The 288358-nt window shown below is 45.3% G+C and overlaps 1 protein-coding gene across 1 annotated transcript; it reads right to left on the bottom strand.

The window, feature by feature from the left end:
* Positions 1-5799: 5799 nt before the first annotated feature.
* On the bottom strand, positions 5800-222427 carry IL1RAPL2 (interleukin 1 receptor accessory protein like 2). Its single transcript, XM_044427154.1, has 10 exons — positions 222349-222427; positions 221993-222266; positions 199983-200169; positions 186795-186948; positions 111002-111076; positions 26537-26666; positions 23193-23338; positions 18378-18521; positions 15039-15209; positions 5800-6500 (listed from the first exon to the last, which is right to left on the bottom strand). Exons 1-10 carry the CDS (start codon positions 222425-222427, stop codon positions 5800-5802), a joined length of 2061 nt encoding a protein of 686 aa, XP_044283089.1.
* Between the last annotated feature and the right edge of the window lie 65931 nt (positions 222428-288358).

The following is a 288358-nucleotide window of genomic DNA, read 5'->3' on the forward strand; positions in this document are numbered from 1 at the left end:
TCTTCATGATATGCTGCCACTGCTCTATAATTTTCCCCTAAAAATCTGTCAGTATAAGACGGGAGTGCAGTTCAAGTATGCATTACACATATCTTTTGATTTATAGCATACACACAAATGTGAATTAAGTGGTCCATTGAAACATGCTTTTTAAGTGATGCTCATGAAAGCCAAGTTTGAAAGTTGCTGCTATCGGGCCACTTTGAACCTTTTCCACCCATTCATGTCCACCAGTGAAAGGAGAAGAGGGTCACACCAAGTTTCCGAGTTATGTATATTTTGCAGAAGTACATGATACACAAGTTTGAAGTTTACGATGTAATGCAGGTTGTGATTTTTAAAAATCTAGATCTAAACAATAGAGATACAGAGGTACAAAAGAAACTGAATTATAATCTTGAAGAAAATGGTAGAAAAACTGCTCTTTTCAAAGGATCCCAATCTCCTACTGAGAATCTACATAGCAGATCTTGGCTAAGTCCCTTGAAATGTATGTCTATGTTTTAATTTAATTGAAGTGGAGTTTCCTGCACTTATCTTCATGCTTAGTCCAGGAGTCCACCCAGTGTTCAGTGTAAATGAACCAGATTTCATGAAAATAACAAGGAATGAAAAGCACAATTTTTTGTGTAACCATATGTCAGTCTTTTCATGCAGTACCTTTTAATGTTACATTTTTCCCATTAAAGCAGTGTAAACACAACTTTTGGAACAGTTAAAAAAACAGTGCAAATCTTGTAAATGTCTCTTTTTCTTTTGAAATTCAGGTGTAATATATATTTATATATGTAGGCAGAGGTAAAATCTTTTGCTCTCAATAGAAAAATATATTATATGTCTTGAGACTTTAAATTTGGCCAGAAGAGTTAAGAATTCCACATGGTATAATAAAGTAAGAAGTATTTATAGACTCTATAGTTCCTGTTGGTGTAAAATGAATAAATGATGGATACAAAGCAGAAGAGAGGAGGAAAATCTCAAATTACCTTAGCAACAGAAGATAATTTTCCCTGAAAAAGAGTGCAGACATGATAGGGGACTAATACTGTATGATTATAAATGGTTACAGATTTCTGTAGATTATTAATGTGCATCTGGAGCCATTCTTGTGATCATGGGAAAATGTACTATTTCCTTTAAATTTTGTATCCTACTAGGACATTTCTCTGTAAAGTTTCAGCAGGTAAATGACTAAAGAGTTAGTTGCTTGAGGTGGCCATGATTTCTGGATTGCAGACGACAGTCCTCTGTTTGAAAGTCCTGTCCAGTCAAAGTACAGTTTAAAGATTAAGAAAGCTAAGAGGAAAAGTAGGAGCCTTGAAAGACACCCAGGCAGAAGATCTTGTGAGGTTGTCTGGTCTCACCCGTCCCCACCATGGTGAGATGTATTGTTTTTTCAGTTTAAATTATGGCCTTCATTTCTAACATTGTACATCTCCATTAGCATGTGCAAATACTATGCAGGTCTGAACCCCCTTATGGCCACTTTCTGGCGATGCAATTGCTCTTCTTGGGCCATGCATACACGACCACACAACCCTTCCGAGAAGTCAAAGTGGCCACCGATTTGATATTGGATCAGGCTTAAGACTTTGTTCCTGGTGTACAGAACTTCTCTCGGGTGAGATATTTGAAAGTGGGCCTTCTTCCTCATCTGCCCGGCCACTGAGGTCTTGAGATGATGTGTTTCTGGTGCCTCTGCTTGGACATGCCCTCTATTTTGTGTCCACCCTGGGTAGAGCCTTTCGTGTATAAAATCTCTCTCTTCTCTGTGGACTTTCCTACCAGGTGATGCCAAGCAGGTTCCCACAATGCTTTGTTTTAATGCTGCCGGAATGCAGCTTATTTAAAGAAGCTGCCCCTCTTTGACAACCCATGGCTTTAGTGACATCATTTTCTTTTGAATTTCCCCCCTCATGTTTACCACTCAGGGCTCTTGTTGGATGGAGAACAGTGTATGGTCACTGAAGATAATATAAATGAAATAGCAAGACTACCTGCTTTCAGTAAAATGACATTACTGTGTTGTCTATACTTTCGTGGAGAACTTGTTCGAGGATAGGCTGGACGTCCACATGGTGGGCATGTCGTGAGCGGAGCCGGCTGGTGCCGGAGGTCAGACTAGATGGCCCGGGAGACCCCTTCTGACTTGCTCTGTTTTCTATGTTTCTATGTTTTTAATGTTAGAACACATACTAGCATACCTTCCATTTTGACTCCTCTGCAAATCTCCTAGAAGTTTCCCCTTGACTGTGATGCACATATGCACGGAGACACAAAATCTCTCTCTCTCTCATCCCAGGGTAGCATCCAGTCCAACCAAACATAGATTTTGCTTCAGGAGTGAACACAGGGAGAAGCAGACAGAGTCCATAAACATCAGGCAGGGATAATGGTGCTGTGAGCAGTGATGTGTTGTGTGAAAACAGAGATGTTCCAATAGCACGCGAGTGTTACTGGTGGTGTCTGTCCACTTTGAAATGTCAGAGGGTCAAGGGGGCCACCATAAAACTGATAGCATCCATACCACTCCACAGTACCAAGTTGGCTGGGTGACCTTCCAGTGCCTGATCTTTGCCATAAGTATAAGCAAATCTCTGTAGGAACTAGATACACACAGTACAAGTGGAATGCAGAAAAATGGATTCTCATAATGCAGTCAAGAACATAATTCAAAACTTTTGCTGTCTCTGAAAGGCATACAAGTTGGCATAAAAATGCACGGCACAAGGTGGCAAAATCTGACCAGTTCTTATACTAGCAGAGCGAAGTTGTTGCTACTCTTCCCATGGGTTGACCTCCATGATCCTGTGCTAAAGTAGGAATGCAGCGACCAAGGGTGATAAGGCTGCTTATCCATGCAGGAGATGGGCCGTAACTACACTCTTTGGAGCACTGCATCAAGTGGACCCTACAGCCTTCCCCTGTGCCTTTGCGAAGATCCTTTGAGACGACTTCTGGAGCACAGGACAAGGGTCAGAGCGCTCCCTGATGCTGCACTGAACCGTGGAGACACTTGGAGAGCCACAGGAACTCTTGCTGCCTTGCCATGGACTTCACGATGGAGGGCTCCTAGCTTCTGGCCAGTCAAATGACATGGTGCCGCTGTTCCATCTTTCCTTCCTGGACTCCCTTCTTTGTTCAGATAAAAAAAGATGGAAGAGGCGGTAGGAAGACATGGGATGCTTAGTGTCCAGAGCCTAGTGCAATGGGAATGGACATTTTTCCTCCACTGTGCATGACTGGGAATCCCTCCATCCTCATAGCTGCCTCTGATTTTCAGGGTGGGAGGAAGAGCATAACGGGGCAACAAATCTTGCCTTGCTGCCAAGGCCAGCTGAGATCCATGGATTCCTCAAGGAGCCTGAAGCCTCCAACTCTTCACGGCAACATGCTTGGCCTATCCCAATTCTCTTGTCTCCATGATGCTGCCTCATCTATGACACATTGCAGAAAGCTCTACTCTGTATGAAGGTGACCTGTTATATTGGTTTACTAGTCCTGGTCACAACTGACTTAACACATGAGAATTTGCATGCTTGTTTGAAGACAGCTGAAAAATAAAACCACTCTAGAATGTTATCAGCCGCTCAAAATATGCCTTCTCTGTGGCTGTGTGCAGGTTGCTCACTGTACCATGTCTTGGCACTTGGACAAGATGCCCTCGAGAGGTCCTTCCTCCTGTGAACCTGCCCTCTCACTACCAATGTCAGCAGCAGCTCTTGTTGCTTGTAGGCCAATCACTATTCATTTGGAAGAACTAACTCCCGACAATTGGACTAATAATGCCTGTCTCCATACAACTCTCCCTGTTCAGCCAGGGTTCCCACTGAAGCAGATGTTAAATGGTTCTTACAGTTTTCTTGGTGTGTCTCTGAGTGCATTGGCCTTGGCATTTCAGGTCAGAATTCCACCCCACCTCGTTCTTCCAGTTCCAATTCCAACAAGTTTTGGAAGTTGTATTTTAGGAGAAGTGGGCCTACTATACACACTGTCCTTGATTGGACAATATGTTCATGGTGTCTGGGGGAATTATGCAGACTTGGCATCTCAGCAATTACTCGATTTCACAGTCTAGACACTGCCGAGTGGAAGAAACCTAGAAGTGTGGGCAAATGATTTTTCATGTTTCTACCCTGCATGGAGGTAGAGAAATTAATGGGACAATTTCATGGAATTTCTTAATGGGGCTGGGAAATTCTCCACCAGTTCTCAGAGTTGGAGACCATTTATCAGTAGCAGCACTTCTTTCTTTCTTTTCCCCGAGGTTTAGTTGTCATTTTGTGTTCTTCACAATGTCCAGCATCATTCTGGAGCATTGTGGAATAAAAATGGCTTCCAGCAGGCAAAAGTGGTAGCGAGCGCTCAGGAAGAAACTCTGCAACGGGGTCTATTTTAGTTGGTGTGTGTAAGTGAATGCAATAGGGAAAGGAAAAGAAAAATCTCGGAAAAGTTCTTCAAAACTGTCACCAGAATGTCCTCCATCCAACGAAGAGTTGTTGGCTGTGGTCTTGCAGTGATATTTCTTCTAACACATAGAAACAGGTTATAACGAAGCAGCACCTATATCATCCCCGTAATGTGCGAACTCCCCCAGCATATCTGGCTGAAAACACCACATTGGGACTTGTTCATAATTAACCTTTGACTGTATTTGTACCCACTGGGTGTAAACTGCCTCTCTCTGCTGTATTAGGTGATTATCGATGCAACTGTTTTCAAACCACTGGTAACCTGAACAATTTTCAGCACTTTTTTTGTGAGTATTGCTGTATTTTTTTCTCTATTGCTGACATTCTCTGCCAAATGTTGATTTGTAAGCTGTAACTGGAAATTCCAGATTTAAAGTTGTAACTCTAAATTTGTAAAACTGAAATAATAACAACCCTGTGAAAAATTTACATTACTGTTGATACAAATCTTACAAGGTCAAGAAATTTAAGAAATGTTTAAATCAGCAGACAGTTGACTACAAGACAATCCTGTTGGTACATAAAAGTGTAAAAGGAAGAAAAGTCCTTAGAAACCTGCAAAGCCAGTTTAAACAAGGTTTAAAAGTCTACAGAAACTAAACTGCAGTCAACTTTCTAATAAGTTGTTTAAGAAAAACACAATGGCAGCTATTGAGTAGGCTTAAGAAAGGTGTTCAGAACAAATGATGGAATATGTGAAGTGGGTGAATCATTCCCCCCTCCCCAACCTAAGGAATTGCTGAGTGAAAACTTAGAGGTTGTCACCCACAGGGGTCCACCTAGCCCATCCTCCAAAATGTATTGGTGATCCTCTTATATGGGCAAGATCTCCTAAAAGGCATCCTTAATGGGAATGGGTCCTCCAGGTGTGACTTGAAATGACGATGCTTCCTTTTGTAGCTTGTGGCCTCTTCACATTTGTGAATGGTGCTGTTACTACCTAATGTTCTTCCTAAAAATATCCGTTTAAATATCTGAAGTACTAATATATAAATACTGAATCTTACTCTATCACACATAGCATTGAATGTCAATTTGTTACCAGACTGTAAACCCTCCTTCAAAATACTTTCCAGTGCCCTCCTATATTTTTATAAAGAAGCAATAAAACTGTACATTAAAAGATATGAACTGATTTGTGAACTACAAAAGTAGGTCCCCCTTTGCTAATAATTTTTGAAATGTAAACAAAGAGGTTCAAGTATAAAAGTGAGTTACTTGTGACTTGGCAAAATATTTTGGCACCTGATCTTACGGGTTCAAGGTCCTTTAATGACCGTCTGCTTGGTACTCAAACAAGCCAATGTTGCAGCGCTTAGCTCTTTTGCTACCATATGTCGCTGGTGAAACTGAGCTCCCTCGTGGATAATGGAAGCAAGGGATTGTTCCGGTGGAACTCCCGCGCATCTTTTATGCCGCTGCTGAGAGGCAGCTGTCCGTTGAGTAGCGTCAGAGGGATGTTACAGTAAGTGTGGTGATTGCTGCTTATGGCGGCCAGTGGCAAGGTGGCAGACTGCATGTTGTACTCGTAGCCTCTGCAGTAATGTCTCGTCTGCACTGGATCTGGTTGTTGGTAATCGCCCAGGTCTGCCTGCGATGCAACCAAGGAGGCAGAGGTGTCTGTCACAGCGATGGAAGGCACCGTTTGGAGATCCCCAAAGAGACCTTGCTCGGCGGAATCCAGGACTTGCCGCCGTGACAGGACCTCTTTTTTCTTGGCAGGCATTTCATAGAGCAAGTGCTTCCAGAACTTAGAACTCAGCTTGCTGCTTTTTGACCCATTCCACTTGATTACCGAAAAAAGTTTAATTGTGTGCTTTAAAGATTCCACTTCTTGATAATTCACTTTGCCTTTTAATTCAGGGCACTCGATGAAAATTACTTTGATTTCGCCACTAACAAGCATGTTATGGAGTCTGTTTTCCATTTCAAATAAGCTCCAGCCTCTTCTGAGTACATAGTCTGGAGTTAGCACGATAATGAGCCTTCGGCTTTGTTCAATGCATCTTGTGAGATCTTCAAGGTATGCTGCAAATGGCAAGAAAGGAAAGACAGTAAAATAGAGAAATACAAACACTGTACAAAAAAGAAGTGAGCCTTGTAATTAAACAAGGAAAAAAGCTCTATTTTCTTGCTTAGCCAGTTGGTATTTAATTTTGATACATGTCGGCAAAGTGCACTGACCTTTCACCCAATGACCAGGCACTTCTGAATAAATTATGCAAACCCACATGAATTTGCAAGAACGATTCTCTTTTGTCTCAGTGCAGAATTTTGATTTGGGAGACAATCCTACGCCCACTTCCCGGAGAGTAGACCTATGGCATAGATCATTGTATTTTGAGCCTGGCTGGTCTAAATTAAAGCTGGACAGTCAACCCCTAAGAATGCCAGCTTGGCAACCCGTCTTTATGCTTGTAGGGCCAACACATAAGAGGATGAGGATACTTTGAGGTGTGAATGTTTGTGCGGAGATGTACTTGGAGAGAGGATTACCATAATAGTCATAATCAGGAAATATCCATTAGAGATCACAGCTGATATGGTCTCAGTCTAGGATTTTTAACATGAAATAGACTGAAGGGTGAAAAAAGAGAATGGAGGACTTAGTGAGCCTCTAGATCAAGGGATCCCAGCATAACTAATTAGAAGGCATTGTGCAGGTCTTCTGTTTTTACTTCCTAAACAGATTTTCTGTTAAGATGCAACAAGCAGTGGCAGAACTCCAGAGAGTTATGAGCAGAAGACATGGTTGTCTAGAGACCTCATAAAATTCCATGAATGAGGCAGGGCAATGACATGATAAAAACCTCATTTGGAAGCCCCTAAATGCACAGAAATATTACCCTCTGTCCCTGCTGATAGACATTCCCCTGAACAACCTCACGGGGTTTTGGAACTCAGACATCTCGTTTGCAAATTTATGCTGTCATTTCCTTTCCTCCATCTCACATCACGGAAAGTGCGGCTTTGTCAGAATGCTGAGGATTCCGTTAGGTGCAGTACTGGGTCCCCCGACCTATGCAAGGTCCACAAGGCCATAGGAGAACGTGGAGTTCCGGAGATCTTCTGCCTTGTTCCCTCACAGCTGGCACTGAAAGGACCATGCTAGGTGGTCCCCCGAGATCACCCCTAGTTCTCAGAGGAAGAAAAGGCAGGGAGACTTATGCTGCAGACGTGTTATGCTCATTCCTGTCAGCTTCCCAGCCTTCTGTCCTACTCCCCAGCCATCTAGAAAACAGCGTGAGCCAGTGGAAATCCTAGACAATTGCATCCCATTCTGGGCATAGGATGCGCATAAGGTTCCATCAAAGGTGCAGAGTTTTCTAGCTTCACCCCCTCAAAAAAAAAAGAGTTTATAGGTGAGGGACTGTTTCTTGAACTGGTTTAGGTATGAAGTACAGATCTGTCATAAACAGGGCTGTTTTTCTTCTGCTTTCATTTAGATTTTCCTAAAAGCAAGCAGGAGTGAGGGTGGACAGGGATGAAACGCCATGGGATGATGCTTCCGGTCCATGTATGGGTTGGGCAAATCTGCCAATTTCACTTTCTCCTGCATTTGGGTTTTTAACATCTCAAGTTCTTTCTTTCCTGGACATGGAGAACTCTGTAACTTTTAGTGAATCATAAAAAGGAACTGGAATGAAATTCTCAGCATCTGCGCCAGACAAATTAAATAGGTACAGCTATTCCCAGCATGGGGAGGGCCATGTGGTACCTGCCTGCCATACAGCTGTTAGAGACGAGACATCTGTCAGGGGAAAAAAAGTGACAATGGTAATTCAGCAGGCAAAGATCCAAACCAGACTTTTAAGAGCAAAGCACTCAAAGCCCTGGGCTTGGATGGATGAACCTGTCAGTTTTGCTTTCTCCCACGTCTGATGTTTCTTAGTCTCAAATTCTTTTTGTTCCAAATATGGGGAGCTTTGTGGATTTAGCTCAGTTCTTATCAAAATGGAGCTGAAATTAAATTCTCATCCATCCCAATGCACAGGACAGGGAGTCACCGAGCTGCTGCCCGTCGGACGGCAATCATTGTACGAAACGGGCCCTGATAACGACTGTGCGGGGTCACTTTTGTTTTGTGATGCTTTTCAGAAAGTATTTGGCAGAACCATTTCCCAAATGAGCCATTGCACTGACTGCTGGCCATGGAGAACTGGTCAAGGGGGAATGGGCAGAGCAGAAATGGGAACAGGCAGAGCAGAAATTCAGGCAGAGCGGCCCTCCCCTTTCACCCTCGTCCTCGACTGCGGGGAGGACTGGTTGGACTCCTACTCTACCCACTTCTTCACCTCTCCTTCCATTGGAAGACAGGGGCCCCAGGTGGAAGAAGCGCCTGCAGGAGAAAGAGCACGTTGTAGGGTTGCTCCAGGTGGAACTCATCCCACATGCGGTTTGGCCGGGCAGGCGGGCAGAAGGAACAAGGCGTCATGGGTCAACAGGAGCAAGCCTCCGTGACTACCGCAGGCTGGATCAGGGATCTGCCTTCCACAGTGGAAGAGTTCCAGTAATGGAAGGACCCTGCGGCCAGCTTTTGGGGATATCCCCCTCCCCACACCTGATTCATCAGCGTCCCCTAACTTGCTATTTAGCATTTTGTGGGGGATCCCTTGAGGGTGAAAGAGGGAAGAGAAATCCATTTCCATCAACACAGTTGATCCAGGATAAATCTGGATCTGGCCCACATCATTTTGCAAAGTAACTTGTAACCAATACAGCATCATCTCGATCCACTGGGCCACATGTGTATGCACTTTTATTATTTCTTCGTAAGTATGCATTTATTACATTCATATTCTGCCTTTTCTCTAGGGAACCTGAACGAGCATGTACATAGTCTCCATTTTGTCTTCACAATAACCCTGTGAGGTAGGTTAAGTTGAAAGACAGTGGCTGATGCAAAGGCATCCAGGGGTTCGTTGCCAGACAGGACTAGAACCTTGAGCCCTAGTCCAACATTAACTGCTACAACACAATGGCTCTGATTTAACTTATCCCACAGAGTGAGTTGGGAGGGAGCACCTGAGTGAACCTGAACCTGAGCAAAACCTGAGGGTGGCCACGATCAGACCTTTGCTAGGTTGTGGAGGATCAGTTGTGGGGCTGGTCATTAGAGCACTGCCTTTGAATTAGAAATGGGCTTGCCTGGATTCGTTCTGTGCACTCTAGACCTTCATTTGAGCAACGTGGACAGTGACACCACCATGTGGCAAAATGCAGAGCCACTTGCCCACACCGACCGAAGGACACCTGCCTTGCATTTCCTCCTCAGACAGCCAATGCGATATCCAAAGCTTTCAGCAAGGGATGGAGAAACTTGTCAGATTCAATTGCACTCTGCTTTTCCCCCATGCCTTAAATGCATTCCATCCTGTTTCCACATCAAGTTGCAATTTTCAAGAAAAGTCTGTTTGAAGAAGTTGCACCTAGTTTCATCCATGTTCAATCTTTGCATGCACTTTCCCCAACAAACACAGTTTTGATTGAGCTTTTTATAAATATAGAGTTGGTTTGTTTGCAAGCAGATTTCCCTCACATAATGCAGTTTGGGTCCACTTTGCTCTATTTCTGCATCTTTGTGCACATTTTTTTTAAAATTTATGAACTGCTTCGCAAAATTCAGAGCAGTGCAAGTATCAGCATATCACTGTGTCCTAATTTGCTCTGGAAAGCGTGAATTTTGCAGATTTGCATTCAAAAGCAAACTGAAGTGTATGTCACTCAGTGTAAACGAGCTTTTGGCTGGAAAAGTTTCAAGGAGGAAACGTTTGCATTTCAGGAGTCTGTGAACCACCACGGCCATTAAGAATGGGAGCAGAACGAGCAATAACTGAAGAGGTAGACATGACAAAAGCATGAATTAATTTATTATATTTTTATCCCGCCTTTTTTCCTTCCAAAGAAGTCAAGAAACGTCTACATAGTTCTCCTCTTAGATTGGACTGTGAGTCTAACTAACTCAAAGTCACCCAGTTGGCTCTATGGCTGAGCGAGGACTAGAACTCGCTATACTGGCTTGACGGATCTGTACTTAGCATGAGCTAGCTGCTTTTATGCATAGCTGCTACATATTTTGATTAATCCCTGGTTAACTAATAGCTCGTGGATCAGTTTATAGTCACAGTCCTAAGCATGACTCCAGAGCAGGTATATTAACACCACGGGGGCTGAGTGCACCTTTGTTCTGGAAGCCCCTGACCTGGATGGTGTTCAACCCCCAGCTCAGGGCAGGAACACCCGTGTGGATGTTTCCCCATTCTCCCACCCTCAGACATCTATGCCAGACTTTCTTCCTCCTCTATGGTCGCGTTGTGCTTCAGAGGGCAGCTGGCCTGGTCCTTTCCATGGTGCTGTGAGGGAGCAGAGGAAGGAGCTGCGTGTCTGACTTCTCCCTCTGACAGCAGAGTGTTGTCTCCATCCTCAGAAGGGGACACCTGAACAGTCCCATGGTTTCTGCAAAAATGTCCTTCAGGAAAGCCAAGTACTTGTGCTTATGGAAAGCTCCCAACCAGCTGTACGAAGATGGAGCTTGTGCAGCAGGGACAGAAGGTTTGTGGTTGTTTGCATGGAGAATGGAATGGTGCACCCTGGAAGAAAGCTGGTTTGCTGGAATGCTGAACAAGAGCACTCCATGGGGCAATGTTTTCTTGAGCATCTCCCCAGTTGCAGGCTAGTAGTGGTGTTTGCTCTTCTATGGCACTGATCTGTACAAGCGCAACTACATCACCCATTGCTGGGACAGCCTCAGTGTTAAAGGCAGCTGCCCAGTGTGCAGATGTGTATACAGATGTGTAATCCTTTGCATCACAGTTGGAGCTGACAGATTGCTACCTCTGCCGTCCTGCCTCTTGCCAGGCACCTGTCCTTGAGGGTAGCAGGTGGAATAAGCACGTCTCTGGCATAAGCAACAGGGCAATGCAAGCATTCTGTGCAGCAGGGGGCCAAAGCAAGTGGCAGCAAGCCAGCCCTTCCCCACCTCATTGTTTCAGTGGGCAGAATTTTTCTCCTAAGGGGAATCACTGCAGCCACAGCCATTGCAGAGTTGGGTGCGATGACTGAGAAAAGCTTCTCGGGGCCTCTGATGTTGGAGGTCGCATGAGACCATCAGGACTATTAGCCATTGATGGACGTCTTAGTATGAATTTGTCCTACCCCCTTTTAAAGCCATCCAAGTTGGTGGTCACACCTACATCTTGTGGAAGCTAATTCTGTGGTTTAGCAATGCTCTGTGGGATGAAGGACCTCCTTTTATGTGTCTTCATTTTCTGACCAGTCAGCTGCATGGGATGACCCTGGGTTAGAGCATTATGAGAGAGGGAGAGAAAAGCCTTCTCCTCCACTTTCTTCACATTTTGTGTAGGCATCTCAGGCACGGAAACCTCAAGGGTGGGGATCAATGTGCTGAGAACCCAAGAGAGTAGAAGCAACAGGCCATGATCAGATTCATATTCTGCTTTATCATCACTCCGTAGTGATTAATCACTTCTGTTTTGCATGAGAGAATCAACCCCTTTCAAAATATTGAGTCATTTTGGTTGCCAAGCAGGAAAGAAATAGGCTGGTGCTCCATGGTTTGTGATGAGAACGCTGATTTCCACAGGTAGCGTGTGTCTCGCTGATGACAGTTAATGACTCTCTGAAATGACGACGATGATGAGTCTTCCTTGGAGTGCCTGAATGACAGGTGGACAGAAAAGAAAGCGCCACTCTGCCCATCAAGCCCATTGAGACACCTGCCAGAGAAACCAATTCATTTACCGCGTTTGTTCTCTTCATTGCTATTTCTCGCAACTTCAAACATATTTGATTCTGTTCCATCCTTTTAAAACTTGAAACTAAGCCTGGAAGAAACAGCAGCTGGGTGTGAAATACAGAATTTGTTCCACTAATGGCTTCATGTGGTGTACAATCACACCATGCCTTTGTTTTAACTTTGATTTGTTAAGTGCCAGTGCTGATGAAAGACAAGGTCTGGCCACACGCTTACAACTGAATGATCCGTGCTTTTATTCAATGTTGAAAGCTTCCATCCTGAAAACATTTAAGGAAAACTCCTTTGCATGTTTAGACAGGAAAAGTTTTGGCTGAGGCATGCTGGGTGCGGCAGGCCTTTTTCTCTCTTGTAAGGAGCCCAAGATGGCTTGCATAGCACCACTGAATCCTCACAACAACAACCCAGTGAGGTAGGCTAGGCTGAGAGAGAGTGACTGGCCAAAAGTCACACTGTGAGCTTCATGGCTGAGCAGGGACTAGAAGCTGCTTCTCCCAGGTCCCCAGTCCAACACAACCAAGTTTTAACTGGTCTTGATTTTTCAGATGATGCCTCAATCTGGGATTAGTTATGCCTGTGCCCGGGGGAGAGTAGCAACTCTCTATATTCCTGCATAGCTGTACGCTGAACGAGCGTGTGAAGCCACCTTTCCTGAGCTGGAGTGGTGCAGGCCTGCAGCTGAACGGAGAAGCAGGGCAGGGGCGGACTAGGTGGCCTTGCAGGCCTCTTCCAAATCCTCTGCTCTGCTCTGCAGCGCTGCTTCTCCATTGCAGCCTTTATTTCATTCTTTCCTATTCTGCAGGAGCCATCCATGATGAAGAACCTGTTTGGGGATGGTGTTCAGCACCTTGGATAGCCCCCATAGAGCTGCAACGGGTAAGGGCTCCCTCTGATACAGAGCCCTCCCTGCCTATGCCTGTCTCCCTTTCCTTCACCAGCTCACTGTAACTTGCTCCCTTCTGCCTGCTTATCTGTGCTCCAACTGTCCACGGCATTTCAGCTGCAAATTCTACCTCCTCTTCACAAGGCTTGGTGCAGTAACACCGGAACCAATCCTTACGTCACATGTCCAGAACGACATAAACACTTAGTATGAAACAAGGATTAGAAATGCACACTTGCAGAAAAAATACTTGGGAATGACATATTTTGTGAGAATGTTTTCAAATCAGATATTTATAGGGAATCTCAGATACATTAAAAATTGCAGGTGAAGGCAAAAACAGGTGGAACAAGCCCACACCCATGGCAAGCAATCATGGACTGAAAACAGACCGATATATCCTTCTCGCAACAAGTCCCCTTCCCTCAGTCCATGAAAAGTTTTCATTGGGTTGTTTGCAGCCTATAGAAAGGGAAGCAATGCAATCTGTTTTCTGCATTCTGTTTGTGGCAAAATTGCTAATTGCAAAGTTCTGGAGAAGAAAAGAACACACTTTGCATCAGGGGTTAATTAGGGGCGGAGATGCTGCCAAAATAATAAAACTAATCCACTCCCTCTCCCAAATTTAGAGAATGCATAAAACCAATTCATGACGTTCTATCATCCTGGGCCAAGTGGTTGAATTCTACTTTGGCATGCTAACAAATATGAGAGAGTGACTTCTCATACTCCTCTGGAATATTTAATTGCATTTTAAATGAATTCTGTCACAGGCCTTGTACAGATGTAATGTTCCCAATTGCCTAACTGCTAAGAGGTCATATCTCTTTCTTTCTCCTCCCTTCTGCTGGGGCTGTAACTTCTCTTTCACAAATCCTTCAGACATGTCCTTTTTGCAATTGAGAATGCAAATGTAAGCAGTTTTCTTTAGAAATGTTTGCACATTTCTGAATGTGCTGATGTGTCTGAAAAACATGTAGGGTTTTTTTTTTTAATGGGCACTTTGTAATGCACAATCTTCAAAAAACGCACTTCCCATACCTTAGTTAATGGAAGTAAACTGTACATTTTTGAAAAAATACATATAGAAACATGCATTTTCCCATTCAGAATGTACACTTTTGCAGTTTGAATGAGCTAAAAAACAAGTTAAAAACAAAAATATGAGTGAGCCAAACAAGCTCCAAATTAATCTGGGAGGGAAGTCAGGCAAGCATGAGAATCATTTGTCCTCCCACACAGATCTTCTCCCCTCTATTGTGCAAAATCTCCCTGCCTTTCATGATTTACAAAACTGTAGCGGAGTATTATGTTTGTGTCGGGCTGCATTGTCAGGTTTTGCAGTTTGGCAGACACATGCACGCTCCTGCTTTCCAGCTTTGCTTTGGAGAAGAAAACTTGGCCCGTGTGCTACCACAGTTAGCACAGAGCAAAGCATAAAACTACCCTGCAGTAACACCAGCTATGACAAGGAAGCAGAAATGCGTTTGTTCAGCAGAGGGAAGTCCGTGGCATGTGTCTGACTTCATAACTACCCACTGGGCCCAAAGGGCTGCTTTATTTCTCTGGTGCAACATGATTGTGAGACATCTAAGAAATGTGTGAAATGTAGAGACACCCTCAAACAGGCCTTAGAATGGCAAAGGCTACTTTCTGCTGAGCTAGATATTACCACCGATTTCCAATTGCCATGAGATTGTCTTCTCCAGGGTGTTCTTCGTGACTGAATAGCCTGCACTTCACTGTGTGCACAACCTGTGTGTGTGTGTGTGTGTGTGTGTGTGTGTGTTGCAGCTCAGCTCGCCTTCTCTGAGGCTGACCATATCAAAAGGAAATGACCACTTAAGGGGTTCACCTCCTGAGTAGTATCACATGGGTCATCTCAAAGCCCAAAATGATCTGTACTTACTCCCAGTAGGGATCAGGTCCCTGTCCGGAATGAAAAGTTTGTATCCATAGTGTTTCTCCAGGACATCTGGCAAGATTTCAAGGGCAAATTGTTCTTCTTCGCTGTTGTCACAGTCTAGTGTGTCTGGATCCACTTTGGTGTAAGAGAGATAGGCATCGTATTCCTTGTTGTCTGCAAATGAAATCACAAATCTTGCTTACAAAAGAGAAGAGAACAAAAAGGGCCTGGACCTGCCATTTTCCTCTGCAGCAGCAAAGTGATGCAGACTGGCTGCAAGGAACCCCTGAGTGACCGGGTGCCCTCCAAGCATTTTCGTTTTGTCCTTCAATGGTTCTGGCCTAGTTTGCTCCAAAAACACCGTTCCTACACTCTCCGGTCACATGCAGTGAGGGCGTTCGAGGCGAGATCGGACAGCCACATGGGGGGATTGTATGAGTGGGGCCGGTTTGTGCCGGGGGTCAGACTAGATGGCCCGGAGACCCCTTCTGACTGGCTCTGGTCTGTATCAGAGTCTGGGGCATGGCCTGAGGGAGGACATGAGCTCAGGGCCAGGTTTCCCATGCTGAAGGGTTCAGGGTCTGCATGTAGAAGGGAGGAGCAGCACCCTGCAGGAGGGGCCCTACTTCTGCCCAGCCCCCTCCAGTGAGTGGTCTGGAGATTCCTGCCAGCCTCTCCTCCTCCTCCGGTTCCCTTCCTTGTGCCCCCTTCCTCCACCCTGTGCTGCCACCATATCAGGTGCTGGCATGGGGGGCCCTGTGGCTGGGGAGGCTCTTGCAAGAGGAAGGGGTGGGGAAGACCACAGTGCCGTGGGAGGAGAGATGATGCATGGATGGAGACCACATGGAATCCCTGCGGTGCACCAGCTCTCTGCGCCACCTTTGAGCAAAGCAGGCAGTATAAATGAAGGACAGAAATGCGACAGAGACCCCCAGTGCACCTGAAGGCATCTGGCCACCTTAGGAAGTGGGAGGCTGTGGCACAGATGTTCTCCTCTCCGACACCTCGGTGCCACCCTCCCCAGCATGTGCCAACTGAGGCAGCTGCTCCACTCTGCCTAACGGAGGGGCCGGCCCTTCCGAAGGACATCATGGCTGAGGCTGTGGCTAGATGCAGGCCTGCAGCCGTTTCACAAAGCAAGCAAAGAGGAGCTGCATTAAACTGCATGCATAAATGGTTTTATTGTCCATATTAATGCATGATTAGGTAGTCTATGCAGAATGAATGTTTAACTCATACTGTAATGCACCCATTTATCACAGACCATTTTATTGCGTAGGCACAAACTTTTATATCACTTCCTGAAGCGGTGGGTCTATTGGAAAAAAGATAAGGCTGTGATTGGTAGCTCTCACAGTATTTGCAAGTGCCCATTATTCAGACAAAATGAAAAATCAAATGGTTAATGTAGTGAAGACAAAAATATGGAATACTTACAATGCATCAATTTTCTGTGAACAACAACAGTGTGCAAAAGGGAAGAAATTGGAGGAGGCAAGCTGAAAACAACCAGTCCTTTGCACTAAAGTGAGGCTAAGCAGCCAATCAAAATGTGCCTTGTTCATTGACATTCTTCTGATTATGCTAATTTCCCTCATTTTCATCAAGGAGATCTGGCTGTGACTTATGAGGAGACCCCGTTTCTCATCCAAAGGACTGATTTTTCACCAGTTTGCATTGAGAAGAACAAGCAGGGCAGCTGAGCTGCTGCTGGTTCTGGCAGAAGAGGCCATATTTCAATACGAACACAAGGCTCTGCGATGGATGGGCAAGGCTGGATTGGACCGGCAGGAGGAAATAAGCTTTTCAATCCCATGAGCTGATAATGGAGAGTTGAGCAGCACCAGGATGAGTCAGGCAAAAACCTCACTTGGGTCAATTATGTCCTGGAAACTAGTATCTTATTTATTTGCTTCTTTTAGGGTAAAATCCAGTACGGCTCCTACTTCAAATAGCTCCACTGAAATAAATGTGACTGGACTGTCAATGCTAACTTAAGTCGCAAACACTTCAACGAGCCTATGCAGGACCTAGGATGGATGTTAGACTGCGCCTTTTCCTCCAAGGTGCCCAGGGCAGCAAACACGGTCCTCTTCCTCCATTTGTTCCTCTCTACAACCCTGTGAGGTAGGTTAGTCTGAAAGTCAGTGATGGACACAAAGATATTCACTGAGCTTCATGGCTCAGTGAGGGCTTGAACCCAGGTCTCTCTGGTTCCAGTCCAACATTCTGACCTTTCTATCCACTACCCACCCTAGATTTCTTCCATAGCATGTGGTAGTAGCAATTAAATGGAGCCCAGGTATCCGTCCCTGAGAATCTGCCTGAATACAATCATGCTTTTCCTGTACCAGGCATTCATTCATTCATTCATTCATTCATTCATTCATTTATTTATTTATTTAGAAAATTTCTATGCCACCCCATTCGCCGAAGCCTCGGGGCGGCTCACAACACAGTGAATGGAAAGTCTCTAAGTTCAGAACATCTCTAGAGATCAAATATGAAGTAAAGATGACTCCCAATTCTTGTCCATCTCAGATTTTACCCCGAGCTAGGATGAAAGCAACATCCCATCATCTCTCACGCCCCACAACTCTTTCTGGTCAGCCCCATTCTCCAACAATCTTCCAAAATCCCCCAGTTCCTCTCTCTCCCACCCTGTTCCTGGGTGACTCCTGCCCGAGTTGGGGCAGACTCTTCCCCTGCTCCCCTTGTGGCATGTCAGATGCAAGGGAACTTGGGAAATATACAGTAGTTTTCCCAAGGACTGTTGCCTAGCCTGCTTGTGGAAAATAAAACCCATTCGATGAGAGACAGCAAGAGAGAGAGAGAGAGAGAGAGAGAGAGAGGGAGAGAGAGAGAATGCCAAGTATTGTCACTCAATTTTTTAAATGCTTCTTCATCAGGGGCTGCTTGCTTTCCTTAATATAACCAACAAAAGACAATCTTAGGTCATATTTTCAGCCCTCATTATGGGGGGGGGGGGGGGGGGACATTTCCTGAAATGTGTTGTGTAAGGATAGCATGTTTTCTATAGGCATTCTGGACTTTTCTCTTTGCTTTTTGTTCTACATGCTGTATGTGCCTCTTCCTCTTGCTTTGCTGTGCCTTTTGTGCAGCTGCCCTCAATTTTAATAGTGCTCAGGCAGGAGACCTTTCCGCTGCATGTTGATTAATAAATAAAATAAATCAATAAAGGTTCCCCAAAGCCCTCAGAGCAGACCACATCCGTTCCCTCGTGCCAGCATGCAGCCTCCGTCAGAGGCGACGACTGCTTGGCATTTTTGAACCCTTGGTCAAAGCAACATCGATCGCAGCTCCTTGAAGAAATCCACTCACCATCCATGGCTTCATCACCTCCAAACGTTTGTCTGTAGCACAGCATCAGCTCAATATTGTAGCATTTGTAAATAGTAATAAGCAAAATCAACAAGAGAAGGATGGCTCCCAAACCTCCGGCAAGTTCAATTTTGGAGATCAGGTCTAGAGAAGAGAAGAGAAGGGAAGGGAAGGGAAGGGAAGGGAAGGGAAGGGAAGAGAAGAGAAGAGAAGAGAAGAGAAGAGAAGAGAAGAGAAGAGAAAAGGTGGAGAGACCAGCAAATGCAAGGGTGTTATTAATGAGAACAATGCTCCACCAACACCAATATTCCACTGAACTTCCAGAGATTCAGTGCAGAATTAAAGGTCCATGTTAAAAGGAGACCATCTCTCTCTGTCTCTCTCTCTCTGTGTGTGTTTAGGAAAGCCTTCATTTACTAGTGGTTTAGGCTGCAATTCTATGCATTTTCATTAGGCCTTCTCTCTGAATAGAAGTGAACTTTAGTTGACAGGTTTTTACTGCTGTTTTATGATTTTATTTTTCTGGCTTTTCTGCTCTGTTTAGTGTCCTATGCTGTCTTTGGTTATTAGGAGGTATAGAAATTAAATGTACTGTAGTATTTTACTGTATTTCTTCACCCTTTTGTCTGTAGGAATTTTTAATTCTTCATTAGCTGTCTTGAACTTTTTCTTTGGGGGCTGAGGGGAAGGTGGGATATAGATGTTTCCAAAAAGCCGACATGTGGGTGTCACTTTCCCTGAGAGGAAAGGGAAGCATGCTGGAGAGTGTAGCTGGGTGAGGCATCCCAATTCCCACCTTTGGATGCGCTTTTCAAGGAGCATGGTCTGCGTTTTCTCTTCTGCCACACTGCACTGCAGTCGTTTGTTGTCTCAGAGCAGCTCCAGAAAGCACCACCTTAGTCCGGTTGCTGAAACGGGATGGCACGTCCCCTCCCTCCACCCCAGTGAATGTGCCTGCATCTTTTTAAGCGCTCCTGTAAAAGCACAAAAAGTTGGGTGGATGCAGGTGGGGTCATGGAAATGTTCACAAAACTGTCACCCGGTTCATTTTGTCTCTCCTTACAGACCTCGGCTGCTGAAAGTTGAGATGATTCATTATCCCCATAACTTAACACCACTGGGAGGCCCTCGTTAACAGATTGAATGCCATTTCAAATACAGTGCAAGCACCTGCAGCTCTTAACCTTGCTTTCCAGTTCATCCGGCCATTAAAAATCACAAGGAGCCAATCTAAGACTATGAGAGATATTTCGAGAAGATGTATCAATTTACACCCTGTGTCAGTGCAGATATTTATTGCCATGATAAATAAGAACAGGGAGAAGCATAAAATCCTGCTGATAGAAAGAATGAAAAACAGAAGCATAAAGCTCCCAAAAATGGAGGTGGTGTGATGAGTTTCTGCTTGGGAACCAGTGTGGCATCATGGGTCCAGAGTTGGGCTGGGGCTGGAGAGACTCAGGGTCCACTCGCCACTTGGTCATGAAACTCACTGGGTGACTTCTGACCTTCCTTGCAGGAGGACCATGTCAGCCACCTTGGGTTTCTCACAAGAGAGAAAATAGTGAGGTATAAATGTAGTGTAAAAGTAATATACCCTTAATGGTGCATTGTAGTCTACACAGAAAAGCAGAAGCCAATTCACAAGTCAGCTTTTCATCTTGCAAGACTTTGGGCTATCGTGATTAACCATTGGAAACCCTACCAAGAGTTCTTGGCCTCAGAGAGTCACAGAGCAGAGATGCAGGGCTAGCTCTACCATAAGGCAGAGTGCCTGCTTCGGGTGGCAGATGCTGGTAGGTGAGACAGATTTGTCAGCCTCCTGCCAGTTCCTCCTGAACATTTGTTTGTTTGTTTGTTTTCCGATTTATATCCTGCCTTTTTCCTACAAAGGGCTCAAGGCAGCTTACATCATTCTCCTCCTCCATCTTATCCCCACAACAACAACCCTGTGAGGTAGGTTGGGCTGAGAGTCTGTGACTGGCCCAAAGTCACCCAGCTGGCTCCATGGCTGAGTGGGGACTAGAACCCAGATCGTCCCAGTCCCAGTCCCATGCTCTTCACCACTGCACCACACTGGCTCTCCTTTTCTGTTGTTCCTCTCTGTTGGACGATAGGGCTGTGCTGGCCACGCGACCTGTCCTGGGATCCATAAACTGCCCATTGCCTCTGGTTGTGGGGAGGGTGTTATCCAGTCACCAGTGCTGATATTCAGAATCCATCCCAGTCAGCTTCTGAACATGGACTGTGGAAGGTGCACCATTTTGCCATTTGGGCCAGACACCAAATTATCTTTTCCCAGCCCTGAGAAGATGTAAAGCTCTTGTATGTTACTTGCTTCTGGTAAGTAAAAGTTTCTTTTTGGACCACAGAAGTGCCTCATTGCCTTTTTCTGCTGAAAGCTTTCAGTGGGTGATGGATACCAGGCACTCTGGACCACAACTGTCGTGATGATGCCTGGTGTGGTTGGCTTTAAAATCAAGGGGATTCGGCACATGTACGGAGGAGAGGTCTATCCCCACAGCTAGATCAAGCCAGCCATTTCAGCAGGGATATCCCATGCCCTAAAAGGGTACTCAATTTTCCCTGCACAGTTCCTTAGACAGACAAAATGGCACCATCTGCACAGAAGAAGGAATCAACAAGCTTTGGGGAACCCAAAAGATTTCAGATGGGCAAAGCAATGTCTTCAGGGGGATCCCATCCTAATTGTTACATGTCCCTCTTTTGTTCTGAGCACCCATTACTGGGAAACAATGGTGGGAAATGGAAAATTCCCTCCATGTCTTGCTTGTGGGCTTACCATAAGCATCTGGTTGATGTATGCAAGGAACAAGATGCTCTACTTTGGTCTGGCTGTAGGTCTCTTTTGTTCTTGTGATTCTAATTAAATGCCAAAGCCCCCACAGATCGTTAGCATTATATGTCTGTAGAATGACTCAGGCCTTGTTTGGATGGGCCTGGAAGTGGGATATGAGGAGCAAGGACGAGGTAGCCTGGAAACAACGTTGGAGGGAAGAAATAGAGGAAGGAATAACTTTTTAGGCAGCCTGATGCCTTCCAGATGTTTTGGACCAGACTATCATGAATCCGAGCCAGCACAGCCAATGTTATGAAGATGAGAGTTGGAGTTCTGCGGGCAAGTGTTTGTTTACCCCTGTTTTGAGGTGGGAAAGATCTGTGTGCTATGGAGGAGCAAGGGAAGGGCCAAGAAAGCTAGTCAAGTGATTCAGTGGCTAGAGGATCTAGTCCCCAGAAGTAGAATGGCTGGCTGGGGGATCCTGGGAGCTGTAATCCAACGGATCTAGAGCACACCAGGCTGGGAAAGGCTGAGCTAGCTTCACTTCTTTGATGACGGACCTTTAATGGTGATACATTTTTTGAAACACTACTGTGGTTTCAATATTTCAGAGTTACATGATAAGCACCAAGCTGAACATCAAATGATTACAATGCAAAGAGAAAGGTGCCTGCTTTGAATATCAAGTCCCCAATAAGCTTTCCTCCTGTCTTGCATGAGACAGACGTTCTTAGACATGAGCACTAAGCTGACACTGATGTCTTATTTCCTTTTAATCTGCAACATGTAACTTGTCGGGAGCCGCAGGAACAAATCAGACTGTACTCTTGAACTGAAAGACGTTATTCCCCTTGTAAGATGTTCTGATTCATAGACTGTTCAGAATTTCTCTTCTCTTCTCTTCTCTTCTCTTCTCTTCTCTTCTATTCCCTACTGCTTTTTTGCATTAGTTTTTGCATATTATATAGTTTTCAGAACAAACATGGATTTGGAAACTTGCAGGCACCTTTGGAAAAAAAAGGGTGGAAACCAGCCATTGGAGGATAGGCAGGCTGAGGAAAGGGTGAAAGTCTTCCTCTGCTTCTTACGCCTAAATTCCCCTCTGATGAAGCTGCTTTTAATATAATCCTCAAAAATAATGTTAGAGCTCAGTCACAAGAGTTTATAGGTAACATGTGCTCTTTTCCCCTTCCTCCCTGTGAGGTCCAGACCAAGTTCCTTGTTATTATTGAATGGTACAGCTGCTGGGTAGGCAAGTGGGTGAGGCTGCAGCTTATATTCAGGCCAGCAAAGAGGCACAGGAGGGAGGTCTGTGTGGGCAAGTCATGGGAGAAGAGTGAATTAAGGCACAACCCTTCTCACGTTGAGGGATGGGTCTGAACCCTTATTGATTTAGCTGTGTATGTACTATTTAATTTCTATACCACCCAGCAGCTGAAGCTCTCTCTCTCTCTCATCTATTTAATTATTGGATTTATATCCTCTGGAAAATAAGTACGGAAGACTTATAGGGTAGCGGAGCTAGTAGAAAGGCAGTAGAATGTACCACTGCTGCTTATCTTGAGAGCCAGAGCAGTGTAGCGGTTAAGAGCACAGGACTGGAGCCCAGGCGACCTGGGTTCGGGTCCCCTCACAGCCATAGAGTCAACTGGGCGACTGTGGACCAGTCACAAACCCTCAGCCCAGCCTACCTCACTGGGTTGTTTTTGTGGGGAGAAGACTGAGAGCAGGAGGAGGAGAATGATGCAAGCTGCTCTGAGTTCTTTATAAAAGAAAAAGACAGGATATAAATCTATTAGATAAATAGATTGGTGTCCTGCAACAGCAGGGGGTTGGACCTGATGGCCTTCATGGCCCCTTCCAGCTCTACTCTTCTATGAGCCTATTAAATAGAACACAGTTCATTTCTGTTTTGCCCAACATAACTCCAGAAGAAATCAGTAGGGATGTTAATGTATATATCACCATTCAAAAATTTAACTGTATTCATAAAGAGAAGAGTGAAATGTGGCTACCTTTTTTTCGCAGAATAATGCTAGCTTGTTTCCTTCCATTCCTGTTTTCTACATGGCATGTATAATTGGCCAGGTCTGCCTCTTTCATGATGTCGAAGATTAAGGTTAACTCCACTATTTTTTCTCCGAGATGTTCTTTGAGAAGCCTAAGAGAAGACAACAACATCTAGAGGTTTATTGGGCTCACAGATGCAAGGAAACTGCAGAAGAAGGATTGGATCTATGCTTTCGCACTCATCATCATCATCCTCAGACGATGGGGTGTTAGACTCCTTGGGGCCCAGGTCTAAATTCATTCACTTACAGAAAAGTGCTCCTGGGCTCTCCTGCAGTGGTGTTTGAAGGTGGAAGAAGAGGGTGCAAATGCCAAAGATACTGACATATTTAATCTTTAAGCATTCACTTTCCATAACTAAACATGTAAGTGGCATAAGCTGGCATTTTTTCTTGTGCCAACGGCCATCCTCGTTTTGTCCAGTGCTACTGGTGCCACTTGGGCCTCCACGCTTGAATTATCAGTGGAAGCTCTGCCTCATCTTGGTAACTAATGACAACTTAGCAGCACTGCTATTTTTTTCTTTTTAAAACATCTTGCTTTCCTCTTCCTTTAATTTTTCATGCTGTCAGAGGTTTCAGGATCCCCTAATTAACTCATGTGGGTGAGAGTGCACAGAGGAAAATTAATCAGGGAGGGGGGAAAATAAAGGTTTAATTTAAAGTGCCTCCATTTTCACCCTTCATGCCTCTAAGGCGAACCACATTTTTCTTATCTTAAAAATAATAAACAGCAAACCTGGCAGATAGAGCGGGGTGGGGGTGGGAAAAACAATTTAGTAGAATTTCTGGGCAAGGCCTCTTGAGAAATCTGGATGCTGCTTTATGGACTCAGCCAAAGAAAAGGGAAAATTAGCAACTGATCGGGTGATTTATATATAGTAAAATCTAAGATCGAGCGTTTTCCTCTGGCATAGCAAAGCAATGGCATTGAAATTCATTGCAGGTTCTTTTCCCAATCAGACACAATTCACAACCCTCCAGACAGACTTAAAGACTATTATTTCTTGTTTAAGAGGACCGGTTCGATTTACACAATGTTTTTATTATGGCTCTTAAAAACCCACCTGGCAAGGGATTTTTCATGCTTCCCTCTTCCGGCCTCCCACCTGCTCCATCTCTTATTCCTCCCAGAAGTGGATCGGCTGGACTTCACCTGGTGGGGAAAGGTCCTGGAGCTCTTGCTGCCCCTTACGGGAGAGCAGTGATTCTGCCTGCCTGCCTCTCTTAATGCTGCCCTGTTTGCTTCTGGGCTACGGAACAAGGTGGGCTGCCCATGTGATGGACACTTCAAGGGCAGGAAGAACAAAAAAAGATGGAGCCCCAAATTAGGGGCCATCGCTCAGGGAGAAGGTTGCAGCTTGAGGAGGGGCCCCACTGGTAGAATTGTTGTAGAATATCAACGGACATTGGAAGCTGAAGGATGACTGTATTCAAAAGCAGCTCAAAACATTTCTGTTTTGCCTGAAACTTGTTTTCATCCAGAGTGATGCACACTGTCTTTTGGAAAGAGGTTTCTCAGATTGGGAACATATGAAGAAGAAGACGAAAAAACCCAAAAACCCAAAAAACTAAGGACCATGCAAACACTGTTCTACACCCAAATATGGCTGAATATTAAGGGAACCCACAGTGGATGGACATTTTCAAAGACAGGTGGGTGAGGACAATGCGTGCTGGAAAGAAATCACATTACTGATGTGTTAGTTATCCATCCATCCATCCATCCATCCATCCATCCACCCACCCACCATCTATTTTTAACATTTACTATAATTACTAACTATCTAAACTGTGGTGGCCACCAGACTGGTATCACTCCACCATGGATGAGGCATTGGAACTTACTGCCTAATTCAGTCCTTTCCTTGAGTAGCACTTGGAGAAAATAAAGGAAAAGGTCATCTTTCATATACTCTCTTTCTAGATAAGTGATGAACCAGTTGTATGGACAGGGAAGGAAGTTTGTATGAAAATCATTTATAAGTTAAAAGAGGCAATTTCTTATTATTGACTGCATACCAGCTATGTTCCATACAGATCGGCTATTCTTTTTTTGTTTTGGGGTAGAACTTCAATGGAGAAGTGAAGGAGCTCCTGTTGTGCTTTGTGCCAACTGAAAGTCACACTGGAGAAGTGAAACTGTCCTCAGACTTCTGATGTGGACATCGAGAACTGCAGAGGATGGCCAAAAGGCAGTGCAAGAAGCACGAGGGGCCAATACCAGGCCCTGCAGGCTCCCACCGAACCTCTGCTATGCCAGTGGAGGTAGTTCCTTTAGCCTAGCTGGGCAAAGCAGTACGGATCACATCCTTTAAGCAGTGAAGCTGTTCAGATTTCTTTTGGCTCAATACAGATTTTGCATGTATTGTTTCTTAAGATATACAACTTTCCTTAGCATATGCACATTGTACGCAACATTTGAGCCCAACATTGAATCGCAACATTCAGAGAAATGAGGAATCCAAAGGATAACTGTGTTTGATTTAAAGATTAGGTCAGGAAGTGTCAGTTAGATTGGTTCACACAAACATGTGGGCCAAACAAAATTCTCCAGTATCCGTTAAATGCAGGGGACCACTAAATGCCAGGTCACAGGTCAAAGGCAAGCCTGACAGAATTATTCGGTCTTCAAAACAGAGAGAAGCCAGCCTGGGCTAAATACACATTTGGAAGAAGGATACTTGAGAAACAGTTTTAGTTAAGGGGTGACTGAGCTCTTGTTTGAGGCCAACAATCTTTCAGTCTCAGAAAACCTGGGCATGTTTCTGGGTATTATGGCAAAAGGCAACTGCAGCCTACAGCATCTTTAGGTCTAAATGCAAGGGAGAGCAAATACGAGAGGGCTCAAATCCATCAAGGAAGCCACAGCCTTGGACTTGGCAGAGCTGAATGGAGCTACCACGGACAGGACATCTTGGAGGGCTTTCATGCAGGGGATTGCCATTAGGCAGAGATGACTTGACGGCACATAGCAACAAGAAATGCTGAACAAATCCCCAAACCCGTGGAGGGAGATGTACTGACAGTAGCTGAAATACCCTGGAGACACCTTTTCTGAACACAAGGAGCCATTGTGGTGCACAATCGCTGCTAAAACAGTGAGGAGAACAATCCCAAATTCATGGTAGGGGCACGCCATCTGTCTGCCAACATCTAGACAAGAAAATCCTTTTCTGGTCATAGTAAATAACACGTACCATTTTAAGACCCACAGTTGTGTTCCCGTTACTGTTGTCAGATTTCAAGAGAAAAGCTCCCCCTCCCCCATTTCCCTGTTCAGCAAGTACCTGATTTCACCTTCTTTGATGTGATTTTCAAGTTCTTCAATAAATCTCTCTCCCCGTGTCCAGTAGATCATGGGACCCGACTCTCCGCTAAACCCAAAAAATGCTTTGCAGGCAACAGTTAGCGGCTGACCTGAGAAAAAGCACAAAAGCAAGCAAGAAAAAAAATTGGGTGGAGGCTGAGAGCAGAATGCTGCAGCTATTGCTGCCTAAAAGCTTTTGACTAACTTTTTGTTTTTTTAGCACAGAGAGGTAATCCCAAATCGTCCCAAGTGCTAAAAGAGAGAAGAATAAATGAATGGTGGTCTCTGCAGACCGGCCTTCCTCAACTCAGCATGTCCAGAAATGTTGAACTCAAGCTTGGGCCATCCTCAGACTGAGTCAGACCATTGGGCTGTAAATGGCAGTGGGTCTCCAAGAGGCATAAAACTTTCCCAGACACAGTAATAACACAAGACTGATGCAAGAAGAACTCTCTTTTCCAGAGATATTACAGTGCCCAGCAGAAGTGGTTCAGCTTGGTGATTTTAGACGCAGGACTTCATGGTTTAATGCCCTGTCCTTTAGGTGGCTGCATGTATTACTTCTGTTGCAAAACACAAAACTAATACTCTTCCCACTTGAATGGCCTTTTCATGTTTCACACTGATAGGTTAAAGCAATGCCACCCACGAAATGGTTTGCCAATCTTGATTTAAAAAACAGACACGCAAGCCAACTCCTAGCAGGTGCAATTTTGCATTTTAAACTTATGGAAAACATCGTCATGATTGCAGGAATAACACCAAGTTTTCTTCCATGAGCCTGATGGTGCTTCTGCTGTCCGGATGGTTATTTGAGCTATGGAACCAGGGGCCATTAAGATCCAGCCATAGCTGCAGCACTTGTTCCCAGCTGTGTACATATGGTCCTGATGCCACATTTAGAATGAAGCACATTTTGTTGAGCATAAGATTACAAAGAAGACTTCTATTGTCTGCAGGAAGTGTGCATGTGTGTGTGTGTGTGTGTGTGTGTGTGTGTGTGAGAGAGAGAGAGAGAGAGAGAGAGAGAGAGAGAGAGAGAGAGAGAGAGAGAGAGAGAGAACGGAGTCCTCAATTTGCATCACTGTTGCTGCTCTGTAGAGAAGGACCTAATTCGGCTTTCCAAGATTCCATAATTCTCCATTTGGAGATTCTTACATCTGCTAGGATTTGTACTGAATTTTCTCATGAAATGGCTATTTTTTTAGATGTCAGACTGATGACAATCAATTTCAGCCTTGTAGTATTCTGCAACCAATGCTGGAGTCAGATGTTATTCATAATTTATTTTATTATTTTATTTGTTGCATTTATATTTGGCCTTTCTCACCAATGATCCCATGGCAGTGTATCCATAATTCTCTCATCTTCATAATTCTCTCATCTTCATTTTTTCCTCACAACAACCCTATATGAAAGGTTGGGCTGAGAGTCAGTGACCCCAGTCCAGAACTCTAAACACTATACCACACTTGCTCTTTAGAGAATCAGATTGCCCTTAACTATCAAACAGTCACAGAATCATAGAACAATAGAATTGGAAGGTGCCAGAAGGCCATCGGGTCCAAATTTCTGCCTCTGCAGGACACTAAGTTACACCATCCCATTCAGATGACTGTCCAGATGCTTCCAGCAAGGAAGAGACCACAACTTCCCCAGGTAATAGGTTGTTCTCCTCTGACAGTGAGGAGATTATTTCTGGTGTCTAGTCTAAATCTGCTTTCTTTTAACTCAAGTCCATTATTCCTTGTCCTGCACTCTGGAATGAATGACAAGTGGTCTCGTCCTTCCTCTTTGTGACAGCCTTTCAGGTACTTGTAGAGTGCTATCATATTGTCCCTCAATCTTCTCTTCTTGACTGCCATTTCTCTCAGCCTTTCCCCTCAGGGCTTTGCCTTCAATCCCTGAATTATCCTTGTTGCCCTCCTCTGCACCCTTTCTAACTTTTCTGCATCTTTTAAAAATGTACGTGCCAGGAACTGGACACAGTACTCCAGGTGAGGTGTGGCTACTGCTGAGTATGGAGGAACTAGTACTTCACGTGTTTTGGAAGTGATACTCCTGTGAATGCAGCCTAAAATAGCATTTGCCTTTTTTGCAGCTGCATCACATTGTTGGCTCATATTTAGCTTGTGATCTGCAACAACTCCAAGATCTTTTTCATTTGCAGGACTGTTGAGCCAAGTATTCTCCATTTTGTAGTGGTGCATTTGGGTTCTTGTTCCTAAGTGTAGGACTTGGCACTTGTCCCTACCGAACTTCATTCTGTCGTTTTCTGCCCAGCATTCTAACCTATCAGCCACCCTGCACCTTCTCTCTGTCTTGCAGGGTGGTTGCTATTCCACCCAGCTTGGTGTCATCTGCAAAAATGATAATTGTTCCTTGTACTTCCTCATCTAAATCATTAATAAAAATGTGGAAGAGTACCGGTCCCAGGACAGAACACCCCACGTGTCACCTGTCCCCAATCTGAAAAGGTGCCATGGATGAGCACTCCTTGAGTCCGATATTGCTGCCAGTTGTGGATCCACTTGATGGTTGCCCCATCTAGCCCACTTTTTGCTAGTTTGCTAATCGGAGCACCATGGAGTCAATCACTTATTCAAGGGCCTTGCTAACGTCTAGATAGATTATGTCCACAGCATTCCCACAGTCCATTTGGGAGGTCACCCATTCAAAAATGAGATTCGATTAGTCTGGCAGGAAAGGATAATGTGACCCTCTCAGATGAATGACAAATGATAAATGGCACATTTTGCCCTCAGAGCCAGTTCTAGGTTAGGGTTCTGCAGCACAACCTCCCTTGAAGTCACACAGAAAGCCTATTGAAGGTGACCCGATTGTGCATACTTACGTGGGTGCCAACCCTATTTGGGACTTCTAACTAAGCAGGAATGTATAGGATCGTGGCAGGTAAATTACTCTTAGCCTGTATTTAGCATGTGCTGTCTATGTGTGTGCGCATGCACGGCTCCACTTCATCACCGAAGGAAAAGGCAGTGCGATATGAGAAAGAAAAGGGCCAGCGTGGTGCAGTGGTGAAGAGCTGGGACTGGGACTCAGGCGATCCGGGTTTGAGTCCCCGCTCGGCCATGGAGCCAACTGGGTGACTTTGGGCCACTCCCAGACTCTCTGCCCAGCCTACCTCACAGGGTTGTTGTTGTGGGGATAAGATGGAGGAGGAGATGTAAGCTGCCCTGAGCCCTTTGTAGGAAAAAGGCAGGATATAAATCGACAAATAAATAAATAAAAAGAATCGACAGCATCTGCCCGTTATGTGGCACACCATGTAGGACAGTGACTACTGCCTTAACAGCTGAGGCTATGTGTTTCTCAGTCACTGGCCCAGCAAGGTTTCTATTTTTAAACTATAAATCAGAGGAAATGAGAACTTCAGAGAGACTTCTAATTTCTACAAATGCTGAGTAAATTTCCTGGAGCGTATCGTACAGTTAGAAAAAATGTGTGTGTATATATGTCTGTGTATATAAAGAAGCTGAACCCAAACTGCTGTTGGAATAGTTCTTTTAATTTACTTAGGAGGCAAATGTGCATCTTGGAGCTGAAATTCTCCTTCATAAATAGCTACTAAGTGTTGCATTCAAGACAAAGGGTCTTACTTCCTCTGATCTTGGAAGTATTGCTATTGTTATGTGACGTCAAGTTGTCGCCAACTTATGGAAACCCTATGAATGAAAACCTCCAAATGCCCAATCCGTGACAGCCCTGCTCAACTCTTGTAAATTCCAGGCTGAGACTTCCTTTATGGACCCAACCCATCTCATATTTGGTCTCCCTTTTCTTCTTTTGCTTTTGGCTTTTTCTAGCATGATGGTCTTCTCCAGGGAGCTTTGTCCTCTCATGATATACCCAAAATGTGACAGCCTCCGTTTTGCCATGCTGGCTTCCAGGGAAAGCTCCAGCTTGCTTTGATCGAGGATCCGCTTCTTGTTCTTCTGTCAGTCCAGGTTATTCACAAAGCTCTCCCACAGCACCATGCTTCAAATGCATCTGTTTTCTTACTCTCAGCATTCTTCATTGTCCAGCCCTCACATCCATGCAGGGCGACTGGGAATGTATCTACAGCAACCATGGATAGCCTTGGGCTCTATAAATTTGCCTGACACCCTTTGAAAGCAACCCAACCTCTGCTTCTTGGCCGTTGCCCTTCTTACTCACCCCCAACTGGTAGAACTAGGGGCTCTAATGGAGGCAGACTGAGAATTAAACCAGATAAGATGGAAGTTCCCTTGGTGGGCGGTTCAGCTGGCCCAGTGAGTGGTACCCCCCCCCCCATTCTGGCTGATGTTGCACTCCCCCTAAGGGACAGGGTACATCGTCTTGAGATCTGCCTGGATAAGGACAGGGTGTACATGTTTTAAATAAGTAAGTGAATAAGATAAAACTGCTGCTGATCTTTGGATGAGGTGAGGTTGAGAGGCAGTCGGAGAGGCCTTCTTGTAGGAAGTCACTTGTGCCTTTTCTGCGTCTAACAAAGATGCAGAAGAAGAGATAGTGAAAGAGTATGCAAGCAACACACCATCTTCTGGGTGCATCCCAGTGGGAGAAGTTTAAAATTGGCCAGCATTGCTTTTGCTAAGGTCCTTCGCCTTGGCTCTTGGGGGAACCCAGAGGTCTACTGCCTCAGATGCGGCTTAATTGCATGGTGTATTAACGAAAGCACTCTGGTTTTAATTACCCTTCTTTCAATCTCTCCCTTGGTTTATCTAATTAAGCATCAAAGGCCTACAGAATATGTATGGCATCTTCATTTCAGATCGATTTCCCTTTCGGCTGTTGTAGCCCAATAGTTTAAAGATGCATCAGAGGGGACACAAGAGCGGAGTTGCTGAATTCCTGAGGAATTAACATTTAATAGGATATTTCGAGTGGCAAAAAGGGGAGGGGGCTGAAAGGAGTGCTGGAACATCATTAATTCTTCATTTTAAAGCAGGGTCACCTTGCTACATGAAAGGCCCTGGTTCCAAGCTGGAAGTGCCTCCTCTAGCTTTCTTCTTCCCTTCTGTCAATCAGACCTATTTGTAGCAAGCTCCCTGCTGATAAGATCACAAGTTGCTTACAGACGGGCGGGAATGACTTCGGACGGCTCAGCCGCATCAAGAACGCTTTAGCGAGTGCACTCTTGCCATGCCTCTGTGCCATGTTTGCACGGGGATGGCTGATCTCTGCCACAAGAAGCTGGAGGAAAAGAGGCACAGCTGAACTGCCCTCCATGCCAGTGGGGAAATACCCTTAGGGCAGGCCTTGGATGGAGCAAAACCTTCGTGGATTGCAGCAGAGTTTGACATGATCATATCAATATTACAGATCTGTTGCTAAATGAATGCTAAATAATTTCACAGGTGAAATGAGAAACAGCAACACATGCCCATGTAGAGTTGTTTTATCGTGTTGAGTGATCACAGACTAATAGCGTAGTAGGGTTGGAAGGTGCCAGGAGGGCCTCTGGGTCCAGCCCCCTGCTCAGGGCAGCTTCCTATTTTATCTGGCGTAGATAAAGGGCTCCCTGGAGTTTTCCATCCTGCTTGAGGGTGGAGGTAGGGGTGTGTGTGTGTGTGTGTGTGTGTGTGTGAGAGAGAGAGAGAGAGAGAGAGAGAGAGAGAGAGCATTCTACAGACTATTCTCAGGAAACCTTTGATACTCTGCAACCAGTTGCTTGTGCGTGTGTGTGTGTGAGAGAAAAGACCAGCAGCCACTCCAGCAGGCTAGGCCATTCCTCTTCCCTCCCTCTTCCTTATTCCTTGTGTGCTGTGTCTCTTACATTGTCCCACAGACATGCTCTCTAAGGCGGGACAGCTGGAAATATGCAGCGGAGGGATCGGCTCCTGCCTTCTCCTCGCACCCCACTGCGCACTGAGCCATCCCTTAGCTTTAATTGTCCAGGGCATATTTACTCAGAAGTAGGTCCCACTCTTGAATACCTGTCCAGCACTCTAACCACTGTGCCACCCATATTCCCAGATAAGCTACAACTCTCTTAACCTGGGAGCAAGTACCATTGGCCTCAGCGAGGCTTGCATTTGAGTAGACATGCACAAGATTGCACAGCAAGTTTGTTATGCTTTGCCTGGTCTTTCTTCCATTCCCCCCCATTACTTTCCTCTGTGCCATTTCTTCTGAGTTTGCCCCAGAGCTCCACAGAGAAGAGACTTGCCTTTTGTTTATTTTTTCCACCCAGCACCAGGGATGCTGAAAACAAGTTCCCCAGACTTTATAATAGGAAGGCATAGCAGATGCTTAACACGAGAGGGCGCCCTTGCAATCCGAGAAGCAACCTTTTAGTCCAAGGTGCTGAACCGAAGGGCATCACCCCCTCGCTCAGTAGGTTCAGGAAGCTGCATGTAAGGGGGCCATGAATCAGGGATTCTGACAGGGGATTTCAGCTCTGCAAAAGCGAATCCATTTTAATGATGATGATGATGATGATAATAAACAGAAATACTGCTCAGCTGATTATGCGAGTTTTGGGGTGAAATTCTATCATCCCCAGCCCAGATGCACTTAAACACGTGCAAGCAATGGCTGAGTGAAGGGTGGTGTGATTTCCACTTTGCCTTTTTGTGTGCAGCTACTTTGGGGGTGGGTGGGGGGAGAAGGCTGGGCATGAGAGGAATCAGGGCATTTCTATCCTTCCTCCTCCCCTGCCCCACACCCTTCCCCCTTAAGCCCCTGCCCCAAGCTGTATCCCCACTCTCAGAGAGGCAAGCAGAGTGGGTCTTTTCACGCCAGCTTCAAGGGAGGCAGGGCGTGGGTGTCGCTTGGAGGATCCTGTTGCTGGTATTCCGAAGAACTCCCCATCACGAAGAGGAAGAAATAGGATCGTGCCCTTAAGTTAATAGAGTGGAAGGCTCATCTGCTCACATTTCAAGGTAAATAGAGGCATTTTCTGTGGGGGGGAGGAGGCCGCTTTGATTAGATTACGTACATTCAGCTTGGATTGCTCAAGCAAGGAATCTCTCCCTTTGCCTCTCCTGTGTGGAAGAGAAGCCAGACTCCCTCTTCTAAGATGCTTTTCTGCCTGCATGTATGAATTGATTGGAACTGATTTGTGCCCTGCACGAAGGCATTCATGGATCACAGGCACAATCAACACTGATAAAACAATAAAATGGTACATCAAAGTGCAATGAAAACATAATTATAGAATTAAAAAATTAAAAACCCAGACCCACTTAGGGGACAACCCCGTTGCAGTGGCCGTACATTTCCAGATTCAGAGGCTTTTAGATGTCCCACGTGCAGCGGAGGAGCAGGGGGTGCGCCTTACTTCCAATCCCCCCACCCTGCATTTCCGCTAGAAGGGCTTTTTGCCTGTCTAGATGGAGCATCTTGGGCAGGGAGGAAGAGGAGCTGGGGAGGCCTCAGGAGAACTTGCATCCTGACTTCCTCTTCCTCACTTGCCCCCTGCAAAGTGAGGCGAGTGAGGAACTTGAGGTCTTTTCCCTTTCTGAGGCTACTTCCCCAACCTCAGAGGGCATCCCGTGCTGTGGACGGGTGGGGCACGGCTCTCCGAATCCCACTTCTGAAGTTGGAGGGCTGTTCCTGGTCGTTGGGCTGGGAATCTAAACTCTCCTGCATGGCCAGATGCTGTCTGGCAGGCTACGATGATTTCCTTGCTGGCCAAAGGCGCTCTCGAGGAAAGCAGGGCTTGGCTACTGGCAACAAAGGCAGTAAAGTGGTAATTTAAGGCTTTCTCTTTTACATATTTAGAGTCAATTTCATCTGGAGAGCACTAAACTGGGAAATCTGGTCTCAGCAGTGCAGCCATATTGGCAAAGCTCACAGCTTTGCACGCTCCAAGTCCCTGACTCACTCTTTGTCCTCTTCAGCCAGGGCTGAAGAAATCCCTGGAAAGCCTTGGCTAAGCATCCAGGCCGGCCCTGAGAAGCCATCTCCAACCTTCCAGCTGTGGAAGGGAGCTGTGCATGATAGGCACTGTAGTCCTCTGCAAAGCACCAGGATCGGGGAGGACTGAGTGTAGAAGGTGCTGCAGAAGTTCAGGAGAAACGAAGGACGGGCCTCACCTTAGCGGAGCATTCGGCATCTGCTCAGAGCCGAATGCTCCAGCAGCGGGAGCAGCCCGGAATGGACTTCCACTCACAAAGCACTCCTGTGAACAGGAGAAAAGGGGGAGAAGGGAGGCGATCTTTTGCTGACTCCCTCTTCCCTGAAGCCACCAGAGGACCCTGAAAATCTGCTGCAGGGGGTTGGGGAGTGTCTTGGTACACACAGGGAAGAGGGTAAGTGGCCACAATTCCTCCGCATGGAAAGAGCTCCTCCACTTGCTGAAGGGAGCTCAGCGACAGATCAGTCTCCCCGCATGCTTGCAGTGGCATTCCTGGCATGTGCCATTTCCTCGGCCTTCTGGTCCATATGTTGATCACATACACTTAGAGTGTGCTCAAGGACCTCTGCTTTCATGAGGACAGGCCAAGGAAACAAGAGGCCTACCAGAGTTTAAGCCCAAAGGTTTGATCTTCTGAAGACAAGCTTTCTAGACCTATTGACAGTCTTCTTGGCTGCTGGTGGAGCCTTCCTCAATTATTTATTAGATTTATATCCTGCTTTTTTCTCCTAGCAAACTCAAAGTGACTCACACCCCAATCTTCCTCCTGCTCTTCATCTTATCCCCATGTCCACAACCCTGTGAGGTATGTAGGGCTGAGAGTGAGTGACTGGGCCAAAGCCTCCCAGTGGGCTCCATAGTTGAGTGGAGACTAGAACCCAGGACACCTGAGCATTCCCACGCTCTTAACCACTGCACCACACTGGCTCTCTTTTTGGTCCACTTGGCTCATTCGTCTAGACAGGTGAGTTCCTGGTCAATCCATTTGGGGACTGTGCCACTGCAAACTCACTGCGGGTTGCATGGTTGCATGGCTTTCCATTCCATCTATCAGCACCCACACCACCCTGCACAAAAAGTTAGCATGTTAGAGAACTCCACCCAGTGGAGACCAGATACTTCAGTGTATCTTGTGAGTTGTGTATTTTCTCTAGAGTCTGCTCTGAACTTTAGAGGCACTGTCCATGGTTCTGAATTATGCCTCCAAATAGGTTCTACACCACAGCAAGGTTCTTAAACACGATGAGGAAAATCTGGAGTGGATACATAACCCCGCTGACACTGGAAGTCTCAGCCTCGGTGGCTTAGAATGCTTGCTCCTGATCTGCTAGCTTTCTATGTGCAGGGTCTTTGTTTTTTGTTTTTGTTTTGGTTTGTTTTGGTTTTTTGTTGAAAGTAGCATTCAGTTTATGATACTCCACCAGCAAATGGTCCATCCCACAAAGAAAATGATCACGTTATTGGATGTCTGGAAGAGCTATACCTAAGTTCAGCCTAATCTCTGAAAAATTGTAACAATAATCCACATGCAATTAGACCCCCAAATGAGTCTCTGAGTATATTTGGCATTGCAAAGTTTAGACAGAAAAGGATTCTGCTGGTTGGAGACAGCTGGGAGTTGTAGGACATTTTTCTGCCTGAATATGCACTGGATTGTGCCCTTAACTGCATCCAACCCTCTTCTCCAGTTTACTACATAGAGTCCTATGAAAATGACATCTCCGCCCCTCTGTTCCATCTAGGCAGGAGAAAGCAAATCTTTGCTTTTTCCAGGTAACAGCACCTCAGAGTTTTGTGGAGTGCTATTTTGTAACCCCTCAGTCTTCTCCCGGTAGAATGAAGAAAGCCGTTTCAACTGTTCCCCACCAAGCAGGCAGGAATGAAGCAAATTAAGCGCTTGAGGCAAGAACTCCTCTGTTCCAGCTTTCGCAGAACCTTCGATGTTCTTGGCTGCTCTTGCACCTTCCCCTGGCAAGAGCAAACACTGGGATGCTATCCATGAAAGAACGGAAGGTGCGAAGAGGAAATTACTTGCTGATATATTCCTTCTGCTGTGGGATTCCAAAATGAATGATGAGCACCACAAGCAGAAAGAATGAGAACTAGCAAAGCGGAGCAGAAAATTCCCTTCCCTACAGTTTCCCGCCATTCATTTCTTGGTTCTGCATCCTGCCTTTCTGCCATGGAAGTGGGACCTGGCCGTTTCCCAAAGGATGTCCTGGGAGAGATACAGCCACTTATTTGGGGGCATGGTACTGAGCCACGGCGGAGTCCATCGTCGGCATTTCTCCACTGGCTCCCTGTTCTAGTCTTGCAGCTGCAGGGGTAGCGAGACCTGTGCGTCCTGAGTCGGTGTGCTGCAGTAGGAAGCAGGGGAGCAGGTGGCCTGAAGTTCTTCCAGGGTTTTGAATGAGAATCCCCACAATTCCTGATCACACTGGTTGGGGCTTGTGAGCACCCCAGGGGGTACCAGATCCCCCACCTCTTATTGAGGAAGAAGGCAAGACCTTACTTGAGGGGTGCATGCTTAGGCAGAAGAAGAGCTGACGGGGGAATGCTGGGAGGTGTGGGACCTTTTTCTGTCTAAACCCCCAGATGGGCCCAGTCTGGATTGGCACCTGAGCCTGAGGGGGTGGTGGTCATTTGGGTCCCCTGAGCCTACTCTGGCATGGACATGAAAAATGAAAAGAAGACATAGCTGCTACCTGCACCTTTACAGGAATATCTATTTTACCTCTCTCTCTGCCTTGCCTGCCTCACAGGGATGTTGTGAAGATAATGTGGGAAGGGAGATGCCATAGATGCCACCCTGAACATGCAGAGCAGCAGGGGAAATGGTTGAAATATCAGTGTCAGGCTCCATTCACTTACCAAACAGTGATCTGGTCAAATCCCTTAGAATTTAGGAACACATGCCAACCTTTCAGAAAGCTTTGACCATTTTCTCAGAAACTCTTACAGCGAGCCAGTGATGTTCTCCACACCCTGATATTGCAAGCCAGGGGTGTGGTGTGAGTGAGGCTGGAGGAGACAGCACGTGGTCTGACTCCACGTCGCCCAAGGAAGCCCGTTCTGAGCCGGGGATGTGCTGCTACAGGAGATGAGATGGAAATAATTCAGCTGAAAGGACAGTCATGCAAATTGGTACAAGAAAGAGGCCAGGTCTGCAGAGCAAGCCTGACTGTGCCGATAAAACTGCTTCGGCATGAAAGGGGCTTCTCCCTCTGCCTTCCGGCCTTGTGAAATCCGTTTAGCCACATGTAAGGATGTTTCTGCTCAATGGTTCTGTCCCCCCGCTGCACGTGCCTCTCAAGCGCAGAGCCCAGCAATATCACAAAAAGCAGCCACCCAGCATCGGCCGGCACTTCCTATGCACAGAAATGGAAGATGCTGAAAACTGTTGCTGGTCTCCTGGGCCTCATCAGACTAGTGTATGTTGGCCCAGAGTAAGAGTCCATCCCTAGAGCCTAGTCATCCAAACTGTGAGGGCAGAGACACCCAGGGAGAAGTCTTGGCTCAGGTTCCCGGTTGTTGGGTATGTGTATCTGGGAGAAAGCACATCTTTGTGCGCAAACCATTTTAGGTGTACGCCTAAACACAGCCTTTCCCAGCCTGGTGTACTCCATGTGTGTTTGCCTACAACTTCCTGCATGACTGGGATTGCAGTCCAACATGCCTGGCAGGACCTAGGTTGGCAAAGGCTGCCTAAAAAGACGGGATGTGCAAATCAGCCTCCCAGCTCTGAAGCCCCAAGTGGATTTCCACCATAGCAGGTGGCATTTCAGAGTCCAGGGCTTTTGAGAAAGAAATCGGGCCAAACATTGTGCATGTGTGTGTTGAAGGATGAGATTGGGTCCTCAAAATGCTGCTAGTGAAGGTGCACATCCAGGCCCTCATTTGATGAGCAGCTGAGGAGAACTCGCCATCCATCTGCGCTCTTCCCTTCGGCACCCAGAGCTGCTTTTAAAGTTGTGAGCTGGCCAAATACATGCAGATTGAGTGGCCTGATGGGTCAGCCGCATTTCGCTGGCAGGATAGGCGAGGGGACTGGTGGAGCGCCAGGCGCCAGGTACCTGCTTAGCTATCTGCCAGCTTCTCAAAGTGCAGAATCATGCAGCAGCTCTTGGATTTAGAGGTGATCTTGATGCCTGTGCTTGGAACTGCAGGGAACTTATTGCCAACGGCTTAGCAAATGTAAAAACAGATGGGGGTGTCTCGTAAGCAGAGCTGAGTGCAGGGAGCCTCCTTCTAATTCTCCACCTTACTTGTAAGCAGCAAACCTGGGAGTCCCATTTGTATGGATGCAGTCCAACAGTCTAAGTGTCTCTCCTCCATTACTGCAGCCACAAGCATGTCTTCCTAGTTTCCTTGCTGCAGCAAGTGAGTTTGCTGACTGTCTTTCATTTTGCACCTCCCTCAATGCCTGAGAGAGAGAGAATTATTCTGAAGAACTAGTCTTCTGTGGTACTGAAGGGGCCAAATGGTGTCCCAGCACATAAAGCTATTTTGCAAAAACGGCCTTCTTTTTTGGGAGGGAGAGAAACTGAATATACTCAGTTTTCCCCCCGTGAAAGTAGGGATGAGTTTTAGGTCAGCTCTGCAGATCCCAGGAAAATGTTCCGCTACCCACTTGCCCTCTGTTCAGTATAGTGAGACTGTAGCTCTTGAAGAATATTCACTGGTTTTCTAAGTAGTAACAAATCCCTCACCAGGTGAACTAGTCTAGCCCAGGCATCCTCCTCTAGCTTTCTGTTTACTCAGGAAGAAGCAAAACCACACGTGCTATTGATATTAAATGCCTTACTGACTACAGATGTGTTGATACAATATTGAGACAGTGGTGGAAAGCCAGTGGAGGTGGTGATTAGTGGTGAGCTGGGACATCAGGGTCTCAGTTCCCCACTTGGCCATGAAGCTCAAGGAATGAATTTGAGCCAGAAACTCAGCCCCAGCCTAAGCCTCACCTACCTTGCAGGGCTGTTGTGAGGATAAAAATGAAGTGGAAGAGAATGACGTAAGCCTCCTAGGCTTCCTTGCAAGAAGAAAGGCAGGGTATAAATGCATTGCAATAATGACAATTACTATTAATAAGCAAGGAAACTCCTTTTCGTTCACAGGGCTTTCTGGTAGACTGAAAATCCCCCGTGGGAAGTAGAGTTGTCTAGATACCCAAGCATTCAGTATTACAGGCAGAAATCCAACCCAACATGTCATGGATGTTATGGAGGTCCTGTCACCTTCCAGAAAAGTTCTTGAAGCTCTCAGCTAAGGTGGATGGGAAGGGAGAAAACCAGCTGCCCTAGCTCATCCTTATCTGAGGGATTTGGTATAGATGGGGAGCAATACACACATCCTGGCACTTGGTTTTTCTGTCAAGGCCCTGGCCAGACTGGAGGCTTTTCATGGAAGTGATTTTGCCCAAAGCTGCTACTTTGGAGCCTGTCCTACACCCTGAACAGTTCAGTCTGGTCTTCTGATCAATCCCAATGCACCATGGCAGTGGCAAAAGAAGCAGGTCCTATGCCTGCCCCAACATGTTCCATAATGGATAACTATCATGATTGGCTGTCATTTTCCTCCGCAAAATGGAAGATGCAAGGACAGGGATACACATCCTGATCTCATTTCCTCACACCTGACTTGGAGCCAAAGCAGAGGTTGCTCCGATGGATTCTCACTGCCCAAGATGGTGCCTTGAGATACTAGGTGATGTGCAATGTGAGAGATTGCCTAGGAAATTATTTTCCACTTCCTTACATGCTTTGATTACAGCCATTTTGTTTCATCATGTCTCTCAATTTGAGAGGCAGGTTTTTCCAGTTGCATTTATCCTGTAGGCAGGCACAAGAAAGTCTACACAATTCTTCTTTCTGTCTGGCAAAAGCCAGTGATGGAACAATTCCAGGCACACCTTAGGCAGAGAATATCAAAAGCCTTTCAGCATTTGAGGCAGATTCTTGCTTCAGCTCAGTTGTCAAGATGGTCTGGTCTCTGAGCAGACCAAGGAGGTCATGGCAGGGAGAGATTTGTGTCTGAATTGGCTGGAGCTGAAAGAAATCCATGCAGAAGCACCAAGCAGCGCAGGACAATACAGATGGTGAGGGTTGCGGGAAGAGAAAGAAGGAGTGACCTGCAGCTTCGGTAATGATGGTGTATTGCAGCAGTCCTGTTACGTGTTCAGGGTGCATGCACGTATGTGTACATAAAAGCAGGATCAGGGCCTGCTGCACCTCCTCACTTTCCACGGACACCATGAATGAGCCTAGAGAAATGCATGGTTTTGCATGCACAGCCAGAGAACCTCTGTCTTGTAGAGGTTCACAACTGCACTGCAAGAACCTATCTAAGCCCAACTGGACCTGGGTGGGCTGTCTCCAGACCTGGACTGAACACGTGGATGTGAGCATGGAAAAGGCGGGTGTCACCCCAACCTCTCCTATGTGTAGAGGACTAGGGTTGCAGCCAAATAGCGATGGGACTGGTGGTGTCGTGTTGACAGTCCCATCTTTGCAATAGGTGTTGACAGTCCTTGCAGTCATGCTTCAAGGAGAGGCCACATTGCGGGCAGATGATGTTTGGAGAACCTTTGGGTGCTTGAACATCACTTCTTCCCAACCATCCCTCAATCCAAGCATGGGAGACGGGACCCTTCCAGGACTCAAAGAGCTTTCTATTTGTTTGACTGTAAGTCTCAGGAGCCAAAGGAGCCTCTGCTGCACCTGAAACGGCCACTGAATCTTCAGGTAACAACCATCGACCTGGAGACAAACATGACTACCTGCCAACAGGTGCACATCAAATTCAAGAGGAGCTGCAGCTGCCAAAAAGTCCTTTAAGCCTGCCCTGGTCCCAAGTCCACTGAGCACCATAACAGTGGTGTAGTGGTTAAGAGCACAGGACTGGGACTCAGGTGACCTGGGTTCTAGTCCCCGCTTGGTCATGGAGCCAATGGGTGCTTTTGGGCCAGTCACGGGCTCTCAGCTCAACCGACTTCATGGGGTTGTTGCTTTGGGGATAAGATGGAGAGCAGGAGAAGGAGAAGGATGCAAGCCACCTTGAGTTCTTTAAAATAAAAAGATGGGATATAAATCTAAGAAATGAAGAAGCATAACAAGATCGAGGCAGCATGCCCTCCCCGCTGTGCAGACGCTGGGCCAGCTTTTCTTCACATACGTCAAGGTTTATTTTGTCCTTGGCACAGTGTTATGTGGCCAAAAAAATCCCGAATTTCAGCTGAAAAGTGATAAGCATCTGAAGGAAAGCCAGAACCCTACACAGAGCAATATTTTTCCCCCTGTTGCAGAGAACTCTGCATGAACCTTTGGTTCCATTTCAGAGAGCTGTTTGATTCATTGAGAACATCTGATAACTTTGCCTGAGCCTCCATGTCCAAATACAACAACACTCGCTATTGTACAGTAAAGGAAGGGTGCGATCAGTCCCCAAGAATGTATGTTGAACATACATTTTGCAAGTCATATACTTCATCAATATTCTTTAGCTAAAGGAAGGGAATCAACTCTCCTGTCCCAAGCCAGGTGAGCTTTGGCAGGTGTAGAATTATTGTAGCAGATGGAGAAGAGGCTCTTGTTGATGAAACTTGGAAACAGCAAGAAGTGGAAGAAGGAGAGAATGTTCATGGCAGAGCCAAGGCTGGGCAAGAGATGCTGTCAGAAGCAGAGAGAGGAATGTAGGAAATCTCTTTCTTCTGGGTCAAACCGCTTGTCCATCTAGTCCAGTAAGGCAATATTCCCCATGGTTTCAGACAGGGGTCCTGGTTCAATACTAAAGACTCAACTGGGACCTTCTTCATGCACAGTATGAAGGATAGAACCTGTGACTCATTAGACTGTAGTCAAACCTGGGTTTCTAACTTGTGCATTGTCCAGGGATGGACCAACTCCAAATTTGTTGAACTCCAACTACCATCATCCTCAGCAAGCATGGCCAACAGCTGGTGCAGGATACCTAGATCCAACATCCAGGCTTTGGTGCTTTTAGAAGAGGCAAAGGAGGCAGAAATCCAGGTAGACAAGTGTCATGTTCTTGCCAAAATTGCTGCCACTTCAGAGAGCAAAAGCTTCAGCTGAAGAATTTGTGCTCATCACCACAGTTGTTAAAATACAGGATCCTTGCTGGGAAAGCCCGCAGACAGGCTGATAATCTCATTGGGATGTTAGCGCTGTATATCTGGGTGTCCCTGCTGATAAATGGGAGGGATTCTCTACTATCTTTCAATTCAGTAATAGCACAGGAATGAGAATTTGCAGCCTTCTGGATGCTGTTGGACCCTTCCATTGGTCCCAGCCACCACGGCCAGTGTGGGCTGCAAAGTGGATAATTGGACTCCTTGGAAACATCTCACCCTGTTCTCACAAGTTGTGAACAAAATCCATGCTTTCTGGAATCTTGCCTCCACTACATACAGAAATACTCACATTTCTCTTCTGGAAGCACATATGCTACTTCTTACAGCAGTCAAGAATTTTGCAGCAAGGAGCCTGAGGAAGGAAGTTCTTATGGTAGGTGATAACACGGCATTCTTTCAAAGAATGGTGAAGAGCAAGCGCTAAGCAAAAGAGGCAAAAGGGCGTTCGAATGCCCTCTCCTGTTGCTGTGGCCGCACCTATTAATATTATCCCATGTTCATCCACGCTATTTGCACACATGCATTTTTCACGATCCCTCCTTTCCCTTCTCCAGCAAAATCACTTTTTAAAGCCCCTACTATATTGTCTCACCAAAGACTCCTTGGGGGAAAGGATGTAAGAAGGAGAGAAAACCGATACAAAGGATTAATACTGGACTTGAACATCAGGCATGACTTTAATTCAAGGATTTCTAATAAGGGAATAACAGATGGAGGAAAAATGAGCTAAAGCACAAATCTAATCCAAATGTCACAAAGAAACCAATAAGGGCTAAACTGTAGCAATCAGAATAACTTTACATAGCATTGCTTCCACTGTTGGATGGGCTACACTGGAAGAAAGGCAAGGAGGTTATTAATGTTCAACAGGTAGGGCAGTGAACTTCTCCAGTGTTCAAAAGCCAGGAGAGTGTTTTAGAGCCATGCCAGGGCCTGATGGCCTTCAGCTTGTTTGGATGAGCACCAGCTATCATTGCATCACAGCTGCTTTCCCCAAGTATTTTCCTTAGATAAGAACAGCTTTGGGCTGTTAGAACCAAAACAGTTTGTTTTTAATGAAGCAGCTTTGTTCCCCCAATGACTCCCAGAAAGAGGGACAGGGCATGTGGGTAATGACAGTACCTGGAATGGAATGGCAGGGGGAGCTTGAATGAAACCATGGAAGAGGCATTGTATTTTTGTTCTTGGCTTGGAGAGGTGTCTTGCTTGTCCAGACAACTTTAGAGGCCTATGGAGAAACTCCTGGCCTAATCAGGGAACCAGTATGGCCACAGAAACAAGTTGTGCTTGTTTTCTTTCACTTGTTTACATTCTGCATCAATATTTCATCATTGAAGTCAATAAACTCTATAATGGTATATGCCAGTGAGGTGGTTAAAGTGGTCGTATTGGACTGGGGACCTGACAGATCCAGGTTCTAGTTCCTGTTCAGCCATGAAGCTCACTGGGAGACTCTGGAACAGTCACTTACACCCAGCCTAGCCTACTTCACTGAATTGTTGTTCTGAGGCTAAAATGGAGCAGAGAAGGATTGTATAAGCTTTCTTGGGTTCCTTGCAAGAGAAAAAAATGTGGAATATAATTGCAGTAGCATCAGCAACACAGGTGCTTTCATTACTTCCTTAGCATCTTATTTCTAAAGCCTTAGTTTGACCAGCCATCTAGGACTAAAACACTGCTCTGCAAAGCTTTCAGGATAGTTCTGCACCTAACAGACAAGCAAACATGTTCTTTCACTGTTGCTCTGTGGAAAGCAGCTTCAGAGCTCTGCAAAACAGTATTGATTAGCAATGCCACTAAAAGGCTGCCATGGGAATCACAGAATAGTAGAGATGGAAGGGGCCATGAAGGCCATCAAGTCCAACCCCTGCTGTTCAACCTTCAGATATGCTGTCCGACCGAGAGCAACAATGCCCACCCAAAGCTCAGCAGTAACATCCTACTGGGGTCAGGAGACCCAGTCAGATTTATGTTGTAGCAAGTCAGGTCCCATCAACTAGTTTAGGTCAAGCTAAGTCCACCTGATGGAGCTGATAGAGTGTAGGTCAATAATGCACTGGCATAGGCACAATATGTTCTAGTGAGCGGCAATCAGAACAGCGGCAAGTTCCTAGTAGACCAGAGATGGAGACGTAACCTTGGGTGGGAGCCAGGATCGCCTACCATGGGTGAAGCTCTTAACATGGCATTTCCCCTCCCATTTAGGAAGGCAGATGGGCAAGGCTTGGGGTGAGGAGCTTCAGCTGCAGCCTACAGGCTGGATGGGCTGCAGTGCATTCTGCTAGCTAAGCTGCCAAACAGTGTTGTCTCAGCAGAGGGCTTGTATCAGCTGAAGCTTTCCAAAGGCTCTCAGCACCTTGTCCTCAAGGTAAAGTAGCATCAGCCCTTATAGCAGAGCTCTTTGCAATGCTTAAAGGGACCATGGCTGATTTGGAAGGAAAGGCTACAAGGGCGCCATCATTTCACAGCACAAGTGAGTTGGCTTGGGATTCACTGAAATCTGAAAACCTCCTGCAGGGAGGGGCTGATGTTTGGTTCTGAGTGCAGAGGGACATGGCAAAGTCCAAAGTCTGGCAGGAAGAGGGTGGGGGCAGCGCCTGCAAGCAAAACAGGGGCTCTGCCTTGAGCACCACCCTCTTCCCCTGTTGCATTCAGTGCACTCACCAAGCCCTTCCAATAAATGCACCCTTATTTAACCCATCTTCTTTCCCTCCATGAGCACATCTAAACATGAATAGAAACAGAAAGCCTCTCCAATTTCTCTTTGGGGTTCTGTCTGCCGGAGAGGATGACCTGCCTATTCTAACTGATTCTTTCTCTGGTCTCCATAAAAACATGCCAGTGTTGCCTTTGACTGCCCTCCCTGTTTGATAAAAGGATGTGGAGGTGCAGCCTTCCTTTCTTGGTGTCAGCAGCATAACCTTGTCATTTCAGTTTTCAAAACACATTCTCTTCTCTTTCACCTTCTGTCTCAGTGTGGTGTCATCCTGGCAGCTTGTGGCCATAGGCGACTCACATCAAACAAAGCACCTTCTCCATCTCAAACATAATAAAATTGAGTGGGGGTGTTGGTGGAGGGAGGAAAACCTCAGTGCACGAGCACTGAAAGACAGTGGATTCTTTTGCATCCTCTGCTTCAGTGGAAGAAAGAGGAAATAAGGACCAACTCTGCTGCACTTCTTGCTCCTGCATCCCCCTGTGATTCACTCAGTCTGTGGTTGGCAGGAACCACTTGAGAGGTCTCCTGGAAATTGTTTCTAGAACAGGCAACAAAACTGACTTCTGAAACTTCTGTACCCAAGAACAAAAAGGATTGTGAGCTCTGATAGAACAATGACAGAGAACTATCAGGCATGCAAACTTTCTTCAGGTTGTTCTACCAACATTTATTTGTCCCTGCTCGAAAAGCAGCTATGTGGGAACAGGGATTTGGGATGGCACTGAGGCACTGGGGGAGGAGTCTTAACCCTGTTCCCAGGGCCATTTCCCCTGTGTGAGCCCTCTAAGGTGCTATTTAGGGAAGATAAACCCTTGCCCTCTTTAGTCTAGTGGTGCAGTTGATCACTGCAAAATCGTCGAATCATATCATACCGTAGAATAGTAAACTTGGGAGGGGCCATGGAAGCCATTGAGTCCAACCCCCTGCTGTTGCAGGGCACCAAGTTGTAACAATGAGACCCACCCATCCTGGAGACTTCCTGAAAAGGGTACGGACTTATGGCTCCCTTCCTTTCCTGGATTTAAATCAGCAGACTTTCTAACAGGCTTTGTCTGAAGTACCTGCCCTTTCAGGAGCACACTATCATTTTGATAGCCCAGAAGGGCCCCGAAGAATGCCGGGCTCTTAAACAAGAAAGAGTGATAAGCCAGGGAAAAGAGCTTCAGGGATGGATAGATACCATTCTGCTAGTGATGCCAGCCTTGTTTCTCCTCCTTGGACTCAACCAAGAAGCACATTAGAAATGGTGCTAGTGAAGCCCTGTGAAGTTGCACTGGCTGTCAAATTGGGAGAATGCAGAAGAGAATAAAATGCATGTCAGAGCCAACTGGAGGGCCAATTTTGAAAAAGAGGTTTTAGAAATGTGTAAAACTGCAGAAAGCTGCACTGTCAGGTATGCCCCCGTACACCAATAGGATCCAAATGCAAAACAGCCATTTTCACTGCTGTAGAATCTTTCTTGTTTTATCAAGTGTTTCCACTCCCATCTTTCTCCCCTTCTTTCCTACTTTGTGTGCTTTTTCTCAAGGTTTTCCTATGTTCAAAGGCTATTTTGGGTTGCATCAATGTAACCCAAGGAGCAGTTAGATGTCTAAATTATATTATCTTTTTCACTTGAGAGCAAAAATTCTTTCAGTGTTGCTTTTCCCACATTTTTTTTTAAATCTCGGTCTCAGCTGAATATGAAGAACATCTCCAAGTTTTGCAAATTCTTATCAAAAGGGAACTGCTAAGAAATTCACAACCATATGCACTGACCAAATTAATCTGGAATAACTATTCCCAGCATGGAGCGGTTCACAATTTACTCGTTTGCCCTATAATTCTTAAGGTGCATTACCTCTTGAAAAATGGGAATGGCAATGCTGATTCGGCACCCACATGGTTAAATACACAAAAATTTAAGAGCTGAGCAATCAAGGTCTTGGGGCAGTTTCAGTTTTCTCCTGCTTTCAATTTGGTTTCATCTCTAGTTCCTTTTGTCTCAGATCTGGAAAATGGGCAAATTCTTAGGGACCAAATGAATGCAAATCACAGCCTTCTCTGCTTTATTACTGATTCTCTTTACGTACTGGTAAATACATATCTTTCCATCTGCATGCAGGGATATATTCCTGGTTCTACAGGAAATCGCTTCACCCCACATCCAACTTAAATTCAATTTTGTTTTGTTTTTACTCACAAAATCATAATAAAAACTACAAAATCATCCTAGCAGAATCATAGACTCTACTATTGTATTAATCATGTCAAATACTAGAGTCAACAAGGCCAAGAAAGCCCTTGGGTCCGAGCCACCTGCTCAGTGCAGGACTCCCAGGAAAACCCTCCCTTTCAGGTGGCTGTCCAGGTGCACCTTGACTGCCTCTAGTGCGGTGGAGCCCACAAGCTCCCTACGTAGTCGGTTCTACTGCCATGCTGCTTTAACAGCCAGGGAGTTCTTCCTGATGTCCAGGGACGTATTTAATGTATTTTGTCCTGCTCCTCAGGCAAAAAGGGTCCTGGAGGGGCTTATATGTGATGAGTAAAACAAGGAAATCCCTGCCTGCAGGTTTGTAATCTGAGAAGACACCACAGGATAGGAAAAAAAAGATGGGGAGGAAAGAAGACAAGGATGAACTTCCTTTCCGTGGGGCTTGCAGAATGGCCCCTCTTCCCCTCTCATCTCCCTTTCTACGGCCTGCTGCAGAGGTTGCTTGGCCCTTCCTGGCTGTGCTGAAAGCTCAGCCACTGGCTTTCAAATGCTCAGGTAGGAGGGCCATTAGTTGGATATAATATGTAGATCTATAGAAAAGGTTACGAAGTGTAAGGATGTTTCACTGGAGACGACGATCAAGTTCATTCAGATTGTTGCATTTGGGCTCACCATGCCTGTGTGTGAAACCTGAACGAAGAAAATCAACAGGAAGAAGATGGCTGTATTCAAAAGTGGTGCTGGGGGAGAGCTTTGCAAAGACTTTGGACCAACCGAAGGACCAACAAGTGGATCCCAGATCAAATTAAGCCAGAGCTTTCCCTGGAAGCAAGTGTGAGGCTGTCACATTTTGGGTGCATCATGAAAAGGCGGAAGAAGGAAAGGAAGACTATGAGATGGGTTGACTCCATAGAGGAAGCTGCAGCCTGGGACGTACAAAAGCTGAGCAGGGCTGTCATGGATAGGAAGTTCTGGAGGGTGCTCATACGTATGGTCACCATAAGTCCAAGACAACCTGACAGCACATAGCGACAACACAGATCCGTAGGGACTGCTACACCTGAGCAAACGTGTTCCATAACTCTGAAGCCCTACTGCTGTATACGACCACTAATGAATGTAATTATCACCACAAGAATTAATTATTGCCTCACTGTGTCGAGGGCCATTGGCTTTTTGGATGGATTAATGGCTCTGGAAAGTATGGGAAGTGGCAAAAATAATGAAATTAACACCCTATATGAAACAAAGTCAATCTGCACGCCGTAAGTGATTGCTTTGAACTTTATTAGCCTCCCTTTGTTCAATGTGATGGATTGTGCTGCAGAGCATCTCTTAGTGCTTCTCCCCCTTAATCTAATTCAATATAATCTATTTTATCTCAGTATTTATCTTAATCATGGCTGTGTTATGAAAGTTGGCATGTGGATTTTTTTTCTTTAACTGCACTCTGCTTCAGTAATTTTTACTGGAGTATATTTTTTTAGGCAGGTGGTATGCCTCCTTTCTAGGTAGATTAATAAATAAATTGTAACATTTACGTTTTTAAAAGGTTGATGCCATTGCTATTATGCATGTGTGTTCATAGCCTTTTTAGCTCCTTCTTCAGCTGACAAGACACCCCTTCAGAGTACATTACACAAGATCGATATGTGTATCTTTCAAATAAAAACACTGGGTTAGTTCCATAATGACAGCTCACCTCTTCTTCCTCTTCACTTGCTCACAGGTAAATTGGCTCTAATGGCCTCTGTGAGGTGAGATGCGACTCAATTCTAAATGAGTCCCATCAACAGGTAGAAAAATCTCACCTCCAGACTCGGGGGCACAGCATTGCCCCAGAGAAGACTCCAAGCCCGGCAAGCAAGGCGACTACCGATTTGCTGGTTTTCAAAGGCAATTGGACAAATTCAAGGGGGGAGAAGGCTACAGTATCATTGGCAACGAACCCTGATGACCCTACGCTTCTTCCAGTATCAGAGCCAGTGTGCCTATATCTGCCAGTTGGTTGAGAACATGGGATGCAAGGTGCCCTTGCATTCATGTCATGCTTGTGAATTGCGTGTGTGGCGCTGGTTGTTGACTGTGTGTGAGCACAACGTTGGACTAGGTGGACCATTGGTCTGAGCCAGCATTGCTCCTCTTCTGTTCTTCAGATGCTGCTCACACCACGTCCAGGAGGCCCATCAGGAATGGTTTTTGGAGTTCCCATCCCGACAATGGAAAACAGCCCTGGAAGACCTGAACAACAAGGTCACAGAAGTGGCACCCAGGAGATGAGATGAGATTGAGTGGCCATTTCAGGAGGGAGGGGAGAGACTGGTGCCACCAGGATACCAGACATCCTGGTGGTGCTGCAGCCTCCTTCCCTCCTGCTCCGAAGCTCCACAGCAAAGGTGTAATCCTGTGAATGATTCGAAAGAACAGTGGGATGCAGTTCCCCACATGCATCAGCTGCATGGGCCTTTGCACTTCTACCCTGCATAGGAGGACAGTAATTCTCATGTTCTGAAGTTTCTGGACATCCCTAAGGGTTGTTTGGGTCATGGTATGAAAGTGCAAAAGTAGATAAGTTCCTATCAGAATGCAAATGGAACAGATTTCTCCCAGCATCCCTCAGCCATGGATAAGTGTGACATGACCTCTTTTTCTAAGCTGCATGTCTTTTCTTTGGTCAGGTTTAGCACTGGTGGTCAATTGCAGTGTGACTTCAGAGATGCTCCTCCACTTTAGCATCAGCCGGAGGACCAACTCCTGCTTTATAGTTGCACTACCACCAGCCCAGGAAGAACAATAGTAAGGGAAAGTTGCGTTCCTCCTGCTAGATTTAAAAGCCTGTTCATTTCTCATCTCTCCCTTTGGAGACTTCCACATCTCTTTCCTTTAGAAATGGACAAGTCTATCCATTTTGGTACCTTCAGTTCTCATTTGTCCAATTCTAAATCCATTCTTTCCCAGCTGGGCATCTGATTTTTCAAATCATGCACATAATTCACATAAATTGATGCACATTTCTAGTACAGTGCATTTTTGTACATTAACTTCCCTTAATATGTGCATTTTTGTATGCATCTTTTGATAGGAGAACCACATCACAAAATTAGAGGAGTGAGAATCCCAATTAATAAATGCATTTCAATTCAAATATTTGACCTGGAAGTGCCAGTTAGAAGGGTTCACATTAAAATGTGATCCAACTGAATTTCTCACTCACTTCCTATCTCCTTCTCAAACTTTTTTTTCTTGGCATTCACATTTATGGAGATCCCAGTTTTTACATGTCACTGAACTTCTGCCTCTTCTCTTCTAATGTAGAAGCTTGAGGTGCAGACCTGTATGACTCTCTTTTTCTTTGTGGATTAATGTACAGTGCCTAACAGAGACATCATACAATGAATATTAATTAATGTGAGTCACATTGGGAGATTAATTTTTGTGTTAAAAGAAGGATAAGAGATGAATATGATAGAGGAATAAATGTTTAAGGCAACTTAAAATATAAAAAATATAGGCTGTCATTAAGCAAGGCATTAAGAACAAAATCGGAGGCATGAAATAATGGAAAAGCAGTTCAGTGCGACAGGACTTCACTTCAGCAGTGACTGGAGTATTTTGTCTACTGCAGGAAGGCAGTGAGGGAGGACTGTTTGGGCGCTGGATTTGTTTCGGGAGTTCAGTCAGGCCTCTTGCCACCAAAAGCCCAGGGAAAGCTCTTCTGAGGAAGAGGGTTTAAATTTCCCAGCACATCCCACTTGCTCAGAAAACATGGGGCAACCTGAGGATCCTCATTGCAAGGAGGCCATGCCTGAGGTCCCAAAGAACCTTTCTTGCTCCAAACCAAGCCCTGACAGACCCTTGACTTTCTTCCCACACCCCATAGCTCTCCAGAGCACCAGAAGCAATGGACCGGGTGGGATGCTCTGCCATCAGGAGACCCTTTCATGGAGTTTGAGTTTCCAGTTCTTTTACAGTGTTATGCGATATAACAATGGCTCTTAGAGAATGATAGTTATTTTTTCTGGAATAATTCTGTGGACGTCTGGTTTGCTGCTGTTTAAATGGAGTGCTGGACTGGATGGATCATTGGTTTCATCCAGTAAGATTTTCTAACAAGTTCTTTGTTCTTAAGTTCTTTGTGGGATGTCGCTTGTAAAAGCATCCATCACAAAAATGCACGAGGGGGATGTGGTGTTCAATTGTGCTGTTAAAACATCATTCCAAAATTCTCAATGGGTTTTCCCTGGCCTTCCCCTGGATGTTCTTTGTTTTCTCTGTGCTTCTCTTGTCTACTCATTTTTTCTGCCAATATGATTATTCCTGCACTAGTAGCCAGTGAAGAGGCAGGCCCAGCTGTAACTGGGGCATCAGGGACAGCAAGCCCCAGTCTCCTCCCAGGCTTTTGCTGGGTTAAGAGCTCTCACGGAGCTCTTTGCTCCAGCCACATGTTCAGGGCACCATCCAAGGGCAACCACTGCTAGTATACGGGGAACATGTTAAACCTCCAGATTTAGCATCTAATCCCTGAGAAGCAGGTTCCAACCCATCCAAATGGGGGAGTTGGTTGGCTTCTGATAACCAGTAATAGAACCACTCTGAGAAAATTGGATTTCTTCCTAGAAGTCAACACGGGCAGCTTAAGTAAGCTGTCCAGTTTCAGGTCCCTAATTGACCCTTTCTCCTCCCTTCCTCACAACAAGGTCCAATTAGCAAGCTGTATAAGCAATGGCATAAATGAGAGATTTAACTAAAACCTGACCTGGCTTTATCTGGGGGTTTGTTGGAAGCCCCACTTAGGAAACCTCAGGGAAATCAAAGCATCACTATGTACATTAATGGCCAACACTGTAGAGCTAGTAAGAACTTGCGGCTCCTTCTCTGACTTGTAGTTAATACTTTGCAGAAAATGTTGCTTTTCTCCCTTAATTCAGTTGCTCTTTGCATTGAGATTGGTAGCAGTGAGAGCACGCAGCACATGGAGACATCTGCACAATAACAAAAGGCCTTTGGAAAGATGCCCAGAAATTTAAGTAATGTTCCCTTCCTTAGCATTGCAGGAGAGTTCCTCTGTCTTTGTTCGTTCATGGAACGCAAGTGGACTTCCTTGTACTGCTTAGAAATTGGGCACTCTAGCCCTGGAAGCAATGCCAACAAGACTCAGCAGAAGTGTGCATCTGATTGGATGTGCCAGGAGCCCCATGGGGTGAGCCACCTTTCCTTCAAGTGCAGACCGCAGTTCTTTTAGATGCTTTCTTCTCATTGTTTGAACAGCTGGCAGCTTGAAACTTGCATCTGATTAAGGTCTTGATGCCAGGAAATGAATAGTAGGAAGGGCTGCTGCAGTGGTAACTCAGTCGCTATCTCAGTACTGTCGAAATCACAATCGATATCCAGCACAAGTTGCCAGTGTGTCAACAGCACACTTTCAGCCTGTGTCAGATGTACAGGAATGAAGTGCTCAGCCACTGCACATCTTCCAGCGAGCAATGCTCCCCATTTCAGGATGCCTTCATTAGTTCTGGCCACCACAGCTTGCTATGTTTTCAAAAGCCTGTCCTATCCCCTGTTTCTGAGGCTCAGTAACACCCCAAGCAGGACTTGGATTAAAAGAGGTCACAAGTCACCCCAGTTCTATCCCTTCCCAGGCTGAGGATGTAGCTCTCTTATCCTCCGACTCGGAGGATGACTCCTCCGAAACATAGAAACAGAGCGAGTCAGAAGGGGTCCCCCGGGCCATCTACTCTGACCCCTGGCTCCAGCTGGCTCCACTCACGACATGCCCACCATGTGCATGTCCAGTCTCTCCTTGAACACCCTCACCGATGGGGCCTCAACGACCTCTCGTGGAAGCCCATTCCACACCCTCGGGGTCCTGACTGTCAGGAAGTGCTTCCTGGCATCCAAATGGAACCTCAACATGGAGGAGCAAAAGACTGCAGAAACAGCCATTGGCCCTTGGAGAACAGGATGCGGTCTTTTGTTGGAAGATTATGCTGTTGGCCTTTCAAAGGTCTTGGGCTGGCTGCAGTCCTTTGCTGGGATAGCAGCTCTTTATGGGAGAATATTCCAGCTAGCACTTCCCATCAGAGTCGTGCTGTCAGAATCCAGGACAGGGCACCAGGACCAAGGCAAAAGAGCCCAAAAGCAGGCTGCCAGCATCTGGGGTGAGGGCGGCTGACTAACAGGGCCAAGGCACTGGGACCCAGGCAGACGGGGCGTGGCAAGAGCAAGGCCAGTACACAGTCCCAGATCAAGCCAGAGGTCGATATACTAGGCAAGTCCATAAGGATGGGTAGTGTAGTCTAAAGCAAGCCAAGGGTTGGGGAAACCAAGGAAGGCAGACCAGCCAGGGAGAGAAGAGGTGCAGGCAGAACACAGGAAGGCAGGCAGGATGCTGGAGTGAAGTTTCAGGTCTAGCAGACCAGGGAGGCTTCACAAGCAGCAGGAGACCTTTGTTGCAGAGGAAGCTCCTGAGGCGAAGAGCTGGTTCTTATATAGCTCCTCCCCAGGGCTCCCCAGGTGGAACTCATGTTTGCTCTGGCAACTGCAGTGGGCGGAGGTCAGAGTCCTGCAACCACCAGAGCTGCTCTGCTGCCCCTTGGCCAGCAGAGGGAGCCCTAAAGCTGCCTCTGGACTTGACAGTACTTCCCCTCCCCGGAAAGGGGGTTCCACACCCCTTCATGGCCCTGGTTTCTCTGGGTATGTTCAGTGGAAGGCCCAGATCTAGCCTGGGGCAACTGGGCCTAGACTGGAGCAAAACCAGAGCATGATAGAAACAAGACTGGAGAAACTGGAACAGGATGGGAACAAGACTGGAGCAGGGCTAGAGCAAGGCTGGAGCATGACTGAAACAGAGCTGGGGTGACTGCAGCAAGACTGGAGCAGTGCGGGAACAAGGCTGGGGCATCAATAGTTCAAGGCTGGGGAAACTGGAGCAAGGCTGGAGCAGCGCTGGAGCAAGGCTGGGGAAACTGGAGCAAGGCTGGAGCAGCGCTGGTTCAAGGCTGGGGAAACTGGAGCAAGGCTGGAGCAGCGCTGGTTCAAGGCTGGGGAAACTGGAGTAAGGCTGGAGCAGCGCTGGTTCAAGGCTGGTGCAGGCAGGATGCAGGAGCAGAGTTCCAGGTCTAGCAGACCAGGGAGGGCTTCACAAGGAACAGGAGACCTTTGTTGCAGAGGAAGCTCCTGAGGCCAAGAGCTGGTTCTTATATAGCTCCTCCCCAGGGCTCCCCAGGTGGAACTCATGAGAGCCCTGGCAACTGCAGTGGGCGGAGGTCAGAATCCTGCAACCACCAGAGCTGCTCTGCTGCTGCTTGGCCAGCAGAGGGAGCCCTGAAGCTGCCTCGGGTCTTGATACAGGCAGAGTCCAGTGGAAATGGCCAAGGGCATTGTGCAAAATAGTCCAAAGTCCAGTTAGGGGGCAGAAGTACAGATGTAATCCAGGAGCAATCCCAGGTCAAATACCAGGAAGATAAGACCAAGGAAGGAACAGAAACAGAGGGAGGTCTGGATAGGGATGGATACCTGGGTAAGGGAGGGCAGGCGGGGTCCAAGGGCAGGACAAGGCAAGGTGAGATGAGATGAGTGGGCAGGCAGAGAAGCAGGCAGGGTCCAACAAAGTCGCGCAGCAACCTGGCATCACAAAGCAGCACAGCAAGACAGGAGGCCTTTGTTGCCAAGACAAAGCCCAGGGGGAGGAGCTTGTTCTTATCTGCCTTTCCCCCCAGGTCTCCCAACTGGTGTTCAATAGAGTCTGAATAGTATTAGTAGTGGTGGTCATAGCAGTAGGTTTATTGTACTTAGCCATAGACCATTACAAATATACAAAGGAAAACAACGAATTAACAAATAAAACCATAAATCAGGGGTAGCAAAACTTAATCCTAAAAAAGACCAACCATAAATCAGGGTGGTGCCCCCTTCAAACCTTCCCTAGTTCTCCTCTTTTTAGATGCCGGAGCAAAAAGAGAAACTCTGTAAGACTCTTATGCATCAGCATCTGATAAAAAGAACACTAATTTCTTGGAGCCAGAATGAGCATTAAAAGTGGGTAGCATGCTAGTCAATTTTTTTCCCTGGGTTCACAGTGTACAGAACAGTGAGAGATATAATGTAAGAGGGTCTCCACTTCAAGTGACCCACAGATACAGACATGCTGCTCCACTGAGATATGAGAACAATGACCAGGCAAGAGGCCTGTATACCTGGTTTGGAAATGATGGGCTATAAAGGCCACCCTAAGGCTATAATAATACGCCTGAGAGCTCCAGCAGAGCTGGGGCCCCAGTCCTGCCCTCAGCACTGGTTCTGGCAAGCCGAAGGAGTCGCAGAGCCTAGCAAGTTCCGATCCTAACAGTTCACTGTCCAAGGATCTGCCATGACTCCTGCCTTGCATGACACGAGCCAGGACAGGCAGTGGGCACCTGATTGGCGGCTGCTTCTTCCAGGCCTGCCCTTGCCCAATCAGCGCTTGCTCCTGGGCGTGGAGAGGAGGCAAAGCCCTCACGCATTGCAATAGGAATTTGTCTGACTCTGCAGAAAAGGCAGAGGTCAGAGACTTGGCACTTGCAGGTGACCTGGTGAAGATGCCAGGCAGAGCATGAGAACTAGCCCTCCTTGGAAAAGGAGGAGGCCTTTCAGTGTTCGAGGGAGAAGCTATGGAGTTCCTTGACCCAGTCCGGAGATGAGAGGTGAAGTGAGCAGGCCTGTTGGGAAGTGTCTGTCCCCCAGCCTGGTCCCCCACCAATAGCGTCTCAGTCTTACCTGGATTGCATTGCAGTTTAGCCCTAAACCAGCCAGGCACCAATTTAGAAACACAGAAACAGAACGAGTCACAAGGGGCTCCCTGGGCCATCTAGTCTGACCCCCGGCTCCAGCCGGCTCCGCTATAGAAACATAGAAACAGTCACACAGTCTTCCCTGCTGAAGATAAAAGCTGCAAGTCATCAGCTACAATGGCAGCATGATCCAAACCTCTGGGTGAGCTCCCTGAGTATTTTCATGCAGCTGTGGCCAGCATGGGGATCAGGCTGAGCTTTGAAGAGCTCCATGCTGGAAGATCCATGGTGCCAAGCAATCTTCCACAAGCAGCACCCCCTGGAGCCATCTATCCATGCAGGATCAGAACCAAGTGGGAATGGAACTTTGGGCCTTTTCTGACTGCGTCTCACCCTCTCCAGGTCTCCTGCTTGCTTCCTTCAGTAATTTATCCCTTCAAACTTTTTATCCTGTGGTCCTTCAGAGCATCTTGTTCTTCTGTGTGGATGTCCAGCCCTACTTGCACCGGGTTGCTGGATCCACCACAGACCACAGGAAGTTCGTACTGCTACTGTCTCCTGAAATTTTGCTGCCTGCATTCCTGAATCCTCCAGTAGCAACCTCTCAAGTATTTTAAAAGATCAATTGAGGATGGACTCTTTATCCCGTATCATCACAAAGTTAGGTCTATAGGACTTGGACTAAAGCTTTCTCCATCCCAACACCTACTTTATGGAATGTTCTTCTGTAAAAGTGGCCTTAAGTTGTTCCCCTACAACATTTCATATCAAAAACGTGATCTCCTTATTTCATGTAGACAATATATTTTTGACATGGTGGAGCACTGGTGAAATATGCAGCTCTGGTGGGAGTTTTACTACAATGTGTACAATTGTACTACATCCCCTGCAATCTCTGTCTTTTGCAATCTCCTCGTGCCAAGCAGTGCTGTGCTCCTGTTCTTCCAAAGGCCAGAAAGTTTCCCTGCAAGAACGCAATCCACGCATTGCTGTGTTGGTATTGGCAAGCCCTTTCCCTTTGACGGAAGCCCACCGGTGCCTTTGCTGTGTTGTGCTGAGCGAGCTGCGCCTTCACAGTCCTGCTCTGTTTGGAGAAAGCGGCACCACGTGGCATCAAAAGGGCCCCCAGCGGAAAGCTCCCTCCGTGGTCCTGTTTGCAGCAGGAACAGAAGCTTAATAAGCACCTGGGGGATATACCAGGCAAGATTCGTGCTGATGTGCTGTAGCTTGTGCTGGGAAAGTTAACTTTCCTGGAGATTAAGCACTCAATGATGTGACTCAGTGATTACATTTCAGAAAGTTGTGTGCACACTTCTTCAGGTGCTGAGCACAGATGAGCAGCTCCCCCTTCCCAAATGCCCCCTTTCCAGGCAGGTTTTTTCAACGGAAGGGACTCGCTGTTGTGTGCTTAAGGGGTTATTCAGAAGCTGCTTGTTCTTGTGTGTTTAAGGGGTTATTCAGAAGCTGCTCGTTCTTGTGTGTTTAAGGGGTTATTCAGAAGCTGCTCATTCTTGTGTGTTTAAGGGGTACAGGAAGGCGCTCTGAAAGGGCCCTTCACTTATTCAGTGTACTGGCCTTTGTTTGTGCATTTCATTGATCACAGTTACTATTCTTATTGTTGAAAAGAGTGCCCTGAGAGCTGCCACACTCTGCCATCTAACTGGACCAGAAGGGAGCGTGATGTAGCAGTTGAAGGGCTGGGCTTGGATTCAGGAGACATGGGGTAACTTTGGCCCAGCTGCCAACTCTTAGTCTAACCTCCCTCAGAGAGTTGTTGTGAGGGTAAAATGGAGAGGAGGAAGAGGATGTGACCTGCCATGGATTGCCTGCACAGGGCCTTCTGTCTGTCCTTCGAAATACTGTAAGAAAAGAGGGCAGCAAAGAAAGGAGGAGATCGCAAAAGCCTTTTTTTTGGAGGATTAGGTGGCCCTCCAGAGTATGGGCACTGCATCCAGTGGCAATATGGAGAGGGCATGGCAGAAGACAGTGGTTCTCTGTCCATGTGCAGGGCTCTCTTGCACTTGGATGGGGCTAGTTGTGGCGAAATAAAGTTGGCTCTGGGGGTAAGGCCCAGTCTACACACGATGGAGAGCAAAACAGAACCCATCTTTCACAACAGCGCTATCTTGTGCAAGCGGCCATCAAAACAACCCCAGCGTTATCTTCTCCATGTATTACAACTTTGTGATTCCTCCACAGTTTCCCAGTTCATGAAAATATGATGAGGCCATCACGCGAGTCACATGGGCAATTATTCCCGATGAGTCAAAGGCTTTAACGAGCCAGAAATGCTTCCAACCTGTTAATGCATTTAAAAGCCTTCTCTCAGTTCCACATCAAGGTCTTTGAAAAGCACTCCTTCCAGTGCATATAGCATGGTGCTAACAACCAAGTGGCTGTATTGTCTCGAGAACTGCAGTTTAGAAAAGGAAAGCCCGCCACTCACTCAACGCCACTGCTCAAGTACAGCAACTCCAGAATGCTGGCAATGCCTCCTCACTGACGGGGAAATGTCTTTCCACATTTTTAACCTTAAAGTAAACAAGAAATGAGCTAGCTTGTGTGACTTTATAAACTCACTGCTTACTAATAATTGAATAATCAGAGTGGCAAAAGATGGGTGTTTGTGTCTTGTTTGTTCTGCTCAGGTTGACAGACCAGGGACTGCCATGTTAACGTGTGTGTGTGTGTGAGAGAGAGAGAGAGAGAGGCCAACCTAGAGCTAGAAATGAGTGGGACATGCTCATAAAAACATAAGACAAGCTGTGCCAAGTCAAGTCAATGGTCCATCCAGTCTAGCTGCCCATTCACATCCTGGCAAACCAGTCATCCACAGCATCCCTCAAGCAAGGATAATGATGAAGGAGGCAGCACATAGCCAGCAAGGCTAGCAATCACTGGTAGCCCCCTCTAGTCCACTGGTAAAGCCACCTAAATTAGAAGCCATCACTACTTCCTGTGGCTGTGAGTTCCATAGGTTAACTAGGCATTGCATGAAGAAGTCCTTCCTTTGATGTGTCATGAATATGCCACCAATCTGATCCAGTCACTCTGATTCAATATCCCACCCCCAACCTCTAGCTTTATGGGAAAGGGAGAAAAATGTTTCCTTCCCCACCATGCATACTTTTAAACACATCTATCATCTTTCTCCTGTCTCACCCTTTTTCTAAGCTAATCAATCTCAGTTGTTCTAACTTTTCCTTACACAGGTGTTGCTCCAACTCCTTGATCATTTCAGTTGCCCTTCTGTGCACATTTTTCAACTCAGTAATGACCCCTTTCAGCTGAAGTGACCAGAATTGTACACAATATTCTAAATGCAGTTGCACCAAACATTTGTCTAAGCAGAGTATGACCTTGAAAGCTGTATTTTCCTTTCCTTTCCTTTCCTATTATGCCTAGCATAAGGTTTGCCTTTTTCACAGCAGCTGTGAACTGGGTCAATGTTTTAATTTTTCGCCCCAAATGAACTTGCTTGCATTAAACTACATTTGCCATTTTGACCTCCATTCTCCCATTTGGAGACATCCCTTTGGAGCTTCTCACAATCCCTCTTGGATTCTGAAGTCACAGACGGCTAGTTACAGATGGCTGTTCAACATTCAGGATCAGGAAGAGCTCTCTCAAGGAAGCAGAGATTGAGAGAGAGAAAGAACAACAGAAGGTGTGGATGTGCATAAAATCTGCATATGTTAATTGGTCTGTATATGTGTGAATTTAGAAATATGTATGAAAATGCAAACAGAAATAAAATATATCTTGCCACCATGGAGAATAGTCTGACCAGGTAAGTCTGTTCTCTCTGCTATGTCTGTTCTTCACATGCTCATTAGCAATGGGCAGCCTCAAATCTCCCACTCAACTGGCTTCTTATGGTTCGTCATTGGCTTGGACTGGCAATTCTCAGACAAGAGGCTGTCTTCAGCAGCCTTCCCAGCACAGGGCTTGCCTTCAGGGAAGAAGCACATATGGACACCCCAGAGTCATTCCCAGGCAGTAGACAAAACAGGCCATGATGGACAAAACTTGATGGGCACAAGACAGCCTCCCAATCCCAGTTAATTCAGTAGCCAACTCTCAAGATCAGATATGGAGCTTTCCAGTCACTAGTTTTGAACACCCCTTCCGAATAGCATCTGTTACAGATGCTCAGGAAAAGCTCAGAAACACTCCAAGTGCCGCTTTAGTTCCACCAAGAGGCAAATAGTGTCTGGATTGTTTCTTAGATGTATTGTCACAATACTAGATTAAATGAAGAGTGACAAAAGGTGAAAGCAAAGGGCCCAGCTGGAGTATGCCTATCTCCTAGACTTCTGGGTCTTGGCAGCTTCCCTGGTACTGAAATTTCCAGCAGAGAAGTAGTTTGCAGTAAGATTAATGGCATATTTATCCAAGAGGTGCACTTTGGAATCCAGCGGCCATCTGGAGCGAACCTCACATTCATCAAACTGTCCTCACTGGAGAGAGAGGGGAGTTCATTTGTCCTGTGCTCGAGTCTGATGGTGTAATTGCATTAAGGAAATGCCATTTGCCTACTGGATGTCATTAGCAAATTCACATTTGTTGCCCTTACCTCTTATCCGTCAACAGAATGCCTATACCTAAGCATTCAGGAAGTCTGTGTGCCATTTGAAATGTTCAGCATCTAAATGGGTGAAGACAAACTGCTTGCGGCAAGGATCTACACACTCCTGCTGCTCTGACTGCAGTCCAACAGCTGTTATGTGCTCAGCTCCGGCTCCTCCGACTGGTCCCTCTGTTGCGTTCAAGTGCTCCACGGAGTGCCTTCTCTCCTAGGTCCTCTGCTGAAGGATGTTTCATGAACTCCGGCTGCCAATGGCCGCCTGCTTCATGCTGTGGCCACGTGGCCTGAATCCCACAGTCAGTTGCTTCAGGCGCATCGCTCCCTTGTCACATGCCACTTACGTGGAGGCCTAAGCCCTGTCTCGCTCATCTGCATGCACTCGTCTTTCTCTAAGGTTCACTATGGTGCCCCCTCCCCCCTCGCTGGTGACCAGGGGTGGTACCGCAGCTCCCTGCTCAGTGGGGACTGAAGGACAGAAAACTCCAGCAGAGTTTCATCTGCCCTCCTAAGCTGCTGGCCTGAACAGGCAAACCAAGAACGTGGGCAGCTTTGTAAGGTTGGATGGACCCATCTTGGCTATTTTTATCACTCAGAACTGGTGTTCCTAGGCTACTTCTCCCTGCAGAAACACCATCACCAAGCCACTGCTTCTCCAATATATCCATCATGCCCGATTTGCTAGAACGGCTTCTCTTTAAAGTATGCCTGGTATTTTTAAAAAGAAAATATTGTGACACAATTGGAAAGAAGCACAGAAAGTCAAAGCTGTCTTTATATTGCCGGCTTGGCAGCATGATCTTAAATACAGACGTACTTGCGCACTTCCACAAGATTTGTATTACTAAAATAGAAACATTTCAAACAGAAATCAAGAACAGATAAAAGAAAATACAATGAAGCATAGCCCTGTGAATGTAGATGTAGCGATGGCTCTAATTTGTGTGTCTTTAAAGGGGGATTGGCTGAATTCATGGGGCTCAATGGTTACCAGATTGCTTCAACCTCCCACGGAGCTTCCTCTATGGGGCAGTACTTAAACAATCATCCTCATCATCTTGAAGGATATATGGTGCTCACATATATGAGGCAGGGTGCCTATGTACATCAGTTGCTGGGGAACATGGGCAAGAGGGTACCGTTGCACTCCTGCACTGCCTGTGGGTTTCTCCTGGGCAGCTGGTTGGCCACTGTGGGGACCGAATGCTGGACTGGATGGACCCAGCAGGGCTCTGTTTATGTTTTCATGCTCTACAACCTTCATCTTAGACCCTCCTCCAAGTGCAGCCGCTGAGGAAGGTTCAGAGAGTGGCAACAACGGAGGCGAAGTCCTGCGGCTGTCAGCATTCCCCAGCTAACATGGCTGGTTGGAGAACTCTGGGAGTTGTAGGGCTTTTCTCTAAGCATGCGCAGGGTTGAATCCTGAGTTAGTTAGTTAGACGTCTCAGATTTGGGAAGTGTGTACTCCAAAGATAATGGTTGCTACTCAATATATTCCGATAGTCAGGCATTGCATTACAGCCAGGGGACATGAAATGCATCCCCATGGCTAGCATTCATACATTAGTGATACAGTTGAAACCACATGAACGTTTATCATCTAAGTCTAGACTAAGACAGTAGCTTCTGGGGGCTCGGCTCTCAAGTAGCCTCAGACAGTGAAGAAGGAATGGCAGCTGGTAACGGAACCCTCAGTCACCTGTGTGCACCACCGAAGCAGTTCAGAGAAGGGCAGTCAGGCTGCCAGTTCTGTTTGACGTGTCCCATACTGGTGCCATGGTGAAGAGGGGGGGAACCCTCAAAATAAATCCACAAGAAAGGATCAGATGAAATAATCTCCACCACGAATGAGTATAATTATATATAACACCATCCAATTTTGGAAGCAGCTGCTGCAAACTTGGTATGTAATGTAGTTGTTCTGATCGGCTCACAGCAGACACATTTCCTCAAAATCTGACATCTCAGGGCAAGAAAAAAATACAGTAACCACAGTTTTTGAGCATAAGACTTGCATCCATCCATTGCAGTAGATACCTATGCAATGTATACTCCGACAAGCTAATAACTTTTCTTAGGCAGAATTATGTATAGAGTTCAACAAGAGCAGATCCCACTCAAGAACTGAAAGCATCGTGAAGCCCTCAACCCATTCTGTTATCAGCGGTAGCTGTTCGTCATTCCAGTGTTGCAATATTAGTCTTTTAGGGGCCAAAAGGGCACAGAGAATCTACTTACATTGACTTTGGGTTAAATTCTGAGAAGCAAGTAGATAACTGAGAAAAACATGCAGGCCAGTAAATATTGAAGACCTTTCTGTTACAAAGTTTATCCATATTATTACCTCCCCCACCCCAAAAAAGGCAGCCACTGCACATTCATGTAATTTTGTTTTACAATCTTTTATTTTTTGTTTTTCTTTTTGTTTTAAGTCACCAACATTCCATTATTTATGTATTGATCAATAGATAGGTAGAAAGGATAAAATGTATCTCTGGGCTACTATATAATGGGCAGTGCAGAAGTTAGACAGGTGTCTCCCCCTTCTGCTGCTCACGGAGGTGTTGCTTGCATGGAACTTTAAGGAAACTTCCTTCCAAACTAGCATACTTTGAATGCTGAGCTTGGTGAAAGCCATTCTTAATAGAGGAAATATTAATACAAAGAAGATAATACAAGTACAGCTCTAGCATATGGTTTTCTTTTCGATGCCTATACCACACAGAAACCTGATAATGACTCCGTTTCCCATACCCTAGTTGCGATATTTCTTGAACACAGCCCCAGTTCACCCAGTGACCTTCACAGTTGCTGGGGACTAGCACCTGGCTCTGCTTTGTCTCAGTCCAACATGCTAAACATGGCATTTCACTGGCTCAGCCTGGACTGCCCAGCACCTGCTTACTCACCTGCTGTCTCAGGTACCTGCCCCCAGATTCCACTGCCAGTCTGACTGGCCTTTGAACACGGAACTGCAGGCTTCTCATTTGCCTCGGGAATGAAACAGGCAGTTATTCCTTGTGCATTTTCCAGGGCCAGTAGGGCATCAACTCTTTCGATGGGAAATAGGTCTGTGGACATAGAGATGGTATCCCTGATAAGCCAGGGAGAGCTTATCTCTGGCTTATCTCAGGCCACCATCTCCAGAGCTTCAAGGCGGACCCTGGGAACTGATAGGAACTGGAAGTGTCAGACGTGAACGTGGGAGAGGAGCCAGAGAAGCCTGGTCCACTACCTGGCTCCATGATGTGGTGGTGGGAGAGAAGGACCACTCAGTTTAGAGGGGTTGCACAGAACTAGGAGGCCAGAAGAGGACACAGTCAGAGGGGTGGAGCCCAGCGTTATTGTAAAGGAGCGTTCTCAGAAATAGTTCCTAGTGTGGGTTCAACTTCATGTACAGACTCATCTTCTGGTGGCTATAGTGTGCTGGCTGTATATTGGAAATAAAGAGCTCTTATGTGGAAAGGCTGTTATTTGAAAGGAATAAGGGGGAAACCCAGCTCCTAACAGGCAGCAAAAGTTCTTGGGCCAGCCCAGTTGACCAAGAGGGTGAGAAGCTTGGGAACCGAGTTCTCTGGGGAATGAGCATAGGATCCTAGAATAGTAAAGGGGCCAAGGAGGCCACTGGGTTGAACTCCTTGCTGTTGCATGTGCAGCCTGGAGGAGAGAAGATTAAGTGGCTATGCGACAGCTGCCCTGAATAGCTAAAAGCAGGTTCAGTGTAAGTTCTCTTGCAGCTCAAAGCAACAGAATGCACACTGTTGCCATGTAAACACTGAGGCAGCACAACCCACCAGCAGCCCATCGACTTTCCTCTGCTGTGGCACAGCTGCTCTCCCGGCTGGGGCTGGCAGTGCCTGGGAGGCAGAATTTCATGCCAGCGGTAGTGGTGGTGAGGAGGGAGGGTCAAGGTCTTGGTGGCTCCAGGCTGCCTAAGGTCATCACACCTGTCCAATGGAGGGCCCACTGATGGCAGAAAATCCCACAGCAGGAAAGCAGCTCGCAGGGCTCTTCAGGCCACCCCCTGCAGGTGTGGGTGGGAGGTCCGCTGAGCTGGGGCTGGGCTGGGCAACCTGAGTCACACTCACGTGAGCACCTCACCCGGTTTCATTGGTGGGCCAGCCCTGTCTACAAGGCTGGCAGGCAGAAGATGAGCAGGCAGGATCTCTGTTGGCCCAGGATGCTGGACTAGAATCAATGGGAGGAAATGGCAAGGATGGCGGTGTTGGCCAAGTGTTAGGAGAAACATCCCTCTGACAAGAGCTGCTTGATCGCGCACACAGCACCTGGAGGGGGCGCTCTCCCTTGAGGGAAACGTTTAAGCAGAAACCAGATGGATGGGGTGCTGCTACTGCATCCTGCTTTGCAGAATCTTCTTTGAGCAGGCAGGTGGACTACCATGTCCCCAGAGCTCTTTCCAAGTCTTTAAGTGTCTTAGCTAATTGACTGGAGTCCTATAGAGGACCCCCCTTGGCTCAGTGGAGAGATGGACTTTCCCATGGAAACTTGTTTGTGTTTGTAGGAAGCAAACTGAATGTGCTATTATCGTAATCTGAAGGCAAAATACGGCTTGAGCGAATACAGGTGGCAGCTCCCTCTTCATGAGAAGGCTATGAATGACTGAATTACATCTCAGCTTTACAGCTGAGGATCACACACACAATAGGTTGCATTAATCAAAGATGGATATCTCTACCTTACTGTCAGAAGAGGGAAAAGCTTTCCCAGTGAGTCTGAGATATTGGTCAAACTTGGTTAATCTCCTGGGCTGTCAGGCTGTCAGAAGAATTATATGGATTAGTAGGCAATCACTCATTAACAAGCTAATTATAACAAGGTCATGGAAGCAATACACTTTCCAAAATTTGTGGAGAAGTGAAGTTAACAAGGACAGTACTTTTATTTCTGAACGTGGGTAGAAGGCAGAAAATGCATCCTTTCCTCCATCCTGAACATGGAAAGTTACAGAACGAGCCAAAACAGAAAACCTTTTTGGATGCTCCTGAGGTACATGTTCTCAAAATGGAAGAGGGACCACATTAACCCTGCCTCATCTGCATTTGGTTGTAAGGGCAGTGTGCTTGTTAGCTTTGCTTCTCGTGAAATCCTGGAAACTCTGCCCCTTCATGATCTTGTTGCAGTAACATAACATACTTGATACTTCCTCGCTTGACAAGGCGCTTTGAGGTATTCAAAAGTACCCACAATAAGCAGGTTCAATTAAAAGTGTCATATTTGGTTCAGTCATTACTGGTGCTCTTCAATCTCCCTTTCTCTAGTTTTGTGCCTTTGTAAATCCCAAATAAGGATATGTATGGATTTCAGTGATGTTCAAAAAGCAGGTGCAAAGAGGAACTCAAGTAACAGTGCAATTTTGAGAAAAAGCTTACATATTCTTGAACTCACAACTGCATTCATTGACGGTGTTTTGTGTGTGTGTGGGACGGGATGCATCTATTTTGGTCTGTACGTTTGTACAAGTTGGCATTTTTGGAAACGCTTTTGCTTAGGCTTGCTCCTTTACATGCAGATATTCCCTTGGGAAACTGCAAGTGCTTCTCAAAAATTATGTTTCTGTTTGCACAAGGGCTTGGGACCGTGAACAAGACATGTTTGCATGATTTGTGAGTGGGAATGAAATTCTTATATACTGCTAGACCTTGACCATTTATTTCTTGGTTGCTTTCTGTCAGAGGCCCATCTTTCCCCTTCCTCCTTCTCCTTCCAAGCAAATCAAGACCAGAAGCTCCTAACTACAGTCTTTTTATGTTAAAGTGGGTGAGCCAGGCTGGCTTTGTGATGCAAAAGGAGCATTACAGAGGTTATTAGCAAAAGACATCCATCAAGTTACAGAGATCCAGCTAATTAGGGAACTACTGCTCATTCCAAGAAGTGTATTCCAAACTGAATCTTCCTTCTTCCTTCCCCATCAAAAGAATTAGCTCTACCCTTAAGGAGGTGTCTGCTGCTTGTGGACCAGGCAGTGGGAAAGCTGGAAGCTACCCAATTGGCAAGTTTTCATGCCAATCTCACGTTCTGGATGATGGGGCATATGGGACTTCCCACCCTTCTGCCCCTGCCAGTTGAGTGTCTCCTCCCAAACCAGAAGTGGTCTGGTTCTCACAAGCAACTTGACTGACCTGGCCTGGCATATTGGTGAAGAATTTGGGCTCTGTCTTTTCATCCAGACTCTGAAAAACCACTTGGAATACTGTGCTTAGCACTTTCCTCTGCTTTGGGCAAGGCATCACAGGAAGTGCCCACCTAGCCAGGACTTCATAGGACAATAAATGCAAGTCCTCTCATGTTCACTTTAAAGGTAAAGCATATTAAGGATGGTGAACAATGCTTTGTAGGATTGTGGTGGGGGTTTTTGGGGGGAGGGTGTTGTACCCTGAAAGACCTCTCCACTTAGGCCCAGAAGAGTTTACACACATGGCGCATCTGAGAGAATCCTTCATTTCCATTTCTTATCTGAGACATGCATTAATTGATCAGAGCAGAGAATTCAGCCCAAATGTTAACACAAACAAATCTAATGATGCAAATCAAATAGACAAATAGGCTGAGGGTGAATTTCAAAGCTCTTTCCAATTTACAAACACAGCTCTAGAGCCTTGTGCCAAGCACAAATTGCAATGAATTATGAGCCAGCTCCAAAAAAAAAAAAAAACGACCAAGAAAATTGTATGATTAAAAGGCAGTCATTTCCAGCCACAATTGCTGTGCTGCAACATGCAGGACTTCTAAATTATACACATCAAAGGGGACAATTCACAGCTGGACAATAGCTGGGAAGTTAGACCAGAAGTGGGTATTTTCAATTTGTCTTGTTACCCTATTGAACTTTGGACCCCCCTTCCCTTCTTTTTTTTGTACAAAGCAATTTGGCTTTCGGAGTTGATTCCATGGGCAATTAGACCCTCTTCACATCTACTCTGAGCAGCACAAGAGAGCCGCTTCCATGTGGAGCGATGTGATGCGGAAGGAGTGTGCTTACCCACGGAGTGATCGGGTTCGTGGTACCAAGTGCACGGACTTTTCCTGACTGACTGCTGCTCTTTGCCTAAGCGGGTGCTGCAGGTGTGACACAGTCACTGCCGTGACGGTGTGACGTACACAAATGCCTGTGCCTAATCTGCTTGCTGGCTTGGTGAAGCATTTACAAGGAGCGTCCAGAGTGACATTTCTGATCTGCAAATTGCTTTGCAGGTGTAGAAAGGTAGCTGGCAACTGAAGATGAGGTGCTTCCGTCCTGTGGCCCCTGGTAGTTGAGTGCACTCCATGGACTGACTTATTTTCAGCTGATGAGGAGGACCTGAGTGACAATTATTCTGTGGCAGGATTATAACCAAAATGCTAGGGAACGTGGAAGGCAGAACAAGAAGCGGATCTCGGCCTCCAAATATGTGATGGATGATTCCATCAAGGAAGACAGCCTGGGGGTTACACGTGCTGCCCGGGGCTGCCCGGGGCAGGGCATCAGGAAGGGCGCTCATTCAGAGGGTTGCTGTAACTTAGAGTGGCCTCAACAGCACTTAATTGCACCACCACCTTACCCTACTGCAAAAATTCTTGCACGAATACAATGGGATATGTTATCTGGGCTTCGTAAAGGTCAAATGGATGACCAACATGCTACAGAACCAGCAACATTTTCACTGCATTTTGTCTTGGAAATTAAGGTCCGTTTACAGAATTAGCTAAAACAACCATGGTAAATGTTTTTCTAGAATGTTCTATCCATGAATGTAGGAAGGAAAGGAGGAGATGAGATACATGTGCATGCTGTAACTGGGGCCGTCTTTCACTTAGGTAAGACCTGCAAAGGAAAAATCTGTGTGGATCATGTGCAGTGCGTCGAATGCATTGTCATGGATCCTAAGGGAAGAGTCAGCCCAGTTCCTCTGAGAGGTGTCTAAGCTGAGCCTCAGCCATCACCAGTCTTAACCCCCGCTTCAGATCCCCATGCTTACCTGCCTCATTGAATATGAGCCTAAGAAGCACTAATCACATCGTTCATCGACTACTGCACATATTATAGGTAAAAAGATAAAAAACCAACTGCCAATTAACACTGGGCCCAAATTTGCAGCCGGACAACCATCTGAGAGGGACAGTTTAGCCTGGAGTTCTGCACTTAGCAGGGGGTAGACTCACTGGCCTTCTTGGCCCCTTCCATCTCTACTATTCTGTGATGCTATATTTTCTACTGAGCCCCCAAAATTGATCCGGAAAACCTACCCTGATTAGAAGGAGGAAGGGAGGGAGGGAAACAGAAGAGCCTGAAGGCAGGGCTCTACTAAATCATATCAGCCTATATTCCCAGCCCAGATCAATGCAATTACATGTACATGCACACAAAATGCAGCATACCCTCACCTCTTCTAACCTCCTGCACCTCCTTGAGGCAAACCAGAGGTCTTCTGGCTGCAAATGACAGGAAGGGAGGAAAACAGACTTGCCTCAAGAAGCAGAGAGAACATCTTTTCATAGGAACAGTCAGTTTTGGTGATACTGCTCAACTTCAGTTCATCCCAAACATTGACAATTTTGGTTTGTCCCAATTAATAAAATTAAACAAAGGTCTGTGTGAAACCTCAGATATGCTTTTGCATGCATTTCTTCTATCTTTTGCAGACAGATTTACTCAAAGTAGACAGTTTTTGCATTTTTCCAAATACGCCTCTTTCAGAATGTTTCCCCAAGATTCATAACTTACATTTATTTATTTGCTTGGAATATTCACTGCAAAATATAGAGAAGTGCAAATATTGAGTTTTAGTTTGGATATTGGTTAGAAAGTGTGAAATCAGATAAGTTCTCATTGACAGGCAAACTGAATGAATTTCCCTCGCATCCTTACATCAGATGGAACACTGACAGATGGAAGACGGAGAAGGCTAGGCTGAAACCTTGCTTGCTAGTTTTCTGTGTAGAAGGATTTTAATTCCATGGGTGAGCATGCAAATATTACCTTTCTGCACATCCTGAAGCAATTCAATAAAGCAGAAGCTTGGCTTTATTGATTGTATCAAGTGTCCCTAAGCTTTTTTGATTGCAGTTTTTAGTAAGATCCTTATTCGCTGCAAGTAAGTCACCCTTGGGAAAAGATCTGTTGATCCTTCTTTGCCCTCCCGCTCCTTGTCCATAAAATAGGAATACTTGTGAACTGACTTGTAAGTTTGTTTCAAGGATTAGTAATCGAGGATGGTAAAATCCTATGTCTACAGGACATCTGGAGGCGCTCAAGCTTGCAATTTGATCAGGCTGCATCCCATTTTCATCTTATCTACCTGAGGAATTTCAGAGGGGGAGTGAAGGAAGCTGCAGAACATACAGGATATGTCATGGCAGTCCTGCCTGCTAGAACAACCCCTTTATGCCATCTCTGAGGTTGACTTTCTGACCTTGGAGGGGGCACCAGTCTGGGTCTTTCTGCACCAGCTGCAACCAGAAGGAGACTGGAGTGCAGATTTGCATCTCTGAGATGGAAGCTCTCTGTTTGACCTTGAAGCTGGTCATCTGAAATTTTCTACAATCCACTGGAGGGTGTCTAGGAGTCACAGGGATGGTTCCTAAGGCACCTTCATTTTCTGTTGGCTATTCTGCCCCTCTGCAGCCTCTCCAACTGCCAAATGTAATAACTTTAGCACATGCGACTTCAGTTCCCTTTCCTTTTTCTCTTTCGCTCTTGGTTGTTCTGCATCTGGTGATATTTGGCAACCACACCTTGGCCTTGGCATGCTGCACCGGTGACTTCTCAGCCCCTCGCATGGGTCCATCTGTCTGAAAGTGTGAGTGGGAAAGGTGCCATGCTTGGAATCCTCGTACCATGAATTATACATTCTGTTGGCAGTTCTCCGCAATGCTCCGGGTCAAGAACGCCACAGGCCAGTTGCGATGTGAGACTAGAAATTGGCGGATAACCTTGCAACTCCATTCAAAGAAATAGGCAAATCAAACTCTCCTGTGATATCCGTGGAAGCAGTAACACTGTTGTAGTTCAACCACTGCCTTATGGAAACTTTAATTACCAAACAAAAACATTCCACTGTTTTTGCTACAGTAAAGCCGAAACAGGAGCTAATGTCTGTTAGGAAACCTGACATGTGCATAGCACTCCGTATCCTACAGATCCGAAGGAATGCCTAAATAGATTACTCCATCTAATCATAAACAGAGCTAGGGAGTGCCAATAGGATTAATGCCAAAAATGGACCACTGAGAAATGAGTGAGACATGAGCATGCTTGGGGAAATGTTTGCAGAAATGCAAAGGTTTGCAGAAATCTTCACTAACTCATAAACAAAGAGTGCAGAACTCTATGTGCCCACACAGAATTAAGCTCCATTTACTCTTTGGGAGGCGATTGTAGTCTTAGTGGTAACTTCTGAACTGAAAAGTAACTGGAGACCTGGAAGGAGCTTCCTTGAAACCTAGTGGCCCTGCAATAACTGCCCAAACCAGAAGATAAATTAGAGAGATCTTAGTATGAAATGAGTTAGCCACGAATCTCATTCTCTCTCTCTCTCTCTCCCCCTCCCTCCCTCTGTGTGTGTGTGTGTGCTTAATTTTAATTCAAAGGTAAGGTAGAAGCTGCACAGCTTGAATTGAATCCTCCAGTGCATGCCCCTGGGAAATGAAATACTCTTCCATTTCTCTTCATTTGTCCCCGCTGCAGCAAGTCCTGAGGATGTTCAGAGGCTGTCTTACCAACACCAGCAGCCAGTCACAACCCAGCCACATGTAGCCTGAGAGTTACCAGGGAGTTATCTCCACAAGAAACAACAAGATGGGGACTGATGGGGAAGCAAACCTTACCCAAACAAACCGAAGCAATCTCTATGGAAGCCCAGGTTTTTAATGGACCCAGCATGAACCCAGACAGAACATGGAGAAGTTCTGGGATAAAAGAGGACATCTGTCCGCAGGAGCTGCTGTTCCTTCTCTGTTGGATGGAGCCAAGCTGGCCAGCCCTTTGCCATGATGTTCTTCCCTGGAGGAATGGGGAGCTGCTTCTGATAGTCTTTTGTCTCCTCCTGGCTAATAGCAAAGGCCAGAATATGCAGCCTTCCGGGTGCATTTGTGAGGATAGAAACAGAGTGAGTCAGAAGGGGCCTCCCATCCCTGGCTCCACTCACTACATGCCCACCATGTGCATGTCCAGCCTATCCTGGAACACCCTCACCGATGGGGCTCAACTACCTCCCATGGAAGCCCTTTCCATACCCTCAGGGTCCTAACTGTCGGGAAGTACTTCCTGGCATCCAAATTGAACCGTGGTTCCTTGAGCTTTGCTCCGTTGGAACGAGTCTGCCCTCCTCTGGTCTCTACCCACCTCCACGTGACACCCCCTCACGTACCTGAACGTCACCATCAGATCCCCTCTGAGTCTCCTCTTCTCCAGGCTGAAGAGACCCAGCTCCCTTGCCTCATACCCCACCCCCTGCAATCTGGCCACCAACCTTGTGGCCCTATGCTGCACTGAAGTGAGGTGATCTTGAACTTCTGCCTGTGGAGTCTGATCTCTGATGGGCCATTCACACATGCAACACATGCATATTGCTATGAGATTGCAGTCCTTGAGGCACGGGCGTGCAAGGGCAAACCAAGGGCAAAGGGCGGCACACTAATCATTGGGCAGCTGACGGAGTAAGATGGCCTGGAGTTCACAGACTGTGGCCTGAAGGCCCAACACCACGACTTTGCTAAACCTGCAGCAGCTTGGCGTCCTGAGGCAAGACCTCCAGTGGCCCTGGTTCTACCATCCTGCTTGGAAGAAAAGTGAAATATGAATGGAACGAATAAACAGAGATTGGCAGTGATATAGAAAGCCTCACCCAGTGTGTTATGCTTGCAGTACCTCCTGAATCTTAAATGATACACACGAATGTCTGGACGGAACGACTTAGCATCCCTGAGCACAGCTGTCCCTCCTTGGGAGACACTAGAACTTTGTTTCCGTTTGTACAACATGTGAGTGTGTCCAGTCCAGAGCAGCAAAGCAACTGTGAGTACAAATGAGGATGAGCGCATTTCCACTGAAAATATTGGCAAGTCATAGCTCACATGCTTGCATTTGTAGCATTTTGATTCCTACTTGCACACATTTGCACTGATTTCCTCAGTACATTGAATCAGCTCAGTTTAATTTGTGCAGATCAGGAAATGTGTGCAAAGTTAAGGAGACTTGCACGAAAGAACAATTGCAAACAGGAATGGGAATTGGCCATGATCCATGTGGTGGGATACTAATTGATGTCAGACATGGCTCGTTCACTAATCCCAAGCCCTTTCAAGACTTGAACGAGTGCATGGGCCACAATTATTATACTCACTTTAAAGATGGGACGGGTGACACAACTTGCATAAAAGGGTTTGCTATGTGCCAAAATGGTTTGAGGTGTCTAAACTGGAGTAATCCGTATGGGGGGAGAGAGGGAGAGAAGAAAGCTCTGCCTGCAGAATGAAAAATGCTCTGTGCCTGAAATCAAAATGTTCTCAAATAGGACAAATAGTTTTGGGGTTTTGGTTTTTTTAATATATTCCTTTGTCTCTCCACCTCACCTATTCAACAATCACAGTAGTACATGAACTTTGTCGCTCCGTGGAATTATTTCTACAAATCTTAACACAAGACTGTGAAAACAGCTTGGAGTGATCTCATATCTGGGTTTTATTTCAGAGTAGATGGTGAAAGCTACAGGAGTCTAACACCCTTGGCTTTGTTTTGTGGCTGAACTTGTACCTGCAAGGGTCCTTCTCTGATTGCTGTGGCATGCAGCCATCATTGGAAAAGAAGAACTTAGAAAGAATGGCATTCAGCCTTTCATGCTGACGTGGGTCTTCCTGGAACCCATAACAACTTGGGTGGTATATGTGTGCATGAGTTTCAGAGAATGAGAGAGAGTAAAAAAGATGGCAAATGTATTTGGCAGATCAGTGCATTTAATGATCATCACCCCTTTGAATACTTCTGCAATCCTTACAAGTCTTTTCCTTCCTTGACATCTGAAAACCCTTTCAAAAGGAGCTCAGATGCCACTCAAGCTGTGGGATGCTGCTAGATAATGATAAAGATCCATTGTTCTTTGATGTGTTATCTCATCCTTCAGGGTCAGCCTGTAATCTCAAGTTTAGGAATTTAGTAGGCTGTAAAATATCCCAGGTAAGGCCAATTTTTCCTAAGGGCTTATAGAGCAGTGTTCACATTCATTGCATGACAGGAACTGATGCTGATTAAATTCAAACCCAGATCAAAAATTGCCACAAACATCTTTGAGGATGTTTGCTTCTTCCGAGCATGCTGAGCATCATCTATGGTCAAGCCAGCTCTTGAATGAACTGGTTCAGAATAGCAGCAAAGGCTGAGCTGTGAACCAGGAAAACACCTTGTCTAAATCTCACCCCTGTGAATAGTGCTCTTGGTCCAGGTGCTTTTCTTCTTCAGGAAGGGCCATACCCAGATTCAGTCCCCAGTACCCCCAATTAAAATGAACTTGGGCCCTTCCCTGAAGAGTAAGAAGAAGCCTCCTCCTGAGACCTAGGAGGGCTGCTGTCATAGCAGGTCACCCATGGTGGTAAGAGAGTCAAGATGGACCAACAGGAGCGCTTCTTCACATGACACTGTGCAATTCCTTTCCAGGGGAAGCATCGATGGGCATCGTTGCAGGTTGCTAGAGGCAGATTAGACAAAGGAGGGTCAGGCGATCAGTGGCCACTGGTTCTGATGGCTGCATGTGCTTTAGGCTGCAGGGTCCCTGATACCAGTTGCTGGAAGCCACAGCAGAAGAGTGCCATAGCACTCAGGTCAGGCCTGTGGGCTTCCAGAGGGCAGCTTGTTTTTCACAGTGGGAAATGGAGTACTGGAAGGGCATGTGACAGAGTCCGGCGGGGTTCTCCTTAAATTGCTCCTACGTCTATAAGATGGGCCAATGATCTGATGCAGTAGAAAGGCAGAGAATTGTAGAACTGTAAAGGGCCAGTGAAGCCATCAGGTCCAATTCCCTGCTCAATGCAGGTCTCCAGGTATTCCTAACAGATGGCTGTCTAGCCAGTGTGGGAGTGCCTACAAGCTCCCTGGTCAGGAATGTTTTCATGATGTCCAACTGGACTCCTGGTTTCCCGTAACTTGACTCCATTCTTTAATTTCCGACGCTCTGAGATTATTGAAAAGAGCTCATGGCTCTCCTCTGTGTGGCAAAGTCCTGTGTTCAGAAGAATCCAGCAGATATCTCTCAGACTCACCACTTCTCCATCCCATTCTTCAATATGGGAATAATAATATGGGTCTACTTTGCAGCGTTCTGGGAAGGATCACTTAGATAGTAAAGTGAAATGCTTTGAATACTCACAATGCGCGAATCCCATCTCTGTTATCAGGAGCCCAGCAGCTAACCTGGAGGACCTGCACCTGATGGTCCAGAGAGGCAGATCTGGGGACACCACTGCTACACAGTCCACCATGCTGCCCATCATCTCGCCTGCCTGAACTTGTTTAGGTGGTACGAAGTGTGGTAAGCCGCCCCGAGGCGAATGGGGCGGCATAAAAATGTTTTAATAAATAAAATAATAAATACTGGAGGATGGTGGGCCCTAGTGACTTCAGTGTCCATTCTGAGTTTGCCTTTTGTCCAGATAGACACTCGGTTTCCTTTAGGACAACCATAGGTCCATCTCAGGTTGTTGTTGGCCCAATTTAACCTTCGCTCCAGGGAACATGATAGATGGCCTAATAGAAGAGCGGCAGGAGTAACTCCATTATCATGGCTAGAACATTTTCTGGAAACATTTGGACTGGAATCCCAACTGACCTTGGGGAGTCCAGCTCTTTGAGCTCAATGGACTATCTGTCCACTTCTGATATGATGATTAGACATGAACTAAGATGGTTTTTCTTCTCTGACTTCATCTGGGCTACAGTTGGTGCATAAAAAAATACTAATCTGCAAATCCTGCAATCTGTACAATTTGCATAAATGTATGTGATCTGTGCAAACTTATGCAAATTGGAAGCTGGAGATTACATACTTTCAGCATAATTAGCGCAGATTGTGCTAGGATTGCAGTTTTTGGCTTCTAAATTGTGCAAATACAGTGATTTGTGCACATTCCCTTAGTGCTTGTTTTTTTAAAGCTAGGCAAACCATGGGTCATCTTAGAACAGAAATCTGAAAGTTGGATTGACCCACAAGGCAATGAATCAGTGCCAGCATATGGTTAATGAAGCCAGTTGGATTTTCACCCCCTCTATTGGATTCTTTATAGTTCCTTGGTTCAGATTTATGTCTGTCATTAAGATGTTCTACCCTTGGAGAGTTAGGAGAGTTCTTTGAGGTTCCCAGGAACTTTTTGAATTGATTTTCTTTCAGGTACTTTTCCAAAATTTGGATTCTGGCGAAGGCAAGGTAGGAGCTGGGCAGGGGAGCGGAGGGCCAGGAGCAGTGGAGTGGAAGGGCATTGTCCCTTGTCTGCGTCCCTTACCTACGGCCCGGGCTGTCCAGAGACTCCTTTCCCTGAGACACAGAAGTTTGTTTGTTTGTTTTTTTTGTTTGTGCTGTGCTGTGCTTTGCTTTGTCTTTCTTCCAATTTAAATTTAAGTTTATTTTATCCTTGTGTGTGTGTGTGAGTGGGTTTTAGTCTGGGAGAACTAGGCGAGTGAGAGGAACTGCAGGACAGACAAGGAAGGGGACCAAGGTAAGGTCTTGGAAGGGATACCGATGGCAGACCAGGAGATGGCCTTGGCGGGAGTCATGGGTGTTGCTGTCTGCTGCGAGAGCTGCGACATGTTCGCCCTTCTCCCCCAGGAGAGGCAGGGATACACTTGTCCTCGGTGCAAGTTGGTGACCCTGCTAGAAGAGGAGGTGAGGTGCCTGAGGGCTGAGAGAGCTCTCCAGGCCCCCCTAGAGCAGCCCCCCTCTGGACAGAGGGTTGAGGGAGAGGCCACGGGAGGAGCAGCTGTGGAAACATGGAGGTATGTCACCCACAGGAGGAGGAGGTCAGCACGGCCTCCTCCTTCTCCTGGCACCAATCTGGAGCTGGGAAACAGGTTCTCTCCACTTGGGGAGGCTGGGGCTGATGAGGCAGGACCCCCAGCCTGGGACGTCAGGCGGCAAGGGGGCCACTGCAGGAGAGGTGAGGGCCAGGGCACGGCCGCCCACCACCACCGGGAAGATATGGCAGCGGGTGATTGTTGTTGGGGACTCCCTGCTGAGGGGCACTGAGGCGGCAGTGTGCCGTCCCAACCTGGAGACAAGGGAGGTTTGCTGCCTGCTGGGTGCACGCATCTGGCATGTGAAGGACAGAGTGTAGCGTCTTGTTCGCTCCGGGGGTCACCAGCTGCTCCTGGTGATCCATGTGGGCACAAACAATGTGGCCAGGCAGGGTGTGGTTGGGACCACCAGGGACTTTGAGGCCTTGGGGAAGAAACTCAGGGAGCTGAAGGCCCAAGTGGCCTTCTCGTCGATCTTACCGGTCTGGGGATTTGGGCCAGGCAGGGACAGGAGGGCCTCCGAAGTGAACGACTGGCTTAGGGTGTGGTGCCAGAAGGAATGCTTTGGGTTCCTCGACCACGGCACTCGTTTTCTTGCCAATGGACTTCTGGCAAGGGACGGGTTACACCTCATGAGGATGGGAAAAAGGTCCTTTGGAATTGCTCTAGTGAGCTTCGTCTGGAAGACTTTAAACTGAGCTGGGGGGAGGAGGGTGGGTTCAGGTCCCCCAGTAACGTGTCTGCACTGGACAAGTGTGGGGGGAGGATCAGGGCTCTGGAAGCAGGGTTTTAGTGATGTTAGGTAGGGAAGGGAGGCTGACAGCCACACAACACGACTTCCGCAAAAACAGGTCCTGCCAGACAAACCTTGTGGAATTCTATGACAAGGTTTCGAGATGGCTAGATGGAGGGGATGCAGTGGATGTGCTATATCTGGATTTCAGCAAGGCCTTTGACAAAGTGCCCCATGATATCCTGGAGGAGAAACTGAGGAGTTTTGGGATACACCAAAGCACTGTCCAGTGGATTAGGGCATGGCTGACTGACCAAAAGCAGAAGGTAACCATTAGTGGGGAATCATCGGGATGGCGGCCAGTGACAAGCGGGGTCTCCCAGGGCTCTGTCCTGGGGCCGATCCTGTTTAATCTTTCATTAACGACATGGAAGAAGGGTGAACAGTCTGCTGATCAAATTCGCAGATGACACTAAAACTGGAGCAGTGGCCACCACTGAGGAGCAGGTACTCCAGATCCAAAAGGATCTGGACAGACTATGGAAGTGGGCAGGAGACAACAGGATGGCATTCAATGTGGATAAGTGCAAGGTCTTGCACTTGGGGCATCGGAATAGCTGTCATAAGTACAGCTTAGGTGACAAGTGGCTGGAGAGCAGCACTTGTGAAAGGGACCTTGGGGTACTGGTTGACTGCAGGCTAAACATGAGTCAGCAGTGTGATGCGGTGGTCAAGAGGGCGAACGCCACCCTTGGTTGCATAGCCAGAAGTGTGGCTTCTAGAGCAAGAGAGGTATTACTACCACTCTACATGACTCTGGTGTGCCCGCAACTGGAGTATTGTGTTCAGTTTTGGGCCCCTCATTACAGTAAGGATATAGCCAGGTTGGAGTCAGTGCAGCATAGGGCCACAAGGTTGGTGGCCGGTTTGCAGGGGATGGGGTATGAGACGAGACTGAGGGAACTGGGTCTCTTCAGCCTGGAGAAGAGGAGACTCAGAGGGGATCTGTTGGCGACATACAGGTATGTGAGGGGGTGTCATACGGAGGTGGGTAGAGACCTGTTCTCCCCTGCAGAGGAAGGCAGGACGTGCTCCAACAGAGCAAAGTTCAGGGAGCCAAGGTTTCATTTGGATGTCAGGAAGCACTTCCTGACAGTCAGGACCCCAAGTGTGTGGAATGGGCTTCTCCGGGAGGTGGTTGAGGCCCCATCGGTGTGGGTGTTCAAGGATAGGCTGGACGTCCACATGGTGGGCATGTCATGAGTGGAGCCAGCTGGTGCCGGAGGTCAGACTAGATGGCCCGGGAGATCCCTTCTGACTCGCTCTGTTTTCTATGTTTCTATGCATTAACCTCTCTTTTGTTTTTCAGTTCTGTGTTTGAGATGACCCTGGTGGCACTCACCATCTGAATTCACCATCAGAAGGAACAAGGCTGTGCAATTAATGTAAATAGTAGTGTAACTATAGAAATTCAGTATACAAGAAACCAATCCATATGTGAAACCAAGGAACTTACCAGGTTGTCATCTGGGAAATCACAGTGCAAAGTGCTTGAGCCTTATAGGATCCTACACTTGTCCTCCAGACCAATAGTCTCTTTAGATCGACAGGGAACGTTCCCAATGAAAACCATTTGCAAATTGAACTCTCAGTCTCCGGGGCATGTAAGCAGGTGTGCAGTCCACCAGGACATAGCTCTTAAGATTCAGTTAATTAAATTTCATTATTGCATTTATTAAGACAATAAAGTGAAGCTTCGATGAAGCTGTCATGGTCCTGGAGAAGTACCCGGCAATACTTTTATAAGTCGTATTAAAATTTAACAAATGACCTCATTAGAAATGAACTCAGGAGATGCCTGCTAAATGAAGGCAATGGATAGAAAAGTGACTTCCGCTGAAGTGACTCCTAGAATAATGAGCAGTTTTAGAAGTGAAAGATTAGGAATATAGGCAGTTCCCTTTTTCTAGGTCAGACTGTTTGCTTATCTAACCTAATATTGCCTACCTTGACTTCCTATCTCCAGGCTATCCTGCAAAGAGGATTCTTTCCCATCAGGGGGTACCTGACCTTCTGCTGATGGCAGGCCCTGGACCTGTGCATGTCTCCACGCTAACTGTGCTCTCCACACTGAGTTACAACCCTCTAACAGGCAACTCCTCTGTTGGCCAAAACCCTCGGAGAAAATGACCCTACTTCCCAAACTGTCCTTCACTCCATTTTGGGTTCAAGCAATGGGTTTATTGTTTGCCTATGTATATCACAGGTGTCCTTAAAAACTCATTTGCATAATTATTTCTTATGAGTATCATCAAAGACATCCAAAGCTATGATCTTGCATAACTAATAATTGTACATTAGTAACTCATTTATATCCAATTGGAGCTAGAACACTGGATGGATGGATGGACGGATGGATGGACGGACGGATGGAATGATAAAATAAAGGTAAATAGTTCAGATAGCATTGCAAACCACACTCAAGAGCTGAGCATGGGCTGAGGGTGGGTTGTCCTTGAACTCTGGGTTGCTGTTGAAGAGCTGATCATTGTGTTATCTGAACCCACAGGCCAACACACCATGGTGAACAACCAACAGTTCACAACCCAACCACAAACTATGTGTTCTCTTCTTGGATTATCTGTATTTAAGAGGCCATGGCTTGCTAAGGCAGCTGGGTTTAGACCACAGGATAGCCCATGTCTCAACAACAGCCCATGGTTTGATGGCAACCCACACTCGATTGTGCTGTTTCAGCCTAACCCTCCCTTCCCTTCTCACTTCACTATTTGCCTAGGGAAGAAAGAACATGGACCAAACTTATCTCTGCTGTACAAAGGTTAGCACAGAATTTCGTAAGAGTTCTGTGAGCTGAATACAGTCTAGATCACAAAGATACCAAGGGTGGAGGTAGGACAAAGAAATGTGCCACCACACTAAGGAAACCCTGACACTGGGAAGTCCAGCCTGTTTGAGCTTGATGAACAGAAGCAGATCTAATCAGGTTAGTGCAATATATAATCTGATTATTGCATATATGTTCTCTCTCTCTACACACACATGTGAAAATGTGTGCAAACTGCTACCATTGATGCAAAGTGTGTAAATTTATACAGTTTTCACAAACCACAAACTACACTGATCATGGTATTTAACAAATGAAAGTCAGAAACTCTGTTGTTCTAGTGTGATTTGCACAGATCACACTAGAACTGCATCGTGTTCAGCTAATTTGTGCAAATTTAGCATTTGCACCAATTTCCTTGGATTGTTTTTTTAAATGCACAAACCATGATCCATCTTAGAAATGGAAGTACTCAAGTTGGTTTGACTAAGGAAGGCTAAGCAGCCAGAACTGGGTGGTGTGTGTGTGTGTGTGTGTGTGTGTGTGTGAAAATGTGTCAGATGCCTAACACACCCCATTCTGCACACAAAGTGGTCTTTTCTCCTGTAAAAGCATGCCAGTCCAACTCAGAATCATCTCTTGTTTCAATGCATATGAAGCGGAAATGCCTATCCTCAGACCTGTTTTTGTGCCATTTCAGTCCTTTGGAAGACAAGCCTTCAGACTTGACAATTATGGAAAAAGTAAAAATATTGAACACAGTAAAGACAAAAAGGGAACAAGATGGTGACCCAAGACAGCTGCCAGCAAGACTGGCCACAATATCCCAGACTTTTCTCTGCCTAGCAGAGGAACAGCCCTTCTGAATTCTTAGGGATACATTTGGCTTGACTGTTGGTAGTGCAACATCCTTGCAGGCCAGATCCTGAAGGAATGGTTCACCTCCAATAGATGACTTAACTGCATGTATGAATGAGCCACCACCTCACTTGTCAGGACAGTCACAACTCACCTATTCCATTGCTGGCGGCCATCATCAAGAGATGCACAAACCAATCCGAACCATTCCTGAAACTCTGCTCCACTTTACTACAGATGAAAGGTCCTGGACTCTGGTGAGCTTGCAATTCTTCCTTGCCTGTTCCAGTTTCTAATTCCTGCCTTCTTAGCCGGATGAGCACAGGATCAAAGCAGGGAGGAACGTGCTAGAGGCCATTCGCAGTGGTGTTGAGTTCTGCTCCCTTGAACTATTACCTTTATCTGGGCAAATCTCTCAAATTCATTCTGCAAGAGGAGAATGCTTTGGCCTTCATTTCCTCGGCATCTTTCACCCCTTCTGTGTGACCAAGCAGCGCTGCAGTGGAGCAGGGATGCAGGCAAGCACAGCTCTGGGGATTTTCCTCTCTTTCTTTAAAGATCAGGAGCAATTCTTTTCTCTGCTGAAGAAGTGGGGTAATTGTGCACACAAGTGAAAGAGATGGTATTGACGAGGCTTTCAAGTTTTGCTATTAGCTTATGACTTAAAGGAAGTCAGGGAATGAGAATAAAAGCCAAGCACATTGGATACTTCTCCTTTTTACTGATGGGCTTCTTCCTTTACCTCATTTTGTGAGTTAGTTTGCAACTGTGGTGAAAAACTAGAGAGTGCATTTTGACTGGCTGTAATTTTCTTTTTTCACATCTCAGTGTGTGCTACAAGTTGACTCTAACTGCCCTCAGTAAACACCACTGGGCTGGATGGAGGGCACTCCCAGATAACTATGCATATTATTACAGTCCCATCTCATAGACCTAATTGTGAGATTTTATTAGCAGGTTTTTTTATTTGTCTGGATTTTATGATGGTTTTAACCATGGGATGGTGTAGTGGGGGTTGGACCCGATGGCCTTCTTGGCCCCTTCCAAATCTACTATTCTATGATTCTGTGATTCAGAATAGATATCCAGCCATCGGATTGTTAAGCCTACCATATGGTATTTCAAGGGCTAAATGAGGTGTGCAGGAACTTCACTTGGTTTCTCTGCTCTGGTGTGCTGTATACGTGGTGGTTGGCCCATGAACGTGTGACGTGGCTCCACTGCATCCGAGCAGTCCTCTCTGTGGGTTTAGATCTCTTATAGACCACTCACCCATGCAGAGAATTGGTGGATGGTGTGATGCACAGGCAGGGTGGTAGAGTGGCCATTCAGGCATCCCTGAGAAAGGGGACCAAAGAAAATACAGATCTGCATAACATTTTCGGCTGCTCGTTTCAATGTGAAGATGCAAATGTAGAAACGACGACTGAAATTCGAACAGAAGCTTAAATGCATTTTGCAGTGGGAGAGAAAACCGTGGCCCACATTGAGAGAGGCTTCGAGGCCTCCTCCTGCTCTCCTGCCTCGCAGTCTATCTTTCATCGGGAATCATGGCGCTACAGGGAGACCGCCTGTATATCTACGGAGCAATTCTACATGCCTCCACCCAGAAGTAACTGCCAGGAGTCCACAGGCATTACTTCTCATTAATCACACCATTGTCTAAGAAAAGTTGTGATTTTAATATCATAATAAGATATGTGACATGATCTGTCACCTCCCCCTTCAAGATGTCTCTTCAAACTTTGTTTCTTGGCATTAGTTATTATAAATTGAAGACTTGGTACGAAATAATTCAGCAATTTTCTTTGAAAGTCTAACAAGCATTTATACTAGTGTCACAGACTATTCACAACACAGTCAAATGAACTCCAACCCCCTTTACAGTTCCTGCTTCTCGAAAGACGGATCTCCAAGGAGACATGCTCTCACTTTTGTGCAAGATGATTCCGTTTGTCAAACACGCACAAGCTTAGCAGTGATGCCAGAGAGGCAGAGACTGCTGTCTAGCAGAGTCGTGATGCATTCGTGATGAATTCACTGGCACCAGCGTTCAGTGGAGTCGTTTGAATGGTTCTCAACCCCTAGCAAGAGGGGTTGCAAAACTCCCCAACTGCAGGGAACTGGTCACACAACCAAGGGCCTTCTCTGCAGTGGCGCCCCAGTTGTGGAATTCGCTCCCCAGAGAGGTTCGCCTGGTGCCATCACTTTATTCTTTTCAGCACCAGCTGAAAACCTTTTTATTTTCCCAATGTGTTAAGACCCGACTGTTTTAGTTGGGTTAGTTAGTTGAATTGTTAGTTGAATTTTTAGGATGCTGTGTTTTATTTTTTTACATTTTGTATTGTTAAATCATCCTGAGACTTCAGTAATGGGACAGTCTAGAAAAGTTTTAAATAAAATAAATAAATATTGGCCGCACTGTAATTACTCTAGAGTAAACATGAAATGCCATTTCTCTCAAGTAATCCTTACATGGCCGCACACTTCATACAGCAAAACTTAATGCTCACACCATTACGTGAATGACCAGGGGGTTCATCCTAGAGCAGCCTGTTGCTTGCCAGATAGTTTGGACTACAATGCCTGTCAGCCCCATCCAGCATGGAACATGGTCAGGGACAATAGGTGTTGTACCCTAAATACTCTAGAGGGCAAGAGGCTGTGGCTGGCAACCCTTTAAGGAATGAATGTCTCACCTTGCAATTCATGAACATGCTCAAGGAGGTTAGCAGTCGAGGAAGGTCTCAAACCATCTGGAAACATTTCATCAAGCAAAATCATGAGCAGCAAACTTGATTTTATGCCCCCTCCCAAAATACCCTTCCTGACTACAAACTCTGTGCGGGTTGAGATGATCTTTTGCCATCTAATTTCTAAGAAATCAGCAAAGCAAGCAAGCACCACAAGCCGAAGTTCCTCCTTTGAACTTTCAAAAGCCATAGGCTGCTTTCCTTGCAAAATGTTCTTTATTGTCCCAAAAGCACAAATCACCAAGAACGAATCTCTGAGCATGGACAGAGGGGTTCGTTGAACCCAGTCTAGTAGTCACCTCCAGGAACTCTCCTTATGAGCATGCCCGGGCCCCATCCCTTTGGGAGGGGCCTTCTGAAAATGAGCACGACTCCTCCCTGCGTGCTGATCCTCGAATTGGGCCACCCTCCTCGCTGATGTTGTGCCATGGAGTGAAGAGCCATGCCTGCCTCGTCTGTGTCTCGCAGCTCCCCTGCTCCAGGTCCCCTCCTGCCAGCTGCACATCTTGGTTGTTCTGCTGCCCTCCTGGAGAGCCTGGCCTTGAGCCCCTCCGCTTCCCTCATCTCAGCGTCTCGGCCTGGCCCAGCTTCCCAGGCTCCCCTCAGTTCTGCTTCACATTCTGATTCTGGTTCCTCTGCACCCCAGCCAGCGCTTAAAGCACCCGTCTTTCTCACTCCCAACAGCCCACAAGTGCACATAAACTTGGACTCCAACAGGTTGTGGAGTGGCGTAGAGTAAGACATCTCGGCAGCATCCCGAGTCCCAGCCGTGCTCGGTGGGGCAACTCACTTGTTTTTTGCTTTCTCAGCTCACATTTCCCTCCAAGGTGGCAGCATACACAATGCACCTCCTGTTCTCCATTGTACCTGCACAACAACCCTGTGAGACCTTTGAAGCAGCTAAAGGGGGAGATCAGAGAGGATGAGGGGGCTCTATCCCCTCTGCCCCCTCCCTTGCCCCCATCATCCAAGCAGTGCTTCTTCCCTCCACCACCACCACATTGACAGCCTGTTGATTTCTCCTGACATGGGCTTGCTATCGATGTTCAGCTATAAGAGCGCAGCCTGGCTTGTTGCTCAGGCAACGGCATGCCAGCCTTCCTTCCCCACTCTTCCCCTACTCTCTTTCTCTCTGCTTTTCAGCCCTCCTCTCTGCTGCTTGCCTGTGCCCTCCCTGAAGCAGGGATGCGTGGAGGGTTTTGCCGTCCCCAGAAGTTGCCTTGCTTCCAACCAAGACAAACACTTTTCCCACCGCAGAAACTCTCACTCATTTTCAAGCTGGCAACCACATTTCAAAAAGGCACTTTCTTTGGAAAAACACACACTTTAAAATGCACAGGGCTTGCAGAATTGCAGAGTGCTCAAGCACCCTGCTTCTCCAATCCCTACTCTTCCTCGTGTTGTCCCAGTCAGCTCAGGCCTGCCCTGCAATTGACTCTTTGTGGAGATGTTCTTGTTTCGTCTTTGCCCAGCTCTGCCAGGAAATGCCTCTTGAGCTCTCTATAAGCTCGGCTGCTTATGGCCCATCTATGACAGACAGACAGACAGACAGACAGAGAAACCTGAGTCCGCTATTATTATATGGCAAGGCATGATACGCTCTCAGCAGTTTACCTCCGAGAGAGCAACCATCCATTTCATTCTCCATTGTCATCATTTGTCTCTGTCTGTCTCTGACAGCCATTTCCAAAGGGAGCCCGCATTGGTGTACTGCCCGGCGTTGTATGGAGAACCTGCTGCTTCCTTCCTGCCGTGTAACGGGGACATATGACTCGGTGCCTCATCCAGTTAGGAGCATGATGGATGCACATTGCGAGTGACATTCCTGGGGTGATCTTGTACAAAAGCAAGTGCTGTAGATGGCTGCTCACATTTCCCTTCCCCTTCCTTGTCTTGTCTTATCTTGTCTTCCTTTTCCTTTTTGCACGTTGTCATAATGCAGTAACAAAATCAGCTTTCCAGCTTCCCTGGCTTGACTCAGATAGCGTGCCACAATGACAACTCGCAACTTCCCAGCCATCCTCAATCAAACCTGGGTTACATCGGAGTTGGGCTCTATCCCCAGGCTGGCTGTTCTGTGCAAGAACGTGCACCAGAGGCATCAGCTTTATCAGCAGGAGAAGATGCTGCCCTGCTCTGACGACTGGAGGTAGAAGTTGCTAGCATGCCTGGCTTTGCATGCATGCTTAGGACAAGGTGGGAAGCTTCAGGCCTTTTGCCCTCAGACCTCCTGACTGGCCCCAGCTTCCCACACAGCACCTCCACACAATCTTTTCAAGTCGAGGCATCTAGAGCAAACACAAAGCACCCGAACGGTCAACATTAGCTTGGTTTCAAATATTTCAAATGGTCATCGGATGCCATTTTGCTCTGGTTTTGCAGAAAAGCCTTCTTCCAGCTTTGGGAGGCAGCGGGGGGCAGCTGGGAGGGAGCAGGAGAGCTGCGTGCCATGCAGGGACCACACACTGCCCAGCCATGGCCTGGCGGCTTCTCAGACTCTTCGGTCGAGCCTCTTACTTTGCTGAGAGACCACATGTAAGCACAGAAAAACTATCAGGCCACTTGGGATCTTACTGAGCATTGCCACAGTCCCTGCGGCTGCTGTTGAATGATGTGCATTTAACAATAGGAATAAAAATCAAGAGGCCCGTGAGCCAGGCAGGCATCTAGAGAGAGGTCTCAGAAACAGAATCTGCACGAATGTGGAAGCCATTGCTTCTGCTTCCCAAAATGCAGCCTCAAACTACCATTGACTAGCTTGGACCTCAGATTTCCAATTCAAGAATGCCTGTTTTCCTAGAACCTGGCCAAAGTCTGGACCTCACTGTTTCTCCCCAACCCCCTTCGTTTTGCAAAGCTCGGCCTGACAAAGGCTTGTGGAGATCTTGAGAGCTGGCATCATTTTGGAGAAAGCAGTTGATCCTAGCCCAGTATTGTCTTGCCCAGTATTAGATTTTGGATCCCCAGCCTGCCTCCAGGAACAGTTTGGTGATTTCTGGTTTTGTTTCTTTTTACTGTAATAAGACTAAAGATCAGGTGCTCTGTTATATAAAGAAATGGGAGAAAAAAAATCCTGCCAGAATTTATCAGTAAATTGCAGTTTTCCCAGAGGCCCAGATCATCAGTTCTTTCCTTGATGCTTCAGAAATTCATTGCAACTTCTAGGACACTGTTATTTCCCAAAGCAGCCAAAAAGCTCAGAGATAAGTTCCTGAAAGACATCAGTGCTGCGCACACTGGAAACTAGGAACACAGTCCAATCAGGACTCCTGTAAGCCCCTGAACCCTGAAGAAAACATCACCCATGTGTCCCTCCCACCCTGCACGACCACGTAGATGGCGCTTTTCAGTGATCCAAGTGTCAGTTCTGCAGTGCATTTCATGGCAACCCCAGTGCCCACCCCCTCATTCCTCGGAATGTCCCCCAAACCCCATCTCTCCGGTTTCTCCTGTGGCCTCAGAGATGAAGCCAGTGCAACTATTTCCATGCCGGCTGTGTGCCGGTTGCGGGGGAGTTGCCCCTAGCTTGGGCACCCAGCAGCAAGTTGCTCTCCAACCAGAGCCACTGCAAAATCCTACAGCCGTCTAGCTTAACTCAAATGGCCCTAGGATTGTGCTGTCTGTAATGTCTGTATGTCTGTATTTGTTTTTGACATATGTATGCCACCCCCCTGTACTCCAAGTGGAGTCCCTGTGCAGCCCACAACACTTAAAATTACACAATCATTAAAACAATAAAACTAATAGGAACAATCAATCAGTTGTATGACATACAATAATAAGAACAATCAGCTATCATAAAAACAACAGTAAATAGGTCATTACAGTAAACTCACGGAGTCCAGTGTTCCAAGCATGCTAATGAACTGGAATGCCTTGCGCCTGGTGCACTTTCATTTACAGATGGCGACTAAGGAACGGCAGTTGTCGTTTTCATTTCAGAGATGTGCTGTGTTGGGTCTGTGGCTGAGCCATATTACTCGTAAATTTACTGAACTGAACTGGTGGGCTGTTTTGAATTATTTTAAAACACATTTTATATGTTTTTTTAATTGTCTGGGAAGGGAGGGGGGAGGGAGGGAGGGAATCCTTCTAACAATACACTTCCTGATGTCAAGAGAGGCAAAACTGGGAGTCCAAACTGTGTAGCTTTCTAAAGTTCAGAGTGTGCGGTATGGAATAGCCCAGTATGCAGAGCTGAATGAGGGCCCAACTGGAAATAATGCAAGAACTCCCCTTAGAGGCATTGGAAACTACTATGGTTAAAGCAGGCAGGTTGTGCCGAAGGACAATGATCTTGGGAGGGGCAGCTTGATGCATGGATGAGATTCATGTCTGAATGAGGACCTGACTGGAAAGTGTCATTTGAGACTGTGAAGGACAGCGCTGGGCAAATAGAGGGGGGGCAGGTGGGCTCACTGTGAAGAGCCACGCATCGCATTGCAGCGAGAGCTTCTCTGTTGAGCTAAATGAAGTGAGCCAGAAGCACAGAGTCAGTCTGGGGTTGAGGGTGGGAAGGGGCATGTTGGCTCCACCCCTTTGCCTTTGGCCCCACCCACCCCTGGGATGCTCTGCCCCCAAGAGTTGGCCCTTTGGCTGAAAGAAGCTTGATTCCCCATCAGCCTTTGCCGCCACATGAATGTGTGGCATCCCAGCCAATCCCTGAGCAGGGCTGGGTCTTCACAGATGGCCCAGCTGAAGGCTCAGAGGTGGACCAAGGAGGTCCATTCCAAAATCCCACCATCATGTAGCACTCAGTAAAGCTGATTGGCTCCCACGGTATGTCCAGGCTGTGAATTGTGGGCAGCATATTACAGCAGATTAGATATCTGTAACTCTGCTTTTGATTTACGGAGGCCCATCTGGCTCTGTGATTTGATTAAATCACCCTCCACAACAGCAGAATTTCACCTGTGCTGATGTTCTTTATCTTTTACATTCCTGAAGTCCATCTGTCTCCAACAGGGTGTCCTGTTCAGTGAGATATTTGGTTTTCCAGCAGATCTCCAAAATGAGCCAACAGTCCTATTGCATCTGATTTTTTCTTCTTTTGGAGAGAAAAATGCTTTTAGATATTGAATTCTGTTTGAGCCAGAAATATTTTTGTTTGGCTTCTTTAAAGATGTAGGTGTCAAAGAACATCAAACATTGGCTTGGAACCTATTAAAGGCAGCCAAAGTATTCATGGATTTTTAAAAAACACAACCCCACAGAAAACTACAAGATGATGGAGGGCTGCAGGGGAAAATGATGCAGAAGGGAGAATGCAACAGGTGCACAGAATAATTTATTTCTGATATAACTTATTGCCAAGTTCATTTCCCACATGAACCAAACATGCACTTGAAACAGCACAAATGTTTTCCTATTTGCCATATTATTTGACAAGTCTATTTACCTTGATATAATATTTGGAAAAGGTGAAATCAGTGAGAAGATTATATCTATACCTGCAGTTCTGGTGCATACAAGAGTTGGCATTCTTGAAACAGGCTGGTTCCAGAACTGCACCTCTTGGTTTTTGTAGCAAAGAACAAAACTGAGCCATGGTGCAGCTGAAGCATTTTAGATCCTGGTCTTATGAGAAGTCCTTTTAGACAGCTACATATATTACTTTACTTATGAAGTGTTAAAACACTTTTCTTTTCTTCACCTATCTCACAGCTGCTTCTATATGTTAGAACAAGAGCAGCACAACTGATATGTTAGAACAAGAGCAAAACAACTGTTTGCCAATCTTGACTGAAAGGCTAAGCGGAACTCTGAATGTGTGTGGTTTTTCACTATGACCTTAAGTCGCTGCACCCTCATGTATAAAATAGAGCTTGCTTCTGACTCCCTGCTGCTCTGGGGAGTGGCGGGGGGGGGGTCATCCATGCATTCCCATGGACTTGGGGTCAAGGAAAGTCCAGCGGACTGCTCCATGGAGGCATCGGATGCCTCGCATGGGCATTTGACGGGCAGGCAATATCTGAGCTTGGTCTAGGCGAAAGGATTTTGCTGCTGGACATGCTCTTGCTCGGGACATGGCTTGGGAGAGGAACTCAGTGCTGGGAGACCAGGGTGTGCATGTGGGTTGAGGACAGGGAAGGAAGTCACTTGGCCAGCAGGCTGGCTGGGGAATGCTTGGAAGAGCAGGGCTTTCTTTCTCTGCATATGGATAGGATGGTGCCTTTAATCCCTGGTGCAAGGGGCAATTTGCAAGGGGGCAGCTGTGGAGGGAAGATTAGTCCTCACGTACTGGAAACTCTTCTGCCCTCCAGCCTGACATGACATGAAGCTTAGCATGAACATCCATTGGTAATGGGAGATTTTCTTCTGTGCCAAACTGCATGCAGTGAGGAGATTATTTTTTCCCCAGGAGGGAGTGAGAGAGAGAGAGAGAGAGAAAGGAAGAGAGAAGTGGGGCAAGGAGACACAGAGTTTCATGGTAAAGGATGAAAGACTGCTGGTCTGGGGTGATCTGGGGCTGGAGGTGCAAGTCAATTGAAGAATTTGTTTTCTTCAAGACTTTGGATGAGAAGTTAGCTGGCATCATCTCTGAGAAATGTAAATAAGGCCTAGACATCATTTCTGATGTGCACACGTGACTGCACATTAGCCCGTTCAGAATGTATGCAGATTTGTGTCCTGTGGGCCAAGTCTTCTGAATGCCTAGTGAAGGCATTCTGAAGGAGCCTCTCCTTCCATATATACCTGCCTGCCCCCTAAGATCTGGGTCAGAGGCCCTTTTCGAGAGCCCTCAGGACAGTGACTACCCAGAAAAGGGCCTTCTCTGTGGTGGCACCCGAGCTCTGCAACATGCAGTCCAGTTGGCTGCGCCTGGAGCCAACGCTTATTCATTTGGGTGCCAGACAAACCCCTTTTTAATTTCCCAATGTTTTAAGATTTGAAGTTGTTTTAAAATGGGGTTTGATTTATTTAGTTATTTATTTTATTTGATGTTATTTGATGTTGATGCCATGCCTTATTATTGTATCACTGACCTGAGAATTTGGTGAAGGATGGGATAGAAAAACTTTTAATAAATAATAAACTACTACTGAGACTGCAGAGCTGTTCCAGTAAGGGAGGCACCTGGGCACGGCTGCAGAGGACGGTCCGAACATGCAGCCACCCTCCTTTTGTGCTGCATCCGCTAGAAGTCCCTCTCCCATGGCATGTTCCCGGAACTCCCTCCCTCCTGATTCATTACCAATCCCATAATTAAAGATGCATTTCGGGATTAAATGAATAGCGTGCAAGCCAGAGCTAAACCCCTCATAATCTGAATTCTCTCTCTAAGTGTACACACACATGGTTTCAAAATCTCTACCCACCAAAGCACAGACATGTGCAGAGCAGAAATCGGCTTCAAAGCTCTTCCCAACCAGGCAACCCTGGTGATGTAACTCATCCAGAAGAGACAGCTGAAATATGCACCACTTTGAATTGTTTTAATATCATGCACAAGGGATTGGGGGAGAGAGTTAAATGCCTTATGCTGCCGCTGTCTAAGTATCAAATGGATCATCATAAAACCGAAAATGCAGAAATCATTTAAAACTCTTTTAGGACCATATGCTCAACTTTGTTGATGATCATCAGCTATAATGCTCCGCACTGCACAGCTCAAGGATGGGGAGATTATCGGCACTCATGATAAAGATAGCAATATAATCTAACCACACCAAAGTCTTTATTCCACCATTTATGGCATGCCTTTGTACCCGTGTGTACAAACATTCCTACACACGGCCATTATGCACAACCAATATGGATTTGATCCAAGCACCCCTAATCTTTCAGAGTGACAGAATGATCAGGAGGGAAACTTGTTCAGATTTCAGCAAGTGTACGAATGGGGGTGTGGCAAAGGTAGACTGAAGGTGAGGGAAACAAGATTTTGGGTGTTGTTTACACTTGCCTGTATCCAGATTAAATAGCACAAAAGCAGTGTACTATAAGAGCATGCAGGCAGCAGTGTGTGAAACAGCAAAACACGAGATCCTTGAAGTTATCTGAGTTCCATCTTGAAGCTCATACCAACTGGAATCCTTCTTAGGTTGTATATCTGTTAGGCAAAATGTGTATATTCATGCACATATTGTGAGCCTCACAGAGAGCCCAGATAGGGACCATTGTGGCAGCATACAAATCCCTTACGTAAATAAGTAAATTAGTTGAAAAATGTGCACAAAATATGTAAAGGATTGTCCAAGCTCAGGAGGAATCCAAGTAACTATGAGGCAAAATTGGAGAGAAGATGAACTTAAGATTGGTAAAATTAGTAATAACAGACATGTGGTGAACATATTTCCTCAGGTGGTCACAATCTCAAACAGGTAAGCTCAGACAAGAGCTTGCATGTAACTCATTCAATAAACATGAACGTAGCATGCAACTCCTTACAATAAACTTATTCTGTGCAGCTTTTGTGCATGCTCCAAAAGTGCATGCATCAGAGTGCTTCCTGGGAGCTGTGGTTTGGAAATGCACCACTTGTCCTGCACCACCATGCGCTGTACCCTTTCCCGATCTGTTACTTTTGGGTGCAAGCCAGCCCGAGCGGCCCCTCACCTGTGGCAGTAGCAAAAGTATACCTTTACTTATGTAGCAAAAGAAAATGAAGTATGCATGAAGCCTGACAGTCAACATCTGCTCCAGTGAGAGAAAGAGAGAAATGTGACATGATCACAGTTTACTGTAAGCAAGAAAAGGTTTAATCTCATCAATTTAGGATGTGCTTAGAAATTACGTTGTTTAGAAGCTCAGAAACTCAGGATCAATGCCAAATTTAATAGTCAATGTACGCAGTGCTGGTCCAGACTTGTTTAACATGAGTGTTATGAATCAGTGAAGCTGAACCAGTGATCCAACTAATTATGGAATCAAGGAAATGAGAAACTGAGAGCTGCAAAACTCTCCATTCATATTCCCAGCATGTGTGGATAGTGCCATGACACAGATCAGTCCCAAGGTGGCAGTGGAGCTGGATGAAGATCTCTTTCTGCTCTGAGATAGCAGCATTCTGGTTTGGCTCCCTGATGGCAGCATCCTTGAAGCCTCCCAAGATGGCCAAAGCACCACTTAGGCTGGGACAAGCCTCAGACAACGAAGCTGTCAACTGAATTTCTAGAAGCGCCAACAGCCCAGCTGCTGATCCACCTGGCTCTGCAGATCAAGCTTTTGAAGAAGACACCCTTTCATTTTGGCAGCTTAATTCCAACCTCTAGAGTCAGCCAAAACCCACTGACAGAAACCCTCCTGGTTTGCATATGTGACGATCTATCCTTTAACCCACTTTGCCAATTAACTACCATGCATGTTAATATTTCCACCATGTTCTAAAAACAAGGCTAAGAGGATGCGAACAGACCGACCATGGAAATGAAATAAGCCGCCATGCATGAATTGATTTTTTTAAAGGCAAATGTAATGAGTTTGGAACCATCCCCTGCAGAAGATTGAATGTCCCTAGATGAAATGTAGAAAATAAATAAAGAAATCACTGAATTTTCAAGTGTGCAATTCCAATTTCGCTTGGTGCACATATGAGAGAACGATTAATTCATGTGCTGAATGGAAAAAGGCAACCGAAACAGGTGGTCTATTACCAGTTCCATTAAACAAGAAATTTATGCGTTACATATCCATCTTGAGGCAATTAGGCCCATCTCCCTCCCCTTCGCTATTTTTATGGCTTCATTGAAAACTTCTGGCAATAAAGCAATTAAAAAGTAACTATCCAAGCATTTATCTAGGATATCAAAGACAACCAGCTCTGCCTTTGATTCAGAACCAAGCTGCTTCATTCTCCACCATGGAGGAAGAAATATCCTGACAACTGATAAAGCCACTTTCTCAGCTGTCACGGGAAAATAATGCAACTCTTGTCCAAGGGCTGTCTGCTAAAAATCACACAGCGTGGAATTGCTAACTCATTGTCTGCTTAGCTGTTGTAAGGAAAAAGCACTTTCTTTTAAGGTTAAGTCTCTTCTCTGAAAGGTCTTCAGATTCTGAATCAATAGTGAGAAGGAAATGCCACGCGCTCCATTTGTACCCATGTGCTCAGGACAGCCCAAATTTTCTCTGCTGGGAATGCTTTGTTAACCTTCCATTGGTATGACTTGCCAGAGTTGTCCTTTCTCTGAGTTTTGCTCCCTCCTTGGGGTTGATGGAAATTCAGCCTCCGAGGTGCGAGAATGGACTTTGTCTGTAGTGCCCATGCAGGTAAATTCTTACTCAGGAACAAAAGCAATCCGTACGCACAGACCTCGCCATTGTGTACCCTGGTACTGCTGGACGCATTGAAGTGAGGCACAATCAGAACACTTTCTTTTCCTAAGTGTAGAAGTCTGAATCAGGAAAATATTTGTCAGAGTCATAGAGGAAGGGGCTTCATAACCCCTTGCCATGTGCTGCAACCCAGATTCAAGATTCCTGTAGATGCCATTGCTTTTACTTTTTTTTTTTAGAAAGACTCATATGATGCTGCAGGTGTCATATTTAAAGCTTAGTTGTGTCTTAAGTCTGAATTAGAAGCCACAGATGTTCTGGAGGCTGCAGGACCTTCCTAAAACTGCAGAGTAAAATCCAGAGTGGACACACAGCCTGACCTGAACCACCAGTTTCCACTGCCTTTACTGTCTTAGGAGATGTAGAAGTGGGAAGCTCTGTTAGTTCAAGCCCCAATCGACCTTGACAAGAGTGGCTGCTACGCAGTCAGTGCTGCAGAGAAATATTTTACTGCAGGGGCAGAAGACCCATGACGGAGAGCGTGTGCCATGCGCACCCAGAGATTCTAAGGTGATTAGGGAATTCTCCCCCACAAAATTCCAAAGGCAATTCTGGGCAATCACTTCTGCAGGGAGGGCAAATGGAATGAACACTATATCTTGTGACAGAAATTAATATAACATCTCCTCAGTTCCTATAGCAAAACAGAACATTCTGTTTTTTGTTTTCTCTCATAGGCAGCTATGAATCTTTCAGGAAGCTTTTCTCGGAGACCTGCAGAGTGTCTGGCACAAACAATTTGGGGAAATGGCTGGGCCGTAGTCCCAAGAGATGTGAGCAAAAGCCCGATCTGGTTCTTGTCATCCTTTCATTCAGTGAGAATGAGAGGAGAGGGAAGGGGCGCGCCTTCCTGTCTGTGGGTGCTGCGAGGTGATTTCAGGCTCTAGACTGAAAGTCTTGAATGTCTACATGGACCCGGAGTTTAGAGGGCCGTGTGTGTTGCTCAGGGTTGTGACATTTCACTTTGTAAACCCACCAAAGTCATAGCAGCATCATGACCGAATGGAATTTACTTCAGCTGCCTCAGTGTCAGACACTTTTATTGAGAACAAGCATCATTTTGTTGTAGAAAAGGGGATACACACACACACACACACACACGACTTATAATATGCTTAGAAGATTAAGGTTAAAAAGGAGGCCTCTAGCCCATGGTAGAGCATCTCCAGGTAGGGAGGGGAAAGAATTGTGCCTGAAACCCTGGACAGTGACTGCCAGTCAGGGTCGGCAACACTGGGCTCCATCAACCAATGGTCTGGCCCAGTATTGGGCAACCTCCAGGGTTGCTCCATTGCAACCAGCAGCACCAGGCCCCAGATGCCTGCCTGTGCCAGCCTGGGCCGATGTCAGGCCGGTTGGTCCCTGGGTTTGCATGTGGGCCCCCTCCCTGGCTTTGTACCCCTGGAGTTTGGTGCTGAGTTCCAGCCCTAGCTACACCACACTCTGAGTGCATGGGGGTGGGGGGAGAGAGAGAGAGAGAGACTTTTTTCCAGAAAAAAAATCTGCTTCATTGCTAGGAAGTTTCATTCCCCAAAAAAGTGTTCATACTTATGTAATCCAGACCCGAGGCCTGTGCTGAACCCGGCTGATAATGATTCATATGGGTTTTAGGATTTGCTATGCTTCCTAAAGGTTTGCCTTCCTTAACTTTTGCAGAGGAAGAACCACTGCAGTCAGGTGAGATACTGAGGCTCTGTGTGTTCTGCCAGGATAAGCGATTCTCCACTGCCTGGACCACACGGGAAGTGAGGCCGGGCTCTCCCGCGTCAGGGCATGTCTTGCAGAGTTGGCCACTAAATGCTCATGTGGTGGAAAGGACCTGGAGATATTCACTACTATCATTATTTAACTTGACGCCACCCAGATGTTTTAGGATACACATCCCATCAGCCCCATAAAGTATGGCCAATGGTCAGGAGTTCATGGGCACTTGCTGAAATCAAGGTATGGTGGGCGCCCAATGATTTCTTTTACATCTGTTTGCCCTGGATTAACTGGCTTTTGACCTACATGTGCATCACCTCCCATTGCCCCCCCCCCCCATAAACAAATTCCCCCAGTGCATTTCCACCTGTACATCACTTTGTCACAAAGGGGGGGGTGTCCTTGGGCAACAAGAGGCTTTAAAGAAACTCACACAGAGTGTCTTCAGAACACATTTAATTAGTGTGAATGAGTTTGTGCATCCTGTTTTGGTCATGTGGGCAGAGCCCAGATCATTTTGGTACCTGGTATCATCCCCGTGGCCATGTATGTTAGCTACAGATCACCTTGCAGAAAGCAGGGGATGATGTCCTGCATCAAAAAGATCTTTTCCATCACCCCAGATGTGTGGATGCATTTGGCTTCTGCTGCCTATAAAGGAATTCCATTTGCATCACAGAACCTCTGGCATTTCAGAGAAGAAAACAGAAGTGGTACTTGTGTACTTTCTGATTTTGCAAGCGGGGTATAATGTCATTATTTATTAATTTCTAAGATATACTAGTTGTTCTATAACTGATAGTTTCTCTCTGCCCCGCTTACACTTTGCTAAAGCCTCTGGCTCCACTAGGGAGACTGGACAGTTTGGTTCATGTTGAAAGTGATCCAACCCCATTCATACTTTTCAGACTAATGAATATCTTTTGCAAATACTAATGCAGGTGTCCTTTGGACTGTACACTTCTGTGAATTTTTCAGTGTAGTTCTTGGCACAGAAGCACACATGTACACAAAGATATGTAGGGGTAAATGCATGCAAAAATGCATATGTTCCGGGAGATGCATGCAAATGTATCTTTTAAGGAAAATGAATACAGGAGGCCTCAGAGCTGGGACAGGCTGAGCCTGTGCCCCACCTCCCCAACAGCCAGGATGCATGCCACCGCTGCATTTGGAAGCTTCTGTGCTTTGAGGCTGCGAGGCACAGGGATGCCCCTCAATGTCCTCGGAGACTTTGCATCCACGCTGGTCCAAAACAGCAAGAAGCTCCAAGCTGGAGAGGCCTACGTTAGTGAAACATTTTCCTGCAATTTATGCTTCCATTGTGTGCATTTTAAAATCTCTGCTTCTCTGGACTAAGGGCACCGGAGTGCACTTTTCACATTTGCAGATTGCTGATACCGAATTTGGTGCTCAAGGTGAAGGAGGTTTTATGTTCTCACACCTAGAAACCTTGGAGGTTGCCTGATTGTTGGGCCATCAAGCCCAGGATGACTGGCAGCCCTCGTCCCAGCTCTTAATCCAAGGACTTTCTCCTCGGTTGGCCCTTTACCTGGAAAGGCCAAGCTTGGAAACGGCCCCCTTCTGCAGCCCAAGGCACACGCAGCACCACGGAGCGAGGCGGCTGGCAGAGCCTGGCCTCTCACGTTGCTTTACAGCACTCCATGTGCACAGCTCCTTTGGCAGAGAAGGGAAGGATTCTGCCCTCTGCTTCTTGGCAAAGAGAATCAAACTCCTTGCACCCTCGGGGCCAAATTCAATTTCTCTTGTGGGCTGCATTACACTAGTGATTGGGGCTGAAGACAAAAGGATTAATGGCCAAATACTAAAAATGCCCCCCCTCCTACCCATTTTGGCTCAAAGCTCTTCCCACCAGTAAAACAAAATGACCCAGTGAAACAAACAAGCAAAGCAAACAGCTGCAGGAGAGCCATTAGAATGGAGAAAAATTGCACAAAGCCTGGGAAGCCACTGGCAAATGTGATTAGGGGTGAGGCCAGAGGGAGGTGGCCATGACCTTTTGGGACACCCCAGAGGGCTTGGCTGGAACCCCGCGCTGGCCAGAGCTGCCCCGGGAGCTGAGGTTCTGCACCGCTCTCCTAAGTGGAAGAGTCTGCACTCCTCAGAGTGCGTCAGGGGGTCATAGATCCAGCCGCTGAATCCAGTGCAAAGGGTGATGGGGAGGCCCCTGGAGATCCATGGCCAGCTGGGGTAGGTGGTCCTGGGAGAGGTGGGCATCTGTTTTACGTTCGTGGCACTGCCCGTCCATGAGTGTGCAGCCTGTGAGGATCACGGCTTTCAAGTATGGAATAAGCGCCATTCAGAAATGCCCCATACTACCTACCCCCATCACTAAGTGCTTTACAAGTGTCTTCATAAAAGGCTACGGTTGGAACCGGCAGCGCGGAAAAAGGATGCCGTTTACTCCAGAAGGAGGGGAGGGAGACATTGCCTGGGCTCAAGACATGCTATTCCTTCTTCAGCACATATCAGTCCTGCTAACAATTGTGCCTCCATGCCAGTTTGTATCCTGCAGCACCGACGTGGTGTGATAAGAGGGTGCGTGCTAGTGATGCCTTGGCCTCCTTCCATCCCATCGTTTCCTAGGCAAGATGAGTTTAAGTGACTTTTGGAAACACTGCAGTGAGCTGTGAATGATGGATGAAATGAAAAAATCCTTGCTCGGTGCGCACAGAGCAGAGATGACGCTTGCCAGATCCCTCCTGCGCCGTGTCACTTATTATCCAGACACTTGATATGTGTCTCGGTGCGAGACGGAGCCTGAAAAAACCCCGCAAAATAAAAACGGAACATTTCAAGGTTTCTTCTTCTCTCTGATACTTTGGCATTGTATATTAATGCACTTCCCCCTCTATTCTCTGCCTGGGTTCATGGCCTTACTTGCGGTCAATGCATTATGAACACCATGCGGAGGCTCAGAAGAGTGTGCTCAGAAAAAAAAAGAGCAACAAAAGCAACAACAACGGCATCAAGGAAGCATATCTAGGTTCTCATACCATTCTATATACACTGGATCAGCAAGCAGGAACACCTTTTTTAAATGAAGGCAATCCAAAATTAATAACAGGTCTAGGAATATGGGAAAAAGGCCCTTGATTTGTTGGCCTAACGTATTGTAAATGTCTTAGATACCTATCTGGAATGTCTTGGAGAACACTGCATTTAGTGCTACAAACTGGATATGTAACTCAAGATTCATGCTGCCCATTGCCTTTAATGGGATCTGCAGTCAGGTGCACTTTCAAATGCAAATATTGTCCATTGCTTTCAGGGAGATGCCCATTTGGCTCCCAGCATGCACAAGCTTTTGCCCTTCCATATCAGTCACCTTCATCACCACTATGGAATGATTCCTTAGACTGAACTGGACAGAAAATGGGTTCAGGGGAGTCATCCAAAATGTTGGAACTACAATGTCCAATTTCAGGACTCGAACCTTCCGGATCATCCTTAACCGGGGGGATGGCCCAAGCTCATAGAATCCTAAAGAAGCCATCACAGCTCCACCTCCAAGGACACGTCTGCTATAGCAAGTGAAGTCAAACACAATGCAGCTCAGCAAAGCAAGCCCATTCACGTGCTCCCACATCCTTGAAAGTGGAATGAATAAATCAAGTCATGGAAAAGCACATATGAATCCGCTTTCACGTGCTATAGGAGAGAAAGAAACATAACACGGGAAGGACGTGTTGTCGGACACACCATGCTAGAAGGATGAGGGGCATGTCAAATGTTCTTCTATATACTCATACGCGGGAAACCATTCTAAAATTCAGACAATTTGTATGTCTGCACTAAAGATGGCAGACTCATCATACCCACTTAGAGAATCCTTTGGACTAATTAATGCAGAATGTAAGTGGAATAAATAAATAAAATAAATACATTTCTGGCTCCAGGAACATAGCTTTCTGCTGAGATGTTTGAGTTACTGAGACATCCATTTCCAGTCACCTCTGCATCTCACTCTGATTTCAGTCTGGATCTAAATTGGGTTCCACACAATCAGCATCAGTGTTAAAAACTAGTGATTTCAATCAAGGCTGTAGTGGAAAGGCAGAAATGACAGACCTCGCCAGCTGTTCTGTGTCTCCATCTTTAATCTCATCAGTGTCCATTATTGTCTCCCAAAAAGTCAGATGCCTTTGATTTCTATTCCGCACTCCCCTCCCATTACATTCCTAGATGATGGGGCAAAGGTCATCTAGGATTTCCAAAAGACTGGAGCAAGTCAATGCAGTTAAGGAGGCCATGTAATGATAAGACACTTGCTAAATGAACATTTCAGAAAAAGAGGTGCCGTTGCATTTTCTTGACTGAAAAGAGCTGGAGAGCTCAGAAATTCACGCATTCCCTATTAAGTTACAGTGTTCCAGCAAGGCATGTTGGCCTGGAAATAAAAAGTATATTAGCAGCAGTAGCATTGCTGGTGGTGCTGGGAGGCCATCAGGTGAAGAGCTTTCAAAGGGGCTTAGACTAATTGATGGAACCTGACACTTTCTGTATGCAAAGTATGTGCTTTGCATTGCAGCCCCTACCCAATTATTTTCCGTCCTCTTCCTCTTATTGTATTGATTGATGAAGGGTCTAAAATTGCTAGGTGGGGGAGGAAAAGAAGAGGGAGGAGGAGGAGGTCATTTCAGCAGACTAATAATCTAAAGGTATTTGGAACCGTAAGAGTGAATCCCTACAGTTTTCTTGAAATATTCTTGGAATAATCATTTGAAAACTTGAATGTGAACAGCTGCTATTATAACCTAAGAAATGATCAATGATCACAGATCATTTCCTTTTATGTCAGGCAATTACCCAACAACAATAGTCAAGCTGGGTGGGGATGATAAACCATGTATTGACTATCACTTATCTAGTGTCAGCTTTCCCCTTTTTGTGAAACAGGTCAGCTATCATATAAATTGTGTGTGTGGATTGTTCCGTCTAGGATACAAATCAACCTATCTTCCTTTGCACATGTTGTCATCTCCTGAAAAACAGCGTGCCTGGAGAGGATTGCTGTTGTCAGTCTCAGTATTGTCTAGTGCCAGTCAAGGCCAGTTGCTCATGAGAATCCCAGTTCCACAAAGGATGATAAGGCTGCAGTCCTATGCATGTTTAAATAAACAAAGTATTCTATAACTTCCAGAATTCTGGTTCTGGGAGTTGGATTACTATCTGTCTCCCATCTAAGAACTAATCAGGCCTGGCCCTCCTTAGCTTCCAAGATCAGACAAGATCGGGTGTGTTCAGGGTGGTATGGCCACAGGCAATCTATTTCTGTCTCAACTTTCTTATGATTACCCTAGAAAAGCCTTAAAGATTCAGAGCAGCAAAAAAGAAGCAAAAACATTTCTATGCTGGCAGGTCAGGCATCTGAAGGCAATTTCTGAACTGAGAATATGCTCGGTGCCTCCATTGTGTACCTTAATTAGAGCAGAATCGCATGTTGATGAGGAATTTGATCTTCGTGAATTTTGCTGCAAACTTACCCAACCCGTGCCTCCCAGATGAATGTGTGGCTCAGAAAATAGCTATACTTTTGGGTTTTAAACTATTCCAAGCTTTGCAAAATCATTCTTGGCTCAAAAAGCATACAGAAACAGACACTCTTTTGATGCTCTGTTTGAACTTTAATAAGACTCTAATAGTTGTGTATCTTAAGTAAAACTGCTACTGAATTCTGACTGAAACAGAAGAATGTCTGACATTCATTGTGGAATGGGGGTATGTATACCTTCTTGCAGTTTTTAGGACTTTCACCGTATTAATATATCCCTCACCTCCACCTATGTGCCCTGGTACATTGTTTTATCTTGGTGTTATTATTATTAGCCTGAGTGCATTAAGATTCCTTTTGTGTGGTTTTGCTGATATGTGTATATGCATCATTGCTATTTATTTATTTATTTATTAATTATATACCACCCCAATAGCCCAGAGGGCTCTCTGGGTGGTTTACGCACATTAAAACCCACCAATCCTAAACAAATAAATAAATTGGCTATACCACAACAGTATAAAATAACATAGTTAAAATGAATTAAATAAATATACCATTAAAATTAATTAACTTTAAAATATTGGTCAAATAAAAAGGTCTTGACCTGGCACTGAAAAGCATATAATGACGGCGCCAGGCGGACCTCTCTAGGGAGCGCATTCCATAGTCAGGGCGCCACCACAGAGAAGGCCCTCCTGACCTCTTTCAAAGAGGGTTCCCGGAGGAGGGCCTCTGCTGCTGATCTTAGCGGGTGGGAGGGCATGTAGGGAAAAAGGCCTTCTTTTAGGTATCCTGGTCCCAAGCAGTGCAAAAGAATCATAAGTGCATGTGCAAGCACATCAAGTTTGGTGTGTGTGTGTCAATGACAGGAACAACTTTTTTATAGGGCATTGTGAGGAAAAGTGTCAGGAGCCCCAAAAACAGTTGTGCAGTCCCTCTGTGTGGGGAACCGAAATGGTTTGCACCTGGATAGCCCGATAAGGAACAGGGTGGCTGAGAAAACAGGGCTGGTGATGTGGTGGATGTTTGTCTTAAGCTGCTCTGAAGAAGCAGGAATGTAGTTTTTCATAGAAGCAAAGTGTGTCAGGAGGGGTCTCCCGGGCCATCGAGACTGACCCCTGGAGCCACTCACGTAATCCCCAACATGTGGTTATGCAATCTTTCCTTGAACATCCTCCCCGATAGGGCCACAACCACCTCCCTTGGAAGCCCATTCCATATGCTAGGAGTCCTAACTGTCAGGAAGTACTGTATTTTTTGCTCTATAAGATGCACCTGACCATAAGATGCACCTAGTTTTTAGAGGAAGAAAACAAGAAAAAAAAAATATTCTGAATCAAATGGTTTACTAAACTATTTAATAAACTATAACAGAAGACAGTAATACCGTATTTCAACCTTGTAAAGTGAACAGCAGTCAACAGTGGCATTAAGAACCATCTTCACTGTCATTAACAAAAGAGAGACTTTAAAGTTTGAGTACTCTTCTAGTTTTCGTTGAACCCATAGAACTCATCATCACTAGAGTCAGAATTTATGAAGCTCTGTTGCTCACAATCACTGACATCACTTTCTTAGTCAGTAGTGGAATTATTGAAGGAATCCACAATCTACACCAGTTATACAAGAGCTGCTGCAGACAATTCAATAACAAATCTAAAAAAGCCAGTAATGTCCACGCTGCCCTACTAGTAAATAATAGAAAAATACTTCTGACAAAAAATGAGATATTGTACAGTAAATCAAACACACAACAGACTAAGTAGCCTTAGCCTTAGTTTGAAAACACACACCAACCTGTGATTAACAGCTCTCACCTGCACCGGAGGAGGGGGGCGGAGCAGGGCGCGCTGAGCGCGTGCCAGCCAGGTGTGGTGCAGCCGGGCTGGCAGCGTGCCGGCAGTGGTCTTCCCAGGCGGTGGGGGTGAGCAGTCCGTCTCTCCGTGCGGCCGGCAGGTTAAAGCCCGCGGCTCCTCCTCCTCCACACGCCTCCCCCTGAGTGGCACAGCTCTCACCTGCACCGGGGGGGGGGGCGGAGCAGGGCGTGCCGAGCGCGTGCCGGCCAGGTGGTGCCACGTGGTGCAGGCAGCCGGCGGCGTCCCGGGCGTCGGGCACACGCACATTCGCTCTATAAGACGCACAGACATTTCCCCTTACTTTTGAGGGGGGAAAAGTGCGTCTTATAGAGCGAAAAATACGGCACTTCCTGACATCCAACCTGTCCTTTTCCTATATCCTACTATAGTTGTAGTAGCTGCTTATAAGCTACAATAACTTTGTTACTAGTAGACAGTTCCTTGGCTTTGCTGGATCCTCCTTCCTATGTACATATTCTCTGAATGAACCCTTCTTCCTTTTCCCCCTTAAGCTTTCTCCCGATTCTGCATCCCTCGATCATCCCCTTCAGCCCTGGTTCCTCTTGAGACTTCTTGTTCCCTGATCCTGGACATTTTAGGCTGGAAGCTGTTGCTCTGTCAGATTCCAAGGCTACAGAACTTTCTTGAGGAGTGCCATGGCGCCAGTGCTGCAGGGGCTAAAGGCTCAGAACTGGGCATTGCTTCTCAGAGGACAACTCCTCAGGGTGGATGGGGCCACCTATAAGACCAGGCGACTCACCCTTTTGAAGGCCTTAGAAGGGTTCTGCATCTTCTTGAGGCAACAGCTTGCCTTTGTGTGGATAACAGTGCTTCAGCCAAGGTACTGAAAGATCTACCTCGCTTGGAAGTGACCTGGGCAGCAAGCGCTTTTGCTGCCGTCAGTTTCCCAAGGGAGGCTGATGCTCAGATGGGGCCCTGTCCACCTTGCTTGGCCACTGATTCTCCTAGAGGGGATGGATTAGAGTGCTTCCTGCTCCGGCTGAGCCCTGCTGGACTTGGATCTGCCTTTCTCCTGACTTCTGATGTACTCTCAGGTTGTTATCTGTTTCTGACCTGTACTTCATTCCAAACTGCTTGCTGGCCTCTGGCTCACTCACAGCTGCTGCCCCTGCTCTGGCTGTGACAATTGCCAAGATACTGTGAAGTTCTTTAAGGCACTGAGGAAGAGTTCTTTCCAAAGGACTGGGAACACTGTCATATTGATGGATGCTGAGATGCAGTGATAGGCTGTCCCTGAAAGGGAGGTGGGAAGCCCACATCTGAGTATTTGCTGAGTCTAAGGCTGAATCACAAAGTCGTTAAAACATGTCGTTTAAAACATACATCTTGCTTTTGAAAAAGGAGCTTACACACACTGATAATGAAAGACAAGCAGATGTTGCAATAAGGCCAAAAGTCCCAATTAAAAACAAGACATTTCTGGATTATATTTAATGAATACTTTCAAGGAATTGCCAAAGGGGAAAGCTGAGTAGGCAAAGGGTTATTTACAAAAAGAATTTGAATGCATCAGATGAAATCCCAGTCTGTCTGCACATGTCCACATTGCAAACAGAGGAGGGAGGCTGGAATTCACTGAATAAATTACCTGTTGTTAATTAATTATTCACCCAGCTCTAGTCATTGTCTCTGGATCAGTGAACTATAATTTGTAGCTTAATCATGGATGGCTGTAATATATGTAAATTCTGTACCCATAAACTATTCAGCTTGGGCAGTGAAGGATGGAAAATGCTTTGACTTAGCAGAGAATCGGAGGGAGCCTGGGCAGTAAAGCACGGAGCACCATTTGTGCGCGACATAATTGGAGTCTCTCGCACTAAACTATTAGGCTGCAGCTCTTCTCACGTTAAACTGAAAGCATTTTCATGCTACTCCAATGCCTGTCATTACATCAGGAAGGGGGAGGAAACGTGAGAGGCGTCGTTTGCAGGGGTCCCCGACTGCTCTAATGCATCGCCGGGTACCAGAGCGGTCACTTCTGCATTAGCCAAAAGAGACATGGGTGGACAGATGAGGGAGGGAAATGTCTGCATCCAAACTGAAATGTGCAAATATATCTGCTTGCATCTAATCATCTATCTATCTTAGGCTCCAAGCCAGCGATAATCCACACTGTTGTATTCCTGGTCACTATATATGGGTGCAGAAGCTGGACAGTGAAAAAAGCAGACAGGGAGAAATGGATGCATTTGAGACGCGGTGCTGGAGGAGAGCTTTGTGAATATCCTGGACCAACAGAAGGACAAACAAGTGGGTCCTAGACCAAATCGAGCCAGAGCTTTCCCTGGAAGCAAAACCAACCAGACTGAGGTCATTGTACTTTGGGGCACATCATGAGAAGGCAAGGCTCTCTGGGGAAGACCATCGTTAGGAAAAGGGAAAGGATGAAGAATGGGAGGAAAAGCAAACCAGAGATTGATGGATTTCATGAAGGAAGCCGCCAGGTTGAACTTGGAAGAGCTGAGCAGGGCTGTCCTGCATAGGTCATTTTGGAGGTCTTTCAGTCAAAGGGTCACCATAACTTGATGGCCCATAAGAACAACAGCATCTGCCAAGTCTAAATCCAGTTTAAAGATAAAGAACCATACAATGCCGGAGCCCAGTGCTCTTGACAGCACACAGACCAGTCCACAGATGAGTCTTCCCTGCTATGGAAAGCTGCATTGAATTTCTATTAGGAGTTGTTGTCCAACACATTTAACAAGTGCCAGGCTGTGGAATGCCAGGAGCTGTAGATCAACACTTTTAGAGATCACCAGGTCAGGAAAAGCTGGTCTACTTTCACATTTAAAAAGAATTGCTCACGTGTTAATAGAAATCCAGTCCATTTACGAAACTATGCACATGCCAGTAACTCTGCAGCAACCTTGAGCTCTACAACAATGAGTCATTTTACTCCTTCTCTGGTGAAAGATGCAATGTGTCGGAGCATGCATGGGGGGAGGGTGCTAAAAATAATGTGGCAGATGCGGACCTCTCTCTAGCCTATGCACATTGAATACATTTATTTATTTGGGATATTTCTAACCCATCCAATCACTATACATCCATGGATGGCTTACAAACAGAGATGTTTGTATACTGCACATACAAACCCTCCACATGGATGAAGTGGAGAGTTTATCCATATGTTTGGAAACCCCACTTTTACACGGTTCCTTATTCCATGGGCAAGAGATCTCCCTGCACAAAAGCAAAATAAAACAAAGGAAACCAACAAATGTTTAACACGTGTTTGACCACTCCATCTTGGCTGTCTGAAAAAGCTTGAGGAGAATATTGAAAACATCATCAAATTGGATTAACTTTTAGAAATCAACAAATGGCACAACTCCAAATCAGAAGGAAGGGAGGGAGGGAGGGAGGAAGGAGCCATATAAAGAATTTTTGACCTTGTACAAAGTCAATAAATCTAGATTGGGTAGCTTTATGGCACATTAATTCTACAGTAATTCTTTAGCAGTGGCTTTACACTCACAGAAAGTGATCCTGCCCGCACAAGGCGGCCCATCCTATTTTCACTAGATATAGTGTTCCTCTGGGGACATTTGCTGCTGTCCACCACAAGATACCTCCACGACGAGGTCCCACACATATAAGAGCCTCTCCTACCCACAAAGACAAACAAATCCGTACAAAATCTGAGTCAGCCCAAGCTGAGCCTCCCACTGTCCAGAGCTAAGGAGTCCACGAAGTGCCCCTTTCAGGCTGTTGAGTAGATAGCCCGTCTACCAGCAACTCCTACATCATATCTCCAAATGGTCTGGAGGGTTGCCCAACATTCCTGAGGAACTTTTCAGGAATTGTGGCAGGTTGCCATAGGTGGGAAGGATTGGTAAAAGCTGGATCCCCGGCCTTGTGCCAGTGGAAGTGGTTTCTACTGGAGCAAAGGCACCACTGGATGTGACACCTTGGTGGCTGGTACTCCAACTAAGCTAGCACAGCTGCCATTTTGGAAGCTGGCCTAGGGCAAAAAGAGTTCATATACAGAACTCTAGCTATAGCAGCTATAGGAGGTATGTTACTATCCCACTAAGGACAAGCCCGTATTCTAGTCCCGGATTGTGCTGGGTGTGTGCCAGATCATCACCTAGCAAGATGATACAGTTGACCAGGCATCTCTAAGGCGAGAGCTTTGTTAAGGCCAAAACAGTCAGGACTTTAAATCCATATCTCAGCCTTGCAGCTTTGGGTTTCTTCCCTCCCTCCTGTTGTGCTGCTTCTTTTGCTCTACAGCAGGCTCCAGGACTCCAATCGATTCTAGGAGACCATCCTCCCCATCTCCATGCTTGGAACTAGATTGATCTCTTGTACTGGTTCTAGAGCCAATAGATGCTGGATAGGGATTTAAAATCATATTTGCTTTGGTCCTCAGATCAGCTAAACGGTTTCAACATATCAACAAGATTTAAGTCCAAAGTGAATCAGCCAAACCTGAGGCAACTGAAGCCCCCATTTTGAAACTTGTTCTAAGTCTATATCGGATCATGACCCTTATTCATGAAAATCTATGCAGATTTTCCCGCATCGTCTTCAAAATGTATATAAAATTTACACAAGTTTGAAATGAACACATCTTTTCCCCTTGGTTAAAGTAGATCTGTGCACAAAGGGATGCATTTAGAAAAGCATGGAATTCAACTACGAATTGTGTCTGAATCCATGGTTGGTCTGAAAGGTCTAAAAATTCACTGAAATGAATTTCGTGGACACCTAGACCAAAAAGATGTTACTTTAAATCTGTATTTAGGTATGCTCTCTCCCCTGCCCACAGACACATTTTTACTCTGCATTAGGCACAGAGACCCTGATACAGCTCTTAAAATCTTCCCCTCTTCATCCTGATTGGACCTCTGCACCTATTGTAGAGTAAACATGGAGCTAGAGCTAGTGATGAAGATAAATTAATGTCAATTCTGGACCTCATTCAGAATGGATGGAGACTTGGTCTTCCTAAGGTAGCCAGGATCCTATCATGAGATTTCTGGTGAGATTTTAATTAGCACTTATCCATTATTAATGCTGTCTTGTTGCCCCATCGAAGGCAATGAAGAAATCCCATATTTTTCTTCTCTCTCGTTAAAAAGCACAGGCTATTATACTAATCTAGATACCCTAATCCCAGCCAACTGAGACAAATAGCACAAGGCATAATCTTGACCTTTACCAATAGTCTATATTTTGATACGCTGCCCATCTTGCCACTTCTTGCCCATTTAGCAAGACTGTAAACAAGGCGGAAACTGAATGGCACAGCCCAGCAAATTGCAGAATGCTGAAAAGGTCAAAATAGCACAGCACAAAGTTACTATCCTGTAATTTACCGAGTATATGAGCCATTCACATTCTAATAACTCATTCTCATGACAAGCCTTGTGAAAAGAACATAAAAGTCACAGTGTGAATCCGTTTCTAAAGCTGGCTGTTGGGTTTTTTTAATACAGATGAGAAAGGATTGCAGCTGTAGCCCACTTTTAATTTTGATCCCTCCCCAGCACATAAATGCAGAGCTGTCCCCCCTGCCCCCAGCCACGCATCACGTGTAGCTCATCGAAATGCCAAACTGGCAAGTTCTCAAAACCTAACCAAGAGCAAGAAAGGCTTTTCATCCAATGTTGTTTCCTATTTGTTGTTTAGCAGAAATTGGTCTAAACTGCAAAACATTCAAGTGCATCCATTAATGGAAAATGGAAAGTCTCTTGCACTGTTAAAGGTGGTGGGGGGTGTTTTCCCTTCATCACTTCTCTCTCACTGCCCCCCCCCCCCAACATTCAGGTCAGTCTATCAGTGCTTTCTGGTTCTTTCCAGAGGCTCAGGCTTGATGTCTTTAAATTAATGTGTGTGTGTGTGTGTGCTTGTGCTTGTGCTTGTGCTTGTGCTTGGGTGGGGCGTGGAACTGCATTATCCATCGTAGATGTCACAAGCACTATCCAATAGAAGTTTTTTTTCTGTTTCTAATCTCCTCCTCTCTTTCTCCGCCCTCTTTCTTCCTTCCAGTCAGCTGCAAGAAGGACAAGATGGCCTTCCAGAGAAGAGGAAGATTAGCGAAAGACAAGGATTGAGTAGCAATTCCCTTTCATTCTTATAGCATCAGTGCAAGAAAGAGTACTAGATACAGCACATGCTGTTATTTCCATGTGGAAATAAGAAGTTTAAAAGCAACTTATGTCTAGTATCCAGGGAGAAAACAATACCATGGATGGAGGAGGGTGCAGAAGGAGGATCTGAGCTTAAATCAGAGCTAGGTTGGTTTACACAGCAACAGGAGTTGATGTGGTGCTTTGGGGAAAGCAATTGAGTGATCATCCTACGCAGTGGCCATGGAGGAAAGTCCATGACAAATGGACTTGCAGCTGCATAAGACAAAAATAAGAACGGATGAAAAAGACGGATACAGCGTTTGGGAGGCTGGGCTTCCATGTGAAGTTGCATGGCCCGGCTGAAGCATGAGGGACTAGGAAGGACCCCAGGGCTTGGGCAGCATCAGCCAGGGACCATGCAGGGCAGCTGGGCCCCTGGCAACTGCCAGCAACAGCCCCCTGTTGCTGCCCGGCCTGTCTGGTGACGCTCATCAGATCATCACATCCACTCAGGCCACGATGCAGGCTGGCCTGAATGCAGGTGGGGTATTCAGTCTGGGTTGAGCTCGGGACTTCAGAAGAGCTAGCCTTAGCACCTTAAAAGTTCAGGCTACAGCTTGGAGTGGATCCTCACAGATCCTGGAGCTGCAGGACTCCGGAACCCGGCTGTCAACACTTCTGCAAATGTTCTTCCACATCTCTGGCCAGATCACATGAACTGACAACAGCTTGTCTATTACCAAAGGGCTACATGATCCCCCTAAAACAAATTCAGCAGGTCAAAATTTAGGAACTGACGGGCCGAGAGTTGTCTTCACGGCCTGAAGGTAGGAGATGAATATTATTTGAAGACTCAGCTTCTACTTTAGTACTACTCTAAGTTAGGAAGGTGACAGGCATTCCGACTGGATTGTCCTCTGTTCTACCTGCATCACCTCCAATGGCAGCGTGTTCCATCGTTCAACTATTTGCTGAATGAATGAACCGTTCTTTTTCTTTTCTTGTCCTGAATCCCCTACTAAATGTACCTACATTTCTGAATCATTGTGAGCTACCCAGAAAAATTTGGCTATTGGGTGGTAAAACATTACAATTATTAATAATGATAATACTTGCACTGAATGACCCAGTTTAGTATTTTAAGAGAGGGAGGGAAGCTTCTCTCTCCCTGCTTTCTCGTCCCCATGCCCATTTCTTTATATCCTCCTCTCACTGCCATCAATAATATTAAGGGTGCACTTAGAACCTTTTACCAACATCGCTGCTTCAAACACAATGAAAATTGGCATCCGCCCCTCCACCTATTAGCTCCTACAGTGAACCACAGCACTTAAGCTGAACAGCCAGTGAAAATCCATTCCTTGAGGGCTGCACACTTAGAAATCCTTTCCTAAACAGGTGCAGCATTGCATTCCACCAGTGGGCACCAGAAAGCAGAACATTGATTTGCATGCTGTAATGATGACCATAAAGTGGTTTTGCATCATTCAGTCTGTAATTCCCAGAAAGCAACTTACCCAGCTGGACGTGTAGAATGCTCGTCTGGTTCTCCATGGGGTACAAAGGCTGGGGAGGCCTCTTAGTGACTAAAGCTGAAAAAAGAAAAAGGAGGGGGCAATGAGGCAAAAGAGAAATGGGAGGAATTGAGACAAACTGCACAATTAGCATAATGCCGCAAGTGGCTGACTTGATAATGCACTAACATTGCTTGTAACAATGGTAATAGTTTCCTGGTGGGTTTTGCCCTTTAGATGGGCCATTGACAAAGCAAAGAATAGAGCAATTGTCCACAGAGCGATTTTCTAGTGAGGACGGGGGGCCATGCATCTCCGTGGACAAGCAGCTGCCCCTCCTCATGCCACACACTGATGTGTCTGGTGTCTATTCAAAGGGAGTGCGAGTTCAAATAGAACTGTAAACCTGACATGTCTCTCTATGTTGCTGTTGCTCAGCATAAATGAGAATCCAGGTATGGTAAAGAACTTAGAAGGGAAAGGAAGAAATGGTAAGCGACAGACTAGATGGCCCAGGAGGCCCCTTCTGACTCACTCGGTTTCTATGTTTCCATGTCTTAGACTGAAACACCCAGTTGGGCCACCCAAGACCTGTGTTATCTTTCTCTAAAGACAAACCAGTCTATTTGTCAGGGTCTTCAGTGATGAAATTCTGAAGCTGTTATGGATTTATTCTTTGCTGCTGGATTTATCTTGGTTTTCGGCACAATTCGTTTGTCATTTTAATGTTTGCACCTTGTTTTAATACATATAATGTATTATGCTCCACCCAGTAATCTTTGGTTATTGTGTAGTTTGAAAGTACAGCAAATGCATTCATTCATTATTTTGGACCAATTTCTGCTTCAGAATAAGATTTTTTTTAAATGCAAAAATGCACATTTATTTTTGAATGCTACTTTCCCTAACACATACCTTTTGTATGCAATTTTCTTCCTATACATCTTTTTGTAAGCAATATTTCCTCATGTGTGTGGTTTTGAGCCCAGAAGTGCACCACACATTCAAAAACATATGCAATATTCCCTTTTACTCCAAGTCAAAGAAAAAACCTTTAAAATAATATTCTTATCAGTACACTAGTTAAAATTGGCCTTTTAGACTAGCAGTCATGGCCAGTTTGAGATCTGAATGATAGACATCCCAAACAAAAGCAGCAGCCTGAAGGGATCTCTTAAGAGTTGTGTTGCCCACATGTACAACTTTATTTGAGCTAATTTGGTAAAAATGTGGCAGCTCAAAACACCTTATTCCAAACTCAAAAGCAACATGTGATGCCAAGAAGGAATCAGCAACAGAATTAGATGACTTTTGGATTATCCTAAGAGTAAAAAGTGGATGGCAGGAGAAACATTTATCATCAGTTTCCTTTGCTTATGCTCATAGCACCTCTGCATCCTGTTAGAAGGAGAGCTGTCAGTGGCACATACTCATTGTCTTCTTTCTACCAAGACTTTTCAAATGCAGCGGATGGGTCAATGCACTGTTCTCAGTCTGCGGGCACTGACAGAGACCATTCGCTAAGGTCTACTCCATGGCATTTGAGACTGAGAATGAGCTCAGTTAGTTTAGCAAATGGACACATGGAAAAGGTGTCGTCTCCTTTTGTGGAGATCAGCATTTCAGACCATGGGGAGAGGTCAGAACCCCACTCCACCCAGACCCAAGGGGGCCTCCTCAGAAGCAGAGCCAAGAAATACAGTGCGACCGCCAAGGAGCTGCATGCAAGAGCGGAGGTGGCACCGGAGGGCTCTTTGTGGGGCTTTGTATGGGCCCTTCTCTCCCTGAGGCCACCTTCTTGCTGCCCTAGTCAGTGGACAGAGTACGAGGTTGACAAATGATTCACCCAGTGGACAGGTAGTAGCATCCCACTGATGGAACTCTCTTCCATCAGGTATCCAGCTGGCACCATCTCTTTATTCTTTTAGGCACCAATGAACAGCATTCAGTTTTCACCATCAGTTTGGTGGCTGAGCCTCTGGTTTATGGTGTTAATGGTTCTATGCTGCTAATTGCTGCTGCCTGCACCAGATTTTACCTGTGGTACTTTATTTAAGTTTTTTTACATTCACTGTATTAATTAAGATTATTTTAAATAGTTTAATTTATTCACTATTTAATTTTATGCCTATTTTTATTATTGTTTTTATTTTTACTGTCTGTTTTTATATTATTTACTGTTTTAAAATGTATTATGCATTCTATTGCTTTAACTGTTGCAGAAATGTGAACTGTCTGGGGAGCCTTATGGCTAATGGGGCGGCATACAACTCTGATGAATGAATGAATGAATGAATGAGGAACAATTTTTCTGTCAGCTAGCGATGTTGGAGGAATTTGCAACAAGATCAGATGGTTTTGAATTTTGAAGACTGGCTTTTCCCAAGTCACATGAATTCTGAGGACTTATGAACTGGGTATTTTTAATGAAATTTAAATAAAATTTAAATAAAAATTTAAAAAGGGTTAATGAAAGCAAATGAATATAATGAAATTTGGGAAGGTTTTGTAAAAGCAGTATTGATACAAGGCAAAGTCTATAAATCTAATCAAGATTATAGGAATTTCTGGAGGGGATATGGATATAATTGAAGTATATTATATATTAATAATTGTTATAATATGTGAATTAAGTGGTGGCTCTATTGGTCTCTGGGGTGGTGGAGGCATTTTATCATTTACTTTTTAATTATTGTGTTTTTGCTATGTTATATTATCATTGCTGTGATGTGTTGTGTTTATGGGGTTTTTTCTGTTTCAAAAAAATAAAAAGGGGGAAAAACTGGGTATTTTTTGGTCCTTTTTCATAATGTAATGCCAGTTTACTTGTAGAAAAATACAAAAAAGAAAAGTCCCATAGGCTAAAGTTTGGAATTAGGCATTTTCAGGGATCTATATATGTTGGAGGGACATGCAAAATTTTGGGAATTTGTGTAAGAACGGATCTATGCAAAATCTGATGCCATCAGTGGGCAAGGGATGAGGAGAAGCTGTCTGATAATTTGTGAAACATGGATGGTATAGGTATTACAGTGTCGGGATACTCCTGCACCAGAAGAAGGGTATTGGATAGGGCTCTTCACTACATGGACCTGCCCAGCAGGGGGCTCTAGAGAGAGATGCAACCAGCCTGGTACGATTCTAGATACTCAAGTGACATTTGCCAAAGACTCTACACTAAATTGATCTGTACATATTTTTTTAAACTGTAGATGTTGAGGCAATAAGAACAAGAGCAGGTCACTAGGGGTGACAGACACAAGGGCATTCATTGATCATATATATTTTCCAATCTACATTTGTTCAAATTCCACTTTCCCCCAACTCTCTCATCGCTCCTCATGAAAACTTGGTCAATAAATAATAAGGCAGGGGAAAGAAAGCCAGGAACCACTGAACCAGAAGTACACAGAATGATATATAACCTAATATCAATCATTTTATTTAAAGCGATCTCTTTAGAGAAATCATTTGCTGTTTGGTCTTGGCTGACTGTAAAGACCAGGGAAAATAAAGCTTATGTTCCTTCACCTAACACTTACAACCAGAGAATCTTATCACAAGACCCAATGCTTGATAAGATTGTGGCTTTCCCCCTCTGGAAAGTCTCCACCCTGTAGGAACTCTTCCAGAAGGTGCAATCTGGGAAGGGGCAGAAGGACACCGTTGTTAACGGAAATTGGAAAACGTGACAGGTCATCGAGATTATTTATTTATATTGCGATTTATATCCTGCCTTTTTCCTACAAAGGGCTCAAGGCAGCTTATATCATTTCTCCTCCTCCATCTTATCCCCAAAACAACAACCCTGTGAGATAGGTTGGGCTGAGAGTCTGTGACTGGCCCAAAGCCACCCAGTTGGCTCCATGGCCGAGCGGGGACTAGAACCCAGATCGCCTGAGTCCCAGTCCCATGCTCTTAACCACTACGCCACACTGGCTCTGGTTATGGGTTGTATAACACCACCATTGAGGAAAATGTTGTTCACAGCAGTTCTGCAATGCACAAGTGGGCTGGAATGAACAGGCTGGTTATCCCTCTTTTAATACCAAGGTTCCAATCCATCTTGGAAAGCCTCAGATCCTGGGATGTTGCCCAATGAGGACAAAGAGCTCCATTAAGAAGCCGAACTTGTATGTAGGCAAGTTTCAAAGCCTTCGCGTGTATGCATGAGTGAACCAAGCACTAGATGGGGTACCTTCACAGCTCTTGGAGGACAGGTCAACCAAAAGGTTCTAGAAGGGTACGTGACCCTTATGCAATATTTTCCTGTCCTCCACGGCCTAGAACTGAGTATTTGAGACATGCATATCTTAGGGATTGCCTTCCCCAGTAAATCCCCACCCCACCCCAGGTATGCTTCTGTCAACATCCAAGGCATTATTCCAGGTTTCTAGCCAAGTGAATCTCCCTTGGGTATCCATAGCACAGGAGTGTGGGAACGGTGGCCCTCTAGAAGCTGTTGGACTCCAAAGGCCAGAGGCCCACTTAGCATGGCCACAGGAGATGGGAGTGCGCTCCAGAAGGCAGCCCTCTATTTTGAGCGGCCTTCTGTCTGCAGGTGGCTTCTATCTGACGGGTTGTCCAGTCCTGGGGCCACAAGGAGGTGCACACTAACACTTAGCACTGGACGCTGAACCAAGCATGCAGCCATGCAAGTCGCCGGAGCAATCTTCTCCACTATGGCAAGTTATGTTATTTCGCTTGTTTTATTTCTATTTTGCCCAATTGCCAAGGCATTTGGAGTGATTTAAAACAAGTCATAATATCTAATAAATGACTGTATAAAATACAAATCCAATAAAAACACCATAAGAATTCACAGCAGAGATTTTAAAACTGAAATCAGACAATTTCAGTGACCAAAGGAAGTGAAAACAACGAGCCCACTTAGAAAGAGTTGATATAAGCCTTCCTCCTCACATGCCATCTAGTCCAACCCTGAGATCCCTTAAGCCGTCTCCTCTTTTGTTTCAACACACAGCCCCAGGGGACACTGTGAAGGCACATCCTATCCCTCTCAGCCCTCATGGCCAGCCGAAGAAAACAATTCTACAATGTACTATGCCATAGCCTGAAGTGTTGGATCTTGCCTAGTCTTAGAAACTAAGCAGGGTCAGGCCTGGTTAGAATCTGGATGGGTGACTTGAGTGTATGATTCTATAGTTATTTTTGTAAATTGCCCAGAGAGCTTTGGCTACAGGCAGTATAGACTATACTACTACTACTACTAATAATGCTTCTCTATTTAAATTACTGTTATTGTGTACTAACCAACATTAACTTGATGGACAATAAACCCATTTCCATTATTTATGTCGGACTAACACTGGGGGCTACCCTTTCTTTCTAAAGTTGCAGCTACAGGACAGTAACATTTATCTTTCTCCTCAGGGCTTATGCCAACAAGCACACACAGCATTTTCATTTCTCTCCGCTTGATTGGCATCTGAATGTGTGAAGGGATTCCAGTAAAACTGAGTGCACAGGAAGAGAGGTAAGAAGGTAAATTTGTGGCTCTCCTTGCATACACAGAAGGCAACCCTTTTTGTTGCAGGTGTCAAACGTTGGACAGGTTGCTTTGAACCTGCCCTCAAGAGTGGCAAGAGTGCAGAAAACTTTAAAAAATATTAAAACATGTGCCAGCTGTGTGGATAGCACACACATTTAGTTTGGTCACTAGGTGGCAACGGCCTTACATCTGAGTGGAAACCATCGTTTCCTGTAGTAGTTGACATGGCTTCCCCAAACCCTCCCATGGCATTATTTCAACAGCATTGGCACTGGACTATTTTCTGCACAGGACGACATCCCTCCCTCAGTCCCACAATAGAGAAGCAACATCTCTGCAAATAGCTCACTATGGATCATCGATCACATTTGTCTTCCAAAACTTTCTGTATTAATCTCCAGTTTTTAAAATTTACAGTCTCAAGGAAAGTGGTTGGCACCATTTATCTAGCAGCAAAATTCAAAGATGGCTATTGAGACACCCAACTGTATTCTGGGCTCTAGGGATGAATTAGTGGTGGATGTTTGCCAAAAGCATGTCAAGCTTTCTCAGCTGGTCAGATACTGATATGATTGAGCCAGAAAGGTACATATACATTTTAGGCAGAGAGGAAAGACACTCCTGCGAGTACATAAGCATGGGGCTCAGGGAAGCTCTTTGCTAAGCACAGCATTCATGGCACTCTCTTACAACACTTTAAGTAATAACTTTCAAGAACAGTGGGAAACGCTTCTGGGGAGCAAATGGTAGCTGACCCACACAGATAAGCAACATAAGCAGCCCAAGGCTGAATGAGCACATGGACCCCTGAAAGACAATTTGCTCGCATCACAAAATGCACTGCCTGGGGAGTCTTGAGCATCCCTTATGGTGTACACTTTGGGGAGTATCCAACAGGGCTGTGGCATTCCCTCCTTCTCTGTTGTGCAGCTGAAATTACCTCTTCATTAGCACTTCATGAAACAAGACCCAGAAGACGGGATCAGGGCAACCCAGGATGACTCTGTGAGGCAGCCTGTGCTGATCTGCCCCCAGTTCAGAAACGGGCATTTCCAGTCCTACTGGAAGGATGAAATTTTCTTTACACAAGCAGTGGGCCCTGCTGGTGTTTGTGCAGGACTGGATGCCGCCCTCTCACTTCATATAAAGGGGAAGGAGTGAGGCCAAAGAGACATGGCAAACTTCTGTCTGCACTGACGCATACCTTGTGGGAGTGACAGCCAGTCAAAGGACAGATACCTCTTTGCATGCAGAACTAAGGCTGCACCTGAAACCTGGTGGAGATGGTTGCCAAGTGGACTAGAGAATACCGATAGACGAATGGGGTTGATTTGACACAAGGCAGCTTCTTATACTTGGACGTAGCCCTCCCCAGCCGGGTGTTCCACTCCAGCACAGTCAGTATTCAGAAATGCTGACAATTATAGTGCAAAACATCTGGAAGGCACCAGCTGGGGAAATCCTTTCTGAAATCCTTTACTAGTTCTAGGACTTCCACGGTGAATAGAAGACGCTTCATCCGGAAGACTTTAAACTGAGTTGTGGGGGGGGGGGGTTTCAGGCCCCCCAGTAACGTGTCTCCACTGGACAAAAGTGCGGGGAGGATCAGGGCTCTGGGAGCAGGGTTTTAGAGATACTGCAGGAACTGACAGGACTCCTACCGAGAGGGGCCAGGTATCAGGGAGGATGGGAGGAAGGAGGAGGCTGGGAACTCCAAGGAAAGGAAGCGGTGGGAAGGAGTTGAGGTGCATGTACACCAATGCTAGGAGCATGGGTTATAAGCAGGAAGAGCTTGAAGCTCTCCTGGGAATAGGAGGGTATGATCTGGTGGGAATCACAGAAACTTGGTGGGATGAAAGGCAAGTCTGGAATGTGAACATAGAAGGGTATCACCTTTTTAGAAAGGACAGGAAGGGAAAGAGAGGTGGGGGCGTGGCTTTATACGTCAGGGAAGGGATGGGATGCAGTGAGATAGAATGCAACACAGATGGGGATTCGGTAGAGGCAGTCTGGGTGAAACTTAGGGGTTTTGACAGGGAAAGAGACCTGACAGTGGGGGTATGCTATCGCCCTCCAGGTCAACTTGAGACCCTGGATGATGTCCTGACAGGCCAGATTCTAAGGATATCTCGGCGGAGAGACACAGTAATTATGGGAGATTTCAATCTCCCAGATATTAGTTGGGAGACTCACTCTGCGGTGACAGCCAGGTCACATCGCTTCCTAGAAGCTATTGAGGGAGCGTTTTTCACACAGAGGGTCTGAGAGGCGACGAGGGGGGGAAACATCCTTGACTTGGTCTTGACCAATAGGGAGGAGCTGATAGATGATGTACAGATTAGGGGAGCTCTGGATAGGAGTGATCACTCCATCCTTTGCTTTGAGATCAGGGGACTGGGGACGTGCAGCAGGTTGAGCACTAGAAGCTGGGACTTTAAGAGGGCCAACTTTGGCCAACTGAAGACCAGACTGGGGAAAGTCTCCTGGGATAGGTTATTGGAAGGTAAGCGAGTTGAGGAGGGGTGGATAGCACTCAAAAGGGAGGTTTTGGAGGCGGAAGCCTTGACGATACCTCTAGTCAGTAAGGTGGGGAGGCAGAGGAGAGTGCCGCCATGGATGCAAAAGGAGGTGGTTAAAGGGATTAGACGAAAGAGGAACCTCCGTAGGAAATGGGTAATGGGGGAAATAGACAAAAGGGTATACCGGGGGGAGGAGGCTCGTTGCAGAAGGATTCTTTGCAAGGCTAAGGCTGATTATGAGCTGAGACTTGCCAAGAATATCAAGAGCAACAAAAAGGGCTTCTTTCAGCATGTAAATAGGAAGAGGAAGGGGAGACAAGTGGTGGGACCACTAAATAAGGAGGAAGGAGATCCAGTCACTGATATGAGGGAACAGGCACAGAGGCTAAATGACTATTTTGCCTCTGTGTTCTCTCCAAAGCAGGATGGGGGATATCCGCATGGGAGATTAGATGAGGTGGGGACTTAGGGGCACAGATTAGAGTCACCCCCCTTGAAGTCGAGGGGCTCCTCAGGGCATTGGACATTACAAAGGCACCAGGCCCTGATGGGTTACACCCGAGAGTACTTAGAGAGTTGGCAGGGGTTCTCTCATGCCCGCTGGCCTCCATTTTTGACGCCTCGTGGAGAATGGGTGAAGTTCCAGAGGACTGGAGGGTGGCATCGGTAGTCCCAATTCTCAAAAAGGGTAGTAGAAGGGACACGGGGAATTATAGACCAGTTAGCCTTACGTCCATTGTAGGAAAAACAATGGAAAGGCTCATAATAGAGAGAGATCGAGTGATGCTAGATAGGGAAGGGAGGCTGACAGCCACACAACATGGCTTCCATAAAAACAGGTCCTGCCAGACAAACTTGTGGAATTCTATGACATGGTTTCGTGATGGCTAGATGGAGGGGATGCAGTGGATGTGGTATACCTGGATTTCAGCAAGGCCTTTGACAAAGTGCCCCATGATATCCTGGTGGAGAAACTGAGCAGTTTTGGGATACACCTAGTCCAGTGGATTAGGGCATGGCTGACTGACCAAAAGCAGAAGGTAACCATTAGCGGGGAATCATCGGGATGGTGGCCAGAGACAAGCGGGGTCCCCCAGGGCTCTGTCCTGGGCCGATCCTGTTTAATCTTTTCATTAAGGACATGGAAGAAGGGGCGAACAGTCTGCTGATCATATTCGCAGCAGTTTTAGACGACACTAAAACTGGAGCAGTGGCCACCACTGAGGAGCAGGTACTCCAGATCCAAAAGGATCTGGACAGACTATGGAAGTGGGCAGGAGACAACAGGATGGCGTTCAATGTGGATAAGTGCAAGGTCTTGCACTTGGGGCATAGGAATAGCTGTCATAAGTACAGGTTAGGTGACAAGTGGCTGGAGAGCAGCACTTGTGAAAGGGACCTCGGGGTACTGGTTGACTGCAGGCTAAACATGAGCCAGCAGTGTGATGCGGTGGTCAAGAGGGCAAACGCCACCCTCGGTTGCATAGCCAGAAGTGTGGCTTCCAGATCAAGAGAGGTATTACTACCACTCTACACGACTCTGGTGCGCCCACAATTGGAGTATTGTGTTCAGTTTTGGGCCCCTCATTACAGAAAGGATATAGCCAGGTTGGAGTCAGTGCAGTGTAGGGCCACAAGGTTGGTGGCCGGTTTGCAGTGGATGCCATATGAGACGATACTGAGGGAACTGGGTGTCTTCAGCCTGGAGAAGAGGAGACTCAGAGGGGATATGTTGGCAACAAACAGGTATGTGAAGGGATGTCACATGGAGATGGGTAGAGACCTGTTCTCCCCTGCAGAGGAAGGCAGGATGCGCTCCAACAATGATGTGAGCCGCCCCGAGGCTTCGGCGAATGGGGCGGCATAAAAATGTTTTAATAAATAAATAAAATAAAAAATCTCAGGGAGTCAAGGTTCCGTTTGGATGCCAGGAAGCACTTCCTGACAGTCAGGACCCCGAGGGTGTGGAATGGGCTTCCACGGGAGGTCGTTGAGGCCCCATCGGTGTGGGTGTTCAAGGATAGGCTGGACGTCCACATGGTGGGCATGTAGTGAGCAGAGCCGGCTGGTGCCGGAGGTCAGACTGGATGGCCCGGGAGACCTCTTCTGACTCGCTCTGTTTCTATGTTTCTAAGAAGCAGCCCATCTGGTTGGTTCCATAAAATGCACAGCTGTAAAGAGGAGGGGGATTATATGTTCTCTGCAGCACACCATATGTGCGGGCAGAACAACCTTTGGCACTCCCTAGATATCTTGGACCTCAACTCCCTGCAGCGCCACGCAACATAGCCATTAATTAGAAACATTGAAGCTGAAATTCAAAACACCAGGAGACACCAAGTTTGAGGCGGCTGAGGCAGGCAGGCAGGAGTGGCAAACCAGGCCAGCCACATGTGGGAATTCAGTGTCTGTCCTGGGACATTAACACAGAGATGCAAAATAGAGGGAAGTGCAGGGAAAGTGCAGAAAGCCAGACAGAATGTGTACATGTTCCTAATTCTCTTTAGAAACAGACCCCTACTTCTCTGTATTTGGACTTAATGTGTGTAGGAATGTATGAGAAGGTCATTTCAGTTTGTGAACTACTTGCAAATGCCTTCTTGGCAATCTTAAGTGCAAAGAGGAGGCAGATGGATTTCACAAAGGAAGCCACAGCCTCAAGTTTGCAGGAGCTGAGCAGGACCGCCAAGGTCAGGACATTCTGGAAGACGTCCATTCACGGGGTCTCCATAAGTCAGAGATGAGTTGACAGTATGTAACACCAACAATCCTAGATGCAACGGTGAGCCAGAACACATTTTCCTTGAAAAAGTTTGCAAATCCAGAACTTGAGTTTACACTCACAAAATGTGTGCTTGGAGAATGCACAGTTTTCTCAAACTGCACCCATTTTGAAAACTGCCCAGCTTCTTCATTTGCTTGTGCTAAATCGGTGGATTTTTTGGTGCAACTTTCCCATTTGATAGCTGTTCACTTTGTGCAATTTCTCTTTTTTTGGCAAAACAACTGGCAGGGGCAAAAACAAGCAGTGAGCTGACATTCAAAGCATCTTGGCAAGTTCAAACACCATTTATTTGCCCATCCCTACACACACACACACACACAGAGAGAGAGAGAGAGAGAGAGAGAGAGAGAGAGAGAGAGCAGAATCAGGAACAAGCTAATTGGATGCTTAAGGCCCAGGTACTCCTGCCCAGATACTAAATATATATGTGCAGGGCTGTTGTTTCTGATCAGGGAGCATGGGAATTACTATTCCCTATGCTTCCCAGCTGGGTTCATTGAACTGGGAGGAACTGGCACATTCCATGCACCCCAGCACAAAAGGGAACTCCTGAGCAAGTTGAGGGGTATCTCATTTCTAAGGCTAAGGTCACTTATATGTTGTCTTCTTTTACCAGCAAATTCACTCACTGAGGATTTTATTTATTTATTTATTTATTTAAAAATTTCTATGCCGCCCCATTCGCCGAAGCCTCGGGGCGGCTTACAAAACATCAGTTAAAATATAAAACACTAAAAATATAAAACACATTAACATTATAAAATAAGTCGCCCTGGCCAGAATCCCCCATTTTGACAATGATAAAGGGGGCTGCTTTCCCCCCTTAAAATGTATCTCTATATTGGGGAAACCAAGAACAACTTAACCTCTTCCTGTTAATTATTTGAACTAGCTCAGGAGAACACTATTTGTTACAATGCGGAACAGAGATGTTCCCCTAACTTTAGTCTATGCATTGCAACAAAGGGATAAAGGGGGTGTGGGAAAACATCGAGGAATCGCTGCATGTTCACCAGAGCTTGTGGGCTCACGTGTTCAGAATGCTTTTCTTTTTAGCAAGCCTGGAATGGTATGCTATCGTCTTGGTATTCCATTTGGAATGGATCATGACTTTCTGTACATGCGCTAAGCTGGTGAGTATAACCCTTGAATGCACTCTTTTGTCCATTACTGCTTCCCTTGTTGTTGCAGCTCAGCATCTGGAAGAACTGACAACTCCAACAAAGGAGGACTTTTTGGTCCCTTTTCATCACTCTTCTGTTTCCCTTTGATCAGTCATGCCGAGCAAACGTTGCATCACATGCGCAAGATGGGTGAAAATCAGGAAGGGACGCCCTGACATGGCGACGCATGACATTCCGACACACCACACGTTTCCAAACAACACCTTGATATTCCAGTTTCTGTAGGGATCTGTGACTGAGCAGTATCCAAGATTCCTGGGATACTCTGAATGTCGTGTCACTGCTGGGCTCGCTAGCTTGTTCTGTGAGAATGTGCAAATTGAGCAGCAAGTGAATGTGGAAATTCTGCAAATTTCCTTGCATATGTACACATTTCGCAACTGATGAAACTTTCCTTGAGAGACCAAAGTGGGGCTTGTTCAGTCTATAGGGAAATTTCAGCAAACCTAGAATCTTGGAGGCCAAATTAAACCTCTGGCAAAAGAGTGCAGGGAGGGGAGAATGCGGAATAATCATTTCCTTGAGGTGAAGTACAGATTTCTGTTTACCTTGTAAGTGTAAGAGGTAGCTGAGGGGCATCTTTGTCCTTCTATTTTTCTTCAGTTCCCAAGTGTGAAGCTTGCTGTTGCAGAGCTGTGGAACTCTTTATGGATTGGCTTCCTGCGGCTTTCTCTAAATGCCCAGGAGAGCACACAGTACTCTCTTGGAAACTTAGGTGGAGCTGCTGGGCTGAAAGACCTTGTTCAAAGGGCCCTAAAATGCAGCAGAACCACTTGGGGGTTTAAAATAATTTTAAAAATAGAGAGAAGATTTCTTCGCTCATTCTGCAATTTTAGGAGGTAAATGGAATCCCTTCCCCATGAAAAGAGCATTTGATAATTATCCCCTGGTTTGCAAAAGAGGCAGAAAGCCACAATGGCTATGTAGCAGCAACAGAAAAATATCAGGAAAATAAGGTTCAGTACAGCTCTTTGGTGGAATAATTACTGACAGCACAAAGTGGAATGAATAATAATATCTGTAGGTACTGCTGGTTGATCATTATTTTGCTATTGAAGATCAAGCTGGGTCTTCCAGGGAGGATCCAAAATGAAGGATGGATAAATTAAGAGGATAGACATCAGGGTACAGGGTGGGAGTGGAGAAGCAGGCGAAAATCTTTCATTTCCTTCCATGTTCTGAAGAAATGCCAACTTCCTCGCTTTAACCAAAAGTTTTGGCAGCCTCTTCCCATTAATCAACAGACAGCATCTCCTATCAGTTATTCAACAGCCTGGCATAAGTTTTGACAGCAGATCTTGTATTTTTGAATAGCATCCACTGGGACAGAATCATGGCATGCCAAGACCTTTTGTTGAAATTAGTGCATCTTTGAAGCCCAATTCTATGTTCATATACAGGTCAAAAATAGACTCTCTCAGAAAAGTTCGTGGCACCTGCATCAAGCATTTTACATCCTGATGGAACTGTGGGCACATTTGTGTCTGGCATGGAAATTAATCCAATGGAACAGAGAAGAAGAAAGTCTTTTTAAAGTTCACATGTGTTACTGAAAAAGAAGGCAACTTGGGCTTTGATAAGGCAATTTAAAACATCTATAACAAAATGTTTCTCACTATCTTTGCCCATTAACAAGAAAGTTCCTGTTTCTGGCTCCAGTCTGTAGGGCTGTGAAAAGTTTAAACAGCCCAACTCATATCCAAGTAGAAACAGAGAAACGGAGTGAGTCAGAAGGGGTCTCCTGGGCCATCTAGCCTGACCCCGAGCTCCAGCCGGCTCCAATTAGGACATGCCTACCCTGTACACATCCAGCCTATCCTTGAACACCAGTGGAGTATCAAGCACCCTCCCTGCAGAAGCCCATTCCACACCCTCGGGGTCCTGACTGTCAGGAAGTGCTTCCTGGCATCCAAACTGAACCTTGGTTCCCTGAGCTTTGCTCCATTGGAACACATCCTGCCCTCCACTGCAGGGGAGAACAGGTCTCTCCCCACCTCCGTATGGCACCTCCTCATATACCTAGGCGGGAAAGATGATGCAGTAGGCCTGTTTTATAATTGATAAACAAGAAGTCATAAGACAGGCTGACCTGCCTTGCAGGAGTATTGAAAGTAGCACTGAACTGACCGACATAGTTCTTGGAATGTTCAAGCAATATAAAATACTCTGCATCCCGTGCTGACTTATCAAATCCTGGAGAACATTACAGTCTCTTGGGTTTCATCCCATGCCCAATCAAAACGGCGGCATCTGAGTTCTTCCTAGCCCTCAGTTCTTCCTAGCTTCCTAGTAAAGACCCCTCCCTTTCCTAAGGGAAATTAGGAATAAATGTTAGCCTTTCTTTCAACTGCTCAAGGGAAGATAGATTAATTAATCAATTACATTTTTGATCTCCCTAATATCCAATGTTCTATAAAACTGACCTAAGATACAATATGTGGATATGGACACTTTTTTCCTCCACAGGCATAAAATAAGCTTGCAAAAATTGACATGGGTGAGTGCAATGCTTGGAGCATTAAAACATTATGACCACCTACACAGCTTTAAGCCTTAGGAAGAATCTGCCTTAGGGACTCCCACCAGTCCAGTGTGGCAAGAAGGCGACTTGTGGCATGGCTGGGGTGGCTCGGGCAGTTACAGTACTGCGATTCCTGGATGTTGCATCCTCTCCATTGTGCACCAGACTGAAGTATGATCTGCTTTGAGACTGGGGAACAAGTTCCTAAAAGGGCTGGGAAACATTGCCTCTGGGACATTTTATATAAAGTAAATTCCTAGGAAGTAAGAAGAAATTTGTACGGTACATTTTAATTCCCCCTTTAAATAAACAAAAATACAAACAATCAAGACACTTTAACAAGAGAAGGAGGACAGAATAGATGAGCCAACGAAGCAAGTCACCCTCCTCCTATGTATGTACACACATATGATCCTAATGCCTCCTAAATGGGTTCCATTTTAAGAAAAGTTCTTTAGAAATATTGGCTCATTTCTTTTCTGGCCCAGCTTTGTCAATTCGTTCAAAGTGAGTTCTTCAAACCAAAATTCTCCAGTACTTGGAATGGTTGCTGGCTTCCTATGTCTTGCCAACACAATTTTTGTAGCTGGCAAAAGGTTAGCAATTAGCTACATTACTGATTCACATCTGGACAATCAGTTATATTTTCCACCAAAATCAACAAAACATTAACAATTAAATTAAACCCATTGTTTTATCTCAGGTCAATTTAAGTATTGGTCATGGAGATGAAGGTGGGATGACTTTGATATAAATGATGTGTGTATGCATATTTGTATTGTATAAAATGCAAAGAGACCCTATTAAATGTTATTTTGGGCCGATGCATGTTTTCAGATAGATTGAAGAGAATATAATGTGCCAATCTATTCAGTTGGAAATACAGAGAACTGTAGGTTTGGGGGAATGGTCCTAGAGTCAAATTATGCTGATGTACTGTATATGAATGTACCCAATTCACACTTCCTGAACAAATATGTATTTGAACAACAAATATGTACTTTTCAGAATGTTACGATGCTATTCTCAGCTAAAGAAATGTGCAAAAATGCATATGTCAAGGAAAGTGGATACAAAATGCACATTAGGAGAAATTATACCCAACTGCATTATATCTGGGGATGTGCGAATAAGCAAAATCAAGTTTGCAGAAGTTCTCCTAATTCTGTCTCAAAGCTTGCTTTGTTTTGAGTTTGTATCAGCTTGAAAGCTGTTCTGTTTCAGTTTCTGTTTCTGTTTTTGCATTCACTTTTCAAAACATACAAATCAATTCTGTTCATCTTTGCATTTTTCCAAGTACAGATTTTTAAAGTGCGTTTTTCAATTGTCTCCCTTGAACACAATTTTTGGGTCTGTGAAACACTTGGAATCATACAGATTTGCTCTGCAGATGGAGTATGAGTCCACATTCAATGCAGAAGACGTCGGCTGAGAAAATCCTGAGAAAAAAGTACCAAAGTAAATTCTGCATACCTCCCTAATTTACTGCCAGCAACAATTGTGCACATTTGCATGCAAAATGCACAAAAAGATGTGTTCACATTGTTGACTTTTCCTCTGATAAGTTTGCCACCTGATATGGAAACTGGATGAAATGGATTTACGATCAGGAAATGAGGAATTTAATGAAACCAAAACTGATCGGTTTACAGGATCAATTGTCAGGATTAGATTCTGTAAAATCTAATCCATTAGATTTATGGATTAGATTCAAATATATGGCCACTAGCAATGTAAAGTCTTTGTTCAGTCTGTGTTTTGTGGTTTTCCAGCAGCTTTTCTTTCGTTATCCACTCTTTGACAGAAATGTATTTACACAAATATGGCATACACAACCACTTTAGGGACACACTGCAAAGGCATCATATCCCAGTGTGCATTTCATGTGAAACCAATCTGCAGACACTCACTACTTTTATCTGAACTTTGATGGATGCTCTCCAGTTTCCAAGTGCTTCCTGCTCACACTGCCTGAACAGCTTTTGGGCTGGGGATGGAAGCTGGCATAGTTCATGCAGTGTAGTTTATTTTCACATTGTATAGGGTGGGCTTGTATTGTTTCCTGCCCTGATGGAATGGGTGGCAGAGGAATAAGAGGCACGATACAGAAGAGATCTCAGCCCACACAGTATGGTGCAGCGTTTCTCTAACCCCTTTTGAACAGATCACTTGAAATCATGTTGGATCACTTTGCAAACTTTTGCTGCTCTGCAAATCAATGTATAGATATAACTCATGTTTTCATCACAGTATTTCATCACATTGCAGTATTAAACACACATACTCTGGGTCAGCTGTCTGGTGTGGTTCCTTTAACTGGGAACTGTTTAGGGAACAATGCTTAGAAGCACCAATAGCAGATTATGAAAATCTCTGCCTAGGAATTTGTTAGCCTTTCTGCTCATACAGCCCTGGTCAAATTCAGTCATCTGAAAAAATAACCCAAAAGTCGTTTCATGGACAGATATTAATTAACTCTTTTGCAATATGGACCACCATTTAGAATATCTGGTATAGTGATGCAAAGCAGGGGTGGGAAACTTCGTAGGATGCAGAGGGATTTTTGCCCCATGGGGTGCCTTTCATGGGGGCAAACTGATAGTTTAACACCAACATTCACATAAAGGATCGATTTTAGCTTCAAAACCAGCTAAAACTGGCTGTGTTGGTACTCTGTAGGGAGAACGGCATCACATACTTTTGTACAGTCACTGCCGCCAAATGGCTGAGGTGGGTGTAGGGGGCAAAATGGAGGGTGAGTGAGCCCAGAGCCACATTCCCCCCACACACACACACACAGCTGAAGGGCTGAACAAGACTTGACGGAGCTGCAGGTAAGCCCCACTCCTGCGCCAGCCCAGAACAAGGAAGCCCTGAACCAGTGGCCCTCTTGCATCTAACCCACCTCGCAGCATCGCTGTGAAGACAGAAGAGTGGGAGGAAGGAAACTGTTTCCCAGTCAGGAGAGCCTGTTAAAAACAACTGCAATCCACCAGACTCAGGCACGACAATTATTAATATGGAAAAAACGGAGCGTCAGCCTAAGCAGTGCATTCAGGAAAGAAAGCTGGGGCAGGGGGTGGGGGTGGAGGAGAAGCATTGTTGGCTATTTTGAGTGATTTGGTTGCAATTTGACATTCAGGAGATTGAGTTGCCTTTCCTTTACTAACACAGCAATATCAACCTGACAAAATGATTACGCCTGCATCCGTCATTTGATATAGCAGAAATAAAGTCACTGTAACACCGTGCTGTCAGAGGATAAATGTCTCCGGCTTTGAAAATAAACATCTCACACTTATTTTCCATAAAATGTCTCAGCATTCAGCTGGGAGCAAGGGAGACATCATTATCCCATGACAAAGTTCTGTTCTATTTGAAATTATTTATTCAAGTAGGAAATCCATCACTTGTCTGCGGCAGCTAGAGAGCGTAATGACTCTCAACATTAGATTCCCTGTTCTGGTGCATCTTGCTAACTTTGCATTAAACTTTTGGTCTCTTCTCCGTGTCCGGGGAGGCAGCTGGCTGAAGCCACCCTTCTAAGGAGCAAATAAGTAAATGATACTGCGATGGAGCCTCTAGATTCGCAGTGGTGTGCTCTTGCTTATCGGAAATAAGACAGGCATGCTCTTGCCCTGTGTAGAAGCATATATATGCAATACTATCAGCTACAGATCATAGCTGATATTTCCTGCTTTGCTGTGGGACTGGAAAGTAGAAGGGAAGCAAACTCTGGCATCTGTCACTAGCTGGAAGAAGGCCCTCTGCCTGCCACAGCACAGCCTCCCAAGAAGAACAGGAGGGTCAGCAGGAAACCAGCTTTCATAGAATCAGTAGAATAGTAGAGTTGGAAGAGGCCATGATGGCCATCAAGTCCAATCCCCTGCTGGTGCAGGACACCAGGTTACACCATCCCACCCAGATGGCTGTCCAAGTTTCCTCTAGAATGTCTAGAGTGAGAGAGCCCTCCGCCTCTCCAGGCAGCTGGTTCCACTGCCATATTGCTCTGACAGTGAGGAAACTTTTCCTGATGTTCAGCCTGCATCTGCATTGTCGCAACTTGCATTGATTATTCTGTGTCCAACACTCTGGCATCAGTAAGAAGAGATCTTGACCTTCCCCTTTGTGCCAGCCTTTGAGGTACTTATAGAGGAATATCATGTCCCCTCTCAGTCTTCTCTTCTCAAGGCTGAACATCCCCAGTTCTCTCAGTCTCTTTTCACAGGGCAGTGTTTCCAAACCCTGGACCATTTTTGTGGCCCTCCTCCGGATCCTTTCTAGTTTTTCTCCATCTTTCTCGGTGCCCAACACTGGGCGCAGTATAACAGTGTTCTTGTGTGTTGTGTTCCTGTACCTCGTCTGGCTGCCCAGTCTGTCCTGAAGATCTTCCAGAGGTGTTTTCCATGTCTCACAGCACAGGGTGCTTCCACAGGAAGACTGGGTACTATGTGAACCAGGGACTTAGCCGGTACAAGTTGGTTTGTGTGGCACCCCTACAGGGATCCATGTTTAGCCTTTTTCCATGCTGGGAGGGACGTGGTGCTGTCTACCTCTTCTAACAAGGAGAAGGGCAAAAATGGGCAGAGAGCGGGTTGCTGACACCAAGGGCTATGGCCACACCCTCTGAGATCATCTGGCCTGTGGAAGGTCTGGCTAGGGACAATCCATCCCTCCACTGCAATACTGGCCTGCAGTCCTGACCTGCTTGCATGAAGGCCTCACTGCGTCACATGCACGAGCCATGCCCTTAGACCAAGTGCGACCAGCCCAGAGTGGCAGCTGCATAACTGGCTCTTGACCATGAGATGGAAAACTGTGGCACGGTAGCTGGAGTGTCAGACTGAAACTCGGGGGATCCAGGTTCTAGTCCCCCGTGGGTGACTTTGTCAGTCACCAGCTCCCACTTCACTTACCTCACAGGGCCATCGTTGCAAGGCTAAAATGGAGAGCAGGAGGACTGGGTTTCTCACAAAAAGAATGCAGGTGAGATATAAATATAATAGACAAATATGCATGTCACATGGTTCTGTTCCGATTCCCTGACAAGTCAGCCTCATTATGCTCCATGGGGTTATTCCCCCTTTGGTGTGTTAAGGATCACAGCCTCTTTGGTAGGGCAGGCAGAAGCTCCCACGGGGAGCTTAAACTTGCGCTAGATTTCACTAGTTAGCATCAATGTTGATTTCATCCCACAGAGAAAAATCCCACTGTACAGAAACAGTTGACTTTGCATGGGGCTAACTTCACATATACCCTTGTATCCAATTTTCCTTGATTTTGTTAAAAAAGACAAGTGCAGAATGCATTCACTTTTTCACCACAAAAATGGTTCATTAATGTCAGAATCAAAATTTCACTCTAGTTAGTGAACTAAAAAGATGTTTTACACAGTAGACACAGCATTTCATCTAGGCTCTAAATACTTCCCTTTGAGCTTTGAGCTGAACAAAGAGTTTTGAAGTTACCCTTCATTTCAAGGAGATCTGCAGAGTGCATTTTAGGACCTTTTAAAAAATCTTTCAGTCTTCTTAATTCCCTCCCACTCACCCCAAGCCCCACCATCCTTTTCATCTTATAAAAAAGTAACAAAGTGAAGACGGATGAAGCAGGGGCCAATCATCCATCCTGAAGGGACAGCCAGAACTTTTGTATGCAAATGAAACCTATCACTCTTGCCAACCTGACAGCCTGCACACCAAAAAGCTGCAGCCTGAACTTAATTAATATTCCATGACCAATAAGACCACTCATGGACAGACATTTCTTGTAGTGATCAAAAATATACATAGTTTTAGTTCCAAGCAAGTGAGAGGAATTCAGTGTTCCTTCATTCGAAAACTTTTATATCACTGATCATACAGAATGTCGAGTGAAAAGAAGGCATTAGCATCTACAACAACCATGAAGAACGTAAACAAACAACCTATAAAAATACACAGAGAAAAGGCACTTAAAGATGGCAACCACAACAATGAGCGCAGTATGTAAGGTGCAACAGGTCCTTCATGTCTTTCTGCGAAAACAGTTATTTTACCCATCTCCAAAGGATGGACGAACCTTCCCTGGAATCTTTCTTTCTTTCTCTGTGGAAAAAGCCATTCTCCTTGTGGTGGCAGTTACAGCTTTGGCAAAGGACCGCAAGGGTGGGGGCCAGCCTCACCTAAGTGCTCTGAATTAACGATCCATTATTTCCCATAAAAGCATCACCAAACCTCACAGCAAAATGACGTGTGATTGATTTATGAATAACACAAGCAGTACTGGAAAGGAAGTCCCAGAATGGTGGGTGGGAATGATCAGCCATATGTAGGAATATTTCATCACATTGGTTTCAGATACAGGAAGTTGCCTTATGCTGGATCAGACCCAAAGCCATTTGGCCCCATTAGGGAAATGTGAATCAGAAAAACTCGAGGTCCCCCAAGATCTCTGAATTCTACCTACCTACAGCTTTTTCCAGGCTGAGTCTACATCCCATTGTGAGCAGTCTTTTTATTAAGGGCATAAAAATCTTTACAGACCTTCCTGCACAAACACACGCATCAATTGTATGCACCTCTGAGATGTGTGCATTCTCCTCTCCTGGATGAAGGCATATTGGCATGCCTTTTTTCAAAAGTACACGTTTTTCCATGTGTGTTTTTCAAATATATGCAGGACACGTCTGGACTTGTGTTCTAAAAAGTGCCTTTTCCACCTAGATAGGACAAGATGGACAGAAATCACTGCTCTTTCTCTTGGCTTCTGTCCTGCCTGGCTCACAGAAGGCAGGCAAAGAAGCATCAAAGGGGCAGATGAGGAGCAGCAGTGCAGGGAAATAATGGGCATTGCCGGGGCCTGGTCTTACCCACTCCCAATGTCAACAGAAGCCGCAACTGCTCCTGTTTCCAATGACCCCAAATTCCTGGATTCCCTAGAAGCACATTTAGATAACAACATTTAGATAACAGCAACCGACTTATCTTATCAGCTGCGGCTGGTGTTACTCCTCCACAGGTGCATATTGCAGGAGCAGAAAAAACAAGGTGAGTCTTGGGTGCCTGATAAGCTCCTTGGTGCATTTGGATGAGCTCTGCTCAGCTCAGCCAACACAGTGGGAAGCCACTCTCCAAATTCCAAACAAAGTCAGATTAAACACTCCCACAGGCGCTGTAACAGACTTTTTATCAGAGCTTAAGTCTTCAGAAGAATGCTTTGCATCCATCAAACCAGATGAAGTACTTTTGGAAGAAGAAGAAAACCTCCAGCAAAGCAAGAAAATCCTTCCCTTTTCTTCGGAATGGTTTCTAAATAAACAAACACACCACACTTCTGTTGGCACACACATTAACCCTCTGTGTATATGGACTGCAGCACAGGAACAAGAATGGAATTGAACTTCCCTCTCCATATCAAACATGCATTTTGCAAAATATTGCAATTGCAGAATTGGCCCAGCTGATGAATACCCTTCTTGGGAGAGTTATTTAGTGGCTACAAATGAGTGACCACGCCAGTCTGCACATTGCAGTGATGGAAAGCCATGGCACCCAGAAGGGGAAGGGGAAGGGGAAGGGGAAGGGGAAGGGGAAGGGGAAGGGGAAAGGAAGCACCGTGTATGAGAAACAGAAGATCCTTCTTTCCAAGCTACTTTAACCATCCCTAACAAGGCCTGCCGTTTTCTGACAGTGCTTCCAGAGACCTCAGTGGAGAGCAGTGTGAAAGCCAACTGATGGCTGCATGGGAGGATCTGTAGCTCCCCCCACTCCCCCTGCGATCAGTCTGTGAGCTCTTTTCATCCAGGGGGCCCTACCTGGTTGACCTTGGGGCCACGTACCCTTTAAGGGGTGCAAATGAGAGGGATTTTATAGTAGACTTCCAGCATGGTGGGAATTTGAGCATGTGAGAAACAATGCTTCCTTTTCAGCACTTCTCTGTAGAGTTTTCACACCTCATTAGCAAGTCCCATAAAGGGAACTGAACTAACACACCACAAGCACTTTTCTCTTTGATGGGACTGTCAGGTTGTTTAAATGCTTGAGCTGCCTTGTTGTGCAGGCTCTAATTGGAATCGCCCCTGTCATGGGCAACTGACATCCTGAGTAGTTTTGACTGCCCAAATATGGCAGGGCTGCTTTTGGATGAGAGCTGAGGTGCTTTTGCCTCAGAAGCAGATGCTGAGTTGCCACTGACAAGGGCTGGAGCCCCAGCTCTTTCTTTAGGATCCCTGAATCCCTGGAAGGCCATCTGCCCCACCCTCCACTGTCCACCAGCATTTGCAGAAATAAAGGGACGAGGATCCCAATTTTATTACTGGTCACTGTTTCATCTCATCCCCTGGATATGCTGGTTTTTTTACTTACACGTCCTTCATATCCTATTGCCCATCCCCAGAATCTTTCTGCTTGAGCTTAATAAATAAATAAAATAAAATAAAATTATTTTATTGACAGAGAGCCATAGGAGTTAAGTGCAGAGAGAGAGAGAGGGAGAGGGAGAGGGAGAGTTTGGAGCATATATAAATTAAAATATGCAAATTTGCACTTGCTTTCCTTTTCCTTTTTAATTTTTGTCCTGTTGGCCTGAGCCCCAGGTCTGTTCAGTTCCTAGTACAGCCCTTTTCAAAAGACAACTACACGGTTATTAGTCACAATGGATGATGATATTATTATTGCTAATTTTTGGTAGGAGTTGCATTTTTTAAACCCTCCAAAGCCATTCTGTATCAAAGCACTGTAGCCTCCAGCTCTTGTATCTTATGAATGATGAGGAACATTACTTGCAGTGACACCTCTTTGTCAGACTTGCTTGGGCTAAAGATAGACAGAATCCATTTGTATAAATTGCAGCTTTTGCTCCTGAAGGATTACAAAAATATATCGTGGTAGGTTTAAGTCTCAAAGCATTAATATAGTTAAAATATGCCATCTTTTGCCTCTCTCTTGGTGAGTGCCACCAAAGCTGATTCACTAAGTACACTACTGAAACAGCAATGGGAAGGGAGACATGGCACCCTCCACCATTGGTTTCCAAGGCCCTGCTGAAGACCCGCTGCACAAAGGCTCTTCCTCTCTCCGCTGTCCCCCCACCAGGCATTCTGGCAAGTTGCACAGGGGGAGATGGGCGGGGGAGCCATGGCCCCCCACTGCAGAAAGCCTGACTGCTCTCCTCCTCTTCCCCTTGCACACCCCACTTTCCTCGGGCACCGTGCCTTTTCAGAGCATATGCCTGTGGGCAGGGGCTGCCTTGTTTTGCTGACTGCATGTGAGCTGCTGAGGAACCTTTGCTGTTGAGAATCAGGATGAAAATGCAACCAGTGGATGTACAGGTTTCCAGTGGAGGAGCACTGAAACCAGCTCATTGAGGACTGGGCATGTTCAGTGATCAGGAAATGGAGGGGGAGGGGGGAAGAAGAGGGGGCTGCGGTCGAGTATGCAGACAGAGTGCCCGACACCTGGCTCCCTGAGGAGCAGCAATCCTCAGCTGGTGCTACTGGATGGCGCTTCAGCCAAGCCTCAGACCTCCCTGCATCATAGGCCATCCTTCTTCTGCAATAACCATTTTGTCCCATCATGACATGAGACCTTTAAAACATGCTTGACCAAACCCTTTTGTTTCTCTACAGGAATCTTCTGTAGTTAAAGAAATCCAAAAAGAAATCACATCCTTTCCTTTTCACTGGCTGCTTGGAGTTTGCAAGTGGAGGAGTAACCCGGAATGCAGAACACGGCCCCCAGTGACACAGCGCCAGAAGTGCCAGGATAAATAACTTGGCAAGGGGATTTCTGTTTACTTCGACTTCAAATGAAGGACGAAGGATTATTTTTCTCCCAGTGGTTCAATTGAAAGAGCTTCATTTAGCAAAGTCGTGGATGAGGCAGAAAAGCTACGAGTTGGCTAAGTCTTGCCAGGTTTGCCAGTGCAGGTCCAGTGATCCATGGAAGCAGAGCAAGAGCAGGCCGCTCCCCAAACTGCATGGGATAGCAAAGCTGAGTTCAGCACAACATTTTGTACCTGGCTCAGCAAGGAGGGATGGGATGGGGAAGATGTTTCCACCACCATCCTTCTTGGATGTCTCACAGGCAACCAGCTTGGATTTTGAAGCATGAAATGCAATTGTCAGTGCTTGGATAGGCATTGAAGCCATTAATTATAACCCAGCTTGCAATCTCTGCCTGTACAACATGCCGTGCATTTTTTAAGATGTTGTTCATCTCCCAGTGTACCACTCCTTCCTACTGTGCAAGACCTGGTCTTCTCACAATGGGAATTGCAGCGCTAGCAACACTTGCACCTTTCAGAGTACACTCGGGGTCACAAGCTGCTCCCTCCCTCCCTCCCTCTCTCTCTCTCTCTAATCTGACCAGCAGATTGGCCACAAGTCTGTGCAAGGGAAGAAGGACTGGATGAGGAGAGGGAGAGACAGCAAGAGAGAGAGAGAGAGAGAGAGAGAGAGAGAGAGAGAGAGAGAGAGAGCGAGAGAGCACAACTGAGGGGAAAGACTGTTGTCATCTCCTTTCTAGCTTATTTATAGAGTACCTAAGATCACTAGGCACTATAGAATAAATTAAAAAAAATACCTTTCCCAGCCAGTAAACTCACAATCTAAATTTGACTGAAAGGATAAGAGCAGGAGGAGAATGAGCTGGGAAATGGGAGGGAAGAGAAGAAGAATTCTGGCATGGAATTGTAGTGGTTAATCCAAAGCAGTCCTTGCACAGAAGGTAGTATTGTGTTCTTTCTAAGCTTTTTAGAATGTTGCGCATATGAAGGTGATAATACATCCTATGCTCCAAATAGGCACAGAAATGGTGGTGATTTCAGCTGCCACCATGTCTTGCACCTTGATTTTTATATAGATGCTCATTATTGGCCATCTAGATAAAGCACCAGGGAGAAGGGAAGAAAGAGGTTGGGAAGCTGATGAGAACTGGCAAAAGTCCTTGGCCCCAGTCTTCTCCCGTCCATGTCTCCTTTTTTTTCTCTCCTGCGAGATATATTTACAACTTCAGAAAAGGCAGCCAGCACAGTTCTTTCTGCTCCATGGGAGAATCTTGGGAGCTGGAACTCAGAATAATTCCACCTCACCCCCAGGCAATGCCAGCACAAGGCCAGGAGATTGTGCCTTTGTTGTGTTTTGAATGGTTGTACACTACCTTGAAGGGTTTTTAGCAGGTAAGGTAGCACATCCATTTAAATGAATATCTAAGGGCAAAAGAGAAAAACTAGAAATGTTAGGGGGAAATACCCTTTCTATAGATGGCAGACAACAAGGAAATCAACATTTTCAAGACCATGCCCATTGTACTTGGGACACTGAGATGTGTAGTGGAGAATGAATCTACTACACCGGTGGCTACAGTATGAGCATGAAATACTTAGGGACCAGGTTGATGTGAGACATGCAATGCATCTTTGCACCTAATGTGCAGCTATTTTTAAAAATTCAAATAGCATCAGCTGTGGGGAGGGATGACAGTGAGCAGGACTGCACAGGTACTGGGGGTGGGGAAATCCACCAGCAGCATCAGTGGAGGATTCCCCTGAACAGAAACGTCAGGAATGTTTCTGATTCACATAGAGCAGCCCCAGCTGAAACTCACAGGGTTGTGCAGTTTCTAGTTTTATTATAGGTGGGGATCAGTGGGCAGGAATGAAACGTGAGTTCCTTTGACTGGCTGACAGGTTTGCACACTTGTGACGTGTGTGCGTCCATTGCAAAGTCACTGGGTCCGACTTCAAGGCATGACTTGGTGGCCTTCTAGGCCCCTTACAACCCTAGGATTCAATTATTCACGTGTTCTATGCTAAGTCAGACACGAAACAAGATCCAAGTGTGCAGCGAACATGCGACAGTGTGGAAGGAAAGAGGAGAATAAAATCCATTGGGAAATTTGGAGAGGTCGCAGAAGAAGCAAGTAGGCCACCGTGCTGACCGGAGCTCTTTCCTTCCCTTTTACATCGGAGCACAGCCCACTTCCATCACGCAGGACGTGTAATCCCATCTTTGATATCCCCTACTTTGGGTGGCATGGCTGCCTTCAGCTAGGAAAACACAATTTTAAAATGCTTTTTCTGCTTGTTTTTTGTTTTTCATCCCGGAGTTCCCTCGAGGACTTTCTTTTTAAATGGATAATGAGAAGCACAGATCTGGAAAGCTTCCCAGAATGTACATCTGCCCTTTTAATGCAGTGAATGAATTTATTCATACTTGTTCACCTCTGGAATATTTGAAGGTGGGTCACCTGAGAAATTAGACTGATGGCTTGCTGGCTAGCATGTGCCGCCTGAGCTTCTTCGCTTCCTAATACACTTTCGCATGCCTTTTATGCCTGCCTTCCTTCCTCTTTTCTGCCATTAATGGGCAAAAACAATGTCTGCATGTGGACTAGGGAAACCGTCAGTTTCAGCTATTCTCCTTTTTCTAGTCTTACTGTCTATTTATGCATCAGTGCTATGATTTTTTCAAGAATGTCTATAAGACGTTTCCTAAGCTATTTTGAGCATAATTCTTAAAATAACTGCATTTTGTGTACAATGTTGCCTAATGCACATATTTTGGAAGTGATATTCCACTCTATATACATCTTTGTATGTAGTTTTCTAAAATTTATGCATTTTTTACTAGTGATGGGGAAATGACCAGTGTCTGAGATCTTTAGGATTCTTTGTGCATGTCCTACCACTTGTTTCATGTTCAATTCACATCCGTCTTTGTGATGTGCTGTTTGCTCTACCAAACTGAAGAAACACAGAAACAAAGCGAGTCAGAAGGGGTCTCCTGGGCCATCTAGTCTGACCCTCGGCTCCAGCCGGCTCTGCTCACGACATGCCCACCATGTGCATGTCCAGCCTATCCTTGAACATCCGCACCGATGGGGCCTCAACCACCTCCCTTGGTGGGTCCTAACCATCAGGGAGTATTTCCTGACATCCAACCTGCAGCCTTCCCCCATGACATCCAACCTTGAGCTTTGCCCCACTGAAACGCATCCTGCCCTCCACTGAAGGGAAGAACAGGTCATGGCCATCCATAAGTCACATACGCATAAATCACTAAAAGATTCCCTTGGGGTCTTCTCTTCTCCAGGCTGAAAAGACCCACTTCCTTCCATCTCTCCTCTTATGTCATCCCTCCCAACCCAGCTACCATTCTTCTTATCCTGTGTTGAACTGATTGTACGTCTCACCCATAATGTGGAGCCCAGAACTGGATGCAGTACTCCAGTTATGGGTGCACCAGAGTTGTGTAGAGTGGTATCAGTACCTCCCTAGATGTGGAAGCCACGCTTCTGGGTATATATCCAAGGGTGGCATTTGCCTTCTTAGCCACCATGTCACACTGCTGGCTCATGATCATTCTGCTGTCAACAAGCACTCACCCCAAGATCCTTTTCACGAGTGCTGCTCTCCAACCACTTGTCCCCCATCCTGTATCTGTGACACCTATTCCTGTGTCCCAAGTGCAAGACCCTGCTGTTATCCACATTGAATGCCATCCTGTTGCCCTCCACCCACTTCTACAGCCTGTCCAGGTCCTTGTGGATCTGGATCACCTGCTCCTCCGTTGTGCCTACTATCCCCACTTTGGTATTGTCCGCAAATTTAGTCAGCAGACTGGTTATTCCTTCCTGCAGGTCACTGATAAAAAGTTTGAACAGAACTGGTCCCGGAACTAAGCCATGGGGCCCTTGTCATTGGCTGCCACCCTGATGATTCCCCATTGATGGTCACCCTTTGCTTGTGGTCCATCAATCATGCCCTAATCCATCAGACAGTGCATTGATCTATCCCAAAGCTCAACAATTTCTCAACCAGGATATCATGTGGCACTTTGCCAAAGGCCCTGCTGAAATCCAGGTAGACCACATCCATGGTGTCCCTTCCATCTAGCCACCTTGAAACCTTATCATAGAGTTCCACAAGGTTTGTTTGGCAGGATCTGTTTTTATGGAATCTGTGCTGTGTGGCTGCCTACCTCCCATCCCTATCTAGGGTTTCTAGAGCTTTCCCTGTTATGAGCCTTTCCATCATCTTTTCCAGAATGGATGTAAGGCTAACTGGCCTGTAATTACCCATAACCCCTCTGCTACCCTTTTTGAAGATTGGAACTGCTGATGCCACCCTCCAGTCCTCTGGAACCTCTTCCACAAGGCCTCAAAAATGAAGGCCGACAGATACAAGAGTACCTCTGCCAATTACTGAAGTACCCTTGGGTATAGCCCATCAGGGCCTGATGTCTTTGTAACATCTGGAGTCCTGAGGAGCTTCTCAACTTCTAAGGAGGTGACTCCAATCTGTGCCCCCATAACCCCAGCTTCAACTAGCCCACAAGTAGATCTCCCCCAGCCTGCTCTGGGGAGAGCACAGAAGCAAAATAACCCTTTAAAATCTGTGCCTGTTCCCTTACATCAGTTACCAGATTCCCTCCCTCCCCTTTTAAGTGGCCCCACCACCTGCATCTCCTTCTTCTTACTATTTACATAAGAATAGAAGCCCCTTTTGTTGCCCTTGACATGCTTCTTTTCAAAATTGGCTTGGGAAGGATCCTTTTGCATTGAGTTGCCTCTTCCTGGTATATTCTTTTGTCCACTTGCCCAGTGCCCATTTCCTGTGGAGGTGCCTCTTCCTCCTAATCCCTCTTACTACCTCTCTTTGCACCCATGGTGGTGCCCTCCCATGCCTTCACACTTCGCTAATCAGGCCATTGGCTAATCATTGCACAAATATGTGCAGACTGAGAAGTGATGGAATGGGAGATTTGCCCAACTGTCCCAAATCTGTGCAAATTCCCTCCATAGGCTAAAGTGAGGCTGAATCCTGAGGAACTCTGCAAATTACACCTGGGAGCAGGGCTGAGCCAAATGCAAACATGTATGGGCAATTTGCAAAGGTGTTTGATGGACTCACACCCACACTGAGAGCTTCAGCTGGAGCATGTTTTCATGTTTTGTAAGCAAAAGGAAAATTCTCCTTTCGTACACGTTTCCTGTCTATGTGTGCGGTTCTCTGGGCATTTTTTAAATGAAGAACCACTTTAAGGGGAAGGATTATAGCAAAATGGCAACACACTGACTTGGCATATGGAAGGTCCCAAGTTCAAATCCTGGCATCTCCTGGAAGAGCTGGAAAAAACTCTGAAACCCTGGAGATTTTTACGTCAGGTAATAATTGGCTAGATAGACCAAAGGGCTGGCTCCATAGAAAGTAGCTTTCAGAGTTTCTATCATAAATTCTGGGCATTTCAGCTACTGTACTAGTTCAAGAAGAGGGAATTAAATAGATTCACATTAGAATGCAAAGTGATTAAATTTCTCCCTCATCCCTACTATATATCAGTGCATGTGTGTGCACGCATGCACGCACACACACACACACACACACACACACACACACGGAGGGAGGGAGGGAGGGAGGGAGAGAATGAAGTTCATTCCATAATCGGAGGAGGATGGATGAACTGGAAGTCAAAATTTATCAAGCTTTGAAAGTCAATATGCAGGAAGTTCAAGCTAAAAGAATCTGACCTCTCTTTAATTAACCATGTAAATGTAAAATATGAAAGTACTGTCCAATGTTAAAATACCTCATCCACCAAGCAGCCATGTGTCAACCCTCAGAGTCTTGCTTTATAAAATTCAAACCCCCAATTCCAAGCTGGAAGCCAATGCTGTGCACTGGCTTCAGAGCATAATGAGGAAACAAAGAGAGAAAACCATGGATTGTTGTTAACCTGCCTGGAAGATATACGACTGTATTTGTTATATCCCAATGACCCATAAGATAGGCAATTGCTATTTGATGCTGCTGCAAGCTTATTTCAATTCAGAACTGTTCATGGGTCTGAATATTCTCACTAGTGGAGAGCTGGGGCTGTATTTGGCAGTTCCTGGGTGATTATTAAATTCTTCTGTCCTTAGGACCAGCAAATTTTAGGTTGGAAGACAGACAGGACTTAGCTTTAGTGAAAAATGTTGATTTTTTGACATATTTGAAGCTATGGTTTCACTTTGCTATTTTACGTGGCAGCAACTCACTGCCCCTCCCCATAGCTGCATTTTCTTTTCTTTCCCGGAACCAGTCACTTGCTTGGTCAACCCAATCAGGGATCCCATGTGACTGGGATGATGTCATGATGATGCCATATCACATGGCTAGCCAATCAGATTTGGCCATGTGATGACTCTCTGAAGGCTACTATTTTGGATGAGGGAATTTTCTCAGAATACTCTGCACGCTGCCTGGAGCTCATTAGAGGACACATAGTGACAATATAATTAATTAACCAACAGTGGCCTGATGAATTTGTCTTAAAAGTTCAGGCACAGTTCACAGTATAAAGGGGAAAGGAAAAATCTGCACATTCAGGGTAGTTTTCTGTGTTAGTTCCATCCATCAAAACGAACAGGTCTTAAGTTAGCTATGGATCATTTAATGGGTGGGACATTGGATGCTACTCTCATTCAACAAAGGATCCTATCATTCCTTATCCTTACTTGTGTTCCTTAAATCCAGACCAGTGTCGGGTCAGTTAGTTCTGAGCTGAAACTTCTCAAAGACGTGTGAACATTGATCACAGTGCAAAAAGTACAGCCAGGGAAACAGACAGACAGACACCTCCTTTCGATGATGTTTCAATACTTGTTGAGAAATGACTTACTCTTCATTCCCATTGCTCAGACTTGCACCCGGTCTCAGTCAACTTTCACCTGTCCTCAGTAATGCCACCCTCCAGGCAAGCCTGATTGGCTAGATACCATCATGCCATTCACATGTGATCCCTGATTAAGTGGGCGATCCATGCAATTGATACAGAAAAGAAGAATCTGACGTGTCCATAGGGAAAAAATAGATGCCTGCCCCTCAAAAAACATCGGGGAAAACCTTGGCTCCACCCATCATGATGATGGTGATGAAGGTAATTTTTAAGATGAGTCAGGGTGCTTTGCAGAAAATATATAGAAACTTCAAAAATGGCTTTTTACCACAAAATCGAAACTGAGTTGACAAAACTTTTGCCTTAATCTGAGCATTTTTGCAGATGCAGATCTGTAGAGAATCAGACAGATCTAAATGACATAATTTCATTAAACAGATGCAGAAATGGGTTATATTCAAACAGACTCTGGAGCAACATGGTGGAAGTAGAGCAAAACAGCACCTCTCTGTTGCCGTCATTAATTTAAATCCCTCCTGAGAGATAACAAAAAGCACATTGCCCGTTCTTGTGAACTATCAAGGCCTATTATTTAGAATGGAAACTTGTGCCAAGTGCATGCAGCAACAATCCATCATCAGATCTGGGAACAGAAAGGAAATTAACCTTTTTGGCCACCATTGTAAATCTACAGAAGAAGAAAAAACAAAGGAAAGGAAAGGAAAGGAAAAGCCTAAAATGAAGACAGCTGGAAATGTCTGGCTGGTTTTCTTCGTTCATCTTACTATTTGTCGGATAAGAAACAAAACAATTGAAATATGACCTTTTTTGCTCAAGGACCCCAAATGTTTTGAAACACATGTGCACATACACACGCATGCATGCACACACACACACGGGACCAGATGTTCTTTATCTACGCCATGACGCTTCTCATGCCTGCTACGCAAGGATGCATGCTGACGGGCGTGGAGCCTTCCAGGCCAAACTCCACAGAAGAGAGGTCTCTGCTGTGGAACTTGATGCCAGTTAGGGGAATCCTGAGATGTCAGCTCATTCTTTGATTCAGAAGCAAACACCATGTGGCCACCTAGCCCAAGGAAACACAGGCACCTCAAGGTGTAGACTCATCAGAAAGGCACACCTGAAAACTTACATTCTTTCAACACTCTTTGAGTATTGACTTTAACCAACCTTATAATGCTACATCTCGGGCAGGGAGAAATCTAAGGAGCAACTATAAAAGAAACCGTTCTGAAAATGCAAACATTTTTTTCCAAAGAGGATAACATCTTTTGCTTTTGTCAGACATGAAAGAAAGTCTATCTGGAGGATCTGATCAATCTTAAACCAAATGATTTGTCAGAATTAAACATCTACTTGTGAGTATTCCCTCCTTGGGCAAATCCTCTTGGACAGCCATTGAGCATAAAAAGAGATTTTAATCTTGATGCAAAGACAAACTAGTTATAAACAAGCAGAAGGAAGAAAGTCCAATCTCATAGAAAAACGTATCTTTCTGTTCTTTTAAGATTTGATTTACTGATCCAACATTTCTCCTTCAGCTGGAGATGTTACTGCTTTAGAGCTGCTGATTCTGCAGTAACATCCACTTTGTAAAGTTGTTATCCAATAAGGGATTATATAATCTTTGGCACATTTTGTCTGCCTCCATCAGTTCACACACCATTCTCCTGAAACTGCTTTTGGCAGAAGCAAATGGAATCTTTGCTTTTTAAAATACTCTGCATTGTACAGTGTATGAATAAGGAAGCCAGACAAATTTGCAGTGGATTCAAATGACTTCAGATTACTATGCATCCAAACATTCAATTTTTAGTGGATAGGTATTTCCTGAGTTGCAGATTCTGCAAAAGGATTCCGGGGCTTTTTCCTCCTTCACAAAATTTTCAGGAAATTTAGTTATAGAATGACAGCAGCAGCAGCAACACACTGCCTGAAATTCTCCCCTCAGTCACTGAATTGTGACAATGTACCTAGGAGACTTTTCAAATTTTGGGTGGTGCAGTTTTCAAAACCACACAACAAATGTGTACAAATACATTTGTGCAAAATGTGATTCCATCATTGATCAGATAGAGGAATGAAAGGTGCTCGAAAATTTCCAGACACCAAAGGGGCAGATTTAATCAAGTCCATATATCCCTATGTTTCATTGCAATGTTTGAAAAACGGGGCTGGGGAAGGGGGTTGTTGGCCATGATTGACAAATACCCTCTATTTTAAAGGTTGCCCCATGGCCTGGAATACTGAAGCCTCACAGATGAGCCTAAACCTTCCAGCTTAAAAGTCTACTAATAAGTCCATGGAAATCGATTTGGTTTGCATCTGTATGTTGATCATTCATGGACTGTTTCCTGTGGAGGCTGGAGAGCACAGGAAGTGGAGAGAAGGAATAGAGGACACCGGCTGTCTTATTTTAAGGCGAGCTTACCTATTTCCATGCTTTCAAACCGATATCTGAACTGAAATCTGGCTACCCTGTGAAATGGGCTCTTTGGGAGTATGCTTCAGTACTATGGACAGCTCATTAAAATCCAGACTGCTATTAGAATGACCAGCCTCCATGGAGCCATAGGACATTCATGCCATTTCTTGCTGTGGTTACTAGAGCAATGCAGGCAAAATAATATTTAATTTCAGCCCATAGAAATCAAATGTGAATTAAAAAACAAAATCAAAGCCTCCTTTATTTTGAGGGATGATGGACCATGAATAGGAAGACCTGGCCTTGAAACAGCCCATCAGCAGTGCCGGGGCCTGGGAGGGGAGAGACCCGACCAGACACGCAGTTCACCTGGTCAGAGGGTTTCTGTGGTGGAGTACATCTACATTCGTACATCGATGGTGGGATGTAGTGCATTTTTATTAAAATTATAATAATGATTTTCAAATTTGCACCAATACTTATCAATTGGTGCATGCAATGTTGTGCATCTCGGTGTCCCCTGTTGTCCTCTTCTGTGGTCTCCCAAGAGCAACTACATCAAAACAATGCAGAAAGGAGCCCTGTGCAGCTTCCAGCGCTTTGCTCTAGGCAGCTCAGCCAGCGTGTGTGAGCCTGACTAGAAGCCAGAGCTCTTCCCCATCCCCGGAACATGGGCATCATCCGCATGCAAGGCATGCGCTCCATCTACTGAGCTAATGCAGCTCTCTTGCCATGCTAGCTCTTGCCTCTTTCAAGCTAATGAACATAACATTTTCATTTTCATTAATTGGCATAAGCAATATATGCTTTGCAAATCTATTAGAATTCGACAGAACAAAAGGAGCTCACATTAACCTACTTTTTGACTAAAACAGTAAGAATTTCATATATTACATTTCCTTATCCCTGTCATCATTGTATCACATTTTCATTGTGCATCTCTTTATAGCTGATGTTAGAAACATAGGGTGCTTTTCTGATATATCAAACAATATAGACAGTGGCCATCTGGAAAAGGTTAACCAATGAACAGGTTTATGTAGAGTCACAGAACAAATCCAAAGCTTTAGATGCATTTCCAGACTAGCGAAATACCAAGGTCTACTAATTCTGGCCAGGAGATCCTGTTATTTTATCCCTATTAAGCATTACGTAACTTTTCAGCTCAACTCAGAAAACTGTTAAAAGCCCAGGCAACTGAGGGCTTTGTAAGTCAAGGGCTTGCCATGAGAGCATACGGGATAACCAAAGAAGCACCAAAACCTCAACAAACAATTAAATGAACCGTGTGCTGAACAAACAGTGTATGTACCACACTGAGTGTCCTTGTAAGAATGCAATTCTCTAGCCAAGTTCCCTGTTCCAAGTTCCCCGTGTGCACAGGAAAAAGAACTGCAGACCAGCAGGAGAATGAAAAGAATGAAAAGTTAAGCTAGTGTGGAAAGAGAGCTGGGTCAGAAGGCAGTCCTGGCAGACTTGAAAATGAGCTGTTTTCTCAGGAATTACCTCTGGATGGAAGCTAGACATTGCTCTCCCCTCTATGCAAACAAAGAGGCTGAGTATAGTATACAGGAAATGGGCTCATCATTTCAGGAGTGCAGCAGGAAGCTGCCAGTGTGAACCACCATCCATTAAACACTCTGGACTGGGCTTTCTGGGAAACGCAGACAAAATGCTCTCAGTAGGGTTCATTCCCCCTATTCAGCCACAGGTAGGCTTGGGGGAAAATTGTGCTTTGCTTTGATTTTCGTAGGAGCATAACAAAATCCATACATTTCTCCCTATTCAGGAGATAAACAACTTGAGATTAAATTGGTCCAGATGTTGGAGAAACTGAAATGGGCCCAATGTAACTGGGATACTGTATCCTCTCTGGGTTCTACCCTTGACATCAAAGGCACTTGACTAGGTTCAGCAGCATGAACAGCCCATTTAAACTTTGGACTGACTTCTGGAGTAGATACACCACCCCATCCCAATGGGAGTCAGCAGCTGCTGCTATGGGGCTCTTTAAAACTGGGCATTGAACCCCTACCTATGCAGTGATCATAGTGCTGAGTTAGGGCCGCCTGTCAGAAAAAGGAGGTGCTACATCTATCTCAGCAGCACAAAGGGCCCAGATAGCTGTTAGCTTACCTGTGTTATGAGAAGCTACTTTTTCCCATTACTCTAGAGTAAATGCAGGGCCCCTAATCTAGACTCCAAGGATGATATGGAGGCTTTCAACATCTGGATCAGTAGTCTTGCCCCTACTTTAATGTAAATATGAAAAAAAGATATCACAGCTAGAATGACATGTGAACTAATGTCCATTTGGCACGAATTTAGTTGCATTCACAGAAACTTGAAATCATGCTTTTTTAGGGCAAATTACTTAAAGCCCTGGGACAGCTTGGACAAATCTGTCAAGTTTGGCTCCTCTATATTTGGACTTCTGCAATCTCAAGTTCTAATCATCACAAAGATAAAGACAGGAGTTGAACTGAAATGCTTGCCCATTTCTCTTCAGGGGCTTCATCTTCCAAACCAGGAGACAAGATATAATCCACTGCAGGGATGGCTTATGGGCCAACTGGGGCTCTCCAGATGTCCATGCCTCATTTTCCTGGCTTAAACCCTTTCCCCCCAGTCATTTGGTTATCTACCACATGTTGTCCATTTCTTTTCTCCACCTCTAAAAGTGCTTGCTACGACTTACCTAGTCGCAGTAGAAGTTTTAAGCTACAGTACATTGATACTTTGGGCTCAGTCACTTCTCTCTGGCCCCAGTTAGCCTCCCCAAACTTCTCTGCAGTGGAACGTGACCTCCAAGTTCTCTATACAATCATCACGCCTTCTAGCCATTGGAGCCTTGCCTTCCATGAGACTTCAGTGGCTAGGAGTCCCATCTCGTCCCCTCTTGTCTCATCCGCCTTTGAAGCCATCATCATTGGTGCCATTGCCACAATTTGTGGTACCACGTGCCCTACCTCTAAGCATGGGCCGAGTGGAGCCAGCGCCGTTCAGCAAGTGCCTGAGACCACTTTTCCATGCAGAGCAAGCAAGCACATAAATACATAAGGACTCTTTTTAAAAATGCTCTCGGAGATTGCCCCAAGCATACCAATGAACAATAAAAACAGGGTGGGGGGAAGATGACTAATGAATCAGTCATCTGTGGAGGGGCACACAGGCTTTTCATACTGATTCCAGATCTTTGCATAAACACTGTCTGATTCCATGAGCTTTTCTATAAATCAGCCGCGTCTGAAAGAGTTGTGTATCATCACCAAGCTCATAAAACAAGTTTCACAGAATCTGGAATCAAGGCGTTATTAACATTAATATATGTTATTGATTTTAATAGAATTGTGGCAGTGGGGGGGGTGGCTAGACAGCTTTCAAAGTCCAATATTGCAAAATGTCATTTGCTTGCTTGAGAAAAGCAGGAAAAATAATAACGTTGAATCTCTTTAATAAACTGAGCACAGAGGGGTTTTTTTTAAAAAACAAACAAACAAACAGGAAAACTTCAGAGTAAATTCTTACCATTTTAAAATAATTTGCTTGTAAATGTTATTAGGTGAAGTGGAGCAGTTCAACCTGAGTTAACACTTTGGATTCCCATGGATTTCGGTAAAGAGAGTTAACCCATGCCTCTCCTTACATTGTTGGAGTCCAGTGAGGGATTTCAGAGAAATCCACAATGGATTTAGAGGACTTTGGAGCTCTATGAATCTGACACATGGATTCTGCAACATATTGGCTTTTCCTGAGTTGCTCAGATTTTGATGACTTTGGGGAGTACATTCTGCAATTTTCTTGAACATTTAGTTATACATAAAACTGAAAAGACACTAATAAATTTTGCATTTCCTCCCATACAGACAGCACATTAAAATATGCATGGGGTGCATATTTTGGGAAGTTTTATGTATTTTCAGAAGTCAGATTTGTGCAAGTCCACGTAAATGCATCTGCACAAAATTCAGTTCCGTCAGTGAGAGGATGGAGAAACAAAAGGTGTCTGAAAGTCTGTGAAAGGCAGACAGAAGAGATTTCGCCAACTCCCTAATTCCATCTCCCGCCAGCATGGCCTGTGAGAAGACTCGGTGCTTTCTCTCCTAGGACTTCATTACTTCTGGAAGTGTTCATTCCCTACGGGACATAGGTCAAAAAAGCTCCTCCATTCTGGTTACCTGCTTCTCTTGTTAACAAGGCACAGGCTTGAGGGTAGGTATATGCAGAAGCACCCTGTCCTTGCCAGGCACCCCAAAAGGGGTGTCCGAAGCCCATGCTGAGAGATGAGTGTGTCGTCTTCTCTCCAAAGGTCACTCTGAAGCAGAAGACAACCCTATGAAGGAGTTCAAGGGTCCCTTCCTGTGAGTTTCCGCTTGTAGGTGAATGACAGAAGCACAGGCTAAGTAAAGTGGACGGCTTACAGGTTTTAGTTCGTCTGTTTTAGTGTGCCATCTGTTTGCTCCCTTACCCCTTTTCTCTTGTTAATCTCTGAACAGAGTAATTTAGGCCTGAGCCCTAACCATTGATTGATTTCATTCTGATACTGCCTGTTATCCTGAAAAATATGCCATGGAATATAAAGTATACAGACTTTTAAAAAAGCTTTAAAAAGCATTAAAATTAATGAGATAAAACAGGAAGAACCAAGTGGTAATAAAATACTGAGACCTGATAAAACACAAACATTAAGGTGGAGGACAGGAAGGCCTGGAGGAATGTTGCCCATGGGTTTGCGATGGGTCAGACATGACTTCGCAACTAACAACAACAACAACAACAAATGACATCAAATGCCTTGGTGTACAGGTCTTAACCTGGTGCCCAAAAGATGACAATGTTGACACCAGGTGGATTTTGCTCCATGGATTATTCCACAGTCTGAAAAGGCCTTCTCCCTCTACGAACTTCTTTTGTTGTGTTCAGGCATGTTCATATTGGGAGGGGCACTCCATCATGTCCCAAGCTTTGTAAGGCTTTATAGGTTAAAATCCACACCTTGTATTTGGCTTGGAAGCATGCAGGCACCCAGTGCATGTGATCCAGGATCACTGTTAGATGTTCAGATCTTCTGGGCCCTACAGACCTACAGAAACCCTCTAACTGGGTGACTCATCTCTCCTGATGCCTCATCACAGAGCCAAGGACAGGGTCAAGCAGCTGCACTCCCTCCTTTCCTGCAACCCTGCCCATCTCTTCCAAAGCAGGCCTGCTCTCATGATTGGCCTGGGAAATGGCAGGAAGCGACCTTGATGGAACACCAAAGGCTTCTGCCCCCCATCACTGATGATGTATGGCCCTAGGGTCATAGTCAGCAAGGGGTGAGTGCCTGGCCCACTCACCACCGGCTCCTTCATCCTACCCTAAGCCCTGCCTGAGCACTAGGATTGCTCTGCCCAGTGGAAGGTGTCATCTAAGTGCACACTGACCATACTTTTGATTTATATGCAGCAGGGGAGACATCCTGTGTTTTCATCCATGATGTTCCACTGAGAGCTCGAGGAAGCCCACATGTTTTGAAACACATTCCCAAGTTCAGAGGAAAAATGCAGCAAGGAAAGAAATGCATCTCAGCGAGAAATATCATCCCACAATGTTTACCTTAAACAGCAACAGATTCAAGACAGACGTCACAGATGTTGAATCCACTTATTTTCATGAGAGCAGTAAACACCCCATACTTTGCATTATATTCCTTTTAAGCACATCCAGATTTGAAATAATCTTTGAGCACAAAGTACTCAAAATACATTGATGGGGACACTGTGTAACACACACAAATTCCGTGTGGGCTAATATTAGGATCATCATATATCCTCTGGTAAGATTATATTATGTATTTTTTAATATTATGCTTAAACTCTGGCTGTTAGGATGGGCATGCTAAAAATGTCAATAAATACACTTGCACAACATATTTGCTTTAGAGAACAGCTTGGAAATCTCTGCACAATGTTTAGAAATTCCTTCAGAGCTAGAAGGAGAAAAGAAATTATGCCCTTCCTCTGGTGAATATCATGGATTGTTTTCTTACTGTGATGGTGATGTCACCAGGCCACCATATCTGAGTGGCGTCATCAAAGTATCTCAAATTAGCTGGGAGGGGCATGACTTTCCATGCAGAAGGTCCCTTGTTAAATTTTCGGCTTCTCCAGCAGAACAGGAGAAACTCCTGAACCATCAATGTAGGACACCTTCCTAAGTTTCTATGGAATGACTTTTGGAACTAATTTATACCTACTTATTATAGATTCATAGAATAGTAGAGTTGGAAGGGGCCATGAAGGCCATCAGGTCCAACCCCCTGCTGGTGCAGGACACCAGGTTACACCATCCCACTCAGATGGCTGTCCAGCTGTCTTCAGTGTGGGAGAGCCCACCACCTCTCTAGGCAGCTGGTTCCAGAGCAGTGTCCACTTGCTCTGACACTGAGGAAGCTTTTCCTGATGTCCAGCCTGAATCTGGGTTGTTGCAACTTAAGCTGATTATTCCGTGTCCTACACTCTTGGCATTAGCAAGAAGAGATCTTGACTTTCCTCTTTGTGACAACATTTGAGGTACTTAAAGAGGGATATCATGTCCCCCCCACCCCCCAGTCTTCTCTTCTCAAGGCTGAACATGCCTTGTCTCTCTTCACAGCACAGGGTTTCCAAACCCTGGATCATTTTTGTTGCCCTCCTCTGGACTCTTTCTAATTTTTCTGCATCTTTCTTAAATCTTAGTGCCCAGAACTGGACACAATATTCCAAATGGGGACTGACTAGTGGGGAGTATAGCGGAACTACTACTTCGCATGATTTGGAAGCAATACTTCTCTTAATGTATCCCAAAATATCATTTGCTTTTGGTGACTGCATCACATTGTTGGCTCTTATTTAGCCTGTTATCCACAATTACTCCAAGATCTTTTTCATTTTCAGTTCTGTTGGGTCATGTATTCTCATCTTGTATTGATGCATTTGGTTTCTTTTACCTAGGTGGAGGACTTGGCACTTGTTCTTACCAAATCTCATCTGTTGTTTTCAACCCATTTTATCAGTTTATCAAGATCACAGAAACATAGAAACAGAGCCTGCCAAAGAACCAAAAGATCCTATTTGGTCCTAGGGATGTGTGAGGAATCCATCTGGGGTGGGAATCCATCAGATTTCCCTGGGGCCAGCTTCCCAGACGCCAGTCTGCCCAGAGTCCAAACTCCTGGAGAGAACTTCCAGAATTTGTGGGACACTCACCAGGAAACATAGAAACATAGAAACAGAGTGAGTCAGAAGGGATCTCCCGGGCCATCTAGTCTGATCTCCGGCACCAGCCGGCTCCGCTCACGACATGCCCACCATGTGGACGTCCAGCCTATCCTTGAACACCCTCACCAATGGGGCCTCAACCACCTCCCATGGAAGCCCATTCCACACCCTCGGGGTCCTGACTGTCAGGAAGTGCTTCCTGGCATCCAAATGGAACCTTGGCTCCCTGAGCTTGGCTCTGTTGCAGCGTGTCCTGTCTTCCTCTGCAGGGGAGAACAGGTCTCTACCCATCTCCATGTGACATCCCAGACACCCAGTTCCCTCAGTCTCGCCTCATACGGCATCCCCTGCAAACCGGCCACCAACCTTGTGGCCCTACGCTGCACTGACTCCAACCTGGCTATATCCTTTCTGTAACGAGGGGCCCAAACTGAACACAATACTCCAGTTGCGGGCGCACCAGAGTCGTGTAGAGTGGTAGTAATACCTCTCTTGATCTAGGAGCCACACTTCTGGCTATGCAACCAAGGGTGGCGTTCGCCCTCTTGACCACCGTATCACACTGCTGACCCAGGTTTAGCCTGCAGTCAACCAGTACCCCGAGGTTCCTTTCACAAGTGCTGCTCTCCAGCCACTTGTCTCCTAACCTGTACTTATGACAGCTATTCCTATGCCCCAAGTGCAAGACCTTGCACTTATCCACATTGAATGTCATCCTGTTGTCTCCTGCCCACTTCCATAGTCTGTCCAGATCCTTTTGGATCTGGAGTACCTGCTCCTCAGTGGTGGCCACTGCTCCAGTTTTAGTGTCGTCTGTGAATTTGATCAGCAGACTGTTCACCCCTTCTTCCATGTCCTTAATGAAAAGATTAAAGAGGATCGGCCCCAGGACAGAGCCCTGGGGGACCCCGCTTGTCACTGGCCGCCATCCCGATGATTCCCCACTAATGGTTACCTTCTGCTTTCGGACAGTCAACCATGCCCTAATCCACCGGACAGTGCTTTGGTGTATCCCAAAACTCCTCAGTTTCTCCACCAGGATATCATGGGGCACTTTGTCAAAGGCCTTGCTGAAATCCAGGTATACCACATGCACTGCATCCCCTCCATCTAGCCATCTCAAAAACTTGTCATAGAATTCCACATGGTTTGTCTGGCAGGACCTGTTTTTGCGGAAGCCGTGTTGTGTGGCTGTCAGCCTCCCTTCCCTATCTAGCATCACTAGATCTCTCGCTATTATGAGCCTTTCCATTGTTTTTCCTACAATGGACGTATTTCCCTCATATCAGTCACTGGATCTCCTTCCTCCTTATTTAGTGGTCTCACCACTTGTCTCCCCTTCCTCTTCTTATTTACATGCTGAAAGAAGCCCTTTTTGTTGCTCTTGATATTCTTGGCAAGTCTCAGCTCGTAATCAGCCTTAGCCTTGTGAAGAATCCTTCTGCAACGAGCCTCCTTCTCCCGGTATACCCTTTTGTCTATTTGCCCCAGTACCCATTTCCTACGGAGGTTCTTCTTTCGTCTAATCCCTCTAACCACCTCCTTTCGCATCCGTGGTGGCACTCTCCTCCGCCTCCCCACCTTACTGACTAGAGGTATCATCAAGGCTTGTGCCTCCAAAACCTTCCTTTTGAGTGCCATCCACCCCTCCTCAACTCGCTTACCTTCCAGTAACCTATCCCAGGAGACTTTCCCCAGTCTGGCCTTCAGTTGGCCAAAGTTGGCCCTCTTGAAGTCCCAGCTTCTAGTGCTCGACCTGCTGCACGTCCCCAGTCCCCTGATCATAAAACAAAGGATGGAGTGATCACTCGCATCCAGAGCTTCCCTAATCTGTACATCATCTATCAGCTCCTCCCTATTGGTCAAGACCAAGTCAAGGATGTCTCCCCTCCTTGTCGCCTCTCAGACCCTCTGTGTGAAAAACCCTCCCTCTATAGCTTCTAGGAAGCGACGTGACCTGCCTGTCACCGCAGAGTGAGTCTCCCAAGTAATATCCGGGAGATTGAAATCTCCCATAATTACTGTGTCTCTCCCCCGAGATATCCTTAGAATCTGACCTGTCAGGACATCATCCAGGGTCTCAAGTTGACCTGGAGGGTGATAACATACCCCCACTGTCAGGTCTCTTTCCCTGTCAAAACCCCTAAGTTTCACCCAGACTGCTTCTACTGAATCCCCATCTGTGCTGCATTCTGTCTCACTGCATCCTATACCTTCCCTGATGTATAAAGCCACGCCCCCACCTCTCTTTCCCTTCCTGTCCTTTCTAAAAAAGTGATACCCTTCTATGTTCACATTCCAGACTTGCCTTTCATCCCACCAAGTTTCTGTGATTCCCACCAGATCATACCCTCCTCTTCCCAGGAGAGCTTCAAGCTCTTCCTGCTTATCACCCTGGACCTTCATTCTGTCTTCTGGGATGTTTGCTATTCTGCCCAGTTTTGTATCATCTGCAAATCTGATTATCTTTCCTTGTACTTCCTCACCTAAATCATTAATAAAGATTCTGAATAGCACTGGGCCCAGGACTGAACCCTGTGGCACCCCGCTAGTTACCTCCCTCCAGGTGCCACTGATGAGCACTCTTTGTGTCCGATTTAGCAGCCAATTTTGGATCCACCTAACAGTTTTCCCATCTAGTCCAAAAGCAGCACTTGGAGGTACAAATGGTGGAAAGAAACAGCTTGTGCAGCAGCAAACTTCCTAACTATCTGCTTTGAATAACAGTTTGAAAAGATAAACAAGCAAACTGTGTTAAATGCTCCCCTCCCACTTTGGTGGGTGAAAGTTTGGTGAATCTTTAACATTTTCCCTTCATTTCTGATTTTCCCCCCTCTGTGATCCACCTGAAGCACCACACTGTGTGCAAACCAGTTTCTTAGGCTTCAAAGTGCCCCAAGCTATGCTTGCTGCAAAAGACTAATGTGGCAACTCCTCTAGAATTTATAATCATAATAATTATTATTAAATTACATTTCTATATAGCTCATACCCAAAGCCCCCTGGGCCATTCACCACATTTAAGTCACCCATCCAGATTTCAACCAGGCCTGACCCTGCTTAGCTTCCAAGATTAGGCAGGATCCAACATTTCAGGCTATACAGCAGTTATATATAATGATAGCTATAGTATATATAGATAGAAATATAATTTGTGAGTGTACCCAAATAGCTCCTCAAACTCCACTGCTAAATTTTGCTATTCCCTTTGCAGTTAAGATCTGAACTGCCAGAGCTTAGTTTTTGTCACTATCTTGAACAAGCAACAAGAGGTTCAAGGCTGGGGGAACTCTGGGATGCAGACAAAGTATTTATCGTAGTTTTGAAGAACGTTCCAGAGTTCTAACAGTCACATTCCAGATTTATTTGTAAATTCCCAAACTCCATGGTATTAAAAATGTACATGACCAGCAAATCTGCACTGGGAGACAGAAAAACCACAGGTATGAAATGTCAGCGTTGGAGAATACCATGGTTTGCCATCATTGATTTATGAATACCCCTTTGCTAATGGGAATAAAGGTATTATCTCGGCGATGGAGGATAAGGCTCATAACTCACTAACATGTAATTTATGCCTTTTAAATATTTCACTGTCAAGCTATCTCTTGGGCTCTTTAAATACAAATTGCATATTCTTCTGAGCTACCCTGGAAAAAATAAAAGTGTGGGTAAGTATGATCTTCCAGTGGTGCAGACAGAGAAGTTCCTTGGTCATGCAAGTCCTGAAACATTTTTGGGCTTCCTGCTTTGTCAAGTGAACAAAAAATGCTCAAAACCAAATGGGCAGAAATGGGACCATTCTGGAGCTTTTCAACAGTTTACCAGCTGCTGGGCAAGTTACAGCATTGATAAGAAATGGTTAATGCTCACAACAAGCTTGATTTAAAAGCAGAATGAGTGCGCCACAGTTCCAGTCCATTAGATTCTACAGTACAATGTGCAGATTAAAAAGATGGATGGATAGATAACTAGATAAAGTGGGATGTAATGCTATATATTTTACCCCATGAAGCCTTTGAGAGCATAATTTGATCTCCATGATTAAAGCTGAAAGTTTCTCTCTACAAATGCCCATTGCCAACACATACATGCCTAAATTGATGGGCATAATTTTTCTAGATTGCTCAGATGGTTTGCCATTCAAACCCAGTATGTTCTTACTGTAATAACAGTAATGTCATAGCTCTCATAAGTATAGTTCCTACACTACAGCTATTGTGGATTGGCAAAATTGCTAAATCATGCTTGAAGAATTTGATTGCATTCTCAAAGACTGTGCATATAGGCATTGCTCTGAGTAAATACAAATGGCTATTTAAAAATGGATAACTTTACTCTGGCGTGGAAGAAAATACAAATATAAGAATAATCATTGGTCCAGCTAACTCAGTATTGTCTACTGAGCTAGAGAAATCAGACTCTTTCCTGCTGGGCTTAACATTCCTGCTGTTCCCACCAGAAAAAGCACCCCAGTACATACATGAATTTAATTCCTGCTTGCAAATCATGGAAACGTGCCCCGTTTGCAACTCCAAATGCAAATGTGCACAAGTGCGCCATTATCAGGAAACAAGAATTGCAGGTTGCTGTTTCTCAAGCTTGCCTTCACACGTGGGGGCAAGCCCTTGCCAATTTGCACACTTCTGAAAATGCCAGGCTCTGAAAGTGTGTGCACATGTGCCAAGGAACATTTCCTTCCACATTTTCAGTCATTGGCCTATGGAATAAAATGTGTGTGTGATCATGGGGGGAGCACGATTTTTTTTCTTATTTTCTGCAGTTAAAATTGCACATTTCCCCCACACCCCCAGAAAGAAAAGAAAAAAGAAACTGAAATAGTTTTCAGGAATCTTTGGAGAACATCAGTGAGCTGAGACATTACACATTTGCCCATCCCAAGGCAGGAATCCCAAGGCAGGAATCAGGAGGCTTCCTAGCTAATTGATCCTTGCCATGGAAATTTAAATATTTTCATATTTGCATTAAAATTCACATATGCATGTTAGTGCCTTTCTTTTAATCCATGAATTTTTGGATATAATTTTGCAGAAGGCAGACTTTTGCAAGCCTTTCTTTGTAATGCATTTTTAATTTCATATCCCCTATCATAATAGACATTTCTGCACACATCTTTCACTTGGAAAACTATGTTGCAAAATCTAAGTTTTGCAGTAGGTGAGAGAAGTCTTTCAGCTCAAGGGTCATATTAAATATCAGTTCCCAAGAGCTTCTCCAAAGTTGAATTAGGGCCTTGGACTTTAAGGAGGGCCAATATTCATGAATTAAGACGTAATTCAGGCACCATCATTGTCCATGTTGAGCATGTTCCGAAAATGTAGGCTCAGTCCTGCTTCCCGCATCCACGCAGTCCTGTGCATGGGATCAGTCTGTCTGTCTGCCATGTGAGCTATAGAGATCGGCTTCCCTAAGAACGGAAGAGCCAGCGACTGAGACAAGCACACTGGGGAGTGTGTATAGCACATAGCCCACAAAATGTTAAAATATCATCCTGTATCTTGCACGGACACATGCCTCTCCTCCCCCTTCTTCTTCCTTGGCTGTTCTGCAGCCACTGATCCTTAATCACAAACAGAAGTTCCCTTTCCTTGGTAGAAATTTCAATTGACGTTAATAAGAAACTAATTGCTGAAAGATTAGGGCCTGTTTTATGTAACAAGCTACAAAGCAAATCAGGACACGATGATAACAAGATGCAATCAAGAGGTATTAAAGACAACAAAATAGCAATGAAGGGCTGGAAGAGAGAGCTGCTGTAAGCAAAATTCAGAAAATACCCCCACCCTGCCACACATGCATCACATCGCTATAAGGGAACGGAACATTCCCCCTAATTAAGGAGCTGCTTCACATTCCAAAGCATCTTTCAGATCCGGTATGGCAAGATTAAAAATGTCAAAGATTTGCTGTAGCTACTGAAATGCATATTAAACAAGCAGCATGAATAGAATGTAGGGAATGCATCCCTTGACCCAAAGTATCTTTTGTACATCTGGGAGGGTAGCCTGCTTTACATAGCACCGTCCTCTTTTTGAAGGCTTTCGGGGACAGTCCTCTGCTTCAGGGATGAGGAACCATCTGTCCGGGGGGAGGCACTTTTGATAGGGGCCACAGAACTGCAAAGGGGGTGAGAGAGGAAGGAGGCCTCTACAAAAGCTACAAAATATATCTGCATATTGTGGTTTAAATCTAATAATTAATAGATTGTTATTAAATCTATTACATCTAATGAGGGATGTTTCCAAAATCCTCAATGGATTCCAGTAAGTTCAGATTCCTAGGACCCAAACTGTGGATTCTGCACTAGACCAGCTTTTCCCAAGTCACAGAGACTTCCTGCCCTGGTGGACATTTTAAAAAAATATTATTACCTTCAAATAAAATCTGAAGACATTGGAGCAAGTTTAATTTGCGTATGTGTTAACACAAATTTATTCCTATACTACAACAAATTTAAATACATTTTAAAATTTTAATGCAAGGCATATTTCCCCCTCTAAAGCACAGAAATGTGCATTTTGGTGGAATTTGCACATGGAGGATTTGTATATTTTCAGGAATATGAATTTGTACACAACAGTAACCCTAGCAGGTGACTTAGGCAGTGAGTGAAGGATTGGCCCAAAGTCACCCAGTGAGTTCCATGGCTGAGTGGGGACTAGAACTCAGATCCCGCCGGTCCCCAGCCAAGTGCTCCCACCACTGCCCAATGCTGGCTCTTAGAATCCCAGCTGCTGGATCTGCAGCAGGTTTTCTGCATTGGCAGGGAGATGGCATAGATTACCTTCAAATTCCCTCCCTATTGTTTGGGACAACAAGCCACTTCAGCTCCCTCCTGCAGGCACAAGGACTGTGGCCACCATGCAGCCCCTGGGCTAGGAATTGGCCTCTCCTATTCTTTCCGTGCAGGCCTGACCACCTAGAGCTACCCCCAAAACTGTAAAAGGAAGCAAAACAAAACAAGCAGCATCTGGAGTAGCCATTCTGCAGTCCTTTTGACTTTTTAAGCTCTGCATGACTAGCACAGAGCAGCCAAAGCATCAACACCCATATGTAAGGAAGATTTCTTGATCGATCTGGCTGGCATCTGGTAACTCTTAGCAATGACATTTTCCTCTTTTGCTTTGTTTCTTTTTTTCTGATGGAAGTGGGGGTGGCTGAAAGAGCAGCGCTTGTGGCTCAGGAGAAGGATTTGGGGGTGAAAATGGACCCCAGACCTCCCGGGGTTTTCTATCACTGATTTATTATATAGAAGAATAGATAGGAAGAGGAGGAGGAAGATGCAAACAAGATGCAAACAAGCTACTATGCAGCCAGTAAAACCAAACATTGCCTTCTCGTAGGCTTACCATTTTAAAATTCATGTCACAAAACGAAAAAGGAAGGGAAGGGATAAGGAAATATAAGCAGTCTTTTGGCAGGACTGGGGGGTTGGCCAGACTTTCCCCTTCATCCTGTGCTCATCTCCCTCTGTGCAGGCTGCTGAAATGGCTGATGGGGATGAGAATGATCCTTAATCATGATGGCATTCAAAATTTGCCTGCAGCTACCCTGATAAATCGGGCTGCAACCTTTAATCAGTTAGTCTTTTAAAATAACCTTTTCAATCAACCCAAAGCATCCTGATTAATAGGGCAACATGTTTTTTAAAGAAATAATTATAAGAGCTTATAAAATCTGCCAATGGCAGGCACCAGTGTGAAAAAGGAATTCCCTCTTCACTTTTCTATGGGAATGAATGTCTCTTCCCCATCCGTACACATGGCTAGGCATGTGTGTGAATTTCATTTGTTCTTGCAAAGCAGGTGAGTGCACTGCAGATTTCACATAAACAAGGGAACCTGTTTCCTCAAGGTGTTTGCAAATTCTCAGACATGTGGTCACCTTAAAAAATTGCCTAGATTGTAGGAAAAATGCACTCAGAAATAGCAATGTGATTCTGTTGTTGATGGGGGAAAGAAGTGGAATGTTGAAACCTAATAATCAGATCCAGACAGGGACCTGGTAGTATGATAGCCTTAGTACATATGTTCAGACAGAAAAAAAGCCAGCAACTATCAGTATGAGAATTTTGCTTGAGTGTGTAAATCACCCTTAAATGTCTCATTCATAAATCCCAATACAAACATGAGGGTGTTCCCATCATATTCTCAAAATGTGAGGCTGAGACATGCACAAGCTGGAATTGTGCACGGCTTTTCCAAAATGTGCACAATTCCAGTCACCCATGGGAGAAATTTCACAGGAGAAATTGGTGCAAGGTTAAAAATATATGTGCAGTTGGGAATTGGACATTGTTTGCACACCTTTCATGTTCGACAGCAGCTCATCTTGTGCAATTTTCCTCTTCATGCAAACTGAGCAGAGATTGCAAAGGCAAGTGGAATTCAAGGGGAGATGCTCAGTGAACTGATGTTTGGAGAATCTTAACCAGCTCGAGCAATGCTCATTCACCCATCTCTGTCTGTGCACATCATCCATTTGCCCCAGTGCGTGGCTGACGCCCTTCCCCCGCCACACGCACAAGGTCTCTCTGCTGCTCCCATACAGACATTTTCCAAGCTGCAGTCAGAGGCAACATGTTCAAATGTGACATTTTCTCAGCCTCAGAGGATCAAGCCTACCAGCTCTATCACGCCGACCTCTTTCCCAAGGCCAGGTCTCTGTTCCAGCCTCCCATGGAAGCATCTGTTTTTTCCTGCCACAGTCAAGGCAGAAGCACCAGGGTGGCTATAAATCAGAAGAAAGAAGAGTCTCCCCAACCATTTGCCCATATTGATCGCCTGTTTGCGATGCTTTGCTAGTCTGTTCTGGGAGCACATTTACCTCCCCAGCCTGTCAGAGATATGAAATCTGCCTCTGGTACTGTAGATGCTATTTTAGATCAGTGGCAATGAGCATTTTGTTTTTCTCCTACTGTTTTCTTGGTGCTAAAGTATGAAATCACAGCGACCCTGTAAGATCTACTGTGATGGCCGAGAGCAGAAGCACTGCACAGACTGAATACCAGATGCTGGGAAGCCAGGGAAGGCCAGCACCTTGATGTCCTGCTTGTAGGGCTCCAGGAACCATGGCTGATTGGGTAAAACCCTGCTTGACAGGCAGAAGCTCCCCCGTTCAGTCCCCAGCATCTCCAGGGATGGGAGATGTCTCCCGTGGTTTATCCAAAACCCTTGAGATCTATCTCCAGTGAATGTAGGCAACACTGAGCTAGAGATCCTTAGTGGGTGATTGTGGTCTGCGGGGAGCTGATGGTTGCAACTGCCATCAGCCTCAGCTAGAAGAATATCCAGTGGTGAGGGAGCTGCAGTGCAACAACATCTGGGGACCACAAATTGCCTGCCCCTGAGAAAAGTGGGCCAGTGATCCAATGTGGTACATGGAAGAGCTTCCTTTGTTCTCCACTTTCATGAAAGATAGAAAGCTGCTTTAGAGTCCAAAACAGTATCGTGAGGCACAAGCCTTCTCCTGAGTAAACACTCTGTTCCAGAGTTCCTTTCCACAATGCTTTATTCTTACACATCCTTTTTGTCAAACACCTGAGTTCACCCAACGTTCAACCCTCTCTGGTCCTCCCCTTAATCTTCGTCCTGCTTAAGAGGCTTTCTCCATCACTGGTTCAGAGGGGTCTCTGGCATTCCTCGCCTGCCTCCGCCTCTCCCACAGTTCTGACAACTGAATCTCCTGCCTGTGTTGCCTCTACATCAGACATGCACCTCCTGGTGCTTGGCCTGGGCAGACCCTGATCCTGCCTCCCATTCTCTCATGGGCAGATTGGTGCTCTCGCCATCTCCCGTCCCCAGCTCTGCTTCTTGCTGGGCTATCTCTGCAGTCCCACAGGATGGGTGGTCCCCATCCCCACCCAGCTGGGGCAACAGTGCTTGAACTGCAGAAATCCCCTGGCCTTGATCTGATACTGTCATTTGCTGGCAACCAAAACCACTTCATCGTCACCAACTGAACTCGGATTCCCATCAACTCTATCCAGCAGACCATGGCCCTTCTGGCTGCTTTTCTCTGCATGTACACAACACTTCCAGAACCACTGATCTGCCTAGCTCAGAACTGTCTACTTCGACAGGCAGCAGTAGAGATATGTTGACATTGGAAACTCCAAGTTTTTTGAGGTCAATGGACTTCCTGTCCACTTTCAATGGGATGATGGGAGATAAGCCTCCTAAAGGGGGTGGAGGGGGAGTTCCATGGTCTTCCATTGCTAAGACAGGCCACAGTTTGCTTAGGTTTAAAAAGAAAGAAAATTTGCGCAAATGGTGCTTAGAATTGCATATTTTACTTCCTATTTGCACAAATAACTTGATTTGCAAACATTCCTAACTATATAGATGTACAGATATTGAAGATGGACATGCTGTAGCCTATCTTAGAGAGAGAAGCCCACAAGCTGACTCAGCTTACACTGAGCAAGTTAGTACCTTCATGGGGCCAAATTGTGAAAATTCATCAGATTTCCACTTCTATCCTATTCCATACACATCCCTAGACTGAAGTTAGATAGGTTTTCAGACATGGCTCTGTACCAGTCCTCCTTAGATCTGGCAGGGAATAAAGTGGGGGCATTATACGGACAGAGCAGGTGCTCAGCTGCTGAGCTATGGACATTCCCCATACATGGTACAACATGGTAAAACATGGACATTCCCCATACATGGTACAACATGGACATTCCCCATACATGGTAAAACATGGTAAAACATGGACATTGCCCATACATGGTAAAACATGGACATTGCCCATACATGGTAAAACATGGTAAAACATGGCATAAGAATAATCTTCATGGTTTACTTATTTATTCTGGGATGTTTTATCAACATGCATATTTTAATATCATGGTTGCAGGGAGAGTCTATAGCACATAAAATAACAGCAAAGTCCACACTCTCCTTTTGTGGAATTCATTTCCCTCCACATGCTACTCTCCCGGTTTGTGGAATTAATACCCCTAGGTATGTTGAAATTCAAGATTTGAATATGTGACAGAAGAAACTCATGGAACAGCAAAGAAACAGAATCTGTGAAATGTGATAATCCCTACTACAGAACAAAGCTTTTCTTTTCTTAGCAAGAAGTTCTGGCTTTTATTCACTACAGTTCTTGGATTCTTCTTCCTCCCCCATTGTCAAATGTATTTTTGCTTCTTTTGAAATCTGGCAAAGTTTTAAAAAATGCCCTGGGGAATTCACCCTTCCAAAAACACCCTGGTAAACCTAGAAGACACTTCACTGACAATATACCTGGACAGTTTTAAATTTCATTTACTATATGGATTTCTACAAAAGCAGCAGCCTGGTATGGTTTTCTGACAACTTATGCATTAGGGAGCATAAGAAAGGGAGGCTAACATTGCAAAAGTATTGCTGCACCCAGAGGGGGATGAAGACAGAGAGAATGCTCTCACACTCACCTCCCCACTGTATCTCTCATATTCAGAATGCCCACAGGACTCAAGGCATATGAGTAACCATCAAGATGGATTAATCAGAGAGCTATCTAGGCTTCTGTTGAATCACGAAGTGGTCCTACTCTATTTCCTGCACTGAGCATCTCCAGAATTTCTCACCGTGTTTTCCTTTGCTGTCCTTAAGTTTAGCAAATGAGAGAGTGGTTGATAACATGGCAGGGGGGGAATGGTAAAATTTCAATTGCTGTTTTAATTATGGAAGAAGGAGAAGAGCAAACCTCACAAGTATGACAGTCAACCAATGTTTCCCAGCCTCTTGAAAACAAATATATGTCTCCGATCTTTGCAAAACAAGATAAACTACAGCATAATAATGTAGTGTGTATGCACATGTTTTACTTGAAATTCATAGTTTCCCCTCCCTGCATGTTCTGGGCTTTTTCTAGCCAGATTGTAACATACAACATTTTGGGCTACCTTTCTGAGTCTGGCTAGGAATATTTTGGCTGCTGTTACTAATTTAATTTCAGAAACACCTTTTTATGTCATCTTTTTTTAGAATAATCTGCCATTCCTCAGTGGAACTTGGGGTCCCATCCTTGGTTCTCCTCACTGCAAGCATTTTATCCTCATAACAACCCTGTCATATAAATAAGGTTGAAAGATAGGCTGGGATTCAGCCAACAATGTGGTGTAGCAGTTAGAGTTTGGGATGGAGAAACCCAGATTTGGACACATTCTTGATTGAATGACTTTGGACTTAGGCTGCTGTTGTGAGGCCGTAACTCACGTCTCCAATTAACTCACACAGCAGCCAGCAATAAAACTAAAGACTTTTATTGCTACTAGATTTACGATGCAACAGATAAGCTCTAGTGGCGAGCTCCTTGCAGCTCAGTTGCCCCCTCCCTTCTGACTTGTCCGGGAAATTCACGTGGGATTCGACCTTCTGTCACGTCTTTCCATCCGTGGGTGGGACAAACCTCTCTCCTGTCACCGCAATTGGTCCAGACGCAATTGGTCTAGACGCTGCAAACTCCTCCTAAGTTGGGCGTTCACTAAATCTACTGTTACGTCTTCCTTTTCTCCTGAACTCTGCCCAGCAGCTTCAGAGTCAGGAGGCGGGTGGGGGGGCAACTTGTTCAAACACCTCAGAGTCAGGCTGTGGGAAGGCTACTCACTCAGAAGCCTCAGAGTCAGGCTGTGGGGAGGTTACTCGCTTGGAGGCCTCGGAGTCAGGCTGCAGAGGGGGTCGTTTGGGCCCCAAGTATAAGTCCCCTTGTTCCAATGCCTGACTCTCACTGTGAGCTTCTGGCCCTCTCTCGTGTGCCAACGCCTCTGTCGAGCTGTTAGGCACGACAGCCTCTCAGCCTAACCTCCCACACAGGTAGCTGTGAGGATGGAATGGAGAGGAGAAAATCAGGTATGTCTCTTGGGCTCAGTGGAGAGAAGCCAGACAAAATGTAACCCACCCCACCCCAGTTGAAAGATTATGTAAAAAGAGCCATGGGATCACCCGGGCGAGCTCTGCCCCAGCCGTTGATTTCTGCACTGGTCATATCCCAATCTGTAACTCTGCCCAGCATGTAGAAGGCTGCTGATGCACCCTGATGCTTGCACAGCTGAGTGGATGCTCTCATGAAGCCCTTTGACGCATGGCTCAGATGTGGATGGTGGTGGAACGTGGCTGCTGCGCATGACAGTGACAGGGTGTCATGAGCCATGTTGCCTCACTCTGGCAATCTGCAGCTTCAGACCATTTCCTTTGCAAAATGCTCTTTATTGTTTCCAACCATAAATCATCCAGACAAGTGTCTGAGCCAACACGAAGTGGTTTGTTGAACTCAACCTAGTGATTACTTCCCGACATTTTCCTTCTGAGCTCACTTGTGTCCCAGCTCTTGGGAAGGGGTGCTGTGGAAGTGAGCACACCTCTTTTACACACTCTTCTTATCTACGTGGGCTTTCCACCTCTGCTGACCCCTGGGCATGGGGGCTGATCTGTTTTAGGATTCTCCACTCTCTTCTCCATACTGCTTGCTGTATCTCCAGGCTATTCCCAGGGTCTCTCTGGCCCACCACCACCTCTTCCCTTGAGCTAATCATCTCTGCCTTGTCCCCCTGTTGCCTTTCAGAACCTTGAGGAGCAGGCTCCTGCTCCTCCATCCCACTGAAATACGCATCTTCAGAATCTGAAGCAGCAAAAGTGGCATGACTTGCATCCCACAGGAACGCTTGCCAAAACCTACCATCACCCTTACGGTCAACATGCAGTTCCTCAACCACATCATGGGGGGTGGGGGGGGGTCAGAAGACTCTCGTGATCATGTTTGAACTTTGGTCCATCACACTGCTCGTCCAAGCATGGCACTCCACTAGACTCGCTCTCAGCTACTCTCAAGAGTAACTCTTGAATTACTTCTGTTTCCTTCAGGATTGTGCCTTGAGCATGCCACAGTCTGTGGGGGTGGGAGGGAGAGCCTTCTTCATCAGAAGGACCTTGTCCAGTCTCACGAGGAGAGGTTCCACTGTCTGGGAGCACATATGTTCCAGTTTCTTGGCCTTCTTTACTTACACACAGACACACACACACCATTTTCAATCACACCTGGAGATTCACATAAGCTGCACAAAGTTCAGCTTATGTGCATGAACAAATGAACGTATAGGTCAACAGTCTCAAAAACAGATCAGTATCCTTCTAGGTCCTTTTAGCTTATCCCTTACCCTCCTACACACAGTTGCTGTCTTCAAATGTATAACAGGCCAGATTAGATTAATCCATCTTAACTTTTCCTGCTGTTTGTAATGAAGTCCTAACAAAAGCTAAAAATGCCAACACAGACAATGGCTTGGTTTCTGCCCTACAAAAGGAAGGCAGATAACTTGTACATGCTAATTATATGCTGATTAGCTGGAATCTGACATAGCTGTTTTGAACAGATGATTATGCGTCTAGTGTTAAAAAAATTTTTTTAAAATAAAAAGAACATGTACGTCTGAAAAGTAATTACATCTTCAGGAGAAGAAGCTACATGAGTTCCAATTACAAAAATGATGTTTATCCCATGGAAAATAAACTCTTTTAATAAAAAGGATTAGTACCATTGCACTGAAACATCAATATGGTATCTGTAATCATTTCCAGTTTCCTCTCTGATCAAAAGGACACACACCTTCCTCCACTTATCTTCCCACATATCAACAATTGTTCTACTGGATACAGCAAAGTCACACCATCAGGCTACAGAATCAAATTATATAAGTTTAAAAAAAATTGTAGGGGAAATTGACAAAAGAGGACTACCAGGGATGACTTTCCGGAAGGATCTAGCTGATTTCTGGTAGAAAGAGAAAAGATCATTTCCCATTCCCACCCCTCTTCCCAGCCTTTTTCATTTGGTTGGCACATTTGGCATTTGGAGAGAGTGTTGTGGGCACACTCACAACATGGAAGCCATGGAAGGCCTTGCCCATTTATTAAATGCTTCAACCAGCCACAAACTGATGAGAGTAAAGCAAACTGTTCAGGGACATCTGTCAGGAAATGAAATCAACAGTGGGCAGGCCAAGAGCTGACCGTGGGTCTCCTTCCACCCCCAGTCCCTTGCAGGTGATAAAATGGTCTTTACAGAAACAGTAAAGAGATATGGTCCTATCACTGGTTCAGTTGTAAATTCAAGGATCCTGTGAGACATGAAGGAACTTTAGATGCCTCCAGATGTTGCTGGACTAGAACTCCTATCACTGCCCATGATGGCTGGGACTAAAGGGAGCTGAAGTCCAGCAACCTCTTGAGAGCCACAGATCACCTACTGCTGCTTTAGACACAACGGGCTAGAGTTCTGCTTATCTGCTGTCAAGTCATCTCGAAGTTACGGCAACCCCATGAATGAGCGCCCCCCGCCAAAAGGCCCTGACCTCAACAGCCCTGCTCAGCTCTTATAAACTCAAGGCTGCAGCTTCCTTGATGGAACTGATCCATCTCATAGTTGCTCATAGTTGAGGAAGAGTGCACTTCCTCTTCTTCTGCTACCTTCAAGTTGCCCCACTTTCTCCAGTGAAGAGTGGGCTGTCATGGCTTACATTTGCAGATCTGAGTTCCATAGTTAAATGGTCACACACACACAGGGGGGGGGGCATGTGGCTCCTTGATGACTGATTTATTCTGGGATAAAGAAAGCTCATGCCATCAGTCTTTAAGATGCCACAAGTCTCTTAAATGTTTTTGCAGAAATAGACGAACACAGCTACCCTCTGGAAAATATTCAAATTGCTTTCATTTGCAGCACTGCCAATGTCATTTCCTTGACATTTCTTCCTCATTGCTATACTATATTGTACAGTTATTGTAAACCAACATTTCCCCATGAATTTTCCTTTATGCTTCTCCATGATTATTTATTATTTCATTAGCATTTTTGTAGTGGGCTTTTTGGTTCAATAAGCGCATACGTGCATCATATAGCACTTGTGTCTTATGAGCAGACTGCCCAGCCCCCAACAATTACCATGCGGTTGCCCTTTGCACCGACTGGACTGTGTTCCCAGTGATTTAGTCAGAACGCGGTGCCCAACTCGCTTGCTCGGTGAAGGCAATTACGCTCGCCTGCATCTTCAAGTGTGGGCTTGTACTTGCGTGCATGTACAATGCCAAGGAGAGGCACGTCCAAGCACCTACCAAGGCACTCAGCAGAGGGCCCACCTTGAGGACACTTCCAAGGACTATGCCTCTGGCTGGTCTCCCAAAGCTCCCATCTCCACTGTCTCAAGGTCCCCCTTTTCTTCTTCGGAGTCCCAGCCAAGCTGACTCGGAGACATGCCAAGAGTGGCAGCCAGCTGCACCCATTGGAGCGTCTCTCCTGAGTGCTTCTCCAAGATGGAATTCAGCCCTGGGGCTGAAACAAGTCCCCATCCCTGACATAGGGAACCAGGGAAATCTGTCTAGGCCTCTGCCTTTCTATAGCACTCCTGCCACCTTCCGTCTGGCATCCCTCCACTGTCTCCCAGAAACCAGGTCAGACATCTGACTTCCGTTGAGCCTATATTTCTTAAGTTCTTCCATCTCATATGAAGCTCCTGGGTCAAGTCTCTGGACTGGAACTTGTTTTTTTTCTCCTTCCTGTTTTCTTCATCTTGCAAAATGCTGTCTTTTTTCTGCACGTAAAACTTTCCCTTCAGCACAGGTTAAAAATACCCACAGTTGCATAATATTGAAGGGTTGAAACAATGCAAAGGTATAGTCGGAGAGGCCTGTTTTGAATACTGATCACTTGGTTATTTCCAGCTTCTTATACAGCATTCCTTATTAAGGCTCTCCTTTCTGTTTTCATTTGAAAAATCGTGGCGTGTGTGATCACTGTCCATTGCCATTTTCAGCATGAATGCCTGTTGCCTACCCCCTCCCACAACATTACATTTGTAAATAGAAAGGAAATAACGAACCAGCATTGACTCCAAAGCAACGCCTTTCCTTTTTTTTCACCACAGTAAACAATATAATATTATGCAAGCCAATGACTGGGACTTTGGGGATCTGGGCTCTGCTCTGCACCAGGCCATACGTTCACTATGTGGCTTTGGGAGAGGCCTACAGACATCATTGGGTTGTGAAGAGGAGGACGAAGAGGAGGAGGAGGATGCTGCCTTGCATTTCTTGCAGGAAAAAGCTGGGCTAGAACCAAGCTCCTGTGAGTGAGCTCCACTGAATTGAATGTGAATGGGGATACACAGGCAGGACTGTGCTCTCAGGTGCTTAGAATATAGAAACAGAGCAAGTCAGAAGGGTCCTCTCAGTCTGAATGATGTGCCTACCATGTGCATGTCCAACCTATCCTTGAAACACCCTCACCAATCAACCACCTTCTGTGGAAGCCCATTCCATACCCTTGGGGTCCTAACTGTCAGGAAGTACTTCCTGGCACCCAAATTGACTCTGCGTTCCCTAAGCTTGGCTTTGTTGGAATGTGTCCTGCCCTCCTCTTCAGGAAAGAACAGGTCTCTACTCAACTCCATGTGACACACCCTCATGTACATATAAGTTGCCAACAGTTCCCCTTGGAGTCTCCTCTTCTCCATGCTGAAAAGACCCAGTTCCCTCAGTCTTGCTTCACATGGCTTTCTCTGGAATCCAGCCACCATCCTTGTGGCCCTATGTTGCACTAACTCTAACCTGGCTATGTCCTTCCTGTAATGAGGGGCCCAGAACTAAACACAATACTCTAGTTGCAAGTGCACCAGAGTCATGTAGAGTGGTAGAAATACCTCTCTGGATCTAAAAGCCACACTTCTGGCTATGCAACCAAGAGTGGCATTCGCCCTCTTGACCACCGCATCACACTGCTGACTCATGTTTAGCCTGCAGTCAGTTGCTGCTCTCCAATCATTTGTCCCCTAAACTGTACTTACGACACCCATTTCTATGCCCCAAATGCAAGACCTTGCACTTATGCACACTGAACACCATCTTGTCCCCTGTTCACTTCCATAGTCTGTCCAGATCCTTCTGGATCTGGAGTACCTGCTCCTCAGTTGTGGCCACTGCCCCCGTTTTAGTATCAAATTTCAACAGCAGACTGGTCACCCCTTCTTTCATGTTGTTGATGAAAAGATTGAACAGAATCGGTTGCAGGACAGGACAGAGCCCTGGGGGACCCCACTCGTCACTGACTGTCAGCGATTCCTCACTGAGCTACCCTCTGCATTCGGCCAGTCAACCATGCCCTAATCCATTGGACAGTGCATTGGTCTATCCCCAAAAGCCTCAATTTCCCAACCAGGATACCGTGCGGCACCTTGTCAAAGACCCTGCTGAAATCCAGGTAAAGCACATCCACTGCATTCCCTCCATCTAGCCACCTTGAAAACATGCCATAAAATTCCATGAGTTTTGTCTGGCAGGACCTGTTTTTGCAGAAGCTGTGTTGCATGGCTGCCAACCTCCCTTCCCTGTCTAGGGTTTCTAGACATGCAGTTTGCAAAGGTATAACTTTTAAAAAGTATGAATGCAGCTCTTGGTCCACAAATCACATTGCAAGGCTCAGAAAAGTACCTGCATTTGCCCAAAAAGACCACTGCAGCGCCACACTGCAGCACTACACTGTTCTTCCACTACCTTTCCTAGCACATGGCAGTGGTTTCTTAGCGTCACGCAGGACTGGGACAATGCACTGCATCCCTCGGACTGCCACAGCAAAGCAGTGATGCAGAGCTGAGCAGCTGCGATGGGGCACAGCATGGGAACTTGTTAACGGAAGGTCTCATTTGCTAACAGTGTAATGAGAAACATAGGAACTACCACTGAGATATCCTCAATAACTTTGCATTGCAGTGAAAATCATAAATATGTATGACTGGTGTTAACTTGTCTCTGACTTAGCAGCAACCCTCTGCATGGAAGCCCCCCTGAATACCCCATCCACGGCAGCCCTGCTCAGCTCCTGTAAACGCAAGGCTGGGCTTTCTTGATGGTGTCAATCCATCTGCCATTTGGTCTTCCTCTTTTCCTTCAACTTCAGCCTTCAACTTCCCCTAGTATGATTGCCTTCTGGGCACTATGACATCTCACAATGAGCCCAGAGTAAGACAACCTTAGCTTTGTCATTTTTGCTTCTAGGAAAAGCTATGGCTTGATTTGATCTAGAACTGACTTGTTCATCTTTTTGTTGGTCCACTGTATCCACAAAGTTCTTCTCTACCAGCATGTGTCAAATGCATCGATTTTCTTCTTGTCATCCGTCTTCACTGTTCAGTTTTCACACCCATACATGGTGCTCAGGAAAACCTGTGATTATGGCCCTCTTCTCCAGCCCATGTCACTTAGATATTTGTTCAACAATTTCTGCATTTAATTTGGGAACGGTTTTTTTTTTAATTGCATGGGAAATCTAAATGCCCCATCTTGCAAAATTGTGTTTCAAAATACATTTGGGTCACCATTTTTAGCTAAAAAAAACTGCATCAGAACAGTAATGGAGTCTGTGCTGGTTCCATGTTTTCGAAGGCTTGTGGGCGAGGTGCCCTCAGTGACCCTTCACTCAACGAGTCTCTCTTCTCATCCCCATCACCACCCGCTGCTGTTGCTCCTCCACCTCTTTCTCCTTATGGCTACCAGTTGTTTCCTTGGCCGGCGAGCAAGGAGACTGTGGGGTCTGCTGCTGCTGCTTCTCACCACAGCCACGTCCTGCATGAGTGCAAGGTGAACATGCAGGTGGCAGTGATAACGAGGGGCCCAGTGAGCTGTTTCCTGTAGGTCCCTGCTGGGGTGTGGGCTCTTGACAGATGTCCAGCCATAGCTACCCTTGATGCTAGCACTACGTGAAATGCAAAGAACAGTCGATGACTTAAATTCCCATCTGCAGATTGGCCCAGGACACCTTGTGTTGCAATTCCTGAAGCATCCCCAGTACTCCATCATAATGAAACAAAACAAGCCTACAGCACCTGTTTATGTCTGGTATGATATATTCAAACACTCACTATAGGGAAGAATAATTAATAGCAGCAACATCCATCACTTGTACAACAAGCCTACAATAGGTTTCCTTCCACCTCCAGAATAGTACGGGAAAGTATTCTCACACAGGTGAGAGTGTCTGTCTACTGTCTGCTTTTATCTCCTGGATTTTTAAAATGAATTAGTTTGGGCATCGTATTTTGTTTTTAATTTGCAATTGCATAAACAGCCCTGAAATGAAATCAGAAGAATACACAGATATTAAAAAAGGAGGGAGGGAGGGAGCCTCTAGGGCAGGGAGGAAAAGGACTACCGGGACTATCCAAAGAAGGTGATGAAGTCATGCATTGAACCTGCATGGAACTGGGTGTCTTCCAGGGTCCCATCCAACTCTAGAATTCTATGTTCCAGTGTGATGGGTAACATTAAAATGTAAAACCACTGTCATTATCCACCATTCTCCATATTCAGAGAGGAGTTATAATGTAAAAGGCCTAGAATCAGAGTTACCATCTTTCCCAAAGTGAGCAATATCTCACCTATTGCTCACGTCCACATCTGAATCATTGCAACAGACGCAAATAAACATGGCATCTATTGAGTGTGGCTATGGGAGTATCACTGGTGGAAGCATTTCCAATACATGGAAACTTAGATCAGTCGAGGGGTCAGGGAATCAGGTCCTTTGAGGACGAGGACAAAGGTGCATTTAGCCTGGAGAAGAGAAGATGATGGGAAGACATGATAATGGCCTTTAAATATCTGAACGGCTTTAAGGCAGAAGATGGCACAGACCCGTTCTCTGGAGCTGCTCAGGGCAGGACTAGAACCGACAGGTGAAAAATGGCACTGGAGTAGATTTCAGCTAGACAACAGACTGACATAACGTCAATCAAATCCACTCCATTTGCAAGAGGATTAGATTGCTTGGGGCCGTGGTGGGCTCTTCCTTAGGCAGGGACTAGGTGGCCACTTGTCAGAGAAGCTGCACCGTGCAGAGCCAGCACTGAGCATGGGATTGGCCCAGACAATCTTTCAGGTCCCACACAACATTATGTTCCACGACTCAACTGTGTCCACCATTCCCCACTTAAATCCCAAGCCATGGTAGCCCAGATGACACCCCACATTTCTACAGGCAAGCGGATATAGGAGAGGGAGATGGCAATCCATCCAATCCCCATTTCCAGCACATGGATGGTCCCTTTATAGCAACACACAGGAGTCCTTCACTACGTAGCCTGTAAGGGAACCATAGGCTCATCTCCCTTACAGGGATGTATCTACCCAAGAGGCCAGAGCCTACAGGACCATTTATGGCAGGCAGTAGTGGGATGGCAAGGAGGAAGCTACTTTGCTCCTTCCTCCCAGTCAACAGGACAGAGTAGAGCACCAGTCATCTGCAGGCCTCCACATGGGAAACAAGCCAAGCTTTGAAAAGGTACCAGAATCAAGAATTCTAGGGCACTAATGTCAAAATCATTCTTTGGGGCCCACGGAATTTTTTCTGTGTGTGCAAACAACTTAGGGTGGTTCACACATAGATATCCATCCCACGATGATTGCCTCTTACACAGCAGTGATTTGTATGGATGAATGAGTCACCATTCACATTATTATTATTATTTCTATAATACATCTTAAACACAGGTGCTCATGATGAATTTAACTGCTGTTGAATGAAATGCATGCATTCTAAGTATTGCTAAGTCTAGATGTAATTATGGATATGCGAATCAGCAAAATTTGATCTCACTTAAGTTCTCCAAATTCCATCTTGAAGCTTGTTCCAACTCAAGTCTATATCAGATTGTGAATTTCTTTCCCCCGCACAAAAATCTGGGCATAGTTCATGTACATTTTCCAAAAGCATGCTTCAACAGGGTGTACCATTGAAATATATGAATATTTGTCTCATTGGTTAATATCGGTGTGGGGCTTTTTAAAGTATGCACTTTATGGGCACTTTTCAATGTATGCATTTATCAAACACATTCTACAGAATCTATAGAATTTTGAATGGTCCACAAATGGCACTGCAATCTGGACATGTACAGGTTTTGTTCATAGATGTGTTTGACCCAGGAAGTGTCTGTGTTTGACCCAGGAAGAGCAAACTGAGGAAATCCTGACCAAGTGCAAACTGACATGCATTCTCATGCACCCCTAGACATAACCCAGTATTTTCCAGCAAAGTCCATTCACACAGCCAAGCGAGCACATGTGCCTGGATGGAGTCTGTAGAGCCAGTGCTGACCTATGACTGGACTAGAAAGGTGCACATCTTGCTTGCTCTTGGAAAAGCTTTTGCATTCTTCCATGCCAGCAGGACACAGTATACGTTGTTGTGCATTCTTAACAAGCTTCACCTAACCAAACACACAAGCAAACTATTCCCCGTCTCTTGAATTTTTCAGAAACATATTATAATGCTTGGTTAGCTCAAAAACAGACACATTTTAAGACTTCACACTTGGATAAGCCATAGGCCTTGAAGAGAAACAGTTAGTACCTTGGCATCTGAGATGATCGGGACATGGAGGTATGGCTGGTTATTTGAATCATAGTAAAGTAGATTGGAAGGGGCCAGAAGGCCATCGGGTTCATTCTGGAATCGACTTTAAGGAGGCATTACAAGAGTATCACCAACTATCTTCAATGCAGCACAAACCTTTGCAGGATGTGACTTTGTCATGATGCACACTCATGAATTAAGCCAGAGAAGAAGGGTTATGGACACTTTCTTTAAAGCAGAAAAATGTGGTCACAACTCTTTAAGTTTCATCCCCTTTATTTCAGCCCTGCTTCCATATTGTGGAAGATACCTAACTCTTTTTACTAGCCCTTGGCTACCTTTAGTTACTCAGATTATTTGTGGACTCAATGAATTACTCAGTGATCATCCAGTATTTGCAACACTTAGCACTTATTCAGCCTACAATCTTCATTTTGAGACTGAATTGTTTGACTTGTCAATTTGTTCCCATTCCTATTCCCCAATTTTTGTAGCATCTAGCCTAAGGAAGAATTTTGGAGAACTTAAAAGCTTGTACAATTTTGTGGAATTTTGCCCAATTTGAGGCAATAGCACATGGTATTGCCCAACTGCAGATCTGAATGTTAATTCTGTGACACACAATTTATTTTCTTGTCCTTGAACACAGCTTAAAATTCACTGGAACATATGTGAAGGTCAACCTGACTGGTGCTGGGAAACACTTATTGAGCTGTCACAAGAATTAGATGGCTACATTTTAACTGTGCTAGTCTTGGTCATTTTATGTCTTAAAAAGCAATGCACAACATGTATTAAAATGCTGTCGCTTACTGTCTAAACTTATTTATTTTCAGCCTGTATTACCTGCCTTTTCAAAAACACAAAATAAGCTACTTTTGGATGTACAGAAACTGAGTTTCTGAGGATCGCCTAGGATAAAGAGTTCTAGAAAGTAAGGACTATTAAGGAACACCTCCCATAGCCTTCTCTGTGACCTGCTTGATACCTCCAGGCAGAGGGACACAGCAAAAGGTTTGCTTTGCTGATCATACACAGCAGGAATGCAAGGCAATCAGAGCTCTCAATTAATGTTATCCAAGGCTACAGATGCATGAGATCCCATTTCAGTTTTCATATCACTAGAAAATTCCCCATTTGCAATCCGGAACATGAAAACGAATAATAGCTATGAAAATATTTGCATGTTCCTGAACTTGCATTTTCAAAAAGCGTACTTGAAAAGATGCACAGCTTTCTCAAAATGAACTTACTTTCAAAACTGCAAATCTTTTAGACCACCCACACTTTATTCTAGGAGGAACATTTGGGGATTGTTTTGTGCAAAGTTAATCTTGGATCATTATTTGTTTGCACAATGTTCCAATTTGCACAAAACAAATAGCGATCGCCACTGCCAGTGCAAGTCAAGAAGAGATGAGAAATGAGTCACTATTCAGAGGATCTTGGTGAACCTGAACATCATTAATTTGCCCATCGGTATCCAAGGTCTGCTTCACACAAACACCAAAGTAACTCAGGTGCTGCTGGAGCTGAGGCCATGCATGGAATGGGATGAATGCTACATGCAGACTCCCGCTTCATGGAGCAAGTCGTGTCTCTAAAGTAACTTCATGAAGAACCTGCTCTTCCCAGGAGGATCAGTTCTTGGCTCCTCCTGGACAGATGGGCTTCCTGTCTTGGCACTTTATTTGAGGAACAAGGTCATCCTGAGCTCTGGAGTTCACGTGCTCCTTTGGTCCTGACTCATCTTGCACTCCACTCCTGCCTTCTGGGTTGCCCATAATCCTGACTGTTATTCTGTCCAAGCTCCTACTTCTGAATGCCTCACTTGTTCCAGGCTGCATCCCACCCTTGGACCTAAAACTTGGGGCTGCTGTTGAAACTGAGTTAGGTACTCCTATTTCTCCCTGTAATCTTGAGTCAGCAAAGCCATGTTGCCTGTTCATGTTCCCCAGCCCTTGCTCCACAACACTGGGAGCTGGTTGCATGGGAAGGAGAGGGTCAGTCTGGCAAAACCTTGCAAGGATGGGGAGCACAATCCCATGCGAGAGGTACAAGTATATAAATTCATTTATATGTGGCTCTAATGAATTTTATAAGGATATACAAGGAATTCAGTTCAGCTCACCAATCATCAGAACTGGTCCCATTTGCAAACCCAATCATGAAAACTGGGGGCACATTTACGAACTTGCAGTTGTGTTTTTTAAAAAATGTGCATTTTTCAAAATATATACATTCTCCTATGCTTGTCAAAGGGAGAAGTGTACACATGTGAAAAACATGCGTACAAATGCACATTTTCCCCATTTGAACTAAAAGGAAAACATTTCATTCATGAAAACAGGAATACAGTAAGCTGGGCTTCCATGTGGAGTTCAGAAAACCTCAGTGGGTTTGTGCATCCTTGGTTCTCCCATACGTAGAGTTTACCCAAATTCTCAAAATTCTTCATATTGGGGAAATACAGAACTTGGAATATGATGAAAAAAGGAGGATGTGAAATAGATGGGTTCACCTGACCTGGCCCCCGTATGACCCCAGAATCTTATCATCTGCGCAGTTTTGGCTCTGCTATTTTGAAAAAAGGGAAAATGGCATTTAAAAAAAAAACCCAATTCTCACCTGATGCTAAGTGTTTTTAGGACAACTATTTACCTTCCATAATTCATCAGCTAAGCAGAACGTCTCTCTAAAGTCCTATAAACACACCAAGTGGGTTGACAACAAAACAACATTTGATGCTATTAATAATTAGTTGGAAAGGTCTGTAGGGAGTACAAGGAAGCAGACTTGTTGAACGTACTTTAGGGCATTCTGTTCCTAGTCCTCTACACAGCAAAATCATGCAAAACTGAAACCACAGCTAAATTAATAGACACTTGGTGTACCATTTTGCTAAGAGCAGAGATTGAGGACTTAATCCTATATGGACTTGGGTAGAAAAATCACTTGGCAACTCCCAGGACAACCCAGCTATAGCCGTGCTGGAAGTTGTAGACCGTTCTGGGGAAGCATGCATAGGACTGAACTCTTAACGCACTTATTTACGACAGTCATATTCCGCCTTTGCTCCAGGAAAGCAAGGTTATGTGCCTGGGTCTTCTACCCTCACCCCACATTTCGCCTTCACTGAAGCCCTGTGAAATAGGGTAGACCGAGACAGAGAAAGAGAGAGAGAGAGCGATTGACCTTCAGTCATCCAAGGAGATTTATAGGTAAGTAGGAAGTTGAAATGGAGTCTCCAGTTCCAGTGCAGCATGAGAACAGGTAAGATTCTTTGGGGAAGCTGTGAGGACATAATGTTCCCCTCGGGCCTGCTGCTGGCTGAGGTGAGGTTCAGCTCCTGTACCTTGAATGGCCCTTGCTGCATTTGCACCTTACCTGGCTGTGTACTTGCCTCAAGGTAGCTGCACCCCTGTTTGGCTTCCAGGTCTTGATCCTTGGCTTGTTCATGACCACATCCTTGTTCTGTCCTAATACACACCTCTGGTTCCAGACCCTGGCCTGCTCTGTGGCTACGACTTGGACTTGCTATGAAGCCTTGCTTTTGGAGTTTGCACCCTGGCCTCAAGTCCTCTTGCCCTGGTCCTGGTGCCTCTATCTTTTCTCCTGCCACCCATGTCCCAGCCCTGGACCTTGACACTTTTTGACTAGCCACTTTTTATACCCTCCTCATATCTGGTATATGGAATGTTCTTCCCATTTACTTTTACACATAAGAAGATCAGGCTAAATATGTGCCCAGTCCAAAATTCTGTTCTCATCATGGCCAGCCAGATTCTCCAAACTGGACATGAGTGCAATAAGACCCTTCCCAGCAAATGGTATTGACAGGCATATTGTCTACAATGCTGGAGCTAAGACAAAGTCGTCCTTCCTAATACCCATTGAAGCCCTTTGTCTGAATGATTTTAGTGGGGTTCCCAGTTGGTGTAGCAGCGGAACATCTCAGATAAGTGATATATACGACCACATAGTAAAATATATGTGTGTGCACTTTCTTCAGAAATTGACTACACAGCTATTAACAAAACATCAGTTCCAACAAAGCCATGCATCACAAAGGTCATCCTTCTACAGGGTGTCTGTATGCAGGTGTGTTGACTGGATGGCAAAGTCAGGGATGCCAGTTGAATAGCAGCAGATGAAAGCTCACAAGTAAGCCATACTTTAAAGGTTTCCGTTTTGCCATGTTATATGAATACTGGCTTGTGTTGCCAGGCATTAACCATAGAACCATCAGGTCCAAAGAACAAAAATGATACACGAGCATGCAACAGCTATTCAAATCCAAATATTGACTGGCAACAGCCAAACCAGCCTAGAATCCTCTTCATTATTATTAAATGTCTGCACCATTAAGTCTGAAATCATTGGACTGATTAATTGCACAGACATAAATACTTCCCCATCTCGACAGGCTGCCTAAGTGGCTCGAAGTGGATTGATGATATCCATACAATTATCTTGAAAAAAGAAAGGGAGATGATAATTAATATCAGGAGTCCAGATAAGCAAAAGTCATTGGTGAAATTTTAATTTAGGGCCACTTGACCATATTGCCCAGGAAACACTTGGATGTCTTTGAACTCCCCACCACTTTACAGAGATCTCCAAACAAGATAACAAGCTACCTCATTACTGTCCCATGCAGAATCTACAGCAATCCTAGGTTCACCTTGTGATGGCATTGGGATGTAAGGTGAAAGAACATTGGTTGTGTTTTGTTCTGCCCCAGATGAAATTCCCTAATGGTGGAAATATTTTGTTCTAATAAACATGGAATTCCCTTTTCCTGTGCCAAAGAGAAAAACGGCCAGGAACACGCACATGCCATGTAATATTTAAGCTATACAAACTCTTTATTAAATGTGACAACAACATCTGTAGCAGCTAGGACAGGAAGAGCAGCGAAAGCAAATGAAGTTGCTTTGAGGGCTGGAAGAAGGAGTATACTTTTAAATATTAAAGCTTGTATTCTAGCTGATGGGGATATGAAAACAGGGCAGTCACTCCGGAGATCCCCATAGTGCTGGGAAGGCATGTTGTGTCAGGGAAAATATATGGTTTTTCCTGCTACGGCTGCCTTGAATGTTCATCCATTTCCATTTTGGGTTCAGAAACAGCCCAAGTACTGTTCTGAATTTTTGAGCATCTTCACTGCTGCTCTTCTTTGCTGTTCCTGTTTCAGCAGCATCCCCCTACTTAGATATGGTTCTTTTCTCCTTCCTAGTATAATCTCAAACCAGACAGGGATCACACAGTGAAATTGATGACATCATAGTGCTATGTAGCTAATAAAATTGGGTGATGTAGCAATACAGGTAAATGAAGCCAATCGAGAGTGAGGGCAATGAATCTTCCTGAATTCATTTCAGAGGGAATTCCAGTCAATTTATCCCAATGGGCCTCATGATACATGTTTGGCCTTACTTACTTACTTACTTACTTACTTATTTATTTATTTATTTATTTATTTATTTATTTCACAATTCATAAAAAGGAGGGTGCTTTTTAACACTGCTAGAAATAAATAATCTGGGGTCAAAGCCATTTCTGAGCTTGCAATGTGATTCATGGACCCTTAAAAAAGTGCTTGAATACATACATCAGCCCCATTACATGGGCTCATGTGTTTTCCACCTGTCCCTTCAGATTTCAATGGAAAAGAACAAAGCCAATGCCAGTAATTTATTAGCATTCATATGCTGGTGAGCAACGCAGGAAAACAACCACTACCTGAAGCAATGCCACCTTGTACCTTGCTCCTGTCACATTTTATAAGCTAGACATTAGGGTTAGACTATGTGAGGTTCTGTTTTCACCGAGGTGGGAAAGCTACGTCTGGGCTGTAGAATTTCAGACGTAGCTTCCCCTCGACATTACACACAGAAAACTAACATGTCAGGGAGAAGGGTTCTAATGCAGCCCTTTTTGTTATGCTGTAGCAAAGGATTTTCATCAGAAGTTGATGAAGAAGAAAGAAGAACTTTCCAGCTGCAGCTTCTGCCTTCAGTCCAAACTGGAAGGAACAGCCTAGATCCTTGTATACCACCTCAGGGAGGCAAAACCTTATTAGCTGAACTGGAAACCTCTGCAGAGCTTTGATTCATTCTTAGGGGGAGCTGATCTGTGTGCAGTTGTCCCTTGTGGTGAAACAATGAACTACAGGAAGTGATTTCTCCATGGAGTGCCATCTAACAATGGACTGACACTGCGCACCTGGGCTAGCCATTATATCCTTCTGGGCAGGATGGAGCACTTTCCAGGCACTTTTAATTCCATCAGCCGTTCAGTGGTGGAATTTAAGTTTGTATTGGTGCATTCATGCATTCATCTATTGCAAGAATGGAGCCCTGTGTAAATTACATTTCAAAAAATGCACAATTTCTCCCAGAATGCACAAATCCTACCAAAATTCATATTTCAATGGCCAAACCTATGGAAGAAATGCACTTTTTCAATCAACATTGTTTTCAATCTGCGCATATTTTTCCAAATGCCCAGATTTTGTTCGCACGTTTTTTAAATGGCCACCTTCTCCCACATTTAAAGTCTATTTGTGCTCATTTCTGAAATGTTCTAAATGCCCAGTGTACGGAGATCCATTCAATGCATCCCAATTCTTTTCCCATGATTAAAGTGTATTTTTTGACATATTTGGAATATACTCATTTTTAGCAACAAATCATATTGTTCAAAATGTATAGATGTTGACATGTGCCTGAATCCATGTTTGGTTCAGAAGGTACAAACTGGGTAAAAGCCTGATTTTTCTTTTAAAGGAACTGAAATGAATTTCTCATAGAGCCCCACATGAGAGATGAAGGTGTCTTGGTAGCTAAGGCAATGTAAAAAAAGTTCACTGAGGGAGAAACTTTAAACAATCAGGAGAAGGCATAAAACAGACAAAGAGTACATCAGTGAATAGCATCTTTGTTTAACAATGGCAGCCACTGGAAAACTCATCCCTAAGTTGTGCTGCTGAAATGGAATGGAAAATAATAGTACCCATGAGCGAATTTATATTGTTTAGATTCCTGTTTTAATTTTGGTACTTATATAATTTTAATGTTCTAATTGATTTAATTATATTTCAACTTGTGTGTATTCCCATTAATATTTTAATTGTATGAGGGTTTATTTTTAATGTTGCAAGCTGTCTTGGATCCCAGTACTGAGATACGTTGGAAAATAATAAGAACAACAACTACTTTTGCGTGAGAAGACTCCATTTGATTCTAGTACTCAAAACACATTTATGGGCTTGGAATTCTTAATTCTAAGGACAGGATGTTTGCATGAGGTTCTGGCTGGTGTTCCCACAGTCATGAAAACTATTCTCCCCCTTCATTAGAGAACAGCTCCCTCCCTCTCCCTCCCTCCCTCCCTCCCTCTTTCTCTCTCTCTCACACACAGAGTATCTCTCCAACAAAGTGATCTGCTGGAGAAAGTGAGTTGCCTCTGGAGAAAGTGATGGAAGAACCCATCGCAATATGATAAAAGAGAACATTATTTGCCACTCTAATTACTTTGCATGTTCATGAGACAGACAGGCAGCTTGGAAGCTGTAAAGCAAAGCTCTCGGCATAGCTGGATGATCTATAATTCATAGACCACGGCATATTGCTACATTTCTCATCGCATCTTTACAGTGTTTCTAAGGGAAATCTGGCATAATACCTTCCCCTCCACCTCCATTTGTCTTCTAGAATCATTTCACATCAGTGAGCATACAAACAGCTCCCATTCACTCAACAGCCACCTCTCCTATCCTTACCAACGTGCGTCCCAAAAACAGAAGAGCGGCTTTTACTGAATCATTCAGAAAACTGTCACTTTTTCTTGCCAATAACTCTCTGATGTGCTGAGCTCATGCACTTTTTCTAAGTCCATGACTAAATTCAGTGAGCACAGCTGCTAACACTGCTAGCTCACCTGTCCCTCTTGCAGCAGACAGTTTATTACCTTGGTAGAGGTGGGCAACTTTGGCCACCTGTCCATCATGTGGAGAACAGCCAAGCAGCTCCACTTCTTAAGAACATAAGAGCCCTGTGGAACAGACCAAGGCTTCATCTAGTCCTGCATTCTCCTCACACAGGAGCCAACCTTCAAGCTCCTACAAGGACTAGTACAAAACATCCTTCAACCTCAGGTTCCCTAGAAACAGGTGTACCTGGGCATACTGCCTTTGATACCAGAGGCAGGACACAGCCATGGAGATTAAAGGCCATTTTCAGCTTTCTCTTCCACGAAGTTGCCCAATCCCCTTTTAAAGCCATCCAATTCTTCAGGAAATGGATGCCATGCAGTTGAACTATGCCCTGTGTGAAGAAGGCCTTCCTTTGATCTTTCCTAAATCTCCCACCAGATCAGCTCCATGGGATGGTGGGTGTGGGAGTGAGTACTGTGGGATAGTGAGAATCTCCACAGCCCTTATGAAAGAGCTCAGACTACACTGGGAAGAAGTCTTGCACTGGCAGCCTTTCACTCAAACCAGATCCCAGGCTCAAGCTTTTAAAATACTAACAAAAACAATAGGATGGAATGGATTTATGACTCCATAACGTACAAGTGGCATGGGCTGGATACAGGCAGATCCATCCATGCCATGTCAGAAGTGCAGCTCCTCTTTCTCCACTCGCAAATGTTTACCAGAACCATTTCTATTTCTAGTCGATCTTATATGTTAACATCTGGTCCACATCCTTGTTTGCAGCTAGTGGGGATAGGAAAACATTCATTCATTCCTTTAAGGGATGCAGGAGAGTTTAATTTTCCTTACAAAATGTGTGAGTTTGCCCCATTCACAGCAGCACCTGCAAGCACAAGTGACACACCTACTCAGATATTCACAGACTGCTACACGCTCCCTCACATTCCATTTTGTGCAACCTCCCCAGGTCAGGGTCAGGCAAAGTTCCCCTCCACGTTGAATCAGCCCACTTTCATCTATGGAAAAGTAGAGAAATCTGTGCAGATTTCATATTTGATGGCTGATTGATTTATGCACGTTTTCAGTTCACATGAAACAAGAACAAGCAGGTGAGAAACAAGGTGGTATTGAGAGAATCCTAGGGACCTCAAATATCACTTGTCCACCCTTTCTTAATTTATTTTATATTTTTGAGTTGCCTTTTAAGGCAAAGCTTCCCAAACAGAAGAGAAGAACATCAGGGCAAAGATAAATCCCATTAGACATTACAGAAGGAAGCACGTGTTTATTTATTTACTACCTTTATAACCCACTTTTTTTTTCTTTTTTTAAAGAACTTAAAGTGCCTTACATTATTTTCCTGCTCCATTCAGTCTTATCCCCACAACAACAGCCCTGTGAGGTAGGATGGGCTGAGAGTTTGTGACTGGCCCAAAGTCACCTGGTTGGCTCCATGGCTGGGCGGGGACTAGAACGCAGGCTGCCTGAGCCCAGTACCAGGTTCCTAACCACTGCACAGTACTATCCCATCTTGTTTGGCTTAGAAAAAGAGATACAGTCCTGGGAGTGAAAACAGCTGCCCATCTATGGATCCAAGCCTGATCATGTGAAATGACTCCTCGGTAATGGAAAATTACTGTGCTATCAGAGCATGATAGAAATGCTGGGCTTGAAGGAAAGGTATTTGCTCTCTTCATCACCCAATATGGAAAGTGACGTATCAGCGCATTTTGACTATGGTTGAAATGCAACCATGATGCATTGTTCCAACTGATAAGCATGTCCAGTACAGGACTAGTGCCACAACAAATTTCCCAGCGATAACAGCAGGCACAATTTGAAAATTAGGGAATTAATGAGATTTGAGAGAGATTAAGTGAACAGGGAGTTCAAGCAGAAGTAATCCGCCAATGTAATTGAGTGGAATAATCTGTCATGGCTGAAGCAAATGAAAGCACAGCTCTCAGGAACAAACTGGACATTTTAAAGCGGTGTGCGAGAGAAGGCAGGCGTCACTGTGGATGAAATACACTCGCTGCAAAATTGAAGGGAAAGTTGGAACAAAGAAACTGCTTTCTGCCTCACAATTTTTTATCATTCGGCATTGGAAGTGTAGGAAAGCGTGTACTCAGCAGCACTTTCCCAATGACAGATCATCGCAAGGGACCCGAAGCAGCTTACACGAACCTTCTCCTCTTCTGCATTTTATCTGCACAATAGCCCTGTGAGGTAGGTTAGCATGACTCACCTAAAGACACCTGGTGAGCTTTATATGAAGTGGGCACTAGAACCCAGCTCTCTAATCACTATGCCACACTGAGAAAATAAATCATACATTAGATTCATGTAGCCAGCACAGACAACACAAATGTCTGTTTTTACAACCTGGACAGGGGCACAAAGTGGGCATGGGAGAAGATGTGGAACAGGTGGTATTCTTGAACCCATGTTAACTTATCTAACGTGTTATTTTCTGTATACACCAGTTGCTTCTGTCATTTATCTCATTTCTATGCCACCCAAGACCTGAAGCTCTCCGGATAAACACAACATAATAATACCACATGACCTTTCCTAAATATAAACTTTAAAAACAAAATTAAAACATCTAAAGTGACATATGATGAAGAGTAGCTTTGTAAAACACTTGAGATGAGTAGTCCCCTCAAGCTGTTTCATATCTATGCATATCTTTAAAAACCTCCGCATAAAGAGCCCCTTTAACCTGGCACCAAAATGTTGGTATCAGATGGTGTCAGTGGGCAGCTACCACAAAGAAAGTTCTCCCCATTATAGGCTGCCCCCACCCAAGGTGGCACTCTGGAAGGTCCTGGAGCATCATGTCCAGGTAAATTCCAGTTTGGAAAGGTGGTGGTCCTGAGCTACACAAGACTTTATATGTTAAAACCAGTACCTCAAAATGGCTTTGGAAGCAGACAGTCAGCCATGCAGGTGGGCCAGACTGGTCTAATTCATTCAGGCCTAGAGGTCCCAGTAAATATCCTGGCTGTTGCATTTTGCATGAGCTGCAGCTTCTAGACAGTCTTCAAGGACAACCCCACCTACAGTGCTTTGGAGATTATCAGAAAAACAATGAGTAAAACTAGGCTTTCCAGAGAGCTGCTGCTAGTCAGAGCAGGCAACTCTGGACTAGGTGGGCAAACACGTTGTCTTGACATAGGGCAAATCCCTGCATTCTTACAAGGGCCGGCGAGCAAATAGCCACAGAGGCACAGTGCTGGCATGTTGCATACAGGATTTCATGATCAGTTCGGGTCAGGAGATGCAGGGCAGGTTTGCATGGCATGAGAAACCATGCTGAAAACTTGTTGTGGGTCTGTTGTGTCATCCAGACCCACTTCTGGAGTTCCTACATGGAAGGAGCAGTTTTGTGAAACTATGGAGAGAATCAGTCTGTTCTCAGGTTTCCATGTTTTACAGTGGCTTTTCTGGTCAACTGGCTCCAGATTCCCCCTTTTATCATTGCTGGTATGGAAACATCATAGAGTCCCCTAGCAAGAGCAGCCACAGAAGTGACCTCGTCTAGCCTTCAGTCTCTATTGCCCTCAGCTCCCATCCACTGAGCAATGTGTCCACCTCCCTGTTTACTTTTGGAAACAGGGATACAGCATGAAAATATCCAGAGACAGAAGGAAGGAATCGTGGCATAACTGTTTAATTTCATGTAATAAAAATCTCTGCAGGGACTGGAATGGTTGGGAAGTTCTTCAGACATGAAGGTACATTTGGAAGGGAGGAGGCCACCTCAGGAGTGCTCCATAGGCAAGAACAGTGAGGGGCTTTGCTCACAGGGGCTACCAGGAAGCATGGCAAGGCCAGGAGAATGGGATGGGAGAGCACAGGATTTGCACAACCCAGGAAATCTGATGATTGCCAGATCAGTAAGTTCAGGCAAAAATTTACAGGTTGAGGAGTCAACACAGGGTTGTTTGCTGTGCCATGTGAACCCAGCCACAGAGCAGGATGGACAGTTGGATCCTCTCTGAGCATTGGCATCATTCTGGGACCATTAGCAGCCCCAGCACCAGCAGACTGGAAGTTAGCCCAGCACTGGCTGGGACCAACTGGCAGGGATATATAGTCAGCCTGGGAAGGGCTCTCTTGGAGCTCCGCCCCTCAGGTGCTATGACCAGCTGTTGGAGAGCCAGCTGCCTTTTCCTGTACGAGAGGTTAGAGAGGTGGGGAGTTGATCAGACATGGCTCCTCAGGGTCTCCCTATTAACTAGGGTAGTCTTCTGGTGCCGGTGGAATCTATGTGACTTGCTTCATTCATTGTCTTCTGCAGCCCAGCAATCAGCAGCTTGGATCACGAATTCATGATATAATGGGGACATGTCTCGTTATAAAACCTCTCCAAATGGGAAGGGTGTGCAGCCCTGATGAAATGCACTCTTTTCAAGGAGGTTATCATGTTTAATTTTCTGTTCTGTTTCTAATGTGATGCTCTGTTGATGTCTATGGTGCTACTTGCAATTTAAGATAAGAAAAGGTTTTAAAATACCTAAAATAACTATTCCATACAGCCAAGTTTTCCTGTTTTCCTCTGATTTCACCCCAGAAGATTCCTTACCTGTAACTTTGAGCTCCGTTGTTCGTCTTATTAGCTTTCCTTCAAACTTTAGCTCACAAGTGTAATTTCCACCATCTTCTTCTTCAACATCTTGTATTAGAAGAGTATTTTCTTTCTGAACAACTAGACTTCTCCACATTGTTGGTTTACACTCCTGCAAAAAACAGAGATCAGAGGCTACAATGAATGGGATTTTTAGAAAAGTAAGGATGCTAATTGAGAAAGGTGGAGCTAGATGAATCACCAGTTGAAATTAAGATTGTTGGGACAAATATCAACAACCTCAGATATGCATATGATACCACTCTCATGGCAGAAGAGTCCTATCACTTCCTGGCAAATAGATGGGGAAGAAATGGAGGTACTGACAGATTTTATTTTCCTGGGCTCCAAGATCACCGCAGACAGGGACTGCAGCCAAGAAATTAAGATACGCCTGCTCCTGGGGAGGAAAGCTATGGCAAATCTAGACAGCATACTAAAAAGCAGAGACATCACCCTGCCAACAAAAGTGTGTATAGTCAAGGCGATGGTTTTCCCAGTTGCAATGTATGGCTGTGAAAGCTGGACCATAAAGAAGGCTGAGCGCCGAAGGATTGGGGCCTTTGAATTGTGGTGCTGGAGGAGACTCCTGCAAGTCCCTTGGACTGCAAGGCGATCAAACCAGTCAGTCCTAGAGAGGATCAACCCTGACTGCTCCTTAGAAGGCCAGATACTGAAGATGAAACTCAAATACTTTGGCCACCTAATGAGAAGGAAGGACTCCCTGGAGAAGAGCCTAATGCTGGGAACAATAGATGGCAAAAGAAGGAGGGGATGACAGAGGATGAGGTGGCTAGATGGAGTCACTGAAACAGTTGGTGTGAGCTTAAGTGGACTCCGGGGGACGGTGGAGGACACAAAGGCCTGGAGGAATGTTGTTCATGGGGTCGTGATGGGTCAGACAAGACTTTGCGACTAACAACAACAAAAAACAACTAACTGGATCTTTATTTATTATTTATTTATTTAGAAAATTTCAATGCCGCCCCATTCACCGACACCTCAGGGCAGCTTACAAATAAATCAATTAAAATACTATAAATTGACAATATAAAACAAGTTAACAATATAAAATATTAACTGATGATGTGCATAGTTGTCCCACAATGCAGACACTCTGTGTGGCTAACATTGTAATTCTATGGCCACTAGACAAAGTTTGACAGCCGTAGGATTTTTGGAGAACAGATATGAGGTCAAAACATCACTCCAACATGCATTGCTGGTTTGCATGCCTCACAAAATCCAGGAAAGTACAGATTTCAATGGTAAATCACAGTTCAATTCATTTCATTCCAGGAAGTGCTGGTTTTTCATGAGTGCACATTACAATCCATTTCTGACTTATTTCTCACCCACCTGTAGTTACCTACCACTCTGATTACCTGCCAAAGAACCAAAAGATCCTATTTGGTCCTAGGGATATGTGAGGAATCCATCTGGGGTGGGAATCCATCAGATTTCCCTGGGGCCAGCTTCCCAGACGCCAGTCTGCCCAGAGTCCAAACTCCTGGAGAGAACTCCCAGAATTTGTGGGACACTCACCAGGAAACATAGAAACATAGAAACAGAGTGAGTCAGAAGGGACTGCCTGGGCCATCTAGTCTGAACTCCGGCACCAGCCGGCTCCGCCCACGACATGCCCACCATGTGGGTGTCCAGCCTATCCTTGAACACCCGCACAGATGGGGCCTCAACCACCTCTCGTGAAAGCCCATTCCACACCCTCGGGGTCCTGACTGTCAGGAAGTGCTTCCTGGCATCCAAATGGAACCTTGGCTCCCTGAGCTTTGCTCCGTTGGAGCGTGTCCTGCCTTCCTCTGCAGGGGAGAACAGGTCTCTACCCATCGCCATGTGACATCCCCTCACATACCTGTATGTCGCCAACAGATCCCCTCTGAGTCTCCTCCAGGCTGAAGAGACCCAGTTCCCTCAGTCTCGCCTCATACGGCATCCCCTGCAAACTGGCCACCAACCTTGTGGCCCTACGCTGCACTGACTCCAACCTGGCTATATCCTTTCTGTAATGAGGGGCCCAAAACTGAACACAATACTCCAATTGCGGGTGCACCAGAGTCGTGTAGAGTGGTAGTAATACCGCTCTTGATCTAGAAGCCACACTTCTGGCTATGCAACCAAGGGTGGCGTTCGCCCTCTTGACCACCGCATCACACTGCTGACTCATGGTTAGCCTGCAGTCAACCAGCACCCCGAGGTCCCTTTCACAAGTGCTGCTCTCCAGCCACTTGTCACCTAACCTGTACTTATGACAGCTATTCCTATGCCCCATGTGCAAGACCTTGCACTTATCCACATTGAACGCCATCCTGTTGTCTCCTGCCCACTTCCATAGTCTGTCCAAATCCTTTTGGATCTGGAGTACCTGCTCCTCAGTGGTGGCCACTGCTCCAGTTTTAGTGTCATCTGTGAATTTGATCAGCAGACTGTTCACCCCTTCTTCCATGTCCTTAATGAAAAGATTAAACAGGATCAGCCCCAGGACAGAGCCCTGGGGGACCCCGCTTGTCACTGGCCGCCATCCCGATGATTCCCCACTAATGGTTACCTTCTGCTTTCGGTCAGTCAACCATGCCCTAATCCACCAGACAGTGCTTTGGTGTATCCCAAAACTCCTCAGTTTCTCCACCAGGATATCATGTGGCACTTTGTCAAAGGCCTTGCTGAAATCCAGGTATACCACATCCACTGCATCCCCTCCATCTAGCCATCTCGAAACCTTGTCATAGAATTCCACAAGGTTTGCCTGGCAGGACCTGTTTTTGCGGAAGTCGTGTTGTGTGGCTGTCAGCCTCCCTTCCCTATCTAGCATCACTAGATCTCTCACTCTTATGAGCCTTTCCATTGTTTTTCCTACAATGGACGTAAAGCTAACCGGTCTATAATTCCCCATGTCCTTTCTACTACCCTTTCGGAAAATTGGGACCACTGATGCCACCCTCCAGTCCTCTGGAACTTCACCCGTTCTCCACGAGGTCTCAAAATTGGAGGACACCGGGTGTGAGAGAACCCCTGCCAACTCTCTAAGTACTCTCGGGTGTAATCCGTCAGTGCCTGGGGCCTTTGTAATGTCCAATGCCCTGAGCAGCCCCTCAACTTCAAGGGGGGTGACTCTAATCTGTGCCCCTAAGTCCCCAGCCTCATCTAATCTCCTATGCAGATATCCCCTGTCCTGCTCTGGGGAGAACACAGAGGCAAAATAGTCATTTAGCATCTGTGCCTGTTCCCTCATATCAGTCACTGGATCTCCTTCCTCCTTATTTAGTGGTCCCACCACTTGTCTCCCCTTCCTTTTCCTATTTACATGCTGAAAGAAGCCCTTTTTGTTGCTCTTGATATTCTTGGCAAGTCTCAGCTCGTAATCAGCCTTAGCCTTGCAAAGAATCCTTCTGCAACGAGCCTCCTTCTCCCGGTATACCCTTTTGTCTATTTCCCCCAGTACCCATTTCCTACGGAGGTTCTTCTTTCGTCTAATCCCTCTAACCACCTCCTTTCGCATCCGTGGCGGCACTCTCCTCCGCCTCCCCACCTTACTGACCAGAGGTATCATCAAGGCTTGCGCCTCCAAAACCTTCCTTTTGAGTGCCATCCACCCCTCCTCAACTCGCTTACCTTCCAGTAACCTATCCCAGGAGACTTTCCCCAGTCTGGCCTTCAGTTGGCCAAAGTTGGCCCTCTTGAAGTCCCAGCTTCTAGTGCTCGACCTGCTGCATGTCCCCAGTCCCCTGATCATAAAACAAAGGATGGAGTGATCACTCGCATCCAGAGCTCCCCTAATCTGTACTTCATCTATCAGCTCCTCCCTATTGGTCAAGACCAAGTCAAGGATGTCTCCCCTCCTCGTCGCCTCTCGGACCCTCTGTGTGAAAAACCCTCCCTCTATAGCTTCTAGGAAGTGATGTGAACTGGCTGTCACTGCCAATTGAAATCTCCCATAATTACTGTGTCTCTCCCCCAAGATATCCTTAGAATCTGGCCTGTCAGGACATCATCCAGGGTCTCAAGTTTATTTATTTATTTATTTATTAAAACATTTTTATGCCACCCCATTCGCCGAAGCCTCGGGGCGGCTTACAACAATAAATTAAAACATCATAAATAACATTTTAAAATATATACATTAAAATAAAATACAAATATACAATATAAAATAAGCCGCCCTGGCCAGATAAAATTCAATAATATTAACATTTAAAATGCTGCTTAAATAAAAAGGTCTTTGCCTGGCGCCGAAAAACAAATAACGACGGCACCAGGTGGACCTCTCTGGGGAGCGCATTCCATAACTTAGGCGCCACCGCTGAGAAAGCCCTCCTCCGAGTAACCACCCTCCTAACTTCTTTCACGGAGGGCTCCCGGAGAAGGGCCTCTCCCGCCGATCTCAGGGGGCGGCTGGGCATATATGGATGTAAGTGCTCCTTCAGGTAGCCAGGACCCAAGCCGTTTAGGGATTTATAGGTCATCACCAACACCTTGAATTGGGCCCAGACTTCAATGGGAAGCCAGTGAAGCTGACGGAGAACTGGAGTCATGTGAACATAATGTCCAGTCCCCGTCAGCAGCCTGGCAGCTCTATTTTGAACCAATTGAAGTATCTGGACCGTCTTCAAGGGTAGCCCCACGTAGAGCGCGTTACAGAAGTCAAGACGGGAAGTCACCAGCACATATGTCACTGTCGCAAGGCAGTCGTTCTCCAGGTAGGGGCGCAGCTGATGAATCAGCCGAAGCTGGAGGAAAGCGCTCCTCGCTGCTGCTGTTACCTGAGCTTCCAGTGAAAGCTCAGGGTCGAGGAGCACTCCCAAGCTGCAGACCTTGTCCCTAAGAGGGAGTGCAACCCCGTTCAGGACAAGGTTCAATTCACGCTCTCCGAAGCCCAATCTGCCAACCAACAGGACCTCCGTCTTGTCTGGCTTGAGCTTCAGTTTATTGGCCCTCATCCAGCCCATTACCTCGGCCAGGCACTGGTTCAGCACAGCCACTGCCTCACCTGGATTGGTGGAGAATGAGAGGTAGAGCTGGGTATCATCAGCGTACCGATGGTTCCGCAGCCCACACCTCCTGATGCCCTCTCCCAGCGGTTTCATGTAGATGTTGAACAGCAAAGGGGACAAAATGGACCCCTGCGGTACTCCATGGCATAGCTGCCATGGCGCAGAGCCATAGTCCCCCAGCACCACCTTCTGGAATCGGCCGTTGAGATAGGAGCGGAACCACTGCAAAGCAGTGCCTCCGACTCCCAATCCCGCAAGCCTATCCAGAGGGATACCATGGTCGATGGTATCGAAAGCCGCTGAGAGGTCCAGAAGAACCAACAGGGATGCACTCCCCCTGTCCTTCTCCCTGCACAGGTCATCATACAGGGCGACCAAGGCAGATTCAGTACTGTACCCGGGTCTGAAGCCGGACTGAAATGGGTCCAGATAATCAGTTTCATCCAAGAGTGCTTGGAGTTGTCCCGCCACCACCCGCTCTAACACCTTGCCCAGAAACGGGATGTTGGCCACTGGTCTATAATTAGTGGCCATCTCTGGATCCAGTGACGCCTTCTTCAGGACCGGTCGGACTACCGCCTCCTTTAAAGGGACAGGCACCCGACCCTCCCTCAGAGAAGCGTTAACCACTTCCAAGATCCAGGTTCCAATCCCGTGCTTGGAATCATTTATTAACCAAGACGGGCAAGGGGCCAAAAGGCAAGTGGTTGGACATACTCGCCCAAGCACCTTGTCCACGTCATCGGGCCGCAGTAACTGAAATTCATCCAATAATTCTGGACCAGACAGCAGCGTTGGTGTCTCCTTTGAAACCTCTGAATCAATAGTGATTTCTAATAGAAATATTTTTCTAAAAAAGTGATACCCTTCCCAGACAAAAACCCACTCGCATACACACACAAGGATAAAATAAACTTAAATTTAAATTGGAAGAAAAGAAAAGCACAGCACAGCACAGCACAGCACAGCACAGCACAGCACAGCACAAACAAAACAAAACAAACAAAAGCAAACAAACAAACCTCTGTGTCTCAGGGAAGGGAGTCCCCAGACAGCCCGGGCTGCAGCCAAGGGATGCAGACAAGGGACGACGCCTTATCAGTCCCTCTGGCCGGTGGCCCCGCCCCCTGCTCCCTCCTGGCCCCTCCCACCTCTCTGGCCACTCAGCCCTCTCCCAGCCTCTGCCTCTGCTGCTCTGCTGCTCTGCCAAGAGGCCAGAGCGAAAAGGGCTTGCAGTGGCTGAGCGCGGCCTTATCATCCCTCAGGCCGGTGGCCCCACCCCCTGCTTTCTCCTGGCTGCTCTAGCCTCTCTGGCCCCACCCCTTCCTCTCCGCTGCTCCTGGCCCTCTGCTCCTCTGCCCAGCTCCTGCCTTGCCTTCGCCACTCCCCTGGCCACTCAGCCCTCTCCCAGCCTCTGCCTCTGCTGCTCTGCTGCTCTGCCAAGAGGAGCTGGGCCCCACACACCATGCAAGCAGTGCCCCTCTTGAGCAGCTGCAGCTAATGCCAAAGGAGGCTTATTGCAAGGGACTTATCAGGAATTGGGTCCCATGCAACTGCTAGCCGAGCCCCTCTCATTCTCCAGGAGCATCTTCAGTCTGAACAGCTGTAACAGATGCTGAAGAGGGCTGGTCCAGAGGGGCTTGTGAGGATAGCAGCCCTGCTTTCCTGGCAAGCCCTTTGGGACCCCTGCGCAAGTGGAGTCCCTCTTTTCCATCTTTCAGGCAGCTGCGACTAATGTGTAAGAATGCTGGCAGTTGTGCAGCTGGGGGTCTACCAGCTTTAAAAGATTTCATCTCAGCTTGGCTTGCTTTGGAAGACCAGGCCAAGCACAAGAGGAAGCCCAGGAAGGCTTGGAGAGACAGGCTGGTTGGTGGTCCTAATGCAAGCCCTTCCCTCGCCACCTTTTGGATAATTACCCCTGTTTGTTTGTTCTTAGAATGTGGTACTCTGTTATTCTAGTCTTGAAAAAGTCATGCTAACTACCACCTGTCCTTCGCCTGCCAGCCTGACAATTTTTTCTTTCTTTCTAAAATAACCTTGACTTGTTTCAACTCAGTAATGTACAAGAGAGTGGAGGCAAAGAAAGATCACATCCCGCTGTCTAAACTCCTCCCCTCTCCCCCCGCCCCAGGAAAACAGCTTTTGTACTTAAACCTTGTTCATTCAATTAAGTCTTGACTTGTGCACTCAATCCATGTTGTCAAAACAACCCTTTAGGTCTAATGGTGCTATGGAAACAGGAACTAAGAGGATAATGGTGCAAACCCTTAAGAGATGCATTTGATTAGTAACATTTCCATAATAAAGGACATTAACACTATAGTTAAGTATGGTGGTTGTGATGAAAAGCAGCTTTTCTGGGGCTTAGATCTATGTAAGCATGATAATATGCTTAATGTTCTGAGTTTGGCCACTTCTAGATTGACAGTTTGAGTGGTCTAAAGTAGGCAGCATCCCATGACAGAGTTTTGATCCCCCCTACCACAGGATATGCGCTACAGGGCTGGTCCTGCAATTGCTTTGGCTCATGGGATCCAATTCACCATTTCAACATGCATCAAATAGAGGAAGAGAAGGCTCAGCCATTGCACGATGCAGTGTTCCTAAACTCCTTTGAGTGAGTGGATTTGTGATGCCCGAAGTCAATCCCCTCTTGATTATGATTTCACTCAGAACTGGCTTTACTGAACAGGTTGCTTCAAAGGGAATAAATTAGGAGAAAAATCTGCACATTGAAATGAACAGTTGCAGACTTTTATGGAGGATACATCTATCAACAAATATTAGCAATGATAATTAGTGGAATTTGCCTGTTCAGAGGCAGTATATGTCTAAGACACCACTGGCTGAGAGATCAGCAGGTAGAAAGATACTGTGAGTGGTAACTAATAAAAGACTCAGAAACCAGGCACTCTGGGACTGAGGAGGAGCCAGTGTTGAATCCAAGGATGCTTCATTCCCCATGTAAGTCACATCTTCATCTGTGTTCGTGCTGATGCTTCAATGGTATGAATTTAAACAAGGAAACCAAAGGATATTCTAATGAGTCCCCTTCCCTTCCTCACACAGCCATCACTTTTTTAAAAATCGCACTGTGATGGTCCTCTTGCCACATTGCTCTTTTCAATGTGAGGTATCAATTCTGCTCAATTTAATCAATGTGACAACTTAATAGTTAGTTGTCACCCATCAGGCAGATGCGGGATAAGTTATGTGTGGCACTTTGATAATAAAGGAGGGACATGATCTGGGAGTTGGTGGAGTGTCATTCTTAAAAAACTGGCTTGAATCTCAACTCTGTCCTCTGCCTCAGTCCCCCCACACCCACTCACCACCACATGCAATACAGGGGATGATAACCTACAGAGTTTTTCGAAGGCTAGCAACTACATAGTGCACATGAATGCACTATGGATGCTCCGAACTTTTCAAGAGGCCATACAAGTGTTAAATAGCCTCACTTCCAATCTTCTGGTAGGTAGACCTACCCACTAGTGCAGAGTAACAGGCTCAACATCTGGTTTAAATGTGTGTTTGTGGGTCGGAAGTCAGGACTCAGCACCTTTCCTCCTGCACCACCCATGTTCTGGTTCCTAAACTGGCTGATTCCATGCTGTAATGTGTGGGTGGTACATACTCTGAGGTCATCATCAGCTGGTTCCAGTCTGCCAGTCCCACTTCATGTTGGTTCATAAAGCCCTGGCCTCCATCTTGATCATATATCTAAGCAGAGATGGCTACAAGTAGGAGGCCAGATGCCATGCCCCCCACTGAGCAGTCCTCCTCCAAAGAAGAGCAAGGACACCCAGAGATTAAGAACACCAAGGCACAGACCACAGCAGTGACCAGGAGGAGCCTGGGCCCCTAGGAGAGGTGGTCTCCTCTGAGACAGCGGCCAACTGACTTTTCAGTGCCTGAGAGAAGGTCCTCTTGGAAGGCAAGGCAACAGGGCTCCTTTGAGAAGGCGTCCTTAGGACTCCTCATGAAGAAAGGCCTCTCCAGCAGCAAATCCTTCATCCTGAGGAGGTCCTTTGCCTTAGGACCTTCAATGAACTGCAGCTGAGCCACAGGTGGGAACTCTGGTTACAAAAGCTTCCAGTCAAGGTTAAGCTGCTGGGACAACATTGTTCTGCTAGCTCCAGTGTCTTATTTCCCTGACCTTGCCTTGCAGTGGGACCTCTGTGCTTCTGACTTCTGGACTGTACTTGAATCAGTTTATTGGACTGTGTATTCAATCTGCCTTCTGATCTGGATTTGGACCTTGACTGCTCCTCAGAACTCTCTCTTTGAACTCACCCTGTTGCCTAGCAAACCTGTACCTTATTTACAGGATTGCTTTTGGATTGTCCCTGAGTTTGTCCTGGCATTGAGCCTGATCCAGCCACTGCAGGACATCTTGTCTGTGGTGGAATTCCGGACTACATGGTGTGTATCTCACCACCTTCCTGGCAGGACATTTTAAGGGTACCCATTTGTGAATGCAAGTTCAAGAGTTTTGAAGAGCATGCATTTCTATTCAGGGTTGTGAACTGGACAGGGGTGGCATAGAAATGTTTTAATAAATAAATAAAAATAAATGGTTTGTGCACCTAATCGAAACCCCATAACCATGTCACTGGCCCATGAATTGCAAGGATTATGGGAGACAGAGTGTTGTAACCCCCCTCTTAATCGAACATGCAGCTAGGGCATGGCTCGTCACAGGTAAGAAGCATGATCAGAGTGTCCTGTTCGCGTAAGAACAAGAACCCCAACGAATGTGCACGCTACGCAAGGCTGACCACAAAGCAGCCTTTGTTGCTGCGTTCCCGCATGGCGTCGCGCCCTGTGCTCTCGCTTGCTTGCTTTAGCATAAAAAAATGTGTGCGAGTGTAGCTCAGTGGATTTCCCCTATTGTTCGCTGTTATACAAGCACCTGCATAGCCGTCCGTGTAAAAGAGTATAAAAATCCTGCCTTCGATCTGCTCAGCACCACACTCTCATGAGTGCATGGTCCCTGCCGGCAGGTAAATAAATCTCTCGGTAATTCCAACCAGTCTCTGGTCTCGTCTGTAAAATCGCCCCTACAACACAGAGGATACCAGCAGCCATCCTCCCAGGAGCAACTGCCAGATGCTTTGGATCCCAGCAATGCAGGAATCAAAGCATCTGGACTGGATCCATTCTCCTGACTCCAGCTTACCAAGATCAGAGCAACACATGGACAGAAACACATTGCAAGAGGCACTGTTCCCTTCCGGCCTCATGTTAAATATCAGTGCATCCAACTCATCAGGAGAAATCATGGCCTTATTTTCCAAACCTGCTCTGAGGTGCAACCTACCACTGTTTATGGACTTCCAAAAGCATCACTGCAGTTTGACTTCTCCCTTCCCAAACATTCACAAAAATACGGTTTCCCTATCCTACAATTTCCTCTTTTACTCAACCAAATATCTTATACAAATATCTCTAGACATCTGGGGAGAAACTTGTCTTAGTAGCTGACAAGGTACAAATAAAATCTCATTTATGCCAACCCTGTGTCACAGCACATGTTTTGTCAGACTTCACTGAAATAGGCAGCGTTCTTGTAAACCTAAAAAAAAAAAAAAAAATCGACACAGACCAAGCAAGCATCATTGGGCTTTCTGTTCTCTTCTGACATATCATGGCTCCCTGCATGTCATCCAGCTCCAAATAAATTATTTGTGCAGAAATTCAGCCCAGCAAGGCTGATGAGATGGAACTCAAATTGCCTAATTTTCATTGGCAGCTGTACTCAAATAAAGTGGGACATGGCTGATAGAAACGCTTTGCCTGACATTCCACTATTATGCCTATTAAAAGCATTTTTTGGAATGGAAATGCCTCATCTGGCTTTTGATTATTTTCTTATTTCTTTTTTTTAAAAAAACAGGCAAATTTATATTGCATTTTTTTTCACGAGACTATGGGCCACAAAGAACAGCACAGCAACTTTTCATCAAGCGCTACAGAGATACAGCTACCAGAGAAGAAAAAAGGAAGGGGGGGGGGAGAAGGAAAGGGGTTGCAGTGGAAGTGGAACACAAGGGAGAAAAGTTGTAGAACTTTTCCAGAACGGGCTCAATGACATCATCTGCCAGAGTTCTATGAGAGCTGGCAGTCTCTCCTTGCTTCAGCAAGCGAGGTGGTAAGGATGCTTTCTAGTTTTACTATTGCTTATGGCAGCTGAGCATCCTGGAGGCCAGAGAAAGAAGAAAATAAGGAATTCGTGTACGGTTCTTTTGGGTCAGCTCCCCAGAGTTCCCCAGGCCTCTTCCTCGCTGCCCTGATTTGACCTGGTGCTGAGCATTCGCATGGGTGCCCACCAGGAATGGAATCCTCACAAGTACTATGCAGGCAAAGTCCCTCTTCCTCACACATGCCTTATGGGCTTGGGATTCATCACATGAGCTGTACAGGAAGCTGGCCAGGCGGTGCAAGAGGAGTTTCTCCAGCATCCCCACGCATTTGTGGACTTCACCTTGGCTCACCTCATTTCCTAAGCTAGGGCCAAGCATGGGAAAGAAGTCCAACAAGCAGAAGAAGGCCAGATTCTTAGGATCATCGCAACCCTATACACAGAGACAGTATAGTTATTTCATTTACTTGGATTCCTGTCTTATACTAGTGGTTCAATCTGTAACACAGTCTCCTTACAAGATAGTTTCCATTTTTAAAATTAAAAGCTATTAAAAATGTATTATGTATCTTTAACTTGGGTGCATCCATTGAGTCTCAGTTTTCTGCACTTCAGAATATGGAAGGAAGGAAGGAAGGAAGGAAGGTGCAGCCAACATGAAATGTAAGAGAAAAGAGACAATGATGACGACGACGACAATGATAGAGATTAGAAAGGCATGAGAGGAAGGCCAGCCCAGAACTAAAGAAAGTACGCAAAATCATTCTAAATAAAAGTTTCACTCCTAGTATGGAACTCCCGCACAGAAAGTCCTCACTTAGCTCATCATCTGTCTTTACTTACCTTCAGCTAAAGATCTTGGACAGTCCCCTTGCCCTTGTAACCCTGCTTCTAGTTTTACTGTTGGCATTTTCTGCTTCTGGTCTTCAAGGAGGCATCTGGACAGGGCTTGACTGTTAGAACTGTTTTAATTTGTGATAATGCAATTGTATGTGTTGGGGTTTGTTAACCACCATGGACTGCCCAGAAAAGTGCAGTATAACAGCATTAAAGAAATAAACATTACAAGAGATTTTCCTCCAACACTGAGCTCAAACACTCCTTCTGTCCATTGCTCAATTGTAGGAGAACAGTGAGATGCCCACTGTTGGATACACCAGTGTCTTTACCAGCAAAGATATGTTTATGGATATGTCCATAAAACACCTTATTTTCAAAAGTACTTGTAAGAGCAGAACACAGACCAGAACTGAACAATTAAGGGTTCAGTCCGGCATGTACAGGCTGTTTGGTTGGCCACAGGATGGGAAATGCACCCCGAGGCCAGATCTGGGGTTCCACCCATGGAATAGCCTCCTCTGGTGGTCACACCCTGCACACTGGGTCTGGCCTCACGTTGCAAGTATGACTTTGGAGCTGGCACCTAGGATCATTCTGGGTCTTGGGGAGGGAAGAAGCGAGGGCCACTGGGATCTGCGGGTGCCTCAGCCCCTCCTCCTCATGACCAGTGTGGTGAGTGGGCCAGGCGCTCCCTCTTTGCATATCTCCCAGAGCTGCATCCATCCGATTCTGCAGAATACCTTGAAGGCTCAGTGATGGAAGGGGTGGGAACTCCAGGGCAGCAGTGGCCTTTGAAGCTCCACCAAGGTCTCTGCCTGCAGTTTCCCGGGATGACTAGGAGAACTCCGATAGGAGGCTCTCTGGAAGAGGCAGGAGGGGTCCAGGAAGAGGAAGAACTGTTGCCTTTCCTGGTCCCTGACCTGTCACGACACGGGCTACTTGCTCCTGATTCAGTACTTGTTCTCCAGTCTAGAAGATTGCAGGCAGCTGCTTTGAGCAGCACTCTAATATAATGCCACTTCCTCAGCTGATATCCCACACATATTAAAAGAATTTCATTGTTTTCTTCGTCCCTGTGAGCATTTCCTTACTGAAAAATTTGGCCACGATTTGTAACATATTAACTAAAAAGCATGTGTACAAATGCATTACCTTGTACCAAATGACATCTGGCTCTCGGTTTCCAGTCTTATAATCCTCAATATCAGGGCAGGAAATGATCTTGGTTCGAGTGATTTCTGATTTTTCTAAGTAGCGAATTGTGCTGTTGTAGCAAAGACCTGATTCATTTTCAGCCACTGTCAAGGACATTGACACCTTCATGCAGTATGTTGAGTTTCTGCAGAGAAACAGCAAATAAAGGATAACGCTAGATGGTGATGATATTAATTACAGTAATAATATATTGTTAAATGTGTTTCTCCTTGAGCACGAACAATGCAAAGCATTGCAGAACAGATGGGTGCTAAAGATAACAAACTCACAGTCAGTAAACTAAAATTATTTTAAAAGATAAATAGGCAATAAACCTTCTAGGATTATTAAAAAATGAATGCACTGTGTATCAGAAACAAGGAAAATTGTCTTAAAAAGTCAAGTTCTTTATCAGTTTGGCAGCACTTCCACTGAGCTCTCATTTTAGTTATTGTAAAACAGTTTCCAGTCACTAGTCCTTCATTATGGAGTCTGGAAGTAGAAGAAGAGGAAGAGGAAGAAAAGGGGATTACAAATAAACCAGTGCTGGATTTCCACTGAAATATGGGAATCATCTTCTATAATCGACCAAAGTATGTGGCTAAAACAGTTTGATCGATCTGTCCAAATTGTATACCCATGACTCATTTTATACTCCACTGCATAAGGATTATTATGGGAAGTTGGGCAACTATTCCTTTTGTTAGGCAGATTAGCTTTTTGGAGTTAGATGCAAGCTGCAGTTGAAACCTATATTTTTCTGAACATGCCATCTGATCCATAGTTTCCCCCAAAACATGCTCAATGGCATGCGTGCATTTGGAAAATGTATTTTTTGAAATATACATTTCCAATAGGAAAAGAATGTGTACAATTCAAAGATGTACAGAATTGATTTTCATGCAATTGTTTTAAAGTTGGAAGGAGCTTTCAGATGCAGTAAGGAGAACTTCAGTGAACTTGAGTTGTGCTGATTCTCCTCCTCCTCTCTCTCTCTCTCTCTCTCATACATATCAGAGCTTGGAAAAGGTGACAGAACACTGTTGATACATTAAAAATTGTTTCAAGAATTGAATCTATTCATATACCCCAAACCTGACAGAGAGTCTGATATGCCATCAAAGTTCATACATTCCCATATTTACGACGCTATTCATTGTGCATGTGTGTGGAGAATGTATTCAAAACACAACAGAGCAGTGCAATTACCAAGAAACATTTGGGGTTAGTTCCAGATGAAGCTAGTTACACTGGTTCCTACTGAAATCAATGGGGATCAAGCAAAGGCATGACTTCCTTTCCCCATTGAACTCAATGTGATTTAAAGCAGCTGGATTCAATCCATGGAAAATAAATTATGGTGTTGTCTGTGTATATGCATTTATGCTTTGATTTATGATTATATGCTAAAATAGAATAGCACAGCTTCTAAGCCCTGACCATGCTGTGGCATCCCCCTAATTCAAGCTTGTTATCATGGAAGGTTCTTTTTCTGAGTGTTTCGACCCCTTATTCCATTTCTCTTTCCCCAGCATAACAGGAAGGAAACAATAAGTATCCAGAGTGGCAGAAAGGGTTAAACCAGGCTCTCTCTTCACAGTGCTTTCCACTGAAAACTGTTATTTATCATGTTATCCACAAGTATTTAGAGGCTGCACAGGAATCCTGGAATCCAGTCTGTCGCATTCTGAATTTCATTAGGGATGACGGGAATGTGGCCCCTTTAAGAGCAGACTGCAAAGGATGACAGGTGTCTTAACAGGGGCTGCGCTGTCCCACGTGCCTCTTTTTGTCACTTGGATTGGGAACACTGCAGTTAAAGGGCTTTGGAGTGAGCCTGACACATTGGGTGGTTACAGACCATCAAAGAAGACCCCTGGAGAGGAATTGCCACAATGCAAGATGCTGAACAGAGCATCACGTTGCAACGATATCACACACACACACACACACACGTTGAGTCTGCTTCAAAATGATTTACTTGGTAGGAGGCAAAGAACTATATTAAAGATTACCTTCCTCCCAGATATCAGATTGCTCTGGGGAAGTTGGTTACTCAATCATATGCAAATGTATTCAGAAGAAAGTCAACTTGCAACAGAAGGAGGTATAGAGAAGTCCAAAGGTGTTGGTAGGTGGAGCTCTACTACTTCAAGTTGCAGATAGGGGATACCTTCTTTTAATTCTCCCACATGTGAGCAAGAAAAAGGAAATCAGGGTGGGTGGGAGTCCTCCACAAATAGGAAACAGAACCATTGACGGGGAATGTAATGAAATCCAAACCTTTTGGGTTTGGGGAGAAGGATTCTACAGTAATTGTTGTTGTTGTTACATGCCAACGAGTCATCTCTGATTCATGGTGACCCTGTGAATGACACCCTCCAAAATATCTTGTCTTTGACAGCCCTGCTCAGCTCTTGTCAACTCAAGACTTGAGCCTCCTTTATGGAACTGAACCATCATATATTTGGTCTTCTCCTTTTTCTGCCTGTGGTTTTCCTTGGCATTATTGTCTTCACCAGTGAGCTTTGTCATTTCATGATGTGGTCAAAGTGACACGGTGGATTCACCATTTTTGCTTCCAGAGCAAGTTCTGGTTTGACTTAATCTAGGACTAAAATATGCCTCTTTCTGTTGATCCAGGCTATTTGCAAAGGCTCTTCCAGAACCATGTTTTGAATTATTGATCTTCATCCTGTTGACTGCAGAAGGTTCCCTGCCAGTGGTGCCTTCAGCCACCGCTGCTGCCCAGTAGCTGCCCTGCGGGAGTTTCTCAGCCCCCGTCACCATTAGAAATACCCAAATTTCTTCTGCTGATACGACTGTTACTTCTCAAGTGGGTGGATGCACATTAGTCTGGTGTCTCAGCTTTGACCACTCCACCTTGGGTGAACCTGCTAGGAGACCAGAACCTGGCCTTCCGGCAGCAGTGCTCTGACACTCTTAAACCCCCTTGCCATGCTAAGGTGTGCATCCAAGAAGGCATCTACAGCAGACCAGAAAACTTTGGCTCCATCCTTCCATATTCCTTCGATTCCATTTGCAGTGACTTCCCTTTTGCACATTTTCAGTCAAAACTGAAATGGGTCTACATTTACTCCAGTACTTGACAACTGACTGGTTTCTTGGTATAACCCATTGAAAGCCAGTGATACACTGTCCGAACTCAGCTTGTCGAATGTATCACCTTACTGGCCTAATGCTGCACCACTAAGGTCTTAACAGCTTCTCTGTGGCAACCCATAGTTACAGGCTGCTTGCTGACAATCCCAAATAAACAGTAGCAACCAGAGTTGCCCCTTTCACCTCTCACTGTTCCTACTGTTTTGAAATGAGTGTTCAGAACACATTCCTATTTTTCCATGAACAATACATTGTGATAATACTTCACTGCAGACTTTAATTCTCTACAGAAGGCATTCCAAAGTCAGGGTGCCACCACTGAAAAAGCCCTTTCCTTTGTCCATGCACACCAACTCTGGCCCAAGGATTTTGAGGGCTCACAGTCAAGACAATCTAAATATGTCCCCTCCTTCAATGAGGTCACCTTCTCACTCTTGATTCTTCCTTATCATAGCTGCCACGCGCTTGCTGAATAGTCAAGAAGGTGAGTAAGCTAGTAGGTAAGAGCACCTACTGTTCTTCCTTCTCATCACCACAGTTGTCTGGACCAGAATGAGAGGCAGGGGAACAAGCAGCACACCATGGTAAAGAGGAGCTCCTCCAGAGAGCTTTGGTCAGTGGCCTTCGATGAAGATTGGGCCACCAGCAGGTGCCAACCATGCCTCCCCTTGATGCCAAACCTGGGCATACTGTACTTCACCAGCTGAGAGTTCCTCCAAGAAGGGCCCCATCTGAATGTCTTCCTCCATGGGCAGGATAGTATGAGAAGAGATGCTTCTTCAGGTAGCCATCTAGCCATCACTAGGCCACTTTTTAGCATCCCAGGAAATGGTCCTACAGAACCTTGCTCTGATCACTTTGCTATAACCAGCTCTCATCTTGATACCTGTCCGCTGTTGGGTATATGCAGTTCTGCTGTTGGATCTCCTCAACTGCAAGTTTTCTCCTTGGATGTGGCAGGCAGCCTATCACCTTCCAACCCCACTAGAATGGGCCGGAGCTTTCAGAACCCCTTTAAATGCAAGGTTGTTGTTGCTTTAAACCCACATTTTTAGCAGCCTGTGCTTTGCAATTCATTATTTATACCATCAGCATAGCTGGAGTTATTGCTAACAATTAACTTACTTTGATGATTATGGATTTTCCTGATTACAAGAAGAAAGGTCAGGTAACTTGGAAGTCTGGATAATAATGGGTTCAGGAGAAGGTTTTTAAAATATACATTTGGTAAAATTTAATAGTGCCATATTTTTCTGCCAACTATCTTGCATTATTTAGCTCATATTTTTCTGCCCATGGCAGATTCTATTTAAAGTGCTTCCTGGAATAAGGACCTAGAAATGCATAGTTCCTCTCATTAGTTACAATTAGGGTTGGGCAGAGTTGAGAAAACTGACTATCTGATTAGCAAAACACTATGTGCACTGCCAGAAGGGAGACAAGACATTATAAGGGGATTAGTGGCGTACAATACACATTGAACATGTTACAAAAATAGCAAATAGCCAAGTGCATGGGCTGCTGCTTATTATCCCCTTGAATTTGTTAGGGTACCCCCATGAGTACATTCTTAAACCCATCTGATTTTGGCCCAGCAAAACCCTAGGATGAATTTTGACAAGCAAAATGATGTGTGTATACGAAGGGGGAAAGGGTTTTTGGTGGCAAAAAGGACACTGATTGTCTTGGTGTAGCCATTTTGAGAAGGATCACAAGTCTGATCGCAGGTGTTGCATACAGAGTGTCCAAGATGTGATCTGCAGCATCTTTAGGTTAGGGAAAGAAGAGATATTCATTGAAGTTCACTTTTTAAAAAAATCAGGATCTGCACAGCTTCCACCTCACAATGTGAACATGGAGTCAAGTACAATCTATAGTTAAGTTCTGTACCTTTCTGAGCTTGTAGTATGTTTTGTGGAGCCCCTCCCCTCCCCCCTCCCCCAAACCCACAAATGCATCCATGCATTTGAAAAATGTCCTGCAGAATCAACAGAAGAATGCATATGTTTCAAAGAAGCAGAGAAGTGATGTACACATCTAGAAAAATCAGCGTGGAAATATGCATGCAGTTTCACACAAACAGAAAAAAATGAGATGAACTGGCAAGGACATAAAATGGAATTAATGTTATGATAGGATATGGAGGACTTTGGTAGGCATGGATTCTTCTATCTATACCGTCAGAATATGCTGCTGTGTTTCAGTTAGGGTTGGGAAAGGCCTCTTCACAAACCCAAGGGGGTCAGTGCCAGGAAATGTCAGCAGTACTGAGTTTGGAGAGGATATCTAGGGATGTATGACAAATTCATTTCCATTCATTTTTAATCAGGATTTTACCAAGGCTTGGATGCAATTTGTGGTAAAAGTCCATACATTTCTGAGCTTGCAATATGATACACAGATGGGGGTGATTATAGAAGAAAAGCACTCCAGAGCATGTGTTCATTTCAAAAATGTGCATATTTCTAGATGAATATATTTAAAAAATACATTCAATTGATGGAATCCTTTGTCTAAGCTCAGGAGACAAATGCATTCCATTCTCATTTTAATGTAAATATACCTAATTTCTCACTTATGAATCAGTATGTGAAGCCAGATTTTCTAATTCTTTGGAATACACATTATTGGAGTTCTCCAATTAAAAATATATGGAAAATATGTTTATTAAGGAAGCACACACTCAAAAGGTGTACAAAATCATGCAAATAATGTTTGGAATGGTATCTGTCTATCTATATTCCATATATACTGGAATAATGTTTGGAATGCATAAGGAGATTAAGTTGCAAATGTTGTGTACAACAAAATTATATTCAAACATACATATGTTGGTATGAATGCATGCAAAATTGTGTGTGCATTTTTGTGGACTGTTTCGCAAAGTTAAACAACAGCAACAACAACCTGAACTTAAGATTGAACATGCAAGAAAGAGAGAATTCAAAATTTGCATCCCTAGTCCAGGTTGCATTACTTCAGATGATGGGGGTGTTGCATGACAGAATGCGTACCTCATGAAATAAGATTCCTTTGTATAGGAAGCTGTATATTAGTATTTTAGGTGGAGGTATCTATTTGTGTGTGTAGTTCGGTGCAACTTTTGGCTATGCAAGCCATGCACTTGCAGGCTGATGCTACAGCCAGCGTAATGTTTTCCACCTTATATGCCCTCACGCCCCTTAAGATCTGCAGGAGAGGCCCTGCTCCGGAAACCCTCCTTGAAGGAGGTAAAAAGGTAATCAACTCAGAGTAGGGCCTTCTCTGTGGTGGTGCCCAGATTGTGGAATGTGCTCCCCAGAGAGGTGCGCCTGGCACCGAGTTTATGTTCTTTTTGGCACCAACTCAAAACCTTTTTATTTAATCATCATTTTGAAAAATCAGTATTTTGATGTATTAACAGTGGCTTTGATTTTGATTTTCATTTCAATTTTTATTGTTACTATGTCATTTATTGATAGATGTGATGGTTTTATTGTATTTTGATTTTAAGGATTGTAATCTGTCCTGAGAAGCCATGCATAAGGGACAGCATACAAAAGTCTTAAATAAATAAATAAGAGTCACGGTGAGAATATGCTTGGCCTAGTGGACTTGATTAAGGGAGATACAGGATCAGACCTCTCAATAATGAATGAAACTAACTGAACTTAGGGGCAAAACATTTCTTAAGGAGAACTTCAAAAACACTACCCTTCAACCAAACCCACCTCACAGCGTTGTCACAAGGATAAAATAGGTTAACCCATGGCTACTACTGTGAGTTCTTTGATGAAGGGTGAAATATAAATGAATAATCACCTTTGAAATGCTGACGCACAGCTGATGATGTACATTTGTTTGCTCTCGCCTTTTGATCATCAAGGTATACCCCTTGAAGGGGATGCATTTATCTCCCTCCTCCCTTTGATCTGAGAATTGATGGGTATTCTTTGTGGTACAGTATTTACTGCCTTGCCATTGTCGGCCTTCTTATTGGAGTCTCTCTCCTCATTTTGCGTAAGTAAGAGGCTGTCTTCCGAAATGCCTTGGGAGCAAGGAGTTAGTTGTGGCTTCATGTTTGTTTTCATTTTGCTCGCCTTGCTTTTACTGGGTTATGCCTGGAGCTTGTGGTCGTGGGGTCAAGGAACGAGGTGACTTGCATTGCATGCAGCAATGTAAAGTAATACAAAGGAGGACTCTGTCACTGCTAACGGGAGCCTAATGGGAGGCTGACTCAAGAGGAGGAAATCTATACATGCCTTTTATCACACACAGAGTTGCTAGGTGAAGGTTTGCAGATACAACCCTGGCAAGAACGAAATTCTTTGCATAGCTGCTCTGAAAAAGAAAAGGAAAATCCCATTCACTCATGAAGGGCCATTAAATAAATCTGGACCCTAAAACCCTACAGAGACTCCAGTTCTGCCTGAAAGAGGCAGACAACTGTCAGAGCAACAATCACATCAAATCAGACAGCACACTTGAAAATTGATTGCATAAAGGAACGTTCCATTTCTCCTGATGGGTTGCACCATTGACCATCCCAACTCCTGTTGTGTCAATATCCAAAGCCTGACACTCATCCTTGCGAAAACGACATGTGTTAACAGCTAAGGTTTGTGTGCTTCTAAAAAGGCAGGCTTGCAAGTGGGAGGATCAAACATTATCCATTTTTGGAGTTGATTGTCCCTCCAGAAGTTGCAATTAGAACTTGAGAGCTTTGCACAGAGTCATCCAGCCCAGCATAGTGTCTGTGTCTATGGCCAGGACTGATCTCTTTTACAGAAAAGCCATAAAAATTCAGAACACTTCAGCACCTGGAAAGTCATTTTCAACTCCTGCCTGACGAAGCTTTTGGAGAAAAACTGACAGTCCTCCCTTCTATTTGATATAGATAGAAGTTTAATCTATCTTGTGTGATATAGTTTCTGCCCACCCATGAGGCTAGCCAGTTTAGGATGTTGGCCATCACCACAACTTGAGTTACCAGTCAACTAAGATCAGGAGAAGCTCCAGGGTGGCCCTCCCCAGCGATGCATTCCTGCTGCCTATGTGGAGGCACGTGTAGTGAAGCATTCCTTATTTTCCCAGGTGTTTCACAGGTCTTTCAGTTTCCCTTGATGTAATATGTGATGTTGTGATCCGAGTCTTTACACCATTTCTGGTTTTTAAGTCGTTGTCGTTGGTGTCACATTGCATATATATCCCACTTTGTTTCCTCTTGCAAGGAATCCAGTGTAGATTATATGATCCTCCTCATTGATCTTGTCTTCACAATGACCCTGTGAGGTATGATGGGGTGAGAGACGGGGACTGGTCCAAAGTCACCCAGTGAGCTTCATAACCAACTGGGGACTCGAACCCAGATCTCCTGAGTCCCACTGTGACACTCTAAGCACTACAGCACATTGCAGTGTTCATGTTTAAACCTTTTATATTATGGTTTCTCATGCTGTATTTTATGGTTTTAACTGCTGTGAACTACCCAGAGAGTTTCAGCTGTAGGGAAAAGGACTAAGGAATGAGAGTAATGCTGAAATGCTAAGTCTCTGATCAGAAACTCTGCTTTAGGCAAGAATGTCATTGGCCTAGGGATGTATGAGAACTTTGTTTATGCTCACGCATTTCCTGTTCGAAGCCCCAACACGATCTGAAGCAGTCACATGTCTGCTAAAAGTGTTTGCACATTACTGGACATGCGCTCATGCAGCTGCCCCAGTTTAATTTTGTGTTAGTTCTCCCTGCCCCCACCGACTGAAAGTTTCATGTTAGTCTATAGAGACAGGTTGTGCAGTGTAGAAAATCCGCACAAATTAGGGGAAACGTACATGAATTACACATTTGATTGCTGCTCATTTTATGCAATTGCTCCCATTTGCACCAAGAGAGCAGCAATCACAAACCCAAACAAGAATCAGGCATGAGACAAGAGGCAAGAATATGTCTGAAGAACACTCAAACATCACTCATGCGCTCGTCTCTACTTCATCCATGTTCAAGTTAATCCTATTTTTTTAAAAAATGAACTGAACCAAATTTCCCAGACATCCCAGCTCTTTCCCTCTCTCTTCAGAAGCAAGGTAGGAGGATAAAGAGAACATAATATTGACAATATTTTTAAAGGAAATCTTTAAAATCCTTGAAGAACATGCAAGGCAGCTTACCTTGCTGGGTTTCTTGGCATATATTATAAAACAGATAGAAACCTCTTTTCTATCTGTTTTAGGACCTCTTTTCAGGACCTCTTTTAAATCAATGGTGCAGTGAGCTGTAAGAACCAAGTCTGGATTTCTTACATCCCTTTGTTACCAAGCAGCTTGGGGAACATGACTTTCAGCTTTCCACGAAGCAAAGAGCTAAGCAAAGCAGAGGTGGGATTCCGGTTTTTGCAGAGGGGGGTGCCCAGCACCTTCCTCTTCACAGCTTCCTGGTCTCTACATGCACTGGGATCGGGGAAGCATGGAATAGAGTGCGCTCCTTCCAAAGAGATTGCGAAGAGAAGGCCAGGTGCAGGACCAACAAGAACTTTAAGAGCAGAAAACTTGCTGGAAGAAAGCCATGCTGATGGCAAAGCAGAACAACAACTGGCTAAGACTCTTCCTGATATGGCAAGCCCAGGATAAGATTCCTGGCTTGGGAGCTGTGGACCTGAATTATTCTTGTCTGAGTCCTTGTGCACTGTGTAAGTCAAGCCAACAACACCCTGCCATAAGAAAACATCACATGATCAGCCTGTTGCATTTTCTCTTTTTCTCATACATCCATTCACACACACACGCTACAGAGGACTGAATGTGTTCTGCTCAGTGTAGCCCATATTCTCATGTTTTCCAGTACTAAGTTGGCTCTGCTGTTAATTGTGGCAAGCTATTTTTTTAGCATGCACGAACAAGTTGTATGCCTTTCATGTGCATTTTTCCTAAATGCACATGTTCTAGGAATTTTCTCAAAGGTCTTCCACAATTTGCTCCATTTTTTCCAAACGGACACATTTCCAAAGTGATTTCTCAAAAAGAGAGCATTTTGTGCAGTCTTTTCCACCCAGATTACATAGTTTTATGCTCATTTATGTACTTGAGGTGGAAGAGGAAATAGCGTCACAGGCTTGGAAAATGCACAAGTGCTTTTCCTTTTGTATTTTTGATCTGGGAGTGCAAATTTGGTGAGCAAGTGCTGAAATACAACTTGAGTGTTTCTCACCCATCCTTTACTCAGGCTCATGAAATATCACTACAGAGATTCTGGAGCGCTCTTGCCATGGATGACTTGTCTGGTCCCACATCCAGGGAGACACCCTTTCAGTACCAGCCCCAGAAGCCCTCCCCCCCCCCAAAATGAGGGGCAACGTGTGGTTTTGCTATGTGGCTCTACGCATTGCGCTATGGCCCTCCGGAGTGGCATTCTTGATTCCTCTCCCCCTCACCAAGAGTCCAGATGACCCAGCATGTAATTTCCCTTCTTAAAGCAGCAAGAGAACTCCTTGGAACTGCATTCATTGCAAGTGGCCTTGATCTCTTGGGATTGCTCACTCTTTTTCAGCAGTGTTTCCTGTAATTTTCATTTAGTACACCATATGGTTCTGTCACATCTTTTGCCTTCTGTTGTTAGAATTCAAGTTCAGCTTGGAAACAGTGAGGGAAGACAATTACCAACACTACTGCTGGAACGCATGCCATAAAATGCTAAGGAAATCTTGCATTGACCAATCGGGTTAAATGTAATCAGAGAAATGTCACTACCAGCAAGTATAAAAGTTTAGAATGAATGTTGGTTTTGACATCAAATCCCCCAGAGATATTTCCATGGTTCACTTAACAGCAACATCATCCTGTTCGAGGCAACAGGAAGCAGGGAGGGGAAGGATTCCTGGCTGGTTTTCTGTCCATGATGAAAATGATAAATGATCCTGCCTCACTTACTGAAATACTGTCCAGCCTACAATGAAACTTGAAAGTTCGAGATTTGGACCTAGGTTGTCGTGTGTATGAATATTCCCAAATTTTATTGCTGCTCGCAAAACATGCTGGCATGCCCCGTTCACAACTGCAAATGCAGGGGCAAACCTGAAAACACAGAACTGAACACAAAATGTCCAAAATTGTTCCACATTCTCAAACATTATTTTTTAAAAATGCAGATTTTAACGAGAAAAATTTGCAGTTGTGCTAGCTTTGAAACACACCAGTCCACATTTTAGGCTATGGGAGACATTTTTCACGAGTTTGGAAATGCACACTGATGTGAGTTTTTTCAGCTGTCGTTTTCCAATACCAGCATGTTCATTTTGCACTGTTTTTCAGCTCCTGAAAAATGAGCAGAGATTGCAAGTTTGAATGCACATTGAGGAGGGATGAGGAATGACTGACACAGAGGGTCTGGGTGAGCATGAACATCTGTTCACATTCCCCTGCTGGTGCCTAGGCCACCAAGTATCATTTTACAGCAAGGAAGGGATACTAGTTTCAGGGTTTGCTTCTGAACATCCTAGAGGCAACTCGCTGGCAGCTGTAGATATACTAGACGAGGCAAACCAATGTCTGATCCAGCAGGGCTCTCAAGTTACAAGCTAGTGGGAACCTGGATAATAAATAGATTGGCTGACACTCTTTCTTGACATCTCCGCCATTAGTTAGATGACACTCTCTAATGCTGAATTTGGACATAGCATGGCACTGATTTGGTAGCCAAAACAGACCCCCTCACAGGGAAGAGGGAAAAAGCGGGAGGTTTGCAGAAGAACAGAGCAAGACTGTAAAGCTCTTTGCAAGGTTCTCCTCCAGGTCCTCCCTATTTTATCTTCATTACTACAACCCTGTGAGGTAGGTTCAGCTAAGGGCCTCCACTGAGCTTCATGGCTTAGTGGGGACCAGAACACAGATCTCCAAACTCCCAGTCTAATACTCTAACCACTAGGTCACTCTGATTCTGTCAGCGTCCAGGGCGAGGGCAGCTGACCAACAGAGCAAAGGCACTGGGACCCAGGCAGACAAGGTGAAACAAGTCCAAAGCACAGTCCAAAGTCAATCCAGGAGCCAAAACACAAACAAAGTCTGTAGAAACGGGTACCTTAGTTCAGAATGAGCCAAGGGTCAGAGAACCGACGGAGACAGACCAGTCAGAAAGGGAAAGGACACAGGCAGGACACAGTAGCAGAGTTCCCAGTCTGGCAGACCAGGAAGGGCTTCACCAACAAAAGAATACCTTGTTACCAAGGCAGCTCCTGAGGGGAAGAGCTGGTTCTTATACAGCTCCTCCCCAGGGCTCCCCAGGTGGAACTCATGAGAGCCCTGGCAGCTGCAGTGGACGGAGGTCAGAGTCCTCCAACCTCCAGAGCTGCTCCGCTGCCGCTTGGCCAGCAGAGGGAGCCCTGAAGCTGCCTCGGGTCTTGACAGACTCTCACCAATAAATATTGGTGGACTCATATGGGTGCGTAGGTGGATGGAGACACAGCCCGGCAAAGTCATCCATGGAGCAAGGCTCACTGTGTCGTCTCGGGTGTTGAACTGCTCCCAGCAAACAGGATGCCAAACAGCATCCTCCCAGAGCCATTAGGAAGCACTGCAAGTGGAAAGTGGCAGCTACCACCACCAACACTGGTGGAGAATATTCTGAGAAATGTCAGCGCCTTCACTTTCAAGGGCAGCACTGGGCAACTTGTGGCCTTCCAGGTGTTTTGGGCAGGAGCTCCTATCCTTCATTGCCCACACAGCCCAGGCAGATGGGAGCGGCAGGTCACACATCTGGTGGGCTCCATGTTGCCCACCTCTGCTTTCAGAGCCTAAGAAAATGAACCGTCACAGACAATTTCTCAGATTAAGAAGGCTCCCGGGAACTTTCAGGTTCGGCTCTAGTGTGCCCCCTACTGGCCAGTTTAAGCTGCCTGCTGCACTGAAGTGCCAGGCAGAGCTGTTTCTCAGCCTTGCTCTCCGGGACCTTTTAAACAGGAGATCGAACCTAGGATCTTCAGCACACAGATGATGTGCTCTCTCAGCCTGCTTTCTTTCCACAGCAAGTATGAAACTTGACAGCTGCATTTGCAACTGTGTCAGGGAGCAGCCTCCATACACAGCCGCCTGTGCTGCAAACCAGGTGTGAGAATCACACAGCAAGACAGAGGCAGTCATTTGTTTCTGTGGTTGTTTTCTCCCCAGAGGCTCCATCCAATGGCAATGAACTGTGAAGTGATTACAAACTGCAAGGAGAACTATCCAGCAGTCCCTTTGGAGCTGAGGTTAGCAGGAATGCAGTTCGGTTCTGAGCTGAAGCAGTGGTTTTCCTTCTTATTAGGAGAGCAAATTTTACATCTGTGTTTTTGTTCTCTAAGCAGATTCATGTTCTTCTCCAGACTCAGAATGGTCGCCCATGCCTGCTCAACACAAATGCCACATTTCATTGGAGGGTCACGTCGTCTCTTCCTCCACTGCCCTTCCTCCCTTTCTTCTCTGGATGATAAATGAGGAGATCTCAGGCTTTGGGTAAAGGCACCGTCTTCTCTCATTTGGGCCATCGCTACTTTTGACGTAAGCTTTATGACAGCAGAAATAAGCACTCTGGGATCTATCCCCACAGCAGTTGTGGACTTCCGCTTGTGCTCAGCCCCATCTTACAAAGCAAGCCAAGCCGGGAGGAAGTCTGAGCATCTAGGGGAATGATGGCTGCACAGACGGCAACCTTCTCCCATAGCATGTGCAACGCAAACAAAAGCTGCCGCAGGTGACATGAAAAAGGGGCACCACTTGCACAGCGCCTGGATGGGGCTTCGCTCTGGACGAAAGGGCACTGGGCAACTCTCCAGGAACTCAAGCGCAGACTCTCACCCCCAAATTGAATTCCTTACGTATTCCTAATCGAGACAATAAAACCCCCAACCAATAACAGCAAAAGACCATGCTGACTAGGTCCCAAGTGATCAAGCAGAAGATTTTGGAAAGTCAAGAAACAGGGCATGAAAGCAACAAACAGAGCAGCAGGTGCAGGGTGGGTGGTGGGGCAGATAACTTTCCATAAAATCTTAAATGGAGGACTGGCGGAATGATTGAGGGTTTCTATTTAGTTTTGCTTTAAAACGGTATTAAAAATAAATAAAACCTACACTGCTCATAGCATTGCAAAGCAGCAGTGTTTTGTGGAAGGCTTCTGGGGTGACATCACATGCAACGCGGTGCTCTCACAGCATTCTGGGAAATATCGCTCCTGAGATACAAAGGACGCTTTCTCAAATCTTCCAACCAGATGCAACTTGCCTTAGGTGTAGTACAGAGGTGCTGTTAGGCAATTAAATGATCTTGGGCCCAGGATCACAGGGCACCAATCTGCCTGAAATCTGCATAAGCTAATTGCTAACTATATATGTGAAAATCTAGAAATAATTCCCAGGATTTAGTTCAGTATTTCAGGATGCAAAGCTAGCCAATTAATTTTCCATACAAATAATCTTGCATAATAATAATAAAAAGCTTCAATTAATTGCATGCTGCCCATGATCATGCCAAATCAATGGATTTTTTTCAGAGTGTAGTTGTCATACAGGAAAATAAATTTGAGGGGGATGCTGCTGCAAAAGAGAAGGGGAGAGCTGGGCCATTTGCAATCTCCCTTGAATATTGTATTGCCCTCTACACAACAGCTAAACTGAGAGGCAAAAATGTCCACTCCAATTGCATGGAGAAAGCAGCAATCAAGCAGGCGATGGGGCAGAAGCTTCCTGAATGTGTGCAAATGACCTCCATGGGCTACAGTGGGACTGAGCCAGTCTAGGAAAGGAAATTTGTGCAAATGGAACCGGAATCTGGAATGCAGATATGCATTTGACGATTTGCAGCAGAGATGCACAAGTGCTCACATTCATAGCTTTGAACTGATCATGTTGCCATGATTGTGAGTGATAACAAAATCCTCATACATTCCTATGCTGTTGTTGTCCTCGCCTCCTCCTCCAGGTCTAAATTGCAAGAGGAAAATAAGAAAGTTTAGGACTATAACCTAGAAACTTCCTGAAGCACCAATTCTCCTGCTCCATTTGTCTGCTATTTCATATAATAAATGTTAGCCACCCCAGATTTTTTATATATATTTTATTTTGTTCAGTTATGGTAGTAGATAGTTCACTTTTGCATGCAACATTTCAATCTGAAGTGGAATTTTTGCCACCGATTTTTTAAGTTCTTGAAAAATGAGGCCTTCTGATGGAAATGCTATGTGAGCATCAGTAGGCAGTGAAAGATTAATGGCACATCGATGCACACTGAATGCATTATTTTCTACATACTACCCTGAAATGCACCCAATTTGCACATCCAAAGTTTAGTTTGTGTTGTGTAGGATTGTCCACAATGGATTCAAATGGATACTTACGAGTCTGATCCTCAAATTCCACCAGGAACTGGCTTTTTTCTGAGTCATTCCATGGACTTGTTGACCATGTTTGCTGGTTTTCCAGAACTTTTAGGAAATGTATATTTCCCACCATGGAAAGTTTGTAAGGGCAGCTGAAAAGCAGTGGATCCAGTGATATGCCAGGCAGTTTTCTAAGAATTAGACTGTTCTGTGGGGAAGATCTATGAACAAACTGATTTGTACGGGAGCAGACCTAATATTAATCCAAGATTATGGGGTCAGGTTAAGAAGGGAGACAAGTTGAGAAGGTTCAGATTCTACCAGTGATTTGCCCTGGAACAAGAAGACTCACCTCGAAGCTGTGGCTTGTTCTTTTCACTTCTGGAAAGAATGAGAGACATTCAGTTTTGAATCCACTTCTTCTCATTAAGCCACTTTCCCCTCATAACCTGTATTGTGATTTGGTTTGTTTCTTCTGTTACCATTGTCTGCAATATTCTTCTTTTGTACCCCAGCTGACCAGCTTTACGTAAGCTCTATTTATTAGAAAGTCTTTGTCCTGTTCTGCTGAAAAGGAGGAGGGTGACCACCATGACACGGCACGTATAGGTCGTAATGCAAATGCAGGAACACCAGTGAGTTCATGTTTGCTGATAGTAGAACTGGGTGGGCTGCAGTTTTGCTAAGTATCCAGACTGTTTATTTTCCTAATTCTGGGACATCTTCTAAGCTACAGCTGTCAAAAATGGTAGTAATCCAGAAAACCATTTCATTACCCCATATACTTCCCAGGTAAAGCCCACCCATTGCCCTGGTTCTCAAGCAGATGATACTACTACTCCTGCTTTGGAAAAATAAGTGCCAGAGTTATTCCTCCTTAGGGTGTCACTCCTCAGGCCTCAGAAACCTATGGAGGTGTAGAAAAGCAACATTGGTGTAATGGAACCAGAAATTTCAGGAATGTTCCACAGACGCACTTTTATTAGAAGGAATGCCACCCTTTCAGAGTTCCTTCCTCTGAGATGAGATGCAGCCTTTCCAAAGCAAGTGCAAAGTCCAGTTTCCCAACAACAAGCTATTGTTCTCTGTTATAATGTTCAAAATTAGGGGGTGGCTTTGACATGAATGGGGAAGTGTGGTCTATTTGCTTTAGAAAAAAAATCTTCTTAGTGGAGATCAGTGTCTAGAGTGGTTTGATGACATTAATCAATACGAAAGCCTGAACTCTCCTTGGACTGTCTTGATGAGTATCTTTAAAAATTATGACTATACCACTGATCAGTCCATGAGACTTGAGACAACCCTGGCAAAAGCACTGGAAGCTTGGCTTTCTAGCCATTCACTGGAGCAGCACCTGTGGGACAAGAGCTTTCAGCCTGAGGATCCAGTGACTGACTTCAGGGACCCTGGGCTAAAATAGACACTCCATGTCTGACCGGTTGGCATAGCCACCTGGCATAGAGTCATAGAATAGTTGAGTTGGAAGGGGCCACGAAGGCCATCAAGTCCAACCCCTGCTGTTGCAGGACACCACATTACACCATCCCACTCAGATGGCTGTCCAGTTTCTTTTTGAATGTCTCCAGTGTGGGAGCACCCACCACCTCTCCAGGCAGCTGGTTCCACTGCCGTATTGCTCTGACAGTGAGGAAGCTTCTCCTGATGTCCAGCCTGAATCTGGATTGTCTCAGCTTGAATTGATTATTCCGTGTCCTGCACTCTGGCATCGGCAAGAAGGGAGTGTGACCTTCCCCTTTGTGCCAGCCTATGAGGTACTTATAGAGGGATAAGTTCTTCTGTCTTTTCCTTGCCCAATTTGGCACTGGTATGCCCACATTTGCCACAACCAGCCAAAGCTAAAGCCTTTCACATCCTATTGCTTTCCATAGGAAATGAACAACATTTACAAGAGTGCAGGCCTATGGATCTCAGAAGATCATGGACATCCTATGCAAACTGGGAGGAGCACAGAGGTGAAGGCCACCTGCATGCTTCTCTCACCCACAGTGATTTTGATTGCCTACCTGCAACACTTCAGGGTGGGAGGGAAGGAGACAAGGCACCACCAAGCTACATCATACCTCCCTTCTCCCACCCCTGGAACACCCCCTCCTCTCACCCCTGGAATCTGTCCTCAGAGTCTTTCCATGACAACTTCAAGCAGTGCAGAAAGTGCTCTGAGCATGGAGCTGCAGTCTGATGTTGGAATGAGTTTCTAAATATGGAGCTGGGATCCCAAAAGAGCCTCTGACCCTCTAGATGTTGTCTAGAGCTCCACAGGACTGTGCTGCCTCTCACTTTTATAAATAGGGCCTAAAAGTGCCCAGCTTTTTGCAAGAGGACATCTACTCCTCCCCACCATCTCAGATTCCTGTTTCAGCAGCCGCCACACAAAATATTTAGTCCAAAGCAGTTCCAAAGGACAAGCTGTTTAGGGTGAGAGGGTGTCACAGGGGACACACCAAGAGTTATCCATATCATACACAGAGTCCCTCCTCCTGGCTCTGCAGAGAAGAGGAACTTGCTTTGTACAGGGTTTGACCACTGATCCATCCAACTCAGCCCTGTGCACAGGAGGACCAGCAGCTTTCAGAGGTTGCTTTTCCCCTGGTGTGCAGCAAATAAAGTGGAGCTGCACCTCTCCGCTAATGGCCCTTCCCACCAGAGCTACTGTTGGAAAGAGGGAACTGCACCCTTGGGATTCTAATTCCACAGACCCAAATTCTTCTAGCAGTGGGAAGCAGCTGCAGCTGGCATAGAAGAGGGGCATGGCTGGGCACCAGTTGCAGCCACTCAAGAGGGGCACTGCTCAAAAGGGGTGCTGCTAGTGGTCCTGGGGGGCTGCTCCCCAGCAATTCCCTCTCAACCAGCCTTCTTCAGCTGCTGTTGCAGTCCTCACATGGCAGCTGCTCCCGGAGCATGGGAGGACTGCTCCTTGTGCAGCACGTGGGACACAATTCCTGGTCTTGGAAATTCCAGGAACTCAGAGTCTGTGTCATGGCAAACCAAACAAGAGTCTGGGGTGGGGGGCAAGCCCAGGGAACCAGACAGGTCCCTAGCCCCAGACTGTTTCTTCAGACATCCCTAACCTCAGACTGGGTAACCTATCAGTGAAGATCTTTCCAGACATCATACCTGTCTCTTCTTCCCCGTACCTGCCCCCCACCCCCCACTGCAGGGGTTGGCTTTTGACAACATCAGGACCTGCTCTGGTTCATAGCCAAGGCAGATAACACAAGCCTATTAACTTGAAAGTATAAGCATCTGCTTACCCAGAAGAAAAATAAAAGGTGTATACATTTTGGATGATCAGCCTGAAATTAGGAAAGTCATGGGCTGCCTGCAGCTACTGCATGGCTATTCCCTCCCAGGCCCCAACGTAATCAAGCCCCAATTTAATGAAATGGAAATGAATTACCGATAGACAAATCCTCCACTATTTTAAGCGACCTATCATTTTACAAACAATGAAAACAAGGATGCATTGCCAAATTTCCAGAAAGGGGAGAAAAAAAGGGGAATAAGTGCACTGAAGCAGGAAATGTGGTCTTCTATGTATAATTACAAGGCATAAAGCCAAGAAACTCAGACTTTTTTAAGGGAAATTGGTAAGGTGAAATGATAGACCTGGCATCATCATCAAATAATAAAAATAACATAAATAATATGGTACAATTGGCTATTGTGGTGTAATGAAATCCACTCTTGGACTGATATCACGTAGAGCTTATTACTGCTATGCATGTCACAATACTGTTGTTGGAAGGACAGCTACATTGTGCTGTGCCGATTTTCTCCATTAGGATGCCAAATAATAGAGGTTGTAATATCAGGTCACCACTGCAATCAAATTAAGGCTGCAATCTGATAGTCTAAATGACTTAGGCGTAAGCTCCATGGGATGAAGTAAGGCATACTTCCAAGTAAATATGCACAGGGTTGTGCCGCAAGACTTTGTAAAGAGGTCTTTTGAGACCCTCTCTCCATTCCTGATGGAGGTCACTAGCTTAAATGTAGGACAAACCCAACGGAATAGTCTATGCATGAGGCTGCCCTCTAGCTGTGGTTGACGGCTTCCAGGGAATCCACTTAATCGGGCAGTTCCCTAAAGCAGAACACATCCTTGGGCTGCTCAGCCTTGGAATTCTGAAGCCAGTTTTGTCTCCATCTAGGGGCTTCCATGTGATCCCTTTTCCTTATTCCATGAAACTGGATGAATGGAAAATGTCCACTTATTTGCTCAGAGAAGATTGCTGAGCTGAGAAGTCTTGAAGGGGGCAATCCAGTTACTTCTCTGACCAAGACCCCACGGTCCCCAAAGTTTGGGGATAGGTAGTGTGTGTTCTCACCTCAAGAGTTTTCCCAAATCCAGGCCTTTTCCATCACAACATTTAGCTCTGTGTCACAAGGAAAGTGGCTATATTTGTTCATGGGAGAATTGCGTTCACTCATGCCGCCTTCTCTATTAAAGTAGAGGCACCAGTGAAATTCACAATAACTTGAGTTATCCTTGAAGATGGCATCATCTGAGCCAGCTGTCCCCAGCTACAGCAACCCATATCCAAGGAGTAACATATTTGGCAGGCAGACATGTGAGATTAGTCATCAGATTTATAAAATCAGATGCGACCCTGTTGCTCCCTGGCATTACCTGATCCTTGCTGGGCTACAAGCGGCAGGAACACCTCTGAGCCCTCTGCAGCTTAGTTCACCCAGCAATTCCTTCTGTTAGTTTGGGCCACTTTTCTGGTGCAGAGGTAAGGTACCTGGGGGTCCGCCAACCTTACAGGAGGAGCCGGGGAGGCTGGCTACTCCCATGCCAGTTATGCTGAACTTGATGGAGCTCTCCATGGTGCTGAACTTCATCCCCAGAATAGGCTCCCCACCAGAGAGCAACTGTGCATGAGATGAACTGTGGCCAGAGACTGTGGCCAGACCAGGACATTAGTACCTTGACATGCACATCTGCATATATGTGAAGCCCTGTCAGATTCTGTGCTTGCACAACAGCCTTTCATCTTACAATGGTGTGGGAAGCTTTCATACCTGCAGAATGCAGGTAGCCCCCTGGGTTACCTGTAAATAGCAGAGGCCTTTGTGTGGAGGGCCACATCCCCCCCCCCCACCAGTGATGTCACCTCACAGCACACTGTGTGCAGCCTTGCAGGTCAAGGATTCCAGAATTTTCAGGCAAATTACGCATTTGTACAAAAGGGGTAGTCAGAAAGAAAATTTCCTGAGCCCACATTCCCCATAACAGCAAACTCCGGTGCCCACCTCCCTGCACCATAACCTAAAGGAATCCAGAGAAATGAAGAAATTGCCTCTAATGTTCTTCTCACTCTCTGGGGTTTTGAAGGAGGGTAAGGCAAGACTCAGGATGAGCAAAAGTCCCAAATGCATCACTGAGGTGCCCCCCTCAACAACACCTTTGAAATGGAATTTGGCCCTCTGCCTGAAAGTGATTCAACATCTGTTTGTGCTACACACTAGGGAAACATGAGGATTCCCCAAACCATGCAGGCAGAACATGGCTCTTGGTAGGTCTGAATGCAGGAATAAGCACACGCCCTCTTTAAATACTTAGAATGGTCAAAGAGGAGCTTGTGCCCCTCTCATTCCTTATTACCCGTTTGATCAGTGCAAATGCCCTAATCTGTGCCTTTTTCCTGTCCAAACTGAAGCAGCCCTGCTTTATTCAATAGAGGAACATTGTGCAAATTTGAGAAAAACCTGTGTGAACCTCTTGTTCAGATGTGACTTGATGTGCACACGTTCCCCGTTCACTCAGCATGCGCAGCAGATGCAAACACTAGAGGAAATCTATCATGAGACAAACGAGGAATCTCGCATGCTGCTTCTTCCCTCATCCCTTGCTACAGGTTCATAGAACAGCACCTCTCATTAACCACCTCCCATTCCTCCCTCCTCACTCTTAGTTGATGGTGCCGGATTGGAGGGAAAGCCGTACGAGGCAAGACTGAGGGAACTGGGTCATTTCAGCTTGGAGGAGAGGAGACTCCAAGGGGATATGTTGGCCACATATAGGTATGTGAGGGGGTGTCACACAGAGGTGGGTAAATACCTGTTCTCCCCTGCAGAGGAGGGCAGGACGCACTCCAACTGAGCAAAACTCAGGGAATCCGGGTTGCATGTAGATGCCAGGAAGCACTTCCCGACAGTCAAGACCCCGAGGGTGTGGAATGGGCTTCCATGGGAGGTGGTTGAAGCCCCATCGGTGCGGGTGCTCAAGGAAAGGCTGGACGTCCACATGGTGGGCATGTCGTGAGTGGAGCCGGCTGGAGCCGAGGGGTCAGACTAGATGGCTGGGGAGACCCCTTCTGACTCGCTCAGTTTCTATGTTTCTAAACTTACCTCTTTGCCCACCTGTCATCTTCCGCCCACTTCTGTTTCTCATGTTTACCATGTGCATTGCCAGTACCATATTAAATAATAAATTCAGCAGTCAGTGTCCCACCAATTAACCAGGCTTCCTGCAGGAAGGGGAAAAAAGATACAAGACGCACCTTAGCACACAGGTGTAGAAGCCACTATCTTGAACCTCTGCTGCATGAAACCAAATCGAGTCTTCATCTTTGCTCATCCTCACTTCCGAGAAGATAATGGGCTCTTCCATGTCACCTTTGTTTTTGTACCACATAAGCCGAAGTCCCGTGCTTTGAGCCATGCTGTAGTTAGTCCGGATGTAGCTGTAGAAAAGGGCGCATTTCACGCGGACTGGCTCACCTGCCAGAGACATGTATTTCTTGAGATCCACCAACCAGTCAATGCAACCATCAACTGTAAGCAAAAGGAACAAAAACAATAAATGAGAAAAAACGGGACTCACAACTTTAGGGCACGTCCTAAATTACAGACTTACAAACAAGAGCAGAACGAGATTTGCAATATGATGCATTGATGTTATTAATGAACCCTTGTTCAACAATTCTCAGCTCCATCTATTAGGAAGTTAATTATTTTATTTATTTATTTATTTTTCGATTTATATCCTGCCTTTTTCCTGCAAAGCGCTCGAGGCAGCTTGCATCATTCTCCTCCTCCATCTTATCCCCACAACAACAACCCTGTGAGGTAGGCTGGGCTGAGAGTCTGTGACTGGCCCAAAGTCACCCAGTTGGCTCCATGGCCGAGCGGGGACTTGAACCTCAGATCTTCTGAGACCCAGTCCCACGCTCTTAACCACTGCACCACACTGGCTCTGGTGCATTAATTAGATGCATTGATGGTTGCAAATGTGATAATAGTCTACAGTTGCTGGGGTAGACAAATGGACTTGGATGGAAAGCAGGAGCATTGTCTATCCCCTGAGCTTGGACCTGGCGCAGGCAAAACTGGACGGAAGCATGACCAAGCCTCTTCTACATGTAACACGCAAGTCCTCCCTCACAGACAAGCCAGGGAGTTACTTGGCTTGTATTTTTTTCAAATGTATGTTTATTTGAGCAAACTGCATTGCAAACTTTTGGACTGTGTGGATTTCAATCTCTTACTGTAGTCCAGTTCATATTCCCGTTCAAGAAGAGTGAGTTTAGTAAGCTTTCATTCTACACATTTCTCATAGCTCCTAAACCAAATGTGTAGCAGAGCAAAACAGCTTCTCTTTTTTCTGCAAACTGGCTTCAATGTTTATCAACAAGCTCGGTCCCATCCTGTTGGCAGCCTTAAGCATTACACTCAAACATACAAAATTCATCACAAAACAACCCAGAAAGCTCATAGCACTTCATCTCAACCCTAAACAAAGAGCAATTTAAATGGCTTTATTTGCCACTCCATGTTAAGAAGAAAGACCAACTGAAAGCCGATGCCTTACATTCCTGATGTTGATATAAAGGTTAAATTAGAGGGCCATGGTGTCCTGATTCATTCCAGGCTTTCTCTAGGTTTTCTTCACTTCCACCTCCAAGAAGCGTCTTTCTTAATTACAAATCAAATCCTTTCACCTCAACCACTTGACCTTATCGACCAGCAAGGAGATTGCATTTCTCAGCTTGAAGAAAATCCAGGTGGGCCTTGGAGCTCAAAAGCACACCCCCACCCACCTTTTCCTACTCTCTAATTAGCTATGTTTCATATAAAATGATGAATGGTGATGTTGAAATCCACACCAGGTTCAATTTTGACTTCAAGGGGTCTTTGTTTGTTATTTGGACACATGCCATCAATTAAGGCATCTGTCTAAGTACATTTGGACCAAAACAAACATCAGTACAGTATGAACCCAGGTGCCCCTCTCCCATCCTGTGCCCGCCATTTCCATTATCAAATAGCCATGATGACTCTTTGGCCCTGTGCACATGAATAAGACTGCAGAAGACAGCGACAATGTGCAGTTCAGGGAGACTGGAGTGCTGTGAGGTTCAGCACCATGGACAAATCCTTAAAAGTTCAAACTCCAGCCAGGAATGGATGCCCTGCTCCACTGAAATTTAGCCACACATCTCTACTGCCATTTAGAGTAGGTAGAAAACAGGGAAATACCAATATTGTACTCAGCAGCAGCTCATTTTTTTTCCACCAGTGGACCCCTTTTTAAATAATAAAGTCAGCATGAGAACACCTGAACTGAGGCAGTTTCCCATTCACTAGGATACTCTCAAGAGCTCAGGCCACATGGGACAAGTCTACATGTGCCTAGTTTCTGGAAGCAGCAAAGTTGGGGTGGAAAAGAACATCCATGTGGCCACCTTCCAAATGACCCAGGACATCCCACACCTGGTGCAACAGAAAAGAGTCCCACTTGGGAGTATCAAGACCTCGCCATCAGTATGCCAGGAACAGAGGCTGAATATTTAAAGTTGCTTAGACTTCCCTCTTGCAGCAGCTACCTTCCAGGCCTCTTTTTGGCTCAGCACTAGCTGCTGTGAAGCTCCCCAGCATGGCTCAGAAGGAAAGCAGCACCAGGCAACCCAAGGCATCACAGAAGCTGCTCTTGGGAGCCAGAGTAGATGAAACTTTAGTCTAAGCCAAGAGCTTAAAAACCTCCATAAAATAGGTTAATATGGACGAGAAAGTGTCCAGGCCTAGACGACCCAGGGCTGTGGCTCAGTGGTAGAGTACATTTTCATGTAGAAAGCCCAGGTTTAATCCATGGGCACTCCAGGTAGGGCAAGAGAAGGACATCTGAATGAAGCCTTGAAGGTTCAGTCAGTCCTGACCATACTCCACCAGATGGACCAATGGTCTGTACAAGGTAGTTTTCCAGGTTCCTATGTTTGACAGAGAGCAAGAATTTGAACCCAGGTCTCAAGCTGAACAATCAGTTCAGTTCAAATGGCACTAGATTCATCTACTCTGGGCTCTTAATTCTGAGCAAAAACATTTAGGATTGCACTGCTTGTGTTCAAAGGTCTTTCTCCAGTGCTTCAGAATTTCAGAACCAAAGCCTCTTTAACAGTTCTCTCTATCTCTTAATTGTTTTTTTCCCTCCTTCTAGTTGCTTTAAGCTTTTCTCAAATCCCTTCAAATCCAAGCCTGGAGGATTAATTTCCAAATCACAGCATATCAAATTTAATTACACTGTGGTCACTTGAACCAAATAAGCGATCCATATTTCAAATGCATTTTGCACAGTTCTGCTAAATTTCCTTTTCCAAGCCAATAACATGTAAGGCACTGAAAAGGGTTAAGTTCAAGAGGAAGCAGACATGACTGGAAAACTGATAAGAGCCCTGTGTTTTAAAAAAATCAAATTGAACTAAGACCTAACATTAGTGAAACATCTTTTTTCTTCTTGTTTAGCTCAGTGATAAATATTTTGTGTCTGAAACATAGGTTTTATAGGGTGTCAGAAAAAGCTAGGCACACCATCCATCGTACTGAATAGGTAGGACATTTTCTTAATACCTTTACAACTTTTCATAAATGAAAAAGGTCATTTCCTATATGTGAATGGCCATAGCTCCAGATGTTTCCAGTGTAACCTTCTGTTTGCCATTCAGAACTAACAGCACTGAAGCTTATTTCCAGAAAGGCAGGTATATGATTGCAGCCTTCATCTACTAGCAGCCATTCTATCAGGACTCAGTGAAAAGAGAGATGAGGTGAATGACCAGCCCATGAGTTCTGGTGATGAAGACAAGGCTGTTTTTCTAGCAACAAGCTAACAGTGGAACTTGCTTCCAAGGGAAGTCTGGTTAGCTCTATTCCTGTTGAGCTTTCGTCAGGCACTGAAAACTTTTCTTTCACAAAGCCTTTGGCTTTTGAATTATTTTGGCATGTTTTAAAGAAAGGCTTGTTTGTATGTTTTAATTCTGTTTTGTCTTCTATTTTCATTCTGTTTCATCACTTTGAAAAACCTGGTTTGCCAGAAGGCAATTAATAAATTTTTAATACTAATAAATATAGCTTCTTTCCTGGAGTCCTGGCCTCGTAAATTCCATGTTAAAGAGATGACAAATAACCCTAGAGAACAAGAATTAGGTATACATTTGAAAAACAAAAAACAAGACTTTGGGAGACCTCAGCATGACCTTAACAAGGGATGGATATTTCTTCTCACTGCTAGAGATTGCTTATTTGAACAGCTTATTAAAAGCAGTTCTGAAGGTTGACCTAAGAAATCAAACACGGGTAACCCTTTAGATCAAGAAACAAGCAATCTAGATTCATCTCACTTCTTGGCTGAATGGTAGATGTGGCCTTGGTTTGTGTAAACACAATCTGCTTGATTTGACATCTAGGACATTGCTTGTATGGAAAGCATTCCTGTAGTTGTTTTCAAAATGAGAGACGAGGAGCAACCCTTTGTTTTCATGTTCTTTCACCATTCATAGACTTGATTGTTATAACACTTGACTTTATATTCTTATGTAATCTCATCAAGCCCAGAGTCTTGGTGAGGAATGTGATGAAAAACCACAATCAAAAGATGTGAGCAGGATGAAGCGGGACCTCCTAGAACAACAAGATGCGGCCATGTGCTTCAGCCTCACCAAAGCCATACAAGGCACATGACAATGCACCAGAACATGCTTGACAACCCAAGGTCCTCCATTCAGACGTGGTGGAATCATAGCGCAGTGTCAGAGCACAGGCTACGCAGGTTCAGTTCCCAGAATCCAGTAAAAACTATCATAGGAAGCTGAGGTGGAGACTGCCTTAACCACAAACTCCTCAAACCAGCATCTAATTAAAATTTGCCAATATTTTGTCCCAGGTTTGTACTGTTTTGTGCCAGAAATCCTGAGCTTTGTGCCAACACCTATAAGTGTCTAGTGGTGCATCACATGGGTTCATAGTTAACTCACACCAAAAACCACATTTCCATATCACCTCCGAGGACATGCCAGTTTCTACCTTTGCTGCATTATACTTATATCCCACCTTTGATCTTCTTTCAAGGAATCCAAAGCTGTTTACAAAGTTCCTCAACTCTTCATCTTATCTTCACAGCAAGAACCCCATGAAGCAGCTTAAGCTAAGAATGAATAACTGATCCGAAGTCAGCCAATGAGCTCCATGTCAAAGAGGGGACCAAACCCAGATCTCCTGAGCTCCAGTCCAACATTCTAACCTTCATACCACACTGGGTCTCATGTTTTCTGCTGTTTTGTGCCACATATCCCAAATTCTGTGCTGCCGCCACCAGAAGGATAAAATAGCAAAGCCCTCGGTGGGGCTTGGTGAGTGCTAAAGAGTCCACTTGCCTCCAAATGCATGCCAAAAACAACGCAAAGGTAGATAATACATGATATGCAGGACTCCATGTTAAGTGTCTTGGGTTTCCATTTTTGAAAAGAGCAAATATGAAGTTTTCTGAGTGTGACTGGAAATACAGGGAGGGAAGCTCATCCAGCAGCACAGTGCAACAGGGCACCCGCTTTGCATGCAGATGGTCCCAGTTCAATCCCAGCATCTCCAGGTAGAGCTAGGAGAGAGGGTTTCTGAAATCCTGGGACACCCCTCCTGCCAGGTAAGGAGGACCAGATTCTCTCAACCTCAGCCCTCCAAAAGCATTGGACTGCTGTAATCCAGCATGTCTGATGGTGAGGGATACTGGGAGCTATAATCCAAAATTTTTGGAAGGAGAAAGGCTGGGAGAGGCTGATGTAGATGACAAGGACCTGGGTGAACCCATGGTCTGACTTCTTACAACATAGCTTCCCATGATCCTCAATCTTCTCTTAGATAGGCTGTAGCTCAATGACAGAACACCTGCTTTGCATTCAGAGGGTACCAGCCTCAGTCCTCAACAACTGATAGAAATGTTAGACAATGTCTGCTAGTTGTGGCAGGAAAGACTGACCCAGCTGGACCAAGAGTTTACTTTGGGATAAGGCAAGTTCCTTTCTGTATTATTTTCCATGGGTGCAGGGATGCTTTCAATCAGAACCAAGACACAGCAGAAAAGAACTAGCCTCTCCTTTCAACCATACCATTCTGTCCATCCCAAAAAGCCCTCCCTTCTGCCTGCATTGTAAAACAGATATATGAAATGTGAGAGCACATTTCACTTAGCATCTCTAAGGAGGCCGTCATGGCAGAGAGTGCTAAGCCAGAATCCACTGCTCTGTCCTGCTCTGGTAACATCATTTCAATATATCTTCATGCTTTGAAGCACCTAGTGACATTTACTTCCCGGGAAGATATGGGCTTCTTGGTGCCCCAAGAGGCTTCCATTTCTGTCTTCTACTTTGCCTTACCATCTCAGAAGGATAAAACTAAATCCCAGTTCCTCCAGTATTCTGTGGGGATGGAAGATATCCACATCTCTCCTTTTTTGTGAATCTGTTTGTCTTATCTAGAGTTAAGTATGCACTGTTAAGAGAGCCTGTAGACAGATGGTTTGCCATGATGTGAATGGGGTGCTGGATTGGATGGACCACTGGTCTAATCCAGCAGGATTTTCTTATGTTCTTTCAACAGATGACGTAATATATTTTTATACTGGCAGAGCCTCTTTACTACCATTGCATCCAGATACCAGTGCAAATTTGTATGAAACTCTGTGGTTAATGATAAGCATAATTAAAGGATCCGGATTCATCTTTTGAAAAGGAAGAGATGTAGGCCATGGTTTTCCATTGTTTCTGCCTACTAGGAGCTTTTCAATTGTTGCCTTCGACAAGCTCCATGGAGATAATTATGAAGAGCAACATGATCTAAGAAACTGACTGAAGACTATTTATAACAGAGTATGTAACATTTGATGACATTTAGGGGAAGGAAGCAAAACAAAAAAAATTCCTTGCAATGCGCTTGGACTAAATCATAATTATTGGAGAGAGGTTAATCAAACAGATGACGAATCACCTCCTTTCCTCTGTGCCATTTTCTCTTGATAAAAGCAGCATCCAAATGGTTCTTTACATAGCTGGGTATGGACTCAAATCTAGGTCAAGCAGTCAAAAGCTTACGCTGCAAAGTTAGAATATGCTTCCCCCCATTCTCACCGAACTGTCAGTCGTTGGAGCATGGAAGCCATGCATTTAATCCCGAAAGCTTGCAGTGATGCTATTTTAAACACAACAGGAGTTGCGAAGGTGGAGTTTTCATGTACTGGTGTCTGGAGCAATATTTGCTTTGATTTCTTTTTGTTTGTTAATGCAGAGCCTTCCCTGGCTGCCTCCAAGGACTTATGGCCAGAGCTCATGGTTCTTGTCCCTTTCTCATTTTATCCTCACAGCAATCCTAAGAGGTAGATTACACTAAGAGATAGCAACTGTTTTAAAATTTAAAAATGTTTTAATAAATAATAAATAAATAAACTGGCCCAAAGTCACCCACAGAAAGTTTCATGACTGCATGAAAATTTAAATGTGGGACCCCCGAACCCCGGTTGACCATTCTGACCTATTGATGCCACTAATTTTTGTAATTAGTTGGGTTACTGGTTGAATTTTTCCCATTCATAATACTTGCCTTCTCAATGGGTCTGAATAGGAGTTTTGTGAATTTGCTATGAAATTCAGGTGTTTCACAAGTGTTTAAATATATGCAGTTTGTATCTAAACCACACTCTTTCCACTGAATTAGCTAGATTAAAGCTTTTCTTATGGTAGACTGTGATGATGTCACTTTATCCCATAAGAAAGCACATCTGAAGATACATCAGGTAAGAATAACCCCATCCCCTTTTCTACACAGCAGGTGGGCATAAACAGGCAGTGTTTCCTTTATTCTTCACACATCAGATTCAGGTCATCACTGTTAATACAGTAGTTCATTTCTTTTTGTTGGTAATTATGGACTTAGGTTTGCTTGTGAGCAGAATGTTTCTGCGAGAGGCCGCATGAAACAACCAAACAGGAACAAGGTCCATCATGAGCCAATGCATGACTTCAAGGCCTACTATGCATTTCCAAACTACAGCTCCCAAGATGCACCTTGGGATTGTGCATACAAGGTGGCCAAGGGGGCTGAATGTGTGTGTGTGTGTGTTGCACATCTCTCCATGGTGATACAGCATCCCACATTACCTGCAGCTCTTCATATCTTTCCCTGGGTTTTAATTGAAATATGGCATGCCAGGGAAAAACAGGCTGCCAGATAATTGACAGTACAATGAAACGCAGAACCTGTGCACACATGCTTGGCCACCTCCTAACTAACAGGAAAGAAACCCCACCAATCCCATAAGAAGTCTTCCAAATTTTCACCATGACTAAATTTCTTTTTGAAGCTGAGTTATTGGAAAGTGAATGAGAAAATGTCAGAATTTTTTTGAGCAGAACCTTACAAGAAAGCAGTCGGTAACTGAGGGCCAATGGGTAAAATGGAAGCAGCTGTGTGATTTGATCTCCTCTGCATGTGGGTTAACAAGGAAATGAAGTGAAGGAAGGTCACAGCTCTGTACAGGCATCATGGCAAGTTCAGCCCTTCACTGACACGTGGGGAGAGAGTGGGTCCGACTCTTCTCTTCGTCTCGTTCATTTTCCTCATTGAAATCTCACTTCTGGATCTGCCTTTTGCGCATGGGGAAAAACATGCTGGGTTCATGCCACTGCCTCTACGCTCTGTCCCCTGGGGAAACCACCACCTTCAGAAACAGAGTGTGTGGGAGGGGGCAGTTGATTCCCAAGGGGCAAATGGCCCGGAGAGAACCGCGTGGCCCTCTCTGTGAATGCCACAGTATTGAGATGAAGTGCCTCCCATCCATGTGTCATTTTAAAAGAAGCCACACCAGAAGCGATTGACTTCACACCTATTTACCCCAGTGTAGCTCTCGGTGATCTTAAATTATTTTGCATGCAAGGTTCACCATCAAGCCAAGCCTGGGATGTGCAACCCACTTTAAACAATGTTCCTTGTTCTCTCTCGTTCTCTTTTCATTCTTACTCCCCCCTCTCCCAACCTTTTTTGAAAAATATATATTTTCTAAAAATAACTGGTGAGTCCTGGTTTAGGGCTTGCCCACACATTACATCGCAACAACCTTGTTTCAGCACAATCCCACGTGCATTTACTCAAATGCAAGTCCGGCTCTGTCCAGCCTCCAGTAAGCATGCTCAGAATAGCAGCTTGATAAACTGACGACAGAAATAAAAATTAAAAGAGGGTTAATGAAAGCAAATAAATATAATGAAATTTGGGAAGATTTTGTAAAAGCAGTATTGATAGAAGGCAAAGGCTGTAAACCCAGTCAAGATTATATGAACTTCTGGAGGGGATAGGGAAATAATTGAAGTATATTATATATTATCAATTGTTATGGTATGTGAATGGTGGTAGCATTGGTCTCCAGGGTTGGTTGGAGCACTTTATTATTTACTTTGTATTGTTGTGTTTTTGTTATGTTATATTATTATTGTTGTGAAGTATTGTAATTTTTTTTTGTCAAAAAATTATGTGGGGGAAGAATAGCAGCTTGAGCACAGAGTTAAATCTAGAGTTAAATCTAGATACACATAATTGACAGCCAGTGTCCCTGCCAGGGTTTGGACTGGGATCCGGAAGGTTTGGGTTCCAGCCCCCGCTTGGCCACACAGCGTTGGGCCAGTCATGGACCCTCAGCCTAGCCTACCTCACAGAGCTGTTGTTGTGAGGAGTGGAAAAGGGGCGGCAGAGGAGGATTGTGTAAGCCACTTGGGACTCTTTGAAGGAAAAAGGTGGAACATAAATATAATGATTTGTTTTTCGGCGCCAGGCTAAGACCTTTTTATTTAAAACTTATTTTAATTGTTAAATTATTGAATTAATTAGGATTTTAAAATTTTTAGCCGAGAATGCACCGGGGGTTTTAAATTTTATTTATTGTTATATTATTATTATTTATTTATGTTTTTATGTATTCTTTGTGAGCTGCCCCGAGGCTTTGTTGCAATGGGGGCGGCATAGAAATGTTTTAAATAAATAAATAAATAAATAAATAAAAGACAACTGTGTTGGATGGGAATGGGCCATGTTCATTTATCTGCTAAGCTAAATCTGCAGAAGGGAATACTGCATGGGAAGCACCTTTAAGTCAGGAATTAAGCACTGAGAAAAGACTTGTGCTCCAGCATCAGCTTTCCTTTCCAAAGCTGCTCATTCTGGGATGGATGTGCAGCTGTAACAAGGCAGAGGTATAATACCAAAAAATCTTCTTCGAAGTGTAAGTTTTGGAAGTCTCCATCAGTAACTTCCTTTTCAGAGGAAATCATCATAAAGATACATTTTGTGCATGAACATTTTCCAGTATTTTCTGATGCATATGTTCTTTTACATGATTTATCTGTTTCACTATTGTTTGTCGGAAGTTAAACCATGGTCAACACAAGTGGATTTTCTGCACCCTTTTGACAGCTAAAAAACTGATGCTACATTTCTGGAAAGATAAAGGATCTCCCTCCTCTAATTTAATGGATGGAGGACTTAACTCTTTCAGTACCTGAACAGGCAACTTAAAGATGTCATTCTTCAATGCTCACATACATGTCTGGTCTGCCTTCGTTGAGGTATATCTATAATTGATATATGAGTATTTTAGTTCATGCATCTATATGGAGACAGTCAGACGGGCATGGATTATTTAGATTTTGTTCTCTTTATGTTTAGGTGAAACTCAAAATAAATATACATTAAGAAGATGTGGGAGGCAGCCCTACTTACACTGCTCTTGGTGGATCATCCCAGTTGGGAGCAGAAGCCACCCTTTCTCCTGCCACTAAGCCACACATTCCAAAGTGGCTAATTGCGAGTGGCTAATTGCCGGCAGACGTGCTTCAGGGTCCAGGCCCATCCCTAGAGCTACCTGTCACTTCCCACGCATCCCTGCCAATCAAAGTCACAACCCAACGTCACCAGATTAATCTGACTCAGCGTCCCGCATCTCAGCAGAGAGTAGGAGAAAAATACACCCACAATTGCCAATCAGTTGGTGGAAAAAGATCCTACTCATCCCGCAGAAGAAGTGAGAAGCTAATCTTGTATGGAAATGGGAAGGGTGGGAGGCCATTGCTGGAAAGGAAAGGGATTGAACTGGGGGCAGGGCCTGCATATAGACCACCCACCGAACTGCATGATGAGGATGTGCTCATCCCACCTGTCCTGCCTTGCCGCCTCCTACCCACAGGAAGAATTCCCGACTGGAGCACCAGTTGTGCAGTAGACATGGGTCCCGATTGTTTGGTCCATATTTTTGTGAGAGCCACACTAATGATGCTTGAAAGACTACTGTGATGATTGGAACATAATTATCCAATGGACTGAACACTTCCCTGAAATTTACAATGTAATCCTCAGCAAAAAGATTAGATAGAAGTATGTGTATTTTAAGAAAAGGTGTGCAGAAAAATATGTACAGTTGCATACAATGGGAAAGTTGCGTACAAAGTGCATGTTAGGGCAGGTTCCATATGAAAATCAATGGGACTTTTTGTGGGGTTTTTCTTGCAAGAAAGCTGCATGGTGATGTGGATCTTGAATGAAATTAACTCAAGAGGAAATATCTCTGAAAAGGGGCGGGAGGCCAAACGAGGCTCAAGATGGGTGGGAATCTCCAGACATTGACTCACCACTTATCTTGCGCCTGATTCCTGATGGAATTTAAAATTGCTGCTGGTTTTGCAACAATAGGGAAATTGACAGATCAAGCGCTGACAGAATACGAAATTTGTGCAAATTTCCCCAAATGTGTGCATATTTCTTTCACGGACTAAAACAGGGTTGATTCAGTCTGCAAGCAAAGTTGCAGAAACAGGGAAAGTACACAGAATGAATGTAAACAGATATTCAGCAATCAGACATTCAGCAGAATGTATACTGGATCCATGTATTGACATCTCAAGCTTTGAGCGGGATATCCTTGTATATTTTAGGTGCAGAACTGAAATTCCCGTGCATCCCTAACTCTGAAATTGACACTCTAGAAAGAGACTTATTCATCCATTGTTAAAGTATACACATGAAGGGAAGGGAAGGGAAGGGAAGGGAAGGGAAGGGAAGGGAAGGGAAGGGAAGGGATTTTAGGATGCAATTCCATGCACAATAACCTGGGAGGAAGACCCACTATACATAGTGTCCCCTGCTGTTGTGAGGGAATTCCCTAGATTACATGGCATATAGATGAAGTCCTTTATATCAGGGGTGGTGAACCTGTGGCCCTTTAAGTGCTGCCATGCTACAGCTCCCATCAGCCCCAGTCTTTGACTACTGTGGCTGGAGTTGGTGGGTATTGGAGGACAACATTTAGGCAGCTCCAAGAAGTTATTCCTACTTGTAGAAATAATTGAAAAGGAAAGCTAACCCCAACTATGGATTATCAATGCATTTCACTGCTTCCCAGCTGCAGTATATCTATATATCTACATTTCCACAGTAAATGTACAGCATGCATATTACCTGCCACATTGCAAATGATTTGCCATGGTTCATATTTAAAATAAATCCAATGGGCTGCAGATTCTGGGTGTATTTTAGTATGAACCATAATAATTTATGGGCAATTATAAAAGAGCATGCACGCAGTCACTAAGTAATTTGTCCCTCTGCTTGCTGTCATATGAATAATATTTGCATTCTGAATCTGCCTGTAATACTTTTGCTTAGCAACTGTCACCAGAAGGAATGGATAATTGTGGGATTGTTAGACACATCGGTCTACTTTGTTACCTGAAACCTACATTTAAATTCAACATAACTAAAAATAAAAGCCATATGAGTCCTGTTATTTTACCATTGCATATATTCCAGTGTTTTACAAACACCTGCCCTCACTAGTTTGCAAAGGGTTCAGATCTCAGCACATACTTGCTTCTTTGCCAGATTTTTGCTGCAAAAGTCTACGAATTAAATGAGCACAGAAGGAGAGAACAGGGTTGAGAAAGTGAATGATAAACAATACCAGCTCACCGCTCATCTTTCCTCGTTTCACAATCATGCTTGTGATTGCATGGAGTTGTGCACAACTGGGAAAAGTGTGCAAACCAAAAGGCTATCAAACATGAACATTACACAAGCCATTCCCAAATTTGCACCAGTTTCTCTGCAGACTCCAGTATGGCTAATTTAAAATGGGCTCATTTGGTGCGATGCAAGGTAGTTGTGCATTTCTCCTGGACACATTTTGTAGACATGGAACAACAGGCCCATATGTGCCCAGGTGGGAGCCAGCATGGCATGGCGGGCAGCATCCAAATCGCATTTCACTTGGCCTGGCAGTGATGCAGCAGTAAAGTCTGAAGTGTATGCACTCGTCCTGACAGCCCCTAAAGCCACACGCCAAGGACAGGCCAGGGTATAGATCTGCATCAACAAGCCAGTCTCTGCCACCACCAGGTGTCAGTCTTGTGGACTCAGCTGCCCATTAGACCAGGCCAGGCACAACACCTCTTGCAATGCAACACGGAACCCTGCATTGTTCCTGGAGAGGTTCAGCTATTGTGCAGATTGCAACTAAGCCAGCAGAAGCAGGGAAATCAAGAAGCATGGCAGGGGGTGGGGTGCAGATGGCTTCAGCATCCCTGGCCACGGCATCCTGGTGTGGCTTGGATCCACTCCAGCAATACGGTCCAGCACTATTTCTCATCTTAACTGAGCTCACAGGGTGCTTGGGAGACAAAATGGGCTACCGGCTACCATCCGTTTCTCAGAGAAAGAGAGAAATATGATATATCAAGGGACAAGACTTACACACCGGCATGTAAGGGAGCACACACCAACCTGGACGTAACTCAATAGACCCAAGGAATTGCTCGATCTATGTTTCTCAAACAGCAGCCTCTCATCCTACACAGTTAACTCTCTTGTGGAAATGAGGGGGAAATGATCTGGGAATGCTTTCTGCTTCCCAGAGGGGGTTACGGTGGTCTGCTGTTCACAATGAAATGTAAAAGATTCCATTTGGGATGCCTCAGGATAGGGAAAAATGGCAATTGTTCTAAGTGAACCATCCTCGTTTGGCCTCCAAGGACTAATGTACCAACAGTTATCCTGCAGAATGCACGTGCATGCCAAGGGCCCGTGAGTTCTTGCATGAATGGCTCTGCATGCGCGCACATGTGCACACGCGAATGAGGAGCAAACTTGGATGGGTGAGTGGCTGCAGTGGTGAGTTCAACCACAAGTGGGAGAAGTGCCCCAACGTCAAGTCAGCTCCAAGCACTCGTGTGGCTCCCAAAGGATTCTGATGCTATTAAGATAGGCTGTTACCCGAAAAAACAAAAAATGTAGCATGGTATCACCCCAAAACAACCCCTTTTGTACTTTAATGGTAGTGCCCTGTGCTACAAAACAGCAACCTTTTGAATTTGTTCATTTGCCTATGGCCAATTAAGGCTGGGACATAGGACAGTCTCCCATAAAAGCCAGTGGGGAAAAGAGTGGTTTGTACCAAAGAGAGAAATTATTATTATTATTATTATTATTATTATTATTATTATTATTATTATTATTATTATGGATGTAGCCAGTATGAGATTTGCAGAATTGTTGGGTCAGAAGGGGTGAAGAAGGCCATTGAGCCAAGCCCCTGCCAGTTATACCATCCCGATCAGAGCGCTGTCCAATTGCCTCTTGAATTCATCTAGTGTGATGCACACAACCTGTCTTGGCAGCTGGTTCCACTGTCACACTTCTCTCACAGTCAGGAAATTCCTCCTTGCATCTGGCCTGCACCCGGTGTGCTGCGGTTTAAGTTTATTGTTCCGTGTCCTACATTCTGCAATGAGTGAGAAGAGGTCTTTCCCTCCCCCTTTGTGACAGCCTCTGAGGTACTTGTGGAGTGCCATCATGTCACCTCGTGGTCGCCTTTTCTCTAGGCAGAACAGGGCTCGTTCAGAGATCTTACTTTTGCACCCAGCTTGCCTAGAGGGGCAAGGGCATCTGAACATCAACCAAGCGTTCTGATTCCTTTAGGGAGCTGATGTTGATTTAAAGACTAGCACCACAGACCCTGTGCCTTTGTGCATCTCCCTGCTCCGTGTGCTTGTTTCGAAAGAAACGGAGATTGCAAAGACATGAGAAAGTCCCCAGTGCTCTGTTTCTCTTGACCTGTTGCAAAAGGCTACCCTTGAAACTTCCTTCTGCTCAGAGAGGCTGGTCACATCGACTCGACTCCCCTCCCTGGCAATCCAACATATCAAAACCCAGATAAAACAGCAAATTTGATTCTGGCTTTTATTTTTTCCTTCCCTGTGCCTGAATGCCACTACTGCATGATTACATTACATAATTATGTTATATAATTGCAGCAGCTTATTTTAAATCTTTAATAAGTGTGGTATTTTTTATGATACAGGCATTAATAAACAGCATCCTGTGACAATTTTTTAAAAAATCAGACAGAACAATAACAACAACCAGAAGTCAAAAGATCCCCCTCAGGCTCAAACTGTGTGTCCTGAAGCCTCATGGAGGGGGACACAGGTTGAATCTGGAGTGTGATTACTATTCCTGCACAAAGGTAGTTCGGAACTTCAACCTTTCATAGCAGATTGGGAGAAGGATCTGGGTAAGCATCAGTGACCATCCATGAGATCCTCAGTTCCTGATGAGCCAGAGAAACAAGGGAGGCTAGACGCAAGGAAGACCCCTTGTGTATCAAAGGGGTCCACAATTCCAGGGTGTGGAAAACACAGCACTGCTTTATGGGTTCATTCAACCTGTATAAGGAAAGGGAAATCCACTGATTTCTGCTTGTGCACAATCAAATGAGAACATCAGATGGATTTCCAAGGAAGGCTGAAGAGTGTTGATAGGAAGAGCAACATGTTCTTTGGCAGAGAGGAGATGAGCCAGTGTGGTGCAGTGGTTAAGAGCATGGGATTGGGACCAGGAGACGTGGGTTCTAGCCCCTGCACTCAACCGTGGAGCCAACTCTGTGACTTCGGGCCAGTCACAAATTCCCAGCCCAACTTACCTCAAAGGGTTTCTATTGTGAGGAAAAGATGGAGAGGAGGAGGAAGAGGAGGAGGTAAGCCACTTTGGGCTCCTCAGTGTCAATGTTTATTTAAAGATCATAGAATGTTGTGAGCCGCCAAGAGAGCTTCAGCTGTTGAGCAGTATAGAAATCAGTTACATAAATAAAATCTTTGTATGCAATACTGGGCCAGCTGACCAATGAGCAGATTCTGGCTAAGGCATATCGCACTTGCTGCCCAGAAGAAAAAAAAGAACATCAGTGGAAGCACTCGGTAAAAAAGAACCCACCATGTCTGCTGGGCAAGCTGGCTGCCCCTGTGGCAGCTTTTCATTGGTGATGGAGAGGAGAACAAATGAGAACCGGCAGGTCAAAGCCTGCCTGAGATCAGGAGGCACCACGGCAGCGGCTCCTTGCAGACGGTCCTACAGTGTAACCACAAGACATTCCCAGGTGCAGGCTGGCCGCACGTGACCCTTCCTAGCTCGGGGTCTGCCATTTGCAAGCGTGACGTGGCACCACAAGGATCAGAGCAAACATCCATGCTGACAGGAAGCAACCGGATTTGGATCTCATGGTCTCTCTCTCACTTGCTCGCTCTCTCAAGATACCAAGGGAGGATATGCCAGTGGCTAGGAATGTGTAAGTCCATTATGGACAGAACAAAAAGAACTTGGCTTGATTTTTTAATGATTGCAGGAAAATAAAGAACTGACAGAGTTGCCCAATCCCTACTAATGAGATGATTAGTACTGCATGCCCAATGTTCAGGGAGGTCCTAGATCAAATCCAGTCACAGCTTTCCCTAAAAACAAAAATGACAAAACAGAGGCCATCATACTTTAGATACATGCGTAGGAAGCAAAACAATCACACTAAGGAAAGCTGAAGGCAGAAGAAGAAGAGGAAGACCAATTAGGAGATAGATCAATTCCGAAAAGGATGCCACAGTCTTGAGTTTACAAGAGTTGAGCATGGCTGTTACAAACAGGACTTTCTGGAGGGCTTTCATTCATGGGGTCACCATAAGTCTGGGATGACTTGGTGGCACATATCAACAAGAAGACAGATGAAAGTAAATACTTTTTCATGCAACATAGCTAAGCTATGGAACACTCTGCCACAGGAAGTATTGATGGCCACCAGCTAAAAAGGGGATTGGACAAATTAAGGGAGAAGGCAGCTATCCATGGCTACAGGTCTTGATGGTTATAAGCTACCTCCAGTATCAGAGCTAGTGTGCCTGGGGAGCTTCAGCAGGAGAGGCTGTTGTACTCATACACTGCCTGAGGAATCTTGTCAACAACCAGTTTGCTACCATGTGAATGGAGTGCTGGACTAGATGGACACGGCTTTCTTATGCTCATATGATTTTTTGGATGGAAATCTGGTCTGATTTAGCAGGGCTCCAGTTCAGTCCAGGATCACTGATAATATCCCTTCCACAGTCACAGGTTGCAAAACCCATGTGAAAATGAGGGGCAATCCCACTGCAGTCGACAGCACCCAAGCAGCAGAACTGTGCCGGTTCTCCTTCTTTATTGCCAGCCATTACTCTTCAAATAGGTTTTTTTCCCTCCCTCTTTCTGGCTTCTGCCACCCCAGCCCAACATCTGGCAGTGCTAATTTCAACGGCAGTGAGCCAATTAACATTTCCACTCAAATGACAGGGGGACCTTTGCTTGAAAAGGTGCTGACCCTTTCCTCGAGACTAAGGTTTATCATTTCTTCTCTCATTTCAATTCATTAGCTGCCTGCATGCTATAGAATTTAAATGGCTTGGACAAAGATGGAATATAAGCACATGTTTCATTAGGACAGAGAAGACGCTTCCAAATCAGAAAGGAACATGAGCCTTCAGTGAGTGATTTAAAAAATATATTAAACATTTCAGGGTTTGAAAGCATCTGAGATTCATTTGATCAGCAAGCACAGATAATGCGTATAGCAATTAACACAGCCATGGGCTTCTTTTTTCTTTGTATTTTAATGGTCCAAAAACATCCAACAAAATTTTTGCAAAATGTAGGTAGTGGGAGCAGCGCAACCAGCACCTGTTGGTAAGAAATGGATGCAGCGGTCTAATTCTAGACCTGGGAGAATTCAGTTTGACCTGAGTTCAAGCACGAGTTTGTTCTGGATGCTTTCTGCATTAGTCTGCACCAGCAGAAAACAAAACAAAACAGATCAAAATACCCCCTCCCACACACCCATCTAAATTCACACGAACATCCTTATTTAAAAAGTATTTTGGCCACAATTCAACAGTCCTAAAGAATGGATTCCAGAGCCATTAGATAGCAGGTTTCCGTCTGTTTTTGTTGACAGGATGGAATTCGCCCTTGCCATTATCCCTATGGTGGACACAGAAACTGTGCCGCTTCCAAGGAGATGGGTTCCAGGGATGGTTCAGAACATGTTCTGGATTTACTAGCAGTAGATCCAAAGTGCCCCCATGTGAGAGAGGAAGTATTCCAGCCCTGAAACAGGCATACCCCGCTCTCCAGAAGCACTCCAATCACGTTCTGCTGTTGCTGCCCAGTAAGTGATAATCTCCTTCATGGATCACTGCCTTGTCATGGTGAAGGGCCTTGCGTAGCTCAATGAAGCTATGAGCTATGCTGTGCAGGGCCACCCAAGACGGACAGGTCATAGCAGAGAGCTCTGACAAAACGTGATGCACTGGAGAAGGAAATGGCAACCCACTCCAGGATCCTTGCCATGGAAACCCCATGGACAGTACCAAAAGGCAAAAAGATATAATGCAGGAAGATGAGCCCCTCAGGTCGGAAGGTGTCCAATATGCTACTGGGGAAGAGCAGAGGACTAGTACTAGTAGTGCCAGAAAGAATGAAGCGACTGGGTCAAAGCCGAAAGGACACTCAGTTGCAGATGTATCTGGTGGTGAAAGGAGAGTCCGATGCTGCAAAGATCTATACTCCATAGGAACCTGGAATGTAAGATCCATGAATCAGGGCAAGCTGGATGTGGTCAAACAAGAGATGACAAGACTGAACATCGACATCTTAGGAATCAGTGAACTATAGTGGACAGGAATGGGTGAATTTAATTCAGATGACCATCAGGTATACTACTGTGGGCAAGAATCCCTCAGAAGAAATGGAGTAGCCTTCATAGTCAATAAAAGAGTAGGAAAAGTAGTACTGGGATACAACCTCCAAAATGACAGAATGATCTCAGTTCGAATCCAAGGAAAACCATTCAACATCACCATAGTCCAAGTCTATGCCCCAACCACTGGTGCTGAAGAGGCTGAAGTTGACCAGTTCTATGAAGGCCTACAACACCTTCTAGAATTAACTCCAAAAAATGATGTCCTTATCATCATGAGGGATTGGAATGCTAAAGTAGGAAGCCAAAAGATAACTGGAATAACATGCAAGTTTGGCCTTGGAGTACGAAATGAAGCAGGGTAAAGGCTGGCAGAATTTTGTCAAGAGAATATGATGGTCATAGCAAACACTTTTTTCCAAGAACCCAAGAGACGACTCTACACATGGGCATCACCAGATGGTCAACACAGAAATCAGATTGACTATGTGCTCTGCAGCCAAAGATGGAGAAGCTCTATACAATCAGTAAAAACCAGACCAGGAGCTGACTGTGATCATGAGCTTCTCATTGCAAAATTTAGGCTGAAGTTGAAAAAAGTAGGGAAAAGCACTAGGCCACTCAGGTATGACCTAAATCATATCCCTGATGAATATACAGTAGAGGTGACAAATAGATTTAAGGAATTAGATCTGATAGACAGAGTGCCTGAAGAACTATGGACAGAGGTTAGCAACATTGTACAAGAGATAGCAACTAAAACCATCCCAAAGAAAAAGAAATGCAAGAAAGCAAAATGGCTGTCTGAGGAAGCTTTACAAATAGCTGAGGAAAGAAGGGAAGCAAAAGGCAAGGGAGAAAGAGAAAGATACGCCCAATTGAATGCAGAATTCCAGAGAATAGCTAGAAGAGATAAGAATGCCTTCTTAAATGAACAGTGCAAAGAAATAGAAGAAAACAATAGAATAAGGAGGACCAGAGATCTCTTCAAGAAAATTGGAGATATGAAGGGAACGGTTCATGAAAAGACGGGCATGATAAAGGACCAAAATGGCAGGGACCTAACAGAGGCAGAAGAGATTAAGAAGAGGTGGCAAGATTACACAGAAGAACTATACAAGAAAGAGCTTAACGTCCCTGATAACCATGATGGGGTGGTCACTGACCTCGAGCCAGACATCCTGGAGTGTGAAATCAAAAGGGCCTTAGGAAGTCTGCGCAACAGCAAAGCTAGTGGAGGTGACAGTATTCCAGCTGAACTATTCAAAATCTTAAAAGATGATGCAGTAAAAGTGCTACACTCAATATGCCAGCAAATTTGGAAAACTCAAGAGTGGCCACAGGATTGGAAAAGGTCAGTTTACATTCCCATCCCAAAGAAGGGCAATGCCGAAGAATGTTCAAACTACCGCACCATTGCACTCATTTCACATGCTAGCAAAGTTATGCTCAAAATTCTACAAGTTAGGCTCCAGCAGTATGTGGACCGAGAACTACCAGAAGTACAGGCAGGATTTCGAAGAGGGAGAGGAACTAGAGATCAAATTGCCAACATACGTTGGATGCCAACAACATCTACTTCTGCTTCATTGACTATGCTAAAGCCTTTGATTGTGTGGATCACAACAAACTGTGGCAAGTTCCTAAAGAGATGGGAGTACCAGACCATCTTATTTGTCTCTTGAGAAACCTATATGTGGGTCAAGAAGCAACAGTGAGAACTGGGCATGGAACCAGAGATTGGTTCAAAATTGAGAAAGGAGTTCGGCAAGGCTGTATACTGTCTCCCTGCCAATTTAACTTATATGCAGAGCACATCATGAGAAAGGCGGGGCTAGATGAATCTGCAGTTGGAATTAAGATTGCTGGGAGAAATATCAACAACCTCAGATATGCAGATGATACCACTCTCATGTCCATGGGGTCGCGATGGGTCAGACACGACTTCCCGACTAACAACAACAACAAGTGATATTGAGTGGGCTTTTGAATATGAGTACCTCTCAGAGGTGTAAATACAAAACCTATTAATTATACTGTGTTGGTGTAGGATTATTGTTTAAATTTTATAAAAAAACTGGATATATTTGTCCAAATCTAGAGAGAGAGAGAGAAATCAGAGGCAGAGTATAACTTTATGGACATATGGTTGTTAAAGGTTTACTTCTGTTCAAGATATTTCCATTGCTGTTGTTGAGCTTTAAAAAAAAACAAAATTAGGAGCAACATGAAAGCAAGCATTGTTTTGTTTTATTTTGGCTGTGATGGTGTAATAAATGCAATTAGAATGATTTGCATTTAAAGACATGATTATGATGCCCTCATTGTAAACACTTCCTGTGTGGTGGCTCTGAAAAGAATTCCCTTCGCAAATGTACTTATGTCAGATCTTTTCTAAAAGGAAATCAAGCTGTCAGATTTAAGACTTCTCTTATATGTCCTCAAATCTCCTCTTAATCGCTGTTAAGACGCACAGAGTTCTACAAAGTTGAGAGTAGGCAGCCATTGAGATGCTTTAATGTGTATGCAAGAGAAATAATAGCGCATAATAGCTTTTCCAACCATTTATTTTTAAAGTCATGCTAAGTTTTCATTCCTGTGACAGCCTGCCTGAGGCAGTATAGCCCATCAGAATGTCATATTTTACCAGTTTGAAACTCGAAACTCAAAAAGACGTCCACAAAGGTGATAAGAGCAGAAGCTTTTCCCTTTCTTTCCTTGGGGTGGATCAATATGCTTGCAGTAATCAATGTCAGGAAATATAACCTCATTTGTGAGAAGACGGGAGCTTAAGATGGGAACTGGTTTGTGGTGTGTGTGTGTGTGTGCGTTTCTTTCTTTCTTTTTTTTAAAGGTAGAATTAAAAGTGAAAGATGCGAGCCGGAGGACAGCCATCTGGTAAAAGAAAAGAGCGTTTTCAGAGAATATCCAGTTCTGCTGGAGGGCCAAGAAAAGTGCATGACTCCAAACTGTCTGTGGGAGTTTTGGTTTTGCATTCTCCTTTTGCCTGTGAAAAGGCTTTTCCTCTAATTGTTTTGGGTGAAAGCAGGGTTTTGCAGAGACGACCACTTATTCACCTGTGGCCTATGCTGAAGGAATGTGGTCCCATGTGTGAGTTTTAGCACAGAAGCACTTGCGGTTCCTGCCTCCTTGTAAAAGTGCTGATAATGCATGAATATGAGAGACCAGTTTCCTAAAAGAGCCAGCCAGAGGCTGAGCAAAACCTGGAGGGAAAAGCCAAGAGTGAATGGGGGTTGTGCCAGGCAGAGACACCGACCAATGTAGTGGATGAAAAGGGTTAAACACTGAGTGTCAGCCTGAGGTGGAGATGCACAAATCCATAAAACCTGGCCTTGTTGATTTTTTCTCGTTCCTGCTTGCATCTGTATCAAATTGTGGAGAATCCAATGGGGTGTTTATAGACAATGGCTATTCAAACCAAGATGTCACATCTAATTTAACTGAGGGCTTTTAACAGGTAACTCTGCTTTGAGGCTAGAATCTTGTACGCCTGCTCTAGGGAGTTGGTGGCATTGAAGTAACAGGTCACAGTCAGGATGTTACTGACAAGGAGGAAACAGGAAGAGCATCTTCCCATGTTCCACTGTACCTTCACAAACCCATGTAGGCCATTAGCTCTCACTGAGATACCTGTACACTCGCCTAGGTGAGGACCAGCCTTGCCCACCACGACCAGCACTGCAAACTGAGGAGAATCTTCCCCCATCTGCATTATTCTTAAGAAGCTTCACCAATAACTGCACTTCCTTGGCTCTCTTGTCCTGTCCCTATGGCTCTGCCTGCCTGCCTGCCTGCCTGCCTGCCTGCCTGCACAGATTCTCCTCCAAAATCTGCCTACTTTCCAGCAGTCTCCTCTCCCCAGTGCTCCAAGCCAATTTTATCTAGGGCTTATGATTGCAATGCCTCTTTTTCTGAATGCTCCTGTCACAACTCAGATGAAGCATCACAGCTCAAGATTGAGCACTGAAATAAGATAATCTAAGAGGGGTAGGGAGTGTTTTTTGGCAAACCCAACAACCAGTTTGAACACCACCCTGAAAATTTAGTTCTATCACTGTGACAGCATGATCCTATGTTCATCTGCTCAGAAAGAATGATGGGCAAAATCAACCCTGAACGAATGCATTGATGACTCTGAAAGTAGGAAATTTATCCATGTGGACTCTCATGAGAGTGTTACTTTAATATGGAGATGGGTTTCTGTGCATGCATTTCATCAAGGTGCATCCTGGGAACTGTAGTTCAGAATTGCATGGTGAGCCCTCACATCAGGCATTGCAGCATTATTTATTTATTTATTTATTTATTTTATTAAAATATTTTTATGCCGCCCTATTCGCCGAAGCCTCGGGGCGGCTTACAAACAATAATGTGACCTCTTTCTGATTGGTTGCTTTCATGTGGCTGGACTGCATCAAGATGTCATGTGATCCATCCAGAGAACTGTTTTGGTTAATGGGCAGTATAGAAATCACATAAGTGATATTGATTATGGTGATGGTGATGATAATGATATATTTACTTCCTATTACAGCTCACTAGTATGAAGATGGACCTGCAGACACCTTCTTGGAGTGAGAACTGCAGCAATAATGTAAAAAAGCAGAAGTTGGGTGTAGAGGTTTCTGTAACAAGACAGAAAATTTAGGGGTGGGGATTTACTACACACGTTCAGAAACTTGCAATCATTTCCAGACTTGGGAGCAGATTCATAATGCTTTGACCCTGGTGCATTATGAAATTGAACATTATGAATCAAAAGGTTTCAGCCAATGAGCCAACAAAATTATGAAATTCAGAGGAAGTACTACTCTGAGCAAACCCCACACAATTCAATTGGATTTATTCTGAGGTAAGCCCAAAATTGAAATCGTATATGTGTGTGCCTGGGTCAAGCCCCATTGAACTCCATGGAGATTACTTCTGGTTTAACATGAATAGGACTGCATTGTAAACTAATGTTTATCCAATATTGTTCCTGCCTCTTGTTCAATGGAACTGTAGCTTCAGAGCTCAATGAACAACATTCCAGCTGAACTTCAGAATATAAAGTCAAAAGTTAATGAGATTTAAATTGGTAACAGCCAACGCTTTCCTTTAAAGAAAACATTATCGATTTTTAAAAGAGCAACTTAATGAAAAAGAATGAGATTCATTTGGATTTTGCATGAACTGTACTAGCGATTAATTTTAAATGAGGATATGTATCACAACAAATGAATACACTGACATTATTTACATATTTTGGTCCATTTAACTACACATTCTTAAAGTGCCTAATCACCCAGGAACCATCTTTTTAATTGGATTTGGGACACAAATGAAAGTGAAGGCCAGAAAGGCAACCGCAAAACTACTGCCTTCTACAACATATAACTTCTTTCCTGAAGCTAATGGGCTGCTTTCGTCTCAGTCCTGGGACCCATAAAGATTGGAGGGGTATGCTCCTTAGCTTGATAATTAGCCACCTAGCTGTGTTAAGCAAAGGTAATAAATTAAATGCCGTGGCTTGACAGAAAACCAGTGTGGCATAGCAGTTAAGGTACTGGACTGGGACACAGGACACCTGGGTTCCAATTCCCTCTCAGTCATGAAGCTCACTGTGTAACTTTGGGCTTAACCTACCTTATAGGGTTGTTGTGAGGATAGATAGAGAATGGGGATCGTGTAAGCCTTAGTATTAGACTGCACAACTAATGGACAAATGGGTACCATGTCTTTGTCCTGACGCCAACTTTGCTGTCCTTTAGCACAGAACATTCCTACACTTCAGGGATCAACTCAGCATGTGTCTCCTGGACAGAGGTCTGTTCTGGCCAGGTAAGGGGGACATGGCCCAGAAAACTGTCCCCATGTTCCTATCCTCCCCACACCTGTGGGTCTGATGGTTGCCATGGCATGCCAGCCATCCCCTGGATCTCTGGATGCTACTTCTAAATGCCAGATCAGTGCAGAATAAGACCTCCCTCAACCATTATCTAAACATGGATAAGGCAGCCAATCTGGTATGCATAACCCGGGTGGGTGAAAAGGGAGGAGTTAGTCTCTCCCAGTTGTGTCTACCTGGGTACTTGGTTCAGCATCAGGCTAGACATGAGGGCTGGGGCAGGGTTGAAATGGTCTATATGGTCTATAGGAGTGCTCTCTCTCTCTCTCTCTCTCTCTCTCTCTCTCTCTCTCTCTCTCTCTCCTTTGAACCATCTCTGGCCCATTGTAATCTACTTGCTGGGCATTTCCAGGAAAAAGTCTGTTGCTCCTGCCAGGACTTGAACTCCAGAGTTTCAGCACTTGAATTGGTGGAGCTATCCAGAGCACAGTCTGGTCCAGTTTTGTTGCATGGGTTTCAGTTGGCCCAGTTCAAGGATGCGGCCAAGGTGCTTGGAGAGGTTTGTGCAACCACCCCTGTACTGGGTCCTCGCCCCACCTAGCTTATAAAAGCCAGCAAGGAAGGGATAACTGGCTGGGTCAGGGAGGTCATCTCTGTGAGATGGAGTGGCCCATGCTGCCACCACTCAAGAGACCCTTAGGAAACCCTCCTGAAAATGTGAACAAGCCAGTAGCAACTATTGCTTTCCTGGTCAAGATTCTAGAGAAGGTAGTTGCCAACCAACTCCAGGTACTCCTGGATGAAACTGGTTATCTGGATCCATATTGGGCTTCAACATGGAAACAGCCTTGGCCACTCTTTATGAAGACCTATTCTGGGAAAGAGACAGGGAAGAGCAACCCTGTTGATACTGCTGGATCTTCTGGCAACTTTTGGTACCATTGACCATGGTGTCCCCTGAGCTGGGAGAGGGGGCACTGCATTGCCATAGTTCCACTCTTTGGCTGTCTCCAGAAGGTGGTGCTTGAGGAATATTGTCCAGCCCCTTGGTTTCTCCAGTATGGAGTTCCTCAGAGGTCCGTTCTGTCCCCCAAGCTATTTAACATCTACATGAGACTTCTGAGTAAAGTCATCCAGACTTCTGAAGTGCATTGCCATCAGTATGTTGATGACACATACCTTTATTTCTCCCTTTCAGATATTCCATATCTGCAAGACCTGTTCACCTCTGCATCTTGATCTAAATTTTGAATTCCTCCAAAGTGCTGGGTTATTTGGAAAATTTAACCATCCCAAAATACCAGCAAGACTTTTCAAGAGCCAGATTAAACTGCCTTCCATCTGCAGTCTTATATGGGTGTTGTTATGGGTGCCATACGAAAATCAGTCATGCACCTGTAATAATATAGAAATTGAAACTCTGGAACACGTCCTTTTCATATGCAATTTTTACAGGAATGAGCATATGGGATCCCTTAACCCTTTAATGAGTGATTTCCTGGGTAGGACTTCTGCTTGGTATTTAAAACATTCCCTAGCTGATACGAATAAGTTCAATACAGAATTAGTGGCCAGGGTTTTTTTTAAATCAGCACAAAGAATGCACAAGATGATCCTTTCCTCTTTTTTGTAATACTTACCTGTTTTTTTTTCAGTCATTCTCCTGTGATTTATTTAGCTGTTCTTAATCATTTTTGGAATGTCTCCATCACTTTTGTCAGGTCTGTGACCACACAATGAAGATTGATTGATTGATTGATTGACTTCATCTAATTTGGTGGGGCATAGGTTATAGGAACTTACTCAAACTTTTTTTGCCATCAACTTCATTTTTGTCAAAGAAGTTGACAGTAAGTCCCCCGCCTTTTACTTCCTCTCCCCCCGTTTTTCCCTGCTCCACAAATTCACCAAAATTGCCCTGTCATGAACATGGCCCCATGAAAATGTCAGTTTCAACAACAGATTACAGGATACGCTGTGTTGAAGAAACAAACTCCCAGCATTTTCCCCCTTTAGACATTGGAGCATATGACAAGAACTGCTAAGCTAAATAAGCTAACGGAATATTGATGAGAAGTCAATATGCGTTGGTAATGACAGGAAGCTGGTCAGGGTACCTTGCCTTCAGAAAAAGGGTGCATTAGCAGAGGAGAGACTTGATAGGCGCAAGAGAGAAAACAGGCTTTCCCCTGGCTTCCTGCGTTCCTTTTTTTAAAGGCCAAGCTTGGGTGTTCCACAGGGCGGAGAATAAAGGCTGAAAAGAGCCATCAGCACAGGCTGTCTGCCAAAGGGCTCTTTCAATGTCATTGCATGGAAAAAACAAACAAACAAACAAAGACACTGGTCATGACTCTGATTAAAGTTTAATTGACTTCTGCTTGCTTTGGCACTCTTAAATCACACAATAGTCATTCAACATTGCTGGAAGCCAATAAAAGGGACTCGCTCTTAAAGGGTTTGTTTGTTATTCCTGGGCTTTCGAAGCAATTCCCATTTAAGCGTTTAACATTTGCACTTTCACAAAAAGGGAATTTGCTCCTACGGCTGAGACAAAGCCTGATCAGTGGCTCTTTCAAAGAGGACTCTTGGCTGTGTGTGTCGCAGCGATGCTTGCAGATCACGAGAAGCTGTCTGGCTGTTTGTCTAACGAATTTGGTACTGTTTGCTGTGATCCCAAGCGGTCTCCGATGCCTCGTGCTAATCCCATCACCTGCTAACCCCAGGGAAGGGAAACCTTTCACTGCACAAGAGCCAAATCCGACTTTAGACACAGTCTCAGGGGCCTGTTACAGAGACGTGACCCACTGAAGACAACGGGGCAGAAGCCAAGGGCAAAGGTGGCAAAAAACACCAAGCACCCCAGCCTGATGAGCCGTCGCTCACTTACTGTTAAGCTTTGAGAGGCCCCTCCATCCTTTAGGAAGTGGGGAAATCACACCAATGCCAGGAGAGCACTAAGCAATCAATGCCTGCAGTAAAAGGATGGGACAAGAGGGAAGGTCAGTGGCCTTTGAGGAAGAGCCAGGTTTGGAGCCCAGGCCTGTTATGCTAACTGGTCCTTGTAGCTGCTGCTACAAGGGAATAAATGTCCCAAGAGATTGGATGCCTCGGGTCACAGTCACTGGGACCAGGCAGGCTATAAATAAGGATGATGATTGTGGTGAATGTGGGACCAGCACGCACACAACGAGTGCTCTCCCGTCGGCTACATCCCTGCCCAGCCACTGTGCTAGCCTTGCAAATCTGGTGCATGGAGACATGAAGAGCCGCTCCGGCACAGCATTCCTTTCCAGCCCCAAAGTCCAATATAAGCTGGAGAGGAGGCAGAGTTGAATTCTCTCCGTTGGGGCTCTTAAGCTGAAGATGCCAAGTGCTTGCTTTCTCGAAGGAGCGGCACTCACCAATACCGACCCCTGCTAGGACCAGGGATCCCCCCTCCATTTCTTGGCGAAAATGCTGCTAGACTCTGAATAAGGCCAGTTGCATCAAAAAGGGGCCCAAGCAATCTCAGTTCAGTGCAAAAGCTGGCATGATAGATGGATTGCCTGCCTGGAACCCTGAGCAATAGCTGCAAGGAACCAGGTTGCGAGAATTCATCGCGAGTGCAGTTCTGATTCTTGCTCTCAGAAACGGGCTCTCTGTGCCGCATGTAGCATTCAAAACGCACCAGGGAGATTGTCGTGCTTCTCCTCCCACTAGTCCCAGTATGACACTGCTGGGCAAAATTGCATGAATAATGAGGACATGCATCCTTTTCATTACATCCTGAAGGTCAACTGACTCAGGATTCAAAGTCCTGTTCTGAGAGCTGAACTAAGGCTTTCTGGCAGTTAGCGTGATGTGGAAACAATTCTGTTTAATAGTTCATTGAAGTAGTGGACCACCGCAATATTACCCTGGGCAAAGGTCTTCCATGCTGGAGGAGGGCAGGGGGAATCTTCTGCCACTTTTCAGCTGACACAGTTAGGAAGGGAGAAGAAATTTGTTCGATTCACGTTTTAACCCAATTCAATTACATTCTCCCCTTCGGAACTGACATATGATCTGGAATGCAATTATCACTTGGCTTTTCGATGTCTCCGAATTTCTTTGATAGAGTTCTCTGATCAGAAAATATGTACTGAAAGGTACATTAGGGGGAATTGCTTTATATCTGGGAGCACAGCATTAACAAAGCATCTATGAACAGGGCTGCAAACATGTGTACATTAGGGAAAATGCTTATAACAATGAGCAAGATTTTTCTCTGTGCACAAAAGTCCACACGAAAGTGCAGATGAAGTTCCATGTAATTAAAATGTTGCATGAGCAATTTCAGAACCTGATGCATAGACGCGATTCAACAACAACAGATTATTGTCCTGCTCCTAAACGGTTTGGCCAAATGATGAACTCAAAGAACTATGCTACCTCATTTCAGCCATTATGAGAGGACAACCTGGGCAGGGGTGGGGGGATTTCAGCAGTTCTATATTTGATGTTTAACTTGAGAATTAAAGCCTTCCACTGCCCTTGAACTCAAGACCCACATCCTCAGTAGTGTCTCCATATTCTCAGCCTCGTAGAAACCAGCAGTTAGAGGACCAAACAAGAGTCCTTCAAGGAGCACAGCAAGCTCCTTCGGGGAGCCTTTGAGCCTTCATGAGGCTCCAACATTTTGCTAAGATGGGCCCAAAGCAGACTGAGTCAGGGGTGGAGGGTTCAGCTTCCATGCAATTGCTGAAAATATTTGCACAGATTTAGACTGTGTATCTCTAGCACAATTCATTCAAATTATATGTGCGCACACACATTTGTGCAAATTGGGCCCAACTCATCAGATTCAAGTTGTTGCCTTTGTTGTAGCATTCTAAAAAAGAAGCATTGAAGAAGTGCCCCCCCCCCGCATTTGCGCATACTCAACCTTGTCCTCGTGGAATTGTCAGACAATACTTCCAAAGTTGCGCAGTATTCGGGCATGTGCCGCAACTGGCACAGATATGCACAATGTGCACTGCTTGCACAGGCATTTGGCCACCTGGAGGAAGCAGGCAAGGGTCACTCTCCCGCATCAAGGTGGGTAGCAGCCAATGCTCGCCATGGTGCCTTGGCACCTGAACAGAATCTTGACAACCCTTCTCCTTCCCTGCACAGCACTAATGGATTCCATAGCTGCTCTGCAGCTGTTGCTCTTTCGTGGCAGCCACAACCAGCTACCTGGGAGCCTTGCCTCTTCCTGCCTCACGTGAGGGCCAGTCCGGCACAGAAGCAGAATGCCTGGGGAAGATCTTGCTGCTCGAGCAAGGTCCCAGCCACATGGACAGCCTTTTCCTTGATCTTTTCCAGGAAAGCCAAACAGCCAGTCTGGATGGGCAGGGCCTAGTCAGAGGCTGAGTCTATCCCTGGCACAAAAGGGTGTGCCAAGCAGCCCTCCTCAGGGCTGCTTCCATGGGTCAGCCATACCCAAAACTGAGGGGTCTTAATTATACTCCTCAGTGCGCGGGGGAGTGGGGAGTCACACAGGAGCCGATTCTGAATATCTTCCAGATGGCATGTGCTCATTTCTCCCCAAGCTGAGGGACTCCCTCAGACTTGATTTTGCCACTGAACTGCTCCCTTAGGGAAGCTGGCAAGGAGTTCTCTGAGATCTGCATTTGAGCCGATCCCGTGCGCAGTCCTGCTTGCATCCCCAGCCCTGTAACGTGCTGCACAGCACAGATCCTGCAGGATGCCCCGTTCTTTTATTTTCCCACCTTCTTCCTCTAAGGGGCAGAGAAGTGGCTTGTGGCACAATAGCAAGCGGGGCAAAGGGAGGGCACTCGCAAGCGGCTATTCTGTTTTTCTCACGCATTGTTGTAAACTCCAGCCATTCAACGCACATTTGAGAGATGCTTTAAAAAACCAGCTTATGCAGCACAACTGCCTCTCCATGAGTGTCTGTGTTGGGGAAAGAGGTCAGCTACAGTCTAGGTCAAATCTAGTAGCATTGTAGCTTTTCAATTTGGTTTTAAATAACCTAAAGAAAGGCCTGCCTTTGCGGAGAGAATGAAAATGCTGACACCACAAAAGGGCAGGTGTCATGAATACAAAGGAGGTTATGTGTAGGATTGCTGAAGAAGGTCTATTTTGTGGCATAGGCTACCATCGCGACCTCTGAAACTCAGATTCCATGGGGCACAAGATGTCAGAGGTTATAGGGGATGTGTGGGGAATCCTGATGCATTTTGGCAGTACCGCATTCCCAGATGCTGAATCATTCACCCCATACAGTGCTCCCTCACTGCTCTGTAGTTGAACCAGCTCACAGTGTGGTGTCTTTAAGATGAGCTAAGATTTGGTCATTTAAAGGAAGAAAATACCTTAAGGAGTTTTGTGCAAATCATGTTAATTGCACTAGCTGCACACAATTTGGAAGCTGGAAAGTATACAATGCTAGTAGAATGGACACAGATTATACTAGAACAAAGGAGTTTCTGATTTACAATTTGTACAAATACCACAGACCACACTATTGATGCAAATTGCATAAATCCCTGCAATTCGCATACATTTGAACAAATTGCACAGGTTTTGTGCATTTTGTGCAGATTTCCTTAGCATTAAAAATGCACAAACCACAGTCTTTCTTCAAGAGGGAATTCTGTGGAAAGCTACCTGACCCAGCCAATTTCCAAACATTTGTCTTGAAGCAGGAGGGAAGTCCATTTAGCCCAAATCAGCCTGATTTCGCAGCATCCCTGGCAATAATGCATATTTGCCTCCTTATGTCTGAAGAAGGGAATAAACCCTAATGCAAATTTAAAGGCTTGTATAGGATGCTAAGCCATGGTTTATATTAACCATGATTTGTTGCTTCACCTATTTATGGTCTTGCTCACAAAAATTTATGTTTTCCCCCATTTCTGTTTGTTTTTCTCCTGTTGATGTTGCCAGCCTTCAGAGTGTTTTTATTTCCAGGGAGCTCTTGCTAAATGACTCTGATTGAGGATGGTCAGCAGTGCAAACCAGCATGGGATAAGCCATGGTTCTCAGTTTAGAGATCAAAACAAGACATGGTTTAAACAAGCCAGACTTGGAAAGCAAACAAAAAAGCATGGTTTCGGTTAATGTTTTGTGACCGGTTAACAAACCACGTACTATTTGCAGAAGTGAGTTCACACACAGTGATAAGCCAGATTCCAACACAAAGTACCTTAGTGCTATCTGAGAACCAGGCCATTGTTTTATTCTAACACGACAGTCTGCATGGTTAACATGACACTGTTACTTGCATTCTTTTTTTGCTGATCTCAAAATATATCAGACAGGCTTACCCACAGCCAGTAATTCCAAACACATGTGAAACTCAGTGGGAGAACTTCAAAAACTCCCAGGGGGACATCCTCTATTTCCAAATATTTTGCTGTGCTACCTTGGCTTCTGCCACATACGCAGTGAAAGAGAAACCTTATTATCTTCCTGTTAACTGATTACGACCTTCAAAAGCTTGCCTGTTTCCAAACATCCTCACTTTTTCATTTTAACCAATTGTAAGAGCCTCTACTGCGTGACTCCAAACTATCCTGGGACCACACATGAAATAGACTTCCACAGGTAGCGTAGATTCAAACAGATGGACAAAGCATCGCTTTCAGCATCTACAGGCCATGGGGGTTCTTTTAGCCAATCTCGCCATCTCAGAGGGATGCGAGCTACACGCTTGACACATCTGTGCTCCGAGACCCCCTGCCTTTAAAACGACTTTTCAGAGTGTCTATTGGAAACAACAACATTAAGATAATGACAAGACTGACAGTGAAAAATGCACTGGGGAGGCAAAATAAATTAAATCAATTAGTATTATAAATACAGGCCGAGTTCTTTGTGTCCTGCATATGAATTCCAGGAGCCAAATATTCTGAAGTGTTCCAGAGAACAGCAAGTGCATTTTAGACAGAATCTCTCAAGAGGGAAAGAGGATGGGGGAACAATGGCTTGCTGCTATTCAACATTCAACGTTTATGGCTCATAAGATAGGGAAATCCAGCACATGGATTTGGGAAGGGGCGCATTCATGTCATCCCAGTCCAAAATAGTATTCATTCATTCATTCTACTTTAAAATTGCCCAATCAACAGACTTTTCTTGGCTGTGTAAAAAACATTAAAAGCATGCAGTGCAAATGTTAAAACAAAAGCAACCCTTCTCTAAAAAAGATGGAGGACAAAACCAATTTAAAACTGACACCAAAGAATAAAACCACTATAACATCATCAAACGTAAAACAAGTAGCTGAAGAGGAGTTGGGCCCAGACTGAGACATGCTTAGTGTACATCAGAGATAAGGAGCTTCAGGTGGGGGGTGGGGGGTGGGGATCTTGCCCTCTTGGGGTTCCCCAGGTGGCTATACCCCCTTTCCCTGACTCTACGCCCTTTCTCCAATCCACCAGTCACCACTTGCTTGCATCACTTGTGTACATTCCTGCTCCAATTTAAAAGGATGAAATGCTTCTCCTAGAACTCAGTGACCGCCTGTGAAGGTTTTAAGCAAGGTCTTTTTGTCCTCACCCATTTGGCTTTGTCTGTCCCCTTCTTTGGCCCTGCACACCACTGGAATGTGGCTCTTGACAACTCATCCTGGAGAGCCAGTGTGGTGCAGTGGTTAAGAGCTGGGACTGGGACTCAGGCAATCTGGGTTCGAGTCCCTGCTCAGCCATGGAACCAACTGGGTGACTTTGGACCACTCCCAGACTCTCAGCCCAACCTACCTCACAGGGTTGTTGTTGTGGGGATAAGATGGAGGAGAATGATGTAAGCTGCCTTGAGCCCTTTGTAGGAAAAAGGCAGGATATAAATTGAAAAATAAATAAATAAATCCTACATGGGATTTGGCCCCTGGGCTGAAAAGGGTCCAACAGCCCTGATTCACTCAAGTTTTGATTCACTTGAATCCAACAAGTATAACTAACAGTGGAGCCAATCTAATGTTTCCAAGGAACAACATAGCAGGTTTTCAAATATTTCTTCCTGATGGAAATTCCAGTAATGAATGCCAATAAACTGTCTTTCTTTTTCTTCTTTTTGTAAGGTCAGCTGTCATTTTTTTCTGAATTGGTCCCTGAGCAGATCCCACAACAGATGGAACAGGCTGGTTTTACATGACTGCCTGGCTTCATTTTAGCATGACCAGGGCAGCATATGGACTTGGAATGTATAGCAGGATTTCTTCAAGGAAACTTTATCTACAGTGAAACCGCGCATTTGCCAACATGGTCAAAATTCACGGTTCACAGGTCTGTAAGCTGCAAGTAGCTGACAGTCACCATGTGGTTTTGTGCACACATTCATATTTATGTGTGCTGAGTAATGTGAGTTGAACAGATAAAGTGCACATTCCCTGCACCCCATGGAGAATGTGCACATAATTTGTCCATTAAGAAGAAATTGTGCGCCGTTCCCAATTAATATCCTTACTCTCCGATCAGCCTTCTCTAATGTGGTTTGACTAATGCGGTCTGCTTAGACATTATACCTCTGGGACTGTATTGTACCTTCTCCAGACAATGTGAGATGCCTTTCTCAGGCGTATAAGTGGCACAGCCTACAGGGGACAGGGGGAATTCTAATAAATACTTTTATTTCCTCTGGAGAGCTAGAAACGAAGCCCACTGATAACCAGAACAGTACTCTCCCTGCTCATTACTTAACAGCATGTAACAGAGCTTTGGATTGGTGTGAAAAGTTGCAGACCTTCACAAGGAGAGTTTTCAGATTTTCATACAAAATCTTTCTTGCCTGCCCCCCAGCCAACAAAACTACCAGCAACTTTCATTGTTCTCAGCAGTAATTGTGTCAGGTCCCAGGAGCAACCGGATGATTGCACAAAGCTAGGCTGGTTTAGTGTTGCAACTATGCTCTGTTTGGAAAGATTCGGGAGGGGAGAGAGAGAAGCATGTTCTTTCCAGTTTTGAAGAATCCATTGTACTTTCAAGTTTAGAAATAGAGAAATCTTTGTGTGTTTGATCTGTATGAATACAAAAAAGGTGATGTATTATAAATTCATTTCAAAACCATGATTAATGCTGTAATCTTAAATCAATTTCAGAAAAAACTTCCATGAAGTAACAGAACTTTACTCCAAATTTAGTCTGCGCTAGCCAAACCTGGGAAACAACTCACAACTTAGAAGCATGGAATGTTGGAATGAAATGTGAGAGAATGAGTCTTGTATCAAATGGGAAGAGAGGCCTTTTTGTATTTTTAAATGCCTCCCTGGGGGAAGATCAAGTCCCCAGAAAGTTATCATAGAAGGTCTAGGCTAAAAACTAATATTAGTTTTCTACCTGTGGGAAGTTTTTTTTTAAGTATTATTACATAGCAGAACATTTTGAAATGCTACCTTTCAGCCATACCTGTAAAAGTATTAGATAATTAGTGCAACACTTTATTGGTTATTAGCAAGAGATCTACAGAATTTTTTCCACAGTGTGTAAAATGGCTAAGTATGTATGAGAAACTGCACCAAACATGGACTCAAATACAATCTGCAGTTAAGTCCAAACATTTCTGATAATGCCATGTGATTTACAAACCAAACCAAAAAGATGTGATTGATAGCATGCAAATTTGAAAAATACACTCAAAAAGGTGCACTTTTGGGGGGGAAAAAGAGTGCACGCATTTTAATTAATGGAAGAAGAGTGAGCAGATATCAAAGATGTAAAAGTACACATGGGAAACTGTATTGATTATATTGAACTTGGGCACATTAAAAACCCTGATCTTAAGGATTCTCAGCAGTAATTGTGGGTGAGATGCTTGTGATCAGTTCTGCTGCAATGAAAGGTTACACTGATGCCTGACCACAAGCATGGTTGCTAACGCTTTGAAGGATTTGGTCCATGGGTTTGCTGTGCCCATGCTGAACTAAGGCTACCACCTCTTCTCTCTGGCATTCCTCATTTTAACAGGTGAATTCCAAGCTAATACAACGTGCCTTCTTCATGTTTACCTATTGAATTTAGCCAGCAAGGACAGCTAAGAATTTTATTGCAGTCAGGTTTTGCTGAGAACTTGCCAAAAATTAGAAATGTCTTCATCTTCAAGCCAGACTGAACTCAAGATTTACAAAATACAAATGTGGGAGAAAGTGAACCTGACAGATTGGCCCATCTATAATAAAGAATGTTCTGTTCCACAGGGCTTTTTAATTCCATATAATGCTTTGTCACGCTTTAATTTTAATGCCACCCTCAGTATTTATGGAATGGGTTTTTCCCTCTCTCTTGCATTTCAATTTTTTATTAGAAGTATTAATCATGTTTTTATTGTACCTTGCCTTAGGCACCTGTTACGTAGAGGGTCAATTGATCAATAAATCAATAAATGCAACGATTGTTTAGGACACAGTCTATGGACAGAGTTTAGCCAACCATAGGAAAAACCAGTCTTGGGTCCAACTTTAAAAACTTGGTCTGAGGGCAGAGCTGGAAATCCGCGCTCAGAGTGCCCTCCCTTTACTGCTGCAGGCAGGGTGGGTCCTTCCGCCCTGGCTACAGCTCCAGGATTGGAAGATCAACTTCAGAGCGGAATGTCTGTGAGCATTCCAGGGGGCAAGAAGGGAGGACGGAGCTTCCACCACGGTCAGATGCATCCAGGTGGCTCAACCTCTGCTTCTCACACACTGGCCCACAAGACTTAAATGACTGAAAGCTGTCTGGGTCTTCTGCAGTACAGAAACAGTCCCTTCTGCCCTCCATTGGATAGCCATGAGCCTCTGAGTCTGGAGTTGGGGTTTTTTATTTACTTTTCTTTAAAAAAAAGTTTCTTTCATGCTATGGCACTGCAAGAGTGGATGCCTTGGCACAGAGATATCTGATATGGAAAATGTGTTATGGACACACCTGCACAATACTGACACAATGACAGGTGTAAGCCTTCACTGAATGGCAAGTTCTAAAAAGAGTGTAAATAGCACTTCAAGAAAATACAGCCGTACACAATAAACTCTCCAGAGGCAAATGCAATCTTGAAAATGAACACTTCCTGAAACTCTTTCCAATTACTCTCCTGGAAAAAAGAAAAAATAGAGGAGGGTGGAGTCCTGTTTTCCTACAAGTGCTTTGCTACAAGGAGTCCCTCTTGCCTCGGCTGGCAGAATGGGCCAGCACAACTTTGCTTTCAGAAAGACTGTGGAAGAAGAAAACGTTCCATTGACGGCGAAACCTCTATGGGTCCCAATCTCCCCTTCCTGGGTTTCTCAAAGGTCCATCTCTCCTTCTTCTGGACCCACCCCCTTTCTCCCGGCATCTGATCATGGTATTTCCCCAGCTGTGTTGAAGTGCTTTCCCTTTCCAGTTTCATTGCCTCTCCTAAGACCGACTGCCTAGCAGGAAGAGCTGCAACCTGACATATGCCGGGTGGCATTGCCTTGGCTCCACTCTGTGCGCTTGTCTTTGGCCATCACTGGAACAATACACGGTGTACATGCAGAAGCAAACGGATCCCACAGACTACATGGGGGCAGGACACTGTCCTGCCGCCACCGCTAGGCTTGAAGGATTCGTCCCTGGCAGAACCTCCTTCTCCCCAGCGTTAAAGTATCCTCGAGTTCTACTGTCATATGAAGAACCTTCAGTTGGCCACTCCAGAAGGCGTGGAGCTCACCAGGATCCAGTTTTATTGTCCTACACTGGTCTTCAAGTTCCTGCTGAGACTGTAACTTCAAGTTTTCCCAGCAGGAGAGAGTTCCCACCAGCAGGAGCCACTTGGAGCTATCCAAGGTCCTAGTTTTTGGCTGCCTTGGACTTGCTACCTGCTCTCTTGGGAATGGGAGGTGGAAGCTGTTCCAAGAGCAAGGGATGAGAGAGCACCCTCTTCTCACTCTGTGTAAAGAAGTGGAAGTTGAATCTTGCTTCAGCACTAGCAATAGGGCAGCATTCTTTCCCACCCTGAGGGCCGTGGGTGGCACAGGGACAGGTAGAGCGTTGTACTTCTTCAAGGTCTCCCATATTCTTGCATGCAGAAAACCAGGAAATGCAACATTCATGAGTCAGGCCCACTAAAATCTGAAACAATTTTAATCCATTGCAGATTTCTTTCACACTCCTTGCTACATCTGAGACCACCCCATTGTCTTTAAGGTATCATACATTCCTCAAAGCTATACATAGCTATAGCTATACAGCTATCATAATTTCATCTTGCTCTAAAGATCACTGAAGTAACACAGAAGAAAGTCACCAAAAGTATACAATACAATGTCCCCATGCTCTTTTGCTATTCTTTCTGGAGGTTAAACCAGACTTACCCTAAACTCTGGCACAATACCACAATGCACACCTCCTTCCTTGGGTATAAAGGCAACAGTCAAACACAAATGATGCTTCAGGCTTCCCATGTATGGAAGGACAGACTGCAAACAAAAGCTGGGCAAGGGGCTTGCGGTACACACTGTAGTACGGATTTAAGCACGGGTTAGGGGGCACCTCTTCCTGTGGGACCCTCTGTGGAGGAGCCTCAAGGAATATCCAAGAAGGACATTCTACCAGATTATACTTTTCAAGATCCTTCAAAAGAAACCACAATAGTTAAAAGTGAAATAAGAACAACATAAGCTGGCAGCGTAGCACAGTTAAGCTTTTATTTTGCTCCTTGTGTGTCATCTCTGCAAACTCCACATTGCAGAAATCTCTACGGTGCTCTACTTTAGAAAGAGTCGGTCAAAATATCTTTGAATCAATACTTGGGTGGGGGGAAGCCCACCCCTGCCTTCTGCCCCTCCCCTTATAAAAATCCTTTCTGGGGAGAAAAATAATCAAACAGTAATCTAATCGTCCATCAGTCTTTAGGGCTGCAAATTAATGGGTTTTGTCTGTCGCCCAGCCATCTTTAGAAACAGCAAACACAGGGATGCAATGCTCTGAACATTGCTATGCACACTTGTTTGAATTGCAATGGGTACTCCTCATTAAAGACAAGGAGCGGAGCCAGCACTGCCACAATTCTGTCTTGTGTAGTCCCGGGTTAAAAGGGCAGGTTGTTAACTTTAGAGGGCTGCACGGATCACTCTGACGACAGGCAAGTCTCGAGAAGGGAAACAGACAGGCAGTGGGCTGGGACTGCTTAAATCTGGAATCATTTCTAGGAGGTGGAACACCTCCCCAGTTGGGTCTGCTAGTCCTTCCATTGCTGAAAGCAGAGGTGGGGATGCAGCTGTACATGGCAGAGGAAGTATATCATGAATCTGATAACTCTGCCGTCTGTGTTCCTGTCAGGAGTTTGGCAAAGTCTGTCATCCTTGGTGGGGCGAGAAAGGCCTCCGTGAGGAGACACAGATAGCTGCTCAGGCTGATACAAGTTCCTCCCTGATTGCTCCTTTCCTTCTCCACATGGAGACATTGTAGGGACAGCCTGCTTCAAGCAGGCTGCCCCTCAGGTGTTCTGGGCTCCAACTCCTAGGATTCCTGACTACAGGCCATGCTGGCTGAAGCTAATGGGAACTGAAGTCCAAACCACCTGGAGGGCACCATATTGTCCCACAGAGTCCAGCAGGGGCTCTCCAGGCTTCCAGACAGGGGTCTTTTCCAGCCAGACTTGAGGTTTTTGCATGTTCACATATCCATTCACATGTATACTTTTACAGCTTCCTATTTACATCCTGCCTTCTATCTCCATAGCTTTCTTTCTCACCATGTTCTCCTCAGAACTACCCTGGAAGGCAGATTGGCTGAGAGTCAGGGAGTGGCCCAGAATCACCTTAGCAGCTGAGAGCGGGGCGAGAATCCAGATCCCCTGGCCTCTAGTACAGCACTCTCATCATGGCATGCAAGGCTCCAGAGAACTACGCAGTCACCCATGAACCTCTCCAGTTCCCAGTGTAGACCGACCACCAGGGCAGCCAAAAGCATCTCAATCACATGTCCCAGCCATTGGTCCGATCAATCAGTGCCATCCAGGTGCATCTGAGCTTGCAACAGCACCACCCTCTGAAACCCCTTAGCCAAGAATGGTGCATCAAAGATGGGCCTGTTCTTGGACACAATGCCCGGGTCAAGGGAAGATCTCTCTTAAGCAAGAGGGAAGAAATCCCTCCTGCAAAGGGGGAACCAGACAAGGGAAGTGTGGTGGAGACAATACTGAACCACAGGGAGAGAGGGGTATAAGGCTGCATGCTATGATGGGACAAGCAACCAAGGGGAAAGGAAAAAGCGTTGAGATAGCTAAAATGTGCTTATGATCATTGCAAAGAAAAAGAGGTGCTTTTTAATACTCTCTCCCACTGCCCCAAAACAGAGAACATGTGATTAGTTTCAGCCCAACCATAAGTAAACATTCTGACATTCCATCAACACGGTGAAATGTTTTCCATTTTCTGGATCATATCTACCCAGAGTACTGCAGATATAACCATCTGGGTTTATACACAGAATAACTTTTCCTTCATGGGGAACAGCTTCACTGGATTGCAGGCATAGCCTTTTGATCTCCGATATGCACCGGTATTGCGAATTTCCTTTGGCATAGACTCAAGCCAGGACATTCTAGCTGACATGGTCAGCTTACCATGTCATGCATTTTTGTATAACATGATTTTCTCCCTGCCAGTCTTCCGCTCAGGTCATTCTCTCTCTCTTTCTCTCTCCCTCTCTCTCTCTCTCTCTCTCTCTCTCACACACACACACACACACACACAAATATATTTCCCTTGGAAAAAAAAAGTCCAGCAAACTATAATTGAAAAACAGACAACTTCCTAAATCAAATGGGACTCTGACCCAAATCAGGAGAAGAAAGAGCCATAATTCACTCTGGCACACTAATTAATTATCACACAAATTGCTTATTGATTCCCTTGTATTCGCTTTGACACTGTATGAAGCACGGTCATTTCATACAAAGTGCTGATAGAATGAAGAAAGGCAGACAAGCGAAATGTATCCAAGTGTTCAGAAGTGCAAAAGATGGAGATCCGCAGACACATGACTGAGCCCTTGGACGGATGGTTTCCAAGACAGGGGTGCCAAATCTCAGGTCTGCAGGTGAAATTCGGCCCTCTGAGGTTTACCCATTGGGCCATGCCACCTCGCCCTTTCACTGGCTGCCAAGCATTTCATGGATTCCTGGTTTCTTCAAGCCAAGCTGATGAGTTGCTCAGACTGTGAGGCCAGCCTTGCATTCATCGGCCTGGAGGGGGTGGCTGGGCAGGATAGGCTTGCTGGGCCAAACGCAGCCTCAGTGGTGTCATGACCCTGCAGCAATCAGTTCTCCAGGTCTGCATCAGAGGCAGGCCTTTGCCACGAGTAGATGAGTGGCGAGGCCCTGCGTCACTCCAAGATCTTCCCCAGAGCCCGTCCTCCCTCAAGTTAAGAACAACGACCTGTCTGGGAAGCCAAAAAATTCAGTGAGACGATGCAGTGAAATTGAAGCGGCAAAGTATGGCAGCTGCTTGGCCTCTTCAGGGTGAAGAGGGCATGGAAGGCTCTGCTCCATCATAGCCCAAATATCCAACTGGCACAAAACCCACAGGAGAACAGCTCCACTGGTATAATCCTCCCTTCCTTGGAGTAAGCAAATGAAAGAGCTTTAAAGGTCTTAATGAGGCCAGGGATGCACAGGCCTTTAAGTCTGCTCCATCTCTGCTTAGCACCTGGCCAGGTGCCTTCCTTTGCATTGTTGAATTGGATTTGTTGTACGAAAATTTTGTTTGCAAAAGCATGCATACAAAAGTTCTCTTTCCCCCCTCCATTTAAATATGTGCACCCATTCTATAGAATCTTCCTGTTTTGGGAAAAAGCATTTCAGTACAAAATCTACTGGCCAGATTCATAGAAGTTCAACTGTACTGTGGATTTCTCCAACAACCCTACTTTAGCATCTGTGGGGTACAGAGATACAGACAGGGAGAGACCAAAAGACAGAAGGCACAATTACAGGATCATCTGTTATTGATCCTGCATGAGTAAGGGCCACCTGTCATCGACTCCCCAGGGGGAATGGCTCCTTATGCATCCTGTGTATTTGCATGCAATGAACTGATTGTGTTCCCTTGCATGGGCCACAGAGCATTTCAGTCTTCTGAAATTTCTAGTTTAGAAATTTAGCAAGTATTCTAAATGCACACCTAAAAATGTAAAGTCTGAAAGCCACAAACTTAAGCATCATGCAGCTACAGAGGGTAGCCACTTCTCAACCATCTAAAGAGGAAAGAAGGTAGCACTGAAAAGGGAGACAGAAGAATCTAAGGATTTGCATGAATCTGCAGGTGTTAATGTACATTGGAAGATGCAGTTTTAAAATGGTTATAATAATGTTTGGAGATGTGCAGTGCAGCTCAGCATAGTGTGAATGATTGGCAAAGGTCCTTTCTAGCCCCAAATCGCTCTCGTGTTGCTGCCACACCACAAAGAGCAGCTAAGTAGGGGGAAAGTGACGCTTTTGAGTCTTGATGTGGCTTTCAGCTCCAAACAGCCGTGTTTTTCCATTGCAGATACATTTCAGCCTTACAGCCCACACTCAGTACATTGCCCTCTTTTGATCTCTGTGATGCCACATGAAACTAGTCCCAGATATTAGCTTCAATGAAGGACAGAAGCAACTATTCTGGAATGGAAATAAGCACACTGCTCTGATGGGTTCCTCTTGCTGCATATTCATTTGGAAAGCAGTTAGGGCCTTGGGCCAGCTCAAGAGTGACAGGCCCAAATACTAAATGATTACAGAAAGTTTTTAAAAGGTGCTTACAGGCCTGATTCTCAGCCAAGCTGGCAAAAGCCAAAAGCTTCCCAAGCTCTAAGATGACTTCTCACATGAGCTAGAGGCTAAGTGGCAAAGAGGCATTTCTTTGAAACTTACCACAGGTGCTTGAAAACACGCACACACAATCCCATGGCTTTTTCTAATTAAAAATAGTGACTGCAGGAGAAAAAAATAGGTCTATTTCAGGATGACATAGCTGATCTGAAACACTGCACAAAACTAGTTTGAACCCTAGCTTTCTTCAAGAAGTTGAATATATGGACACCCAAAAGTTAAATATACAGACGGCATTTCCAAGTGCCCCAGATCTATCAGATTTTCTGGATGTGACTTCCAGATGACCATGAAATAAGTAGGATCTGCTTCCAGGAAATAACCTTTTAATCAACAGCAATTAGCATGATTCATCTGTATGCCCACCGCAGTGCTCAAAGGCTTTGGTTACGAAGCTACCTCATTGTGAATTGGACCATGGGTCCCTCTTGCCCAGACACTGACTGGCAGCCGTGGCTCCCCAGGGCTTCAGATGAGAGAACTCCCTCCCCCCACCCCTGGAAATGCTGGGGACCGACACTGAAACCTTCCACATTCAAAGAAGGTACTCTGCCCCTAAGCTTCAGATTCCACGTGATAGATAGAAACGCATACAAAGTGCAGCCAGGCGGTATAAGATCTGAGGAGGGACTGTATGCGGCATCTCCACTGCAATTCTTTCTTCTGCAAGCTCTTGACTGGGTGTTTGCTTGTTTTATTGCTTGTTTTTGGTTCATGCTTTCAGAAAAGTCAAGGGAACACATAAAGCACACACAGACAAATAAAGCCACCAGTAGCGGGATTAAGAGAGATCACCATCATGAACTCACATTTAAAAAGAGAAGAAATAAGCCAATGAGCTGCCATGGACAGGAATTCCTTCACCCATTTATTTTTTATTTTTTTACCTGTAGTATTTCTATATGGCTTTATACTGGACAAGATTTCCCAGGAAATGAATGGAAAAATATCAGGGAATGGGGGTGGGGGGGGGAATCAAACTACAATTTAAATATTTAAAATGGATGATGTTAATAAAATTGTGGCTGGTCAATCAGGAAAGGCTTATTTAAATAAATGCTGCCCCAAGCAAAACACCATCAGAGCCTGCTTGGCATCAACTGGCAGGAAGTTCCACAGAGCAAAAACCAATAAACTAAAGGCTGCATTCGGAGTAGATTCTAGATGGAGCTCAGGTCCGTGTGGAACCACTCAGAGGGTCTCATCAGGTGACCTCAGTGACTGGGCAGGGTAAATGCAACTACGCTCTCTTGTTGAGTCTCTCAGGCCCTACCTATTCCAATCTACCTTGATGCCACCCAAACTGGAGACCTTTAGGCAGGGCTTTTGAAGGTGGGCCAACCCAAAGCATTTTCCTGCTAGATAGCATCCTCGCCCATTTGATGCACAAAAGCCAACTGAGCTGGCCATGGCGATGAATCTTCTTTCCCGGGCCATGGTGATTCCATTCCAGCTGCCCAAGTCAAGCAACTCGGCATGCGGCTCTTTCCTCCGAGAAACTGCTGCTACTTCCAAGCATTCCCTCTTGAGCCCCACTCAGCATAATGGTAGGGCTGGACCTGCTCTGGAGACCTTCAGAGGTAAGCATGCTTATGTCGGGAGAGCCCTTGCTTTGTCTTCAGTTGATTAAGGCAACATGGGTTGAAATGATAACTTTGCATTGAAGTCTTCTTACCAGAAAAAACTCATGGTATGAAAAAAAAAAAAGTATTCTAAAAAGAAATGGAGCCGAAATAACCAGTGTGACTGAATTCACTATTGTGACACACAGATGACTAATTCACTTCCCCCTCCCCAATTATTTAAGCACAAACTTGCTATCCTCTTATTAATAATTCTAACTGTACAATAGAAGAAGCAGATTTAAGTTTCCAAAGTTACACAAGTCACAAAGAAATGAAGTTGGCTGGAGCAAAATATGCTAATTAAAATGTTTTTCTGCCAAGTTTCAAACATACAACTCCAATAAGAAGCACATTTTAGTTTGGCATCATCCTTCCAGATACACGCGCACTTCCCAAACTGACATTCTACAACACAGAAAAAAGGAAAATGACAGAATTGTGATTGATACTTTAAACCTTTGTTTCCAGTGTTTTGAAGCCCAAAGTCTGGATTCACTTCAAATACACATGCATGAATTTTTAAGCTGTGGATAAGGAGCACCAGATTCCTCTTAGCATTTTTTGTAAGCTACTTTCCACTCTGATAAGCTTTGTCAAACCCCAGATTCTGACCAAGGGAGAAAATCTACATGAGCTGATGGTGCTCTTTCGCATTTTCAGGAATGGCCTTGCGTAGCCATGCTCCATGAGATCCTTTAAGCATGTGCTGTACCACTAAGCTAAAAAGATGGGTAGTTTTGACAGGCAGGTGATAGAAACACACCGTGCTAGATCCAGTTACTCAGAAACAGAGAATGCCAGGCTTTTATTCCCAAGCACTTGCCCAGGATACATAGCCAGGGTAGCCCAAAAAGGAAACAAGGAAGGCACCAGTTTGAATCAAGCTTTCATATGAGAATTTGTAAGTATTCTGCTAAGTTAGCAATCATGTCTAAATTCACCAGCTGCACCATGCTCCTCTCTATAGACGATAGCTGCATTCTTGCCTGCCTTCCTGCTCCATCCAATTCCACGAATATCTTCCAGGATCTGCTCTCCATTTATATGGCTCTGGGTTTTTTCACCAGATTTGGACTGGGCAGTCCATCAAATAGAAGTTTTGTTCAAACAGAGAACCTTCATTTATAAAGTAGGACATATGCCCCTCCTACACCTTAAAGCCAGCTTGTGGATTAAAAAAAAACCCTCTAGGCTGTTATTAAATAGTCTTTTCAACGGGACAGGGGGATGGGAATTCCAATGTAGAGGGACTAACATTTATCATTTCATGGTCTGACCACTACCTGGTAGAGTTTAGGCTGTCACCTCTGTTCCCCCTTTGCAAGGGTGGGGGATCCATTAGAATGATTCGTCCTAGGAGTTTGATGGATCCTGATGGCTTCCAAAGGGCTTTGGGGGACTATCCAGAGAGAGATAGAGAGCGTCACGCTCCTGTGTTCCCATTGCCTCTCTGCAGGAGGAAAAATCCTCCAGTGGAATCTTCTTGGATCCAAAAGAAGGTGCCCCAAAGAGGTCCCACCTGTGCTCTATTCACCTCAACAGAAGAACCCTGCAGCCAGGGGGGCCCTCTGCTTCTGAAAGAGGCAGTTTGCCATCCTAAGCTTTGAGGGACTCTGGATTTTAAGTTGTCCCCAGACCCCAATTGACTCCATGCAGTCACCCCGCAAAGGCTTCAAAAGCAAGCATGGCCCTTCAAGGGAGAAGGCCTCATGGGAGCAGCCACTACCCTCTATAATGTCCAGGACCTAAGTCAGGCTCAGTCTAAGTCTCCCTGTTGTTGGAACAGTGTAGGAACAAGCTTGTCCGGCTTACATCTTCAGTCAGAGGACTCTGTGGGGCTGTCCCAGCCCTATCACCTTGGGGAAAAAAATAGGGATGCTACAAATCTTGATAGAGCTCCAGCACATACTTGTAGTAGAATTCTGTGACCCAGGCTTCTCCAGGATCCCTATTCTGTGACCCAGGCTTCTCCAGGATCCCTATTCTGTGACCCAGGCTTCTCCAGGATCCTGCTCCACAATGGCAGGAGCAGAACACCAATCCATGCATGGAAACCTGGACACTTGCGATCTCTCTGCTCCATCCTGAGCAGCAGAGGCCAGCAAACACTTTCCCCTTCAGTTCCACAGCTTTTCTACTTCGGAGTTTACAGCTGAGTTTCTCTAGGCCTTCTCAGTCCACATAAGCAGAGCTGTGGAGTAATGAAGAATAAGTTCTGTGTAAGGGATTATAAATACTTAATGGGTTTGGCAAGCATGGAAATACAGTGAAGGATTACCTCATTTTCCTATTTTCTGCTCTAAGTCCTGGCCAAAAGCACAAACAACCAGTATGTGCTTAACCCAATAGCTGTTTTCTGAAATTCTCATGAGAATAAAGCTAATTCACTGTAGCAATGGGAGTAAGAACAAATGGGTAGATTAAAGCCTCCATCCTAACATTAAACGTGCTCTGGCATAAGCATGCTGGAAATAATGGGTCCATAAACTCTGTTAACTGAAGTCATTCTGCGCCACTCTCCTAGCATTTGCTCGCACTCCGGTGTGACCAACATTTTGGGTGGCGATGCACCCTCTTTTCCAGATGCCATTCCTCTGTGTGAAGGCATCAGACTTCTTTGTGCAGCCAAAATAATGCACCATGGTTTATTGACATCACACTGCCTGCCAAGCACAGTCTCCTATCACTGCCTGGGTGTGGCTTGATGTGTTACCCACACCAAAGATGGAAAAAGGTAAGGAAATGTGCATGAGCTCCCCTATTTGTTCCAGTTGTTCAGTTTACATTCATGTATGTGATTTGCACTAACTTATACAAATAACACTGTTCGTGTCAATTTAAAAGCCAGAAGTTTCATAGTGCTAATGAAAAAGGCACTAATGACATTAGAACTGCATTTTTTTTTTTTGCTTTTCGTTAGTGCAAATGTAACAAATGACACTATTTGCACACATTTTATTAGTGTTTTTTTTTTTTTTAATGATCAAACTCTGTCCTTTTTCGGGACAGGGGTCTGCAAGCAGGCCCAAAATGCACAATGACTCAACGACAGCTAACCAACTGGAATTAAGGCCCCAAATTGTGGGACACCATCTGATTTTCACCCTGCCCTCACCTCAGGTTCCTCATACATTCCTGGTGGGAAACAGCTTCCCGACTGCAATTGCAACTTATGCCACTCAGGCTCCAACTACCGGGAACAAAAGTGGTTCCTACATTTTGTCAACAGTACAAGCAGTAAAGGCTCCGTAGACAAGTAAAAACTTTTGCCTGGGTAATGATAAACTGGATTGACCTGTCGGTTTCAGTTGTTCAGTCTTTCTAGTCTTTGTGGTGCATCCCAGACTTTGATCATTTTGTTTTGACATCATATTTGTACACTCTTTTCTACACAATTCATCTGAGACATACTCTTTTTGTATGATACACCCTTCTTTTGAAAGCAATTTCCCCCAAATAACACATTTTGAGCATTTTTTTACTTATGTAACTAAGTGAGAAAAATGTGCCCATTATTTGTGCCCATGTTTTCACAACATATGCATTTAAACCATAATGGACAAATTCAGAGAAATGCAAATGTTGAAGGATAACTAAGTTTTAGTTTGCATCTTGGTTCAAAAGTGCAGCATTAGGGAAGTTTGCTTTCAAATGCACAACACATTCATTTCTTCCCTCTCCTTCCCCAGCCTGGCTTTTCAGATTCATGTCATCTCCCCTGGTTTGACCTCTTGACGCAGGGTCCTGGCAGATCTCCAGTGCAACTTCTAGCCGCCACTGGCTGCCCAAGAGTCCATCATGGCAGGATCGCTGTTTTTCCACAAGTGGTCCTTCATGAAACGGTGATCCTGGATGGACAGTCCTATGGCTCCTGAACAGTATCTAGGAGGTTACAGAAAACTGATTTCCAGCTTTGAGAATGGAGACTCTACTCTGACCTCAGAACCAGAAAACTACACCCAGATCCCCCTCCACACCCCTACAGAAGGATGGGAAAGGTGGGGAATATGGGAGGTGACAATCTCCTCCATGCTTCTTCGGTCCTTTGTGGGATGCCCGTACTCCTCCATTCTCAATTTTTTTACTCCCAATGTCCATCCTTGACTTTACTGTGATGGGTTATACTAGAAAACTAGTTGTGATGGCCACCTGCAGGCCATAATTAGTCTACCAATGGCTGGTAGAAAGTGATGCTTCTGGTTCAAGAGGGTAACCATAAAAGGGATTCCTCCCCACCACCTCCTCCCTGGAAGGAAAGGCGTAAGTAATCTTCTTAACATGGCATTCAGTGTTAGATCTTCTTTTAGGACACTTCATGGCCTGTAACGCGCCTTGCTTTTCATGCCATCCAGTGAATGGTGTGTAATTCTGGCACAGAGGACAGGTTTCCTTTCGGATGAAGAAGGGAAGGTCTTAACTTTTTAATATAAATAATTCCCCAGGAATGCTCAGCTGCAGTTCAAGCTTCTTAATTCAAAGAGTTATATCGTTCATTTTAAGAAACTTTAAGTGACATTAATCAGGCCTGGCCATTTTTATTATTCATGTATAACAATGCTAATCTAGCATGACTAGACTCTTTAACCAGTGTATTAAAAGCTTTTCCTCCCTAAAGTAGGATTTAGTGGTAAAAAATTAAGTATTTTTTTAACATAATCTGCTTACGTGTGTGTGCTGCATTTACTGAAGATTAACAAAAGGGTTTCATTATTAAATAGCCATTAACTATTCAATTGTCGGTGTTCCGTTCTGATCCTCTACAAGGCAAGTTCATCACACAAGAGTGCAGGGCTCATGACAGCTCCTGTAATGTATCACACGGTTTTTTAAACCCTCTCTGCCTCCCAAAGATAATTTCCATCTACCCACTAAACCCTGCAGTCCTCTTGTAGCAAAATTCAAACTAAAGGTTCCCAGGCTATTATCCCACCTGCTAAGCACCCTGCAGCGCTTCAGACCCCTCCCACAAAGATCTTTCCTTTTAACGCCAATGGACAAAGCCTCAAAACAAGAAAGCATGATCCAATTCAGGCTGGCCTGCACACGCGACTTCGACTGCTGAAAGGCAGCCTGCATGTGTGAATCAGCCATCCCAGAGCAGCAGCCTTTCACATCCCCTCAACAACCCCAAGGCAGTGGAGGCAGTTCACACCATCAGCTGACAGTTCTATGAAAAGAGCTGAAACAAACTATGAGGTAGAGCCAGTAGACCAAATCTGGGCTGCCTGCAGTACCAATCCAGGCCCTGGGTCTCTAGTAGCCTTCCTCCCCTGACTTCCCCCTTGACCTCAAAATATTTGGTGAGTCTCCATCTTTCCTGTAGCTTTTCCCCTGGTTCTGCTTAGCTAGGGGCACGAAGAATATTCAAGGATGTGATCCAATGCCCTTGACTTAAATGTATGTGAGCCTATGAACTTGGAAGCAATACCTGACCATCCTGTGTCCTGCATTCATCCAGAGGGCCATTTGGGGCTGCCTGCAAGGGGGGGGGGTGCCATTTAGATGCAAGGCATCCTCCCCAGGCTCACCTGCTCCCCATGCCCCCAGCAAGCTACTGTGCAACCTTGGAGGGGCAGCGTCGGGAAGGAAAGAGGCAGCTATTCTTGGCATGTTTTCCACTGACTTTTCGGATGAGAACAGTGAGGCATGGGAAGTGGACACTGAGACAGTGGAGAAGGAAGAGTTTATCTCAAGGCTGCCATCTCCAGGTGTTCAGGCAGACCCTGAGAACTGCCAGGGCTTGGAAGCACAGGAAGGGACATGGGAGAGAGCCCAGTCTTATTCCTGACCTTTTGATATGGTGTTGGGAGAGAAGGGTTAGCCACCTAGAGGGCCTGAATAGATCTAGGAGATGTGCCCATCTCCAGAAGGGCAGACCCAGAGGGTGGAGCTCAGGATTACTGAAAAGGAGGGTTCTCAGAAATAGTTTAGAAACAGTTTAGAAATAGTCTGGATTCAACAAAGTGCATGCAAGCTCAGAGACTCTTCCTTTGCTGGTTAATAGCATGCTGGGTGTACATTAAATAAAGAGCTTTCACCAAAGAACTGTCTGCTGTTTGGAGGAGAGGAGGAGGGAACCCAGCTCCCAGGCAGCCAGCTGTGAGGGTGGGGAGCAGAGCTTAGCCTGGAAGTCCCACCACAAAGGTCACAAGAAAGGGAAAGATTAATCACGCCCACTTCCCAGTGAATCCTCCAAAGCGGAGCAGTTCCCTGCTCGTGCCTCGGCTTCCTGTGCCAACATCAAGTGAGATAAAGCCCTGCCACCAGCACTCCCCTTTTCAGTGCATTGTCTCAGCATTTGCTCTAGCTGATGTCCTCTGGCACTTTCTAGCCCGACCAGCCTTTCAAACCCCGCTGCTGGCAACACCGATGCAGCCCATCATAGGACATGATGAGGAAAGTTCTTGGTGCAATAAAACAGAAAAGTTAAGCAACTTTCAGTTCACTTTCCCAGGAATGGATTGAGTCATGCTGGTAAAGAAGAAAATAGCGCAGAAAGAAAGGATCCCTATATCTTTAATATCTTGTGTACCTCAAGTGCAATCAAACTGGTGTTTTATGTTCATTTTCTTACTTCTTCCTAGCTTCACGCATCATAGAGGGAAAAATGTCAGAGTCGCTGCTTCCACATTAGAGCCCTTTAGTGTTGCTCAGGCATCACGCTTCCAGTCAATTGGGAGTGAAATTAAAACAGAGCCTCTATTCGGCACTAATTATCCAGCAGTGCCCTTCCAGAGAGCCAAAAACCTTGGGCAACATTTACTTATAGATGTGTCCTATTCAATAAAGGTAACCTGCAATATTAATTAATAGTTTTCCCCTTGTCGATTTTGCCACTTTTATACTTTCCCCTACAATGCAGCTGGGAGATTAGTGCTGAATTGCTCTGTAATTATCCCGTTGCTGTACTTTCAGCTGCATTCTACAGCATTTCTTTTATCACTGTTTTAATCAAACTGTATTTATGATTGTAAACTGCCCGAGGTACTGTTTTTCTTGGTAGAAAGGCAAGGTAAAAATCAAATAAATCTGTTCCTGTTCCCATGGGTGGGGAGAGATTTTAAATACTGCTTTCCTTTCATCACGGTTTTCTTTTCAAGTGAAATACTGCAATTTTGCTGTAAAGAAAGACATAATGAATATTAATACCCACCCAGTAGGGGACAGGGAGAGAAACTAATTCATTAAGGGATAATACATCACTGCTCCCCCAGCCTTGTTAACTGAAAGAAATGAAAGGGGCAGCACCTGCGAACTGGAAGCTTTTAATTAAAACTACAGTAACCTAGGGGTACGAAGATCTGGCCACAATTGGGTTTTCTTGTGCTCACCAGCATTTTCCTTCATTCAGGCCCTGGCCAGGAACCAGCTAAGCTGAGATCAAGTCCACAAATGTCCAGCAGTGCTAAGTGGGGCCCTGCTTTGGGCAAAGGATGCAATTCTTTGGGTGAAGGATGCAGAGGGCACGAAGTAACGCATGCAGAAGCAGAGCTCCACTTGCAGGTGGTGGCCAGCAAGCGCACAAGCATTGCAGACTGTCAGACACCCATGCAAACATGGGTGCAAGGGGGATGCAGGTCCCACTTGGAGAAAGTGGGCCAGAGTCCAGGCAACTGAGCCAAGGAAGTCTGGTGGACTCCCGCTCTCACAACAGGCTCCTCACACATTGCAACAATAACCCTGAGATGTCTGAACAGCTTGTTGCCAGCCTGCCCTGGGTCAGATGACTCTGCAATCACACTGTATTTCAAAATATTGCCACAAACTGGACCTGAAAGAAGATATGGGAGGACAATAAAGAAAATACTAAAATGCAGTGATTTGGCAGCGACATCCTCTGGAGGCTGTGATGGCTCCTCGAGAGAAAGGGGCTTCTTGAACTAGAAGGCTCAGGCTACTGATCTGTCCAGGTCTACCTGTGCTCAAACCTCAAATCTTCTTCAGGCACATTAAGTAATGGTCCAGCTCCAGAACTGAATAGAAGGGGCGGGTGCCATCTGGTGTGTGTGGCAGAGGGGCCCTACCCTGCCAGTGGTCCCTGCTGAGCATATTGGGCTGTTATTGTTCAGTTCGTTTCTATGCCACCTCACAAACAAAGCCCTCTGTGCTGGTACTCAGAGCCCTGTTGTTGTAGATGGGTCTAGAAACACCTAAACTTCCTGCAATTCTTCAGAATGACACTAGGCCAAGGGCATTGTGGGACATTTAAATGGTGGCTAGATTCTCCCACAATGCATGACTCCCCTGGAATCTCCCACAATGCAACTAAGGGATTCCTAAGGAGACATCAACAGTGTATATCTATACCGCCCAATACCTGAGGATCTCGAAAACTGCCTATGGGCATTAAGGTCCACCGGACCTGAACTTTTCCTGTTTTGTTTCTCAAATCGCATGCCTTCCTGATTAGCTCAGCCTCCATGAATTGTACAGTTCTGTCTTTCTTCTGGCCTTGCCTGGGCATCAGAAAAGACCAGGCTGGACCTGGAGCAAAAGAAGAGCACATCGCATTCTGGGAAGACCTGCCTCTGGTTCCAATCCTCCCTGAAGCAGAAATCCTGGAAAAATACCTACACAGATGTTTTTTCCCTATTTCCATACATCATCATGGCCTTCCACTGTGCCTCTGCTCCTCTGATGCTGGTGACCTTGGCTGGCAGGTGACCTTACTTCAAGGTCCTGCCACCATTAGGAACACAAGCATTCTGTGGCAGGGCTCATTACCATACGGAAAGCCTCTCTGAGAACCAGCCCTTAGTATTTTGCGCTCAAGGGCCAAAAGAGCAAGCTTTTAAAATACTCAAAGTCTCATTCAGCCAAGCCTTAGTAATACAGGCTGCGCTTCAGAAGGTCATCCCAGAGACACCGTGGATGCATATTCTATGCCATGGCTGGGCAATGTGCGTGTGTGTGGGCGGGGGCAGAGGGAAACAACAGCAACGGAACCATTTTAGGGACGTGCAAAAGCTGTCCCCTTGTGTTGGAGGACTTTTCTCCCTGGTTGTGCATGTTCAGGACACTTATGTGAAAAAGAATATATTCATATGCAGCCTTTGGAACCACCATACTTGCTCTTATCCAAACAACAGTTTAGGAATACATCCTGTCCACCATTCCGTCTCATAGACCTTTCCCTGAGCCATTATTATTTTTTTTTTTTTCACCCAGGGCTCGACGGAACCTTTGCATTCCATGAGTATCACCCAGTTCCATGAAATTTTACAAACTCCCACTCTCCCCCTGTTGCCATGTGACAAAACAAGCAGAGCATATGCAGGGTTCTGTGTATATTTTAGTTAGATTTGTATGGCAGTAAAAGAAAGGAAACCACGGCTAAGCCAGTGAGAGCCATTGGAAGCAAAGCAAGCAGTATTGGGATTAGAAAATGACAATACTATATCTTACATGGATACATGAAAGCATGCAAAAAATGCATATCCTATGGCCAAAACACACTATGAAAAACAGGTGGGAAGCTTAAGATAATTTTGAACCAAGGACATGAGAACATTCAGAAATATGAAAAGCCAGTGGGTAACCAAGTCGTAACTGCATACCAGTCTAGCAGGTGGGAACCACATCAGTTTGTGGCAAAATGAGCAAGCTTGGATTCTTCAGGTATCCAAAGCACATGCCAAACTCACTCAGACAGTTTGCTGGCAGGTGGTACGAGGGGAGGCTTGAGGAACAAATGTACCCCAGAGTTCGCCAGTGACACCAACTGGGAGAGATTCCTTGTCTTCCCATAAAGGAGACTGGAAATAGGATTACACGTACTCATGAGATTGCCATAAGTACTCATAATTACCCATTTCAGGGCACAATATGGCACACTCATAATGTGTGTGAGTACTGTAGGTAAGTCCCTCATAGCTCCTTCCCCTTTCAACCATTCGCCCATCCAGCTGCTACTGTGGAAGCATCTAAGACACAGGGACTCGCTATTTTCCTAGTGTTCTTAGCATACCACCCACTGTCCATATTAAAGATCAGATGGATAAATTTCATTTCTCAGGATCACTATTGTTTGGGAAGCTACAATAGCAGTGTTCCATGTCTCTTTACACCCAATATATATCCCAACAAACCTAATCTAAATATTTCCCTTTAACTTCCCTGTTCAGTACACAACTACTTAAAGGTTCTGTTTGCTTCACTGAACACAAGTAACAATGAAGAGAGATCAAAAGCCATCCAGCTCTGAAGAAAGGAGGGGAGAAAGAGAACATCCCAGCTGAAAGCATCTTATATAATCCCTACCCGACACAATGAGTAAATAAATCAGTAAAATCTTTTATTTTATCTTCAAAAATGTCACTTGGGAAAGAATTGTCCCACCAAGGACAAAAAAACTGCAGCTTGAGGCTAAGAACTATGCCAGCTGATCTTCAAGTGGTACAAGCTGGACTGGGACCATGCTAAGAAGTCAGACTGATTTAAAGTAAACAGCATGTCAAGTGCAGGTGGTATAAAAGTGTACAGATATTCAGATTATGGGTAGGACCAGGCTGCAGCAGCTGGAAAACCGTCAGGTAAGTAAGAGCTAGAGGCCAGAAGGGAGTCTTCAGCCCAGACCAAAAACTGACGCCAGAGAAGAATGCAGCAGTCTAGAAGAGGTCAAGGGATAATCACACAGGTATGGCCTCTGCCGAATACGCAAGGTTTTTTGGAATCCCAAGGAAACAACACACCAGGTCTGGGTTTGCTTACAAGGAGATTTTATCATTAACTGACAGTACGTGCATGTACAAGTCTCCTATCTGCTGGAATGGATGGACAGCAAAGCCTGCTGTCCCAAGCAGTCCAAAGAGAGAAAGAATGCTCAGCTTATATGAGGGGGTCTTCAAAAAGTTTCAGCACTTCTATATTTTATATATTTTTTTGCTGATGACATTAAAAAGTTGGTACAGCACTAGGAAAAATGCATTGCAAAGGAAGGTGACTATGCAGAAAAGTGATGTGATTTGTTTTTGAAATTCTTAAAAAATACAGTTTTTACAAGTGTGGCAACTTTTTGAAGAACCCTCGTATATATTACAAGGAAACACGTTACATCTGAGTTGTATCGGTAATCCATGAAGCCCAACACTGCTGACAGGCAGGTTACAGGATCATGGCTTTCTCATCATAAGCTACTTCTAGCATGGCGGACAAAGGGCTCCTGTGCAACATGACATGGGACATGCCTGGAACGCAGGGTTGCTAGCAAGCACCTGCTCATTATTTCTCGTGATGCCGTGTTTCTATCCTTCATGCATCTTCCCTGCCAAAAGGCCCAAGCTATACAACACAATAGAAGACAAAGGAACCATCTAGCTTCCAGGGATACAGAACCTCCAGGGTGCAGAAGTTCCACTTCTGTCTTGCAGAAACTCCTTGGGGTCTAAGCCCTCTCCCTTGGGGGAATCCCTGCTGTTAGCTCAGATTGGAGGTATCAGTGGGGCTGAAGATGGTTATTTTAGTAATGATCTGGATGAGAATTTTCTACCAAATTTGCAGAGGACCCCACACTGGGTAATCAGTTCTCTGTCCGAAAGGTGTCCTGTTCGAGAAAGAGTGGAACGAACAGCTGAGCCTTGAAGCTGCCCATCTTCAGCAGCTGGACGGCAGACTGAGCGAGGCACAGAACCATCTTCCCCACCAGTGAGAGATGCCCAGCACTTTTATTTAAAGTATTATTATAATTCCTAAATGTGTGCCTATGTACTGAAATTCAAAAGTAAGGCAAAGCAGGGCCTGCTTTTTGGATGATGCATTTCTGCCTGTCTTGGTACTTCATAAGTGGACATCTTAATCACAGCTATTGGTCTTTTGCATAATTTGCCACAGAAAATTGTGCTATTTTCTATAGCCCATCAGTTTTCCTAGGAACTATTTTTTCACCACTAGGACAAGGCATTAGTAGCCTATACAAAAGAAAAGAAGGTTTCAGAAAGCTAGCAAGTGTCCATAATTCCTTAAGGGAGCCCACCCAGTACTTTGAAAACCTTTTGTTACGAAATCCTATTATCTATTAACAGCTACCTCCCTCTCTCCTAAAAAAAAGTTAAGAGCATGCTAAAAATGGAAGCCAATACCAATTTGAGTCAAAGCTTTTAAGAAAACTTTGCTCCAATAGGCATTTGAGTGCACTGCAAATAGAGCTTCATACTAGTTAGGTGCTCATTATATCATTTCTGACATTTACCTTCAATCAGTTTCCTCTGATTCCATTAAAAGAGAGAGAGAGAGAGAATGAGAGAAAGAGAGAGGGAACACAAGAGCAGCTTGGGAAGGATGGCTGCTGAAGTTAAATGGATCACCTTAAGAGCATCTAAGGAAGAGGCTTTTACACAACTTATGCATTTTCATAGGCAGTGCTGTCCAGTGGACAGCAAACCGCCTTCCTCCACATGCTGTCCATTCTTCAATTGTGCCTGGTGACTAAGAAAGACAGGAAGAAAAGTTGGGATTTTTACCACTGCCTTCAAATGCAGCACTTTATTCCCCTTGTCCTTCTCTTCCAACTTTCCCCCTATCCATTGTGCTCTTGCTGGTCAGAGCCTTACAGCTCAGAAGCTTGAGAGATTCTATGATCCTACATCCTGCCGTGCTGAGGCCAGTAAAGGTGGAGGAAAGCCAGGGAAACATCCTTCCTCACCCCCTTTAATGATGATGGAACTTAGAGGATGTTTCATTGGAGACCTGGGACAAGATCATCCACTCCATTGCATTCCTGATCACTACATATGAGTATAGAAACCGAGAAACAGAGCAAGTCAGAAGGGGCCTCCCAGGCTCCAGCCAGCTCTGCTCATGACATGCCCAAATCAAGCCAGAACTTTCCCTAGAAGCCAAAATGACAAAACTGCATCTGACATACTTGGGGCATATCATGAGGAGACAAGACTCCCTAGAGGAGGCAATCATGCCAGGGAAAGTCGAAGGCAGAAGAAGCAAAGTAAAACCAAATAAGAGATTTGACTCCACCAAGGAGTTCGCAGGAGCTGGGCAGGGCTGTCATGGGCAGGACATCTTGGAGGGCTTCCATTCATCGAGTTGCCATAAACCAGAAATGACTTGATGGCATGTGACAGCAGCAGCTACATCAGAGGGAGAGGGAGGGAGACTGTGGGGGGGAGGCTTGGAATAAATTGCATCCTGCCCTATCTGGCCTTCTCTCCTCCCACTCACCAGAATGCTGCCTTTCCCCCCTCAGAGAGCCCACCAGGACTGGCTGCGGGGCATGAGGGAAGGCAGCCAGATCTCCAGCTCCCTTTTCTGAAGCCAAATTGCTGTCCCTGCTGTCGGGAGAAAGCCTGAGCCCCTTGCCCAGGATTTTTGCCAAGAGGCCCTGGGTTTGCCCTCTTGCAGTCTGTATTCTCCCTGTATCTTCCCCTTAATAGTGAATCACACTGGAAGTTAAGGTGAGGAAGAGCTTGCCTTGCAGGAGGAGGAGGACCCTGATGGTGCAGTTAGGGCAAAAATGTGGAAGGAATTCAACCAAGACAAAGGAGAAGAGCAGTCATCAAGCTTGGAGGGCCACATAAAATCAAATCCAGCCTTTCATGCTATGTCCTAACCAACTTCATGTGAATCAGAAGTAAGGAGCCTCTGATCCACCAGCCGCCTGCAGCCCTTGGCAGCTCTTGTTGTGCCTGTGCCCGAACCCATTTGCCTCTGTGGCCTGGCTGAGCAACTGGACTGGGGGTGAATGCTGCCCTGAGCTACCAAGGGTCAGTGGAACATTCTACACAGTCTTGCTGATTTCAGACACTTCACACAGTGCTCCCCCCTCAGTGCCCACCACCAAGACTTTGGTTTCTATTCTGCTGCTGCTGGTGGAACAACCGCAGTCTTGGAGGTAGGTCCATGGAGGACGAGAAAGACCCACCCACCCAGGAATCCCCAGAGAGGAGACCACCTTGAGGTTGATAACAGCAGGTTCCGGACAGTGTTTTCTTCCTCCGGAGTCCCACTGATCATCTGGGCTGGGTGGAAAGAGGAGCAGGTTGTCGCTGATTTGGGGGCCACACCAGAAGTGGCTGCGAGCCACACATGTCAGGCACTGCCAGCCTTGCAGTTTCCATTGAAAGATTCAATGGATTCTGAGGTGGCTCCTTGAACATTTCGAGAGCAGCTTTGCGGCTTCTTTAAAGGCAGGGAAACCATCCAATGAATGAATGGCATCTGTCATCAAATGGGGCCCTGCAGGACTGCGGAGACGTCTCTTCCTGCCCCACGTCTGCTCCTTGGCTTTCCTCATCACAAAGCCCTCAGGTTCAGCCATGGAGGCCTGAGTGCCAAGGGCTTGGCAGGAAGGAAAAGTCCGATCCATCTGCTGCTACTGCAAAACTGCTGCCTTGGGCACTGCTCTGGGGGCCGACTCAGAAGGCAGCCCGAGTGGGAATAACTTCATCTGCCAAGCAGGATAGCAGCCGACTGTTCACTCCACAATCCGCACTTTACTGGCACTGAGCAAGATTCCCTGAAGGAACTGCCCCATTTGCGCACAACAAGCAAGTAGGAATACTGTGATTCATTAATACTGAAATGGGGTACTTAACTCCGTTTCCACTTTAAGCATGCAGGATGCATCGCTTCACACAAAATCCCCATTAGGACATGTCAGAGAAGATAACAAGCCAGGTTGCAGCTATCAAAGTTTCCTTGGGCCATGATTTAAAAGTTCATGGTGAATGTTTTGTATTGACTGCACTGAGGCTCTGCAGATAAAAGCATAGATTAGCCTCACTTTTCAAGCAAAAGTACAGCTAGATCTGGAGTGGGGGAGAGAAATTTTACATCCCTATATGGCCCAGTAGCAAAAGCCCTCTGGACAGTTCCCCACAATTAAAGCCAGTGCAGTAAAACATGGCGCCAAAGTTGAACCGTTTGAAACTCCAGTAAAAAATAAAAGTAATAACCAAACAGAGCCTAACAGCAGTGCAAAGACTGAAACACAGGAACACATCTAAAACAACAGATCCTGGAAGACTAAAAATAAGAAGGTCTTCATCTGATGCCAAAAAGAGCACAGTTTCTGTACCAGGAGAGCTTCTCCTGCCAAGCTCTTTCCAGAGTCCGTAGAAAGACTCTCCTCTTCATAGCCACTCACCCCACTTCTGTTGACAGGATCTCCCAGAAAAAGGCCGTTGGATTCCATCAGGGCAACGTCTTAAGAATCAGACTGGGATATATAGCTAAATAGAGGATGGATGGATGGATAGATAGATGATTTTTCCCTTGAGTAGGAACTAGAGTTTTAAAATTATTCTCTACTTTACATGCACACATCACATGCAAAAAGGAAATATGGCTGATATCAGGAATTGCTGAAAGGGTTTTAATTTGTGTGATGTGCATGTTCAATTTTAGGGGTTCGGGAGATGATGAAACGGCAAAGTATGAATGAACTGGAAGGGAGCCTGGTGTGGAAAGCAAATGAGCCAAAGGGATAGACGCACAGAAGGAAAGAGAGTGACTCAAGGTGGCACTGCTATTTTGAATCTAATCTTCACTGGGATGGACAAATCAAACTATTTGTGGTCCTTGTCAATTTCATATTAATACATTGTTCTTCCCCACCTAACCATTCATGAGTATTTTTGAAAAATCCAAATGCATGAACATTTGCTTTATTTAAATGCATTTCCCACAAAGCATGCATATTGATATGCATCTAACCCTAAAATTCATATATTATATGCATTTTGGTTTTCCTTCTCTCACTCTCTCTTATTCCAGGCGAGAACAGTATCACAAAATTCAGAGAAGTGTGAAAACTGAAGATTAAATGTTTTCTGATTCACATATTAGCTTGAAAAGTATGAGTCAGGTTGGTTTATTTAAAATTCATACCAAATGAAATCCCCTACTATCTATAACTGGGGGCAAAGAAAAAAATATTCCAGAAAGTGAAACACGGGAGTAGATGCAGGAGAGAGGAGGTGAGCAGCAGTAAAATAGAAATGGCAGTATTTATTCAATGTTGGATTTTATTTTGCTTTTTAATATTTTAATATTAGTGTAGGTTTCATTTTTTAGCTCACAAAGCCATTTAGGATCAGGCCAATTAAAAATGCCAAAACAAAAAAGGGGCATAATGCATCCTTTGTTCACTTGGATTTATCATCACTTCAATTCATTTGCAACATCTAAAACTGAACCAGTGGATTTTCTAGTCAAGGCGGCTTCAGTATTTCATTTCAGAATATTGTGTTTCATTGTTCACATACGCACACAGGCAACCTGCTTTTATCCCTAATATATGATGAACTGCACACTGGAGTTCTCAATAAGCACAGTCCAGTCTCACATTTACTTCATTGTTCCATATCAATCTGGGAGTAATGAGCAAGAATAGGAACACATCCTTAGTCAATTCTAAATCAGCATTTCAAACTTCCCATGTCCTACTTTACTCTGAACGTTCCTTTCCTAGGAAGTTGCTTTAAGAGCACAATCCTATGCACATTTGAACAGAAAAAACGCCTATAGTTCACAGCATGCCCCAGGCAGCCATGCTAGGAGTTGCAAGGTTTTGTTTCTTTGTAAGCATGCATCCACTTGCACATGGGCAACGCAATCCTCTGGTCCTCAGGCATTATCTAGAAGGGCACAGGATTACTCAGAGCTCCAGCTCTGAGCTTGGAAAAGCATTCCATCCATGGGATCCATGCTCCACTGCCTCCACACACATCACCCACAGCTGGCACAGAGAGAATTTGGAGAAGAGGCTTGAGGGGGTGAGGGATTGTCACTGACATGACCCATCACTCATGCTCATGGGGGACTTCAATAACGATGGAACAGTCTTATGGTCTCCTGATCTCTGGGACACCACGAGGGGTTTTGGAGTCCCAGCCCAGAGGTCCTGCAATCTCCATGCTGGGCCTCCGAAGGCTGAGCACCCATCCAGCTGCAGCCCTGCAGAAAAACCACATCAGCACAAATGCACCTCGGAGAGAGGGAAAAGGTGCGTGCCAAGGTCAGGGCACTGTCTCAGCCTGCACACTGAGACACATTGAGTCTCCTATCAATATCTCCACCTCCTTTCATTCCCAGTCTTTCATCCAGGTGCCCCCACCCCAAAATGACCACCTCGGAAAAATACCTTGGTGTGCAGCAGTGGATCTCACCAATGCCACGGAAGCCTCCCAGTGTGAAGGTGTCTGTGCAGTGGGGATGAGCACACAGGAGCGCATCCTTATTTTTTTTCTCAGAGTCCATTAATCTTGAAGCATCCAGTTTAGGAATTGCCTCTGTACATTCTTGGGTTTATTTAGCCATTAGATCCCTTTACTTGGCCATGTTCCGCTTTGCATCCTTCTGTATCTTTAGATGTGGATGTCAATAAAGGAGTTTTATGTTCGTGCAGTGAGAAATTGTTATTACCTCTTGGGCTCATCCTCTGATTCACCCTGCCTTTAAATAATTTAAAGGAAGATCTGATATGCATTTTAACAGGGTGATGGAAATGGACAAGCAGCTTAGTCTTCCTAAGTGCCAGTTACTGACAAATCCAGATGAAATCAAAAAAGCTACAGACCCTGAACATTTTGCAAAACAAGAGGTTTGTTTTTCCATCCCTAACAACACCAAGAATAACAATAATGGTTATTATTCAGTGGTTCTTTAGTGTAACATCCTTTCCAAGAAAAAACAGAAACACCTAGCATTCTACCAAGGGTGGTGGTTATTCTGGGGGATCCAGAGACAATAACACACTTCTGAGCAAAGATTAAAGAGCTTTCTTAGCAGATTAAAAAAAGATGATTAAAGAGACAGCACATCTCTTCTGCTATTGAGAATGTCTTAAATTGGCAGCCAGCATACAGCATCTTCTACAGCAAAGTCTGTCTCAGGGTCTTGCTCTTAGGAAGTTCCCCTAAGCATACATAGGGTTTCGGGTTTTATTCATAATTATACCAGCTCTCATTAGACTAAATATGTCTTGCATGTTACTCACAGGTAACATTGTAGTATTGTAAAAGCTAACAGTATATACAGCTTGGACATTCCATATCAGGCGACTGGCCTTTGCCAGACCCTTCCAGTGATAACGTTATCAACTTGGCCTAGGAACTGCCCAGTCCCACCAGGTTCCCCAGCCATTTCTGCTTTAAGCTCTTCCAAACAGTGAGTACCTGCTATCTAAGCAATTGAGCAATGACCAAGAGATAGCTCAGTGACTTTTCTAGGTCTTGGCTGACATTTAGATGGCACCCAAGTCTATCTGAAAACAAAATTAGTTAACCATTTTACCACAGCAAATGAAACATACCAGAATCCAGGCAGTGGGGAAAGGCAACAGACAGCAAACCCAGCAAACCCAGTGGAAAAGAACTCAGAACAAGACTGGCTATCCAGAGAAGACCAAGACGCAAGCACAGAATGGTCATATTCCACTCCCTCCTTGTAATCACGGGGCTTTCTGGTCTTTTCCACCACATGCAGAAGTGCAGAGAAAGTCTAAGTTTGCTTTCACAGCCACTACAAAGTTAAGGATGCCCAGCCAAATAACAGCCTCTCTAGCAACAACAAGGCATGGAGGTTCCCCACAGCATCTGAAGGAGGACCCAGGTGAGGGTTTGCCAAATCCAGAAAGGGGAAAATGGCATCATATTCCAACCAGGCAGAGCCTAAGGCCCATTCTGAAATGGCAAGAGTGTCTGAGGCTTCCTGGACCATGCTGGAGGCTCACTGAGTTCCATATCCTGTTCCCACAGTTGCCAGATCAATCAGGAAGCACGCTGTAAACTGCAGCGAGGATTCCAGCCCCTCACCCCTATTGTAGGGGAGATAATAGGACCTTACTTCCAAAGGCCAGGGACATGGGAGCTGCAAGCCAAGTAAGTCAGATCTCAGATTGCTTTCCCTACAGAACCCCTCTCAGCAGCGGGTTGGTAGTGGGATCATTTACCGCTCTGCCTTAGGTGCACTGATGCACCCGCACCAGTGCCCACCCCCTGGGCCAGCCAGCTGGATGCTTGCTCCTGCCCCATGCCCCAGACCAGTGATCCTAGGAGCTCCATGGCTGGGGCACAAGCTAAGAGTGAGCAGGTGCCAGCTGGATTGGCTGCCCAAGCAAGAGAGAGCGGCTGGCCAAGCAGGTGGCAGGGCCACTGCCTCTGCCTCCAGGGCCTATGAGGAGAAGGAAGGGTGGTAGCAGCTGGCGGCAGTTACTCGATGGGCCTCCAGCGTTGCCTGGTCTAAGTGCCATGCCAGTTTCTTCCCCTTCTGGTAGAACTTCCAAATTCTGAAAATCCTTGCCTGGGTCCTTCTTCTCAAGCTCCACACCTTGCTGTGAGAGGAGATGACTCTTGCCAGTGGCCCTCCTGCTGCAGCAGGTGCCACAGAGGGAGAAGGGCTGGCGACTCTCTCTAGAAGACTTGCTGGGCATGGCAGGGGGGCAGCAGTGGGAGGGCGGCGGTGCGCAGCACAACTGCGCCTGGGCACTGGTGTGCTAGACTGGGGACCCAGGAGACCCATCCAGGTTTAGTCCCCACGTGACCATGAAGCCCAGTGGATGACTTTGGACCAGTTGCTCCCTCTCAGCCTAGCCTGCCTCACAGGGCTGTTATTATGAGAATTAAATGGAAGGAGAGCCTCTATATGTTCCTTGTAAGGAGAAAGAAAGTTTGGATATGGAAATAATATAAAGCAACAGCAACTGCTTCTTGCCTTTCTCAGTGGGCCACCTGAAGCGAGCACGTCAGCCTGCACAACAGGAGGCCCAGCCTTGGTGAATTCCTTGTCTGGTTGTTATGCCTCGTGAAATTAAGCACTAAGCAGACCAGTTTCAGCGATCAACCCCAAGTTCCCACTGTCTGATACTTCTCTTGCTACGGATGTTCTCTGCACCAGGCATAACATAAAAACAGAGAAACCGAGCGAGTCAGAAGGGGTCTCCTGGGCCATCTAGTCTGACCCCCACCTCCAGCCAGCTCTGCTCACGACATGCCCACCATGTGCACGTCCATGTGCTTGTTCTCATCCTTTGGTTCGCCACTGTTAGTGGAAACAAAATGTTCATCTTCTAGCAGGACTGTGGACTGATTCAGCAAAGCCATTCCTGTCCTATTTGCATGTATAGATTGTGGGCAAACACGGAGCGACTGGCACAGACAATTTGTGATGCAGCAGCTTAAACTAACAAAAATTGCAGAATTGACCTCGCTTCTGGGGTTTAAGAGAACAGTTCAATCAATGCAAAGGAGAGGCGGAGAAAGGCTGCGTGTCAGTTGCCGCTTTCTTCCACCAGTCTGAGATGACTTAAATTGGTAGTAGAGGCCAACTGCAAGATCATGCCCGAGGCAGCAATTCCTTTCCAGTGCTCCTGATTGAATTAACAGAAGAGAAATGTACAACAAGTATCAGCAAAAGCCATCCTGACAGGGAAATCGCTTAAGGCTGGAAATGCCTTTATCATCCCACCGGGAAGTCCAGAAGTCTTCTGGGCCAGCCTGACTTGTACTGGAAATAAGAATCCCAGCGCTGCAGTGGGGACTGAGAAGATGCGAGTCTCGCTTTGGCAGAGAAGCCACACGGTTCTACAACATACGCCATTTTCTGCTGCAATTTTCTTATCTAGCACAAGACAATCACATCTCAGCCAGGGCTCCTATCCACTTCCTGCCCCCCCTTGTGCCACTGTCATCATTCCAAGGCAGAAAAAAGGAGAATCACCTCGATCTGTTAAGAGGCAGGCTGGGCTGGGACAGACAGGAACCACGGAATCCCAGAGTGAGCCAGTGGAATCCCCGTGCAGACTAGAGGGAGCTGCCTGGCCAGCACAGCACCACGTTTCCACCTTTGACCTTACTGGGTAGAATTTTCCCAAAAAGGGAATGAAAGATGGACCAAGTTCACTACCAGTAGTACTGAGACATGACTTACGAGGTTGAAAGCCAGGTATGGGGGGAAAGCATATTTGCCCTCCCGCCCTCTGAGATCGGCAGCAGAGGCCCTCCTCCGGGAACCCTCCGTGAAGGATATTAGGATGGTAATTACCCGGAGGAGGGCTTTCTCTGCAGTGGCGCCCCATCTATGGAATGAGCTCCCCAGGGAGGTCCGCCTGGTGCCGTCATTATTTGTTTTTCGGCGCCAGACTAAGACCTTTTTATTTCAACAATATTTTAATAACTTTTAACATTAGTAATATAGGTTTTAATCTGCAGCCAGGGTGGATCTGGATTTTATTTGTATTATGTTTTATTTTATTCTTCTTATTTATGTAAGCCTTCCTGAGGCTCTGTGAAAGGACGGCATACAAATACTCTAAATCGATAAATAAATAAAAATAAAGCAATGAAGGTGCAATCCTATGTGTGCTTAGGAAAGGGACCGGAAACCCAACAGCTAATATAGTCCTCTTCAGGACACCACGTGCAGTCTGCTCCCCACAGTGAAAAACAACGAGATTGCAGAGATAGGAGAGGTGCAGAAAGTGGTAACTCAGATGATCAAGGGGACTGAGCAACTCCCCTGTAAGGAAGGTTGCAATATTTGGTGTAGAAAAGAGGCAAGTAAGGGGAGTCCTGCCAGAGGCGTATAAAGTGGAGCACGGTGCAGAGAAGGTGGGTAGGGAGCCACAGTCCCTGCCCTCACCATCCTAGCCTCCACTGGGGCCATCGCAGGGACTGATTGATAGGAAATGCAGAGAGATAAAAGGAAGACCTTCTCACAGCACATAGTTAAATTCACAGTGGAATTTACTTCCACGCAATGCAGTGGTGGCCACCAATCAGGTTGCCTTTAAAAGGGGATTGGACAAGCTCACAGGGGAGGAGGCTTTCCATGGCTACTAGCCCTGCTGGCCAAATGCTGCCTCCAAGATCAGAGGCCTGTGATGGCTGGGAAGCAGGAGCGAGGCGGGTGCTACGGCAGCCGGCAGTCATATCCTGCTTGTGGGCTGCCGGCTGGCCACTTGCGACTCATGCTGGAATAGAGGGACGCTTGGTCTGATCCAGCACAGCTTACCTTGTGTCTTTAAGTTTATGCTTCCACACAATGGAAATCTGCTGGCCTGGCTGAGAGAGAATGAGGACCCCTGAGAGGAAAGGAAGTCCCTAGCCCAAATTCAACAAAAACAGAAGGACGTGCTTGGTGGTTGGAAGGAGGTAGGGGACAGGCCACTGGCCACCAACCTAATTAAATATTCCAAATTCCTATTCCAGATTACTATCCCCTATTTAATGGCTCATTGATTCTAGAGGCCAAACCAATTTCCTCTTTCATTTTCATCGGGGTCGTTACTATAATGATACACGATAAAAATTAGACAACATGCTGA

Source organism: Varanus komodoensis, unplaced genomic scaffold (assembly GCF_004798865.1).
Source record: "Varanus komodoensis strain SLA01 unplaced genomic scaffold, ASM479886v1 scaffold18_3, whole genome shotgun sequence".
NCBI lineage: Eukaryota > Metazoa > Chordata > Lepidosauria > Squamata > Varanidae > Varanus > Varanus komodoensis.

What these genes read in the sequence shown, in the direction of transcription:
- IL1RAPL2 (XM_044427154.1), bottom strand. Translation starts at nt 222,427, where the DNA reads ATGGAGCTGAGAATTGTTGAACAAGGGTTCATTAATAACATCAATGCA. An exon ending in AGGTGATGAAGCCATGGATG is followed by an intron (nt 15,210 to 18,377) that starts GTGAGTGGATTT and finishes TTTCATTTGCAG; the next exon opens with ACAACAAGGAATACGATGCC. An exon ending in GGACCTGATCCCTACTGGGA is followed by an intron (nt 6,501 to 15,038) that starts GTAAGTACAGAT and finishes TGCCATTTGCAG; the next exon opens with CATACCTTGAAGATCTCACA.